We start from the raw sequence: 245858 nt of genomic DNA on the forward strand, positions 1-245858 counted from the left end.
TGATTGTAGCATACATACACGCAGTGCCTGATTATCATTGGCCCTATTGGAGCTGGCTGGCCGCCTGCCCATTCCTGTGTCCCCTGCTGGATCCTTGAGCCTTAGAAAAAGCTTGTTCCCTATGTCCTGTGCGTTTATATTGATTTCCCGTTGTGACCTCGATTCCGGTCCTGACTTTGCTCCTGTGCTGCCTGTTCTGACCTTTTTCTACGTCCCTGACTCTGATCCCAAGGTGCCTGTCCTGACCTCCTGCCTGTCCCCGACTCTGTCTCTGCCTCATGATTCTGGACCTCACCTTGGCCACCACCGCAGACAGAGTCCTGCCTGTGGAGCGACCGGGTGGTACCACAGCAAGTCCAACCCGATTTGCGGCAGGCTCTGATGAAAACCGAGTAACACCTAGACTCCGCTCCCGGGTGTCGGCTCACCTCATCGTACGCTGCCTGCACTGCCATAGACAGAACATACACAGCCATGTGACCACCCAAATCGCCCACACTTGATGGGGGCCCCTTTAAGTGAAAAGTGGGGGAGGGCTCTGGGGTAGGCACCCGGGAACCCACCCCATACTCCCGCCCTGGGTAACTCTATCAGGTACAGGAAGCTTCTCCTGGTCATGACTTCATGCAAAATTTCAACTTCGACTTCAACTCTTTGCAGCAAATGCCCCAGTCACAGTATCATGTTCCCTGGATAAAAACACAATTTAAATAATATATATGTTCCTCAGTGTACAACTTACCACGCTGTGCCGCTACAAAGAAAATACCTCTCTTTTAAGATATTTCCACAACATGGCCACCACTTTGAAAGCTCCCTTATTGGATGAAGGGAAGGTTTGTACAGTAGGAAGGTGGCCATGTAGCATATCAAAGAAGATCACAATTGCCTCATAAATTGATTGTTGCAATGAAATTTGCAATATCAGAAGTTAGAAAATACGAAAAAATTGCAACAACAACCAGGTATGTTCCCTGTGATGCCCAGCTATTTGGCGTGTCTGATGTGTTGTCCATGGTACTGAACGCAGATCTGCAGGGATGAATCCAGTTGTCATCAACCCAGCTTAGAATTACCCCCCCGCCCCGGTTAATTTATGAACAGGTCCTCCATACATAGCACACACTAATTTATTTGCAGCCACCCAATGTATTTTATTATAAACAGCCCACCATATACAACTCCCCAATTGGTTTATATACAGCTCTGCCTATGTATACTACACTCTCCCCTAATTTAATTGCAGTTAGGCTACATTCACAAGAAGGTGTGCACGCCATACCATAGAACAGCGGGCACTGCTCACCCCTGCCCTCTCCATAGAGAAACACTGCGCCATATTACGGGGAAAGATAGGACATGTGCTATCTTTCCCCCGGGTACGGAACGGTTAGGTGCTGCATGTGTGCTGCACCATCCTGTTCTCTATGGCCCAGTTCGGCCATTGCGGGCCAATGGGGGACGTATAAACGGCGTATATATGTCGGCCGTATATACGTCCCCCAACGGCCATGTGAATGTAGCCTAAATCATATACAACTTACCCTAACTTATTTATTTTAATGCATTACAGCTCCTGCAATACCCTGTCCAATACTAAAATAATAAAAGTTTCTTACCTCCACAGCACTGACTACATCTTCCTTCTGCAAGAGATCAGGGCTTCTCTGAAAGTATGTTGCGGGTATGGTAACGTTATTGTGCCCCCTTGTCATCGAGAGGGTGCAGAGATTTCTCTTTTAAAAATGCATATGAAACTGATTCTTTTTCTAACAGTACAGACCTGCCAAAAGCTTTGGGCTGCTGCCGTCATGGCCCATATTGTAATCTGCCATTGAGTAAACCAAACAATCCAAATACCTTATTTATATAGTTGATTAGAGTATTTAGTTTGAGTATTTAGCTTTAGTATTGAGTTTAAAATAAATCTACCTTTGCTTTGCTTTTATGCATTATGAACCAAATATACCTTGAGAATGCTGTAGCTACACTGACGCAGAAACATATCTTGTTTAATCACTGAACTGAGTGGATTTGCTAAAAAAAAAACAATAATACAATTATGATAATGAGGCTCTGTCACTCCTGTGGCTGCTCTGGCACTTCTCCTCACCTTGCCCTGCATCGCTCCAGCCTTGTCCTGCCCAGCATAAGCTGAGAATACGTCATCACTGTGTTGTCCCTGACAGGCAGAAGTAATCAATCGCTGCACCATGTCATCCAGCTCAGGTTGAGTAGTCCTGTCTGGGCAGTTCAGGAAGCTCCATGTAATGTGTTAGCCGGTATCCACCCAGCTTTTCCATGGTCCTGAATTTTATATTTGTTTTTTTAAACAAAACCGCTTGGACCAGGGATTAAACAAGATATGTTTATGCATCGTGTAGCTACAGCATTCTCAAGGTATGTTTGGTTCACAATGCATGAAAACAAATGGTAGATTTCCTTTAAAGGGGGTTTTCCATTAATATGGGTAAAAAGGAAAGGTTCATACCTCGTTCTGGAAGTTTGAGTGGTCATGGAACTCACTTCATCCAATGACTGGCCCTCTCGGACATGGGATATCACTTCCGTTTCCACAGGACCTGGTCCTAGCAGGCCAATCATGACCCAAGCCCCCACCCCCTGAACTTCCTGTCAGGCACAGGGGTTTGAAACCAGAAGCACTGAAGAAAAATGGAAACAAGGAACCAAAGCAGGATAAGCAGGTGTGATTTTTTTCATAGAAAACTTCTTTAATTCATGTATAAAATTCATTTGGGAAAAAAACCCATTTTTTTATGAATGGTTATATTCTGTCATCACCAGTAACTTCTGTCACCTTCCATCCATGTGTGGAGGGGTGTACAGGTCTATTTATTTGGAGGCTGAGTTTTCATTTTTATTGGTTGTCATGTGGAGAATTTGGGCAGGAAGAAAGTAAGTGCAAAACTTTTCTGCTCCCAGCAAAACGGATGATAAATCTGTGAGGTGAGAATCTTGTCTGTATCAGATGTATGGAGAGAATAGGACCTGTCATACCCCTCATACAGACCTGTCTGTGTGTAGTAGAGGACCCTCCCCACGTCAGGGCTGTGTGTGTGTGACACATGGATGGAGCTAATCCTCTGAGCTGCTGTACAGTCTGTGTATGATGTGAAGCAGAGGCTGCAGCACCCTCCTCCTCCTCCTCCTCCTCACTCTCCCGCCCTCCCTATCCTTGTTCGTCCTCCCCAGGCAGGGTCATTTCAGGACGAGCCCAGCGCCCTGCTGCAGAATCAGCTGTGGAGCTTTCCTGCTGCTGCTGCCTGTGCTGCCGCTCGTCCAGTGCATCTGACTGTCAGGTGAGAGCTTTCCCCTCTAATACAGGACACCATTTCTCCTCCTCGTCCCCTGCTCCGAGGCTGGGACAGGCGGGCTGTGCAATGCTCCCTCTGGATGTGCTTGTCATAGTTTCATTATGTCTGGGCTGCTCCGGTTGATTGTTAATATATGCATAGAAATAATTAATAGGTCGTGCATGTCAGTCAAGTGGTGAAGGGGACAGGAGAAGCTGCTGACAGCTGACGTGGGCTGCTGAGACTTGTAGTGCACTTCTCCGTGGACTCCTGTGGGGTACTGAATACCGGGTGACTTATGTAAGGGAGGTTCACATATTTATGAACTTTGCCCCACATTACAGTTTTGGGGTGCAATGCTTATTACTACTGCTTGTAGGCCTGTTCTGTGCTTATTCATTTACATTATATTTACATCGGTGAATATACACTAATCTCTCCTTTTCAAAAGTCACAATTTGAGCTTCTTATTATAAAGGTCTTGTTTTTTATTTTTTTGGGGAAAATTAAGCATCATTTGGGGACATGTATATCTGTGTACAGTGCTGTGGTATATGTAGTTGCTATACAGGCCTATAAATATACAACCCAGCTCCTTCTACTCTATAAAGTCAGCATTGGCCTATTTTGTATATTCTTGTATCAGTTGACATGGATATTGTATGCCTTTATCCCAATGGTCATACATTGTTGCAGGCCACTATGAGTGATGTGCCGCCTATGGTGACAGGTCTGACGTCTCGCTACTAATGTCATAAAATAGAGATTATCCGCTTGAGGTGATCTCAGCAGACATAGATGGGGCCAGTCATAAGGTCAGTGGTAAATAAGAAACAGTCAGCATGCTGTAGAGTGGGTCAGGTATTGCTTTCTAGGCACCCCGTGTAGGTTCCCCTGCTGGTCCTGATGGGGTGAACAGTTCAGTGATGCCAGAAAGGATTATGTTCGGATTATCTGAAAGAGAGAGTTGTTATGTGGTTTTTTTTTCTGTTTTTTTATTATTATTATTCGCCTGAAGAATACAGCGTGTTCTCTCAGCTGAAGAGATTCCTGCATTCTTGATGAAAACATTGGAGGAAGACAGGTCAGATGGAAGAGTGTGCCAGGCAGTCTTTTATTGCAGACATTTTCGTGTAAACTAACCCAGTTCTTCCCGTGTCCACCCTCCCGCTCCCTCCCTTCATGGGCATTTACAGACACTTGGGCGTTTGCCAACTGTGAAGTTCACAGACTGCGAGTGCTGCTACCTTGTCCTTGTTTGAAATGTCAGGCCTGCACGCTCTTAGATTATGCTCCCTGTTTGATTTACACTTAGCTGCTTACACGTCATTCGTGTTGCTATGATAATTCGCTAGTTTTTTTTAACTCCCTGTTCTCTCACAACATTAGTCAGACAAAAGCTCTGCCTTTTTTATAGCAGGCTTTTCAGGTCATCAATCTCATTAGGATTATCCAGTACTGTCGCTATGTTCCTGAACAGCAGGGCTGGAGAATTTCCCCACTCATGTGATCACTTGTGTTGCTCATTTCATTGCTGTTTAATTGCTGGCAAATGAATAGTAAGTTATTTTTAACAGCAACGCAGAGTCTGGCTCCTAGTTTTATTGTGGCAGAAAAAAAACTAAAAAAATTTGGCAATGTGAAAAAAAATGATTACACTTATGGCCTTATGGAGCTATTTTATATGTACCATTGCATTAGCAACCATTGCATAACATCTTCATAACCAAATCCAAATCTGGGCCAGAAAGTACAGGAAAGCCGCCTCTGGAAATGTAAATTGCCTGTGGTGCCTTAAGATCCTGCCAGCTGGATATAGGGTGCCTTTTACGACATAGTATTTTATGATGGTCTCCAGACTACGACTCACTTGCAGACTACAGTCTGTGGCCTGTTGACAAGCTGTCAGAGAAGCCGGCTGTCCTGACATATCAGAAGCAATCCCACAAGCGCATATGTCTGTATGTATGTATGTATATGTGTGTGTGTATATATATATATATATATATATATATCTCACAGATTTATCATGAGCGGAATTTGGAATTTCTGTTTTACTAGTTTCTGTGATTTGGAGAAAATCTTTCAGATGGGTCTGATGTTTAATATATAAGTTTGGGATTAGAAATGATTGATTCATCCATTCGGTTTGCAACCAGATGTTACTCTATCTTTCAAGAAAACTTCTTGTCAATTTTTACAATTTTGTTTTTCATGTTTTGTCAGTCCATCCTCAAAGTACAACTGTAAAATATAAAAGCTTTTTGTCTAACTCCGCACTAAGCAAAAATAAGCAATTCTGTAATTTACTCTAATAAGCTACCTTCAGGTGTTTAACAGCTAACAGAGGTTTTACCTTGCCTGCAAGGCTAATCTCCATTTGCCATGCTGTCTGTTAAGCATGGGAAACTGTATATAACAACTAGAGCTGACGGGAGGCTTGTTAGGAGGGGCTGTAGGACCTTTAGTGATGTCACAAGCATGTCATCACATGCATCAGGTCGTCCAATCACAAACATGCTGTCCTGTTTTGGCTTTGGTGTCCTGAGCTGATATCATTATAAATTCATGCATATTACTTGTAGATCTTACTATTTTTGAATATTGTTATATGCATTGAGTGATTTCCTGGCCCATACATCAAACATGAACCAAAGATATTATAGTAAAAGTGGCAGTCCTTGTAAAGTAGGTACCTTTTAGCATACTGTAGATAAAACATACAAATACACCCCTTTACCCGTTAGAGGACAAGTGTGTCCACTCCTCTTTTTACAGTCCTGTGTGTGGCTGTAAGATAACTGGCTGCAGAAGGGCACAAAAAAGATCCATCCTTACCTCTTATGAGATGTTTGTGTCCATTTCTTAACCCAACATGGTCTGCATAATATATTTGCTTTTACTGCTTATTTTATAGTAATGGTCTTCTGGAGACTAGAAGAAGCCTAAAAAAGTTTAGTTAATGTGCACTAAAATGTAGATAATGTGGTTTGTAGCTGCTTTGGTATACACTAGACCTCCGACTGCCTTACTGAACTGTTCTGAAGCCATTTCCCCCTCTAATGTTCCACAAATTGACATAATACTTTGGCAGCATGATGAAACACGGACATTCATAGTGCCCACAACAAAGGCATAAACAAATTTATTTAACAATATAACTGGTAACAATAAAAAGTAGAAGTAACCCTGTAAAGATAAGCCTTCTTAGGGCAACTGTGCATAACTTACAGTTACGGCAATGGGATTTACTCCTGCTGTAAAACCCGGTCATACCTCAAGTAACACTTAATGGACCTTCTCAGTGTAGAGTTATAAGGGAAAAATAATAGCTTGTATGTTTTGTGTGAAAATATGTAATCGTATGTACTTGAGTATAAGCTTATACTCGAGTCAATAAAAAAATTAACACTGTGCTCACTTTTCTGACATCCCACATAGGTCCTTCTCTGCGTCCAATGCTCCAGTGATGCCTCGGTTCCTTCGGATCCTCTTCGTGTTCTTCCGATCCTCTTCAGCTCTGCTTTGGGAAGTTCCACTCCTCTACGGGTACCCCCGCGATGCCGACGGCTCACAAACACTGACGTCAATAAGCAGCTGACATCATTTTGTGTGCCGGCCGAGCGCGAAGACATGAAGAGGAGCTGAACGTCCCAAAGAGGATCGGAAGAACCCAAAGATGATTGAAGGCCCCGAGGTGGAATCGAAAGCAGAAGAGGACCTATGGGGGATGTCCGAAAGGTGAGTACAGTGTTCAATTTTTATTTTATTACCATTGGGGCTGGCAGGCTATATACTACAGGGGGCTGGCAGGCTATATACTACAGGGGTCTGGTAGGCTATATACTACAGGGGGCTGGTAGGCTATATACTACAGGGGGCTGGCAGGCTATATACTACAGGGGGCTGGCAGGCTATATACTACAGGGGCTTGCAGGCTATATACTACAGGGGGCTGACTATATACTACAGGGGCATGGCAGGCTATATACTACACGGGCTGGCAGGCTATATACTACAGGGGCTGACAGGCTATATACTACAGGGGGATGACTGTATGCTACAGGGTCTGGCAGGCTATATACTACAGGGGGCTGGCAGGCTATATACTACAGGGGGCTGGCTGGCTATATACTGGGAGGCTGTGACCAATGCTTTTACCACCCTCGGCTTATACTCGAGTCAATAGGTTTCCCTAGTTTTTTGTGTTAAAATGGATACCTTGGCTTATACTCGTGTCGGCTTGTTCTCGAGTATATATACTTTTCCCCACTTTTGCAGAGATTTATCATGAGGGGAATGTTTACAGTCAGCCTGCTAGAATTCTTGAATCTGGGCCAATACTACACTTCTGGCTCTCCATTTATTATGCCTTCCCCCTACTGGAAAATACTGTAGGGATAAAGAGGAAGAGACGCCCATGGCGCCAATAGTGTAACACAGTTTAATATGTATAAATGGGTGACGTGCTGGTGCCGCTCACCTTCATGAGTTGTGCAGATCGTCACAAGTTGATTTTTTTGCTTAATAGGATCCACTTTGCTGCTGCGCCTCTGCAAGATCATTTCCAAAGATCTCGTCCGGAACTTCAAAAATTGGTATTTTGTTTGGCTGTAAGTAGGTGCTATGGTGGTATTTAAAAAAAGAATTTTTTTTAATTTACACAATTTAAAAATGAAAAGGAAACATAAAATAAAGCTATAAAAAAGGAAGAACCCCACATGGGCTTGAAACGCATTTTTCATAGCTTTATTTTATGTGTCCTTTCATTTTGCAAGTGCAGGGCTCTTACTCAGTGACTTAGCTTTTAAAAGCTAAGTCACTAAGGAAGAGCCCCGCACGGGCTTGAAACACATTTTTATAGCTTTATTTTATGTCTCCTTTTAATTTTTAAGTGTGTAAATAAAAAACTATTTTTTAAATACCACCAATTGTCCACCATGGATCCTTATGCAGCGCGCATTCCCCCTATTGGAATGAGATTGTGACACTTGTTCACAAATTGCATTTCTTGACAATGGCATATTTCCATATGATAGGCTTACCCTGCCCATATTTCCTCTTACAAAAGTGGAGCAAGTGGAATAAGAATGTCTATGTAAATAAGTCGTAAAAGTCATAACACCCGATTATGTAACATTTTGATGGCAGATTTCTGGCCGTGAAATAACAAAAAATTTGGACTGTTTTCTAGACCAATTTTTGCACTGGTTGTGTGCAAAAGAGGAGATACTGCAGCTTGTAACGTGGTTGGCTCATCACACCAGGAATACTAGAAGGAGCAGAGGGAAAGAGGCAAGGCTGACCATGTGTCACCACCTGGCCCACGTCTATGCCTGCACATAATATTTCTGGTCTTCTGTGTATTTTTCATAACTTCCGTGCCTCATTGGCCTCCTATCTCTTCATTTTGCTACCCTGCAGCAAATTGTTTTACTGACGTTCAGACTACATACCAGCCAATGTAATTCCACTTATTAAGGATTTCCTCTTCTTAAACTGGCTTTTGAACTTTTCACAAGTGAACAATGAGGGAGGTCTGTTGCAGGAAGACTCATGAATATGTAGATATAAACAAAGGATGATATTGGAAACAGTATGGCTTTCTTCTATAAACTAGACAAAATAAAGGAGTACATCAACTCCTACAGCAAGGACAGCTGGTTTATACAAGATATTTGTTTCTCCATTGCAGCTGATGGGGATGAATGATTTTACTTGCGTTATTAACATGAAACATATGATTTTTTTAGTGTTTGATTAATAACAGCCTGGTAATTATAACATAAACAAAAGAACAGCCGTCTGTGAAGGGATAGTGTAGTGAGTAGTTGATAGTAATACAGTTCATTCTTCTAAGAATGTCAAAACCGTGTTGTTTAATGTACTATAGCATTTGAAATAAAATTAACATACTTTATAAATAGTCCTTATTTAACCCTCAGCTGAACCACAACTTAAAGGAAACCTACCATCAGATGTCTACCTATTAATGTAGATCTAATGGTAAGTAGGTAGTAACTTGCTAAACCGTAATCTATCTTTACCTAATCCTAAAATACTTTCCAAACTAAAGTACACTTTATCTTTCTAGTTAATTACCCTAAAACTTCTACAGCAGGCTGGCTGCTCCAGAGCTCTGCATGTGCGCAGAAGCTCCAGCTTCAGAGCTGATGGGAGCACCATTACGCTGGTAGTGGTCCGGCTCTGCTATAGAGGTGTGAGGTGTATAGATGGGATTCCAGAGGCTACTGGGGCATGGAGTAGCCTTTGTTCCTGCTACCCTGAGAGGCTTGTCCATGCCCCAGTAGCTTCTGTCGATAATTAGAATGTTAGCTGGTAGTATTAAGTAAAAACAGATTAGGGCTTAGCATGTTACTTCCAACCTACTATGAGATCTACCTTAATAAGAAGATTTTTTATGGTTTCATTTAATCTTAGGTCATAGTGGCCAGTATATTACCCCATTATGACAAACAGTTACAGTGTAGTGCTTGCACTGGCTCAGGAACTAGCCTATGGGATCAGAGCAGGAGCCTGGCGCATTCTGATTGCCTTTTCGCTACAACACCTTTATGCTCCTATGGGTCATAAATTCACAACAAAAACAGCACCTCAGAGCAAAAGCCAAACTCTGGAGAAGAAACAAAAGTAGAGTTGTAGAATCCACTGGTTCTGATAAACATGAGCTGCTCACCACAATGCTGAGTGTGTTCTACAAACACAGGTTCCTCTGGAAAGATGATTCCTTCTACAGGAGTGCCTCCATCTCTGGCGCCCCACTCAGTCCTGCTCCTAACTCAGGAAAAGAAAGGAACCAAGACTAGTGCAATACTGATTGCTATAAAATGTCCCATCCATGTATACACACAAGCAATGTGGCTAATAGTCCTCAAGCCCTTGAGGGTAATAATAAAATGCCTTTCTTTTCCTGAGTATGGAGCAGGACTGAATAGGTCGCCAGAGACAAAGGAACTTCGGGAGAAGGCATCACATTTCCCGGGGGACCCATGTATGGAGAACACACTCAGAATTGCGTTGTGTAAGCTATTAGGTGATCGGAAACCAGTGGATTCCACAACTCTCCGCGCTCACCCCTCCTCCTCTCCAGCGCTCTTTGGACTTTTGGGCACAATTTTCCTGTTATGGCGTTCACCGCAGACAATAATAGTTTTTATATTTTGATCTGACATTTTGGGACACAGGGATACCATGATAACATGTTTATGATTTTGCTTCTTTGTTTTCATATGTGTTCCATGTAATGTGGGTGATTTAAATATTAATATTTTTAATTTTTTTCTTTATATTTTTCAAAACTGTTTTTGGATTTATTTTTCTACTATTATTTTAGCACTCCTAGGGCAATTTAACCATAGGGGGTCTGATCACAACTCACAACTGTATTGCAGTATATTGTAGATATACTGCTTTTATATCCCCTTTCTTTGTGCCACCAAGGGCTTTACCAGATTAGTGATTTAGAAGACCTACCCAGAGGACATGAAATCAATACAGATTGGAAAGGTCTAACACTCAAGACTTCCAATGATCAATTGATTTGCTCTTTTAAGGCAAAGTCAAGACATTTTAGTGAAATCCCAACAGTAAAGTAACATTTATATAGGACAGCTGTGTGATAACAGCAAATATATATGACATTAATTGATCACAACGGCACAAATGACCATTAAAAATCACAAGGTTGTTTAGAATAGCACCCATCAGACCTTCTGCAAATGTCACATATGTCATCTGTTACATTCAGCCACAAAATATACAGCTGGTTCCAGGTGTTGGCTCAAAGGCAACATAATAATAGCAGTTCCCTGTATATCCCAGCCTAAGCTTCATAAGCATTGAGCATGTTCATCCAGATCTCTATGGAATCCCAAGACCAGTAGATGCGGGCATGAGTCCAAACTTGCCCTGTGTCAGTGAGTGGCTTAACCCCATTTCACAACTGCTATTGAAAACTTTAAATACATAATTTAATGACACATGTTTATTATTGGTAAATTGTAAATGTGTGCATGATCCACACAACTGAATAAAAACTTTGAGTGATATTATTGAAAATTTGAAAAGCTTATGTACCACAGCAACACAGTAGCATCCGATTTACAGAAAGGGGTCATAAAGTGCTCAAACAACAGCGAATTAAAGTCACCAGCGTTCTTATGCCTCAATAACTACAGATCCAAGGCTTCATCAGCACAAGACTGTTTTCCAGGAGATTCATGGACTGGCTGGGTGGATGCATCCAAGACTTGTATCACTAAACCAGGGCAAAGAGGTGAATGGAGTGATGCAAGCACAATACCAGCTCTGGACTCTGGATTATATCAGCTGTAGGGTTTGCTTAGCCCTGTTGTTTCCAGTGAAGGGAAATATTAATGCTTTAGAATTGGAAAACATTTTGGACAATTGTATGCATCAAAGTTTGGTTTGGAACTAGACTGGTACACACAGAGCTCTAATCTCAACTCATCTAAGACATTTAGGATAATGCTGCAATAGAGATTGTGAGCATTTCACCCAACATCATCATCATACAAATGCCTCCAAATTCCACACAAAATCTCTTAGAAAGCCAGGGATGGGTTCGCTATTTTTAATGTCTATGGATATAGAATAGTATTTCATATAGGTTCCAGTAGGTTTGTGATTGTCCCAGTACTTTTGATGAACTATTGTAAAATGCAACATTTTTCTTACCAAATTAAAAGCTAGACTCATTTAAACACAGACAGTAAATACAATTTACTGATTCTGATGTCAGTGGAAAGGGTTATGCAGGGCCACCGGGTCTAACGCTATATGTTTATCAGATATGGTAGCTTTTAAAACTCTCTTATCATTTCACAGCACGCACACATTCATCACTAGTCACTGCATTTCATCAGAAAACAATACACTCCCTATGTATAAAGGCTTACAGAAAAGTAACTTTACAGTTTTCTTGTCTGTTGCTCTCGGTACAATCCAGGAAATAGTCACTTTAAAATAATAAAACACCTATTGGCAACAAAGAAAGGTGTAGAGAGTCATCTGAGGGCAGAATGTGATATACATTATATTCTGTCATTTTTTAACTCCATTTATATGATAAGGAAAGCTGTAGCTCTGTTCATATACCACCAATACGTAGCTATAGATGTAAAGTGATTACGAAATTCACCAACCTTTGCCCAAGAGCCATAAAGGTCACAGCCATATAAGTTTGGTAGTTTTATCATGTGTACATACAGTATAGGTCATTCACACAGGCATTTCAAGATAGATGGTCTCCAACAGAATATTACAGGTGGGAGATATGCATTATTAGTAAGCAAATTATTAATAATTTATACTAATCTATAGTTAAGTAATGTTAAAAGATTATTTTTCTAAATTTATTCTGTAGCACTTTTCCTATAAATGTTTGTGAGGAAAAAGGGAACCTGTCAACAGATTTTACCCCTTTCTCCAGGCCCTTAATCTCCAGGCCCTTTTTCGTTTTTGTGTTTCCATTTTTCACTCCCAATCTTCAAAAATCTATAACTTTTTTATTTTTTCATGTAAAGAGCTGCGGGTTGTCTTGTTTTCTGCGTAAATGTACTTTTTAGTGATGGTATTTAACATTTTATGCTGTGTATTGGAAAGTGGGGAAAAATTTCATATGCAGTGACATTGGGGAGAATAATGGGCCATTTTCTTATGGGCTTAGTTTTTACAGCTTTTACTGTGTGCCCCACATGAACAATCTCCTTTAATCTTTAGGTCAGTGGGATTACGGGGATACTACATTTATATAGGTTGTATTGTGTTTTAATACATTTAAAAAAAAAAATTAAAACCTTCTATACAAAAAAGTCTTTGGGGCTTATTTACTAAGGGTCCACGGACCGAACTTTCGTTTGATATTCTGATGTTTTCGGGTTTCACACGGCTGGGACAGGTATTTAAGAGGGGATTGTGTTTCACACGATCTGATTTTGGTGTCGGCTTTCATGCGTCAGAAATCGGGGGACAGGCCGTCGGACTATCAGACAGATTCGGACTGAGCGCAGGATTTAACTTCAAAATTGTGTCGCAAGACATGCACTCACATACACCGGGAAGAAGAAGGTGAACTCCGGCACCCTGATCGGGGAAACAACGCATGCAGGATATCGGTTGCACGATCTTAGTGAATCGTGCCAGAGTTCATCATCGTCGAACATTGCGAATCGGGGATCGCCCCAGGGACAGTTAAGTAAATGTGCCCCTTTGTTTCAAATCTTCTGCCGCTAATAACTTTTTCATACTTGAGCTTTACAGAGCTGTGTGAGGTGTAATTTTTATTTTTTGCGTCATGAGCTGATGTTTTCTTTGCTACCATTTTAGAGACTGTATGACCTTTTTATCACTTTTTATAAAAGATTTTATGTGTTGCAAAATGGCAAAAAGTGGCATTTTGGACATTTGGGCACTATTTTCTGGGTTCAACGCCGAGAATAACTCTTATTATATTTTTATAGATGTGACATTTTAGGATGCAATACCTTACATGTTTTAGAATTTTACTGTCCATTTTTATATCAGTTCTGGGGAAAGGAGGGTGATTTGAATTTTATTTTTTTCTTAAAAATTGTCATTTTTTAAAAATTCTTTTTTCAGACCTCCTACGTTGTCTGATCCTAACAAATACTGCCATACTGCCTTTCATGGAGGGTATGAAATGTCCTTTCTAGAATTCATACTATTATGTGAATTCTCTCTGGTTTACAATAAAAAAAATGCTTCTTAAGTCACATTTTCTTGAGATCAGTCACTTTTAGGGTCTAAAGTGGGGACATAACTTCAGATGCTGCTATTTTCAGGTCTATAGTAGTTTGAATCAATTTGGTGCCATATTAAAGATAAAAATCTCATAATCTATAGCTCAAAGAACTATAATCCTGATGCCATTTGAACGATGAGATTCTTGTCAGTAATCAGATACCAACTTTTAAAAGCAGGAGATGGTATAGAACCAACGGTTTGGCATCTCCCTTCAGCTTTTAATAGTAAGTTCTAATAGTGACATCTTATTATTATAATCCTGATGCCATTTGAAAGATGAGATTCTCATCCGTAATCATATACCACCTCTTATCAGCAAGAGGGGGTATAGAACCAACGGTTGGACCTTCAGTTTCTAAATATTCTAATAGTGACATCTTATTATTTTTATGTATATAAATAAGATTTTTCATAAAAGAGGGAATTCTAGATAGGAATTTTTATACATTACCTGAGTGTTCCAGTAGTTAAATGAGCTAAAATCTGGTGATAGAAAGTCAGGACTTATTGAACAGGTCTCAAATGCCGTTTTTTGAAGATGATAATTTTGCATTTCTTAAAAGAGAGAGACAGTAAATGGCAGTATTGGTGTACAGAAGAAGTTTTTGAGATGAAAACGGGAAGTTATATAGAGAAACATGATGGGTATTTGCTGCACTACAAACGCATTTAGGTTAGTAGTCAAAAATAAGAGACTTTGAGGTGTAGAGTTGTATAATTTTTTTCAGGTTATTAACAGAGCATACACATTAGTAGAAATAAGTGTACACCTCATCAGACGTAACAGAGGATTGTTAATAAGTTACAATAGGCAAATACAACAAAATGATTGGGACCGGGATATGTTTTTTTATATTGTAAGGTGGGGATATATTCTGTTGGTGAACTGAAAGTAAGAAATGAATGATAAATCAGTATCCGTCTAAACCTTAAAAAAAGCATAACTGAGGCTTATGAAAGAGAGACATCTGGTAAAACGAAGATCAGTTTTAGATGAACTGACAAACAACGTTTTGGAGAGTAGTGAAGTCCATAAGTTTGAGGTCATCAGTATGTCTATGAATGTCTGATAAGAAGTAGGTCTAGCATTGAAATGTCTGGTGATGGCCCAATAAAAATAAAAATGCTCTTCCCTACTCATTCACTCCTAGTGTTCTGCACTACTGTCTCTGTGCCATGCCCCTGTTGAGCTGAGTTTCTGTGCACCTGTAAACAGACGGACACGCCAACCTGTCCCCGGTCCCACTGCTGTATCTGGTGCTGGGATCTGGTGACAGGAGGGCGAGCCTGGCCAGCCGGAAGCTGTCTCTTTACAGGAGCACGGAAGCTCCTCTTAGACAGCTTCCGGCTGGCCGGGCACGCCCACTGGGACAGGTGATGGTTGGGGGTGCCCGTCCGGAAGCTGTTTACAGGTGCACAGTAAAAGTAAAGGAAGTAGAAAGAAACCTTGTACAGTGTGTATATGAGTAATAGAAGGATGTTAAAGGTAGAGAAGTAAAAATTTCTTTGCATTTCTTTGAGTTAGATTGTAAGGTAAATTACATGCATTAAGTAAAATCAATGCGTAGTACTTTTGCTGATATTCTGCTGACTAAGGACATTTTTTGTAAATAACATATTTGCTAATGATGGTACCGGCACCATTTAGAACCAGATGCTACTGTGACCTTGGAAATTTTTAAAATATTTGCTCATAGAGTTTTGTGCTTAAACAAGGGTAAGCATGTAAGTGCAATGTAATTCGAATGTGCAGGTTTTATAGTGGTAGCATAAAGATTCATATAATGTAGCGCTTAAGTTCGTGTGCAAACAAAAAGAAGGTTGATAAGTTCTTGGAGCATGAAAGGCTGAATTGTTGGAGCCCATCTACTGCAACAGACTATTTTACCACAAGCCTTACTTTTCTCTTTTGGGTCCAGACCTACAAAGTTACCTCCGAATTTTATTCTATATTCATTAACTAGTCTTGAAGATTTGGGTCTTTAACATAAATAGAAAAGTTTACAAAATCATAACTGGTGCAAATTCTAGTTTATGTAAGATAAATTCTCTATTGATGTAATCTCTCGACATAGGAGCATAAGAAATTATACTTCTTATGATTATAGTTTGCCACAAGAAATCACTAGAATGTGCAGATACGTTTTCCACCAAAGAAAGAGGATACGGGAACTTAGATGCTAATTTAATTTGTGTCAATTTACCCGCCTAGTGTCCATATTGGTACATTTCAGAATGTTAAAAAGATTAAAACTCAGTATTTATGTTCCAAATAAAGACTTATGCTCCCATACTGTACCTAGTTTTATTGTTATGTCTAATGGAAAAAATTCTTTATACATTCAGTTAGGTTGCATATTTTATGTAGGCGTTTACCCCTCCCAGTTGGCAGAGATTCAGACATATGATTTATGTCTAGGCAATGTTGTTTCAAAGTATCTGACAAAAATATTTATGTCAGTATTTTTCCAGTTCAAGGATTTATGGCGCTCTATAATATTCTGTGTTTAATGTCATTCACATAGGAAGAAGAGCTGGGAACTCTAAGCCTTGTATTTCCATATTCAGTTAACACATTGTGTGTGTTTGGTAACAAATATGTTTTAGGAGAACACTCAGCAGTGATTGATCTAATCACTTATTATGGTTTCACAAACTGTGAAGGTGTCAGTACTATAATGTATACTTATGGGAGAGCTGTGTAATTTTTATTTTTTTTTTTGCTTCTTGTGTTTCTACATTAATTCTGGCCCAAAAATGAAAAATTCACAACAGATTAAATGACAAAAAGCTCCACAAAGTTTGATACCCAATTCCTACTGAGTATTTCAATACTCCATATGTGTTGGTAAACTGCTGTAAGGGCACACAGATGGGCATAGAATGAAGGAGAGCCATTAAGAGCAGAGTTGCATTGTCACATTTTACAGTCTATAAAAAATGTTTTTTTGTTTTTTTTTTAACATGGACATATGGAAGCTTATTTTTTCCAGTATGAGAGATACCTTTTCAGGTACATCATTTAGAGGGGTTCAGAAGCTAATTGCTGAGATTTTATTAACTCTTTCTTGGAGAGGATAAGAATATCATTAATTCTGGCTTAGGTGTTTAAGTTTTTTCTTTGTAGGCAGTTCACTGAATTTGTTTACGACTCGTTTTATGCAGAACAAACTGTACTCTTTATTGATATCATGTCGGGGTAAATGGTGCTTTTTTATAACTTTTTTATACCTTTTTTAATAGTTTTTTAAAAAACTGTTTTTGTTACGCCCTTTACTGAGTATCACAATCCCAACTGTTACTGCAGGAGCCCAGCTTTCACATACAGCTGACCACCCACAGCCATCACACTGATTCTGCTACTGAGCCCGGGAATCACAGAGACGTACATGTATGTCAGGATGCGACAGCAGATCACGTTTTCTGACGTACATGTACGTCCCAATCCGCCAAGAGGTTAAAGAATCCTTTAAGGTCATAGAGTGCTTCACTGAAAATAAAAAGTATGCTTTTTTAAATGTTGTAATAATCACAACATTTACAGTGAAAGTAATGATTCCTATATAATATTTACAAAATTTAAAAAAATGTTTTTTGTTTGTTATTTAGTTTTTTTTCCCATTACCTTTTTTTTCTAGTAAGTAGTACGGTTTTATAAACCCTTACCAAAATAAGAATATTTACCGTGTCAATCCATCACCTTTTCCAGGAACAGAGGCAGAGGGTGCTTGTACTTTTGCAAAGTGTCCTGTGCATGTAATTTTGCAAAGAGTCTTCATATACGCACACTGCTGTATGGAGGATACGGCCGATATATGTCCTCCATAGACGGCAATGGGCGCACGTCACCCTACGGGAGCGGTACGGTGCAGCACACGTGAGGCCCCGTACCGCTCCGTACCCGGGAAAAAGATAGGACCTGTCCTATCTTTCCCCGTAATACGGCGCCGTGCGCAATGTATCTCTATGGAGAGGGGCGGGGTGAGCTGCTCCTCTTCCTCTCCCCGTGCACTGCTGTTGCCCGCTACGGTACGGTACGGGCGGGCGACGGCAGTGTGAATGTAGCCTAAGAGTTCTCCTCTTCTCTGCTGGTGTATGGATAATGCTGCAAAAATCTTCATGTCGTAGGTTGCTGAATATATTAATAATAGAGTTTGTCATTTGTTGTGAGATCTGTTCTACAGTGTATACATTTTATATTTCTTTTTGCCCAAAATAACTATATTTTATCACTTTATTTTGGTAAAATCAAAGCCCTGGGGGTAGCTATTAAGAAGCTCTAATACAGAAATACAGTTATTTTTGCAATCTCTGACAGTGTTACTTAATTTTCTCAACACTGCTGTTTCTAAGCAAGCATAACAAGTTAACATGCATATCAAATGTACCAGGGCTCCATAGCATGCAAAGGCTGATGCGTGTCTGTGCATTTATTAGTGCTGGCAATGGCTGGATAGAAATTCTAGACGTATCGGCACATATATCATAATTAACACCTTTACAGCTTCTGTCTACAAGAAATGTCATGGATTCAACAGGAGTAAATTAGTTTACATGTTCCCAAGGAGAAAGGCAGAACACAAGCTTCTGTTGTGTAGGTCAAATGCTACGTTTGCTGTATCTGTAGACTTCCTGGCATGTATTTATTTCTAATGTTAATAAGCAGAAAGTGTGGAAATAAAAACAGATTGTTATCCATAAATGACATATTAGTAAAAAAATGAGCACATAGAGTGATAAATGATTTGATATGGTGAGCAGTACAAATAAGATGCCATTTTAGTCTAAGTAACTAATCAGTAATTGTAAATAAATATTATATTTGGCAGCAGTGAATCTAATGTGCAGTTAAAACATGAAATCTGGAAGTGGGTGCCAAGGTTCTTGAAGATGGCCATAAGCTATTTAATGAGCTCTCTAGTTTATAGTATAGTGCAGTGGTGGCTAACCTATGGCACGGGTGCCAGAGGTGGCACTCGGAGCCCTTTCTGTGGGCACCCAAGCCTTAACCCCAACATAGAGTTTGCCAGACAGGACTCAGGGCTTCCTCCTGCGGTCCAATACAGCCCAGGACGTGCCATGCTCAGCGCCATTTTAAAACAACATCCTAGGCTGCCAGAGCTACAAGAGGAACAAGAAAGGGTGGACAGACAGTATTGTTGGAGCGCTTGCTATGGGAACCCTGATTGTTCCTCTTCAGGGGACCCTGAATCCAAGTTGTATTCAAATCTGTTGTATTGGTGAACTCAGGACACCAATCTGATGTTAATATTGTCATGCTGGCACTTTGCAAAATATAAGTGGCTTTTGGTTGTACTTTGGGCACCTTATCTCCAAAAGGTTCGCCATCACTGGTATAGTGTGTTTGTGTCAGATGTCATATTAAAATGTTTACTATACATATAATATAATATTTACAATATGCATAGTCTGCCACAGTTGGCACCTGCATCTGTCCAGAAGTGCCGTTGGGTCAGGAAAAAAAATTCAGCCCATCTATGACCTCAATGGACCACAGCATATCACTTGTGACACTGAAGGAAGTGATTTCTTGTGATCTAGGGAGGTCTCAGATTGGCAAAAGTGGGTGCCATGACCCCAGGCTGACGGGATAGCATACGTACAAACTAATTTCTTATAGGTGCTTTGCACTGACCTGTGTGTAAGCCAACTACTCAAGCCACAAACTCGCAGCAGGTCCTATTCCTGCCTAAGTTTACTATTCAGGCAGTCTTCCTTGTGGTTATCAACATGCAGGGTACATACAACAGGCCATGGATACTTTCTTTGCAGCCTGTGAAATGCACACAATTGAGATGGGCCAAGTCACTTTCTGAAAAAAATTTTTTTTTTCTTCCCGGGTAGAGTGGAATCTTACAACAAATGTGCAGGCATTAGTTTGTTAAAAGTATCTGTAGACTTATGATGATTATTATACTAGTGTGAGATAGCCAAAACAAGCAGTGCTGACTTACACAACTGGTGAGCTATCAAATGAATTCGCGGCAATAAAATGTAAGAGACAATAGGCTCATAAAATCCCTTTTTATGGATCAAAGATTAAATAAAGTAAAATCAGTACACAAACTCCACAGCTATCCTTTATATGTGATACTAGCAACTTCTATTGAACAGTATTCATTTGCCTAATGGACTGTAAACTAATACAAGGTTTTCTGTTCACACATTGGAATAGCTCCTCGTCTTATGGTTTGTACATCACATAGGGAGATGAGCTTTCTGCTTTCAAATGAAGTGAAAATAGTTTTTGAGTCTTTGCATAATTGGAAATGTAAATGTGTTGTCAGGCATATGCCGGCAACTGTGCTGTGTGATGTATCTGTTGTCAGAGTTAATATGCAATTAATAGCTTTCTATTCTATTGTCTTGTGTAGGAACATGAGCATATAAAACACAAGAAAAACTACCATACATACTAGAGTAAAAGCCGAGTTTTTATATTGGGGGCAGGGGCTGGCAGGCTTTCTACTAGAGGGGGCTGGTAGGCTATATACTAGAGGGGGCTGGTAGGCTATATACTAGAGGGGGCTGGTAGGCTATATACTAAAGGGGGCTGGCAGGCTATATGCAAGAGGGAGCTGGCTGGCTATGTACTAGAGGGGCTGGCAGGCTATATACTTCAGGGGGTTGGCAGTCTATATACTACAGGGATGGCAGACAATATACTACGAGGAGGCTGGCTGGCTATATCCTACAGGGGGCTGGCTATATACTACAGGGCCGGCTAGCTACATACTGCAAGGGGCTAGCTGGCTATATACTACAGCGGCTGGCAGGCTATGTAATGGGGGGGCTGTGACCAATGCATTTCCCACCCTCAGCTTATACTCGAGTGAATAGGTTTTTCCAGATTTTTGTGTTAAAATTAGGGTTATACTCGGGTCGGCTTATACTGGAGTACATTGTTGGAATGCTAGAAACGTATAGCTTTATATTATGACTATATTAACTTATAGTCATGTTCACTGAAATGTGTTATAAAAGCTTAAAGGCAATGCAAGTAAGTCTCAGTTCATCTCTCTTTCACGATGAGTTTTTATTAGAGATTAGTGAATCTGTTTGGTAATTTGTAGATTTGGTATGAATCTGGAAAATATTTGTGAAAATGATTTACTTTTGGATTCTGTGAACCGCACAATCCTCAGGTTAATGAGTAGAGTCACAATTTTTAACATTGTTACAATGTCTCTGTATCTAGAGGCATAAGGGGCATAACTTCGAGAGTCTGAGCCTCATAGCAAACCTCTAAATGGGGACCCTTTTGTAAAAAAAAAAAATATATATATATACATATTTTTACACACACAAGTTTATACAATGACACACATTTATACACTCCTATATACACACATTTATATAATTAATGCCTACACATAAAGTACTACACTCACATGTGTAATACACGCACATTTATACACTTTTCACACACATAGATACATATATACACTCTGACACACGCATTTGCTGTATCTACATACAGTATATATCAAGCTGCCTAAGGGTAAGAATGTTCTTAGTTGGCCATGGTAACCAATTACAGCTCAGTTTTCATTTTACCACTGCTCATGAATATTTTAAAGCGTGTGTGTGTATGTATGTATGTATGTATGTATGTATATATATAATATGTATGTGTATATATTTATACATACATTTATAGAATCATACATACAGCATATACACATAATGTAGACACTCATGCAGTATATACACATCATACACAGTTACACAGTATATGCACACCAAATATACACACATATATACTATACAAGCGGTCCCCTACTTAAGAACACCCGGGTTACAGACGACCCCTACTTACAAACGGACCTCTGGATGTTGGTAATTTACTGTACTTTAGCCTTAGGCTACAATAAGCAGCTGTAACAGTTATAAATGATGTCTGCAATGAAGCTTTATTGTTGATCCTGGTTCTTATGACAACCCAACATTTTTAAAATACAATTGTGACAGAGACCCAAAAAATGTTGGCTGGGTATACAATTATAAAGTATACAGTTCCAACTTACATACAAATTCAACTTAAGAACAAACCTACAGACCCTATCTTGTATGTAACCCGGGGACTGCCTGTATATAAATATTATATAAACACAATGCGGCTCATTTACTAAGGGTCCAAACGCTACACTTTTGTCGGGTTTCCCGAATATTTCCATTTTCCGGCGTATTTCCCCAGGATTTTGGCGCACGTGATAAGATATTGGCGCATTGGCGCCGGCCTGGGGGGCATGGCCGTCGGACAACCCGACAAAAACCGCGGAATTTAAAAACTAAATTGTGTTGCAAGATCAGCACTCACATGCACCAGGAAGAAGCAGGTGAGCTCTGGCGGACCTCGGCGCATCAGCGACACATGCAGGAACCGAATCCTCATCGGACAACGCACCGCAGGATCGTGTCGGGGTAAGTAAAACTGCCCCATTATCTATTGGTCAGGAATGGCTTAAGACATGGAATGCAACACTTGTAGCCCATGTCCTGGATACGTCTGTGTGTGTGGTGACTCTTGAAGCACTGACTTCAGCAGCAGTTAACTCCTTTTGAATCTCCTCCAAATTTTTTAAAGGATTGTTAAAAAAAGACCAATCAAGGCTTCAGTTATCCCAGATGCTTGTGCACCTTTTTCTACCACATTTTTCTATTTCCCTCAATATTCTATTAAAATGCTTTGATACAGCACTGTGAACAGACAGCTTCTTTAGCAATGACCTTTTGTGGCTTACCTTCCTTTTAGAGTGTGTCAAAGACTGCCTTCAGGTCATCTGTCAAATCAGCGGTCTTACCCATGATTGAATCGCCTTTTACACCAGAGTGAGGGTATATACTATACTCACTGTCAGGCAATCTTTTTATCCAAGGGATTTGTCAAAGGCCACAGTAGCTGCTGACTACATCAGGGAAGTAGAATGCTGGAAGTGGGGCTACCTAGTCCTGCCATTCTACTGTCCCCTCCCCTATCATTTCTTATTTGACCTGCTCACTCAGCTATGTACTGTGGAAGAGCTGCACTGTTAGTATATACATATTATGTTGGGCCCGTAGAAGCTTCTATGCTGCAACCCCTATTGGTACGCCCCAGAATGTCTTATCTGACTTTTGAACAATCATTTTCAAAATAAATTCCTTGCATCATAGGATGGCATATTCCATCCACAGAGGATTTAAAAGTCAGCTGATAAAATATAAGAAGTCTTTTATTCACCAATATTTTATATTCTGCATAATAGCCAGAAGCTCAATTTAACAGTGTATTAGGATAGTATTGTATTATTATTGATTAGTGATCTGTGTCCATCTCTTGGTCTGCTTAAAGATGTAAAGATTTGCTGAGTGATAATCCTAGTTGTGTGTACACATCAATGGCTTTTGGGAGATAATTTAATCTATTTAAAGTGCAGCTAAATATCTGTAAAACTTTTCCAAATTTTGAACATAATAATTGGAAACGTAATATATTTTATTAAAGACATATGTTCCGGTGTCTGCCTTTTCTTCCTTATTTAAGAAGTTTATTTAAATTACCTCCCTTTTTTGTACACCACTGAAAGCTGAAAAGGTTTCTAATGACTTAACTTTTTACAGTCCCTGGATAATCACCAAAGAGGGCTGAATCATCAAGGGAAATATGGTGTAGGCAGAATTAATCATTAGCCTTCTTATCTGTCTAAAGTGGACAGACCTTTGAAGGCTTTCAGATAAACTGCTCACTGTAGGAGAAAGGGCAGAAACAAGCCACAAAGAAGCTGCTTTACTTATTGAAGTTTATTACAAAGTTTACAATTACCATCTGCTCTAAAATTTGCTTCATATGTTGATGTAAATGTTAGACTTTCCAGGGATAGTTTTCCTTAGTGAGACATAGTGGATAACACTCCATATGGCTTTGGAAATAAGGGAAACACTTTTGGAACAGGCATTATTACTTCTTAATGCAAAATAATCACAATTTCAGGAAACAGCCTTTTCCATCCTTTTTAATGTTTATTAGTAAAGCATTCATAAATGGCTTCTGAATATTATAATGTACCCTAGATATCAAACTTGGAGAACAACACATAATGTGTTAATTTGGCACCTGGTGCTAATTTCTTTAAATAGCTGATAAAACCTATGTAACTTGCAGCCTAACTTTTCAGTTTTCACAGAATCTGCAAAAATGGTGTGTCATTCCAAAGTGAGTGAAGGCTAAAAAAGTGACCCTATGAGCAATAGCAAGAGAAGTTAGTTGTTCCAAGTATGTGATGTATAGAAAATTGAATCTTTACAATATCACAAACTCAGTCAATTCCCCAAACAAAGCTGGTTGCCCAGAGATGACAAATGCAAGAGAGGACAGGATAATGTAAATTGTGCATTATTCTATAATTTTGATCTCCAGTGTAGTAGTCGATATTGGAGAAAAGGAGTGTAGACAGACACAAAGAAATAATCCTATCATTTGACCTATGTATGACCGGCCAAAGACTAACACAAAGGAAAGTTGTAAATGTGTGCTAAAACAACCTAGAGCAAACTTATTAAGTTTAAAGCTGTCATGTATTTATTTGTGCAATGTAGAATATTCAGGCAGTGTTCTTTTGTGACTTGGACTGCCATTGTTTAGGCCTGCTATTAATCATATAGGCATTTACAACAAAGCACTTGTTGCAGTCATCTTGGTTCCCATAGGCAGTATACCTGATGCAATAGAATTTTAATAACCCTATACTGTGAAGCACTATTGGCAGCCACATCTTTTATGATTTAATAAGATGACTGTAAACTTAAACAAATTAGTTAACATTGTTTGAAATTCGAGTGTTCTCTAATCACGTTTTAAAATTGATGAGAAAAGTCAGATTAGCTTATTGTTGATCTTGAAAAATTTGACTTGATCAAAAAAAATGTTGAGGGTCTGGGTATGAATAGGTGTTCCTCGGGCAGGGCTTGAATTTCCTTATTTCTACCAAACAAAAAATAATTTTTAAAAACTCAGGTGACTTAGGCTGCCTGCACATGAACGAGTGCATCTATGGTCTACAGACAACAGACCCGTGGTCTGCAGTTTGTGCCCTTGTGTCATCAGCATGTGAGGTTTGCTCACGCGCGGCTGACAGAAGAAGGGGGAATAGGAACTGCTCCAAAATTTGTGTTTGCATGGCCAATAAGGAATATATATTATGCTATTTTAACTGCATTGAAATAGTTTGAAAGAAGACTTTAAACTGTTTGTACCAAGTATTATTGTTATCTTCGATCCACAGGATACAGTGAATGGTAGGGATTCGACTACTGGGAACCCAACAGATCCCAAGAGCGGACCCCATTCATTCATGAGAAGGGGTGCCCTATCTCGCTTATTGAATGAAGCAGCAGTTCAAACATTAGTCCTCCCGCTCCATTCAATACAATGAAAGTGTTAAAATTGCCAAGCACAGCTTTTGGCCCCCTGATTTGCCTGGAATGTTGCAGGACATCATTGAGAGTCCAGAAAGCAACTGCTGGTGGGTCACATGAACCACATATATCACAACAGCCTGCATGGAAAGGAGTAGAAGATCATGTAAGCTGCTGTGATATTTTTATGCAATCAGACATGTGCATGGTTTGCTAATGTTAAGACGCTAAAGGACCTGTCACCCTGGTCACATGACATTAGGCCGCGACCCTCAACTCACTTTAAAGATGCATAGATACCAGACACATGTATAACTCTGATTTTGTGGGGATCTGAGGGAAACAATTTTTAGCCAAAAGAAGGTTGTCAGTTAGTTACTAGGGCTCTATAAGAACCTGCCACTAGCTGTATTTGTGAAAAATGTGGTGTCAGGTTCACTTTAAAAGTCATCAAGGCTGGAAGGGAAATCACTTACCAGGTATCAAGCTATGTGGATAGTGAAAGGGTACATGCTGTGTGGTATGCAGTATAGGGGCATCATTATTTGCTGGCTCAATAAACATATGTTGTGGGGGAGGACTTAGTTGGCATCATTTTTTGTGTGAACACTGTTACATTCGGCATTTTAACTGGTTTTATTGCTGAATTTGGTCTGCATTTAGGACGTGAAAAGGCACGTGTCGAGAAAGGTCACATTCTGATAAATTTAACGGATGTGATGTCTCATAAGATACTCAAGCATGTTTTATATTAATGAAGCAAAATTCATTTTCCAAATTCAGTTGCTCCATTTATTAAAAATAAATTGTATAAACTTGTATTTTATACGTCAGTGTATGAAAAAGATTATCAAAGTGAATTGCATGAAATTTAATACAAACTTGCTTGCCACTTAATACATTTCAGACTGTCCTAAAGTCAGAAAATGTACAATTCTAGAGATTTTTCTTCCTCATTTTCAGTTTTAGGCCATGCTATTTTAATATCAACTGAGATGAGCCTTTCACAGAAAACCTCTCAAATCAGAGTTTAAGAATTTAGAGTCAAAATTTACATTTTACAAAAGATGAGAGCTAAAAGGTGAAATTGGTTTAAGGTGGTCTTAACATGCCTAATGCCCTTTTTTCTTTTCTTTTTTTTTAACGCCCTAAGAGGCAAAGGCCTGCTAAATAAAGAACATTTCTCCTCTGGATGTGGCCAGGTTAAAATTATGGTAACAAAACAAGTCATTTTGCTAACATAATCACACTATTTTATGAACATTCTCTATTAATAAATGAGATATTTATTTTTGGACCATACACTGTTAAGGTATTTTGACTTAAAAATAACTTGGCAGAGTTTTCTCCTTGCCAGGGATGTTATTCTTCTGGTGGATGTTCTACTTCTCTTCATATCACAGTTTATGGTTTGGCATCAATTTGCTTAGTGAGTGGTTCTTCAAACAGTTTTGCTTATTCCTAACACAATGAAATTATTACAATATGACAAGCAAAGCAAGCTCTCAATTTTAACATTTTTAGACAACTAATTTTACTGCTTTAGTATTGCAGTAGAGTATTGGTGCATTGTTGTTACAGGACACCATAAGATCATTTCCTAAGCATTATGCTGTATCTACATGGGATTTCAATGGGTGAAAACTAGACCTACAGGAGTTTTATATGTCAGTGTTGTGTAATGCCAAAACAATTTCCGAATCAAAGCATTCATAGACATCTGGCAAAATCTCCATATCACTGTTAATGTGAGGAACGCATGTGTGTAAACTGGAGGGATGAATTAATTTTGGGAGCCATAAATACACAACTGGTTCTCACAAGTTATTCTTTGTGACATGTGCTGAAATGGAACAAATGTAATTTTGAAAGCCAATTAAAAGAGGTTTCTGTAATATTCAATAGCAACAGGGTGAGCTACTGAGCTTAATTTAGATAAGCCTCGAGCTGAAGGATATAAAGCACATGAAATTATCCCGCTGTGAGATGAACCGGCTGCTATAGAGATCAGAGGAGAACAAATTTTGCCACTAGAATTACAAAGATGAATGACTCTGCCTGCTGCACAATGATATGTATGAAGAAACTGTAGATGTAACAATATGGGTATTGTGTATAGTGTAAACTATAAGGTTTTTTAATGAACCATGCATAAGTATTACTTGTACAAAGCTGCACTGTAAAATAAGGGAGTTTTCTCATTATTGCTAAATTTGTGTGAAAATTCTCAAATGTTTTAATGTTTGATGAACTTGATGCATTTTAAAGTTGTTACAGATTTTACTCAAGTTTTTAAGCTGTTATCCTACTAGGGTGAAACACTGGTAATTTTTGTAAAACAAAAGTCACCTTTGATAAATCTGATGTATGTACTTTGATTTGGTTAAAAACAACCATCCACTTTTTAGAAATTTTATCAGCTGTCTGCAAATGTCAAATTTTGCAACATTTTTTGCACAAAATTAGCAGACAGACATTCGAATTCTAGTGTAGTGATGCAAGTAAAATAATAACAGAGATAACTAATCTTGTGGGGGTATGAAGGTTGTGTTCAGTAAGAAATCCAGTTATTTTAGCATCCCATAATATTAGTTTTTGGAATCAATGTGCAGAATATTGATACATTGAATGAAAGGGAATGTTTAAAGGGAACCCGTCATCGGAAATTGGCCTAATAAACCACTACCATTATGTTATCAAGCAGCTGCGCAGCTTATAGATGATGTTTCTTTCTCATTTGAAGCAATATAAGAGAGTTAATTGGTTGTATAAAGTAAGGGAGGCAGGTAGTTTGAGCGTGACACTGAAGTCACGCTCTCCCTGCCTCTGAACACCTCCTCCCTTGTGATTGAGATCATGCGCCATACTTCAGGAGATGTGGTCAATGAAGTCCCAGGACACAGGACCATAATTACAGTGAAGGGGGCATTCTAGGGCAGGGAAAGCTTGACTACAGTGTTAAACTCTTCATCTCTTCATAAAACCAATTTACACCTCACTTCAAAGTCGATTTTCTGGATGCCACACAAGGTAATAAAAGAAAGATCATCTAGAAGCTGCTCAGCTGCTTGACAACATACTGCTAGTGGTTTTTAAGGCTAATTTCTGATGACAGGTTCCCTTTAATAATTTTTTCCCTTTCCATGGATTAAATGTTTTTTTTTCTTGGTAATTAGCGATGATGAGTACATTGATAACTGATACAAAGGAACTCTTGTTATGACTTACTAAACATAAAAAAAATGCAAAATAGATTTTTTTTGTACAATCTTATATTACAGTATGTAATGCAACTTGTTATATATGGCCACACTTTTTCAATTCCCCTGCAGTGCCTAAGAGAGATAGTTAGGGCTTACACAAGTCTCATTCCAAATCATTGAAATGTTTATAATGGGTAAGGATGTCTATATCCTCCATATTTGTAGGTAATCTGTGCTGTGTATGATAGATTAAGGTCCACTAACTTAAAGTCACTTTTCAGTGCAACTGGAAAACCCCTGGTTGACAGGAAAAGTGATATCTAGTGATACTTTGGGGTTTTTATCTACCAAAAATGTATCTTTGATATTGTAGTACGCCTTTTGATGACCTGGAGTTTCCTAAATCAGGCTAGAGTTAATTCAGACTTTACAATACAGAACACGGTTGGATCAACTAAAAAGGTCCCTAAACTACATGGGAATACATATTCTTTTCTACATTATGTGGACCTGGCATTTTAACATAAAAATAACAATACAAAAATACAAAAAACAGAAGAACCAATTTCTCAAACTTTTCCCTTTTATAGTTTTCTGCCAAATTAAAACTTGAAAATTCAAAAAGATGAGGCAGCGCTACCACTTGTCTTCCAAATTTCAAAGCCCAAACAGTATACCACAGCAATGACACATTATTTTATTGTATGGAAAAATTGTTTATCCCCAATACTAAGACAAAACTTTCCACAGCACACTCGATTATCTGGTGTAATAAGTGGTGCGCAATCCCTTTAAATAGATCCAAGTGAATCAAATATGGTTCAAGAGTAATGGGTGGCACTCACAAAAGAGTCCTCTTACATCCAGCCTCTGCAAAGCAAACAAAAGTATCGCTAGATAAGCACGAAACATCCGTCGCCTACTTGTCCTCCCTCGGCGCTTTGTATTTTTTCTCCTATTTTGCAAGAAAATAACATACGAAGACTAATTTGAAGACTGGTGAGTGCCATCCATTTCTCTTTTTTTGATGAAATGTGTTTGTAAGAATCAAAATGCTACTTGTCAGTCTGCAGCTGAAATATTTCCTCTAATAACCTAATGTACCGTATTTTTCGGCCTATAAGGCGCACCGGACTATAAGGCGCACCTCTAATAAATGCCTGTTAAGACATCTAGGTACATATATAAGGCGCACTGGAGTATAAGGCGCAGGATCAAATGCAGTACCTAAAAATGACCAGCAGGTGGCAGACCTGTGCACAGTTCAAGCCAGCTACACTTCCCAGGAAACTTGTCTTCAGCGTGTCAGAGAGCTCCGATCTCAGAGGTATGGGCTGCTGGGGGTTAATGCAGGGTGATGCAGCAGGGGTTAAGCGGTCTCCCTCTGCCCCTTCTCCTTCCCTCCTCAGCCAGGGTGTTATTCCTGTGGGGTTCCCTGTGGCTCCTTCTCTTTACAGGGCTGTCAGGTATGGGGGATTGTATGGGGGAACTGATGATGATGATTGCCTCGTGGTCGGCACTATGGCAGCTCTGGTCTCTCTGTGCTAGGGGAGGGCAGGATGGGCACAATGTTAGTTGTGGTGCCAGGGCACTTCAGGAGTCAGGGACCCTGTATACTGTGTGGGAAGGTGCAGGAAATTTCTGGGGATGGAGCTATTAAACACTGGTAAATGTACAGTACATCTTGTCTGTAGTACATTTCTGTATAAGTTCATATATAAGGCGCACTGGCCTATAAGGCGCACCTTTGATTTCTGAGAAAATTAAAGGATTTTTGGTGCGCCTTATAGGCCGAAAAATACGGTAACTGCATTTACAGCTGAGGATGACTCTTGCTTTAATCAGTAACATTTGTTGTGGGGAGATATAAAAAAAACTCCTGCATTGGTCAGCAAATTATCCTTGCCCACACTGGAGGTAAGGAGGTTAATTTGCCTTGTTTGATATTTCACAATCTGTAAAAATCTGACTTGGCGATAGAATCAATCCATAGCTATGTGTCCTTGTACATTTTGGAAAGATTTACATTAACATTTCAATTATAAACAATTTCAATGAGATCTGCCCACACAGGCAGCACTAGATCCATGATACATGCCGCTCTCCAGTAATTGACCACTACCCGCTGGGCAGCCAAATGTACAGGAAAACAATGTCTAATGAATTTATTGTGAGCGGTATTCCATCACTTTTTTATTTATCTGGTGATGTAGGGAGTTACCTACATTAAATCATTGAGCCATACTTAAACTACAACTGTAGAGTATAAAAACTTTTGCTTACCTGCACTAAGCAAAAATAAGAAATTCTATAATTTACCCTAATTGGCTATCTGCAGTTGTTTAGCAGCTAGCAGATGTTTTACCATGTCCCCCAAGGCTACTTTCCATTTGCCATGCTTTATGGTAACCGCGGTAAAACCCTACAGGATGGCTGGAGAAAACGGTAGGCTTTTTGGGAGGGGCAGTAGTAGAGGAGTTCAAGAAAATAAGATCTGGAGTGAGTGCTCTGGCCTCACTGCCCTTAGCTGATGTCACAACCAGGAAGTGCCACCCACTTAAAGAATAGCTGAATATGAGGCTTTATCTCAGGATAGGAAGAAGCATGATATAGGTATCTTTTGAATTGTTATCAAAGCCTTGTCTCTCTCTAGCTGTGCTAAAATTTTACAGTTACACTTTAATTTTACATTTCTTAACAATTCATCCTAAATCTAATTGCAAAACAAGGGAGAAGGCAAGTATAAGGGCCTGTGGGGGGTTTAGTGTCCCATATCACTCTGACAGATTCCCTTTAAATACCACTTAAAGGAAATTTACCACCAGGATTATAAACCAAAAACACGTACATGCCGGTGTGTACCCCCTCTGTCAGGATCTGCTCTTTTTTTTAGCTTCTTAAGCCCTTGTTTCTTTAAAAAAAGGTTAAAAAAATTATGCAAATGAGCCTGAGGGGCTTAAGGCTCATTAGATAGATTGTCAATGGAACCTGCATCATCTTAAGCTCATTTGCAGAATATTTTAAACCATTTTTTATAAAAGAAGCAAAAAGAAGAGCAGATCCAGAGGGGGCACTTTATAGGGTTATTTTCCTGGCAAATTTTCCTCACAAGATGCTTAGTGCTCTTACTTTGGGCAGTCATTTTGTTTTTTAGTAGCTGACCATTGCAGTTGATCATTTGATTACACACTTTAATATTATTATTATTTTAGCTCTTAACCTTCAATTTGGGATTTTCTTTTTTTTTAAGAAAATCTGCCCTCTGCCTTTTTCTATAGCTAAACAAAACACCTTTGGCTTGAAATTCCGAGGATAGTAACAACCATATGTTGCAGATTTATATGGGTCTTTTTATTATCTGAGAGCCATAGCGTGCACAGGATTTAACCTTGTCCTCAGCATAGTCAGTGAATCAGCACGGTATTCAGAGAGATCAAAACAACTGTCTGTAATGATGTTTGCTGGCTTTGCACTATGCACATAGACTGGGCTCTGAAGCCTGTGCTTCCCATGATTTAGCCAGCTGTAACATCCAGTAGATAAATCAAAACTTATTATCTTCATTAATACTCAATTATTGTGGAGTCCTGTAATTGTTAGAGAAAATAACTGGGAAATTCTTTCTAGAGTCAGTTCAAGGGACTTTAATTAGATTGTGTGCTGAAGAGGGGTTTGATTTAAAAAAGCGAACTATCATACAGTTTTTCACCGTTTAGGCAGTATTTATCAACTCCCTAGAACGAATGGGGATAAATGCACCATCAATTTTGCACCCATAATCATCATGACAACTGGGGTCCCACAGCATTACTGCCACGACAGCTACTTCGATCTGACTAACAGAGATGCTGACAAAGGTGCCTTATACAGCATTGTGTTCAGCGCACTATAGTAAATGGGATGCTGGGAATCCATATCAAACTCCAATGCTATTCAAATGAGGTACCCCTCTTCTCATGATCACAATGGTCAGATCCCGTGGATAGAAAATATGGATGTTGATGAAAACACTTAGAGAATTTAGGTGGACACACACAAGAAAAAAGGTTGAAGGTGGAAATACACTTTAAGAAACAATTTCTCTCTAATATGAGGTGACCAACATAATTGCATACAATAGACGTAGAATAAGATTGCATTAGGTTATCAGAATACATACTGTATGGGACAAATGAAGACCATATGTAATGCAGATGAAACAAAACACAATCAGTAAAAAAAGTAAATACAAGTATAGTTTGCCAAATTATAATGGGCAAATGTGGAAAGAGTTTCCAGATCTATTACATTGAACTTAGAATAAATGAGGACCATTTATATAAATGAGAGTCACGTAATTGTGGTTAATGTCTCATTTATCAGATATGCACATTAAGTCTTGGAATAAAACCTTCTCCTTGTATGTTAATCTATTGCTTTTTTTCTGTTTTGAGAATGAAATATGTGGCTTCGTACCAATAACAAAACCATGTTAGGGACACTGAACTGCATGTGATAAGTGCAACCTGTAAATTTGTAATAGCCTGAGACATCAGTCTGTATCTATATCTTAAAGTCCAGCTGCTAGGAATCGAGATCTATCAGCTGTGTCTCACTGCTCCTTCTGCACAGGGCTGGATTTGCCATAAGGAACTTGAGGGCTATGCCTAGGATGTCCAGTTAAAGGGGGACATATTCAGGAGAAGGAGTGTGTCATAAAGTAAGGGTGGGCTCAGAGTGTAGGTGTTGCGTCATAGTTTTGGCACACAAATGGCAAGTTTATTGATGCAGGGATGTAGTAGATATGCTAGTAAATGTCTACAGGAGCAGAGGCTACATGTAGTGGTCTATAGGAGTCTTGTGGCATATAAAAGGGCTTCAAATGGGGGTTTGTTCTGGCTTGTGCCTAGGGGAGCGTGAACTGTAAATAACCCCCTGCTTCTGCAATGACTTTCTACCTATTCTGACATCAAAATTCAGTAAAAAATTGAGATGAACAATCATTTTGAGGAGCATGAGAACTAAGCCCCATATCACATATTCATCCAGGGTTCAGTTAGGCTCTTCCCTTATATAAATGTAATACGGAAGACAAACAGAAGGTCTTCCATGGACAGTAGAATATCTTCTATCTATAACTCAAAGACTACACAGGCTGCTTGAGATATTTTTTATCTCTATAAATAACGGAATGACATGACCGAGCTTGCAAAGGCAGATGTGAACTCATCTTAATTGGAAAAAGAAGCATTTTTGCTCTTGCAAGATATATTACAAAGTTTCTTGTGTTCACTTGTACCTTTTTGATTTGTGCAACATTTGTTTAAAATTTGAAATGACAAGAGCCATAGACATTAGTAACACACTATTCTCAAAAGTAACACCTGTGCTCGACCTACTTAGTTTTTTATTCTTGATTATTTTATATAAAAGTTGTGTTTAATGTTTATGCACATTGAATGGTTTATACCATATTATCGGGAAAACAAATGTAATCAAATGTAAACAAATCCATTTTTATTAAAGGAAATCTAGCATCAATATCAAGCTATAAATGGCCTCTTTTCTTCTAAAATCAGTGTGCCAGAAGGACTCTGGGGGCATTACCATAGCCCCTCCATGTAATAGCAGGAGCACCCCCCAAACTTCCTACAGTGTATTTAACCTCCTCTGCTGCCATGTGATTACAGCGGGCAGATGAAGGGCCGAGGGGGCAGATGAGAGGGTAAGCCGGAGGGACTATGGTAACTGCCCTGGAGCCCATCTGGATCATTAACATAGTTTTAAAAGTTGATCTTAGAAGGAAGAAGGCGATATATAACAAATATAAGACAATTATCACAGTGCCTGGATTTATGAGTAAGTATGGTTCATTGTGCTTGATTTTGTTAGTAAGTTTCCTTTAAAGAGATAAGAGACAGACACATTTTTTGAAAAAAACTTGTGTCTAAAAACCATTGAATTGAAATGGTAAAAATGATGAGCTATAACCAGTCATTGGATTTTAGATATGTTTTTAATGTGTCAGTATCCTTTGGCTTTAACGAAGATAGATTCAATTATATTTTATTTGTGTGCATTACATTTTTTCCCCCTCTTAGTTTGTTTTTCGTGTATGTATTATTATAGAAAGCGGTTGTTCTCTCATTGTGTGCCCACTTTGTTTGTCATATAATTTACAGGCGGTCCCCTACTTAAGAACACCCGACTTACAGATGACACCTAGTTACAAATGGACCTCTGGTAATTGGTAATTTACTGTAGTTTAGCCCTAGGCTACAATAAACAGCTGTAACAGTTATCACAGGTGCCTGTAATTTAGCTTTATTGTTAATCCCGGTTCTTATGACAACCCAACATTTTTAAAATCCAATAGTCATAGAGAGCCAAAAAATTTTGCCTGGAGTTACAATTATAAAGTATACAGTTCTGACTTACATACAAATTCGACTTAAGAACAAACCTGCAGAACCTATTTTGTATGTAACCCTGGGACCTCCTGTACTATATTAAGGATCATTAGTCACCAACTTGTGGCTCTCCTGTTGATGTAAAGCTAAAACTTCCTGGTGCCAAGAATTATTGCAGCTCATTGGTCTGGGCAGTGCCCTGTGTTGCCAATAGTCGCAGATTGAAAGATGCTTTTCATATATTAGAAAACCTTGTATGCACAAAAGGGGAGGGGGTTCTGATCCACTCAAAGAACTTTGGCTGCAGCGCCGCTGGCTTGAAAAGTTACAAAATTTCCCTTTGCAAATATCCAGTTTGGTCCCTAAAGTGTTTCATTATATAGTTTTAAGTGGAAGCTAAATTTGTAACAGAACAACAACTTATGATCTATGCATTTTCTATGCTTCAGTGAATCCGCTCATGGGAAATTTGCTTATCTCTACTTCGTGATGATGTACAGTAGTTTGGCGAGAGGGAAACTGAGGAGAAAGCATTAATATGAAATGTGTTTTTTTTTTTTTTATATGTTGTCATAGGAACAGACGGCAAGTACACATGAAGAGTTTAGAGGACTGAAGGCACATCCATTTCTGCTTTATATAATGTTTAGAGAATAATTAGCTCCACAAATGTGCTGCATTGTAAAAGGTCATTAGTCATATGTCCTAACGTGAACCTCTTTACAAAGATATCTTGTGTGACAGATCCATACCTCACTCAGGACAGCACTTGTCTGTTTCCATCTCAGCGCTCTATGCATTTATGTCAGTCTAGACAGTATATTTCTTAGCTGTCTATAACATTTCTTGTTTGTGGGATGTATAGCACATGACAATAAAAACAATGGAAGGAATTGTTGGAATGGTCTTTCTGGACTTGACGTAAGCAGTGAGACCATCTTTGTCTTTCTGCAGGCACAGCAGTGATGATTTTATTATCTGTTTGCATCAAGCCTTGATTTGATTGCACTGATTAGATCAGGGTTTAGATGGAGACTTTTTTCCATGTACATTACATCTAAGTGCAATATAAAAGGACACAAAAAAAAATAGCTGTGACCTAAGAACCCGATACACATTCACGTCAGCTTTGCCAAGCGGTAAACGTATACTTGTGAGAGATAATAAAGCCACTGCCAACCACATCTGGCGCAGCTTGTCTGGAGTCCTCCATACAAGTTCTCCATACTAATGATGTTTGGATGAATCTTTTTCAGGCTTTGCTGATTCTTCTCTGACACTTGGAAGTGGCTGTCTTTATGCCACAGACATGGCCTCTGACCTTAATAGATCTAATGATCATCTGACTGTATTCATTGGCTAGATATTTGGCATTGGCAAGATATGGCCTCTGACCTTAATAGATCTAATGATCATCTGACTGTATTCATTGGCTAGATATTTGGCATTGGCAAGATGTGGCCTCTGACCTTAATAGATCTAATGATCATCTGACTGTATTCATTGGCTAGATATTTGGCATTGGCAAGATGTGGCCTCTGACCTTAATAGATCTAATGATCATCTGACTGTATTCATTGGCTAGATATTTGGCATTGGCAAGATATTCTTGCCTTTGAAGACATCAGGTGCCAAATAAAAAAAGAAAAATTGCAACATGGACATACACATGGCTCAACACCTCATTTTATGTCGCCATCCCAGATCCACGCCCACCTCCCCCCTCCCCTGAAAACAATAACAGGTTCTATAAAGCACTACCCCACTTCGTTGCAAAAGGCATGTTACAAGCTCAGTTGGTAATGGTTAAACCAGCTTAGCACAATGTGGATATTAAAGCATGTGAATAGCACAAATGTTAAAATGCTAAAAATTGATTCCATTAATGGAATATGCATCACATACATCTGTATTAAAATTTTAGACATGGATCCACTCCTCAACAGCCTGCTTTACTGTCAAAGAATAGATACATTTAGAAGCAGTCTCTGACTTAAGGACACCAGACTTTCAGACAACACCCTAGTTAAAAATGGACAGCTTTGTGACCTCTTGTGAATTTCTATGGATGCTGGGAAATTTAGGCTGCAATGATAAACATAAAAGTTATTACTGGCATCTTCATTGAAGCTTTATTGTCAATCCTTGTTCCCTCAACAGACCAAAATTCTGAAAATCCTATTGTAATAGGGGGGAAAAAAATAGTTTGTCTGGAGTAACATTTACAAAATATTCACGTTTCGACTAACATCCAAATTCAACTTAAGAACAAACCTGCAGAACTGATCTTGTACGTAACCTGGGGACCATCTGTGTGATGTATGTATGTACGCATGTGTATACAAATTCTTAAAGAAAATCAACCATTTTGAAAAACAAAAATCCATCTAATGATACTCTCCCCTTCATTCCTATCCTGGCGCTATTCTCTGCTAACCTTGTAACACCAAGATCACCTAAAAAAGAAATTATAAAAAGCAGAATGGAGCAAAAATACAGGACTTACATGCTATAACCATACATTGGTACATAGAGCCTTTTCGAAAACATGAAGTTCCAGTACATGTTGAAAATACACTTCAAAATGGGATACGAGGCACATAATACTATGGAAGAGTGGGGACAGTATGTGAAGAAATACTTTCCACAATCTTACTGTATGTCAAGGTGTGTAATTTAACATAACTTGTAGTTTGGTCTTATAGTGGTTTCTCAGACTGCAGGACTGTGCAGGTAACTGACAGCAGTAAAAATGATGTGAGAACCCCTTAGATGTCATAGCCAGTAGTGAATGTGGCACATAAGGGATTCCTACCAATGAAACTCCCTACATTGACCCAAGGAGGTGATGCAAACATTTATACTAAACTATAGACAGCCCAACAGAACACTCCCAAAAATTATCTAGATGATCACTGGTTCTCTGTTCCTGTAGCTGGTCTGTGTGCATTGAAGCATAACAGCATTTTATTCAATATACATTGTTTTCTGTTGTTTTCCAGCTGTTTTTGTTCAACATGCGTTAGCATTACATTATCTCTTTAATTGCTATCTGGAAATGGCTAGTTTGCTAGATACAGGATGACAAAGTTGCTACAGTAATAAAGGGCTTTGCATTTTCTGATGTGCTGACCTGTATCTGGGGACATATTTTGAAACTAGGTTTCTTGGCAGTAAAGATCTGCAATTCTTGCCAATGATGTAATGTCTGTTGTTAAGGAATTGTATTTTCATAGTGATGTTGTCATTGAGATAACTGGTATTGTGTTATTGCTGAAATGAATTGGAATCACAGAAAAATTCTATGAAAATTTAAATATTTCATGTCTCTGGAACTTGTTTACTGTATATACAGTGCTGTTTCCTCAGTAGACAGTATGCCTTGTTGAAAACCCTTAAGCCCTTACCATATCATACAATTTAGCAATAAAAATACATTGAATCTTCATGAAAGCTTATACACATTGTATGATCCACCTCTTACAAGAACCACAGCTCTGTTTGTAAGTTACAGAACTGTCTGGCTTTACTGTACTTGTGAAGCTACAATAGTTATGAATTGGCAGCACCATGAGGAAGCAATGCAGGGAAACGCTTGGTGGGCTGATTATTTTATATATTTACTACACATGATCGGTACAAAACTGGGCTATTACTATTGTGGATGTCATCTGTAACCTATGGTTTAGTGGTAGACTTTCTATAGCTGTGTGTACAAGTTATTCTGCCAGCTAATATAATCATACTTTCAGAATAGATGTTGCATGGATACGGAAGTATAAAGCAGTTATTCCTGCCTAGAGGAAACACACCTGGCTAAAGGTATTTTGCCTTACTGGAATCTTTGTATATTATTTTTAAATGTAATAAGGAATAGGAATGTAATTAAAGTGATATATGATGATATTTTAAGCCTTAATGGAAATCAACCACTATAAAAAAAAAACTATACCAAACACGGTATTGTCCACAGGGGTTTGCGTATTACCCAGACCTCTGGTTCAAGGATAAAAAAAACCATCACTTACTGCAAAGTGGAAGAAAGAAGCAACGACAAGGTATCTCCATTTTTTGAACAATCTACTGGATGAGGAGAAAATAAATTTAGAAAGATTGGATAGCAAATTACAAGAACAAATTGAAATAGTACGCATATTTGAGTCAGAGTCAGAATTTGGGAATAAAGAGGCACAATTGAAAATCATAGTTGAAAAATTTCAATTCCATCTAAAAGAGCAGAAACACCGCCACATACCGAATTTGTTCTTTTATCTCCTCAGATTTTCCCTGACCAGTAATTATTTTCTATTTTTCTCATATGCCAACTTGCTTCTGGGCTGATGGGAGGCAGTCCATGTTTTTCAGTGAAGAGCAGTCCATATCCACAGCACAGATAGAACCGTTCTTCAGACACATTGATAATAATAATAATTCTTTATTTATACAGCACCCACAGATTACGCAGCGCTGCACAAAGCATGTCAAATTGTTCCCTGTCCCCATGGGGCTCACAATCTATACAACAGTATGTTTTGGAGTGTGGGAGGAAACCGGAGGACCCGGAGGAAACCCACGCAAACACAAAGAGAACATACCAACTCTTTTGCAGATGTTGACCTGGGTGGAATTCGAACCCAGGACCCAAACACTGCAAGGCAGAAGTGCTACCCACTCAGCCGATGTGTTCATGCTGTGGTGTGGTGCCAGGATGAATTTGGTACATTTGTGGATCAACTTCATGTGAACCCAATCGGACTACGCTTCACTTATGACATTCAAAAGTATTCCCCCTTCTTGGATGTATTGAAAACCAAGAAACTGGATGGTTCCCTGGGAACCTCTATATACTGCAAACCTACAGCAACAAATTCTCTTCTCTAGTGGGAGAGTCACCACCCATTCCCACTCCGTCCAGGGATACGAAAGATGCATTACCTCCGGGCTAGAAGATATTGTAGCACAGATGCAGAGTTCCTGGCACAAGCTGATGATCTGAGGATCCGGTTTCAGGAGAGAGGTTATCCCGATCACGTTCTTAGGAAGGCATTCCAAGATGTGATCTTCTTGAGGATAAAACCAATCCACAATCCTCTGAGCAAAGTTGGGCCAGAATCGTGATAACCTTTGATAATGGCACAAGTGAAGCCAGAAAGATCATAGAGAATTATTGGTCCATATTACAACTGGCTGATGATCTGAAAGAGAGAGTGGGATCAAAGCCCCTAATTTCCTTCAGGTGTTCTCTAAAAGATAGAATTGAAAGCCACTTTCAGGCCCCTTGCTCCCCTGGCTCTTGGTTGTCGCGAAAAACAACAGGGAGAGTAATGTCATGGGAAAAACATATAAGATAAAGCTTTTCATAAATTGTAAGAGCATAGGAGTGATATACAAGGTCACATGTGGTATGGAATATGTTGGCAAAACCATCAGGGAACTCAGGAGAAGAATTGGAGAACATGTGGGGGATACAAACCTTTGGCCAAACATGTAGAAATCCATAATAATGGAGATCCGAAACTCCTCAAATATATGGGAATCAATATGATTCCGTATCCGGAGCGAGGAGGTTATTGGGATAGGAGTATTCTATGTGTTGAACACACAAGCCCCTAAAGGCCTGAATGAACAAGTAAGGTCTCATTGAATTATCACAGTTGCTAGAGAGAAGTAAGACTGTAAGGTCTCATCTAGTTGTGGTAAATGATGCCTTTTACCTTGGAGATAGATTTATTTACCTAACCTAATAAAGTAAGGAGCTTTGCCTTTAAGAAAACGTGCCCCTTTTAAAATGGCTAACTACATATGTGAATCTAAGATGTTGTGTTCCCTTTTGAAGACATAATTCATGAGAGACACTTTGCCGGTTTGATAGAGGGACATTATGAGACATCACAAGACTTGAACTCTTTATATTCAAAATACTCCCATAAACGCACTTAGATGTGCCACATCTGTATTCTGACTTATCTATCTTCCTGTTCTATGTTTCAGCTTTAATGTAAGAGCCAGGTTGTCACTGTGGAGTAAGGGTTAATTTGTGACCTGAATGAGCTCTAGATATAGAGGCAATTTCGGGACGCAAATTATTTGCTACTGTGTCCGCTGTGGCTAGTATGCCCGATTTGCTAGGATTCCGTAATTAGAAATATGGTACAGCGCGGTAAGACGTTAATCTAGCCCAGTGGTGGCGAACCTATGGCACTGGTGCCAGAGGCGACACTCAGAGCCCTCTCTGTGGGCACCCGGGCCATCGCCCCAGCATGAAGTTCACCAGACAGGACTCTAAGAATCTTCCTATAGAATCTTCCTACAATGATAGGCAAATTTGCCCCACTCCTTTCAACTGGGTTGGTGTCCTTGGGAGGCGGAACGATTGAAAGCTGTCAAAGAACAAGGAGAAATAAATTACTGCTTAAATTGCTGTGCTGGCACTTTGCTATAAATAAGTGGCTTTTGGTTGAAGTTTGGGCACTCAGGCTCTAAAAGGTTCACCATCACTGGTCTAGCCGTTTCATAGGAGATGCGATCATGTCCTCGCCCCAGATGGATCTGCGCAGCCGCTAGCAGTCCTCTATGTCTGGATCAGTACAAGACAGTGTTTGAAGAGACAGGACTGACGCAACTAAACAGGAGGCTCCCCATGATGGAGTATGGAGGCTCCCCATGATGGAGTAGGGAGGCGTGACCAAAGGACAGCAGTTATACCTGGAAATGCAGCAGAGCCGGAAGCGCAACAGAGCATCCAGGCTCGGCTTTCCACATCAGACACATGGTCACCACTGTGAGTGCGTCCCCAGAGACCTGCTTCATTAAGGCTAACCCTTCAAAGAGGTAGGCTTCGTTTTTGAATGAACGTCTACTGTATGAGACTAATGTCCAGTAAATATGTTACTCATTGTGTACCTTCATGTTCCATCTGCTTTATTTAGTGTTGCTACTTAATTATATCCCTCCGAGGAGTCTATGTATAGACAAAATGCGTAAGGAAAGTATTGATGGGCACCTTGTCTTAAAGGGACATTTTGGTAATGCCCTTGTAATGGAAGGAGCTGTGGTGCAAAATTAGGGGTAGTTTAGAGATATACCCCATACTTTTTGAGTACATCCTACCGCTCTCTTCAGGCCCAGAGCCTTGAACCTGTAGTATCGGGTAAGCTTACAACTCACTAACTATATACTCGCTGTTGTGACCTTAAAACAGTATTTACTCAATATAAGTGAATAAGGGGAGTGCTAGAGTACTCGGACACCTGGGTTCTTCTTATGGTGCACATAGGGTGGAGTATCCTATATTTTAAGAGCTGTATCTATTAAAGAATTATAATTTTATATGTACCACTTAACTTCTTGCTGAAGTTCATGTGTACATTTAAATGAAGTATTCTAAGTATACGTTTGTTGTTTTTTATATATACTATCACTAAAAAAAAAAAATACAAATGGCGCTGTCCGCCGCTAGTTTTGAAACACCGGGATCACCTAGAAAAAAGTTATAATTAGCAGCACAGAACTTGGAGACAAGATATCCGGCGCTAATTATGCACAACACCTCACCTCCCTTTTCCATGGTAAGCGGGAGAAAAATCCAAATGCGGTTAAAGTGTACTCCAAATGGCAACTCCACTTTATTCTTTGGGTTGGTATGATCACTTAGATACTAAATTTATATTTGGTAAAATGTTCTTTGTTTTGCCATATTCTGCCGTTAATAACTTTTTTTGTACTTTGGTGTATGGAGCTGTATAAGATGTAATTTTTTTGGGGAAAGGTGGACCCCTCGTCGCTCCATGAGAGTAATGGAGCAGACGTCCGTGCATGACTGTTCTGCTCCATTCATCTCAATGGAGCCGACAGAAATTGTCGAGCGCCGCACATGCCATTCTCTGTCAGTCCCATAGATATGAATGTATCAGAATGCTCGGCCATCTGCTCCATTACTCTCATGGAGTGGCAAGGGGATAGACTGAGATACCTAGGACCCCATCGGATCCCTCGTTTTAGTGATCTGTGGGGGTCTCATGACTGAGATCCCACTTATCAACAAGTAAGACCCTATCCTGTGGATAGGGCCTAACTTGTATACGTTGGAAAACCCATTTAAGGAACAGGAGAGATCTTGCAGTCCTATTGTGTATTTAGCAGATTGTAGCGTATTATGTGCTTTTACACTAATATCCAACTTATATCATATTAGCCACGATTGTATACTTGTCATTCATATATGTTAGCCTCCTAGAATTCCACTATTGTGTTTTTATGTTATATTCGTTTGCACTTCCATTATTGGGAATACTAATAACTTTTTAGTGGCAGTTTTTTAAATTTGGTTAGTTTGTATAGTGCTTTACATTAAAGGCTACAATTTTCTATGAAAAATCAAAGCAGAACAGAAGGTTTTACAATTACTTTAACCATAGGGCTGCACGAAACCCAGCATCTTAATATTGTTATAGTGTCATTTGGAATCTAATGGAAATTCTCACAGGGCATTTAAGCTAATTGCTGATATGATATTTATGAAATTAATGAATGTCTAGACCGTGTTTTTTAGTGTTCTCCATTACATCCCAGGAAAATTGCAGGAAATCACAGCTTTATAACGACTAATGAAATATAGCAGCAGTATGAAAAAATTACAGATTTATATATATTATGTAAAGCAATTTAGAAGTAGACGTACTTTTCGGGTCTGTGTATTTAATTATTTTTTTTTCAAGCACAAAATTAGATCTACCTGAAAAAGCGATTCCATGAGGCATTTAGCCAAGGTTTGCAAATATTGGATTATTGAGAAAATTGCTTTTTCCATGTAATTAGCAGTCCATTTATAGAAGACCATGAATTAAAGATCAGTTCTTCACTTTCTATGTCATGGTATGCTGTCGCCCATGTATCCCATCAGTATAAAAGAAGTTGCAATAAATAACAGATCAGGCATACAATAGCATAGTTGTCATCTCTTGCATTCTTCTGCATTACCTGTCATGCATATTACCTGTGGATTTGTGGCATGGAACCTTTTTGTGGTAAATATAGAAGAAATGTAGTGTATGGGTGTATGGGTTTTTTACAGTTTTTATGAAAATTTCATACAAACATTGTAAAAATTATCTGCAACTGAAGCGCTTTCTACGGCCATTAAATGTCATGCATGATCACTGTGCAGAAATCAACCTTTGCAATGCACCTCCATACCACAGCGAATAATCCCTGGACTGTGACATCATTCTGCTTATTATCCTGTGCTGTGACATCACTTTGTTTTCTCTATGGTGAAATCATTTAATTGATTATGTCATCATCAGCACAAGGATTATCTTTGTTTTGTGACAACACTGTGTGCATTATCTAAGCCTTTAGAAATGTGCTGCTGAAAGTGTTATGTTGAAGTATGAGCCCCATTCCAAATTTTGCAATAGGCCACCATGGTTATTAGAAAAGGCCACTGACTCTAAAGTCATTGTTCACATGAAGCTTTGTAATGCGGTATCTGTTTGGTTACATGATCCTCAAAAAATAGCCTCTACCCAGGGCTAGATTAAAGGTCCCATTAGAATAGAGCACCTATTGTAGGGTGGGGCCTACGCCCCACCTGACTTTGTTCAGCAGCCAATGCAGGGCCATCTCCCACAACAATAAATCTAAAAGCTATAATTTACTTAAATGTTACCAAATAAAACTAGACCAGTATTTACCACCATATAGACGGACCACCTTACAATGACTTGAAGTTGACGTCACTGACGTTTATTCCCTTTGGTCTGATCTTCCAGGCGACTTCTTTCAGCCACAACTAATCTCTGCAGATTTGTAAAACAGAAATATATTTTCCTCACAACTGAATCCCAAATATATCATATATACCAAGAACACCACAACCAAGCAGATTGCACTGGTGCTCCAAAAACGCCAATAATGATCTGGCCCTGCCTCTACTCATTCTCTCAATTTTCCATTTTTTGGATGAGCAACTTTTAAATCTCACACCTGTAACTGTGTGAGAGGTCTCAGAAAGGGTTATAGTGAAGCACCATTTAACACCATAAATGCAGAAATTGTAGTTTGTGTTATATAAAGCAATTACTTCTTCCATATCCTTTTTAATACTCCAAGTCCATGCACACCATTGTAGAGCTACTCATATCCTATGAGAAAGAAACGTTTCAGAACAATGGTGCACCAATGACATCATACTCTTACCTATAATATTGCACAAAAGTTGGGATCAATTGTCATCTTTTCACTCGCTTCCATATGTAAAAGAGAAAATAACTATACAAAAAGCGCATCAGAAACCATCTGATATCAGAATTACCGCAGGATGAATTTGATTTATCTTCCCTAGTTCAGTTACGCCTTTAGATTTACAGTCTATGTATAAATAGACTAAAAATATAAAGAAATTGCACCATCTATAAATTATATGCTCTTAAAAAGTAGGCGACATTCCCTCTAAGAATAAAACTACCTTTGTGCAGTAAGTAGAAGGATGCATTCCTTATACATTATTTCATAGCTCTGCCACTCCCTGCTTCTCAGTCAAAGTATTAGTGACAGCGAAAGGTGATAGTCATTCTTTCCTGTGTGTTTTTGCAGACACATACCATATATATTGCCACATACTGTAACTTGAACTTTTTCTCAGGACACATTTTGTACACTTTTTTTTACAGTATCAACAGGTTTATTAGCATTCCTTATCATGCGCTTTTTAAATACATCTGTTTTTCACATCTGGCGTATAGATAAAACTGTCAGGTCACAACTTGCACAATCCTCATCCGACACAAACACTGATATAAAATCTACATGGTAAACATGTACCTTTCCCTGTACTCTATATGCGGCTAATATTGTGCGGAAGCCACACCAAAGTCATAGTGTGACTAAATAACAAAACCTGCGCCTTTTAATAAGACACTTGAGGTTACTTGTTAAAATACCTTCAATTCCCTCCAGTTTCAGCATTGCTATTCATGGAAAATGCAGCATGCTGTAACTCAATGGAAACTTTTCTGTGGCCTAATTTGATAGGTCCCTGTATTCCGAATCAGACCTTTTCCAGGGTGGAAGATAATTGGCTTTTTTAAAGAATACTTTAGCTAGAAATATTTTTTTCTTATTAATTAAATGGACATAGGTACAGTGAATAAAATAATAAAAATAATACCTAAGCAGCAGTGACCTCCATACTGGGAGGCTATAGTTCCCCTATTTAGAATATTGGAGGGTTGCAGCACACATATTGTCCACAATATGGCTAACCATATACAGCCAAACCTATCCATTCACAGCAGCCACTGGCCTCGTGATGTAAATAATAATAATTTTGTCTAGCCCATGTGTTTGTTACCATTATTTACAATGGATTTAGCCAGTTACCACACACTTTGTGTGAGATTACCCTCATGAAGCCTTTGGAGCCAAAACAATGTGTAAATCATGAAATTAGAGAATGTAAAGAGTTCAGGCATTGCACATCCTATTGTTTTCTCCTCTCCATTCCTGGGTTTGGATTTAAAAACTGAGTTTAAAGCTTGAAAGTGTAAAGATTAGATCTTGTTCCAGTGAATATTATAAATGGATGGTTATGTTCCGATGCAGCATTATCAGTGAATTAATTTGGTGAGGGCCAGTATTCAGAGGTCATAAAGTGAATGTGTAAAATAAACTGGAACAGTCGAGAAACCTGAAAAACCCATGGGGTGAGATTTAGCATTGAGTTTCCAGGATTCATTTGTCTTCAAAAACTCGCAAAATAGTTGCATCACGACCCTTTCCACTAAAAGTCACAAGGAGCATTTAATGGCAATCAAACATAAGAACACTAAGCAACAAACGTATCATTCTGTCAACTAGTGCAAGGCCAGAATTTTTAATTGTAACTTTTTAAAACGTCTTATATGTTCCCAAGCCACTCCAATTCCCCCACTGGCTCATGTGGATTTGATGTGACTTTTTTTTTTAAGTTGCAAACACATTGCATTGAAGAAGAACACTGCCAGATTAATTAAAGGGAACCTGCCATCAGAAATTGGCCCAATAAACCACTAGCCGTATGTGGTCAAGCAGCTCAGCAGCTTCTAGATGATGTTTCTTTCATGGTCCAGTGTGGTGGCATCTTCCAGAAAATCAACTTTGAAGTCAGATGTAAATAGGTTTTATGAAGTCAAGGAAGAGGATAGTTTAACACTGAAGTAAAGCTTTCCCGCTCACTTCACAGTAATTGATGGTCCTGTGGCCAGGGTCATCATTGACCTGATCTTCTGAAGTATGGTACATGTGGAGATGTTCAGAGCCAGGGAGACCTTGACTTCAGTGTTAAAGGAAACCTACCATTTCAAATGGTAGGTTTAAGCTGTAAACACCGAGCACCAGCTCAGGGTGAGCTGGTGCCGGTGCTTAGTTTCGTTAGTGTTAAAACCGCGGTACAGGCGGCCCCCCACTTAAGGACACCCAACTTACAGACAACCCATAGTTACAGACAGACCCCTCTGACCTCTGGTGAAGCTCTCTGGATGCTTTACTATGGTCCCAGACTGCAATGATCAGCTGTAAGGTGTCTGTAATGAAGCTCTATTGATAATCCTTGGTCCCATTACAGCAAAAAATGTTTAAACTCCAATTGTCACTGGGGCCAAAAATTTTTTTGTCTGGATCTACAATTATAAAATATACAGTTTCGACTTGCATACAAATTCAACTTAAGAACAAACCTCCGGACCCTATCTTGTACGTAACCCGGGGACTGCCTGTATTGCGGTTTTAACACTTTTTAAACTTTATAGCATAAACTGCTTCGGCGCTGCGTGCGCACGATCGTGCGCGCGCCTACATAGGAAATGCCGCAGCGCCGAAGCGGCTTCTGCTATAAAGTTTAAAAAGTGTTAAAACCGCGATACCGCGGTTTTAACACTAACGAAACTAAGCACCGGCACCAGCTCACCCTGAGCTGGTGCTCGGTGTTTACAGCTTAAACCTACCATTTGAAATGGTAGGTTTCCTTTAAACTCTCTGCCTCCCTGACTTTATACATCTAACTTAGACCTCAGTTCAAAGTTGATTTTCTGGTTGATGCCACCACATAAAGGCATGAGAGAAACATAATCTAGAAGGTGTTCGACTTCTTGACAATAAACTGGTAGTGGTTTATTAGGCCAATTTCTGATGACAGAAAGTGACTAAGCCACAATGATGAATCTGACGGTCAGTGGAGCAACAGAGACAAACTTAAAATAGTTCCAATGTACATATGTTTATATTTATATCAAATACTACTATGTTTATCACATTTATGTCTTCAAACGTGTATCTAAAAGGTTTTGTCCTGCTCTTCAGTTTTAGAACCCAAGAGATTACTTCAGCAACACAAGGCGGAATACGATTTTGATGGTCACATCGTAGAAGTTTGTCCATGAGGATTTTGTCATGAATGCCTAGTAAGTTTCCTTCATGAAATTTGCATGAATAAAGTTAATATGTAAATTAGAATAATAAGGTAGTAATTAAGTCATATGGAAGATTTTATAGATAAGTCCTAAGGAATCCCCAAAATATTTAAGTTTTCAGGATATACCTGGTATTGCACATATGATGTAAGTACTGTAAGCATACAAGGAGTAGTAGTTAGTAGTTTCCCGTCATGGGATATTCTCAGAACATGACCTCATTGGTGTCCTATGGTTCATACGTACTTCGGTTAACTGGTCCCTCAAACTTACAGTGCATTTTGGGGGGAATCCCAAAATTTTACTACATAATTAAATAAAAATTGGCAATTTTTATTAGTTATTATTCCATTAGTTCCACATGGTAGTCTTTATAATGTCTGTAGTGCATAAAGTATAAGTCCTTAGCAAGCTAAATTATAATATTAGCTGGCATTACAATAGCTGGCATTCACATTGTGCAGGAACATTGTGGTATCCTATTAATACTAATGGAATTTGCTTTTATATTTTACTTGGTAATTTTACTATAGAAATTTTACTGAAGTGGTATACAATTTACTAAATTTATAGCAAATAATTAGCTTTTAGCTGAGTGATTGATTTACATAATATGTATAACTGTTGTGCTTAGTCCTTTTTGAGGTTTGTCTCAGTATTTTTAATGCTAACATTAAGCTGACAAAGTTAAGCATGAAAAGCTGCTTTCAGTTATTGTCATTAAAATTGGAACCTGCTTATTTATTAAACTTTGACCTTTTTCTTATCAGTTTTATCTTTTTGATTTCACTAACTAGCTATTACTTAGCTTAAGGCCTCCACTCACTAGTTACCACTTACCAGTGGAAATGATCTTGAAATATGTTGGATATGCATATCACTATAGGCTGATTTCTTATGCTAACCTGTGGAACCTTCATTGCTATATGTTGCATTTTTTTGTAAGCAATGTGCGCTTCATTTATAGCTAAGAACCATTCCCCATAAACTATAATAAATTTGCTATTTTTTTGTGTGATTTTTTTCAATTAACAAAAACTATAGAAAACACCCTCTATGATAAATCAAACAAAAGAAGAAGTTCTACATTTACACACTAAATATAAATAACCTGCACTGACTCTAAGGAAAAAAAAAAGACAGATTTGGTTCACAACAGGTTTTGTAATCTATACTGTAAGTTATGCAGCTCAGTGTTTCAATGAGACCAGTCAGTTTTTTGTTCTTCCAAACTGACAAATGGTGGCCAAATGAAGGCTAAATGATGCTTCATACGTAGATCGCTTAGCATATACACCACTAGTGCATTAATGTTGGTCCTCTGAAAATCATATGGAATCACATTGTTACAAAGAATTTACTGTATATACTCGAGTATAAGCCAACCCAAGTATAAGCCGAGGCCCCTAATTTACCACAAAAACCTGGGGAAACCTATTGACTCGAGTATAAGCCTAGGGTGGGAAATGCATTGGTCACAGCCTCCCCAGTATATAGCCTGCCGGACCCTGCCCCATAGTATATAGCCAGCACCTGCCCCCCAGTATATAGCCTGCCAGCACCTGCCCCCCAGTATATAGCCTGCAAGCCCCCTGCCCCAGTATATAGCCAGCAGCGTGGGAAGGTGAGTTTTGATATATATTTTTTTACTCGAGTATAAGCCGAGTTTGGGTTTTCAGCACTTTTTTTTGTGCTGAAAAACTAGGCTTATACTTGAGTATATATGGTATTCAATTACAATATTTTTTAAAAAGTATTCCACAGTGAAGCAACCTAACTGGAAAAACTTTGTCAGATTTTTCATGATATGACCACCAATAAAATTAGAATAAAGAATTTTCACAAGGTCGTACATTTAACAAAATCATATCAATGAAAGCATCAACTAATTCTGAGAAAAAATGTCCCATTAAACAGATCTGTATACCGAAATCCAAAGAGGTAATAGGTAACTTAATATAGGGATACAAAATCATTTTTTCCCCAAAGTGTTTTAACACAGAACATCTCTAACTATTAGATTTCTAATAAAGCATTGACCCAAAGAAAGGGGGGGGGGTCATTTGGACCACACAGAGAAAATTATTTTTTAAAACCCTTAAGTAGATACCAATTTTTTTTTTGTCAAAAGGGTTTTGTCCTTGATGGGTTAAAACTTTTTTTAGTTTCACATAGCACAGCTAATATTAAATGTACATTTCCTTACAATGTAATAGTATAAAAATAGAACTTCCATGTTCATTACTGTGATCCATACTGATACTCAGTATGTAATGTAATGGTTCATGCCAATACAACTTTGTAAAACACTATTAGCATACATGAATATGATAGCCATGTATGAACCATTACATTACATACTGAGCATCAAATAGTAAATAACCTCGAAAACAAATCTTTCTAGCTGATCTACGTTAGAATTAGAGATGAGCGAGCACTAAAATGCTCGGGTGCTCGTTATTCGAGACAAACTTTTCCAGATGCTCGAGTGCTCGTCTCGAATAACGAGCCCCATTGAAGTCAATGGGAGACCCAAGCATTTTTTTAATAAAACTGAACAGTAAAAGAACAGTGCAAAAAAAAAAATCCAGATGTTTGCAGATGTTTTACTTGTAAGAACACATTGAAATAACACTATTCTTCACTTTGTAGGTGTTCGCGCGTGTCTCCCGCTAAGTTAGGAGATGTGCACGAACATCTGGAATGTGAAGAATAGTGTTCTTTCAATGTGTTCTGCACTTAAATGCTCCTGTGTTCACTGTTTTTAATGTTTTAATTCTATTCTTCACATTGCAGGTGTGCACGCGTGTCTCCCGATAGGTTCGGAGATACGCGCGCACAGCTGCGAAGTGAAGAATAGAATTAAAACATTAAAAACAGTGAATACAGGACCATTTAAGTGCAGAACACATTGAAAGAACACTATTCTTCACATTCCAGATGTTCCGAACATCTCCGAACCTAGCGGGAGCCACGCGCGAACACCTGGAAAGTGAAGAATAGTGTTATTTCAATGTGTTCTTACAAGTAAAACATCTGCAAACATGTGTAATATTTTTTTTTACAATAAAAATACCTTTATTCAATTTATTTTATTAATTTACTGCTCGATCTCGAGCCGGCGAGATACTCGTCCGAGTAACGAGCCGGTCCGAGTATGCTAATACTTGACCGAGCAGTATACTCGGACGAGTATACTCGCTCATCTCTAGTTAGAATATAAATTTATTTAATGTTTGCATAGATAAATAAAAGGAGGATGCATAAGAATGATATCCCCCATAATTCATTGCATTCCCACTTATTCTTTTGTCATTTGGCCTTGTGTCAACAGCGGCAGAATTGTTGTTCCAACTATAGTGCATACAGAGAGCAACAGTAACAATGAGTGATACACAGAAACTGCGGTGAAAAAAACTTTGGCCCAATCAGTTAGGTGCAGTATGTTATCCAGTTAATATTTTTCTTTTGTCCTGAATATTAGGTCGTAGTTTTTTAAAGAACAGAAATCCCCTTTAAGCTTGGATGATAATTTAGATTCTTTTTAAAAGAAGTATTTACTTTTAGAATAATCCCACTTTGCTAAAATTCAGTGATTTTCAAGCAAGCTATTATTTTTTTTCATTTTTACCTCTGCAAAAATGTTGCTTTTAGTGCTTAGTCAAAATCTGTCATTAAGTTTTGCAAACTTCTTAGGTAAGGTAATAACTTTGAACTTTTAGAGCCTAATTTCCTTAAAACATGTAAACATCAAAATGTATTCAGCATGCTAAAATACATAGTTTTACCAAAATTTGTGTCAGACCTCTGAATTTATATTCCCAAACTAAAGATATTGGGTATACTTTTAACTAGAGGAACTGACCTAGAAGCCAGACATGCCGTACTGGACTATATTGAATGGTTCGAGGACTGCAGTAAAATGTCAGTTTGTTGTATTATCTACACTGCTTAAGGGAAAATTTAAACAACACAATATAACTCCAAGTAAATCAAACTTCTGTGAAATCAAACTATCAAACAATCAATTTCAGAGGCATGTTGCACCACAGACTGTCCAGAAATTGGTGGATGCTTTCGTCCAGGTCTGGGAGGAGATCCCTCAGGAGATCATACAGTCACGTGAAGGCCACCCACAATACTGAGGCTCATTTTGTCTTGTTTTATGGAAATTGCATCAAAGTTGGATCAGCCTGTAGTGTGTTTCTCCACTTTAATTTTGTGGGGGATGCCAAATCCAGGCCTCTATTGGTTCATAAATTTGATTTTGGTAATGATTTTTTTTTGTGATTTTGTTGGCAGCACATTCAACTTTTTACTAAACAAAGTATTCAATGTGCATATTTAATTCATTCAGATCTAGGATGTGTTAATTTTGTGTTCCTTTTATTTTTTTGAGCAGTGTATTTTATCCTACATGATATAATTGGCAATCCTTAGGAAATTCTTAGGAATTATAACATGCAAGGATAGGACAAGGAAAACCATTCATCTTTTGCTACCTTGAAAGGCATCCCCCTTACCATCAAGCATGACTTTCAGGAAGCCTAATGACATGATGTGGGATTAAACCCAAAATCCAAACCAGTATATCTTCCCAACACAGCAAAGACAGACAGTTTTGACTTGGTTGTGTCTCTTAAGTACAATGTAGTTAAATGGTCAGGAGTCAGGAAGTAAGAGTTCACCTGAAGAGACCTTTTCCTTGTTCCAACTTATTTGCATATTTCCCACAATCCCCTAAGGGAGCATCAATGGCTAGAAGTCTCCATACCCCTGAAAGGTGTCCTTACCCCCTGACCATAGGATTTAAAACTTATTGTATGAATTTAAAAATGCATACAATACGCGTTTAGTGCACTGACCTAAGCCCTACATCACTTGTTGTGCATGTAGCTATCCTGCACTTGAGGCACTAGGTTGAATTTTTAGTCTTGTTAAGGTTGCTCTGGTGTTTGTTAAAGCTGTTTATTATAAATATATTGAACATGCAGTTCATCAGTTCTTTGGTTTTAAACCACCCCTACAATATTAGTTCACCAATAATTTTTTTGGGGAAAATCTCAATGGTTTCAATGGCAAGAAGTCTCCACAAAAAGCTTCTTGACAAAAATGTAGGGCACACTGTAAAGTTTATGGTTATAAAAGTAGTCTCCATAGACCTTAAAATCCACTGGTCTAGAGGAGCCGTGTACTACAAAGGGGTCTAGAGTAGAATACATTGATGGGACCACGTCCACCTTGAATTCTTTGCAGTGAATTTCTCTTTGATCTGGATTGTTTACTTAACATCAGTTCCCCAACTATTGTAGAGTCTTTTCTGAGGCTTTTTATGTTTTTGTAAAGCGTTAAGGAAAAAATATATATTGTTATTCAGTAGGTGTATTGCACTTATCAGTGGGTGCATTACAAATACATATAAACCTTTGAGTAGCCAAATATAGGAGTTGTATCTCTACTCCTAGTGGCAACTGCTTATGAACCCATAAAGTTCTTATTGGCTTCTATAGTTATTCATTGATGTGAAGATTTGTGTAAAACTGTAAGCCTAGGGATCCCTGATGTTGTGAGCCGCTTGCATCTATAGCTGCAGCATCTTAAGCAGACAGAAATAATGCAATTACACTACAACTCGCCAAACCAGAAATTCCTTGCATACCAAAAGAAGACAGGATAGTGATATAATCATCAGGTGGCAGTATTCTTATATTAGTTCCAGAATATAATCATCAATCCCAATGGGAAGCACTCAGACCTTGACTTCAGGTTTCATTATAACAATGGATATAAACACAGGTGTGAGTCTATTATAAAAAGATTGACTAAGCTTTATACAAATTTAATATTAACATTTTTAGATAATTTTCTATTTTACTTCATAGAAGAAAACGTTATTGTACAATTAAAATTGTTTTACAACAAAAACATCCATTATCCATAAGTATCCAGTGGACCAGTGCTCCATTTGCTTCATTGGGATTGTGGGATTGGGATTGTGCTGTATTAATGGAGGGCTGTTAGAGCATGTGCAACAAAGCTCCATTCATATGGTTGACTAGGAGTCCTAGAAGTCAAATTGATAAGTTATTCGGCACCAAAACTCTTTACATTTTGCTATTTTAGCCTACCTTTAAATAAACATGTGCTTTCTTGAGCCACAAACAAGGGATCTGTGGTCGGTTTGTGGCTTATGTCATTGGCTTGTGAAGTAGTTTACTCAATAGTAAATTACAGTATAAATATCTGTTGTGCCAAAAACATCATGAAACCACAGCTGTGTGCCTGAGCCATTTTAAAGGGAACCTGTCACCAGAAATGTAATTTTTAGCTGGTGACAGGGTCCAATTGCCTATTCTATTCTAATGTTGGCCTTTGTCAGCATTCTGAATCATTTCAGTAGTTTATAATAGTTTATTTTACATTATCTGGCTACCTGCTAGCAGCGTTTGGAAAGTCCCTTAGGGCAGGAAGAAGCAGCTGCAGCTTGTGTGTGCCTGTGTCAGTGTTCTTTCCTCCACCCACTTCCTGTCATGTGCATTGAGCAGGCAGGGGAGAGAGGGGGATGGTGTTGAGTAGAGGAAGAAAGCATGAGGAACAAAGAGCACATGGACAAATATCACCTTTCTGTGCGGGGAGCATCATTTAGCTATATTGGGTATGCTAGCTATAAATATGTAGCTCTCTAGACCACCATCAACATTAAAGCCATGAAACCCTAAATCTCAACAACTACAAAGTCAGTCTGTAAGATGAATGAAAGTGGGAGGATGAATTCAGCCAGATCATTGAATTATAACAGACTGTGGATTAATACCTTTTAATTTTCAGAATCTCTGAAGGGACTGTCTGAATTACTATATAACAGGCGGTCCCCTACTTAAGAACACTCGACTTACATACGACCCCTAGTTACAAACGGACCTCTGTATATTGGTAATTTACTGTACTTTAGTCCTAGGCTACACTAATCAGCTATAACAGTTATCACAGGTGTCTGCAATGAAGCTTTATTGTTAATCCTGGTTATTGTTAATCCTGGACAACCCAACATTTTTAAAATCCAATTGTCACAGAGACCAAAAAAGTTCTGGCTGGGATTACAATGATAAAATATACAGTTCCGACTTACATACAAATTCAACTTAAGAACAAACCTACAGACCCTATCTTGTATGTAACCCGGGGACTGCCTGTATTCCGTGTTTCCACCCTAACATTACAGAGGAGATGACAAAAAAATTTTGTAAAAAAAAGGGTGAAACAACTGAAAATATGTCTTATATTCTCGGTTCTGCAAAGTAGCTACCTTTTGCTTTGATTACTGCTTTGCACACTCTTGACATTCTCTTCATGAGCTTAAAGAGGTAGTCACTTGAAATGGTCTTCCAACAGTCTTGAAGGAGTTCACAAAGATGCATAGCACTTTTGGCCCTTTTGCCTTCACTCTGTGGTACAGCTCACCCCAAAAAATCTCGATTGGGTTCAGGTCTAGTGATTGTGGAGGCCAGGTCATCTGACGTAGCACCTCATCACTCTCCTTCTTGGTCAAATAGCCCTTACACAGTCTGGAGGTGTGTTTGGGTTCATTGTCCTGTTGAAAAATAAATCATGGTCCAACTAAACACAAACCATATGGAATAGCATGCTGCTGCCAGATGCTGTGGTAACCATGCTGTTTCAGTATACCTTAAATTTTTTTAATAAAACCCCAACAGTATACACCGGGGACATATAAGTTCAGATAAAATTTTACCCATACCCGGCCTCTGCTGTCCATACATTCTGGTGTTAAACAATGGGGCACATTTACTTACCCTGTCCTGTCGCAATCCCCTATCCGGACTGTCCAATGAGGATGAAGTCTGGTGCAATGAGGTCCGCCGGAGTTCACCTTCTTCTTTCCGGTGTATTTGAGTGCATGTCTTGCGACACAATCTGACATGTTAAATCCTGCGCGTTGTCCGAATCCGTCGGATTGTCCGTTGTTCCGTCTCCCCAAAATCCGTTCACGTGTGACACAATCGCTCCCCGAAATGCGGAAAACCCCATGGAAATGCGGCCGCGGGACCTTATTAAACAAGCCCCACTATGCTTAACAAAAATAAACCATTTCAGTTTTTGTTTTTCCCTTTTATCACTTAATTTCCGAAATATTGTTTAAGTGTTTACTAGAGATGAGCGAACATGCTCGTCCGAGCTTGATGCTCGGTCGAGCATTAGGGTACTCGAAACTGCTCGTTACTCGGACGAATACTTCGCCCGCTCGAGAAAATGGCAGCTCCCGCCGTTTTGCTTTTTGGCGGCCAGAAACAGAGCCAATCACAAGCCAGGAGACTCTGCACTCCACCCAGCATGACGTGGTACCCTTACACGTCGATAGCAGTGGTTGGCTGGCCAGATCAGGTGACCCTGGGATAGACTAGCCGCTGGCCGCGCTGCTCGGATCATTCTGTCTCTGGATGCCGCTAGGGAGAGAGCTGCTGCTGGTCAGGGAAAGCGTTAGGGTGTTCTATTAGCTTACTGTTAGGCAGGAGTGATTCTCAAAGAACCCAACAGCCCTTCTTAGGGCTACAATAACGTTCTACTTTTTTTATTTTAATTTGCATCTTTTACCATTTTGTGAGGAATTAGCAGGGGGACTTGCTACCGTTGTGTTTAGCTCTTAGTGGCACACATATCCATAGCAAAGACCGAAGTGGGAAAATTCAGTAGGGGTTGGATTTCTATTAGGCAATAACTCAGTGTCATCTCATCTGGCATAGTAGTGTGCTTCCTTTGATACTTGGCTAGAAAATAGCCATAGGAGAATACAAACAGCTTCTTGAAGCCTACAGTAGCGTTCTATATATTTGATTTCTGGTTGATCTGCTGGTGGCTGTAGTTTCTGCAGTGCATGTACTTGCCAATTCTGAGCAATTTGTAGTGAGACTTGCGACCGCTGTGTTCTGCGCTTAGTGGCGCACATATCCATAGCAAAGGCCGAAGTGGCAAAATTCAGTAGGGGTTGGATTTCTATTAGGCAATAACTCAGTGTCATCTCATCTGGCATAGTAGTGTGCTTCCTTTGATACTTGGCTAGAAAATAGCCATAGGAGAATACAAACAGCTTCTTGAAGCCTACAGTAGCGTTCTATATATTTGATTTCTGGTTGATCTGCTGGTGGCTGTAGTTTCTGCAGTGCATGTACTTGCCAATTCTGAGCAATTTGTAGTGAGACTTGCGACCGCTGTGTTCTGCGCTTAGTGGCGCACATATCCATAGCAAAGGCCGAAGTGGCAAAATTCAGTAGGGGTTGGATTTCTATTAGGCAATAACTCAGTGTCATCTCATCTGGCATAGTAGTGTGCTTCCTTTGATACTTGGCTAGAAAATAGCCATAGGAGAATACAAACAGCTTCTTGAAGCCTACAGTAGCGTTCTATATATTTGATTTCTGGTTGATCTGCTGGTGGCTGTAGTTTCTGCAGTGCATGTACTTGCCAATTCTGAGCAATTTGTAGTGAGACTTGCGACCGCTGTGTTCTGCGCTTAGTGGCGCACATATCCATAGCAAAGGCCGAAGTGGCAAAATTCAGTAGGGGTTGGATTTCTATTAGGCAATAACTCAGTGTCATCTCATCTGGCATAGTAGTGTGCTTCCTTTGATACTTGGCTAGAAAATAGCCATAGGAGAATACAAACAGCTTCTTGAAGCCTACAGTAGCGTTCTATATATTTGATTTCTGGTTGATCTGCTGGTGGCTGTAGTTTCTGCAGTGCATGTACTTGCCAATTCTGAGCAATTTGTAGTGAGACTTGCGACCGCTGTGTTCTGCGCTTAGTGGCGCACATATCCATAGCAAAGGCCGAAGTGGCAAAATTCAGTAGGGGTTGGATTTCTATTAGGCAATAACTCAGTGTCATCTCATCTGGCATAGTAGTGTGCTTCCTTTGATACTTGGCTAGAAAATAGCCATAGCAATAGGATAGGATTGTTTGGTTTTAAAAACTCAAAAAAAAACAAAAAACACAAAAAAAAAACCACAAAAAAACACAAAAAAAAACAAAAAGAAGTAAAAAAAAAAAAAAAGTTATAACTCTCATTTTAAAAATGTTTAACCCGAGGGCTAGGGGTAGAGGACGAGGGCGGGGACGTGGGCGTCCAACTACTGCAGGGGTCAGAGGCCGTGGTCCTGGGCGGGGTGAGACACCACCTGCTGATGAGGGAGCAGGGGAACGCCGCAGAGCTACACTCCCTAGGTTCATGTCTGAAGTTACTGGGACTCGTGGTAGAGCACTGTTGAGGCCAGAACAGTGCGAACAGGTGATGTCGTGGATTGCTGACAATGCTTCGAGCAATTTGTCCACCACCAGTCAGTCTTCCACGCAGTCCACCCATGTCACCGAAATCCCCACTCCTCCAGCTCCTGCACCTCAGCCTCCTCCCCCCCAGTCTGCCCCCTCCCAGGAAAATTTGGCATTTGAACCGGCATACTCTGAGGAACTGTTTTCTGGACCCTTCCCACAGTCACAAACCACTTGTCCGGTTGCTGCTGAGCAATTTTCCGATGCCCAGGTTTTCCACCAGTCACAGTCTGTGGGTGATGATGACCTTCTTGACGTAGTGGAAGTGTGTAAAGAGGTGTCCGACGATGAGGAGACACGGTTGTCAGACAGTGGGGAAGTTGTTGTCAGGGCAGGAAGTCCGAGGGGGGAGCAGACTGAGGGATCGGAGGATGATGAGGTGACAGACCCAAGCTGGGTTGAGAGGCCGGGTGAACACAGTGCTTCTGAGACGGAGGAGAGTCCTCGACCTGAACAGGTTGGAAGAGGCAGTGGTGGGGCCAGACGGAGAGGCAGGGCCAGAGCTGGTGCATCAGCGCCACTGTCAACTAGTGAAGCTCCCGTGGTGAGGGCTCTTGCGGCGAGGGCTAGATCTTCAGAAGTGTGGAGGTTCTTTAAGGAAACACCGGATGACCGACGGACTGTGGTGTGCAACATTTGCCAAACCAGGCTCAGCAGGGGTTCCACCACTACTAGCTTAACTACCACCAGTATGCGCAGGCATATGAATGCTAAGCACCCCACTCAGTGGCAACAAGCCCGTTCACCTCCGGCCGTGCACACCACTGCTCCTTCCCCTGTGTCAGCTGCTAGTCAGCCCCCTGCCCAGGACCCTGGCACAAAAACCCCATCGTCGCCTCCACGATCCTCCACAGCATCCACCAGCGTTCAGCTCTCCATACCCCAGACGCTGGAGCGGAAACGCAAATATAGTGCAACCCACCCGCACGCCCAAGCCCTTAATGTGCACATCTCCAGATTGCTTAGCCTGGAGATGCTGCCCTATAGGCTAGTAGAGACCGAGGCCTTTCGCAACCTCATGGCGGCGGCCGCCCCTCGGTATTCGGTCCCCAGCCGCCACTACTTTTCCCGATGTGCCGTCCCAGCCCTGCACCAGCACGTGTCAGACAACATCATCCGTGCCCTGACCAACGCCGTTTCTGACAAGGTCCACCTGACCACGGACACGTGGACGAGTGCTGCCGGGCAGGGCCACTATATATCGCTGACGGCACATTGGGTTAACTTGGTGGAGGCTGGGACCGAGTCTGACCCTGGGGCTGCTCATATACTGCCGACGCCGAGGATTGCGGGGCCTACCTCGGTCCAGGTGTTTCAGGCCTACTATGCCTCCTCCTCCTCCCACCCCTCCTCCACCTCCTCCTCCGAACTACCATCCGTGGGCACGGCGCCATCAGTCGGTAGCTCTAGGCACAGCAGCAGTGCCGTCGCTAAGCGACAGCAGGCGGTGCTCAAACTGCTGAGCCTAGGCGACAAAAGGCACACCGCCCAAGAGCTATTACAGGGCATCACGGCGCAGACTGATCTGTGGCTGGCACCGCTGAACCTCAAGCCGGGAATGGTTGTGTGTGACAACGGCCGTAACCTGGTGGCGGCTCTGCAACTCGGCAGACTGACACATGTGCCATGCCTGGCCCATGTGTTAAATCTGATAGTGCAGCGTTTCCTCAAGACATACCCCAATCTGTCTGATTTGCTCACGAAGGTGCGCCGCATCTGTGCGCATTTCAGGAAGTCCAGCCCAGATGCTGCCACTCTCAGGGCAGCGCAGCGCCGCCTCCAACTGCCCGCTCACCGACTGTTGTGCGACGTGCCCACGAGGTGGAATTCAACACTGACCATGTTATCCAGAGTTTACCAGCAGCGCAGAGCGATTGTAGACTGCCAGATGTCAACTTCCACCAGAACTGGTAGTCAGGTCAGTCAGCTTCCTCAAGTCTACAATGAGGAGTGGACGTGGATGTCTGATATCTGTCAGGTGCTGAGTAACTTTGAGGAGTCAACACAGATGGTCAGTGGCGATGCCGCCATCATCAGCCTCACCATCCCGCTGCTTGGCCTGTTGAAAAACTCTCTGGTCAGCATGAAGTCGGAAGCTTTGCGCTCGTCACAAGAGACGGGGGAAGAATATTCCCTTGTTGATAGCCAAAGCACCCTGAGGTCTGTTTCTCAGCGCATATCGGAGGAGGTGGAGGTGGAGGAGGATGAGGAGGAAGAGGAGGAGAATGTTGGCGAGACACAAGAGGGGACCATTGTTGAGTCCTTCACTGTTCAGCGTGTATGGGCAGAAGAAGAGGAGTTGGAGGAGTTGGAGGAGGAGGAAATGGACAGTCAGGCCAGTGAGGGGAGTGAATTCTTACGCGTTGGTACTCTGGCGCATATGGCAGATTTCATGCTAGGCTGCCTATCCCGTGACCCTCGCGTTCAAAGAATTTATTCCAGCACCGATTACTGGGTGTTCACTCTCCTGGACCCACGGTACAAGCAAAATCTTCCCACTCTCATCCCTGGAGAGGAAAGGAGTGTGAGAATGCATGAATACCAGCAGGCCCTGGTGCACAAGCTGAAACAGTATTTCCCTTCTGACAGCGCTAGCGGCAGAGTGCGTAGTTCTGCGGGACAAGTAGCGAGGGAGAGTAGGCGAGCAGGCAGCTTGTCCAGCACTGGCAAGGGTACGCTTTACAAGGCTTTTGCCAGCTTTATGTCACCCCAGCAAGACACTGTCACCTGTCCCCAGTCTCGGCAGAGTAGGGCTGATCTTTACAGAAAGATGGTGAGGGAGTACGTAGCTGACCATACCATCGTCCTAAATGATCACACAGCTCCCTACAACTACTGGGTTTCAAAGCTGGACATGTGGCACGAACTGGCGCTGTACGCCTTGGAGGTTCTTGCCTGCCCTGCCGCTAGCGTCTTGTCCGAGCGGGTTTTCAGTGCAGCTGGTGGCATCATCACCGATAAGCGTACACGCCTGTCGACTGACAGCGCTGACAGGCTGACGCTTATTAAAATGAATAAAGGCTGGATTTCTCAGAATTTCCAATCTCCACCAGGTGAAGGAAGCTCAACCTGAATAATTGATCCACTCCTCCTCCTCCTCCTCCTCATTTTCCTCCTTCTCCTCCTCTTTGTACAGTAAAGCAGAGGAAAATGGCTATTTTTTGACAGGGCCCACTGGCTCTTGCTATAGTACTTCATGCATTTAATTTTTCTGGAGGGCCACCTACCCGGTCCTCTGTTTGAAACAATTTTTGTGAGTGCCACATACAGGCACTAAATCTATTCCATTTTTCTGGAGGGCCACCTACCCGGTCCTCTGTTTTAAAAAATTTTTGGGACTGCCACATACAGGCACTCAATCTATTCCATTTTACTGCAGGGCCACCTACCTGCTCCTCTGGTTTGAACAATTTTTGGGACTGCCACATACAGGCACTCAATCTATTCCATTTTACTGGAGGGCCACCTACCTGCTCCTCTGGTTTGAACAATTTTTGGGACTGCCACATACAGGCACTCAATCTATTCCATTTTACTGCAGGGCCACCTACCTGCTCCTCTGGTTTGAACAATTTTTGGGACTGCCACATACAGGCACTCAATCTATTCCATTTTACTGGAGGGCCACCTACCTGCTCCTCTGGTTTGAAGAATTTTTGGGACTGCCACATACAGGCACTCAATCTATTCCATTTTACTGGAGGGCCACCTACCTGCTCCTCTGGTTTGAAACATTTTTGGGACTGCCACATACAGGCACTCAATCTATCCCATTTTACTGGAGGGCCACCTACCTGCTCCTCTGGTTTGAAAAATGTTTGGGACTGCCACATACAGGCACTATCCAAATTAAATTGTCTCCATAGCAGCCTCCACACGTTGTCTCCATTGCTACCTCCAAAAGTCGTCCATATAGCTGCCTCCATACATCGTCCCTTTATCAAACGAGGTGTGTCAGGCAGAAATTTGGGTTGTTTTCATGGATTCCACATCAAAGTTGTTAACTTTGTCGCCACCCTGCTGTGTTATCCACAAAATATACTGGCAAACTTTTACCATTTAGGGATATTATTTCAGCGCTTCTTGCGCATCTGTTTACATTCCCCTCACCCGGCATATCCTAAACTTATAAGAACGCTACTACACTTGATCTTATACAAAAGGTTCTTAGAAGTGCTGTTTGGGGAGTAGCCTAGAGACAGGGGCTTGGATTGGCGAAAGCTCGCCTGGCAGCGGAACGCCAGCTCCATGCGCATCATGCGCTTCTTGCGCATCTGTTTACATTCCCCTCACCCGCCATATCCCAAACTTATAAGAACGCTACTACACTTAACTTGGTGCAGGCTGGGACCGAGTCTGACCCTGGGGCTGGTCATATACTGCCGACGCAGAGAATTGCGGGGCCTACCTCGGTCCAGGTCTCAAAGGCCTACTATACCTCCTCCCACCCCTCCTCCACCTCCTCCTCCTCCGAATTACCATCCGTGGGCATGGCGCCATCAGTCGGTAGCTCTAGGCACAGCAGCAGTGCCGTCGCTAAGCGACAGCAGGCGGTGCTGAAACTGCTGAGCCTAGGCGATAAAAGGCACACCGCCCAAGAGCTATTACAGGGCATTCCACATCAAAGTTGTTAACTTTGTCGCCACCCTGCTGTGTAATCCACAAAATATACTTGCAAACTTTTACCATTTAGGGATATTATTTCAGCGCTTCTTGCGCATCTGTTTACATTCCCCTCACCCGCCATATCCTAAACTTATAAGAACGCTACTACACTTGATCTTATACAAAAGGTTCTTAGAAGTGCTGTTTGGGGAGTAGCCTATAGACAGGGGCTTGGATTGGCGAAAGCTCGCCTGGCAGCGGAGCGCCAGCTCCATGCCAAGATCCAACTAACATAGTTTTAACTGCAGCACCTTTAATCTACTACTAGTTCACTGCCTCCATACATGGTCCCCTTATCAAACGAGCTGTGTCAGGCAGAATTTTGGGTTGTTTTCATGGCTTCCATGTTAACTTTGTCGCCACCCTGCTGTGTAATCCACAAAATATACTGGCAAACTTTTATCATGTACCGATATTATTTGAGCGCTTCTTGCTCACCTCCTTTGGTTCCTCTCTGCCACCCATTGGTTTGAAGCCTGAGTCCATTTAGGGTATGTCGCCATGACACTCTCTAGCCTGCTGCCGCTGCCTCTGCATGCCGTCCCCTATAGTGTCAGGGTCAATTATTGGATGTTTTAGATGCTATCTAGCTTCATTCTGTCACTCTGTCATGGCCATGCTGTTGCCCATAATTTTGGCATAATGGTGCGATTAGGCAGCCTCAGAGGCATCCATGCATGCTGCCCCTGCTGTTTCCTGTCCATTTCCGTGGTGTTTCCATCCTTTTCTGAGGTTCCCAGGTGTTTGGCCAAGCTTCCCTGTGCAGAGCCTTGGTCCCCTTGAAAAATGCTCGAGTCTCCCATTGACTTCAATGGGGTTCGTTATTCGAGACGAGCACTCGAGCATCGGGAAAAGTTCGTCTCGAATAACGAGTACCCGAGCATTTTAGTGTTCGCTCATCTCTAGTGTTTACACATTATTCCGCCTCTTCATTTTATGTTATGGTATTTCTAAGGAGGTAGCTAAATCCTTTTAAAGCACTATGTTAAATGTTGCAATGGCAGATTTGTATTAAAGCTGAAACGGCAAATAAGTGAATAGGAATGCAACCAGAACCACATAGTCTGGTACATCTCAGAATGCTTGCCATAGGAAATAGAGAGTTTTAAATATTCACTGTGTAGACATCTGTAAATGTTGCAATTCTTAAGTAACTATTTTGGCATGCCATTCAATGTAAAAGTGCCAACTTTTACTTCCGTTACTATCACTAATTAAAACCAGTTAAATGAAAATTACAGATTCATTTTAGCCTTTTAAAGGAAAATCTACCATCAAAATAAATCATGATAAAACAGGGGCCCTTGATCCATGTGGTGCCTGCGGTAATCTTCTTATATTTTATATGGCCTCCTTCCTTCTAAAATCAACTTTTTACATTATGTTAATGAGTCGGAGAGCCTACCCTAGTCCTTTTCTGATCTAGCAATACAACAGGTTGTTAGACTGTCTCACCCTCCCCATTTTTCCTTCAGGACTTGTGCATTGAGCAGACATCCATGGATAGCAAATATAAAATAGTTACAGTGCCTGGATATATGAGTAAGTGCCCCTGGTTTATCATGTTTTATACAATGTTAGAGTTTTTCTAATGCAATATTCTAATATACTTTTTGCATCCCCTTCTCATGTTTCCTTAAAATTTCTGCTCGCTGTTATTTTAGTATGATCCCTTAGGCTTGGTATGATGTGGCTTTGTGACCTGAGGAGATGTGAAGATCTGCTAAATTTTCAAATACATCCACCTTAATGATAAGTATTCAAAAAACTGCTTTTCAAATTGATCTTGAAAATATGCAAGTATCAAGATCACTGGGCGGGACAAGGTTTCTTCTGGTTGCACCTCTAATACCTCGTAAAAACCTGGCCTTATTATTTACTTTCAAGGATGAAAATATAAGGTTATCTTACAAATGATTGACTCATTGGTATTGCCGTTTCTTGTCATGCATCTGTGTATTAACCCCTTGCCGCAAATGGACATACAGTTATGTCCAGGCACAAACGGGCATACAGTTGTGTCCAGCTTCTGGCACCAGTTCACAAGTGAAGACAGTGCCAGAAACAGGTTTACCAGTGGGATCCTCTTCATGACAGCTCCGGTGTCTGATGAAACCTACAGTCAGTTCCTTTACAGGTCTGACCGTAAACCTGTGTGAGGATGCGATGCATGCTTAGACTGTTTACATTGCACAGCAACATTAATATTGCAGTGCACTGACTTGGTCGGAGAGTATATAAAGTTAAAAAAGTTTAAAGCATTTTTAAAATAAATAAAAAATAAAGTAATAAAATAGGAGTCCCTTTAAAAGCACATTCCAATAGAAACACCTAATAAAGTATAAAAACCACATATTTTGTAATGACATGTCCACAACAACCTGTTCATTAAAACAGACTTTTCATTGGACCTGCAATGCCGTTAAAAAAAAAAACCCTGAAAAAATATAACTTTTCATCAATGCCCTTGATAAAAAGAGCTCTAAACAGTGGTCAAAAAATAATACTTGGCCTGAAATACACTCATCGGCCACTTTACTAGGTACACCATGCTAGTAACAGGTTGGACCCCCTTTTGCCTTCAGAACTGCCTCAATTCTTCGTGGCATAGATTCAACAAGGTGCTGGAAGCATTCCTCAGAGATTTTGGTCCTTATTGACATGATGGCATCACACAGTTGCCGCAGATTTGTCGGCTGCACATCCATGATGCAAATCTCCCGTTCCACCACATCCCAAAGATGCTCTTTTGGATTGAGATCTGGTGACTCAGGTTGGACCCCCTTTTGCCTTCAGAACTGCCTCAATTCTTCGTGGCATAGATTCAACAAGGTGCTGGAAGCATTCCTCAGAGATTTTGGTCCTTATTGACATGATGGCATCACACAGTTGCCGCAGATTTGTCGGCTGCACATCCATGATGCAAATCTCCCGTTCCACCACATCCCAAAGATGCTCTTTTGGATTGAGATCTGGTGAGGCCATTTGAGTACAGTGAACTCATTGTCATGTTCAAGAAACCAGTCTGAGATGATTCCAGCTTTATGACATGGTGCATTATCCTGCTGAAAGTAGCCATCAGATGTTGGGTACATTGTGGTCATAAAGGGATGGACATGGTCAGGTAGGCTGTGGCATTGCAACAATGCTCAATTGGTACCAAGGGGCCCAAAGAGTGCCAAGAAAATATTCCCCACACCATGACACCACCACCACCAGCCTGAACCGTTGATACAAGGCAGGATGGATCCATGCTTTCATGTTGTTGATGCCAAATTCTGACCCTACCATCCGAATGTCGCAGCAGAAATCGAGACTCATCAGACCAGGCAACATTTTTCCAATCTTCTACTGTCCAATTTCGATGAGCTTGTTCAAATTGTAGCCTCAGTTTCCTGTTCTTAGCTGAAAGGAGTGGCACCCGGTGTGGTCTTCTGCTGCTGTAGCCCATCTGCCTCAAAGTTCGACGTACTGTGCGTTCAGAGATGCTCTTCTGCCTACCTTGGTTGTAACGGGTGGCGATTTGAGTCACTGTTGCCTTTCTATCAGCTCGAACCAGTCTGCCCATTCTCCTCTGACCTCTGGCATCAACAAGGCATTTCCACCCACAGAACTGCCGCTCACTGGATGTTTTTTCTTTTTTGGACCATTTTCTGTAAACCCTAGAGATGCTTGTGCGTGAAAATCCCAGTAGATCAGCAGTTTCTGAAATACTCAGACCAGCCCTTGTGGCACCAACAACCATGCCACGTTCAAAGGCACTCAAATCACCTTTCTTCCCCATACTGATGCTCGGTTTGAACTGCAGGAGATTGTCTTGACCATGTCTACATGCCTAAATGCACTGAGTTGCCGCCATGTGATTGGCTGATTAGAAATTAAGTGTTAACGAGCAGTTGGACAGGTCTACCTAATAAAGTGGCCGGTGAGTGTAAGACAGCTGCAAATAACTAAATTTGCAAAAAATAAGCCCTTAACCATCTTTGTTAACAGAAAAATAAAAAAGTTATGCCTAAATATTCACCAACTTCATTTTTATTTAGTAAAATTGGGCAAAAATAAAGCTATATAAATTAGGTTTCACCATAATAGTAGTGGCCCATAAATTACAAATAACTAACAATTTGCAAGTAACCCTTTTTCCAAACCATTTCGCTCCTCTATTAAACCTTCAGAGTTCATCAGACACATTAAAAAGGTGGGACACAAAGTATAACTACCTGAGTAGATAGGTGAATCATCAAACCCCCTATGCCAACTATGTATAAATTGTATGGAATTTGTATTGAATTCAGTATATTTCGTTGAATTAATTAAAATATGGTAAATGTGTTGCATCCTGGATGTTTATAATACTTGGATATTTATCCTGAGAGATTCTCCTTTCTATTTTGTATGTGTGACTCTATAGTGGGTAACTGGTAAGTGGACACTGATGAACATGGATAGTTTAATAGTAAACGGTAATACATTGAAAAGAGAAATGGGGATTACAAGCTAAACCAAGTGGTGGAATAGTTTGCTACATAGAAGGGCACTAACAGTCACATGATACATCAGATTTGACCACTGTTTGTCATTGGTTTGATCCTTGTTGAATAATTTTAAGATTGGTTAAATTAAAATAATAAAAGTTGTGTTTTAATGTAGATACCAGAATAATCTTTTTTGCAGAAATCATTTAAACGTACAAACTTGCGGTTCCTGTGTTTCTACAACAGTAAGATGAAGCTGAGTTTACATGTTTCTTTTATTGCTTTTTGTTTCTGAGCAGTATGTCCACAAAGGAAGTCCACGTACCATGCATATCTCATCCATTATTGAGGACCTTAAAACAAAAAAAGACGTCTGCTTAATGATGTCCACAGCTTGTCCCACCCTACCTCATGGAGTGTTACAGGATTGTGTTACCTTGCAGCTGAGCCACAAATACAAATGGCACATGGATGACACCTGTGTAACATCTGTATTTTTCCCATTCTAATAGACTTCTATGATAGCGCAGGGCCACAAAAACATGGCCAGTAATAGGACCTGCTCTGCGGTTTTTCTACTGGGCACTAGGCTCATACACAGGGCTGTGAATACAATGGCTAGCTAGCTGTAAAGCAATTGGTAGCAAACAAGATGTTCTTGCATCTCCGTGTTCCCACAATGGCTCTGGTGGCCGATTATTGGCGCTGGCTGCATGCCAATTTCTGATAAATTCGCAGCCCCTTCCTGTCTTCTCTGCTGGATCTTTGGGCCTTGTTGCTTTTTCCTATATCCTCTGCAGTTATAGTGATTTCCCATTGTGACCTTGATTCTGTTCATGACTACACTCCTTTGCTGCCTGTCCTGACCTTCTGCTACGTCCCTGACTCAGATTCCGTCTGATTCCGCCTGTCTCAACCTCCTACCTGACCACGAATTGGCTTCCGCAGACAAAGTCGGGTACCACTTAGACTCTGGTCCCAGGTGTCGGCTTGCGTCATTGTCCTCTGTGGTCCAGAGGATCCACTACCACTGATCCTGACATTCCTATATATATTGCATCTATAACGATAACTTGCACCTTAACAGAGGACCCAACTAATCCCATTATAGTCAATTAGGGTTTTTGGGCACCAGTGGTGTCCATTATTGCCCCTTGCAGGAGGTTACAATTTCTAAAACGTTCTGCTCCTACAACATAAGTCCCACAACTATTGTGTACACAGCCCAATAGAATCCTTCAGTCGTGTGCCCTTTCTCCTGTCCCACTACTTCTTTCTACTGTGATATTCTAGGTTGCACTTTAATGTGCAGTCTGTTTTTAAAGGAAATGCAAACATCCTTGAGTGAAAATAATTGAAATAATTAAAGTTTCTCTTGTTTTAAAAAAAGAAAAAAGGTTCAGAAACATGTATTGTATTACCCCCCTTCATTTACATATAGACACTATTTTCCTTAATGTAATCTGGACTGTAGTAACAGATAAAACATGTAATGAATACTATAAAATAGTAGGAGTACTCCTGTGCATAATGTTAGGCAAAATAGAATGTGTGCACTTCTAATATGGAAATTGACTTGGAATAGAACATTGAAATAAACTCATATATACATATATTATGGTTGGATGTTGTATTTCATAGGGGACGTCAATTAGGAAGATGTACTAGAATATTGAATACGTTTGGCTGGACTGTAATGTAAAGACACTTAGTTAAAGTGACAGGTATGAGTTGGTTTGATAAGTAGGAAGGTAAGGTAGATATAGTGGAAACATTCTATTGACAGATAAATGGGAAGTTTCCTCAAGGAAGTGATCAAAGGAATTAGATAGAACTTGATTTAGTGCTAGCTTGGAATGGAATTGGTAGAGGTTATAATAAAAATTAAAATGAAGATGAAAAACACTCTTTAATTAATAGCATATGTGCTTTTGGAAAGATGTTGTCAGCGCATGGACACTATTGTGTAAATCTAAAAATATCCGCGGGTTACACAGTCCTGTAGCTTTTTAGTAGAAGGGTTGTAGGATTCTATTCTTTGTCTGAAAGGTGCTGGGTTAAAACAAGGTTTTGTTAGTTGGAAACATTGGGGGAGATTTATTAGTTCGTTTATGCCAGTTTTCTTCACTCCTCCAAGCCACGTGGGTGTGGAGGGGAGCGGCATGCCCCCTATGACATGGCCTCCAGCAGAGAGGGCAGGTACAGAACAGGAACACCCCATATTTTCTAGAAATCTGCGAACATTCGTTCACCTTTTTTTTTTTTGCAAAAATGCTATAGCTTTGCCCGGGGGCATGGCCACGCGCAAAAGGCGCCTTGATGTATCTGCTGAGATGGGGGCGTGGCCTATATCATATGTCTGCACACGATAAATTCCCTTCATTATCTTCTGTTCATTGAAGAGAACACAGAAATGTAAGAATTTACCTTGGCTAATTACAATTATTGAAGACTTTTTAGTTGCAGAAATCTGTCCTACTGTTGAAGTCCAAATACTGCACTTGCTGTGATGTTTATGTGTGAGGGGTGGTTTATTGAGAAAGTAAACAAAAATATTTACAAATCCTCAATAGAGTACCGGTAATCATAGCTCAGCATCCACAGAAAGGCATTCTATTGCCTCCAGTTTTCAGTATCAGGTCTACAATAACACCACTGTGAGAGAATAGCTTTGGAAGCTTCTAGTTGGCAGTCCAATGAAGGTCAGAGACAGCTGGAACAGTGTCATGTGTAATTGGTTACATAAAGTCTGTGCATACAGTTATTGTGAAGCGTCATGCTTCCGGAGTTGTGGTTGTGTTCACCAGCACTACCACATCAAGGCCAGCATCAAACAGCTGCGGCTCTGAATTTACTGTCTGTGATTTTCCTTAGATGTAACATTACTATTTGGAATAAAAGTTTATTTTTTTACATTTCTAGATCTAATATTGATTTAGTCATTCGCTATCTGTTTTGAAAAGGAAATGTAAGATGTGCATAAATGTGCATTAAAATAACTTGTAGACTAGCACCTAGTTATTGTGTCTGGAGGAGCGTCCCTGAACTGATGTCCTTGATTTTCTTTAATTATCATAACACACAAGATACCCTGCACTGTCTCTCTAACAAGAAATTTTACTGAAAGGGATATAAGAAGCGAAAGACCAGAGTGAGAGAAGAAAGAAATGATGACATTCGAAAATGCTGGTCGATCGGCAGCAATTAATCAGTGTTTAGCCTCTAACAATCACAGCCATGCCCACTATAGACGGACATATATACCTGCTGTACATTGACAGCAGCTGCTTTGTTTTTTGTTTTTTTTACTGAAATGTTCCTTTATTACATCTATCAAACTGTACAAAGACTCCCTTCACTTTCTTAAAAGCATTTTGACAGAATAAACATACCCTTCCTCTCAATGCCTTAAAAAACCTAATGGGCAAAACCAGACACTTCCACTCACTTCCCTAAAAGACACAATGGGAAAAACCAGGTCTTTCCTCCCACTGCCCTAAAAGATTCAATGGGAAAATTCCTTCCTCCCACTGCCGTAGACGCATTTTGGGTCCTCTCAATGCTAAACAGGCAATTGCCCTGCAAAAATGGGTTAGGTAAATTAATTAAAATAACATATAAAAAATTAAGAAAAAAAACGTAAGCAAATAAAATAGTAACCTTAATACACGTATCAGAGGTCCAGGGGAGGAAGAGGTGGATGTGCCGGTATAATTGGACGGATTTACTAGGGTGGTTAAAGTCCCATTGGATTACGTTGGCTGTGAACACATGCCCTGATAGGACACTTGCCACAGGGCAGGCCAGATACTCCATGGCATAAAGGACAAGCTCTGGCCATGTTTACCTACCCAGAAATTCAACAGGGAGCACCTACATGTATTGTTCATTACCATGTTGACAGATGTCTCCTGGTACTGTCTCCTTCACATCTTCCCCAGCTCTAATCCAGTAACGGCTGTGGGCTGTGCTGGGTACCACCATCCCTCCTCTCTGATGTGACATTAATAGCATTTTATTTGTTTTTAAATTTAATGATTTTTTAAAAATTTCTTTCTTAATTTTATTTGTATTATTTACCTATTTACCTTACCGGCTATGTGTGATTTGAGAGGGCTCACTGGCTGAGCCCTCTCCATTGCCAGTAAATGTATGCTCCATATTGCAGCAAACACTTACTGGTAACACTCACATTCGGTCCTAGCATGGGGCGTGGGCACTGCCATCTTGGCTTGACTGTAGTATGGCAGTATATGGTAGGATCAATCAGACAACCTACAGTTAAAGTACCGTAGGGGGTCTGAAAAATAATAAAAAAAAAATATTTTTAACAAGTGATTAAAAGGCCATACAGACCTAAAAATGGAAACATTGAAATTGTCATCAAAAGTCACAAAAAATCTCACCATCCACAGCTCCGTACATTGAAGTATGAAAAAGTTATTAGCGCCAGAAGATGGCAAAATTAAAAAAAAATTTTTACAGGAGGTTTTAATTTTTATAAATGTATGAAAACATTATATAACCTATTCAAATATTGTATCCCCGTAATTGTACTGAATAAATAATAGAGTAATCATGTCGTTTTGGGCACTCAGTGAAAACCGTAAAACCACGTCAACAAAAAAATGTTGCAAATGCATTTTTTCACAAATTTCTATACATTTGGAATTTTTTTCCCGATTCCCAGTACACGGCATGGACTATTAAATACCGTCTCTATGAGGTGTAATTTGTAACACAGTAAACAAGCCCTTATACAGTTATGGATTTTTGGTATGGAGTGAAAAATGGAAATGCAAAAACAAAATAGGACCTGGTCGTTAAGGGGTTAAATTGATTTCAATGAGGTTTGGGGTCATGTTCAGGTACACAAACTAAACTTTCTCCTAAACTTCAGTAGATGTTTTTTTGAGCTATTGGTGCTGATGGTGCAAGTTGGTGCACTTGTACGAAAACAAGTAGATCATTACAAAGGATTTAAAGAATGTTTAAGATTTTTCTTTGGTTACTTTACTAAATTAAGCAGTCTGAAAAACAGTCTGAAGGAAGTGAATAGTTACTTCAGGGGTTGCACATTAGAAAACTATAAAGTTGTTGTTTGAGTTCCTTGGATTAGAACACAATATTAAAGTATGTTGGGTGATAAATATAGTGTATCTATCCAATGGTAGTTTTGCAGCCATTCCACAAGTACCAGAAATTGTAATCTGCATGTAATGTGAGTGGAAACAGAATTAATGGGTATTTGCACATAATACATTTCTAATCGAATGTGTAAGAAGATCTCACTGAAAAGGTTATAAAAATAATATTGTAAGGTAGGACTGTAGTTGGAAGCCAAGAAAATCTGAAGAAGGTTTTCAGAAGTAGACCAAACCGTTGAGTTGTGTCTGATTTTATTTATTTTTTTCGTGTTGCTAGTCAACACATTTTCAGAGGCTCTTCCAGTTTATAATGGCAGTGCCTATCACTGTATTATTGTTGCATGTATATATTCATCATTTTCATGTACAATATTGCAGTAAATATGGTCAACCTACAGTAACTAACATAACTGCATAACATATTAACAACTGAATGCTCATTGAATATGAGTCCTCACAAAGTGGATGAGATACTCACAGTTTTGCCTATAGTGTGGGATTATGTTATTGTAGTGGCCCTAGACCAAAAGGAATGTTGGAAAGGCTTCTTGCCAAAGGAATTATATTTCTGACTATGTCTGGATTGAGGTAAGGAAAAGAAATTAAGTATTTGAATGGAGAAAGTATATACATGCCATTTTCAATGTATATATAAATGTAGCGGAGCATTTACACTCTTACTTGCTATAAATGAATCACAATCAATGTTTTATTGACACTGTTTTAATCTTGGACAGTTATAGTTAATGTTATAGTGTTAATTATTTGGTTCAAGGAAGCTCATAAGACATTAAAGTTATGCAACTGGAGGCATACATAAAGAATACATTTCTAGGGTCTTGGTAACAAATTGCAAACAATCCCCTGCACCAATTTCTTCCATTAGGGTTAAGTTTCCCACACAGGGAAAATCCTTTTTTTATTTTTCCATTACATGTTTTGTAATGTTTGACCCAATTTGGCTTGGCCTTACTTGTAAACAATTAAGTTTTTCTGTTGCTTGTCAGTACCTGATAGTCAAGTTGATAGGGCCTACCAGAATTAGATCCCTTCTCTCTAATAGTGGTTTGCATGTGCAGTATGGTCAGCCATGAACACACCATTATACTGTACAAATAACTGGGCCATAAAGATGTCAGGTTATTCTTACATTTTCTAATATTTACATTTTATTGACTATCCAATGACTGATATAATTAAAATAATCATTCAGAATTCGATGGTAATCTTATAATGCCTACATTGAGTCTATATACTGGAAAAATCTGCTATGTTATATGTCTCAAATGTATCAATAGAACTCCATTTGAAAGTATAATTTTAGCTTCTTGTGGGCAAGTTGGTTAACCCCCAAAATATTTAAAAATATTTCATTCTGTATATATCTTTATTACCGGTATTTGAAGGGAACCTTTTATTAATGTGTTTCAGTACATTTCAGTACAGAATGTGCCTATACAATGGCATAGATATGCAAATATAGTTTGAGAGAGTCTCCCAATATGTAACAGATCGGAAAATATGAGCATTACGCTTTATTTATTTTTTTTAATTTATTTATAGAAAAAGCTATATGGAATAATTTCCCCATTAGAAATTTAAGAAGTAATTAGAAAAGTGTTTTTTTAACTTGACAATAACCACTAAGACATTACACTTTTCAGGGAATCCTTTTTTCCAATCTCGATTAAGAAGTTTATGAAAGCAGAGAGTAATGTATAATTTTGTGACATTATTTCTGTGGTTTCTCCAGTGAGGCTTTAGGTCCAGATTTCCAGTCACCTAACACATCTTAAATTTTTCAAGATGGAGGATTGGGTGTTATACAGCTTGATGTTTTTGGCCATTCCTGTTTCAACTTCTATCCTTATATCGCATTTACATTTAATGAATGTGCCGGGGATTTCAATCCAGACATTATGAGGTCTGTGTGGCAAAAAAGACATAACGTTGTTCATAGGAAAATTAGATGCATATCTACAAGGACTTCATTCACTCAACTAACGTCGCAGTAAAAAAATACTTTCCACTTTTTTCCATATAGATTATTTGATCAGTAAATGTGGGTTTAGCAATCAAATTGTTACATGGGAATGAATCTGTATTTATTACAAGGCATGTTAATTTACTACTACTCTAAATCAGAAACATACCGGACATAAACACTGGAGAATGTCTGAAGCAGAGGTTCTGCTATGATTTCAGCAGTGGCAAAAACTAATTAAAATCAGCTTTTAGCCACCATTAACCCATGGTAGGGGCAGAGTTCAAACTTTCCATTGGGAAGGTTAAAGAAGACCTGTCACCAGAATTTTACCCCTCACACGAGTAATGTATGCTGGTAAAGGGTTAAAAGTCCTCTCCATATCACCTAAAAATATTAGCCATTGAGACTTTGTACCTTAATTAAAGATGTTTTTCTGATATTCAAATGAGCAGAAAGAGTCACATTCTGAAGACAAGAGTAATCGTTTTTCCAGGCTGCCAGTGAACCATAACTCCTTCTTTTGATTGACAGCTCTGTGTCTCTTCATATCTCAGCTTGAGCAGACAGGAAGTCTGTCCATTTCCTGTCCTTACCCGAATGCTGTCCCTCTTGCAGAGTGCACTGTGTAGGAAACTGCAGATCTTGTTGCCATTTCACCCACCCCACAATGGGCAGAGACAAACGGCAATGGACGGAGCCAACAAAGACAAAGGCAGAAAAAGTGAATAATTTTACTGGTTGGAGTAAAATCTCCTTTTCAACAAAGGCACAGTAGGGATGAGTAGGGTTTATGCTGCCTGTTCTTGATGGTCCACTGCAATTATCAAAATGCAGATTCATAACCTGCATATAGTTAATTTAACTCTTCAAAGTTTTTTTTTGGAACATAACATCTCTTTCCTCATGAATGAAAAAGCCAAACATTAGTAGTAATGAGGCATCTTTATTTTATATTTCTAATCATCAATGGTGTTTATGGGATACCCCCAACCAAAACTAGTTGGACCATAAAGGGGTTTTATTAAAGACATACACTGCTATCAATTGGATAGGTAATACATTTTGGATCTCTGTTGTTCTGATTGCTCAGAACCCCGGTGGTCATGTAACAGAGGACTGCACTGACCTACCCTAGCATGGATAGGACAACCAGGATAATCTATCCTTTAACCCCTTAACGATCGGCGCCATTGCACTACGGCTCAGAGGTACAGGGCATGTATGAAGAGGGCTCACGGGCTGAGTCCTCTTCATACAAGGGTGGGGGTTGTTGCATATTGCAGCAAACCCCCACCGCTAATAACCATGGTCGGTGCTTGCACTGATCACAGCTATTAACCCTTTCATTGCCGCTATTAACCTTTTCATTCCGATCGCCGCACCCCCGAACGTCATCGGGGGCGGCGATCGGTTGCCATGGTAGCCTCGGGTCTTCGTTTGACCCGAGGCTATCTAGCTTCTGCAGATTCGTTACAATGAGCCAGTGGCTCATTGTAATGAATGAGCTGCAAAAATGCCATATATTGCAATACAGAAGTATTGCAGTATATGGTAGGAACAATCTGACCATCTAGGATTAATGTACCCTAGATGGTCTAAGAATTAGTGAAAAAAAAAAGAAAAAAAAAGTGAAAAAAATTTAAAAAATTAATAAAATATAAAAAATTCAGATCACCCCCCTTTCGCTAGAACTGATATAAAACATAATAAACAGTAAAAATCACAGACACATTAGGTATCGCCGCGTCCCAAAATGTCCGATCTATCAAAATATAAAAACGGTTACGGCCGGCGGTGACCTCCGAGACGGGAAATGGCGTTCAAATGTCCGAAATGCGACTTTTACACCTTCTTACATCACATAAAAAATGGAATAAAAAATGATCAAAATGTCGCACAGACCTCAAAATGGTAGCAATGCAAACGTCGGCTCATAAAACCTGTATAAATTTGGTATCACCGCGATCACACCAAACCAAAGAATAAAGCTGAGGTGTTATTTTGAGTGCACAGTCAAAGTCGTAAAAACTGAGCCCACAAGAATTTTTTCAATTTTTCCACATTTGGAATTTTTTTTCAGCTTCGCAGTACACAGCATGTTAAAATAAATAACATTACGGGAAAGAAAAATTTGTTACGCACAAAATAAGCCCTCACACAGGTCTGTACACGTAAAAATGAAAAAGTTATGGATTTTTGAAGGTGGAGAGCGAGAAATGAGTGAAAAAAAAACTGCGTCCTTAAGGGGTTAAACTGTGTTGAAAGTGTCATAGTAATAACAGGGGGCAGGATGATGTTCTATTCACTATAGAAAATGTCAGGAGAACTTGCAGTCTCTAATTCTGCTGATCCCCAAGGATAGAGAATAAGGGGGAGATTTATCACTGCTTCTACACAATTGTGCAGTGCCCATGTGGGCTCGGAGGTGGCATAGCGGGGCGCGGCGGCCAGTGGAGGGGGCAAGCATGGGGTGTTTCAGACCTGGAGTAGTTTTGCTTACCAGACGCGCTGCCCACAGATACATCAAGAGGCTTTATCGCTTTAGGCTTTAGAGCGTCTTGATGTATCTGGCTCGACGAAGGTGTGCGTGGCGCAGGAGCAAGGGTGTATAGTAAATCTCCCCCTAAATGTATATATTGTTACATAACCTGACATTCAAGGGAAATTAGACTTTAAACACCTTGAATTTTCATATACATAATCTGCACTGTATATTTTGCCTTTATAACTTCTTTAATACATAAGGCAAACATAATGTTATATCATCTTATTATAAGAAACCAATTGAAATGAGTGATCTGGACCGGTGGTGTTCTTGATTTACATAACCCACCTGGTATTTACATAATGGAAATGGTGGCGCCTGTCACTTCTGCAGTATGGGTGCTGAAATAACTGCAGTATTTTCATACTGTACTCTCTGATTACATATTGTATACAGTACTATACCTTGTCCTAGGTTGGATTGAGTTTAGGTTTTTTTAATGATTGAAGCATGCCAGGTTACTATTACATGCCTGTGTTTGAAGACATTGCAGATTTTGTTTTCTGAAGCAAGTCCACATATTCATCATTCTTTTACCTTCATTTCTTGGACATGTAGGCCTGCAGCTCTGACAGCAAACCACAAGCTGACCACAATACTGGAGAACTCCTGTATATTCATTCAGTACTTTGCGGTAATGGTGTTGCTTTTCATTTTATGGAAACTTAAACACACTACTTTTATAAATAGATAGAGTATCACTGGAATCAAAGGCTGACTAACCAAGCTCCATGCCACAAAATCAACATGTAGAAGCTGCCATGCTAATAACCTATGCACATAGAAAACACATAAGCCAAATGAAATATTGGGTCTAGTCTGTATGTGTTTAACATAACACGCAACTGTTTTCTCCGGGTATGCTGCAGGAAATCCTATCATTATGGGACTTCAAACCAAAGTTATGATAAATAAGCTGCAAAAGGGTTAAACTTGTGTCTATATATGCATACTGTAAAAACTGTACCAGGGGTGTAACTACAGGAGTAGCAGCCATACCAGCTACTATGGGGCCCACAGTGTCACTAGGCTCCTGGGGTATTGGGTATGTGTTGTATGTGTGGTTTGTATATACTGCATATGTGTATATTCTTTATGTCTGTATATGGTGATGTATATATGCTCCATATGTGTGTGAATATGTGATTTGAATATGGTGTATAAGGTATAATTTTTTTAATGATATGTGAACATCATGGAACATGTAAAGAAAAAAAAACTGTGTAATTTGGGACAGATATGGCAAAACCATGAAAAATTTGGGATTGTTTATGAGGGTGCTGCACTGTCGATTATAAAACACATGAACTTTATAGCAAGATGTTTTCTTGCTAAAAATTGCATCGTATAGTTTGACAAATTTGGTATATATTTCCTTGTGCACAACCTCTCTTTTCAAGATTATACAGCTGCTTGAATTAAAATATATCATAAGAATATGATCATTAGATAATAGTAGGATCAAGCAGAATATCCGATGAACAGCCTATGTTCAACTGACCTAATCTAAGCAACTTAGGTAATTTAATTTTCGTCGTTAAAAAAATTATATCGCCTTTCACTAAATTGTCTTTATAATTTGCATAGGTAAGTTGTACCTATTGCACCATTGTAAATGGGCCAAAGATGCAGAGCCTGATCCCCACAATGTCTCAGAGAGTCATGATTTTTCCTTAGCTGCTGAGATCTTCCCATGTGACTGTTTGGTATGGAAGGTTTTCAAGGAAATCTACCATTAGTTTAATTTTTTTAAAAAGTAGATTTTATAAGAAGACAAATAAGAAGATTAGCACAGTCACAGTGCCAGAGTCTATGAGTAAGTGTCCCTGGTTTATCATGCTTGACATTAGTATCAGTCATAAAATCAGGCTTCACAGTTGTCTAGTTTACTTTGTGTTTGTCTGCTGCTACCTTCAAGCTATTCAGAGCAATATCTAACAGTGTGTGACATGACACTAATGAAAATACTGCTGTATTACTTTACACCTGTCATTCTCTATTTGTGGTACAGAGTATAACACAAGCAAATATATGAGAACGTTTTATGTGTAGCTATGTTATTTTTCCCTTTAGCTATACATTAGTGTGGTATCTCTCACTGTGTTTTTTAAGATAGCGTCTCTATGCTGAAATCCTACATTGTTACTGTAATATCTGTAAGCAGAAAGGTAGCATAATATAAAACCATAACACAGTATCTTATGCATGATTTTGCTTTACTTGTTTTAATTGAAGGGGAGCATTCTGAACTTCAGTGTGGAAACTATGTCATATTTACTTTGTGTTAAGTATACAGTATAGACTGTTGTATTGTGCAAGTCCTAGAAACGGCTTAGAACTATGAAGCTTCAGCTGTCCTGATACTGTAAGCGCCAGCATTCTCAGCCAGACCAAAGGCTTGTTGTGACTTTACAATATTTCACATAATATTTTCATAGGAAAAATTAAATATTTGGTAGTGCAGGAATTCATAATAAAATGTAATTTGATTCCACCACTGTCATGTTTTTTGCTGCTACGTTACTTGCTATAGTAGAGCATCACAAGGATCACAAATAATGCAACCATATCACTGCCCCCATAACAGCCATCTGAATGCGCCCTTAGACTGTTTTCTGGCACATTACTTACCTCCCATCTCCATTATGTACATTACTTACCTGTCATCCCTATTATGTACCTTACTTACCTCCTATCTCCATTATGTGCATTACTTACATGTCATCTCCATTTTTTACATTACTTATCTGCCATCTCCATTATGTCCCTTACTTGGCTGCCATCTCCATTATGTATATTACTTACCTGCCATCTCCGTTATGTACATAACTTACCTGCCATCTGCATTATGTACATTACTTACCTGCCAGCCTGTTATGTATCTTATTTGCCTGACATCTCCTTTATAAACTTGCCTGCCATCCTCATTATGCACATTACTTACCTGCCATCTCCATTATGTACCTTACTTGCCTGACATCTCTATTATGTACATTACTTACCTGCTATCCCCTTCATATACATTACTTACCTGCCATCTCCATTATGTACATTACTTACTTGCCATCTCCATTATGTACATTACTTACCTGCCATCCTTTTTATGTACCTTACTTACCTGCCATCTCCATTATGCACCTTACTTACCATCCATTCCTCTCTTATTTACTACATTTTTTATTTAGATAACAACATTGTGCTAAACCATGTAGTCTGAAAATGAAAATTGCAAGGAATAATGATCCTGTATAAAGTTAATTTAGTTGTGTTTGCTTTTCATTTGATTCTCCTAAATGTACAGTAGCCTTCGGCATGACTTTATGAACACAGTAACTTTTCATACATAAATATGTACATGATTTTGATTTCCTAGTTGCCAACTTGGTCAGTTCTGTAAGACTTCTGCCAATGAACTTCTTGATTAAACACTGCATCCTCAGATTTATGAAAATCCCTCCGGCTGTACTTTTTTTGGAAATGGAAGTTTGCCACCGCCAATTTAAACTCTGAGAATCCAAAGGATTTTTGGAAGAGAGATGCGGCTTTAAAAGTGAAGGTCACATACAGTATTTCAAAATGCAAATCAAACAACATAATTATAACAGTACCTACTACAGTAATAAGATGTGCATACTAATAATACTAATACGTCATGATTCATGATATGCTGATCTCCGAATTATCAACTGATATATTGTATATGGGACCAGCTTTGATAACCCCCATTGATCATCTGTTATCACTGTGGGAAACTCAGCATAACTATTCTTCTCCCTTCTCTTTTGTTTTTAATGCTTTTAGACACCAAAATATTGGTCCAAAATAAAGCAACCAGGGGTGGCATGAGAAACATTAAAATTTGTCTAACAAGGGCTACCAAACCACATGACACAAGCCACTATGGTAAATTGTATGTCTCTTTTGCTTGCTTAGTAATATATCTCCATCAGTGTATGTCAAAGAACTTTTCACTAGATAATAAAGCGGTTATTAAATAAAGTTTGCATTGGAATGGCAGTATCAGTATTTTGGACACTCACAGGCAGCCTTTCTCCAGAAGGTTATTGAAGGTTTTGACCATAGAGTTAGATAGCAGACATGAAGATCTGTGTATTCATACCTTTGTGTTGTAAGTAGCAGTAAATTTATTTTCCAGTAGTTTAGCTGGAATTTGAGCACTTATAAGTCTCCCTACACTGGTGTTTTTTAATCTCTGCATTCAAACTACTCTACAGCCCTCCCTTTGCTTTAATATCTCACCAGAAGTCTGCTACTGCAGTGATTAGAGGGGAAGTGCTGTGCTTTGTTCAAAGAAGCATTCCCAAATGTATGCACCTCAGTCTGCTGAATCCAGCTGCAATCCTGGAATATAAATGTTTTTTTTGCCCCAGTCCACTTAAATTTGTTTTACTCAGACAAATTGTGTAAGTGGGGTTTTACAAAACCCATTTCTCCAGTCTCCATATACTTTATGGTTAAAGGGGAAAAATGTGTATGGATATCTGTGGCTACTTAAAGGGATGGCCACCTTACCGCATGCTTTCTTTAATGTGTGTGTAAGTGTGGGAGCAGGATATTAGGTCATTTACCACTTTATTGTTATGTAAAGTGAAGCCTCCTGTCTTTTTCCTCATCATCCAGACATTCCGGTCCACAGATGGAGGGTCATGTGATCTCTATCTGTCCATGAGCAATCTCCAGTTCGAGATCACATGACCCTCCATCTGTGGACAGGAATGTCTGAATGATGAGGAAAAAGACAGGAGGCTTCACTTTACATAACAATAAAGTGGTAAGTGACCTAATATCCTGCTCCCACACTTACACAAAAAACATGAGGTAAAGTAGACAACCCCTTTAACATGCTTCAAATTATCAATTCACCTAGATAGTCGCACCAAAACAAATATATGCTAGCACGGGATGTATTATATCACTTTTTGGCAGAGGAGGACAGATTTATATTTTATTGTTATTCTTATTGCCTTGTTATCTTAGTTTTACACTTTTAGTTTGTTTAGAGAAATGTCTTACTATTAAAGGTTGCCAAGTTTTCTTATCACTTTAGCTTTACAAAAGCATATTTATGGCATTGTTAGATACAAGTATAAAAAAAAAACGAATAAAGAATTCTCACATATGAAGAATTTGAGATCATATTCTTTTTGTAGTAGAGTTGATTACAAATTTCTATATATACGGTTGTATCTAGTGTGACATGATTGGTACAGAAAATATATTGTAGATTTCTTTAACTTTTCATTATGGCATAAGCAATCCTTAAAGAGGACCTATACAAACCCTGCTAACTCTTTACATCATATAATCAACTACCGCTCAAAGGTTTGGGGTCACCCAGACAATTTTGTGTTTTCCATGAAAAGTCATACTTCTATTTTTCAAATGAATAGAAAATATAGTCCAGACATTGACAAGGTTTGAAATATTTTTTTTGGTTTGAAATAATTATTTTTTCCTTCAAACTATGCTTTCAGCAAAGAATGTTCCCTTTGCTGCAATTAAATCATTGCAGGCCTTTGGTGTTTTAGCTGATAATTTTCTGAGGTAATCTGGAAAAACGTCACCCCATGATTCCAGGAGCCTCTTCCACAAGTTGGATTGACTTGACGGGCACTTTTTGTGTACCATACGGTCAAGCTGCTCCCACAACAGCTCTATGGGGTTGAGATCTAGTGACCGGGCGGCCACTCCATTACAGATAGAATACCAGCTGCCTGCTTCTTCCAGCGCCGAAACGTCCCCGATCTCATTTATTGGGTGCCTCCATTGTATCTCTGCAACCCCGTTGACTGGTACGGGACCTGCTTACCTCAGGGGACCTCTGGCTGACGATACTTTCATCATTCTATCTTGCATGCGCATATACTCACGATATAAGGTGAGCAGTATACCTGCTTTATATGTTTTTATATTACACTACTAAGATTTACTTCACGAGGTCAGCGCACCTGTCCCTCTCGTTTGCCTCCTCTACATATCCCTCTGTTGGAAACGTTTCTGACCATCTCATAAAGCAGCATCTTCTCAGACCCCTACTTCTTCCATAAACAGTTCAGGCATAATTTGGAGGTGCTTTGGGTCATTGCCCTGTTGTAGGATGAAATTGGCTCCAGTCAAGCGCTGGCCACAAGGTATGGCATGGCAAAATGGACTGTTAGCCTTTCTTATTCAAAATCCCTTTTACCTTGTACAAATCTTCCACTTTACCAGCACCAAAGCAACCCCAGACCATCACATTACCTCCACAGATGGTGTCAGGCATCTTCCAGCATCTTTTTAGTTGTTCTGCGTGTCACAAATGTTTTTCTGTGTGATCCAAACACCTCAAACTTAGATTTGTCTGTCCATAACACTTTTCTCGAATCTTCCTCCATCCAATGTCTGTGTTCTTTTGCCCATAGTAATCTTTTACTTTAATTAGCCAGTCTCAGATATGGCTTTTGCTTTGCCATTCTGCCATGAAGGCCAGCATCCTGGAGTCACCTTTTCACTATAGAGATTGACACTAGTGTTTGGTAGGGACTTTTTAATGAAGGTGCCAGTTAAGGACTTGTGAGGCGTCAGTTTCTCAAACAAGAGACTCTAATTTACTGGTCTTGTTGCTTAGTTGTGCAGCAGGGCTTCCCACTTCACTTTCTACTCTGGTTAGAGCCTGTTTGTGCTATCCTCTGAAGGGAGTAGTAGACACCATTGTAGGAAATCTTCAGTTTCTTGTCAATTTGCTTATACTCACCCAGATAAACAAGTATGGTAATATTATTTGCAAACACTGTAAAAATACAGATCATCAGGCATTACTTGACCTTCTGCTCAGGTTCTCATTATCTTTCACTGCCTTATGTATGGCAGTACATGGAGGGCTTAATAAACCAAATTATAGACCCTTTGTCACATCCTATGATTTCTGCTTGAGGCACCATATTCGCCAACAATAGATTATGTAAAACTATTGGTTTGAATCCACATCCATTTCTCCTTGGATAAAGTTCAGTTAACCCTGCATATTTATTTGTGTCTACTAAACAGTTTCCAGAACATGCAGTTTGGGATTTTAAGGCAGTATTTTGTTTGGAACACGTTTGGAAATTATTATTAAAGTAACTGCCTAGAGAGTTTCCAGTTACCAAGTTGCTTTCAATTTGCTATTGACCAGGTGGCTGTACACCTCTTCCTTTTGATGAAGTAGCAGTTTCTGCCATTTTGTATTTGGCAGAAGGAAGCATCATGTGAAGAAACTGTCCCAGCAATAAGTAATGTAAGTATAATTTAATAGTCCAGAAGCTCCTCTGATATACTTGTAGTTTAATTCACTGGTGAAACTGGATGATTTTGATTAATGACAAAGTTGTTATGCATTTTAGGATGTGGCTATATACTACATGACTCTTTCCAAGAATATTCTGGCTTGCAGTCTGCGGAGAAAATTTACATGCAGTAGTTTGTTATTGAGACATCAGCTGACCTTATACAATGATTCTGCAGTTTATTTTTTATGGATGTCAATGGGTAAACTTGTATTTTCTTTGTGTTCCCCATGCTGTCTACCTGGAGTTTGCCCCTTCGCCTCTGTACAAACAGCAAGTTACGAGAGTTAAAAAGCTCCACTTCTGCAATCCTGCTGTCCCTACAAGTTACAGGGTTGTGAGTGGTCTTCCCTGAGATACAGGTTTTACTTTGGGTATATGTAGTCTGCACTAGTTTTTCCCCTTTCTAAATTTCTCTTATGTGAAGACTGGGGATCTCCAACTTTTGACTGTTGCATCTGGCATATTTTAGTGCCCTCCCGCTATATAGCACCTCTTCATCCCTGCAGTAGCTCAGGAGATCTGGTGTCTTCTGACAACTTCCAGTCACCCAAGTGACAAGTTGGGGTAGTCCTCATAGGTGATGCTGATCTGTAATCTCTACATGGAATATGGTGTGCTCTGAGCATCCTAGTGTTGGTACTGTAATAATTTTCTGTTATGGCAGAAATGACTAATTTACCTCTGATGGTCTCTGATCACTATAGTCCCTGTTTTTTCAGGAGAAAAATATCATATGTGTAATGTAAAGCTGCCTAAAAAATACACTATAGTAAAAATCAAGGAGGAAAAATTCTTTATTTTTTTGAAGGATATGTAATCTCTGCTTAAAGGTGAGTTCCAGTCTTCCAACTCGGCTCCTATGAACCTCCATGCATAAAAATAAATATATGTAAATATGTTTTCTAAGATTAAATATGTAAATGGTCCGAGTTCCATTATCAGAACGGGGAACAGGCCTCTTTTCCTCTTCATACTAAAAATACCCTTCAGAACTAACTGATTAATTATTAACCTGAATAAATAGATGACCGAAAATTTTAAATGTAATTGGTTAAGACAGTAACTTATCTTATTCATTTATAAGCCTAAATGTTTCCAATAGACTTAAAGTATGCCTTTTATCATGTACCCATAAATCCATCCTCTCAGAAGCTCCTAAGATTTTCAGTATAAGTATTTCAGGTTCAAATAGTTTTCCATTTCCAATTGAAGGATATAACATTTGGAATTTCATCAGTACCAAGGCCTTTAGTATAAACCATGGTGGAGGCAATGGTTGCAATAAAAAAAAAAAAAAAGGTTTCTTGATCTTACTGACGACAGATTAAGAACAAAATTAGCCACCCACAAATTATACTCTATAATAAGGCTCCAGGCTCTGGGTCTTATTATAAAACTGCAAAAATACGATCTCAAGTCTGGTTCCAGAAAGACGTTCCACTGGACAATGCACATAATGGGGCAGATTTATCAAGCAGTCTGAAAGTCAGAATATTTCCAGTTGCCCATGGCAACCAATGACAGCTCAGCTTTCATTTCACCAGTGCTCATGAATATTTTAAAGGGGAGCTGTGATTGGTTGCCATGGGCAATTGGAAATATTCTGACTTTCAGACTGCTTGATAAATCTGCCCCAATGTATTCTGTGTGTAGCTTGGTGCTAGAACAACTCAAGACCACTATATGCCCATGGCCATGCATGGGCCATTGTAGTGGGACAGTCTTATTACAAGACACCTACTTTAAAAGGCACCCACAATAAAACATGTTGTATTGAAAATGTGCTTACTTGCTCTATAATATCACCATATACCAGTGTAAATCTGCAAGTCCCATTTCAGATTATTTGGGTAATTTAAAAACCTGGCTTATATTTTTTTTTAGCATTTTGGAGGTCAGATCACATACACAGTAACACTCACTATTCCATGTGTTTCCAGAGGCTACGATTAAAATGAGAGTGTTGTACCACTAATACATTCCAGTTACACGCCTACATTCAGTATTCATCCACATTCATCTGTTTGCTTTTGGCCTGTAGTTGGCACAGACACTCGGCTGCAAACACATTGCTTCATTATGCGTTTAATCAACAATCTAAACAAGAAATACATGCCAAAAAGTATGTTTATACAGTCCCAGCAGCATACAAATATGTAGCAGAACAAATGGTTAAAGTTCTTTTGTTATGATAATTCCATCTACTGTAAATGTATTTAGATATACCGTAAATATGCTGTCTGGTACCTTGAGTATTTATACTAGTCATTCAGTATAAAGTATGCTTTTCTTTGCCTGTTTGTTGCAGAGTGACTTAAAAAGTTTGCTTAAATGTTTTGGAAGACTTGCATTCATTCCAAGAGGGTACAGCTGGCACCCCTATGAATCATTGGAGCTTCTCTGGTGTGAATCCCAAGGTTAGCTGGCTCAGCTATAAATTAAGAAACCTCCTTCCTTACTGTCTGACTCTAAATTACTAAGTGGGAAAGATGGAATGGAATGCAGTGCCAGGTGAAAGCAAAAGCAGAAGATAACCTCACTTGAAGCCGAGCAAATGCCCATAGGGCTATTTCCTAATATTTGAGCTGACCTTCATAATTATGTTTACAGTGTATTCTAGGATGGCATACTGCCATCACCATATTTGTCTGCTTATGTACTCTATGTTGATAGATGATGAAACCTTAGAATAATTTTCTTTCATGAGTCCAAGGAACCTCAGACTGACACATGATCAGATATAAAGGGTTTATCCACCTCTTTATATATAAATATTTTTGCTGCCAATGGGAAATAGTTCACTCCACTTTAAGCAGGGGGCGCTCATTCTCTTTTGTTTACAGGTCACCATCTGAGGTCAGTAGTGATGACCCATTCCTGCCGGATGAGTGCTGCAGCCAATCACAGGCCATAGTGTTAACCTGCACAAACCGCAAGTGACTGATAATGGCTGAAGCGATCACCTGCCATGAATGGGACATTACTACGGATTTCAGCTGGTGCCCTGTAATACAGAACAAGTATGGGAAATGGAGAAGGTGACTGAAAAAAAAAAATTTTAATAAAATTTGAATATGAGATGAACCATCTCTTTTATTACATACAGTACATACCATATAGTTGGAGTAATATCTGGTGTGCTGTAATGTAAAGTCTGATTCATTTAATTATACATTGTACAGGGCCTAAAGGGAGGAGCATGACTCTAGGTTCTAACAAGATTTTAGGAATACAATGAAAATGAGTCATGATCCGCCCTTCTGGCCCTGCACCGTACATTTTTTAATGAATGAGCTTTCACTGGAGTGGTCCTTTAACTCTTTGATCATAATGTAAAAAATTCTATTCATGGCCCATTTTGGTGACTTATCTACATGTTCTCCCAAAAATATATTTTTCATTCTGCCGCTGTAGATATTGTATCCAACCACTTTCTCATAATTTATTACTGTCTTCTTAATCTTGTGTAGGAGAAGCCAGTGTAAAATCTAAACATCCTAAATCTTGGATTTGAATAGCCAAGGAAATAGTAATGGTCTAGGAAAGTCATTTCTAATGAAAGGAAACCAGATAACCTTGATATCACTTGATAACAAGTGTCTATTAAGTGATTCGGTAAAAAGTAGCAAAGCAGACACATAACCAAGATGTCATTTGCAGTCTGAGGAGCTATTGCGCTTCTTACGTCCTTATTTTGTGTGTTACTAGTGGCAGTATCCTGTGAGTCAGGTAGTACAGCTCGAAATATTAAAGGAAACCTACAATTTAATTTAATGCATTATGAAGCAAACATGCCTTGAGAATGCTGTAGCTACTCTGATGCAGGATCATATCTTGGTTAATCCCTGAGCTGAGTGGTTTTGCTGAAAGAACAATTATAACACTCAGGACCTTGGGAAAGCCGGGTCAGACTGGCTAATATAAACACATTACAGACGGGAGCTTGGAATTACAAATGGAGGTTTGTCAGGACATGACTAATCAACCTGAGCTGGATCACTCATACAGAGCAGCTGGGGGATGGTGCAGCAATTGATTATTCTGTCTGGCAGGGAGAACAGTGATTACATCATGATCTCCTGCAGAGAAAAACTCACGTGCTAGGACAAGCGCTAAAAGAGCCATAGAAGCGACAAAGCTTCATGATCATAATGTTATATCTGTTTTATCAGCAAAACCACTCAGCAAAGGGATTAACCAAGATATGATCCATCCACATGCACCTGACCTAGTGGCTCTGTCCTTACATTATTAAAGAAGTATGTCCCGAATTGTTGCTTTGTATATATCCATGAGCTTCTTCTCTGACTTAATCTCTCAGTATTCATATACATTTTTGGAATAGCTTAATTACACCCAATGCATTCTTCTATGATTTAGTTAAAATTTGGCAAGATAATAGAATATATTCCATGACGTCCATGATTACCCCTTGACCTCTGCAGGGAGGAAGAAGAGAGGTTAAATGTCTCTCCCCCTGCATCCCTCTCCAGTGTTCTTCCTGTCCCTACACAGGTCAGGAGGAAGAGAGAGTCTCTCTCCCTCTCATCGCCTCCAGGGGTGGAGGGGGGGGCATGCAGGTGCAGTACCTGGTGCTAAGTCCTCCCATCTACTGGCCTCGATCGGTTCCCCTTCCTGGCTGTGATATGGAGAGGATGTGGTGTTAATCCTGCGATTCCTCTGTGATTTACGGCGGCACCATGTGTTCTAACTCCCAATGGTGGAACGCATTGTGCGTTCCACAGACCGCGATGAAGACTTCTGGTTTGGCGCGTCGCACTGGAACTGACATTACCACTCATCCATTTGGCGTTCGGGAGTCAGGAACGAGGAGCGGTAACCATCACCAGTCTGAAATTCTTGGGCATTCTTCTGGACTCCGTATGTCAGTGTTCCCTACTTCCTGAGGAGAAAACTCTCAATCTTATGACCCATATAAAGACCTTTCAAAGCAAACAATCCTGCAAGAGAAGCAATGAAGCTTCTGGGTCTTCTCACAGCATCTATAGCTTGTGTCCCTTGGTCCCAAAACCACACAAGGGACTTACAGAATTGGATACTCAGAACCTGGAACATGGATTTGAAACAGTTGGAGAAGAAAGTAAAAATTCCTTCCTTTGTGAAAGTTTCTCTGGACTGGTGCACTACAAAAGAGAACCTAGTCAAGGGCTTAAAGTGGAACAACTGGCCGATTAACTACTATCTTGACGGACGTGAGCAAGACAGGTTGGGGTGAAAAGTTGCCAGGGAAATTGGTCCAAGGTCTATGGTCCCAATCAGATAAAGACGACTCCTCGAATTGCAAGGAGTTAAAGCCTGTCTGGGAAACCTTAAAGGACACCTGTCATCAAGTCTCTGTCACTATTCCTGTCACCTCTACCTGTTGGAGCAGCTCACAAGTATTCCATCCCAGCCTTTATCTAGTCAATTCATACATTAATCATTGTAAAATCTTCTTTTCTTTATTATGTAAATGAGGCTGGTCACATGGTCAGAGGCAGTGATGTCACCGCTTTGACCCCTCCCCTCTCCTCCCCCTGCTCATGTCTGTGTGTAATGTATAGTAAAGCATTGCTAGTCTGTGTGCTGCATCTGCTGACATGTTCTGCTCTCCTATACAGATGTGTGAGACACAAACCTCAGCTACAAAAATACATGACATGTTCTGCTATAACATGGCTGCCTGGAGCTGTTGTATCTATCCTATACACACACAGGCTGCAGGGGGCGTGGCCACCAGCAAGCACATGGAGCAGCCATTACACCATTATACAGGCTGTCAGTCAAACACTGGAGGGGTGGCTGTGCCTCCCACTCATGAATAAGCTGGACAGCTTGAATATGCTAATGACTCATTGGACATTTCACAGGTCATTTGCATACAGCTTTAGGAGCTCATTGCTTAGGTTTACAGGAATGTTGAGGGACAATGAAGAGATAGAAGTAATGCTTTCTAATGGCAGTTTATGAAAATATATTTAGTTTATTGGGTTATTTTGCCTGACGGGTTCTCTTTAAAGATGTGTTCAAACCAACTCCAAGGGGAAAACCTCAAGATACTATTAGACAACACAACTATGGTGGCTTACCTCAGACATCAAGGAGGTAAACGCTCTCCCATCCTGCTCAATCTATCAAAGAAGATCTTCCTACGGGCAGAAGAAAATGTGTTGTCTTTGACTGCAATTCATCTAAAGGGGTCAGAAAACGGAGAAGCAGACTTCTTAAGCAGACACACATTGCTGTGGTACCTAAACCAAGAGGTGTTTCTCTCAACTAACACAGAAATGGGGGACCCCCTAAAAGACTTCTTTGCCACCAGGGAAAACAAGAAAGTGGACCATTATTTCTCTCTACAGAAGAACAGTCCAGACCACCTTCTGGATTCCTTCAGCCACAGTTGGGAGGTAAAAGTAGCTTATGCCTTTTTCCCCATTTCCTTTAATTCCAAGAGCAGTTCAGAAGATCAGACAGGAAAACCTCATGATCATTCTAATTGTGCCCCTCTGGCCCAGGAAGGTTTCCAGCACTAAAAAACATGCCTCTGGACAATCCAATTCTTCTACCTCAAAGAAAGGATCTCCTGTACCAAGGGGCAGGGAGAGGGATGCAGCTGGAGGGACATTTAATCTCTCTTCTTCCTGTCCCTGCAGAGGTTGAGGGGTAATCCTCCAGGTGGGCCGTCATGGTGGACTAAATGGAATACGAATTACCAGAGAGTCTAATTCTCACAATTTATGAGCATAGGAATACCATATCAAAACTATGAGTTTCAGCATCATTTTATTCAGATGATCTTGCCTTACCCTATTATACCCAGGGTGAGTTTCAGAGCAACATTACCTCATTACTTGACAACTCTCAATATTGCACTATAATTCATCCTATTGACAGGTGATGCCCTTCTACTTTTGTTTGGCAGTCCCCAGGTTACGTATAAGATTTTTAGGTTTGTACTTAAAGGACGTCTGCCATCAGTTTCAAGGAGTGTTAACCAAGAACACTTACATACTAGTTTGTGCCACCTCTGGTATGATCTATTTTTTTTACCTTCTTATGCCCTGTTTTTTTTTTCTAACAAAAAAAATGCTTTTGAAATTATGCAAATGAGCCATCAGGGTTAATGGGGCCTAGATCCCCTTAGGCTCTTTTGCATAATTTTAATCCCTTATTCTTAAAGAGGCAAAAGGGGCACACCTCAGCATTTAAGTGTGCTTGGTTTACAAATGCTTTATCCTGGTGGGAGATGTCCTTTAAGTTGAATTTGGATGCAAGTCAAAACAGGTATATTTTATAATTGTAGCTATATTTTTTGGTCCCTGTGACAATTTAATTTTTTGCTGTCATGGGAACAAGGATTATCCATAAAACTTCATTACAAACACCTTACAGCTGATCATTACAGTCTGGGACTAAAGTAAGGCATCCAGAGAGCTTCACAAGGGGTCACAGTGGGCAGAGAGGTCCCTATGTAATTACGGGTTGTCTATGAAATAAAAAGAGCCTTGTTAAGGTGTGGAAAACGAATTTTGTTAACATAAAGGGATAGGTATAGGTCAGTATCAGCATACAGTGAGGTATAAAAAGAAGCATGTATTGTGTCATAGTGTGGTTGTGTGGTAACATATTAAGGCATAAAAGAAGGTGAATCATGTCTCGATTAATGAATCATTTGTAACATATACTCATTATTAAATCAAAGGCTTAGAACATAATGTTCTATATTAGATTTTAATTATGTTTTAGTAGTATTTAATCCCTTGTGTATTAGGAACTATTTTTCTTAATAGTTTTACCTTGCATCATTTATGAGTTTTCTTAAGTTTTTGTAAGTTTTTAGTAAGTTAAAAGGGAAGCTGTTTTAAAATACTTTTTATGGCACAAATAGAAGTGAATTGTAATATGTACATGGGCATCAGTTCCTTCATTTTGTTTTAGGCCTCTTGTGCATTCATGGGCTACAAACAAGGGGCCCAGGGTCCATGTGTCATTGGAGTGTGAGGTCCATTCACGTGCCGATGACTGGAGAAGAGACTGTCTAAACCACAAACTCCAGCAGGAAAAAATTTGAGTTTGCATAACAGGCCAGAGCTTTGCATCACAGGCAGTTGGCTCATACACAGATAGTGAAGATCACTTGGAAAGCTTGATGTGATCTGAAAGATGAGATTCTTATCCTTGATATGATATAAAAATCTTCTTTCTAGGCACTATAGAATCAAAGATATTGGTTTGTGAAATAAGACTAAACTTTACTCATCTCATGTGAAAATTGGATGATTAGAGTCATATTTGCCTGACTTTCTGTCTTACCGCACTGTAAATGAGCCACACCGTGGCAGGTCCTAAATTGTGCAGTTTTTACAGCACAGCAGCACGCCTTTCAATAGAGAGAGTGATAGAGGTGAATAGCTCTTGCCACTCTGCTCTCCTGCTCACTGCTGTATGCTTGTGTGCATGGGACCTAAGCTTATTTCATCTATTTGCATTACATATTCTTGATGCTGTATTTTGAGAAAGGTGACAGTACTTGTAGGACATGTTCAGACACTGCCATATTTTTTTTTATTCTGACTATTTATTCATGTAAATATAGCTTTTTATCTGCAAACTGAAAAGAATTCAGTCTTCCAGATATTAACGTTTCATAGACCTCCTCTACTGGAGAAACTTAAGCTGCACAGGGAGACTATTTAAGCCCAAGCCTGATGGAGTCCGGCATTTTGCTTATGTTTGGCATAGCTTTCCAAAATCTTGGGAAGATTCTTTAGAAATAGAGTATTAAACCACACCCTGATCTCGTCTCCCAGACAAAAACAATCTCTGCAGAGAGTTTAATACAAGTCAGTGTAAGAACACTTTGACAGAAGAGTGGTATTACAGCTCACACTGGTGGTACCCTCTAAGCAGATCTGGTAGCCGTGCTGTGAAAATTCTAGATTTCATCTTTCAAGTCTTTAAAAAAAATAGGGACAAGCATGCATCCACTTTTTTTTCCAGTAGATTGGCACATGCCCTTTTAAAGAGTTAGCCAAGGTCTCTATAAAATAGTTTTGTTCGCCTAAAAGATGGCATCGTTGAAAAAAAAACAGGTGAGCCCAAAACCGGAACCGAACAGTTATCAAACTGTTTCATGCTCAGTGCAGATCTTCTCCTAGAGCTTTAAGCCATATTACCCTGGTCCTTACTTCACTACAGCACATTACCCCTGATCAATGCTCTATTCGATTGGTATACCGAAGTCCTTACTAATGACATTAGTCATTATTCAAAGTGGCTTCACTTTTGAGCCTTTGTATGCAAACAGAAACTGGCAGAAAGTGGGAGGTAAGATGCTGGGCCACAGTGCCAGAGAGAGGTGAGTATAGATTGTTTAATATTTTTACATCCCCTGAAGCCTATAGCAAAAAAGGCTGATCTTGAAAAAATCCTTTGAGGCCAAAATTATGACTGTTACAAAGGGTTTCAAATTATTCTTGTAGGAGTAAAGAAACTTTTATCACAGAAGTTATGACTGATGTACAAGACCTGAATGACATAATTGTCGGTGAGGCACACATTACTTATGGAAACACAACAGAAAAACTCCTATAATGTGACCCTTTTTGTTGATCAATTTGTCATTTTAGGGAGGTGGTTTTTACATTTGATGCACTGTCAGCAAGTGAGGAAACAATGTCATGAAATTGAGTGAGAGAACTTCATGTTACAGTTTTTTTTTTCATGTATGAAGCAGAAAAGTGCAGCAGCCTCATTTATTTTTGCTCTTCTTACTCTTATTCTTATGTACATATTGCTGTATGTGGCCTATATGTTTAAGATATGGTGATACTAAAAATCTGTCACAGGAAATCTCTGGGTCAGGGGGTGTTTTTTGGAGAGTTTTTACTGTGTTTAGCTCCAACCTGTGAGTGACCCTTTCTCCGTGGCAGGTTATTTATTACTGTGTGACTGTCTGCTTTGTCTAGACAGTGGTCAATTTCATTAAGTAACTTCCAAGACAGATACTGTATCCTCTCTTAAAATACTAAATGTGCAGATTTGTGACAACTTATTAATTGTGTCTATTTTTTTTTTAATTCTAAAGAATGTGGTAAAATAATAAACTAAAGTATAATCAAATGCCTCAATGAAGCTCTGGACAATGTGAACATGTTATTGTCTTGCTGATATTGTACAGCTATGGATTCTGTCCAGATTCTATATTCTATACTATGCTGATATTACATTTATATCTGTTTTAAATCTATGCCTTTATACCTGGTGGATTACATTTTTTAGAACACATTTTACATTGTGGTGGAATGTAACTATTGATCAATGTCAAAATGGTGGACCTTAAGATGGTATTCATTAATATAAGATTAAGGTTCTGGCAGGGCGATTGTTTGTGAATAGATAGAGATAACATGACCATCTGCAGCCATTTTATGGACAATAATGTCTCGCTGATAAGGGAAAAGATAGGCTTCACTTAACATATCAAAAAAGCTGAGCAGAACTTTAAAAATATGTATTTTGGTAAATTACACAATATCCCCACAATTACATACACATTACAAAAAACATGAGATAACGTACCAACCCCTTTAAGACATTCTCATCATGACAATATGTGCCTTTCCACCCCATAATGTGAATGCCCATATTATATTACAATACATTACAACTTTATTAGTCTCTTTGGAAATAGTTTTCTACACTTGCATGATATGTCATTGGTTTATCATGCTTGATTTTGATGGTAGATTTCCTTTAACTAGTCGTTATATCTCTTTGCACGATTTGCAGCAAACTTATTTTCGCTGGATATCACTCATAAATACACAGTACATGATTTATATATTGCTAACTGGCCATTTTGCCTTTTTTTGCTGCTGTGGAGTCACCTGTTCTCCTTCAGTGATTTAGAAATGCTGAAAGGATGATGTAATTTCATTGAGTTGGTGAATTTTCTCCAAGGAAATTCTAACATTTCTGTCTTATGATCAATTTCAGATTTGTGGATTTTGAGTAAATTATTTTAGACACAATGCCATTTCTAAAGGTACTTTCATTCCCCCCCCCCCTCAATCCCAACTGTTACCATGTGTTACAGTAGTATTTTTGTCAGTATTTGGCACCAACATTTGGAAGCAAAAATCAAAAATAAATCCTAAACTAAGAAGATGTACAGATCTTCCCATTATATGTTTCCTCAGTATTATCAACTCAGTTTACAAATTCTGATGCAAAATACTGGCAGACTTATGCCAAATTTATTAGCATCAAATGCTGTTTTTGTTTTCTATTACCAAAACATAGTTAAAATATTTAATGTGCCCTACTTTAAACTAGCTCCCATATGGCTAAGTTGATGAGCAAAACTAAATGTATGGCTCTTGGAAGGTAGAAATGATGAGACAAAGAGAAATCGTCGCATCATAAATCATTGCATCATAAAATTCAAAAAAAGCCTTTAATCAGGCCCGGCGCCAGCACCCGGCTACCTGGGCAAGTGCCGGGGCCCCGGGGTACTGGAGTGTCGGTTGTCTCTCATAGCGATCTGTGTCTTCCGGACACAGATTGCGGTGAGAACATTTGCAGTCACTCACTCGAGCTGCTGCATCGGAGGCTGAAGGACCTGCGATGACGTCATGGTCACATGACCTGCCGGGGAAAGCAGTGACCACACAGAGAGAGCTGCATCAGTGAGGTGAGGAGGAGATATGACAGGGGCCAGGGAAGGGGGAGAACATGGAGGTCTGTGTGTATACAGGAGGAGGGGGGGCAGTGTGTATACAGGAGGGGGGGCAGTGTGTATACAAGGGGAGGGGGGGCAGTGTGTATGCAGGGGGAGGGGGGCAGTGTGTATACAGGAGGAGGAGGGCAGTGTGTATACAGGAGGAGGAGGGGGGCAGTGTGTATACAGGAGGAGGAGGGGGGCAGTGTGTATACAGGAGGAGGAGGGGGCAGTGTGTATACAGTAGGAGGAGAGCAGTGTGTATACAGGAGGAGGAGGGCAGTGTGTATACAGGAGGAGGAGGGGGGGCAGTGTGTATACAGGAGGAGGAGGGGGGGCAGTGTGTATACAGGAGGAGGAGGGCAGTGTGTATACAGGAGGAGGAGTGGGGTCAGTGTGTATACAGGAGGCGGAGGGGGGACAGTGTGTATACAGGGTGAGGGGGGGCAGTTTGTATACAGGGTGAGGGTGGGCAGTGTGTATACAGGGGGAGGGGGTGCAGAGTGTATACAGGAGGAGGGATGTGTCCACGCGGGGTGGGGGGGCAGTGTGACTACTGAAGAGGGGGCCCATAAAGGGGCCCACTAGGGCTTTGTCGCCCAGGGCCCCACTAATACCTGGAGCCGACCTTGCCTTTAATGGTAACTAAACTTTAAAATGGTACAAGTAGTAAAAGCATAAATAGCAAAAAAGCAAAAGTTTGTTGAAAGGTTATAAACGCTTTAGGGAGTTAACCCTTTTATCTGCTTTTAGCACCAAAGATAATTCATCTGGGATTGGAAGTGCTCCATGAAGTCAAGTAAAAAACATCCTTAAGGGTTGAATGGATTATTACTTTAAGGCATGTGAAAATAGCATAACATTCACCATAAATTGTATCTGGTGTTGATTATGGAAATGATTGGATTCTTTATATAAATCTAAAATTACTGTAAAGAATGTATAAGTTATCAAAAGCAGGCTCATATAAACTGCCAAAATGCTAAACAGGATTCTATCAACCGCATCTTCTTGCCCCCTTAAGGTTTCTCACGGTGTTGAATCTTTTGATTTGTCGCTTTGATCAGCTGTATTGCCTAGTATCACTATAACTCCATTCTCTGGAACTGTTTTATTTCTCGTGCTGAGCGTTGCATACATCCCTCATTACATTACATTACTTCACACGCTGTTTAGTTGGTGAGACAATACTGCCTTTGTCTTCTAGTTCAGCTGCATTTTGATGGTATCGATTAAACATCAGCGACTTGGCGAAGGAAATTGTTTAAACCAGAACTCAACTCCTTGGCTTCTCTCATTGTTAGATCCCCTGTTGGGTAAATAAATTAGGCTTATTCTTAGGAACTTCTTATATTCACTAACTAAAAACATAAAATGCCACTATTTCAAAGTAAAGATACTAGAAACCTAATAAACCCAAATTATCATACCAGAATTTTCACATACAGGAGCTTCACAAATGATGTCATCAGAAGCTGCTTATACAACCCATGTATATATCCAGCACATACTCCCCCTTATCTGTCCCTCTTATTATGGGCCCCCTCATATTGTGGCTTCCCACATTCATGTTTTGGCCACTTCTAATCTACCTCTCATTTTTGGCTCCCTTCATCTGACCCTCATTTGTGGCCCCTTCTCTTCTACTCCCTCTCATTTTGGCCCCCTCTTCTATTTGAAGTGTTATTAAAAAATAATAAACACAAGATACTAACCCCTCCATATTCCCCAGCAGCTCTTCTCTCCTCTTCTTTCTCTGCTGCTGTGTTCTAGAGGCTGGCAGGTGATGACAAAATCATATTGCACCTGGCAGCAGAGAGGCTGAGGCGGTGTGTGTGTGTGTGTGTGTATATATATATATATATTTTTTTTTTTTGCCTTTTGTTGTTTATTTTTACTGTAAAAGCTAGAAAAACTTTTGTTACACGTTATAAGTGAACCCCTAGGCAACTAGAATCCAAAACAGCAATGTTTTGTTGCACATTTGGGAATATTCTTTAGAGTTTCAATATTTCTAACTGCACAGAAAAGTGCAATAGACTGTCCACTAAAAACTATAGTATTTGGTATTTTTATCTTTTTTTTTCTATAGGAATTCCTATGGGAGACAGATGTTGCTATTTTGCAATTACATAACAAAGGAATAAAGCTTTTCCATGTTTCAATGAAAAACAGACTATTTATTACTACAGTCCATTTTAACAACACATTATATTATTTTAAAAACTACAAAGGAAGGATGGTTCCATCCAGGTCATCAAAATTGCCTTTGCCATAGATAATGCATCTACAACTCATATTGTAAATTTATGTATCGGGAACTGCCATGAGGTGAACTGATACCCTTGACTCAGCATTAATGTCTCTTCACACATGTTGTCAACAAGGACAGCCCGCTTAAAAAAACAACTGTAGTATCCAATAAGGAACCTGCTAAACATGTCACTGGTTAAGAGGAGGATTTGTGGAGCAGTTCAGTGCACACAGATGAAAGAACATACAGCTCTCCCAAATAAAGCACCTAAACAGTGGAATGCTTGGCCTAAGTATTAGAGTATGAGAGTTACAAATTGGCTTATAAATGTGCCAGAAGAGGCCTTGTTTGTTTTTCCGAAATTTAAGTAAGTGTTATTAACATTAGAACAGGAGCCGAAAACCATAAGGAAGACAATGGAAACATTTATCAAAGAACACGCAGTTCTAAACATGCTTACATTATATTGTTTGCATCATTTTAATGTTTTGTCTATGTGTCAAATACATTTCCTCCAGATTTGCAGGAGTTTGCAGAGTAAAATGGGAAATTATTGGCATACATCCCATATGTACTTTGGCAGTGTGTTAATATGAAATGTAAGTTGGTGGCTATATATTATTTTATTATACAATTACTGTACATATTGTTTCCGGGAATTGTATGTACATGCTTTTCCAGTGTGTTGTATTATTAGTCCATAAATTTACTTGTAGGATGCAGTTCAATATATTTTAAACACAGATTAAAAAAAAAAAAAGCTTCCGTACATCCTGGTTATAAATATAAGTAGCACATATTTAAAGTGTGAATATAGGCCAAATATTTTTTTAAAAAGTGTACAGTAGAGGTGAAAATTATTTATACATTATGTATTATTTATAAAATGCTTCTGAATTTGAATGAGGCAGGCTTTATGACTAGTTTTAATTTTGTACTTGCTCAAAGACTAGAAATATTTATGCATGGAAATTTACGTAAGTACTGCTCCTGCACACTTGTAACCCGAGTGACTTGTACTAACCCCATATATAAATGGAAATGTCCATTAACATCAATTCAAACCTGTACAGCAAGCGTAGAACGTTTTGGCCACCATCACATTGTCCTACAATTTTGAGTTGATTGGCATACTTCTTTGACTTTTTTTTCTTAACATATTTTGTGATTATGCTATGTTAACTTACCCCATGACCCATTCATAGGGTTGTAGTTGCTGCATAAGTCTGCTTTTACAGGAACAAGGGTTTCGGCAGACTTTGAATGTTCATTACTGTAATGGCATGAAAAATTTAAAAAAATCCCACCATTTAAGAGATGCTCCAGCTTTTTTTTAATCATATATCCTGAGAATAGTCCGTTAGTGGCAGTTTGGGAGATGTCTCATACCTGGCACCCTGTTGAGCCCTGTGCTTCCAGTGCTCTACCAATGTACCAATCTATTTATTTGGTATTGGAAAATAAGGCTGAACTAAAAACAGGTCTTCTGACCAATGGACACTTCACAGTGCACAGTGTGCTTCTATGAGGGAAAGTAGTCTCTCATGCTAAAGCAGTCTCCAATTTCTGTAGTGAACTGATCCACATCGACACTCTTAGTCAGCCCCAAAAAATGACAGCGATGTACTGTAGCTGTAAATTCAGTTACAGTTTATGAACAGTTTTTATCAATCATTAGCCATTTACAAAAAATTCTTAAGAACTGACATGCGAAATATTATTGAGACTGCACACTACCGATGACATATTAGATGCTTTAGGGAAACAAAAATTGGAGAATATTCATAAAATTTTCATTAAAGTTAGACTTTGCACCTCCTATTTAATGGCTTTGTTGATTGAGATTTCAATGCATTTTTGAGGAAACTTAGCCCATGGCCCCATTCTGCAACATCACACCCTTTTTTATCATACTGAAATGTTTGAAAGCTGTTAAAAAAATTGGTGCAAGACATATTAAATTAGGCGAAAAATAATGTATGACTGCTCTGTTCTTGTAAAGTGTATCTATAGTCCAACTGGCCATCTTTGGCCAGATATAAAAAAGTACATTCAAGAATTGGTGTCCAGGTCTTCATAAGTGCCATGGATGGTTTGCGAAGTATGTTTCTTCCACTATGTCATGAGTGATGTTCAAACACTGCTAAAGCCAAGGAAGAAGCAAGTCCAATGACCCCCAACACTTCTGACCAGGCTGGAGGTGGCAAAGCCACCATGACACTAGAACTGGGAGCTGGAGCAGGTATAAAGAAAAGAACTTTCTTTTCATACTCAGGAGTCCAGCGAAAAGCTCTTTTAAGTAAAAGGAAATATTTTAATTTATATGAATATTGGGTTATGTTATTGTTGAAGCTCATATTATGTCTGTTTTCATGCTGCCATCAAAAGATGTTTAATCTTGAAGATTTTGTTTTTATTTTGACCTTGTAAGTACCGTAATAAACAAATGATTAGAGAAGAGTCGTTGGATGCATTACAAAGTTTTGCATGTGTACTGTTGATTGTATAAATATTATTTCAGACTAGTTTATACTACCTAAGAAAATTGGAACAGGTTTTACTCACCGATACATGTCCACAGCCTTAAAATAAAATTCTGGTTTAGATGCATATTTTTGAAGTCTTCAGTCGTGTAGTCTTTCAATCTTTACTGAAGCTGGCCATACAGAGAAAATTCAACCAAAAGCTATTTTTTACAGCTTTACATGCATCCACCAGAAATAAAGTGTGTTCTGTAGTCCCTATTTATATAGATTTTTATTCCTAAAAGAAAGTTTGATACATATGACACAGTGATCTATGATAGAAAGTCCTCTGATTGCTACACTACAGGCTACATCCATACAGCTCTGTTTGGATCTTTTTAGTAGAATAGGTCCTCACAGATTGACTGGTCCCAGCATCTGACAAACCGAAAATGCATTATTAAGCAAATAGCTCCATTGCTTGTGTAGCAGTCAGACCAGGTAACTATGGACCAATTCCTATTCATATGAAGAACACCGAGAAAGAAGCTATCTTTTTTCCATTTTATTTTCTGTTTATAAACTTCTAAGAATTTCTGAACTGTGAAGGTGCTGGGTGTTGGACTGCCACCAATTTGATACTATGGACTTATCTTTAGCGTGGGGCATCAATATTTTAACTTCGAAAACCCCTTTCAGAATCCTGAGAATCAGCTGTTACTATGTCAATGTTATTGGTTTATGCTCTTCCTCTTTTTAACAGTATTTCCTGGTAATGTTGGGGAACTACAAAGCTTGAGTTCTCAGAGATGGCATGTTTAAAATGCAGTCCAAATTGTAGCCTGATACATTATAAAACAATTTTATATTTCATCTTGTGAGAAAAGATTTTGGTCCAAGTAGTACTCCATGTATGAGACTGAATACAGAGATCACCTTCATTTACTCAGTAAGACCCTAGAATAAGTATGAGAAATTATAGGGATAAAAGACAAGGGCACAAATGTTTGACACGCTTGACACCAAGAGAAAACGGATGAGTAGTGGTGAAGGGACAAACTGGTTTTTTTATGTGGTAATTAAGCAACGTGTTTCATTGCCGGATCGGCGTGTTCGTCAGACTTGCAATAAATCCGCACACACCGACCCTCTTCCCAACCATATTTCATTATCACCGAATGCATTTTCTACTAGGTTCCGTACCACTCCAGTACCACCCGGTCAGAAGCCGCCTTGAGTAACCCATCTCTGCCATCATTTATCACTAAACACTGACCCATTCACCTATTCACCTACACAAAATCTGCATATTTTAGTCCAATAGAATTAATCTATTTTACAAATTAACACACGTATGTGTGTGTATATGTGTATATATATGTGTGTGTGTATATATGTATACATGTCTATATGTATATGTGTTTATATGTGTACATGTGTTTACCATCGTTTGCATTCTATTTCATCTTATGTATTTTGTGCTATGTCCTATGTATCATACTACATACTATGTATTTATCATTATTATATTTTTTACTTCTTTATTTAAATAATAGTACATACATATCACTCTTTTTAGAGTTATAATAATTTTTTACATAGCTACATTAACTTACCTCATATTGACTCCATTTTACCTGTATGATTTGTTGTATGCCTGACGAAGATGCCAATCCGGCGTTCAAATGCGTTGCTTAATAACCAAATAAAAAACCCTGTTTATCCCCCACCATCACTTATCTGTTTTCTCTTGGTGTCGAGAGCGCCAAACTCCTCTTCTTTTATCCCTATCATTTCTAAGCACTCACTGGGATCCTTCCCAGCTGTAGGGCCAGACGCAGCACCCCACCCCATTCCTTGCCTGTCAGGTAGTCGGCTCCTCTGGTTTGACACACGCTTTAAGACACCTTTCTCAGATCTCCACATTTTTTAATTTTCCCGCATCCCCAGAATAAGTATAGGACGGAAAGAGGAAAATCTATTGGATTGTTTGTCAAGAACCTACAGAAGTGATCAACAATCCTGCTCTATAAAACACTGCTTACAGTTCAAACTGCTTTCAACTTGATGGGCTATTTTTTACTACCAATTTATCAAAAGTTGTTCCATTTGGTACATGTTATTTTCTGGTAGGTGTGTGCTACTGATACAATCCATATTGATCCAGCATATTAATCCTCAATATTTGTACTTTGTTGGTATTTAGTCTAATGTAATAAAGCACAGCAAAAACTGGATTTCTATAGAGGGATGAGAGGTCACGTTGCACCTAGGTCTTAATGCTTGGGGAATATCTAATGACTCCTCTGCCAAATAAGACTTTTGTTTCATATTTGTCACATAAATGGTGGAAGGTCCTATTAGAGATATTGCCTTGGCACTCTAGAGCTTCAGATTGGCAGTCATCTTAACATTTAATCTGCTTTTATTTTTACACATAAACTAATCTTTGCATGTAACATTAAGATCATACATGATGATCATAAATGATTGTGGGTATGTGCGTTACCTAAATGTGGGTCTTGGTTCTCATAATTATGAACCTAAACTCATCCCTTTAACAGATGTAAGCATTGTAAGCAGTGCAGTAATTTAGCTGGAAGTCCATATATCCAGCTTTTGTTTTTAACATGACAATTCTGGATTTGTTAATAGTGTCATATTTCCATTGAAATTCTTGGACGTGGCTCTCATGGTGGCATTTTTCCAAGCATGTGCAAAGTTCACATGCAAACTGAGAGATGACTACAATGTATCAGACTTGTAATAAACAGTCTTCTGTGCATAGCTGCATCAAAATACTGTACAAGTACAAGCAAGTACAAAGAAAATCAGTCAACGGAGTATCTAACTTTAACTCATTTTAGGATAAAAATGAGAACTACAGTATTTATGCAGTGTTAAATGGTATTTGAACACTGTTTTGTGCCCTGTTGTCTCAAAAAGTTATGGGTGGCACGGTGGCTGAGTGGGTAGCACTTCTGCCTTGAAGTGATGGGGTCCTAGGTTTGAATCCCACCCAGGTCAACATCTGCAAAAGAGTTTGTATGTTCTCTGTTGTATGTCTTTGCATGGGTTTCCTCCGGGTCCTCCGGTTTCCTCCCACACTCCAAAACATACTAGTATATTGTTTAAATTGTGAGCCCCATGGGGATAGGGACCAATTTGACATGCTTTGTGCAGCGCTACGTAATCTGTGTGCGCTATATAAATAAAGAATTATTATTATTAAAAGTTTAAGCTAATTTTGTTAATAGTTTCCATGAAATGATTATTACATTGTGACACCATAATGACCTTTTTTGTATGATATAAGTTATTATTTTATTTAATAGCCAAATCAATTATTATATAATTATTATTAATAGCCAAACCAGTGGCCCAAGGTGAGACTTTGCACTGTGAGGTTTGATAGGCCTCTTCTTTTGAAGGATTGCAACCACCAAGCATGAAGTTAGGCTCAGTTCACACCTGGGTTGGGGGTTTCCATTACCCTCTCTGTTTTAAGGGATTGTTATGACAACTAAAAAAAAAAGGCAGTACAAATGTGTTCTGTTCACCTTCAGTTCCTCATTAGCCTCAAAAGCTATTTTTTCCGCTATTTGATAAAGGAAGGGGGGACTGAGCCTACCAAAAGCAGGTCTGAAATTGGTGTAAGCTGTACCATAAACTGTTTTATTAACTTCCTCTCCTGTGACTCTTTATTTTACTATCACCATAAGGTCTCAGGAAGACCATACAATGCCCCCTGATCACAGCACCTCTATGTTAGCCTGTGGTCGAAACCCATAACCCATGAGTTAATTGCAAGTAACCAGCACAAGCTTGACACAGTCTGCCCTCTATCATTCACAGAATGTAGCAAGTGCAGAGCATTTAGACCAAAATAATTCTGTGGACTCTTAGAATGCTGGGTATAATATTCCCATGTGATATTGAAATTTACACCATTTCACTTCACAGTTTTATGTTTATAACTGTGTTTGTTGAAATAATTTGCAAGTCTTTCATTACTATATCAAAAAGTATTTCTCATCCACTTCTAAAGTAATAAAACACTTGAATTAACAACGCTTTGAAGCCGGTAAGCTGTTGAGATTACCCTAACACAGTGATGGCGAACCTTTGAGAGACTGAGTGCCCAAACTGCAAACCAAAGCCAACGTTTCTATCGTGAGGTGCCAACACAGAAATTTAGCCCAATAGTGCCACAATACTAACACACAATAAGACAAATATTACTGCCATATCATGATGCCACCATTATAACAACATAAATAGCATCATTCTGGTAATAAAGACTATAGAAAGGCCAATGTTACCAATAATATTGCTATACTATGCTATACAAATATAGCGATGAATGCCATATTACTGCCATTCAGTGAGGAATATTACCGCCATATACTTATTAACATTACCCCCATACAGTGACAGCAGTCCTGAGTAGTATATTGCCATCTATACCCACTTTTTGCTTTTGCGTTTCCATTTTTTACTCCCAATCGTCAAAGAGCTCTGTGATGGCTTGTTTTCTGCGTAACAAATTGCACTTCATAGTAATGGTATTTAATATCCAATGTCCTGTACTGGGAAGTGGTAAAAAATTCCAAATACAGTAAAATTGGTGAAAAAATGCCTTTGTGACATTTTCTTGTAGACTTGGTTTTTACAGCTTCCACTGTGAACCCCAAACGACATGTCTACTTTATTCTGTGGAAGTATGATCACAGGGATAATATATATAGGTTTAATAATATTTGTATACAAATACAAAAATTAAAACCTCCTGTACAATAAAAAAAATCATTTTGCCATCTTCTGGTGCTAATTTTTTTGGTGCTAACTTTTTCATACTGTGCCCTCTCTGGCCTGCGTGCCATAGGTTCGCCACCACTACCCTAACAGTTTATTCAAGTAATATAATGGTGGTCAAAATGGGTGAAGAATACTCTTCCTGAGATACACTAAAACTATCCCGTCTTGGGCTCAGTTCACAACTGGCATCTGGCCGCCTAAGGAGAGAGTAATGGAAGCTACAAACAGAAGGTCTTCCATTTATCTTCCATTTCCCATAGACTTTCATGGACCTTCCATTAGGTACTCATTATTTATAATAGATTGACAAAATTTTTACAGAAATTTAAAATGATCCCAAGAAAAGGTGGAGCCGGGCGAGGGGCGGACGGCAGCCATAGCAGCAAGGTAACAACCAGTCTAATACTGACTATAGAAAGAAATCATTTGGATTAATGAATAGAGATGTTGATATGAGTCCTGGCATATAAGGATATTAGCAACAGGTAATACTGGTCTGCTACAACTGGGTTTCCCGGCTCCATCTTTTCTTGGGATCATTTTAAATTTCTGTAAAAACTTTGTCAATGTATGTTCTTTGTTTTAATATTAATGCAATAAAAAGTAATCCTTTTAATATATGATTTATGAGTTCCACTTTTTGTAGGGTGTTTGATTTAAGTTAGGGGGAAGTCATCCTAACTCTGGTTAAGGACGTATTTTGGGTTATATTTATAATAGATGTTTACCAGAAGGTCCATTATAGTCTATGGGGAAAGGAAGGTGAATGGAAGTCCTATTTATCTTCCCTTTTAGTTTCTGTGATGCTCTTTTTAAACAGATAGTGTAAGGGAAAGCCCAAATCCAGTGTGAACTAGGCTTAAAGGGGGGGGGGTCTCATTTCGGCAAATTACTGTTAATTTTTGCACGATAAAAATATATCCAGTTTTCTAATTTCTGTATCAATTCCTCATGGTTTTCTAGATCTCTGCTTGCTGTCATTCCATAGGAAGCTTCATTATTTACTTCTAGTGGACAGAAATCTGACCATGGTCACATAGGTGCACGGCTCATTAGTATGATAGAGAGTAATCAGAGCTGTGTGACGTAATGAGCCGCCCACCTGTGTGACCATGGTCAGATTTCTGTCCATTAGAAGTAAATAATGAAGCTTTCTATCGAATGACAGCAAGCAGAGATCTAGAAAACCGTGAGCAATTGATAATGAAAGTATATTGGAAAATGGTACAACTTTTCATTATACAAACCATATTATTTATTTGCTGAAATGAGAATACCCCTTTAATACTGCTCTAGGTATGTTACAGTCACTAATACTAAAGATAAATCAGTCACCCTTGGACCATCAAATGTGGAATCTCCTATTAGTTGGCTTAGTTTATGTCTGTAATTGCGTTCTAAATTCGGCACACAGCCTCAAAGCTAAGGCCATGCCCATTTTATCCTAAGTCACACTCCCTTTTCTATACAAATTGTAAAAATATATCTAAAAATTGTTTAATATAACTTAAATGAGTGGTTCAAAACATGATTGACAGTTTTGGGGGGCAAATTAGGCTTCAATTCTGCCACTTTTTGCTTTGCATTTCCCCTACTGTCTGGTAGGATCAGAACAAAGGTTTTACTTTTAATGAAGTGCTAAAGAGACAGTGTTTTGTTGCCAATATAAACAGACTGCAGTCATTTATGTAGTCCAAAACTCTTCATTGTTTGGCTTACTTAAAGTGAATGTCACCTTTAAAATACCAACACGTTAGAAGAAAAGAGCTAGAAAGAACTTTGTGTTCTGTTACTATCTGCTATAAGTGGCCCAAAGCGACCTGATGAAGTTCTTCTAGCTCGCCTTATGAGCTTTTATTAAGCATTCGCTTGCAGGTAATGATAATAATTCTTTATTTATATAGCACACATAGATTACGCAGTGCTGCACAAAGCTTGCCAAATTGGTCCAAAATAATCCGAGTGTCTTGTAAATTTACCAGGGATTCGGTGCAGATACTATTCTTCTTTATTTTTCTTCATTTCCGACTCCATTTGTAAATGAAATAGGTTTCTAATTTTGTGCTGATTCTCTTCTTAAAAAATCACTATAGGGGTCAAAACAACACCACCCCCAAAGTCTAAAACACAACAGTCTGGTTACCTGCTTTCACTACTATGGTGAGTTTAAGATCTTACTACATGTTGCTAAACTTATACACACTAAACAGTGATCATCAAAGGATATTAAAAAAACCTCTAAAACAACAGATTGATAAAAACAGGGACATCTTATTTACAACAGGATGGCAATAAAAACATTAAAAACCTATGAGGCGAGACACATGAGCCCTGGCTCTTATCTGCTTGTGGCCTCCAGGTCAGAGGTAGGAGGTCATGAAGCTGGCATGAATGTTAAGACCACTTTGCAAGGTGTTGAATCTCCTCATTAATTTATACTCCCATTCTTTCCTTTCCCTCTGTGTCTTAAAATGTCCCATTAAAACAGTAATCTGCAAATCTTCCATAGTGTGGTCCTCTCTGGAGAAATGTGCAGCCACTGGCAGATCTTTCCTTTCATTTTTAATATCAGCTCTGTGTGAGTTCATACGTTGATGGAGTCTCGGACCTGTTTCCCCAACATAAAGGCCTGTGGTTGGACACTGCTGACACATAATGAGGTAGACCACATTAGGGAATCTGCAGGAAAAGGTCTCCTTGATCTGATGTACCTGCTGTGATTGAGGTACAGGTACCTGGTCACCTGTGTGAATGTTCTGGCATGTTTTACACCTGCTTTGCAGGCAGGGTGAGGTACCATTTTCTGATGGGGGTCTCAGGGCACTCCGGACAACCAGTTGTTTCAGGTTTGGTGGTTGCCGGAAGGACAGGAGAGGAGGGACTGGAAATATTTCCTTTAATCTTGTGTCTTTATGTAGAATCGGTTGGAGTTCCTTGGCAATGTGACGTAGGATCTTCAATTGTGGGCTGTAAGTAACTACTAGGGGCACTCTGGCCTCCTGTTGGGTCTCCTTATATTTGAGTAAATCCTCTCTGTTGATGGCTGCTGCTTTACCTATTTGGTTATCAGTCACTTTTGGTCTGTAGCCCAACTGGAGAAATTCAGACCTGAGCTCCAGGAGGTGTTTTTCCAGATCTTTCTTGTCTGAACATATACGGTTGTAGCGTATGGCCTGGCTGTATATGGATTGTCTGGTATGTTTGGGGTGGAAGCTGTTATTCCTCAGGTAGGCCGTTCTGTCTGTAGGTTTATGGAATATTGTTGTGGTTAAGTGGCTGTCTTTAATCTGTATGGTGGTATCCAGAAAGTGTATCTCCTTGTCTGAATAGCTTAGCTCCTATCTCTCCCTCGGGTGCTCAGTGCAAAATCCCAGGGTGTGGGCGGGGACTCTCTAAGCAGAACATTATGATCCATCTAGTTCTGTGGGGTGACAATGTGGTTAGATTATCAGGGTACAGGTCTAAATACACTTTCATCTGGCTTCTGACATTGTACTAACACACTGACACATAGAAAGAGAGATGAGACAGATCAGAGATGCATGATATTACACAGAGACTGACAGACTTTTATACTGCTACATCTCACAGATATGTGCCTCCCCTTCCCCCGGATCACTTGCCTTGTAGCTTGTAGTTTGCACCCTCTCTCTCTGCTCATGAAGTTACAGGGTCGTATCTAGGGGCAACTTAAATTGTGTACAGCAGGACTGATAGAGACACGTTGGGATTATATCTGTGAAATGCTGTATTTTTGTTAATAACATTGAATTAGAGAATGTGTTATTTTGTTATCCTGAGTACATATAAGAAAGCACAGAAACACAGTTGTTCGTGGTGCACAGTTTGCCCCTTAAGGAGCTACTCGCGTAATAAGTCCACACAGTCTTTGAAAAAGTCCACAGAAATAGAGAAAATAATTTCACTATGACCGGAGCTCCAAATATTCTTCTTTTCCCTCGTTATTCCATCTTAAAACATAGGGCGGATAGGAAAGCTAGCGTCCCGTTATGTGAATTTGTGATATGCGCATTTCTAATGGACTCTTGTGAGTATGATGAACTGAAATAAATGTTAACTTTATTGGAACATACCACACCATCTCCCTGCATATTTTCTTCCAGCTACAAATATAATTAAAGGAGGAGAATGAGAGTGCGATGGTGTTAGTCTGAATGGTGACATACTTTCAGCAGGAGAAACTGAGGATTGGTGCTGTTCATCGGTGGTTTAAGATGGAATAACGAGGGAAAAGAAGAATATTTGGAGCTCCGGTCATAGTGAAATTATTTTCTCTATTTCTGTGTACATATAAGAAACTTGTCTTTGTGGGAATACCCCTTTAAGAGCTGTATTATGGCCCTTTTTCAGCTATCTAATGCAGCTATGATTCTGCACAATCATATCTGTAGAATTACCTTTTGGTGAGGTTGTTCTATAAGCAAATCACAGCATTCTGTTTATTATATATAAGTAGTGTCGAGTGTTTTCATTAGTTTAGAAAATTCCAAATCGGATTATTATTTACTTTCACAGAAGTGATCAACTGATTATCACAAATCTAATCTGCTACTGCAGTAAATTCTAACAATGAGCTATTAACTTCTGTCAGGAAATGTTTCGATTTCAATCTATTGTGCAGCTGTAAAAATACAATAAAATCCCACAATTTTTGCATATTCTTTTAACAACTTCATTATATGTAGTATGGTTTGTGTAATTCGACATTGAATGTTCTAACTATTGTGATCAGGCTTTCACATGAAACATTAACAGAGCAATATCCCCAGGAGGGCGCTGTGTGATTTTAATGTTCCAGTCTTAGTACCCTTGAAGCTCGGCGGTAGTAGGGTCTGCTTGTAGCATTAACCAGAAGGCACGAGAAATTGTAAAACAACTACAACCTAGTACTCATTAACATGCGTGATGTTGTACTAAATGATAAATAACGTACCAATTTCTGTTTTACTATCAGATGCTTGTAGGTAAGCAAGACAGAGAAGATCCACAGTGTGGCGCAACTTCACTTTGGTAAGAATCTTTATTGCAAATGAACTACGCGTTTCGGCGCTTAGACCAGCGCCTTCGTCAGGTTCGGCAAACAAGATAAAAGGTAACATACATGGCTATATTTTATACATAGAGGCTGGGAGCCTCATTCTCAAAAAGGGGAGGTACATTATAGGTAAGATGGTGGGATAGGAAGATGCTGCTGTCCATCAGTGGCAGCCCCGTGTTTTTTACAGGTTAAAACAATAAATATTTGGATAATAACACAATGACACAATAATAACACAATAACACAATAATAACACAGTAATAATCCCGCATACTTCATATAGATACAGATAGGTTGGTTAAAATAACGGGTTAAAAATAGCATGTTAATAAAGAAGAAAAAAAAAAAAAAAATTTGAAAAAGAATAATAAGGGGTTTACCCTGGATCCAGTGGGAAGGTAACCCCTTATTATTCTTTTTCAAATTTTTTTTTTTTTTTTTCTTCTTTATTAACATGCTATTTTTAACCCGTTATTTTAACCAACCTATCTGTATCTATATGAAGTATGCGGGATTATTACTGTGTTATTATTGTGTTATTGTGTTATTATTGTGTCATTGTGTTATTATCCAAATATTTATTGTTTTAACCTGTAAAAAACACGGGGCTGCCGCTGATGGACAGCAGCATCTTCCTATCCCACCATCTTACCTATAATGTACCTCCCCTTTTTGAGAATGAGGCTCCCAGCCTCTATGTATAAAATATAGCCATGTATGTTACCTTTTATCTTGTTTGCCGAACCTGACGAAGGCGCTGGTCCAAGCGCCGAAACGCGTAGTTCATTTGCAATAAAGATTCTTACCAAAGTGAAGTTGCGCCACACTGTGGATCTTCTCTGTCTTGCTTACCTACAAGCATCTCCACACCGCGGGATTCTACCTCTGGACGTTCAATCCTCGTGGCTCCACCGGCAGCACTCCACATACTTGACTACATGCTAGGCTAAAAGATAGCCGCAAGGTGAGCAGCTTTTAATAGCATTTTTTAAATACCTTTTTTTAATCAAACCTACACCTGAGTCGATGCGCCCTGGTCTTTTCCCTTCTACTCCTGATTCATAGAATCGGTCCAGACCCTCTTCTGTTTTACTATCAGCAATTTACTAACTAATGACTGTTTCAGTCACAGGAAATGCTATGAAACCACATTGACTACAATATACAATTATGAGATGAATTTATGTGGTATCCACTTGAATGGAACCTTTGAAGTTGTATCACAACAGATTAATTTATTATTTCATGGAAAATGCATGACTGTGCCACATGCATGGGAAAGCTAAATCGAACTATGTTTATGATTTGTTACGTTAACCTTGTTGTTCTACATAAGGAAACCCGCTTACCATGTTTTTCTTTTTAATGAAGCCTACCATATTCCCCTACCATATATATATTAAATCATAGTTTAGATTATGGACCTTGTTTCACTATTGAAATCTGCATAGCACTTTAAGTTACTATCCATGTCTCTCCCTTCTCTTTGCTCACTGTCCTCATCCGCCTTCTAATTATATTTCTATACTCCCATCTTACCATATTGCTTCATGACTCTTCATGACATTTTGCCCCCTCTTATCTTTCAATGCCTACTATAAAATGACAGAAGGTAGAATTATTGGGAAGTAAGAGATTGGTAAGACCATTGGTATTCTCCCCCTGGGGTGAGAGTAACTTTGAATTTTTTTACGATTCTGAGAAAACTCATAAATGTTCTTAACTCAAGCTTCCATTTTCCTTCTTCTGGCTCATCATGTTGATTATACAAAATGTTTAGAATTAGAGGTAATGCATAAATAATTAAAACATTAAATGGGCAACGATTATCATAATTTGGTTGGCTTTTGGGTTTGGGATTAAGGATCACCATCCTCAAAGGGATAACCTTAGGATAGGGAACCTTAGGAGTCATAAATATCTGCTTAGTAAAAATCCAACACTGATGCTTTATAGGGCCTCAATATAGAGAACACTCTGGCACTTTCATTGTAGATCTACATACTGTTTTATTAGATTTTTTAGAACTTTGACAAGAAATAAGTCCTTTAAAGTGACCTCAGTTATGCTATATTTTCTTCATTGTTGTATTCTATAAATAGTCATCTATTCTTCTATTTCTGATGCATGTGGCATATGGATACTGTTTATAATAGCAATAATATATATGCAAGCTAAATAATAGCCTAAAAATTTATAAATTACCACCATTGGAAAAAAGTGAAATCATTTGGAGAAAAGTGTGACCTTACATCTTGATGGTGTTCTGTAATATTGGTCACATTGTTATTTGGTTTGTTGTCTTAATGTTACAGGTGAAGTTCTCTGTAGATATGAAATGCAAGATATTATGAATTATAACAGATTTTTCATGGTCTATTTGCAGATTTCACACACCATCCACCCACATAGAAGTCTACTGCATCTTTCAAATGAGGTACTGATTTTCTTCAATTATGTAAAAATCTGTAATTATAATGTAAAACAATGCACAGAGATTTAATCTGTTTTATTCCATACTATAAACGTGAGCTGGTATTATTTGTCCTCTTCTGCCTTCATATACTATGGTGCTTTATAGCGATGCATGCATGTTATATTGATGTTCAAGGTTTGAATAACCCATTGGAATTACCCAGTTTCTCTGAAAACGAAATAATCCCTGTGATGGACCTTCCACTCTATTGTTACATCATGGGAGAGAGAGCCTCACATTTGGCACATAAAGACTGCCCGCCTAAGAGATATGCGCCTTATACGCTAAATGCTACACCCGTAACACCCAGCCTCTGATTCTGTCAGGCAAACCAAAACATCAGACTCCTTGACCCTACACAACACGCGCACGGACCAGGGGGTGCACAACCACACTATGTACTCCATACAAAGTACATAACATCCCCACTATGGAATACTACTGCACAGAGTCAGCTACACTGCTCCCTGATATAGTTAGACGCTTATTCTATACATGTATAACAGCTGCCACCCCTCATAACTATAGCTTATGAGATGCCTACACCAGGACTGGACACATACACCCAGATACACACTCTTCCAGGTGCCATACAGTTCACCTGGACACAAAATGCGAAGTGTTAACACACAGAGAGTCACAGCGTAATGCGGCTTAGAGGTAATTCACCTCTACATAGGTATGGGAATGTATATCGCAACCAGGAGTAAACTTATTAAAGGACAATTTAATATGAAAAAGGCACAATGCCTGAAGGTTACAAAAATTATGAAATAGGCATACATAAAAGCAAAACAGTAAAATAAAGGGATAAAATAAAGAAAAACAGACCTCTTACTAAGTAGATTGGCCAAAAAATTGGCATGCTCTTTTTGAATAACCACATAATCTGCCTCGTTTGTCATGTGAGGGTGATGGGGCTATACCTGGATCAAGGTGGAAAGTGGTGGACATATTTCCTAAATAAATATAAATCTTCTTCCAGGTTTCTTGTAAGGAGAAGATAATAATAATACATTTCCCAGCATAAATTTACAAATCTACTAATACCAATTGCCTAATATCTATATTGTTAGCTTCCTGAGTTCGAAATCCATGGAGCTTGACACCCCAGGAATATTAGAGGATCACCAATTCATTGACAAGAAATTAAAATATATGAATTATGATCAGACTGCCTTTAAAGCATGGTTATGACATACCTCTAAGCTGCCATGTTATAGACATCAGTTACATGCATAGTATTGGGTGATGGAAAGTCAGTATCAAATAACATTTGCTATTCATAGGACAGAGGAAACCATTGGCCTATGGATTAGGTTCTAATCATGTTATTTTGTGGCCAAGGTGATTTGAGCTTGGGGGGAGGGTGCATCATACCCCACAAATTATCACAATCCCTATAAGGGATTTTCTCTATCACTTATTTCTGATGGCATGAGGCTCTCAGTAAAATTAGTCAAATTAGGTTTCCTGCTGCAGCTTTTCCATGTTATAGCTATGGTTTGAGAAAACAAGACCCACTTTTCCTATAGGAAAAAGCAGATTATGAACCTACTATGCCAAATGTTTTGGATTTGGGCTAATCCAAAGGGCATTTTCTAAATGCCAGTTTAGATGACCTTTCAGGTCACAGTATGCCATTGCAAAGGTATCAGGCCGGAAATAGTCCTAGTTTGTGGCAAGAGGCAGTCAAAGAACACAGGAAATACAAGCCATAGAGACAAAGAACGGAGCCAGGCCAAACAAAGGAATCTTGATATAGTAGTGCTAGACATTTTTGTTAGTACATTAAGAACATTAACACTCAGACACCTCCTATTAGGCCAAGATGCCTTTTATTACTAATGGTGCGGGATGATACATGTTTGGTGTGGGGGCACACTGGCTTTTTAAATCTTAGGAGTGAAAGCTCTAATAGAGCAGCTGACACCATGGCGTATACATTTTTCTTTTAATGTTTTGATGACCAAGTCCTATATATGAGTAGTGCATTGTTTTGTGAGTTTAATCCCATGTCATGATGCATGAAAATTATGGATTACAGTTCCTATAATCAAACAGGGTCAAGTTGATTCATGGAGAAAGATAGACGTGGCTGCTGTCATCTGTTTCAATAATCACTGTTTAATGATACCACTGCCTCTATATAACCGAGAGATTGTGATCACTGGATGCCCCCCTTATAGTGTTCATGGCATATCAACAATCAACTCAACCAGGACCCTGTTTGTTCTGTATAGTATACTCTGCTAAATACTGTTGGTGATAATAAAGTAAAAAAGTTTTGTTTAATGACAACCCAATTGCTGGGAGATACCTAAAGTATAGATATATCCATAACATCTAGGTTTACTTGGTACAGGTCAGGAAACCCGAGCAAATGCTGTTCATAAATCTTCCATTTAGTGTAATGGAGAGTGTCCCTACTGTGTTTTATAGAAATGGGTGGTACAATATATATTTTTTTTAATATTTGTTTTTTGGAAAGCCACCAAATTTATATAAAACGAAGTGTCAAGTCTATTAGTTACTCTCTGTAAGCTTTATTCACTAGCAAGGAAACATTCTGCTGTGGAAAATGAAAGTAGTCTTCAGTACACTTCAGTGTCACATCTCTGTAGCCATGAGTATGTCCAAGAAGCAATTAAACATGTCACTTTTAATGTTGCTATTACATGAATTGCTATGGACATAATATGGCAAATTGTTATTTTTTCTCCAATTAACTCATCATTTTCATATTAATTTTGCCCGTTTTGGAAGTTTGACCTGGAAGATGTGCCAAACAAGTATGGGCTTACCGAACCATATTTTGATATATCTAGTGATGAGATGTTCTTTTTCACTGAGTGTAATATGAGAATCTTCTAATGGGAGTACCCTAATTAGGGATACATTATTACAGAGCTTTAATGACATGTCTATCCAAGGTTTCCTATGTCACACAAATTTTGTGCTTTGGAACAACATAGCCAAGAGGTGAAGTTGAAAAGTATCACAATCGGCTCTATTCATATTCGATATAACAGGTTTTTCTGTTTAGTGACGTGGCAGAATGGGTTAACCGCTGCCACTCTAACTCTGAGTTCTACTGTTCTCTTCTCCCTAGTCTCCTTTTTACTGTAAGGAAATTATATAGGAAATGCCCACTCAGCCAGTATCTGGAGGCAGATCATACCTGATCTTACTTCTGTAATGGCCAAAAATTATTTTTTCTTTTAGTTAGCATAGTTCCTGGCATGGAGCACTGTGTTAGGTTACATTCACATTGACGTACGTTAGCGCTTCTCACCCCCGCCCCTCTCCATAGAGAAACATTGTCCTATCTTTTCACGGGGTATGGAACAGTACAGTGCCACACTTGTGCTGCACAATACCTCTCTCCGCAGAGCGCCATGCGCCCATTGCCGTCTATGGGGGACGTATATCCGACATATATACCTCGGCCATATATACATCCCCCATACGGCTGTGTGAATACACAGGTAGTTTTGTTGACAGAGATTGACTTTGACAGGTGGGTTAACCCGACACCGTGTCACCCTCACAGTTCATTCTGCTTATAATATTGTGGATGCCTGTACAAATCCAAGCTTGATGGTGCATCATTCCTCTTCAAAACAGTTTCTTCAAAACAGTTATCAAAGTACCAAGAGATCCACCACTATGAAATATTGGTGTAAATGTGAAGAGTTGTACATGATATTCAAATTATACATTTATAGTATCCTTGGATTGATCTCATCCAGAAAATTAATCCATTGATTCAGCCAGATTGAATCAAATGTCCTCACTTCTTATCCTCAGGTGCCACAAGCCAGTGGGGCCAGGCGACAGGAGGAAACCAAAAGGAATAAATAGTAGTGCAACTTTTTTACCAACAGGGATGTATTAAAAGGTCCTATTGTGCCAGGCAGTTTGGTTATATACAGCTCATCAACCTCACTTACAGCCAGCGAGACAGGCAGCTCAGCAACACCCTTTCCCATCTCACAGCAGACTCCTCAGTGCAATACAGCTCAATCCCTCTCACACCACATCTCACAGCAGATAGTTCAGTCTAATACAGATTAATACTAAGAATACCACCGCAACACCCCTGTCCATGTGTAACACTTACTCACTATCTAGTGTTTCCTTTTCCAAATCTGTCAGAGGCAGTAGAGAAAGAGATTAATGTAATAAATCTCTTTGTGTCTTTGTACTGTATATGAGTATAACACAAGACTGAGGGAAACATATACTGGCATTCTCTATTGATATCATAGCTATGCTGTGTGAATGAAGACATGCGGGGGAGCAGAGTAGGCTTGCACATGACTCATGATTCAATGTGACCATTGCGAAGGGATAAACCACAGCCAAGCTGTCATTTAGAAATGATGACTTATCTTCAAGAAAGTTCAATACAGAAACAGCTAATTGTATCCTATTTTACTGAAGGAACCATCACCAAATGTATTTACCATAATCTGCTTATTGATTTTCTTCACAAAGTTGTCCATAACTTTTAAAGGGGTTCTACAGTTTTTTGATTACCTATCCTTCGTATAGCTCACTAATATCAGTTCAGTAGAGGTTAGATACCCGACACCCCCCCCCCCCACCCCCATTATCAGATTTAAATGGTATATTCACTGCAGATAGAGTATCTTATATTGGTTGGTATTTTTAGCTGGAACTACATTATCAGAAAGCCGCCTCAGCAAATATGGCATTGTAAGCAATAGAACATGCTGATAGGATAGCAATTTGTCATCCATTCCTGAGAAGTGTAAGCGTTTGTTGTCACTTAGGGTTTGTCCCTCTGCTTTGTCATGTCTACAGTGCATACTATGTGTAGCCATACCAGTTCAACAAAATGTCAGCTCTTCCTTTGTTTCTTAAAGAGTTATGTGTTTTATCATTATGGAAAAAAGTTACTTGGGCATTTTATTGGCCCAGCTTTTTACAATAACATTTATGTGATGCTTACATTGCATAGGAATTTGCATAGAGCGGGCCAAACGTTGATTGAGAATGACCTTGAATATCTCTTAAAAATATTACCATTTCAAACAGTATTTGCAAAGTAAACAGAATGTAAATGTTCAACATATGATCTGTAGGCAGATTGTCATATCATTTCAAGTGAAATGCTCATGGCCAGCTACCAGGAGGTTTTAGGTTGTCACAGTAAACCTCAGGCAAAACTTGATGGAACTGCAATGTGGAGGCTTTTTATGCAACCTATATAACATCTTATACATGTTATTGGGCATTTGGGTGTCACTAGATGAAATCTATTTTACATGTCCTACAAGTACAATACATCTTGATGCTTTAAAGAATTCTTGCATTGAATAACATACAAATATGTTTTCTTCTTTTCACAAACAATGCATTTCTACCGTCCACTATTGAAACGTATCTTAACATTAGGCCTTTTATACTGATCCTGGGAAAGCTAATGTAACACAAAATATTGGATAATGTGACATTATTACAATCATCTTATAGAAAAACTGGCCCAACTATCTATCTATATGATTCTGTAATACAGTACCGCTACAGTTTACTTCCCTCATTGTCTTTAATATTTTTATTATTATGATTAATATTGTTTTCATACTACAGTGAGATTCATTGGTCTGATATTTTTCTGTGGTCTATTATGTATTTTTCATATTTTTATATATGTTTTATATAAAGAATTTATGCTTTCATAGTTCCCTTTTTTCTGCACTGTGTAGTGATGTTAGTCCCAGCCCCCACTGAGCTCACTATTAATTTTAACCCCTTAACGTTCCTCGCCGTAGCTCTACGGCGCAGAGGTATAGGGAATGTATGAAGAGGCCTCACGGAGTCCTCTTCATACAAAGGTGGGGGTTGTTGCATATTGCAGCAAACCCCCACCGCTAATAACCGCGGTCGGTGCTTGCACCGATCGCAGCTATTAACCTTTCCGTTGCCACCCGCAAATTCGCCGGCGGCATTTAAAAGGCGGCGGCGCGTGGGCGCCGCCATCTTTATTAAGTTCGCCGCGCCCCCGAACGTCATCAGGGGGTGGCGATCGGTTGCCATGGTAGCTTCGGGTCTTCTTTGACCCGAGGCTATCTGACATCTGCAGATTCGTTACAATAAGCCAGTGGCTCATTGTAATGAATGAGCTGCAAAAATGCCATATATTGCAATACAGTAGTATTGCAGTATTTGGTAGGAGCGATCTGACCATCTAGGGTTAATGTACCCTAGATGGTCTTAGAAATAGTGGAAAAAAAAAGAAAAAAAAAAGTTTAAAAATAAAAAAATATTAAAAATAATATATATATATATATTATATTATATATATAATAATATATAATAAAAATAATTACTAAAATATTAAAAATTCAATTCACCCCCTTTCCCTAGAACTGATATAAAACATAATATACAGTAAAAAATCACAGACACATTAGGTATCGCCGCGTCCCAAAATGCCCGATCTATCAAAATATAAAACCGGTTATGGCCGGCGGTGATCTCCGAGGCGGGAAATGGCGCCCAAATGTCCGAAATGCGACTTTTACACCTTTTTACATCACATAAAAAATGGAATAAAAAATGATCAAAATGTCGCACAGACCTCAAAATAGTAGCAATGAAAACGTCGGCTCATTTCGCAAAATATGACACCTCGCGCATCTCCGTGCGCCAAAGTATGAAAAAGTTAGAAGATGGCAAAAAATGTTTTTTTCTTTTTTGTACACATTCGTTTAATTTTTGAAAATGTATTAAAACACAATAAAACCTATATAAATTTGGTATCACCGCGATCGCACCGAACCAAAGAATAAAGCTGAGGTGTTATTTTGAGTGCACAGTCAAATTCGAAAAAACTGAGCCCACAATTTTTCCACATTTGGAATTTTTTTTCAGCTTCGCAGTACACGGCATGTTAAAATAAATAACATTACGGGAAAGTAAAATTTGTTACACACAAAATAAGCCCTCACACAGGTCTGTACACGTAAAAATGAAAAAGTTATGGATTTTTGAAGGTGGAGAGCGAGAAATGAGCGGAAAAACCCTGCGTCCTTAAGGGGTTAATATGGAAAGAAACTTTTTTCCCCCCAAAATTGAAAAAGATATGCATGTGGGCATGGAGATGGACGCAAAGCAACCTACGTGATTCAGCCAAGAATCCTTAAAGGGGTTTTCTGGAGGTTGTAAAACATGGCTGCTTTCTTCCTAAAACAGCGCCACAGCTGACCACTGTCTGCGCTGGTATTGCAGCTCAGGTGTATAGAGATGAATGGAGTTTAGTTGCAATATCACACACTATCAATGGTCAGGGGTCAAGCGGTTTTTGGAGAAAGCAGACATATTTTTTACTGCCGGACAGCGCCTTTAATAATCATGTATATATGTTTTTACTTTGTGGAATAAAATTTATATATTTTCTCATACCCTTATGGATTCTGGATTTTGAACTACAAATCTGGTTTACTATTAATTTTTAGTTTGTTTGAGGGTTGTAGGAGAAAGTGGAGACACCTCCACACACACAAATAGAGTAAACCTAAAAATGTTATGCATATGTTGCCCTTATCAATTTTAAGCTGATAACCCCTTTGTTGTAAGGTAACAAACTGTACAATTACACTATAACTTAATCATGGTGGGAAAATTCGACTCACTGCCACACGGTGCAGGCAGTGAACTAGCAACATGCAGTTTGTGCAGTTGCTGGTTCACATTCAAATAAGTTGTATCACTCTATACAAGTTTATATTCTTATATTTATATTTAGAGATCTGATCATCTTTTAGCTACCTATAGTTCAGGGTTTGTACAGATATAGGGTACAGATAACAGATATAGGATTAGGAAAGTAGTCTAATTCTTTTAGCAGAAGCTCTGACTTTTGTTAGAGGAATATCTCATACTTGATATTTTGCCAGGGTCAACTGTGCATCTCCCTCGATTTATTTATTGCCTTTCAATAACGTTTGGACATATTTATGGTTTGCTAAATCACGATTGTTATTTTTATATTAGGCAACTTAACAGAAATCACATATGTGCAGCACACTCGTGTTTATTTTATAGGCCTTAAAAGATAGACATTCCACACTTTATATTCATTTGGGGGTTTTTGTTTTGTTGAATTTATACACAAGATATAACTGAGGCTTTTTCTAAAAATGTTATCCATATGTTACTATTATGTGTTTGTGGGGGAGTTACTGCACACTTGAAATGCAATGAAGAATCAGCTTTTGTGGCTAGCCCCGTATTTAACATTGATGCCTCCCTAGGTATTGGGAATGAATCCACTCTAGTTATATTGGAGTAATTGAAGGCAGTTTCTTCTTCATATGCTGCAGGGAAAAGATTGCAAAATCTGGAATGCAATAAAGGATTTACTTGGATTTTGATGGCTTTTGGAAAGGAAGATGAACTTTATATTTTAGACTAAAAAAGATGGGCAGTATAAAAACTTACCTCTATCAACCTTTGGTCACATGAGTTTAAAGAGAACCTCCCATTTAAATTAACCCACCCAATGTAAATAATTCATGAAAACTATGATTAAAAAGCATTGCCCTAATCCCTGAATTAGTTATGGTGAACCTTTTAGAGACAGAGTGCCCAAACTACAACCAAAACCCACTTATTTATTGCAAAGTGCCAACATGGCAATTTAAGCATTAATGTATTGCTCCATTCTCTGTCAGAGCTTTCATTCGTGTCCATGTCGCAAGGACACCAATACAGTAAAAAGAATGCAAAGAAATTTGGATTATCATTTTATCTTCTGCTCCAGGATCTCCTGAACAGGAAGAATTGCATGGCCCAGAGTAGGAGATCTAAGTATAAACTTGGTCTGTCCTTCTGTCCTCACTCAGGATGGGTTTGTGGCATGACCTTTGTTACCTGGGACTGCAAGAGGAGGGTTTGAGTCCTGTCTAGCAAACTCTGGAGTGATGGCCTGGGTGCCCAGAGAGATGGCCGCAAGTGCCACCTCTGGCACCTGTGCCATAGGTTAGCCACCACTGCCCTAAATGGTTCCTTTCTGTGGCAAAATTCAACTAAATGAATACAGCTCTGTTTATATATTATTAGAGGTCAAAATAGCTGTGTCAGGTGTTTTACATATTGTCTTGCTGAAACTCTGAGATAGAGAGATCTGTTACGGCATTGAGCACTTCATGTCATGCGACCAGGGTGTTCTACAGTCCATTAACCAGTAACATTTGCTTTACCCATTACCATTAACATCTGCTTCATGTATCTATCTGATCACATGAAATCACAGCACGCCTCCATGGACTTCTACTTCTCCCCTTGCCTTTATGAAGGCATTCTGTGATTTCATGTGATCAGATAGATACATGAGGGAGATGTTAATGTTACTGGATAAAGGACTTTAGATCACATCACCCTGGTCACATGACATGAAAAGTGAGGAGGAAAAGACATGGGGAGGAGTAAATAGAAGGGGCCAGGTGAGCAGGATACAACTCCTCTGATACCAGGTAGGATAACATAAAGTATATTTTATGGGATGTAATGGAAACAATTTTTAGCTAAAAGAAGGGTGGCATTTAGTCAATGGGGCTCTATGGGAACCTGTCGCTAACTGCATTTGTGAAAAATGCGGTAACATGTTCAATTTAAGGGGTTGTGTGTGAATAAAAAAAAATATTTATGGCTGAAGGGACTGTAAAAACAGTCAACCTTCCATACTTGCCTCTCTCCCCACTCCTGTTCTCCTATACCGCAATACCTTTAAAATTCCCTTCCTCTCATAATTCCCCCTGTATGTAATGTGGTTATGTTAATCATATTGTGCTGCAATTTCCTGTAACCATGTTTGTATGTAACTAAGAAACTAGCAACTAAAGGACTAGCAACTTGTAAGAATGTGCCTCTCATAGTGTATGTATGTAACTGTCATGTTAAGCCTGTCTCTAACTGTGTATATCAATTGCCAGGGCACTATGTACATAATAATTTCCTCCCAGGGAATAAATAAAGTACTATCGTATAGTTTTATGGCATTTGTCAAAAATATATAATGTTTGTAATTCTAATTAACCTAAAAAGAAGAAATGTTTATTCTGATTAAATGTCAAAAAGTGAGCAAAACATGCATATGTGTCTTTTTATATAATGTATGTAAACTTATGGTTTCAACTGTACATGAAAACAAAACCTCTTAGTTATGTGGATGTGACATGAAATGTTTAATTACAGTGGACAGACGGTTGGGTCTTAAAATAGCTGGCCATGACTGCATACCAGCAAAAGTGCCAACCCCATCTGATTCTCAGTTCTAATTAACTGTGCTTTGATTTATGGAGACCATGTTGTTTTATGGAACAGTTGGAAATTAACTCACAACTTGCTAAATATTTTTCTATGTCTCTGTGATTCATGATTAAGCCCCCAGAATATTCAGTTTATGATGAAACTTTACAAGGCGTTTTATGCCAGTTGCCCAGTGGGTAACTTTGGAAAATGATGACAAATTAATGTAGAATGCTGTCTTTGTCTGAACTTGGGCAGATGTGTAATTGCATAATAAAATCACTTGGAAACTATCATTTTCCATAAACACTGAATTTTATTTTATTTTAATCAGGAGGAGAAACCCTTTAAACATGAGGAAAAGTTAATTTTGCAGAGATTACTCCTATAAGAAATGTTTGACCCCTTTACACCAGCAAATCAACTTTCATTCATCATTGGTTATATTCAGATCTGGATCTCAAATTTTCCTATTATGAAGTTGTGTGTACTGTATATTTGCCAAACCTTTTTGGGTATCAGCCTAGTTTATCATAATAAGAGTGCATTGTGATTACCAATCCTGCTGTAACACCAGAGATCAGTCCAATCTGTAATATTGATGATACCATATACACTGGGAGAACCAAGTGTGGGTGCTCCATATACATTCATCACATCTACCTTCTAGTATAAAGGGCAATAAGATTGTCTTTATATTGTTGGTTGTTAGTAACCTTTTAGTTTCCCACGACAGCTGCCTGTGTATTGTGCTACAAATAAAGTAAGTATATTACAATGCACAAAGGAGAACCAATACAGATTTTTTTTCTCTAACTTAGGCTACATTCAGACTGTTGTTGCCTGCCAGAAGGAGGGGAGACCGTCCAGCCCCTCTCCATAGGAATATATGGCACACGGAACCGTATTCGCGGAGAAAGATAGGACATGTCCTATCTTTCTACGGGGTACGGATCGGTACAGTGCCGCACATGTGCTGCACCGTACCGCTCCCGTTGGGCGCGTGCGCCCATTGCCGTCTATGGGGACTTATATCGGCCATATATATGTCGGCCATATATACGTCCCCATACGGCAGTGTGAATGTAGCCTTACAATGAATACTTTTCTTAATAAAATTTGAAATTTTTTTCATAAGACGTTTGTCAAGCACTCCTTACTTTGACTATTGTTGTTGTCTACACAGCCTGGTCCCTAGCCACTCTGCTCATATTTCATTGTACTGTGCAAGAGGAAGAGTCCTGTCAAATTATTACTTTGTAATGTTTATTACTTTGTAATGTATATTGTAAAAATAAAAAAAAAATTTAAAAATATGTATATATATATTGGACATGCATGGTAAAGGCAGGCCAAAAAGAAGAAATTATGCACAATGGTACAGAGTCGTGATAAAAAGTGTTTCCGAATATTGAAATGCTTTAACAATATTGAGTCAGTAAACTTCATAAAGAGTGTGGGGCATATTTATCAAGCTAAGAAAGTTCTTAGTTGCCCATGACAACCAATTACAATTCAGCTTTTATTTTACCAGTGCTCATGAATATTTTAAAGCTGAGCTGTAATTGGTTACCATGGGCAACTAAGAACATTTTTTAGAAAGTGACAGTCGAGTGGGACAGAGCACGGGGCGAGTGGGACAGAGCACGGGGCGAGTGGGACAGAGCACGTCTCGAGTAGGACAGAACACATGTCAAAAAGTAGTAAAAGAAACTAGGCAAAGTGGGGATTGAGGATGATAAACTGCCATAAGGAATTGTTTTCCTGATGATGCTGCACACTAGATGTCCTCATTATCCCTACATTGTAAAATGCATTTGTACTATAGTAGATGATGTTCTTTTATTCTTGGAAACAAAATGATAGGAGAGCTGCTATTTACAGCTAAAAATACCACCAAATAGCTAAGGGATTGTTCACAGTAAATAGACATATTTTAAAGTCAGATGCCTTCCTGAGGACAGTACTGCACTTTTTATCATATAAGCTATGTCCATTCTATTAATGGAAACCTGTTTTAGAAAAATCATTTATTAATAAAGAAGGAAGTATTTTGCGTCTGTTTATGAAAAAGATATCCCAATACCCCATGATACCAGAAACAAATGTCACCTGCGTTATACATTACATGTACTGGATTAACTGTAGTAGAATATACAATTTTTCATTTCAGTTTTTCTGTTTTTATCATATGATGAAGTTGATTATGCTGTAAAATGAGAGAGAGGAGTAACAGATACACAGAATCCTCTAGTGGATTGCTATTTGGGCAGCTGTAAATTTGACAGCCTACATTTCCGCTTTGGAAAGTATAATTTAAAGGATACATGTGGAGGTTCTATTTAATAGACCATGTATCTTTGTATCTCTTCCAAAATATATGAGAAAATTGGCCCACAGGAAAGGCAGTAATATATTTCTGTTTTCACTGTTTATAAAAAAAAAAGTTATACTCCTGTATTTTTTGTAGGATATAAAACTTACTAAGGCTACATTCACACTGCCGTTGCCCGCCCGTACCGTACCGGGCAACGGCAGTGCACGGGGAGAGGAGGAGGAGGTGAGCGCAGCTCACCCCCGCCCCTCTCCATAGAGATACATGGCGCACGTGTGCTGCACCGTACCGCTCCCGTATATACGTCGCCCGTATTTACGTCCTCCATACGGTAGTGTGAATGTAGCCTAACTACAATACTGAACTGCTTGTTTTTATATATACCGTATATACTTGTGTATAAGCCGAGTTTTTCAGCACAAAAAATGTGCTGAAAAACCTCACTTCGACTTATACACGAGTCAAGAAAAAAATAAAAACCGTAATACTCACCCTCCGGTGTCCCGATCTTCAGCGCGGGTCCAGATCTTCAGCGCGAGGCTCCCGATCCTCGGCGCGGTACCAGGCGGCGGCTCCTCTTCTCTCTTCTGTAGCAGGCAGATCGCGTCCATGCGATCTCCCGCCGGGCGCGCACTATGATACCGCGGTGTCGCGGTATCATAGTGCGTGCCCACCGGCAGATCGCATGGACGCGATCTGCCGGCTACAGAAGAGAGAAGAGGAGCCGCCGCCACCGCCTAGTACCGCGCCGAGGATTGGGAGCCTCGCGCTGAAGATCGGGACACCGGAGGGTGAGTATTAAGTTTTTTTTATTTTTTTATTCACTTGGCAGGAGGCAGGCTGTATACTTTATAGGGGCAGGCTGTATACCTTATGGGGGCAGGCTGTATACCTTATGCGGGCAGGCTGTATACCTTATGGTGGCAGGCTGTATACCTCTTGGTGGCTGGCTGTATACAACATGGGGGCTGGCTGTATACAACATGGGGGCTGGCTGTATACAACATGGGGACTGGCTGTATACTACATGGGGACTGGCTGTATACTACACGGGGACTGGCTGTATACTACACCCTCGGCTTATACTCGAGTCAATAGGTTTTCCCAGTTTTTGGTGGTAAAATGAGGGGTTTCGGCTTATACTCGGTCGGCTTATACTCGAGTATATACGGTAATACATGTATGGGTTCTTGGTTATCCTTATGGGTTTTATACCTGCTACCAACATAACTTATTACAGTCCCTATTATTGAAGGTGTGCCAATGAAATACAATAAAGATGACTATACAGGCAAACATAGCAATGGTATTTATAGAGGTCCCACCTACCCTGTCTAATTTAGTAAATACCTGTTAGTAATTGTTCTTAAGCATCTTTTCTTTAAACTCTGTTTCATACCATTTCTTTGTTCTTGATTATGAAAAGTATGAATGAATGTATTGCTTTCTGTTACTTGGATGCCTGTCTGGAGAGCCATTATATCACATTGTATGGGAATAAAACTCTTAGTAGTTTCTGTTGATCCAGGGGGTTATTTAGACCTCCATATGAATAATCGGGAAGGAACTTTTCTCTGCTTTGGGAAAGTTGGCATCAGCCTTTTAGGGTTTTTGCCTTGTGGTATAATTTAATAAGTTGGACTTGATGGACTGATTATTAACTATGATACCCTGACTTAGTTCTTAGACCAAGTTGTCATTTTATGGAGGAGGTAGACCATTTTATAATAGTGTATAAATTCTTACATTATTGCTCTGTATGGATATGTACGCTGGTCACACCACTGAGTGCTTATCACGGGGGTCATGGGTCATCCCGCGACCCATGTTGCAGTTTGCGGGCTCACCCATGCCCCTCTGTGTTTGCAAGCGCGGTGCCGCTCCTGATTACCGTCTGTGGTCCGTGTGCGTGTCCTTGTCTCCTAGGGCAGGCTCATGACGGCTTCAGGGCCAGTGTGCCATAAATTGGCGCTGGCCATTTCCCAGAAGGCTATTTAAATCTGCCTTTCCCCTAACACCCTGCCGGATCTTTGAGCCTTTGCCACTGAGGAAGATCCCCTGCAATATCCTTGAGTATTCCTGCATTCCTGGTTGTTCCCGTTCCTGTGTTCCTGTGTGTTTCTGCGTTCCTGTGTTCCTGTTTCTGTGTTCCTGTTTCCGTGCTCCTGTGTGTACCTGTTCCCGTTCTCCTGCATTCCAGTTCCTGTTCCTGTGCTCCTGCGTTCCAGTTCCTGTGTTCCTGTTCCCATGCTCCTGTGTGTTCCTGCCTCCCTGCTCCGATGTGTTCCAGTCCGTTCCTGTGTTCCTGTTTCCCTTCCGCCTGGACTTCGGGTTGCTGACCCCGGATTGGACTTGACCTTGCATCTCTGCCTCCTGCCCTGACCCTGAGCCTGAACTAGACCATGAGACTGTCTCCTGCAAAGGTAACTCGACCTTTGATGCCGCCGCGGGCTGCCACCACGCACCTGTGGAACGACCTGGTTGTAACCTGGCTTTGGTGAAGACCAGGTGCGACTTAGATTCCGGTCCCAGGTGTCGGCTAGTACCACCTCCCGCGGTGGTCCAGACAGTTCTGACTACATATTACTTGCAGCACTAACCCATCATGGATATAGTGGCTTATATACCGCTTTATAGTCACAACATGACTGTGGCTTACATATTCAGACCAGGGGTGTGGAGTGGGTTAGCCAAATTTGTTTTCCTGGTCACTCTAGCAGTTCTAAGATGAGTGCCTGCATGGGGTCCAGTGCCTTTTTCCTGTGATATGTAGCAAAGGCACTTTACTACTGAGTATGTACATAAAGTACAGCCATTTTCGTCTCCTTTAAAAGCCTAGATCAGGGGTGCATAACCCAAGCCAGATTTGTGATGGAGGAGAGAAGAAGCTGCATTTGCTGTTGGAGCATCCAATGCAAATTTCGAACACCTCATCTCAGGAAATCACAGAAATGAGGTTTCAGTGACCTGAGGGATCATCTTCAGCACAGCCACAGAATATGACATTAATTTTCTAAATTTCTTTAACACCCATTGAGTGACCACTAGTTTGAGCAGCAATATGACATTTATTAATTAGTTGAAGTTAATTTCCAAAATTTCTATAGTAATTTAATGCAAATTTCTTTGGTACAATGTAATAGAGGCCATGAAGCTGCATAGCCTCAGAATATATAAAGGCTATAGGCATTCATGGCTACAGATTGTCACTCCCTGATGACGTCACGGGAAACAACGATCTCAGCCAAGATGGTGGAGTGGACACAACCACCTTAGCCAAAATGGTGGTGTCCACATGACGCTGGCAGTGATCAGTGGGTTAACCAGGGGTTGGTTGCTGTGATATACAGCAAACACCCACCTTGTATGGAGAGGAATTAGCCCATGAGACTTCATCCACAACGGCGTGCGGATACATCACACATCAGTAAGTGGTTATAGGAAATCTACCATCAAAATCGAGCAAGATAAACCAGGTCCACTAACTTATAGATTCAGCCACTGTGACTGTGGTAATGTCCTTAAATTTGTTATTTACGGCCTCCTTCCTTCTAAACTTTAAAATTATGCTAATGAATCTGAAAGCCTATTGGGGCGTTCCCAGAACCCTCCACACTGCAGATTACACTGTCTCAGCCTTCCCCGTGCTCCTGTTCAGCACTTCCCCATCCCTTTGCCTTATGTAAACTTGGCACACAGTGCAATGTGTGGCTTTAGTTTATTTCATATTTTAATAGATGTCTACTTCAACGTGTTTCTAAACTAATTGTTATTTTTACAAGGCTGCCTTAACAACCTTTCACATGTTAATTTGTGCTGCAGGACTGGAACCATGGCAAGGGCTTTAAAAGTTCTAGCTGATCTGTGTCAGTTGTATAATGCAGACATAACCTGGTTGTTAGTGGGTTAATATGTGTGTGTAGATGTATAGTTTAATGGGTTACAAAATTTGTTCAGGTCCCTTCATTGCCGAATCATTAATGTTTTTCAGAATGTTATTCATAAAACTGTCCTGTCTTCATATTAATAGTGTGACATTGTCTCCGCTCATAGGATTATTTACCATGGAGGGATTTCTCAGAATCATTGTTATTAGCAATTACATAGGTTTGTTTGTTTTTTGCTGTTTCTATTGTATCACAAAAGGCATATTCTGTGGATCAATGTATAATAATCACCCTGTAGACTACAATATAAAACCCACTGCTGTCCGCTCACTTGACAGTTCTGTTCTGTCGCTTGGCAATGGCAGTGTTTTCCTTCTCTGAACAATGGTCAGCATTGTCTTGCAGTCATTACATCTGTACTTTTCTGCCAGTGTTGGAATTAAGCCTTTGAGGTTTTTTTATATTGCCCTTTGTTTACCACAGTTTTAGGCTAGACAGAGTGTTAGACATACAAACTTTTCTCTATGCCATGCCAGTCTATTTTAGTAAATCTTAAAGTTGTTTACCTAACTTTTCATCTTCTCCAACAAACATTTAAGGCAAAAACCTAAGAGCTCGTAAAGACTACAAAATCATGGATCTATAGTTTGATAATAAAGTTTTGGTGGCAACAGCCACCTGGTCTACAGATAAATTGCTGCCTATAATGTTGACAGAAGTTGATTATCTTCGTCAGAGCCATAGAGCTGCTCTGTTCATATGAAGGAAACAATGGTCCCCCCCCCTGGACCTCCCAGAGATCAGCAAACTTAATGTGGCTTGAAAACCCAGCCAATAGTGTGTTCATACATGGGAATACTGCAGCTTTTTCTATGTGGAGTTGCTGACTTACGCAGGGATTTTCTAAGCATATTTCAATCTTCAATCTCCAACATTTTCTTAATTCACAAAAGCATGCCATTAAGTAGGCACAGATGCATATTTACAGCCTGTGTAGCTACAACAGGGAGAGGTTATGGTACACCTTCCTGCTCCTTACCATAATTTTAATAGTTTTTTTTAGAAGGGAGTAGATCATGGGTAACACATATGAGAATATAACAACAGTCACGGTGTCTGGATCTATTAGCTTCTGGTTTATCATGCTTGATTTTTATGGTAGATTTTCTTTCAACCTACCATCTGGAATCAACTTTTCTTAGTAGCTACAGTGGAAGAGCCTGACCTTCTGCACATCCAACCGCTTGTGAAAGTGGTGGCATGGCCCAGCAGCAGAACTGGCTCTTAGTGCATTTCTGGCTAGAGGGGAGACCTGAGCATGCACAGGAGCTCCTGGTGCTCTGACGGTTTCCGTGAGCTGGGACAAAAGAGGCATGGCCATGCAAGGAGGCGGATTGGCCCTAGCCCGGGAGCTTAAAGAGGCTACTACATGTCCAGAGTTGACTCTGCAGGTAATTACCATATACACTATATAAAGTATACAAACTTTTAAGAAGCATTCCAGTGCCGCATTGTTAGTGGTTCAATGGTGGTGTATCATTCACACCCGGGGAGGACCCACCACATCTACAAATCATTGAGTACACAAAAGGAGTTCCAAGGTTCCCATACCTTCTGGTAGGCGTCAACTGTATTATTGAGGGAGGCCGTTTTTCTAGGGAGCACATCTCTTTCAACCGAGCAAATAGTTCTGATTCTGCCGTTGGCGCACTCTGCTTCCATGCCCTTGCTATCAAGCATTTGGATGCTGTGCAAAGACTTAAAAATAAACTAGAAAGATGTTTTCTCAAATTGCGTGGGGGGACATTGAGGAGATATTGCATGGGGTCTAACGGGATGACACTACCAAACAACTCCCCAGTGAGAGCTTCTATTCGTTGCCAAAATGGGGTTATAAGTGAGCATGTCCAGAAGATATGGAACAATGTGCCTATCTCAGTATGACACCTCCAACAGGCATCTGGAACCATTGGATTCAGCCTGTGTAGCAGTGCTGGAGTATGATACCAGTGCATTAGCACCTTGTATTGGGATTCTTTATAAGCGGTACAAATGGACGACTTGGCTGTTCTGCTCCATATAATTTGCCACGTCTCTGTCAAGATTTTTTTGTTGAGGTACCCCTCCCATTTTGAATAGAAATGGTTTTTAAAATTCTTTTTTTTTCTGAGGACAAAAATTGATATTGATAAGCTTTTGCTAGACTTGTATTATTCGTCCATAAAAAGATCATGGGGATCAGTGATCATCATGTCACAAAACATCATGTAGATGGCAGTACATTTTTATAAAATGCAACTAAAGCAAGACTGCTTCTGAGGTCACAACTGACATAACTCATCATGACATTGGTCCAAATACTTGTAAGAAGCAGGAAAACTGACTTCATCATCTTTGCAATCAGGTTGTAAGATGGCCGGGTCTGCTCTTTTTATTTGGAATGTTTTCTTGGATGTAGAACAGACAGAATCTGGATTGCAGCATCATCTCATGAGCTCTACAGTTTACTCCGAGCCGGGCACAAGGCAGTCTCTGATTAACATTGATTACTGTTGTTTTTACTTTTTATGAAGGAATTAAATATGAAAACTTGTTTTTCTTAATTGTTAGTCTACAAAGATAGACAGACATTATGGGGATTAATGGCTGATTACTCTAGAAGACAAGTCATATTTCATCTGCAAGTTCTTTCGCAGCTATTAAAGAATTTGTGAATTTGACTGGTTGCCAAATGCTCATTTCACTATACGAGAAGTGCCCACAAGTTGTCTTACTATGATGCTCTGTGGGAACAGAACCAGCCAAACCAGTTATCGCATATATGTTTTTTTTCTCTCTCTATTAAACTATCCCCTGTCATGCAAGGATTTGGCAAATTCACACACAACTCTAAGAATCGAATATGGTAAAAGCTTTCATTGCAATGTGATAGTTTATAAGTGAGTAGCAAGGCTTCAAGAAGCTGTACTCATCCTGCACCCATGGCTGTTACGAGGTAGGTCTTTTATTCACTCACTTAAAAGTTAGGAAGTCAGAATGGGAAGAGTGTGTGCTTTGGATTGCGAAGTGTTTGGATTTCTGTTCAGCTTTTACTGCAGGAACATACAGTGAAGAACATAGTGACACTGCATTGTTATATTGTGTGCTCATGTAGGCGGGGAAGAGAGTTTGCTATGTTTGCTCTTATTGTAGAAAACGATTGCAGGACTATAACATTTTACTGTCTTTCCCATAAAATACTTAAAACCACGAGAGAGAAGATCTTTAAGTGAAATATATGTCATATAATGTGCAGGAGGCAGCTTTTCATAATCTTAACTTGTGTTTTTGAGATTTTGTTTAAACCTCCTGTAGTAACCTAACATTCTCCATGTTCCATTGAAAGGCTCCTCACTTTATGGTATTTGAATGTGTTTGTCGTAAAGAGGATTCTTACTGACTGGGGAAGGTAGGCAGCAGGATGATTCTTTATTCTGAAATGTGTTGTAGCTTAAAAAGTGTTCTAAAATATACTGGTTTTATTGCATTATAGTAGCAGATCATATGTGTTATAGCTAACAGATTTTTCTGTGAAAAGATATTCTGTTTTATATTTTTGGGGAATTGATCTTTATTGATTGACTTTAAATTAATGAAATACTACATAAAACCTTTATTATAAGCCATCCAAGCATCTTTTCTGGAATTCTATCTCCTTCCCCTGAGATTCATTATTCAATGCAAATTTTGGTTAATATATATATATATATATATATATATATATATATAAAACATATATACCGGTATTTGATTTCTTAAGTTTTCCCACTGACAAAGACATGGACATTCTATCATTTTAAAGATAGGTTAATTTTAACATTGAGAGATTACCAGTATTTTGTCAATTAGCTGAACACCTTCTAGATGATGTTTCTTTCATGGCCCAGCTTGGAGGCATCATCAAGAAAATCAACTTTGAAGTCAGGTGTTAACTGGTTGATAAAGTCAGGGAGGTGGAGAGTTTAACACTGAAGTCAAGCTCTCCCTACTTCCAAGTGCCTCCTCCCCTGTGATTTACATCATGCGTCAGACTTCAGAAGATCAGGTCAATGATGTCCTTGGATGCAGGATCATTCATTACAGTGAAGGGGGAATACTGAGACAGGTAAAGCTTGACTTGAGTGTAAACTCTCCGCCTCCTTGACTTCATAAAAGCAATTTACACCTCACTTCAAAGTTGATTTTCTTGATGATGCTACCTCACTAAGCTATGAGAGAAACATGATCGTGAAGCTGCTCAGCTGCTTGATGATATGCTGGTAGTGGTTAATTTCGCCAGATTCTGATGATGCTTTAAGATTTTGAGGCTGTCGCTTGGGAATTCAGAGCTTCAGTTCAGTCCATAAGTTTTCTATGGAATTAAGTTTAGGCAATGTCACTCCATGACCAGAGTGTGGTTCTTTCAGCCACTCCTTTGTTGCTTTTGATGTATGTTTTGGGTCATTGTCTTGCTGGAAGACCCAGACATGACCCATTTTTAATGTCCTGGCGGAGAATAGGAGGTTGTCGCTCAGGATTTTACAGTACATGGCTCCATCCATTCTTCCATTGATGCTGTGAAGTAGTCCTGCACCCTTAGCAGAGAAACACCTCTAAGGCAGCATTTCTCCTCTTCCAAACACCGTGAGTTGAGTTAATGCCAACGGGCTCAATTTTTCTCATCTGAATACAGCATCTTCTCCCAATGACTCACATTATCATCCAGGTGTTATTGGCAAACTTCAGATGGGCCTGCACATCTTGAGCACTGCAGGATTTAAAACCAAGGGGTGAGATCTTGCATGGTTCCTCAGATAGAAGTTGATTGACATATTGTTCCAATAGTTGTCTCCTTCTCACTCTCTCATGGTTTTGTAATATATGTGACATTAAGGGTTGAATTGGGCAGAAGTTGGCCCATTTAAGTTGTTTATAGTACATTGGGTCCTGACTTTTACATATTGCACCTACATTAACCTTGTAAAGATCAAACATACCTGATCAATGTATCAATGTTTTCATTGTCATGGCTTTCAGCAGTATGTGCTTTCGGAAATAATCCTCAATTGCCAATCTGATCAATAATCCGCAAAACAATTCTTCTCAATAAAATCCTCCTTGCTCTTAGTGGCATATTAACCTGGAACATAACTGCATGGCCTCCCCGAGCTATCTGAACTTCGCACTTCCGTACATGTAGCTATACTACAGTTTCAATGTACCCCCTTAGTTTTTACTATCTGTCTGGTCTTTTCCTAGGTTTTGTATTATTGTGGATAGATTTTCTAGCCTTTCTTTTTAGTTTTAGTTGTCTAGCCTTTCTTTTTAGTTTTAGTTTTCTACAGTGGGTTCTGTTTCCATGGATGTGCTTTTTGGATAATGTTCCAAAGCCTCTAGTTACATTATGTGAGGATCTTGGAGAGACATGTATTGTCATGTTAGTAAGCTATACATTATGGGATGTATTGTGAACTAAATACCTTATCCAGCATATTGTCTGGTGCATAATGTGTATCTATTGTGTTTTAGGGAAAACCCCTAATTAAAGTTTACAGTTTGAAAAATAATAAAAGCCCCATCTCCCAACTTAAAGGATCTCTTATTAATATCATAGTGCCCGATAACACAGGATGGCTACAGAGGTCTTGTAAATTCCATACTATGTTTAGTGGAACAAAGTTGGACTTAAACAATATTAGGCAAGTGGTTTTAATGATTGATATATGTGCTGTATACATAACCCTTTGGCAATCTGTAAAGTGCCAAACTCTCGGGATGGAAAAATGTATAAAATGCTTCTATGTAAAGGACTACAACTCCCAACACTACTGCAAGCAGTGGGTCTGCTTTACAGTATTTTGATGTACACATCTGTTTACAATTCTCATTATTTGGATGCAGTCCCAGACATACTTGATGGAGACAGGAAGATATAGACCACTAAGCATGGTCATAACAAGCATTGCCATCCATCCAGTAAAACTCAGATATGTCCTATCTTTAAGGCATAAATCCAGGATTAAGGCAGATTTCCATATGGGTCTGCCTATTTCAATTAACCTTACCATATGTATCAAATAACAGTCTCTAAAAATGGATAGTAGACAACACCTCAGCCTGATGCTAAACTCTATTTCTTAAGTTGCAAATTATGAGTCATATGCAGTGTTAGAAAATTTAAATGTTGAAACATCTCATTCACTGAGAAGAAGAGAATGCGTGAATATAGGGTATATGCATGCTGGAATATCCCAAGGCAGATGGAGGGATTATGAGCTGAGGGATATGTAGGTTTATACTGCGGGAGCAATGTTTCTGAGTAAAATAAGCCTATGTACTATATGGCGAATCTGAAAGCTGCTGTAATAAAAAACCTGGCTAAGTAGGCAAACTCCCAATTTGTAGTGGTAAAGGACAAAGTGCAAAATACAATGAAAGGACAAGACAATACAGCAGAGCTGGTTCAGAAAAAAAAGAGGACAAAGACAGTACTAAATCACAAGAGCAGAGAAAAGTCAAAACACAAGCAAAAAGTCGGGATACCAGGAGATCAGAATCACAAGAAAAGTCTGGAGCCTAGAAAGAAAGATCAATAACAGAAAGCCTAACATGAGTGTGGAAATCTCTTATGTGATATCAGAGTCCTGCCCTTAACAGTGATTGGGTCAAAACTCTGAGATAAGGACAAAACAGAGTAGCAAGGGACTAATGTGAGTAGAGAGAAAGCCTGTCAATATCAGTGAGTTAACTATCAATGAACCTTAGATAAGCTTCAGGCGAGTAGTGGATGTGGTTCTAATCAATCCAAACAGCCAGCCAGCCTAAATCCATGTTCAAACTGACCGTGTTCAAGGGAGACACAATCTGCGCCTCCTCATTTGCACTCCACCGACAGAGGAAGACACTGACATGTTGGAAACCTCTGATAACGTTAACTAACACTGCTGCGCTCTACACTACAAACCTATTTTATGAGGGGGAGGTCCGAGGTGCTGCCTCTTCCCCTTTAGTAAGCAGCTCCTAGTGCCGTTTTTGAGGGTGACAGGTCCTCTTTAAGCATCATGAAAAGTCAATACAGGCAGTCCCCGGGTTACGTACAAGATAGGGTCTGGAGGTTTGTTCTTAAGTTGAATTTGTATGTAAGTCGAAACTGTATATTTTATAATTGTAGTTCCAGACAAATTTTTTTCTTGCCCCAGTGACAATTGGAGTTTCAAAATTTTTTGCTATAATTGGACCAAGGATTATCAATAAAGCTTCATTACAGACACCTTACAGTTGATTATTGCAGTCTGGGACTGTAATAAAGCATCCAGAGAGCTTCACCAGAGGTCACAGTGGGCAGAGGGGTCCGTCTGTAACTATGGGTCGTCTGTAAGTCGGGTGTCCTTAAGTAGGGGACCGCCTGTAGATGTAAAAATTGTATAATAAAGTATTCAGAGAGCTTTGCCACAAGTCGCAGTGGGCAGAGGTCCGTCTTTAACTATGAGTCGTCTGTTAGTCAGGTGTCCTTAAGTAAGGGACTGCCTGTACAAATAATAATAATGTACACTAGTATCCCACCACTTAGTGTTATAGAATGCAACCTAACTAGGGAAGGAAATATGCAGTTTAATATACCATTAAAGGGAAAAGGGACCCAATTACCTGAAATACTTGAGTTGGAGACAGTAGTGGATTATAATATAGGAGGTTTAGTTGGTAGCCCAGGGCCCAATCCTTTTAAGGGGCCCATGACAACCCAAACTACCTACCAAATTTTAGAAAGACCTTCACCCATGAAATTCTTATACAGCTGTTCCTGCTCTGAATACACATGTACACAAGAGCCATTTCAGAACCTTTTAAGGACCTATAAAGGTTCTGAAACTGCAGATTGAAAGCAGAAGGGATGCATCCTCCATTCCCCCCAAGAATTGATTCTAGTAACAGATGTAGGATAGTGAATTCCAGATGCGAGCGGGCTATAATATTCATACAACCTGGGGCCCATGGAAGTTTTAATCTGCCCCTGGTTGGGGAAGCTAATGGCCCACTGGATCCCTGGGGCAAGAATTCCAGCATTTAAGTTAGTAATGGACCAACTCCAGGACATTATTACATACTCTTGCACTGACGTGTGTGACTATAAAGGAGTATGATCCTCTGATGTACTAGTCATCAAGATGACTAGCTCAATGTGTTGGTTTATGTTGGTTTATGTGCGGTCCGAGGCAACAGTGCTGATACCAGGTAAGGCCGCGGACAGAATTAGATTCCCTTTTTGCAGAGAAGGGAACAAAGATTTTCACTTGCACTTCATCTGGTTGTCATGGTAAAATGTTTAATAAATAATAAGGAAGGAAATCTTTAAAATGCAAAAATCCGCTGTAACTATATTATTTGGATGGGTTTTAGATAACTAAAAAAGGGTATCGCACAGGGCACAATGACATACATTTACCTTTTACCTTTTAGCCATTCAGGGGAAACACAAAATCCTTAATTCAGATTTTACAGTTTGTGAGGTTGTTGAGGATTCAGTATTCATGTATGCGAATTGGTTGAAGATAGTTTTTTGTTTATTTTATTTTTTTATTATTGCAGAGCACAGCTAGGGGAAACCTATTTAGGAAGTCAGTGGTGGATTAAGTGTCCCATGGGTCATGAGCTGTTCACATGACTAGCCCCCCCCCCCCCAGCATACAAACTAACATGTGCCTGGATTTTTAGACTTACTTACTACTCTATATACTCTATATCCTTAATAGTGTTCTGTTTATAAAAATAATTTAATTATGAACTTCAAATATGCTTTTATAACCCAGCTATTTAGGAAGACCAATCACATTCCCTAACTGTATAAAAACCCTCTACCCCGACTACTGTCCAGACCAGTGTAGGAGATGTGGATGCTGCCCCTGCCTGGCCCGGTCTCTTTGTGCTCTGCAGCTGAACTACCCCTCATACTGTAATTACTCCTATATAAGCTGAGGCACCTAATTTTACCACAAAAAAGGGAAAAGCTATTGACTTGAGTATAAGCCCTAGGGGAGCGGGAATGTAGCCACTACTCTAATAAAGTGTATTGAAGCAGTTGCACATCATTGATGAAATGTCCACAGCAGAGCCCCCCATTAAATTCCAGCACAGCAGAATCCCCTTTTAATGGAATGTCCACAGCAGAGTCCCCCTTAATGAAATGTCCACAGCAGAGTCCCCCTTAATGAAATGTCCACAGCAGAGCACCCTTTTAATGAAAAGTCTACTTCAGATGCCCCCCTTAACTGAATGGGGGCACTATGCTGGACATTACATTAATGGGGGCACTCTGCTTGCTGTTTTATTAATGGGGCAGTCTGCTGGACATGTGCTACAGAAAAATAAAGGTGATCTGATGCGGACTTTGAGTTTTTCAGCACATTTTTCGAGCTGAAAAACTCGACTTATACTCTAGTATATACGGTAATTATATATTCACTCTATATATGGATACCTTCTGGGTATGCAGGGCCGGTGCTATGGGTAGGAAAAGTGGACCTTGAACGAAATGAATCTTGAACTTTGTTTCTAGGTGCCATGGATCCAAAGATATTCACTTTTAAAGTGAGAATATCAGGTGCCATTTTTATATATAAAAATCACTCCCGATGGCAGTTTAACAGTTAATATCTCAATTTTCCTGACACTTAGAAACACAAATTTAGATTCATATAAAAGAGGAGACTCTCTTCTTTCTTAGGAAAAAAACTGAGGTTCTATATGTCACAGATCCAGAGATACAGTCCCCTGAAGTGTGACCTCCCTCCAGATTCTTAGCCATCAGACTGCGAAAATTTTTTTGCGAAAATTGACTGATATGATGAACATTCGATCCTCTTCGCCTAATGTGGCAACATATTAACGCCGCGACCCAGAACATGTCCATAAAGTTCTATGTAAAACCAAAAACACAGACATGTTCTGGAATAAAGTTTTTATTTCACACCATCCTCCATTACTTACACCTGTGTTATGACATTCTCACTCAAATTCTTATGAAGCGCGGAGGGTTCTGTTATTGTGCTGCTAATACATTGGCGCACATCTAAAAGTGACTTATATTATCTCATTAGCTTGGTTTATGGATTTATAGTTATCTATTTGGGTTACCATTGTGTAAGGAGCATACAATGATAGATCTTTGTGAAGCTCAATGCAATTTTCTCCTTAAATTGTTTGGTTTTCCCTGTGGATTTAACATTCCCTTTGGTGCATATTTTGGTGAATATACACATGTGGGGTCTGTATGATATCCTCACATCTTACTGTTTTAGGAAAGTATATTTTCTTTATTTAAGTATTCTGGATTTGTACATATTTCAGAGGAATTTTGAATATTAATTGCCAAATGCATCGCCTGGTTGTCTGCTTTCAAAATTATATAGGTTTTATTTAGGCGCCTTTACTTTTTATTCTGTTTTATTGCTATATTTTTTATTTTTAAACGTCAAAATTGTCAAAATTGCTCTGCCCGATAACGAAACGAAATATCCAGAAATCCCGGGGTTAATACCCCTTGGTTGAATTCCCGGTTGAAGATGCTTATCATCTATCTGTCTAGTTATCTATCTCCTATAATCTGACCATTTATATATCTCGCTTTTTCTCTATTTATTAATCTTCTGTTTCTCTTCTACTTTATTTATCTTTCATATCTATCTACAGCATATATCATCTACTTTATATTCTGCATCTAGAAATCTCTATCATCTTTCATATTTATCTTCTATCATAATCATTATAATTAATAATTCTTTATTAATGTAGCGCACACAGATTACGCAGTGCTGCACTGTGCTTGCCAGATCAGTCCCTGTCCCCATGGGGCTCACAATCTATTCAACCTACCAGTAATTTTTTGGAGTGTGGGAGGAAACTGGAGGACCCGGAGGAAACCCACACAAACACAGAGAGAACATACAAACTCTTTGCAGATGTTGACCAGTGCTGCAAGACTGTAGTGCTAACCACTGAGCCACCATGCTGCCCATCAATTTCCCTATCATCTATCTATCTCCTATAAAATTCTCCCATATTACAGTTTGTTTTACCATACTAAAGGGAGCCTTTGCTGACTGTGACTGGTCATAAAATAGTTTAATTTTGGGGCCCCACTTTTAGTTTTGCCCAGGGCCCCACTTTGTCTAGAACTGGCCCTCTGGGTATGTTGCATGCAAGTTTGCATTGTTGTTATTCTCATGTGGGTATTTACTGCAGATGCAGCCCATAAACGTGCCATGAATAGAGCCTTATGCTTAGGTGAGCTTTATTTTATTTTCTCTTCTTCATAGTGACCCCTCCAGCAATGGTTGAATGAAATAACTTTGTAATTTTCTGTGGACATCCTTATGCAGAATGATCAGAGTCAGAATCTAAATTATTACCAGTCTTTGTGTCCTTGTTTACATTATGTGCGCAACCTAAATGAGTACATTCTGTACCGCAAGGAGATGAAGAATAAATGTGCATTTATTTATTTATTTTAAAATGCTAGGAATGTTTTTCTTACCCACTTCATTTCCTCAGCTGTGTCCTTACAGAACAGTATAATAAAAGGGAAAAAAATTAGACATCTATTTTTGTAAATTAGCTGAATGATATGGCATGATGGATTACAATGACCTTCCTTAATGAGTGCCAAGTTTAATGAATCATTAATAAACTCATGAATGAAACAATACAAAAATATTTTTCATTAGTTGTCAGCATGATAAATATGGGTGTGATATGGGGTAAAAAATTGGTCTCGGGCCCCTACTGAGGCACAGGGGGCCCTAACATTAAGATGCATTCCTGGGATTTCCACAGTTTTACTAAAACTTGTAGCTATTGTGGAGTCATTGCCTAAAGCTTTAATGTGGTTGCATTATCAGAGTTTATCCCTTTTATAGGGAGTCTACCATTTCTCTATTCACCCTTAAAGTGGTTGCTCAGATATGTAAAAAGATTTAAAATTAATGACCAGCATATACTTTCCTTTCTCCCCGCTGGCACTCAGTGGCAGTGCAGGCCGTCACTGCCGGGTCTGTTTTTACGGAGGCTGGCAGTGCCGTCTTGACCACAGTGACGTGACTACTACAGCATTCGTTTCAGGCAGTAGCAGGCGTGCAGCTGGGGTTGGAATGGTAAACAAACAGAGACCCGGCAGTGACTGCAAGTATATAATAATAATAATAAATAATAATTCCTTTATTTATATAGTGCACACAGATTATGCAGCACTGCACGGAGCTTGCCAAATCGTTCACTGTCCCCAAGGGGCCTCACAAGCTAATCAACTTACCAGTATGTTTTGGAGTGTGGGAGAAAACTGGAGGACCTGGAGGAAACCCACGTAGAGAACATACAAACTTTTTGTAGATGTTGACCCTGGGACTAGAACCCAGGTCCTGCTAAACACTAAGCCCCCTTGCTGCCCATTTATGCTTTTTTATTAATTTTAAAGCTCTCCCATATAAACCACCATATATAAAACTTTATACCTGGACAACCTCTTTAAGTAAATATGGCATTGTGTAGTGCACTTTAAAATATTTCAATGCATACTTTTTCTGTTTCCCAATAATCTATCATTCAGGCCTGTTAATCCGACAGATGCACACAGAATAAACAGAGTCACAAAACCAGACTTTGTTGCTAGTGTGAAAATTTTACAGTCATTCACACGACCGTATGATTTCTCCAGTCCTGTATTTACGGGCCGTATGAGCCCGTATATACGTGACGTTTTTCATCAGTATGCAGCACGTATTTAACCCGTATTTTATACATGCCCATAGACTTTAAGGGCATACATAACTGAAATACGGGAGGAAATAGGACATGCTCTATATTTTTATACGGCCAGTATACGGTACGTACACTCCAGTGTCAAAAACGGCAATATAAATGGTTGAACGTATTGTCCATTGAAATGAATGTGGCCGTATGTAACCCGTAAAAAAACGGTACGTATACGGCCGTTTTTATACGTCCGTGTGAATGTAGCCTTTATTTTTCTGTGTCACTATACAGTATTTTAGCTATGTTACAAGTAGTTGTGAATTGTATTAGAATCTATTGGGTAAAGACTGCAGGATCCATAGTTGAAAGTAATACTGAAATATTAGACCTAACACAATAGTTGAAACCAAAAGATTGGTACTAATGAGATAGTGAGGCCTATATATTACAGACCACATGCTGCTAGAGCTGAATCTCAAAGCAAATGGGGACATTGGAGTTGATAACTATACGCTGCGTTATTCGTAAAAGTCAGCATTACTTCATATATTATCGCTTCAGGGTAAAGAACTTTTATGTTTTATTCCGTGTATTCAAAGACCAGCTTAGGTCAAGTCTCCAGTGCAGACAATCATGTACATCATCTTGTCTTCAAAGTGGCCCATGTTAACCTCGTAGATGTCACACATGTATAGAAACACTATGCTTGTGTATTAATGGGTTGGACATTCATTGAAATCAGTAGCTTTTCACTAATTAGTTGAATGTCTTTCCACTGCCTCCGGGGAGCAATGTTAATATCTCGTCAGTAGAGGTTTTTTAATGTCACAGATTATTTTACCCTTTAATGATTTTGGTTGAAGTACGCTTGTGTAGCATGCAATGAAAACATAGATTTGGAGATTTAGTGGTTTGGAGAGCTATAGAACTGCAGTCTATTCCTAATTCTGTTATACATTTTTCATTTACTTGTCACCAACCAGACATCTTACTAGAGAGGAGCAGACTCCATTACATTATGTACAATAATTAAATTTTGTGAGCATTTCCATTTCCCCCGTGTCCATTTTTTTTCTGTGACTTACAGGGACTTTGCATTCACGTGTAATAGGCTATAGGGTTAGGTTCCTCCATATTTTCTTTTTGTTGTCTCAATTTTGGTTTATCCATTACATTCCCATCTAATAATCTTTGACATAAAAAGAAAGATAACCAGGCAAAAAGGTTTGTTATAAACCCAGAAAGGGAAGACCAAATAGATGGCTTCTCCTGGATTCATTCTGTGTAGCAGCACTACAAGATGAAATTCTTATCTGAAGTGACGATTCCCCTGCAGCCTGAAGCTTGACTCATCTCTGGGAAATATGAGACTTTTAAAGATTTCTTTTGGGTAAACAAGTGAAATTTAACACAAAAGAGGGAATTCTACATTTCATACCCTACCTGAGTGGTTAGTAGTTTAATGGGGTAAAACCTGGGGAATATAAACTGATTACACTATATTTTTCTGAAATATAAAGCCCTTATCTAGGTGTAGGGTTGGAGGTTTGATATCTCCAGTTCAGATAAACGTTAATACATTTTTTATGTGGCTTGTGTGTTCTCCTCTTGCCAAATGTGAGGTTTCTTTTGTAAATATCTTTTTTTATTCTGGTTGTTTACTAAAGTAAATACCTCATTGTCCCAGTGCCTATTTTTTGGCACAACCTACAAAAACCTCTCTCCTTTCCGCCTCCTTTTTTGGCACTGTTCTAGCATAAAATGAACTCTGATTTTTCTGCAAACTTGTCCAGTGTCTTATACAATAGTTTGATTTATTATATCTTACTAAATTGTTTACTTTCGTTTCAACCCCTTCCCTCACCTGGACATTATAGTACGTTCTGGTGAGCTCTGCTTTAAAGCATCAGACGTACGAGGAGATCGCATGGGCACAGGAGAGCCTGTGCTATCACAGCAGGAGCTCGGCATATAGTGACAGCTGGGTTCCTGCCGGTCAGTGTACTCACCGATCCCGGACATTCAATACTCTGACAACTCTCCCTCCTGCATTGGCACCTCCTGCACCATTGATCGCCTTTCATAGTTAACCCTGTATTAGGTACAGCTGTATGCTGACGGCCAGTACACACTGCAGTACTATGGTACTGTCATGTATAAAAGCTGCCATCAGGATATTCACCTTCTATTCCCCACATGGGAAAAAGTAAAAATATTCACCCTTTATTCCATGAACTTCATTTTATCATAATAAAAAATAAAACAATTACTAAAATCTCTTGCCATATGGTATCGCTGCTTTCGGACTGCCCTCTATAAATATAATCTATTATTTAACCCATTTAGTGAGTGCATGAAAAAGTATCTCCACATGCCACATGGCTTAAACAAAGTGATTAAAAAGTCACACAAACCCGGAATAGTACCAAAGAAAATTGCAGCTCATGATGCAAGAAAATAGCCCTCATCTAGCTCTAAACTGCCAATAATAATAGATGTGATTAGAAAACCAATATGTTATATTTTATGTCCAGGGACAGTATATCAGGAGCAGGTAACTACATTTTTCTACTTAGTGTGACAAGGGTTAGGGATTGTTTATGGCCTGGTGAATATCTGTATCTATGACCACAAGTAAAGATAAGTTTATTTGTCAATTTATAGATTTTGAACAAATCTGACAAATTTCAGACTCTAAATCGATTTCTTTCTGATTCAATTTGAAAAAGTCTTGTATATACGGTACGATAATAACTGAAGCCTAATGTATACTTTAAAATGTCCATTAATTTCAATAGACTTCTATAGTTTCCTTAATTGTCTGTTAGGCCTCTGTTACTATCCCTTTTAATGAAAACTGAAAATGTGTTAATAACATTAACAAAATGAGATAGGAAATGTGTTTTAAAGGATTAGGGGGGGGTTGTATATTAATTTCCAGGACAATCAAGGTTGGTACTGAAAGATTTGGATCCGAATTGCAAAGATTTCTACAGAATCAACTCTTGAATGATTTGCTCATCTCTAATCAAAAGCAACCAGGAGTTGTGACATGTACAGCAAACTCATATTTGTTGCGCTGAATACTTATCCTAGTCATGGGTGCTCAGTAGGTAAACCAATGATTACCAGACTGGTCCAGGTATTTCCTATGTACAAATTGTGTACATGTGTATGTTGGGGGAAGACTGTTCAGACTATATATAGGCACTATGAAATAGCGAACATTTGTACACCCCAAAGATTATAGAAATAAACTCTTTAGATAATCAAGAATTGAGTTATAACCCTTTATAAAATTTACTAGTTCCCCCCTTTTGCTTCGTTACCCCAGTATCCGCGTTTCAGCAGCTGTTTTATAATAGTGAAATAACATTCTGGGGTCATGTTCCTGCGAATTCAGTGTTTGTCCTCTGAGCAGCACTCTCTGGAGATGACGGACTGTAATGTTAGCCGCTATATGCACCTAGCTAATCTGTCATTGTGAGGGCAGGTGGTTCCCTGTTCACACCGGTCATTGTTTATCTGCTTCTGCTATGTACATCCTAATACAAATTGTATGCAAGTTAGAAATTATTCATTGCCAGGGTAGTACAAGTTACTATGATAGTCTGGGTCATAAGACAAAATAACAAAGACTGAGACACTGTAAGGTTAAAGTCAGGTTACGTGGGCTGGCTTGTACAGCTGTGTCACTTTACTTTCTCATCTGCATCCCTGCAAGTTACTACGTGCACTTATACTTTTCTCACAGTTTTCTCTTTTAAGTATTTCCTATTTACATCTGCCATATACAGTATACATAATCAAGCCTCTTTGCGCTATCTTTAAGACATCTTGCAAATATCTTGGGAATATCAAGACAAATGGCTTGTGCTGTTGTCCTTAGCAACTTGGCTAAATGGGCAGCAGCAGGTTTCTATCAATTGTACATCAGCAGTTTACTCAGAACAATCTCAATTGTTTCTCATTACAATTCTATTTAATTTCTAAATGGAGATATTAAAGAGCTGTTTTCTTTCTGTTAAGAAAACGATATGAAGCCTGTTTCCCTCTGTAGCTAAGACAAGAGCCAGTAACACACTGCTCATTTCCCTACTGAATGCCAAAACAAACGGAAAACAAAGTATATTGAAACTCTGACAACATTACAGTATCACAATGGTATCTGAAGGCCGGTCCAGAACGATAAATCCACGCCAATGATCTTTGTTATGAGGTAGAATTGCTCTCACATGTGGCCCTTCTATTAGAGATCTATCTGAATATTCAGTATTGTCAGGTTAAGGGCGCAGCTTTAGTTTTCCATGTTAGATCTTGACTAAATAAACATGTGCCTATTTTTAGTTTTGTAACTTGACCATACCCAGAACAATCTTGTTTTCTGCAGGATATGGCTTTTTCCTAGATGCAAAAGTGTCTTAAAGTGAACATTCACCTTTTCCCCACTTTTAAACTCCTTACAGACTCATTTCTAGGTGAAACACCTACATAAAACAGGAGAGCAAATTATAATAGACAGCAGTAGTATTTATACCAAACATGACATTAATCTATATTTAAAGCTCATACAACATTAGACAAACACTTAAAAACACAATTAAAAGTCATATGACATGAAATGGAATATGACCAGAGATCACCCACTATATGTTCAACAAATGATGCATTACATAAGGGCAAATAATACAATCAAATTCATGTAATCAACAGCACATAAACAGGACTGCATGAAATCAATATGCCAAAGAAATGACAAATAATAATTGGTTGCCCAGCACCCCATTGTGGGATGACCTCATAAATCTCCCTATTAGCTGTCTGGCTTTCTAAGGGGTCCTGCCGAAATTGGTTTTTGGATATTTTATGGAATGTATACAATGTAGGAGACTACATCAGGGTAAACTACAGGTTTTACACTTTATCAGGAAAAAGGCCTTCAACGTAATGCTCATGTCTGAGGCCCCGATGACACAGGATAAATGATGGAGCATGGAGCAGATGGTTCCTGGCTTCATTATTGTGATCAAATTATCTCTTTTCTCAGGTAGAGGTAAATTATCTACATGTGGACTATTGGAGAAATATGGATCCAGGCTTATATTGAATGTAAATATGTCAAAATGCTGTAATGGATGCAATACTCTGTTTACATCGGCATCAGGATTTCTATTCTTTAAAATTCTGGCTCCTTCATTTGATGGTGATGAACAGATCCTGAGACTATATAGAATACAGTAGGGTCTGACAAGTTGTTCGGTAATGAACAGTATTGTTAAAATGCTCCTAGTCATGAAGTGACACTATAACAAGCTATACTTGTATAAATGTAACATTTGAAGACAACAAACTGCTTACTCAAATGTTTGTTGTAGTTTCTAACCTGTTTACTTACATATCACTTGCAGTATTTAGGATTTGGGTGTGATGGCACATCCTGCTTCTGAGAGCACAACCCTGATGATCAGAGGAGGCTTGTTATTTAGCACTTGATCAACTCCCAAAAAATTAATTAACTGAGCAAAGTATTTTTAACATGATTCAGTGTTGGCTTTACCAGAAGTAGCTAAGAACAAGCTCTTATTAGTTTCTAATTGGCTCAACCTCTTTTTCAATCAGATCTTTTTTGTTATTCAACTGCAACAGCATTTTCATTAAAATAAATATACATAAACAAAGAAACACTCTCTGTACAAACAAAAATTAAAAGAACAATACAATATTAAATCATCTAAACCCTGAAATCAGGGGTGAACCTAAACTCTCTACTGCCTGAGGCGATCTCTATAATGGTGCCCCACTCTACCCCATGCAGTAGAAATGTATCGTTTAGTAGATGGGTACTCAATGTGGTGGCTGCACCCTTCATGCTGCCCCCTTCTTTGCTTAAAGTGGGGCTGCCTGAAGCGAGAGACTCTACTCACCTCATGGCTGTTGCACTCCTGCCTGAAACATGCAACCCCGAACCCGGGTTATGATAGGCAGTGCCGCATGGATATAGTCATAATCTGGACAGGACAGCTCTTCCTTAGCACAGCAGGTATATAAATAGGTTAGTTAGGCAGGTAAAGAACACAATAGCACTTGTGAAAGATGTACATCCCTAGGCACAAAGTATCATAATAGAGATCAAAGATTCCATTTCAGTTACAAAGCAAGTTTCCAGTTTCCTGGGCTGATAAAAAAAAAAGCTAAACAATAGTTATAGAGAGGGATCCTGCATCAGTGTTATCTCCCTCAAACATTGGGGAGATACCACAATCTTATCAATTCTAAAACTATATTGTAGTATGGGCCATATGTAAACATTCCAAGAACACATCCATCATATTAGCATTTGCAGAACTGCATTTAGATCCCGGGTCACAATTCTGTGAAGAACAACAGGACCCACAATAAAACAAAATAACTCAGAGAATTTCTGGGTCTCTTAGAGGGACAACTTCAGAGTCATTTTTAAAATATCCACCCGTTGCTGTTCTGTATTTGGCCCATTGGCCCCCTCTCATTTCCCCTTATCTGAAGAAAATACTTTTGTATTTCAGTAACAAGTTTTGATATAAGATGGAGATCAAACCTCTTATACTACCTGATTGAGTGGGAACCCCGATAATGAGGTGTTGCTCTAATATACCCCATCTACTTGGTTTTGAACAGTCTGTGCATGTTGTGGTTGTAGAAAGTGGTAAAACAAATGCAAAGAGATAAAAGAAACCCAAGGAGAGCTTGACTTACCTATTTCACCCCCAGGCACTTTTAGCCCTGCAGCTACATGTCCAGTAAAGTTTTTTAGTTTTTTTAGCTTGTTCTTTTTATTTGGCCAAATATTTTCATTACTTGAACTTCCCTATTAAGGTTTCACAGACAACGTATGGCTGGTTTCTTAATGCTGAAGTCTTTGCTTCTAGAGGAGAGTATACCCGTACATGTGGGAGCTAATGCAGTCTGAGTCATTCCCCTCTATATTGCAGAGATGAAGCCCTCTAGCGTGCATACTCCTGGTACATAAATAGCGCTAGTATTTTAATGGTTAGTGCATTTTCCATACAGCTCTGAAGTTTTTAGACTAAGCAGCTTGTTCTGCCTGTATTTGTATGGGTTCACTCAAGGTTCACCCATTTTTTCTGTTCTCCATAGAATTCTTCCATTTGTCTTCCAAAAAATTGATCTGTTTTTATATCTGATTGAAAATAATTTGTGGGCTGCAGAATATGATGGGACTAAATAGGCAAAATAGAATAAAGTATTTATGAGGCAAAGAAGGTATCAGCTGAAGTCCTAAATATGATTTTTATATAAATTATATTGTATTATATTTTTCAGTCTTTATGTAGAGCAGCTATTCAGAAATAGTATTTCAGTTTTCTAATGTTGAAAAGTTGTACATTTTTTATTCATTATTTATGCCAACATTGTTACTGTTTTATGCAGTTTTAAAAATAAAAGTGGGTGTTGTATAGTAGGGTGTTGAGGGTACATTTCAGCTTTAAATATTTTCTATAATTTTGTCGAAGTTGGCACAGGGACACGCAGAATCAGGGGCGCATCTGCCATGAGTCCAGATGAAAATCTCGCCGCAGGTGGCAGAATGCGGGCCCTTTAAAGAGCGGCAAAATTTGCTGTTCTAATGTGGACGATTCGCCCACCAGCTAAATAAATCATGCCTGTCTCTTTAAGACACAGATGCAATTTATATGCGGAACGACACAGCACCTTTCCGGCTGCTGGCGTCGCTCCGTTCTATGCAGTGACACAGGCGGCAGCTGATGACCTCAAGCGGGAGCCACGGCTCACAGAAGAGCAGAGCCACCTTATTATTTTTCATGTACGCTTATTAATTAAATGTGGCTAATAAGGGGCGAATACTAATGTAAGGGGTAGGGGTGGGGATGCTCCTTTATATATATATATATATACTTTTTATATATGGCCAGAATTGTTTTATACTGTGTGTGGGGGGGGGGGGGTTGTTGTGCTGTGTATTTTATAAGGGGCCAGAATTGTTTTATACTGTGTGGGGGAGAGGTGCTATGTATATTATAAGGGGCCAGAATCGTTTTATACTGTGTGGGGGGCGGTGTATTTTATATGGTGCCAGATTCGTTTCAAACTGTTGGGGGGGGGGGGGGTGCTGTGTATTTTATATGGGATGGGGCCAGAATCGTTTTTATACTGTGGGATGGGGGTGGGGTGTGCTATGTATATAGCTATATACAGCTATGGCTGTATATATTTATATGGGGCCAGATTTCAGCTGGGGGGTATACAGTATATTACTAAGCTGGGGGGGGCTGTACATGGGATACAGTATATTACTAAGCTGGGGGGGCAGTATATGGGATACAGTATATTACTAAGCTGGGAGGGTGCTGTATATGTGGAGCCAGATTTTATTTAAGCTGTATATGGGAGCTGTATATTATTAAATTGGAGTAGAATATTTATATACAATGAAGGAATGTTTTATATGTGTGGGAGAGTGAGGTCAATTATGGTGTGAAGGGTATATATTATTTAGGAGCACAGTGTTGTTATCCAGGATACTTTATAATGTAAGTGACTGTGGTATTTTTAGGGATGTAAGGTGGAGATATCTGGCTGTGAATTCAGCCATGATACATCAGAGAACCTGGACTAAAGTCCTCCTGCTGGAAGAGATTGTCATCTATAAGGTACTAAATGTCACTAATGACTCCCAGAACCTGTAGTCAGTCGCACAGTGTCAGTTAGACTGTCTGGGGGGATGTTTATTGTTAGTAAAGTTTTCAGCATTTACTAAACAAGGAGCAGGTAATGGAACAGGTGTAGGGGGGGCAGTATTTTAATATTCTCCTCAGGCAGCAAATATGCTAGAATCGGCCCTGCACAGACTGATGCACAAAATGTAGTAAGATGGCTGCCTGTAGGTGATTCTTATGTTTATTAAACTGATATAGAAGATTCCAGTTTTAAAGGTAACCTGTCAATACAAATTGACCAAATAAACCTCCTCTGAAGAAGATCAACACCTTCCGGATAAGCATGGTGGCTTAATACAGAAAATCAGCTTTGAGAGAAGATGTAAATGTTTTCATCTTTAGTTTTTTTTGGTGGTGGGGGGGGCGACTTGACAACACTTTTTGGTGGAATTAGTATATATATTTTTTCAGACTCAAAGGAGTCTGGCGTATTCATGAGGGGGCGGGATTGGGGGCGCGATTAGGGGCGGTGACTGAAGCATGACGCAGTGATGTTAACATTATAGGAGGTTTCCGATAATGCTATCATTGTAACACTGCTGTGTTTGTTTTGGCACTAGTGCCGTTTTTCAGGGTGAGAGGTCCTCTTTAAAATTGACTCAAAATGACCATTATAAATGAATTCTTTAGAGTGTGACTGTCGTTTTGATATATGTATAGTTTGGGGCAAGCGAGGCAACTATGGCACTGGTACCAGAGGTGGCACTCAGAGCCCTTTTTGAGGGCACTTGGGCCATCATCCCAGGACAGAGTTCAACAAACAGGACCAAATCTATAAAATCTTCCTGCAGTCCTAGGCAACTTATGACTATTTTACAGCAACACTTCATTGACTGTTTGGAACTACAGGAAAAGTGAGAAGGTGTTGAAAGAAGTGCAATATCTTTGTAGGTCTTCCTGCTGGACTCACCATTCTTCCTAAAAACAGAGAGACCCTGTAGAGAAACTCCAATGATGGCTGAATTTGTCTTCCTTCTTTCAACTGTATTGGTAGCCTCAGGGGGCCGATACAATTAAAGAAGCGGAAGAACAGGTAGCAATAAGTTACTGATTAAAATGGCACATCAGGGTAAATAAGTGGGACCTGGTTGTAGTTTGGGCACTCGGTCTCTAAAAGGTTCGCCATCACTGACTTTGGGTCTCCGATTGCCTCTGACAGCCAGAGACCTGGTCCTGCTCCTGTGATTAGCGCAGGACCAGAAGAAATCTGCAGCAACATCTAAAGACTTCTTTTTTCTGTGGGCGCTCTAGGAGGAGTTAAAAGGTAAATTCTCATGTTAATTGTGACAGTCCCCGTCCAGTCTGTCAGCTGAAGGCAGAATGTAGAAGAAGCTGCAGGAAATAATTAGTTTACAGTGTGCAGAATTGCAGAAGCTGCATCTGTAGCTGAACTTAGGGAAAGGGTGATAGAATGATGCTGTATTTATAACATAATTTAGTAAAAGTTTATTCAATTTTGCTACTTCCGCCTACTTTTGTCGGAAAAATGACAAAATAACGTATTTCTTAACATTTTGTAGTAATTTATCGGCTAATTTATAAAGAAAATATGTAATTAATAAAACTATCCTATCACATTAAAGTCTCACATGTCATGAAAAAATGATTTGTGAAACATTTCCAAAGAAGCACACAACAGAACTGCAAACATTGACTTGGACATTCAGCCATCAGCCATTCTGGATATTTAAAGTAAAAAAAGAAATTTTATATAGCTTAAAGTGATGGAAAAATAGTCTCTTCTCTACACATACTGTGTATTCATATATGTTTTCAGGTTGAACCGTCATTTTGTTGATTTTTTTTTTTTTTGTACTTTTAGAGAATTGATGGAGACATGCTTTCCATATCCACTAGGTGGTGCTATTACTTTATTTCTTGTCTGCTCCCATGCTACATATGAATGACTCAATAGATCTTGCTTCATGTGAATAGAAGGGTTCTATATGGTGTTGCAGACAAGATTTCTAGCCAGTAGTATTGTTTTTAGAATAATATATATATATATATATATATATATATATATATATATATATATATATATATATACACTCACCGGCCACTTTATTAGGTACACCATGCTAGTAACGAGTTCGACCCCCTTTTGCCTTCAGAACTGCCTCAATTCTTCGTGGCATAGATTCAACAAGGTGCTGGAAGCATTCCTCAGAGATTTTGGTCCATATTGACATGATGGCATCACACAGTTGCCGCAGATTTGTCGGCTGCATATCCATGATGCAAATCTCCCGTTCCACCACATCCCAAAGATGCTCTATTGGATTGAGATCTGGTGACTGTGGAGGCCATTTGAGTACAGTGAACTCATTGTCATGTTCAAGAAACCAGTCTGAGATGATTCCAGCTTTATGACATGGCGCATTATCCTGCTGAAAGTAGCCATCAGTTGTTGGGTACATTGTGATCATAAAGGGATGGACATGGTCAGCAACAATACTCAGGTAGGCTGTGGCGTTGCAACGATGCTCAATTGGTACCAAGGGGCCCAAAGAGTGCCAAGAAAATATTCCCCACACCATGACACCACCACCACCAGCCTGAACCGTTGATACAAGGCAGGATGGATCCGTACTTTCATGTTGTTGACGCCAAATTCTGACCCTACCATCCAAATGTCGCAGCAGAAATCGAGACTCATCAGACCAGGCAACGTTTTTCCAATCTTCTACTGTCCAATTTCGATGAGCTTGTGCAAATTGTAGCCTCAGTTTCCTGTTCTTAGCTGAAAGGAGTGGCACCCGGTGTGGTCTTCTGCTGCTGTAGCCCATCTGCCTCAAAGTTCGACGTACTGTGCGTTCAGAGATGCTCTTCTGCCTACCTTGGTTGTAACGGGTGGCGATTTGAGTCACTGTTGCCTTTCTATCAGCTCGAACCAGTCTGCCCATTCTCCTCTGACCTCTGGCATCAACAAGGCATTTCCGCCCACAGAACTGCCGCTCACTGGATGTTTTTTCTTTTTCGGACCATTCTCTGTAAACCCTAGAGATGGTTGTGTGTGAAAATCCCAGTAGATCAGCAGTTTCTGAAATACTCAGACCAGCCCTTCTGGCACCAACAACCATGCCACGTTCAAAGGCACTCAAATCACCTTTCTTCCCCATACTGATGCTCGGTTTGAACTGCAGGAGATTGTCTTGACCATGTCTACATGCCTAAATGCACTGAGTTGCCGCCATGTGATTGGCTGATTAGAAATTAAATATCAAAAAATACAAATTGGTACTATGCTCACAAACAATTGTAAATATTAAATAAATTTTATTAGTTATGCAAAAAATTATTAATAACAGCAAATTTACATAGCATGGTAGTTATACAATGGGAATACATGATTAAAAACAGTGCATAGCCACATATAGAACAAGCAAAGTGCCATAGGGAATAAAATGAATCCGTATGGAGTAGGAGACCTAGTAACTAGAGGTAGAAAACAGCTATATACAAGCCTTAGCTTGCTAACATGAACGGCTCTAAAACAATACTAGAAAGTCATTACCATACCAGGATACCGGGTGTGCACTGTGTAGCCCCAACACGTGTTTCGCCCACTGGCTTTCTCAAGGGAGAAAGCAGCACAGTCACTTAGAAAAGATTGATCTATGGGTGCTATCCTGCACTCTCACCATGCAGAGTCCATGAAGTATAAAAAATGAAAAACGGCAGCACTCCATATAGTGAAAACAAACGTGGTTTTTATTCCACCTCGTGCGACGTTTCGGCTGTTTCCCAGCCTTTGTCAAGCCAATTGTGTCATGATTTACAGAGATATATATAGTCACATAGTGATGACATCATTGTATTAGTAAACAAACATAAGTGATCAGCATATACATATAATACAGTGCATATTCTGTTGTGATCCAGTGTATAAGTCAGACATATAAATTCACCTTAGTGCAGCGGTCTTTTTCATAACCGATCGTATAATTATTACAAATAAATTACATATAGTATAAAGAAAGTGCTCTAATGGTTCACCTGTGTAGGTACCTCCTCCTGGTATAGTCAAACACATGGACGCCGTTCGCGTCTTCAGAGCGCTACTGCGCATGTCTGTGAGAAGTCAAGGAGAGCAGATGCTGTAATGCGCATGTCGCGCATGCGCACAAGCATAGCGGCGTTGGAAGACGCCATCTTGGAAGAGGGTATGTGCCAGCACAGCCAATAGTTCTCATGGAACATAGAAAAAGCTTAACTAACATAGAATAATCTGATCACTACTTGTTCTCCTAGCAGCTATCATTGTGGCAGACTGTAAAAGAGTGTGATAATAACATTATGTCGCAGTATATCAAATCATAGATCACAGCTAAATATGTTCAATGTGAGAACGGTACCGTATTCCTAGTACCAGGCTAATAACTTGCTAACCACAAAATGTGGGCTACCTAGATACGTCAGAAAGACTATAGAGAGTACCACTTTGGCGATAATTTCCCTACAAAAAACGAAGATATGGTACAAAAGCGCTGGCCGTGTACATTGTACAGATTATGCTGTACAACTCTTACGAGCTGTTCCAATGTGCAGGTCCTGCCGTATCATTTCTCAGTTTTCAAGAGGAAGATATTAGGAAACTAATATTGGGACAAGAAGGACGGGGCCCCAGTACCTCTGGATTAGATGTTCCTGTGTTTTGCCAGGACAGCATTTTCCCGGTGAATTCTGCTGCTTCTAATGGTAGGACTCAATAAAGAGTCTGTTCCAAAAGAGGAGTTAGGATGGACACTATATACTACTAAGAGACCTGCGACAACTCCAGAGTGACAAAAGTTTAGTTGGTCCCCTGGTATATTCCACCTCCTTATACGCAACACATTCACAATTCATGCCCAACCTGTTGTGAATTCATTTCGGTAAAATGAATAATTGTAACAACTGTTAGGTCACATTGCTCCCTATACCCCTCCATTATTTCATTGGGGGATGTAGTTTGCAGGTTTTTTATTTAGGTTTTCTATTTCCCCTCTAAGTCTCTAGATTTGTTAGCTCATCCTTTATATATCTCCAAGTTCTTTATTTATTCATTTATTTATTATTATTATTATTTATTTATATTCCAAGTGCTTTATCATTCCGGAGCCCTGCTGGACTTTCTGGCTAGAGTTTAGGATCACATGTTGGGCCTTTCTCTCATAAGGAAATATGGCGTCCTAATCAGAAAGCTGACATTTTACAGTGGCACAAACTGTGCATCACATAATGGGCACCCCATAACGGGCGCCCTGTAACGGGCACCCCATAATGGGCACTGAACTTTCCAGAAATAATTGCAATTTCCATCTTGGACTCCATTGTACATCATATTTGGAAACCACCTATATGTTCAAAATGCTCATTACACCTTGCTAAATTCCCCAAGGTGTGTACATTCAACAATTAGGGTCACTTTTCGGATTTTCCTCTGTTTTGGTACCACTACGGCTCTCCAAATGTATCCTGACACATGTGAAGAATTTCTGTCAAATTTGGCATTCTAAAAGACAAACATCCCTCTTTTCCTCTACTGTGCGCCCATAAAGCATTTTATATGCACATGTGGGGTACTTCTACGTGAGAAATAGTTTTACACCTCTTTCGGGGTTATTTCATATATTATCCCTTGTGGCTTACATAAATTAGGGGTAAAACTGACATGTATAGGAAAATGTTCACCTTTTTAATTTTTAGGGCCAATTAGATCATTCACCTGTAGGGGCAAATACATATATTACACATTGCGAAATTCTCTAAGGGGTGTGCGTTCAAAAATTAGGGTCACTTTTCGAATTCTTATCTGTTTCATACCACTAGGGTTCTTCAAATGCATGTAAAACATTTCTTTCAAATTTGGCTTCTAAAAGGCAAACATCCCCCTTTCCTTTTACTGTGCGCCCATACAACATTTTATATACACATGTGAGGTACTTCTACACTCGAGAGAAATAGGTTTACACATTTTAGGGGGTTATTACATTTTTTATCCCTTGTCGCTATAAAAATTAGGAGTAAAATGACCATTATAGGAATATTTACACCTTTTTCCTTTTTAAGTCCTAATTAAATCCAACACCTTTATGGACAAATACACGTATTACACCTTGCTAAATTCTCAAAGGGGTGTGCTTTCCAAAATGGTGAGACTTGTTGGGGTTCCCCTCTGTTTTGGTACCACTATGGCACTCTAAATGCATCCTGACACATGTAAAGGATGTCTGTTTATTTGCATGTGTGGGGCAATTTTATACTCGGGAGAAATGCTAGTACACATTTTTTGGGGTTGTTTCATCTTTAATGCCTTATGGGATTCAAAAATTAGCCATAAAAGTGACTTTTTTGGGAAAATTTTCATCTTTTTCCATTTAGGGACTTAATTGAAGCAAACACCTGTAGGGGCAAATACACATATTACACCTTGCTAAATTCTCCAAAGGGTGGACTTTTCAAAATGGTGACACTTGTTGGGGTTCCCCTCTGTTTTGGTACCACTAGGGCTCTCCAAATGCATCCTGACACATGTAAAGGATGTCTGTCAAATCTGGCTTCTAGAAGGCCAAAGCCCCTTTTTCCCTTCTGAGCCCTACTGTGTACCCATATAACACTTTATATGCAAAAGTGGTGCAGTTCTGTGCTTAGGATAAATAGTTTTACACATTTATGGGGGTTGATTCATCTTTTATCCCTTGTGGCTTACAAAAATTTGGGGTAAAAGTGACTTTTTTGAGAAAATTTTCACCTTTTTCCTTTTTGGGGCCTAATTGAATCAAACACCTGTTAGGGCAAATACACAAATTACACCTTGTTAAACTCTCCAAGGGGTGTACTTTCCAAAATGGTGTCTCTTGTTGGGGCTTTCCTCTGTTTTGGTACCATTAGGGCTCTCCAAATGCATCCTGACACATGAAAACTTTTTCAGCTATATTTGCCCTCCAAAAAACGAAACAACACACTTCCAAGTGCCCCCCTGTGCCCGTACAACAGGGTACAGTGACAAAATGGGTGTTGGCAATGTCTGACTTCAGCAGAGGGCACTGCATTGCGGCTACTCCACGCCCCAGTAGCCTCTTTGCTCCTCCTACCCTGAGATCTTCGGTGTGAAGCTTCTCATCCGAGAAGCTGGTGTTCTGTGCACGCTACGAGGAGCTGCGCAGCAAAGATCTCAGGGTAGGAGGAGCAAAGAGGCTACTGGGGGGTGGAGTAGTCTCATATACAGCTACTCCACGCCCACAGTAGCCGCTTTACAAAATAAACATATTAGGGCAATAAAGATTTCAAAAAGACAGCCAGGACGTGAGTATTATCTCGAAAAAGGGCAATTCTCAAGTCCCATACATGCACCTACCACCCGATCTACCTTTATAGGTAGAATCGTGGTGGTAGGTTCTCTTTAAATATACCTGTAATATTTCAGGCTATGAAGATGCAGCATGAAACAAGTATCGTTGGAATTGTTATCAAAGGTTCTCTCCAGTTGTGCCAAGACTATTTTTGTCAGTAACTTTACAGGTACGCTTTAAATACAACTTTTGGATAAGAGTGCTTTTTAACTTTTGTGAATATTTTTATTGGGCAAAGTGTCATAATAATGCATATTTCAGACACATAAAAGCATAATGATGTATGTGTGCCCTTCTATATAACCTATACTGTTTATGCACTCAATCTACATTGTCAGGCAGTCAGGGGTTGTTTAAGTTTTGTATGTTTTTGTATGTAATTTTGTATGTTTTTTGACTTACAAAAATGTGAGTTTTTGAAAAACTTTGAAGTTTTCCTTTTTCTCACTAAATACAAGATGTCATTTCTTAGGTGAAATGTTGACAGCAGTGGTTGAATCATTCAGAAACACTCTACAAAAAACAGAATACAAATCAGACATTGTTAGTAGTAGCTGCTTAAATACATACAAATCTACTGCAACTGAAATAGCAACAATCAAAAAGTATTCAGATTCAAGGGCAGTTTTAAAATATTCCTCTTAAAGATACAACATGTTCTTTTGTATTTAGTCAATTATGGGCATCCTGCCACTATGTTTTAAATGGCTCCTCTAAAATGAACTCCATCTGTCCCCTATGTCCAATGCCTAATTAAATGTTTGTAAATCCTTTTTTTTAATAAGAGCTGATGGTAAATGGATGGACTTTGCTTTACAGTCACTCATTGCCTAACATATCCTAAGATGTTTGTAAGGACAATTCTGTGACTATAAAATGAATCCGAACAAGACTTCTACTCATAGGCTATCTATATGAAATGTAATCTGATCTCATAGTTTATTATACGTGGATTTGCTTCACAGTATAAAGTCCAGCTACCCGGTCTTCTAACTGCCACTGCTAACCCGCCCCCCTTCAGGAATGGGGAATAATGGACTTGAGAGAGACTCTGGCAGTGAGTGACTCATTGAAGAGAATTCCTGAGGTAGGAATGAATGAACTAAAGGAGTTGTGGGCAGTGTGTGACTCACTGAATAGTATTCCTGAAGGATCGGTGGAATGAGGGACTTGATTTCTCTTCAGCAAGTAGCACACAGCTAATGTCTCTTTCAACTCCCTTAATCACCCCTTCCTCAGGAACTTTCTTCAGCAAGTCACATACAGCATGCCTCTCTCAACTTTCGAATTCCTGATTAGCAGTGTCAGCAGTAGTTGGGCGGGGGGTCGCATGACTCTATTCTGGAGCTCCCCTCCTCTATGACTGAATCTTTACTAACAGAGGACATAAATAAAACTGTATTTTAGAGTAATTGTTACTGTGTGTGTTTCTTTTGGGGGGAAGGGGAGTTGCTGGTGACAGGCTCCCTATAACTGTTACAGTTCTGGAATTGTAGTCCGGCCAGCAGATGGGAAGTCCTTGCATCATATTTTTGAAAATATTGAAAAATGTACAAAGTGTGCAGTCTATGGGATGAGGCCAATTTCCATGGGCTGTATGTGATTCTTAAAAACTCCATTGTTTTTTTGCTGAGAGTTCTTTTGGATTGTAGACTTTGAAAGCATTCAAAAAGTATTGGTATTAAAAAAGGATGTGCAGCCCGGGAGAGAAGCCAGATAGAAGCTTCTATTAATAAGTTATCCAATGATTTTCCATTTCGGGTAAAAGTTTCAAGGTCTTTAGAGCGCCGATTCTCCATTCGTTCCCACAGTCTCACTCACCTTGGTATCCAAAAACATACCTTCATCATTTGCTACTCCTTGCTGTAAAAAAGTAAGATGTTAGACTGCTCGTCACTTGGCATGGATGTACTGATGTGTATAGTGCTGTCATACTGATCCGTATAGTGCTGTCATACTGATGTGTATAGTGCTGTCCTACTGATCACAGTGCTGTGCGCTGTCATACTGATCTGTATAGTGCTGTCATACTGTTCTGTATAATGCTGTCATACTGCTTTGTATAGTGCTGTCATACTGATCCGTATAGTGCTGTCATACTGATCACAGTGTTGTCATACTGATCTGTATAGTGCTGTCATACTGTTCTGTATAATGCTGTCATACTGCTTTGTATAGTGCTGTCATACTGATCCGTATAGTGCTGTCATACTGATCTGTATAGTGCTGTCATACTGATCACAGTGCTGTGTGCTGTTATACTGATCTGTATAGTGCTGTCATACTGATCACAGTGCTGTGTGCTGTTATACTGATCTGTATAGTGCTGTCATACTGATCTGTATAGTGCTGTCATACTGCTCTGTATAGTGCTGTCATACTGATCCGTATAGTGCTGTCATACTGATCCGTATAGTGATGTCATACTGATCTGTATAGTGCTGTCATACTGCTCTGTATAGTGCTGTCATACTGATCACAGTGTTGTCATACTGATCTGTATAGTGCTGTCATACTGATCTGTATAGTGCTGTCATACTGCTCTGAATAGGGCTGTCATACTGCTCTGTATAGTGCTGTCATACTGATCACAGTGTTGTCATACTGATCTGTATAGTGTTATCATACTGATCTGTATAGTGCTGTCATACTGATCTGTATAGTGCTGTCATACTGATCACAGTGTTGTCATACTGATCTGTATAGTGCTGTCATACTGATCTGTTTAGTGCTGTCATACTGATCTGTATAGTGCTTTCATACTGATCTGTATCGTGCTGTCATACTGATCTGTATAGTGCTGTCATACTGATCTGTATAGTGCTTTCATACTGATCTGTATCGTGCTGTCATACTGATCTGTATAGTGCTTTCATACTGATCTGTATAGTGCTGTCATACTGAGCTGTATAGTGCTGTCATACTGATCTGTATAGTGCTGTCATACTGATCACAGTGCTGTGTGCTGTTATACTAATCTGTATAGTGTTATCATACTGTTCTGTATAGTGCTGTTATACTGTTCTGTATAGTGCTGTCATACTGATCTGTATAGTGCTGTCATACTGTTCTGTATAGTGCTGTCATACTGTTCTGTATAGTGCTGTCATACTGATCTGTATAGTGCTGTCATACTGATCTGTATAGTGCTGTCATACTGTTCTGTATAGTGCTGTCATACTGATCTGTATAGTGCTGTCATACTGATCTGTATAGTGCTGTCATACTGTTCTGTATAGTGCTGTCATACTGATCTGTATAGTGCTGTTATACTAATCTGTATAGTGTTATCATACTGATCTGTATAGTGCTCTCATACTGATCTGTATAGTGCTGTCATACTGATCTGTATAGTGCTGTCATACTGTTCTGTATAGTGCTGTCATACTGATCTGTATAGTGATGTCATACTGTTCTGTATAGTGCTGTCATACTGATCACAGTGCTGTCATACTGATCTGTATAGTGCTGTCATACTGATCTGTATAGTGCTGTCATACTGATCTGTATAGTGCTGTCATACTGTTCTGTATAGTGCTGTCATACTGTTCTGTATAGTGCTGTCATACTGATCTGTATAGTGATGTCATACTGTTCTGTATAGTGCTGTCATACTGATCACAGTGCTGTCATACTGATCTGTATAGTGCTGTCATACTGATCTGTATAGTGCTGTCATACTGTTCTGTATAGTGCTGTCATACTGTTCTGTATAGTGCTGTCATACTGTTCTGTATAGTGCTGTCATACTGATCCGTATAGTGATGTCATACTGATCTGTATAGTGCTGTCATACTGCTCTGTATAGTGCTGTCATACTGATCACAGTGTTGTCATACTGATCTGTATAGTGCTGTCATACTGCTCTGAATAGGGCTGTCATACTGCTCTGTATAGTGCTGTCATACTGATCACAGTGTTGTCATACTGATCTGTATAGTGTTATCATACTGATCTGTATAGTGCGGTCATACTGATCTGTATAGTGCTGTCATACTGATCTGTATAGTGCTGTCATACTGATCACAGTGTTGTCATACTGATCTGTATAGTGCTGTCATACTGATCTGTATAGTGCTTTCATACTGATCTGTATCGTGCTGTCATACTGATCTGTATAGTGTTTTCATACTGATCTGTATAGTGCTGTCATACTAAGCTGTATAGAGTTGTCATACTGATCACAGTGCTGTCATACTAATCTGTATAGTGTTATCATACTGATCTGTATAGTGCTGTCATACTGATCTGTATAGTGCTGTCATACTGTTCTGTATAGTGCTGTCATACTGATCTGTATAGTGCTGTCATACTGTTCTGTATAGTGCTGTCATACTGATCTGTATAGTGCTATTATACTAATCTGTATAGTGTTATCATACTGATCTGTATAGTGCTGTCATACTGATCTGTATAGTGCTGTCATACTGTTCTGTATAGTGCTGTCATACTGTTCTGTATAGTGCTGTCATACTGATCTGTATAGTGATGTCATACTGTTCTGTATAGTGCTGTCATACTGATCACAGTGCTGTCATACTGATCTGTATAGTGCTGTCATACTGATCTGTATAGTGCTGTCATACTGATCTGTATAGTGCTGTCATACTGATCTGTATAGTGCTGTCATACTGATCTGTATAGTGCTGTCATACTGTTCTGTATAGTGCTGTCATACTGTTCTGTATAGTGCTGTCATACTGATCTGTATAGGGATGTCATACTGTTCTGTATAGTGCTGTCATACTGATCACAGTGCTGTCATACTGATCTGTATAGTGCTGTCATACTGATCTGTATAGTGCTGTCATACTGATCTGTATAGTGCTGTCATACTGTTCTGTATAGTGCTGTCATACTGTTCTGTATAGTGCTGTCATACTGTTGAATAAATTGTTAAATAACAGTTGTTGCATAACTAGCACTTTTATTACACATTTCAAACATTTCATCAACTCTTTACACCTAAGATTTTATTACAGTCAGTCCCCGGGTTACATACAAGCTAGGTTCTGTAGGTTGGTTCTTAAGTTGAATTTGTATGTAAGTCAGAACTGTATATCTTATAATTGCACCTCCACGCAATTTTTTTTGGTCTCTGTGACATTTGGATTTTACAAATGTTGGATTGTCATAAGAACCAGGATTAACAATTAATCTTCATTGCAGACAGCTTTGGTAAGTGTTATCGCTGTTTATTGTGGCCATAGGCAAAAGTACAGTAAAGGACAGTAGGCCACTGTCTGTATTATGATATAGACAGATGTATAAACATATTTTTAACCCTTTTCTCAGTATTATTTACCAGCAATGCTATCAAACTAAACGAACAATACCTAACCATCTATATTTCATAATCATACTTGGAAATTATTAAAAATGTCTTCTTTCCTTCCTTAGGTTACTTGTGATGCTTAGAAGAATGCACGGATCCACCTATCCATAATGCCTAGCAGCATGTCAGGTATACGCTCATAGCTTTTACCATAGCTACATAACTCCTTATTACCGTACTTACTGTAAGAATCAGTCTGTAAAACAGAAACTATTGAATATAACAATAATGGATTTTATGTTGTAAGCATGGAGGGGGTTTTACGAAATATTTATTTAAAAGAAGATTAGATATTTTATGAATCCGAGTTTTAGCAAATTTATCTATACAAGCAGTCCCCGGGTTACAAACAAGATAGGTTCTGTAGGTTTGTTCTTAAGTTGAGTTTGTATGTAAGTCAGAACCGTATACTTTATTATTGTAACCCCATTAAAAATGTGTTTGCTCTCTGTGACAATTGGATTTTAAAAATGTTGGATTGTCATAAGAACCGGGATAATCAATAACTCTTAATTACTGGCACCATTGATAACTGTTAAAGCTTTTTATTGTAGCCTAGGACTAAAGTACAGTAAATTACCAAAATCCAGAGTTCCGTTTGTAACTAAGGGTCGTATGTAAGTCAGGTGTTCTTAAGTAGGGGACCGCCTGTATACCTTTAACTGTGAATTATGGATATATGCATTCAACATTCCATTTAAAGAGGAAAATCATTTGGCTAAAAATGTAAAAAAAATTTTTATAATTGTTAAAGGAAATCTACCAAAATCATTATAAACCTGAAGCACTGTGACTGTTAATATTCTTATATCAGTTTATTCATGGCTTTCTTTCTTCTAAAATCAACTTTTAAAATTATGCCAATGATCCATAAGGGCACTGGGGGGCATGCTCTGGTTTCACATTTTATTTCACCTCCTCTCTGCTCCCTCCCCACTGATATATCTGCTGTAATCTCATGGCAGCAAATGAAGTTTCAGTACATGAGGGCGGGGTGCTCATGCACAGTGGAAATGCCTGTGAAGCTGCAGCACAGCAGACCTGTGGCAACGCCCCCCAAAGCCCCTCTGGCTCATTTGCATAATTTTAATAGTTGATTTTAGACAGAAGAGGCCATTAATAGCACATAAAAGAAGACTACCACAGTGTAAGTGCTTGGAGTAAGTCTTTCTGGATTATCATGATGGATTTTACTGGTAGACATCCTTTACAATAACTGTTGTCTTGAAGGCTATTTTGAGCTAATATTGACTAATATGAACAATAAAAATAAAATGATATATATAAAGCCAAATCAAAGACAGATTGCAATTCAATCAGAAATCTGTGATGACAAAATGACATAGATGTGAAAAACTCGCCACAAAAAATCCTTAGTTCTTGCTAATTTTGATGCTGCCATATTGCGGGTTTGTTTGGTCATGCTATGTGTCCGGCCATAACAGGCACAACCCCTTAATTATTAGATCCATTTGTGACATAGTATTTTTATGCTTATATACACAGATGTGAATTTTGCTCCATGGTAATGTGTTTTTTAAAAAGCCACAACCCCTGGTTAGGTTATATCAGCATGGCACACTATCTGCCCTAAACTTATCAATAGCCGAAGATTTACAGACCAGTGGCTGTCCCCTTACTGCAATAAAATACAATGTGGAATAATATATGCAACTCACCTCTATTGATCATACTGTGTATGGTGTTATACACTTCAGGGTATGGGACATCAGATTATTTTACAGAATCTAGGATAATAAGACTAAGAAGGCCAGAGGCTAATATATCATCAATTTTTATTCAATTTGCATGTTTCTAATCACTGTGGGCTATCTGACAGCAGTGATCTAAGATTTAGATTTTTTTTTAATTCCTCCTATGTGTTCCATGGGTGCTAAAGAGTTTATCCATACCGCTAGGCATTAGATGTCATATCTGTTTAGGTTTTTCTCATGCTACTCATTCGAACTTAATTTTACTGTATATGGAAAATTTGACATTTTGAAATAAATATTGTTTAACTTTTTTCATTAAACATTGTTTATGACATGAACTGTACTGCTCTGTGTAGTGACTGAGCAGTGTTACTAAAGTACCGCTCCTTTGAATTGGAGCTGAGCTGCTTTACAACAATTTTTGTTGGTTTGTTCAGGAAATAATATAATAAGAAGAAGAATCTTTATTTATATAACAACATCATATTCCGTAGCGCTTTACAAATCATAGTTAAAAATCATAGTTAAAAAACATGCACGTGGCCGTATATGGGGGCCATGAGCTAGCAGCCATTTGTGCATTTGCCCATTGACTCCTATTAAACATGGTCGCGATGCAGTGAGGCTGCCATGTCTTACCACAGCATGAACGTGCCATGTGGCCGGGATGCGCAATATAGAGCTATTTTGCCAATCAAAGACTTGTCAAGAAGAACACATTACTGATTGGGCAGTGATCCAAGTTTGGAGCCCTAGTTCAGATTCCCGCCCAAAATTGGTTGTAATAAATCAAATTTATTAACACTATCAAATGAGACTTTTATACCCAGCAAAGTAATAAAACAATGATAGTAAGACAATATTAGGATTTATTAGTGTATCACCTTAGACACTCTGCCACAATGGTTGCCCCACCCAACAGTTGGCTAGACTCTAAGATATGATCAGCAAGGAACATGCGTCATAAGCTGCGTGTTTTTAGCCAAATGTACTAAGACCGCTTGCACAAGTTTCTCTCTTTTACTTAGCAAGGAACAGACATCATAATTTCCTGCTCAAAACATCATAATTCTGTCACACCCTCCTTAATCATTATCACCCCTACTTATGTGCAGTTGTGATGTTTTTAGATTATTTTGCTGTATGGGCAAATATAGGGATTTGAATGGATGACTGCATTTGAACATTACTATTGTATGTCCTCTACAGATCCACAGCAGCCTTTCTACAAAAAAATCTACAGCACAAAAATTATTCACCAATGTTTTTTTCTGTGTCTTTTTTCCCTACAGTCTGTGGATGATATTTTTTTTAAAGAGAAGAGTACGTTTTTTATTAAAATAAAAAATATTCACTTTTCCCGAAGATCCCCAGTTGCAGCAATGCTTTCCAATCTCATGGGCTTCCGGGCCTTAATGACCAAAAGTGATTGTGTCAAGTACATCGTACACTGGAGGGCTGAGCCAGTCTCTTTAAAAGGAAACCTACCACCTCGGATCTACCAGTAGATATGGTGGCAGGTTCCTCTAATCTGTAGCAGGAAAGCACTTTTGATGGCTAATCCTTTAGTGCCCCAAATCTTTTAGAATTTTAATGGCCATTATATGCACATTTACTAAAGAGGTTGCTGACGCGTGGAGTAGCCGGAGCTGAGGCTACATGGCGCTGACCAATACGGAAACCTCTTGCGATATGCTGACCAATACATCTTCAGCATGCAGCTACAAGGAGCAGTGCGTGCTTATCCACGTTCCCGGGGTTTTGCACATGCGCAGTAGCTCCGGTTTCTGAGCTGGGATCGCGTAGCCGCCAGCCTGTGCTCTGCACATGCTCAGAACCCGGATTTGCGGTCAAGTTCGCACAGCTGCTCGTAGCTACCCACTGAAGATGTATTGTAATAGGTAGATCCTTGGTGGTAGGTTTCCATTAAGGCCCTAATGAATAATGTCCATGAGGCCAGGGATTGTCTCAGTTTTCACGTGGTTTTTATTTTCAGTAAAACCCTCTAAAAGTTTTGTAGCCAACCATGGCTGTTATCAGCAGATGTCTTCTGTGTAATACAAGTGTTCTTAAGGGGTTAAACTTACAGTGATTACTTTGAGAGACACAGAGAACCATAGATTAGATTAGATTCACAACTCCAGTATACAGGCAGTATTGTTCTTAAGTTGAATTTGTATGTAATTTGGAATAGGTATATTCTTTAAGTGTAACTCCAGACAAATTACTTTTCGGTCCCTGTCAGGGACTTGGGTTACAGAAGGGAAACTAGGAAACTATTGGGTCATGCTGGCTTCCCTGTGAGAGCTCTCCGCCTTCCAGAACCTAAATGAATTTAGATGCCACCACTCATGATATATAAGACTGGTGACCCCTTGCAGAGACTGCCAATTAAGGTCCCTGTGTAGGCGTGTAGAATCTTATAGCCATTGATGCTCCACTAGGGGGATTCTAGGAAAATCCATAATTGGCAGTTTCCGGAAGGAGAACTCTTACTTCCCGACACTATTCACAAGGCTCTCACTCAATGTTGTATTCAGGAGACCCAATCAGGTCAAAATAGTGCTGTCTACAGTTGGGAGTCTTCCTTCTTTAATAGATATACTGGTTTGAATATTACATTATGTAATAAGGCCTCTTGTAGGTCATGCTTGATGTCATATATGCTGCCTTACAAGGTAGCTAAAAGATGCATGGTTTTCCTTATTCCATTCTGGAAAACTTTGCATATTTTCCCAGAGACACCTTGCATAAGTTATGCCCAATTACAATATAACACTCACTAATTAAATCAATCACTTCAGGTAACATCTTTTCTAAGTTATAGTATCGATAGAACACAAGAAGTCTCTTATTAAGTTAACGTTTTAATATAAAAAAACAGTGCATATATACAAAAGGGGTTATGATACAAAAATGGTAAAAATTAAACACACAAATACAATGCTAAAATAAAAGTTTGATAAAATAAAAGGGATAAAACAGAACTTAATATATTACATGATGTTGTAAGTCTGGTGCCTGGGGAAGCAGAAATACACAATCCATCTATCCGCTAGGAATCCCCAAAAGAATGACCATTTTCTATCTCCAAATTTCTACCTAAATATGATCACATCCCCCCAACCCTCCTACCTGTGATTATACAAAAGAGGCTTAGAACCTGGTTATTGCTTTTTTTAATTAGGGTTTATGACCACTTGTATGGCTCAGAAGCTTTATATACTGATATCTTGCTATGTTAGCACCCTACAGCCTTGGTCTTGATTCCATCGTTTCTCTCTTGATGTCCCGCACGAATACATAGTAATCATGAGTATTAATATTTTGGGAGTTATTTAATTGATCTTTGTTACTGTGAAGCTATCCCTTGGCCTTCAACACATTAACAGTAGAGAGGTGAATGCAATTATTATAAGAAGGAATGTGGCCAAAATATGAATTATGCCACATATTCCTTTGATTTGTATAGCAAGAGGGGTCTTTCTATCTGTGACCTTAGAGCCCGAGGCCATTACCTCTTACTGACCTTGTTAATGGATGTAGATAGAATCTTATCGACAGACCATTAATTTTTATGATAGGATCTCTGGTTTTGGGAAAGATTGGTTTTATTGCTTGTCCTGCTCTGGATTGGATGAATGTCAGAGGGGAGGATCGCCTGTGACTATTGGATTTTGAGAATTTGGGGTTGACAAGGGATCAAAGATTTACAATAAAGCTTCTTTGCAGACACCTAACCAATGATCATCGGAGCCTGGGACTAAAGTTCAGTAAATTAGCAGCATCCAGAGAGCTTCATTTGAGCTTTAGTGGGCACAGAGGTTTGTTTGTATCTAGGGGTCGTCATGTAAATCGGGAAATGCCGGTATTGATGTTGGGAATATATTTTGCCATCCTATTTCTTTAAAGGTCAGGAGGACTGGAATGGAAACACGAAGCACAATGTTTCTGATCTCCAAACATTTTTATGTTGTTTTGGAAACTTCTGACCTCAGTTCAAGTTTAATAAGGGCAAAGCAGCACATTATGTGCAGAACTCTTTGCCAATTAAAAATTAGATGTTTCCATTATCTTTTTCTGCTGAGGCTCAATAATATGCAAATTATTTACGCCATCTGGATGTTTATGATAGCATACTATTAAGTCTAGGTCCTTTTTCATGTCACTACGTTTGCACCTAATCCAGAAAGATTTAGGTCATACAAGGTGAGATCTGAGTGTTAAAACACCAGGAGAATACTGCACATAAGATTAATTTAAGTAACACTTCCCGGTAATGTGTTATTATCTGCTACACATTGCTAATGTGTCTTCTGTTTATGAAAGAATTAACTGTACTGTTTGCAGTTATATGATGAAGGTGGACAGATTCACATTTACTTTATTCAATAGAGTTTAGAGAATACAAAATACAGTCATGTATAAACTTAAGGTTAAAAAGAGATCAGCCTTCCATTCAGTAAGTCCTACTCCTCCCCGTAATTTGTAAAGTTTTTTAAATGGAACAATTCTACCTATCCAAACTCATGCAGCAGATTACTTGTCTGGGAGCTAACTAATTTATACTAAATTCCCACAGAGATAACCTTAATTTACCATCAGATTCTTAAAGGAAATCAGAATTCTATTTTATACTTTAAATAAATATATAACTTCTAAAAGGCTGTCTCTTTTTTTTCTTTATTTATCATTTCAAGATACATATATATCCAGAAGAAAAGACAAAACACAGCAAAACGTTAGTCTCTTTTTACACTATGCATTATAATTAGAGATGAGCGAGCACTAAAATGCTCGAGTGCTCGTTATTCGAGACGAACTTTTCCAGATGCTCGAGTGCTCGTCTCGAATAACGAGCCCCATTGAAGTCAATGGGAGACTCGAGCATTTTTCAAAGGGACCATGGTTCGGGAATAAAATGTGTTAATTAATTGAAAAAGAATGTCTTCTGATAAGTTAGCAGATGTATGCAAACATCTGCAATCTATTCTTCACTGTTCCGCGCGTATATTATCTCCCGACAAGTTATCAGATGTGAAGAACAGTGAAGAATAGAATAAAAACAGTGAACATAGGATGATTTAAGTGAAAAACACAGTGAAGAATAGATTGCAGATGTTCGGCACATCTGCTTACTTGTCGGGAGATACGCTGTCTCCGTGCCCCGCTGTCTCCGTGCCCCGCTGTCTCCGTGCCCCGCTGTCTCCGTGCCCCGCTGTCTCCGTGCCCCGCTGTCTCCGTGCCCTGCTGTCTCCGTGCCCCGCTGTCTCCGTGCCCCGATGTCTCCGTGCCCCGATGTCTCCGTGCCCCGCTGTCTCCGTGCCCCGCTGTCTCCGTGCCCCGCTGTCTCCGTGCCCCGCTGTCTCCGTGCCCCGCTGTCTCCGTGCCCCGCTGTCTCCGTGCCCCGATGTCTCCGTGCCCCGCTGTCTCCGTGCCCCGCTGTCTCCGTGCCCCGATGTCTCCGTGCCCCGCTGTCTCCGTGCCCCGCTGTCTCCGTGCCCCGCTGTCTCCGTGCCCCGATGTCTCCGTGCCCTGATGTCTCCGTGCCCCGATGTCTCCGTGCCCCGATGTCTCCGTGCCGCTCCCCGATGTCTCCGTGCCGCTCCCCGATGTCTCCGTGCCGCTCCCCGATGTCTCCGTGCAACGATGTCTCCGTGCGACTCCCCGCCGCTCCCCGATGTCTCCGTGCCCCGATGTCTCCGTGCCCCGATGTCTCCGTGCCGCTCCGTGCCGCTGCCTGATGTCTCCATGCTGCCGCTGCCCCATGTCTTCGTGCTGCCGCTGCACCATGTCTCCGTGCTGCTCCCCGGTGTCTCTGTGCTGCTCCTCGTTGTCTCTGTCCTGCTCACCGTGTTCTGCAATGTGTTCTTCACACATATATATTGTTCTTCACATACTATTTTGTTCGCACCGTTCCGCGCGTATCTCCCGACAAGTAAGCAGATGTGCCGAACATCTGTAATCTATTCTTCACTGTGTTTTTCACTGTGTTTTTCACTTAAATGATCCTGTGTTCACTGTTTTTATTCTATTCTTCATTGTTCTTCACTGTGTTTTTTTAATTAAATGCTCGATCTCGAGCAGGGGAAATACTCGTCCGAGCAACGAGCCGTTTCGAGTACCTTAATACTCGAACGAGCATCAAGCTCGGACGAGTATACTCGCTCAACTCTAATTATAATGTGTTATTTGCACGTTGTAATACATAATGGGGCACATTTACTTACCCGGCCGACAGAGTACCAGAAATACGGAGTGCCGACGATTATGGCACGATTCACAGTAGATTATGGCACGGATCTACCAGTAGATATGGTGGCAGGTTCCTCTAATCTGTAGCAGGAAAGCACTTTTGATGGCTAATCCTTTAGTGCCCCAAATCTTTTAGAATTTTAATGGCCATTATATGCACATTTACTAAAGAGGTTGCTGACGCGTGGAGTAGCCGGAGCTGAGGCTACATGGCGCTGACCAATACGGAAACCTCTTGCGATATGCTGACCAATACATCTTCAGAATGCAGCTACAAGGAGCAGTGCGTGCTTATCCACGTTCCCGGGGTTTTGCACATGCGCAGTAGCTCCGGTTTCTGAGCTGGGATCGCGTAGCCGCCAGCCTGTGCTCTGCACATGCTCAGAACCCGGATTTGCGGTCAAGTTCGCACAGCTTGTAATAGGTAGATCCTTGGTGGTAGGTTTCCATTAAGGCCCTAATGAATAATGTCCATGAGGCCAGGGATTGTCTCAGTTTTCACGTGGTTTTTATTTTCAGTAAAACCCTCTAAAAGTTTTGTAGCCAATCATGGCTGTTATCAGCAGATGTCTTCTGTGTAATACAAGTGTTCTTAAGGGGTTAAACTTACAGTGATTACTTTGAGAGACACAGAGAACCATAGATTAGATTAGAATGTGAAATACGGAGTGCCGACGATTATGGCACGATTCACAAATTGTGCGCCCAATTTTCGATTTCCTTTCTGTTGCTTCCCTGATCAGGTCCGCCGGAGTTCACCTTCTTCTTCCCGGTGTATGTAAGTGCATTGTCTTGCTACACAATTTTTAAGTTAAATCCTGCGCTTAGTTCGAATCCGTTAGATTGTCCGACAGCCCACTCCCTGATTTCTGTTGCATGAAAGTCAGCGTGATTGCATCAGAATCCTATTGCGTGCGACACAATCCCCTTCTAAATACCTGTCCCAGCAGTGCAATGCTGAAAATTTCTAAAAGCCGACGAAAATGCGACCCGCGGGCCCCAATGTGTTAAATCCCCATATAGTAGTATGGCAGTATATGGTAGGATCAATCAGACAACCTAGGGTTAAAGTAGCCTTGGGGGGTCTGAAAAATAGTAGGAAAAAAAAGTAAAAAATTTTATTAAAAAATGAATAAAATTTAAATCACCCCTCTTTCCCTAGAATGATATAAATAAACAGTAAACATGTAAGATAGGGCTGCATCCCAAAATGTCTGATCTATTAAAATATAATAACGGTTATTTCTGGAGTTTAACCCCGTAATGGAAAATAGCGCCCAAAATTGAAAATGCCATTTTACAAAATATGCAAAATTCAATAAAAAAGTGATCAAAATACCATAAATGATAGCATTAAAATTTTCATCAAAAGTCGCAAAAAATTACATCACACCACAGTATAAAAAAGTTATTACCACCAGAACATGGAAAAAAGAATTTTTTTTTGTACAGGAGGTTTTAATTTTTGTAAATGTATGAAAACCATATAAAACCTACGGTATATAAATTTGGTATCCACCTTATTATACTGGCCCAAAGAACAAAGAAGATATGTCATTTTGGACGCTCAGTGAAAGCCGTAAAATTTGTTACGCAGAAAAGCATACATACAGCTCCTTACATGGAAAAATAAAAAAAAGTTATGGATTTTTGATGGTGGGGAGTGAAAAATGCAAAAACCAAAAAGGGCCTGGTTGTTAAGGGGTTAAGCATGCCCTGAGGAGCATATTAAGAGGCATGTGCAGAGGGTAATAAGAGTCATAATGAAGCCCAGTTTATAATTTCGTTGGAGGTTTCCAGTACAATGTTTTGTTTTTCTTTTGTGTTCCACGGGGTAGCTACTGTTATGGCAGGGGTAAATACTTGTGCACAACCTACACTTAAAAGATGTCAGTATATACAAGGGATACCTTAAACATACATGACGGAGTTAGCCCTGTAAACACACTCCCTGATGGTGATGAATGAAGTCACTATCATAAAGCAAATAGAAGTTGTCAGCAGTAGTGCTCTTACTTGATGAAGGATGTTGCTGGTAATATCACATCCGGATTCCTTCTGAAGCCCAGAGCAGTACTAAGATTGGAGAGTGGAGGAGCCCTGGCCGGCAGCTGTACTCTACATATCCCAAAAGAAGAAATGCCTAGCACCATGACACAATGGCTACAGGGCAAAATAAAGGATACTATACTATACTCCTACGCGTTGCATTAGTATAAATTTGCTATCTCTCTGATCAGACTTACCCAAAGAATTTAGAGGATATGTCATTTGGATCACAGAGTGAACGTGTGCAAAAAAATGGCACAACTGCTTTTTATGGTACTTACTCTACATATGAATTTTACAGCTTACCAGTGCATTGCATGCAATATCAAATGGTGCCACTAGGAATTTCAAATTGGCCCATAGTTAACAAAACCTAAATGTCTCTTTAAATAGAAAATTTAAAAATATATGGATTTTGTAATAGAGGAAATAGAAAACTAAAAAGGGATTGGTCCTTTATGGGTTAATAATATGTTAATATCATGTTTGGATCATTTATAAATTACTTGCACAATGCTTTTTTATATACATTCGGAGTGATTTGGGATCTAGTAGACTCATTAAACTCTTGATAAAGATTATAAATAATTTTTACCTAGTTAGGTCAACATTGTCGTTTTGTAGTGTAATGAAGCATCTCATGATACTTCAACGGAGAAAATAGAATATTCTTATTTCACATATGTCAGTTATAGCATTTTAAGAAATAGTATATGAACCCTTACTGACAACACAAAAGAAGTCATTTTTACTGAGCACATAAAGCACTGTTAGTGTATTATTAGTTAAGTTACATGGTGCTAATTACAATTAATATTATTAGTTATATATCATTAATATTTATTTCTAGAATTGTATATAAAAATGTACCGTAACTGAAAATAATCTTGCCATGTTTATTTAGCATTCAGTTCACAAATCCAGTTAAGTTCCAAGTTTTCATTTACCCCCTCACATAGTTATGTTTTATTAATACATTTGATAAGTATTTTATAAGTGTACACACACTTTTGTGAACATAACCTTATGCCTAAGTGCAGAATTAGTAGGGTTAAGAAAATCAATACAATCAATACAGTCAGATTATTTAATGTTAAGCAGCCAATTCTATTTCCTTTTAGGCATTGTTAATTGCTATTAATTGAATTTAAATTTTCAATATTCTGGCTTTAGATTGTGTATTATACGGTCTCTTTTGCAGGACTTTGTAGTCCCATAACTGTGTCAACATAATGTCACCATTAAAAAACTGTCTATTTTAAAGTAATTCTGTACAAATTAGAAAGAGATGACAACTCGCTGCTACCAAGAATGTCACAGTTAGGTGAAGGAGGTGTGAGCCAGGTCACTATGTGGTAAGAACAGTCACACCAGGCTGAATCCTCAATGTTTTAAGTTGTCAAAGCCTAAATATTATTCCCGACCAGACCCGACCTGTGAGACCTTAAATGATCATAGTGAAAAAGCTCATATATTGCTGAAGGATCCCTCTTAAGACAGATTTCTCTGAAATCGCTCTGTATTCAGAAGGCACCTCTAATGAGGTGTAGTGGACAAACAGAACATGTGGTACCATGATGGTTGGGCTCAACAAGTGATAATTCAAGCAAATTTCAGACTTTTCAAGGCAGCAAATAAGCTTTTTGTAAAAATGATAACATTATGCCCAAACAGATCCCTTGATGCAACTCTTGAAGAATTGAGAAAATGGAACATGAAGTTTAGGTTTTATTCAAAAAACTCAATTGATAGATTTATTGAAGACAATACATGCCGCTGGAAGCACTTGCAACCAAAGAGACCATACAATACAATGTACCGGGATCAGACATTAATGGATCAAGATTTCAAGTAAGGCAGATTGGAATAAATAGACTGAGTGACATGCGTGGCACAGGTTACAAAGTGGAAGACACAAAAGGTATTTTGAGTCGTATTGTTGTTTTTAGAGCCACTCTCTGTAATGGATTTCCGAAAATCTGACATCTCTATGAATTGTTTGATATTTTAGACTTCTAGTGAAAAGCTTCAATTTGAACTATTTGACTATATACAAACAAAACTAAGAAAATGCTCATTTGAGAAAATTTATTAATATGTGTAGCAATAAAAAGCAGGATGATGGAAATGACAATCTTTGAACAATATCCGTGCTTTATGGTTTGTGTTGCAATATTGTACATCTGTTTCACAAACCTAAACTTAAGAATTGGATTAAATATATATATATATATATATATATATATATATATATATATATATATATATATATATATATATATATATTCAAGTAAAATTCCTTTTGCAACCTATCTAGTAAATTAAAACTTGATAGTTCAGAAAATAAACAATAAATTAGGCTGTCTCCACTTTCAGGTTTTTGCATACAGTTTTTGAATGCAAAATCAGATGTGGATAATAAATGGAATGAAAGAATAAAGCACAGGTGATTCCTACATTGAATTTAGAATCTACTCTTGGTTTCTGCTTCAAAAACTTTGTATTAAAACCTAAAAATGGAACCCACCCAAATTAAAGACATAATATTTAGACAATGTATAAAATGCCATCACCCAGAGATTTTAAAACTGCAAATGTTATAGTATAATAAAAATGTAACCTCCTTATGAAATGTTTATTGAAAACCAATATGGAGGTCAGTATTCCTAATGTCCACTTGGATTGTAGTTTTCTAGCATTTTATGTGCCTTAAATGTGTACATGTGGATATGTATGCTCTGGCACATTGTGTACTATATTGCATAACTCTATAGTTCTTTACTTAGTCAGGAAAAGGTAATAGTGTAACGTTGATGCCATTGAAAGATGTTTAGACTATGAAGGGATTATTTCCATAAATGGCTGATTTGTAAATGTGTAACAAATATTGAATTTGCCACACAAATCAGTAACACTATGTGATCACCGCTTAAGATTTCCTTACTCCCATGTTGGATATATCATACTGGATTGACTGTAGTCAATCCAGTATCCATGGATTGGATTCTTCAATCCATTCTTCCATAATCGTAGTATAGTCTACAGTCTGGGCCACCAGGTTCTGGAGTGAAGATGTTTTCCATATACGTATACTGTATATATGTGTACTGAATAATACTTAGTCTATATTGTTTGGGTTTTCACTGTCATGTTTCTCGTAAAAATGACACATGTCCTTTCAAAGCATAAAAAATTTGCTAAAGGATGTGGAGCCACAGAAGGAGGTGGTGACAGACTTAGTTAAGTTGCCTCTGAGGTCACTCAAGGAGGGATTAAGTATTTTGGATCTCAGTCACCTCATAAAAAAGTTAAACTGGTTTTAAGCACTGTGCTTCTCTAGAATAAGCTGTTATTTACCTCAGAATGCCTTCTACTGACAGATGCTCCATGATTACAGCTTTAACCTCTAACTCAGCCTCAACCAACAAATCTTTTTTTATATATATGTATATTACTTTATCTCACATTCTGGTATATAACATGAATTATAAGTGTTATGAAAATCAGGATTAACTCTTCATGTTATGACATCTAAAATAATAATCCTCCATGCTCTCTGGGTTAACCGATTTGGTCTTGATTGAATGCATTATCATCTGCACCATAGACTAGTGTTTGCAGTAACACTTGGTTGCTTAGCATTCTGATCAGGAGTTGACCAGAATAAAACAACACATAGACCTGCCCATTATATCATAAAAGAGTTGTGAATTTATTTCAGAAGTTCCATCATATTTGACAAGAAATGTTGCATGCACTTCCTGCTAGATTGACAGACACCGGGACTGAAGCCTGACAGACCTTTCAATTTAGTTTGTCAGGTGCCTCTTGCTTACTTCAGTAGAAAGGTTCAGAACTTCAATTTCTACCTTTCTTTTGGGTCTTTTTACAGAAATGTGAAAATTAGTAAGAATGACATAGTCACTATAAATTATGGTTATGTGCTGGAATACAATTTTTTTTTCGAAACCATTGATGACCAACCTTTTGAGCTCGGCGTGTGTCACTTCTAGAAAAATCCATAATTTCGTGTTATTCGAAGCTCTAATTAAAAAAAAAATTCTCTTCCCTCAGTGTTGCTGAGCGGTAACTGGTGGCTACATTGGAAGCAGGGTGAGATTTTGGTAGTTGTCATAAGATATTGGCCAGGGCGTGAGGAGCACACACGCCTGAGATAACTATCCTGTTGCTCCTGTATTAACTGAAATTGGATCTTGGTCCAGCCGTCTGCTGCTGACAGTGTAACTGTGGGACACAGATCTAGTGTTGTCAAATAGTGAAGCCGAAGCAGCAAACAGACAGTGTCAGCTTCTGTAGGTGGGGCAACTCTGCTGCTGAGAGTGCATCACAAGCGGTAGCTTTATTAGTGAAGGGCACTGCACCGAGCTTCCTGTGTGTCATTTCTGACACTTGTGTCATTGGTCAGCCATCACTACTCTTAACCCTGCTTCTGTGCAGAGAAAATTGAAGTTGAGTTTTTTGGAAGTGGAAACAGTTTTCAGGGGCCCTTCCACAGTTATACATTTGAGAAATAGGTAGAGCAGGGTAGGTACTTGTCACAAATCGGTGCACATGGATTGGACACATACACAGGAAAATCGATAAAAGGGTATTTTTATTCGGTATCTCTGGAACACAACGCGTTTCGGAGTCTAGTATGACTCCTTTATCAAGTGAGTAGATACTGCAGCGCGGGTGACAGGCCAATTCCCCGGACTTTACTACTCTATGAGCGCTTTTTGGTCTTTCCTTGTCCGCCTTTCTATATCACATTTGTGAAATAGCCAGAGTAGAAGAGTTTGTTCTCTAGAAACATCCTTTATAAACTTACACATATGGATAATAAATCATGTATACCAGAATGGCTAGATTTTTGTAGGATTCACTTAAAGGTTCCACTGCAGCTCACCCTCCGACATTCTTTCTTTAATCCAAATCTCTGTTGAGACTAAATGCACTCCAATGCTAGTAGCTGCATAATGCAGTTATATGAGCAACTGGATCCTGGCACCAGATTAAAAGCAATAAACTTTGTTTTCATTCTTTAAAACCTCATAACACGGCAGGGCAAAAAGTGTCATGACATTGAAAAGAGCGGGTAAACGCTTAAAAGTGGTAGACTGTGTGTGGGTTAGTTATCATAAGGCAAGCTCCTTGCACCTCTGCCCTTTAGATTTATTAAAGCGGCATTAATCCTTTAATACATCTGTTAGCAGTGTATGAGATAGTCACAAATACAATAGTCACAAAATAATTGCAAGAGGAGTAAAATAATCACAGCAGCACATACACCAGGAAGGGAGTGGAGTGCAATTTTTTTGCAATCATTTATGTCATAAATCTGTACACGGGTTAACACTAGCAGTGGTTTTATGCCACTATAAAATTTTAAATAACCCCAATGCGATTTTTTTTCTGCTCCTTTACACCAAAATGTCAAGAAAAATCTGTGATAATTGTCCACCTGTATGTCTATCTTATTGGAAATGAACTTAATAAAGCAAACAATTTTTTTTCTCCCTCCAAGCACTCTCCATGGCAAGTGGTTGTAAAGGGCTGTGAAGGAGGTGCAGCCGTTAGGGGGTTTTTGGCTAGTGTGGGGCACACCTGCCCAACATCTGTGCACTCACTACAGCCTGCATGAATGAAAGTTTACAGGCTGCGATGTAATTTTACGCAAGGCAGGACCAGGTAGGACCATAGAATTGTATGCAGGCAATAGCCATCCTGCCAAATATATCAGGAGGCTGGAACCTCAGCATGTTTATAGCAGCGCTGGAGTGGTGGAGACTTTATCCTACAATGGCACACGAGTGCCAGCACGTGATAAATGCCCCCCATTATTTCTGACACAAACCGCAAACATCCCATGATAGAAGTGTAACTTTATTTATTGTTATTTATTTATGATTGAATTTATCTTATTTATTTATCTTATGAATTTAGCTTCTACTAGTGCATTGTGGGAAAGGGAGGTTCAACCACTTGTACTCTTAGATTTCTGTATTAAAATTCTCCAGTCCGTAATGAAATGAGATATGTTGTTTTAATGGAAACAGAAGCATCAGGATTGTGTTTAAGGGAACCCGCCACCTCCTTTAAGCCCCTAAACCACAAAAAGTACCTCATAAATCGCATAATTAATGTGTTCTTCTGGTGTCTTTATAACTAGCCAACGCTGCAACATGCCTAAATAAAGAACTTATATTCCATGTCTGGGAGCTGGCCGAGCAGTCAATCTGGTTCACCTGCTATGGCTGTTTGGACATTGTACCCCGCCTACTTCCATCCCATCTGCCGCCCATGCCCTGCTTCCTTCATTTCCCACTTCACCACCAGCCTGCAGAGGTAGTTGTGCAAGTTCTCGCACATCAGTGGTGTGCTTGTGCTCTTTTCTTCCAGAGAAGAGTGGACAAGAGCGATTTGATGTCCAAATGGCCATCCGGAGGAGAGCTTGGTTGACTGCTCATCCATCTCCCTACCTTCCTGACTGGAGGAAATATATGAAATATACCGTGAGTGCAGTAATCAGGCATACTGCAGCATTTGCTAGTTATAAAGACACCTCCAGAATGCATAAATCATGCTATATACGGTACTCTTTGTAGTTTAGGGCGCTAAGGAGAGTGACAGGTTCCCTTTTAGTTTGTTGCAATGCCTCAAGTTAAATACTACAACAGAAGCTTGGAGCAAGAGGTAATGGCTGTAGAGATGTCGAATACAGAGAATACAGAGAACAAAGAGCACTGTAGTAGGAGGACAAACTCTTAGCAGCAAAATCCTATAATATACTGTATATACTCGAGGATAAGTCGACCAGAGTATAAGCCAAGGCCCCTAATTTTACCACAAATAACTGTGAAAAAGTATTGACTTGAGTATAAGCCTATGATGGGAAATGCAATGGTCACAGCCTCCCTGAGTAGTATAATGCCCAGCAGCCTCCCACAATATTTCCCAGCACCCTCACCCCATGCAGCAGCCTACCCCAGTAATGCCCCATGGAGCAGCCTCTCCCAGTAATGCCCCATGTAGCAGCCTCTCCTCATAATGCCACATGCTGCAGCCTCCCCCAGTAATAACCCATGCTGCAGCCCCTTCTGTAATGCAACCTCTTATTGTATAGAAAAATAAACGTACATACTCATCTTCCAATGCTCCTCGCGGCTCCTCTTCCTTCTCCTCTACATGTATAACAGATCGGGCAGGGATGCGTTCATGCGGTCTGCCTGACGGTTTACCTGTGTGCCTCAGGTTAGAGCGTATGGACGCGTCTCTGCCCGCTCTGTTACACGTGAAGTGAAGAAGGAAGAGGAGCCGTGCGGAGCATCAGAAGATGTGTATGTAAGTTTATTTTTTTATACACTTGTCTATAAGCCGAGTTGGGGTTTTTCAACACATTTTTTGTGCTGTAAAAACTTGGCTTGTACACGAGTATATACAGTAAATCCTTTTTTACTGTCCTGTAGATACTCACAACATACACAAAGATACATAGATCTCCAGGGCTGCTACCTAACCCAGCCTGTGGTTTTTCATGGGCAAAATTGCTGACAGTTTATTTTTAAGTGCAGTTATGTTTATTTAGGACCTGCTCACAATGCATTTCCCTACTATATTATTTAACATGTCAAAAATTCAATAATGAAAAACTAGGTTATTGTGTGTACAAATCAGCAATTAGACAGTAACTGACTGACCCACTGCCCCCTGCTGTGTCCTTAAGCAGATGCAAAATCTGAAGCATACAAATATGTCAACTTTTGTGCAGTATCTCTGAGAAAATGTTTGAGATGTTACAAACCTGCTCATTTAGAAAATTTCTATCTAAAATGTTTGCTCCTCTTATAGTACAACAATCATAGTTTTATATTTTGCACAAGGTCTCATTTGTTTCCAAGGCAACAAGTGTTCCAGAACGTTGTAGTAAAATATAATTCTTACACTTCAAAACCATACTGCATATAAAGAGCAGGGCAGTTATGACTTTTTATATCGCTTGTTGATTTAATGCACAGGTCACTATTGCAGCCATATTGTTTGTTTTTCCAGCTGCACAAATAAGGATGCATTCACATGCAGTGTGATGGGGAGGAGGTGGCCCCTGCTCCCTCCATAGGAAACAGCGGCGCACGGCTGCACACCAGGGAAAAGATAGAGCATGTTCTATATTTTCCTGTTGTGCAGCGCGGAATGGTGCCACACACGTCGTGCCGCCATCGCTGTCTATGGAGAAGTATATGCGGCCACAGATTTGCGGCCGCATGTACTTCCCCGAAGACGGCCGTGTGAATGAACCCTAAGCCTTATCATGTACACAGTTACTATGCAGTCTGGGGATCTGGGCTTCACTGTAGCAAGGTCACCCAATCTGAGTAGTTCCATAGTAGACAGCAGCTTGCCTCAGCAGGACAAGAGAGACATATGAAAAAAGAGACACATATGCAAAGCACCGGGAGTAATGCAAAGAAATGTCAGATACTAGCCAAGGTCAGGGATAGTGATGAAGAGGCAGGGTTGAGGCCATAGGTCAGTCCAGGCAACTACAATCTGGATAACAGAAGATCAGGAACAAGTCCAAATCCATAAACTAGCAGAACATCAACAACTGGAACGATCTACCTACAGACCGTAGTGTTCAGAGACCCTCCCGTAGGTGAATGTGCCTTAGATAACCAGTGATATACTGGGTTTGATTGTGGGCATATTCCAGAGGGTCCATTGGATTTAAAAAGCCAATGGACCCTCTGGAATATGCCCAAAATCAAACCCAGCATATCACTGGTCACTTGATATTGCTGCACGACTGAAAAGAGTCTGATAGACCAAATAAGTCAATTGGCAACCATGGTTGCTGCAGAGAGCATGATAGTGGGCCTCATAGACTGTCTATATTATAAATATGATAATTCATTATAGAGCAACAAACATGTAAAACAGACCTCTATATGTTCTATACCAAAGAAAATTAAAGAAAACCTATTCTTAACTAAGGTTACTTTGTAGCCAGAAATTATAAAATGTTTGAACTTTTACTTTCAGGCTCCATATCTTACCATCTGCTTTAACTTTGACTGTGAGACTATGTAACTTTATAGACAATCATTTGACTATTAACAAACTATTTAGCAAATTCTTAGTGATGCAGATTCTTGTCAGATGACTCCAGTGTTACCATTTTGCTCCTAAAGATCTATTTGTTATATCTTGGTAGTATCTTGTAACTTCTTCCCCATTGTTTTTTATTATGGCCTGAATGAGTCTTGGCATACTCTCAATCAGATTCAGGCATTTCTGATTCCAGGTCTCTGGTCTGGTCATACTGCAAGGCTCACTTGGGTATGAATGCAGTTTCTTCTTCAACCATACCAAAAAGGGTTGGGTAGGGGTCTGGGAACTTTTCAATCCAGCAATCTCAACACATGCTTCGGGTCATTTTCCCCTTGAAACTCAATGTTGTCCTTTTCTTACCTATAGAACATGTGTGTAATAGTGTGTAAAGAAACTCATTTTGTAGAATACTCACACACAGCATTGAAACTATCATTGATCCTGGTCAAGTACGCAAACCAATATCATCAGGCTTCCTCCACCAAACTTGAAAGTTTGCTCAATTCCTTGATCTGTTGGCCACCTTTCCCCCTGTTTTTCCCCCATTTGCATCCATCCGTACACGGTCTATTGTCTTAAAGGGGTATTCCTATCTGAGCATTAACATTTAATTTAACTCATTTGCCATACGTAAAAATTTCTTTAATTGGATGTTATTAAAAAAAATGTTCCTGTGTGAAGATAATTTCTCATAAATGTAGCCTTAGAAATGAGATCCCAAACATGCGCTATTAATTCTTCCACGACTGCTCGGCTTCAGTGTTCATTACCACAGGATGGCTGTGGGACATGCATTAATCCCAGACATCTCGTATACAAAAAAACTTTTGTTTATTTGATCAATCACCCCAGGAGAGGTGGCCGTATCCAAGGATACAGTCTTGTTTCTAAGGGACCTTACGACTACATTTATGAGAAATTATCTTCACACAGGTAAAAAAAATTTTAATAACATTTGAAGAAATGTATGTATATGGCAGATTAATAAAACTGAATGTGAATACCCCTTTAAGTCTCATTGCTGTAAATTAGTCATTTCAAGTCATAATTTCATATAATTTCAACTGTTATGGCACTCACATGATGCGGAGAGATGACCATCAGTAAGTTGGATGATGTTCCTTCTCGTTTCCTTGGAAATCTTCTTCATAGCTCCTCCTTTATTTGAACCATTGACCATATGAGCATTAAAGTAAATCTTTTAAACTTTGCTGCCCATTTGCTCATTATTGTTTATATTTTCCATTATTATTCCTTTTGTATTTTTTTGGGTGAGAGCATTGGCTGACTACATTGTTTATTTTATTGTTTTATTAAAAAAATACATCATATGACCAAAGGTCAAATTTTTGTACTGACTGCATTGTGACCAGCGGATGTTGTCACATTGTAACCTTATATAAGTGTTCATGAAATGTTTATGAAATTAAAATTACCAGAAATTCAGCAGGGTTGAATTCCCGGAATGGATGTGCCAATTTGCTCTATGAAGCACATAGGCGAAATTATCATGTAATTTTATGTAATCTCGGACTAAACTTGAGCATACTCAGGTTATAATAGCTAAATATTTGTTTGGAAAATTATTGCTTCTTCAGCAAGCAAGTGAATTGTCAAGCAAATGTTTTAAATGGCTAGGTATGTTAAATTCTAACATGTTTAAACCTTTTCCTTAGACTCATCATTTGGTTCACATGAATTTCTGCTATAGATAATAATAAATCTTTATTTCTATAGAACTCTCATATTCCACAGCACTTTATAGATCACGTGGGACATATACACATAAAATGAGGCATTGCAGAGAAATAACATGGTCAGATGAAGCAATAGGAATGAGAGCACTGCGCTCAAGAGCTTACAATCAATGAATGTGTTTGTATATCTTTTGTCATTTATGAAGGGATTTTCCAGCTAGCCAGAATACTATGTATAGAAAGGATAGCAAAGAGCATCAGCTTTAGCAATACTCAAGGATCAGTCCCCTCAGGCATGGTACGATACATACTTTCTAGCATTAGTTAAAACTCCTTCCCCTACAAAAAAAGGTCAATTGCAAATTAACTGAGAATAGGCACTTTTAGAAGATGGAGGTTGACATCATCTTGGGCTTCACAGCAGATAGAATTGCCTGTATTACCAGGTCTAGCAGACAAACCCTGATGCAATTTGACAGATTAGATTCAGATTTTTACAATGATTTCCGGATCATGGTACTATCGGCCAGATGTGATTGGGGCATCTGAAGTGACGCTATTCCGACAGCCTCTAAAAACGATTCTTTTCAGTTCATTTGCAGATGATTTAGGCTGATTGTACATAAGTGAGTTTGGTCTGATAAGTGAGGTTACTCTATGTTTCTGTGTGATACCACTCTACCAACATTAGGAGGGAAAGATCTAGACCACACATATATAAAAAAGGTTTTTAGTTACATGTTGATTAAATTGCATAACCCCACTAACCACTGCATGGTGATTATATTCTAGTAGCTTCCTACACCACTGATGGCGAACCTTTTAGAGACAGGTTGCCCAAACTATAACCAAAATCTACCGTGAAGTGCCAACATTGCATTTTAAGCAGTAACTTATTGCTACCTCTTCTTCAACATCTTTCAATCGTATCACCCCCCTTGAGGCCACCAATACAGTTGAAAGAAGGAGGGCACGTTTAGACTATTATTGTAGCTTCTCTAAAGGGTATCTCTGTGCAATAAGGTTGGGTAGGATAACCTAGAAAGATAATGCAGTTCTAAACAGCCAATGAAGTGTCACTTTAAAATAGAAGCATCTCTTAAGTTTCCTGGGACTGTAGGAAAATTTGGTGAATTTGGTCCTGTTTGGTGAACTCTGTGCTGGGGTCAATGGCCTGAGTGCCCACAGAAAGGGTTCTGAGTGCCACCTCTGGCACCCGTGCCATAGGTTCGCCACCAGTGTCCTACACTATTGGGTGCAGCACCACATAGGGGCTCATTAACTTAGGGTCGCGCTGCTCACTTTTGTCTGACGGCACGGCTTGGAAAGGTATTTAACAGGTGTCTGCGATGGGATTTTGGCACACGCAATAGATTTTTGGCACAGTTGCTCTGGCATCCATGCAACACAAATTAGGGGGAGTGCGGTCTGACGATCTGACTTATTTGGACTGAGCGCGGGATTTAACTTTCAAATTGTGACACAATACAATGCACTTACATGCAGCACTTAATAGATGGTCAGTCCTGAGCCGGGAAGCGACACATGCAGGATATAAGCCGCGCGATCTTAGTGAATCGTAGAACAGTGCATTATCGTCGGACAATTACTCCAGCAGATGGGTTAGTAAATGTGCTCCATAGTGTCACCCGCCACTGCAAAACAGCACTAGCGGGATCCAGAACCCAAGAAAAACTGCATTACAGTATATTGTTTGAGTGATCAGACCCTCTAATGTGTTTCTAGAAAACACTTATAAATTCACAAACAAGAAATGGATAGGCACATTTGGTTTACCATGTCTTAAAATGTAAAATCAAAATATAGAAATAAGCATCCTATACAGGGAAAGCTGTAATGGAAATAACATCCAAATGTTCAAATCACCAATTTTTTACCACAAAGTGAAAGCCATTTTCCCAGCTTCCCATTACATTGCATAGAATATGAAATGGTGCTGCTAAGAGAATTATTATTTGACAGCAGTTAATAAGCCCTAATATGGCTTTATGAGTGTGAAAAGTAAAAAAGACCAGGAATGCAAAAATGGAAAAGGACTGAAGGAGGTGAAATACCATATTGTAGCTATTTAGAAAGGCATAAGCAATTATAGTTCCTATCAAATGCTTACAAAAATCTATTATGGCACATGACATTTGAAAGGAACCAATCAGAGCTGCTTCAGAAACCAATACAGACACAGTTCCTTATGGAACCTTGTGGCTTTTTGGTCCATTATGAAGAAAAAAAAAAATACTTCCCTGAGTACATCTGCACTGACCACAGGGAACCCCTGAAAATGTGCCAGGAGAGGAGTACAGCTCCTTAGGCTCATCTCACGTAAGTCTAAAGGTTTGTTTAGTAACTCCATCAAAGTTCATGTAAGGAACCTTGCTGCTCGCTGATCTGACATGGGTTCAGGAAGGGAGCCTGCCGTGTATCACTGGACCTTGCTCTGACAGCTTTCCGCCCTCCAAGAGCCTGTGTGATTTAGCTGCCACCACTTGTCATATAGAAGCTGACGAGACAACTAGGATATATTACGCACCAATATGATATTACAGTCACAAATTAAGCAATCAATATAGGTAATAGGTATAGTTATGGGATCATTAGAACACAAGAAGGCTCTTATTAAATGGAAGTTAAATATCATTAGGACAGTGAGCACAAATAATAATAATGTGATGTTACAATTCTGTCCCCTGGGGAAGCAGAAATGCCTGATCAAACTGTCTACAAGGAACCCACAAAGAATGAAAATTTTTAGATGGAGACTTTCATCTAAATAGATTCTAACATTCAGTGAGCAGCCCCCCTACTTGTGATGACACCAGGAGGCCTGGCATATGATAATTTCCTTTTATTACTAGTAGGTGGAAGCATACCTGGTATGCCTTTAGAATATTTCTTTGCTGATATTTTGCCCTGGGGGCATCATATAAACTTGGTTTTAATCCCATCTTCTCCCTCATAATGCCCTACACACATACTATGCATGATGATTTCTGTAATAATTACAGTTATGGAATTGCTTCCTGTTGTAGTGAAGTCACCTCTCACCCATTACCACTGCAGAAGCCTACCTGTAATTATTAGGGACATTAGTGGAGCTTAAATATGAACCATGCCACATTTTTCTTTGATCTATAAATAAAGATGGAGTAGACCATAACCTATAGTTAAACTGGTGAAAGGACGTAGAGAGGCTCTCCTCCCCACTCCATTCATTTTATGAGGGGTTCTGGGTGAGCACTGATGGGGTGTTGATCGTGCTTTATTCCGGGCCTGTGTTTAGAATAGCAGAAGAATTTTTAGAGTCTCTCATAATTTTGATCTTATCACCACAGTTCATATAGGGCCATTTGGGACACCAAGCCACCTGACAGGCTTTTTAAGGGTCTTCAGCTCACTGTTATTTGCAGAATGGCTGTAAAATATTTTCATGTTAAAGTTTAAATTTTTCAAGTTTGTTTATAATCTACCTGCTTTTGATTTCCTTACATCATGTCTATCGGGCTGTAGTTAGGATTAGACTAGTCTTAAACTATAATTAGTTTTTCCTTTCTGCCTTTCCGTCATGTCTTTGTATTTAGCAGCATTATGCTTTACATCTCCTTTAAAGAGGTTATCCCATTGTAAACATTTACCTAAGGAATCAAAATTAGAGAACACTCAATTTACTAAATGTCAATGTCATTGTCTAGTCCTATCTGAGTATATGTTCACATGAGTAAAATAGCTTTTTTTAAAAAATCTTATTTAATGATTTGTATATGTTGTAAAGCACAGAAAAATGAAAATGAGATCATTGTAAAACAATGCTGATCAAAATTAGAAAACACTTTCAGGTAACTGCAAGATTTCGGTGTTAACCTGGCAACTCGTGTTGGTTTCCTTAATGATCTGACAAACCCTATTTAACTGGCATCCAAACTTTCCAGTTTTTACTTACTTTGCAAAATGGTGTGTTGTTCGAGGCTCCGGTAGCAGGTTGCCAAGATGAAGGCCAAAGGGGTGACCCTATCAGTCATACCAAGAGAAGTTGCTCATTACAAGTCTGTGATTTCTAGAATATTGTATCTTTACAACAATACAAACTGAGTCGGGTGCCCCAAGAAGGCGGGTCACCCTCGAAAGACAAATGCAAGAGAAATAAATTGGAGAATCTCCATGGATAATTGTTTCAACACTGCAGCTGGAATTGCTTTCCGGGTCAGCACTGAACAGGGTAAGGATATGTCTCTTCATACAGCGTCTCGATATTTAAGAGTATTTGAACTGAAAGCCCACTCTACAGTGACAAAACCTCTTATTAGCAGCAAGAATATAAAGGCTTGAGGAGCATGTTGTGAAGACAAAGGAGAAGTGATCACATTTTAGTGATGAAAGCAAGTTTAATTACTTTGAATCTGACACACTGGGGAAAGACTGAACCCAAAGTGTATAAAGAAATCAGTCAAAGGTGTTCGAGGAAGTGTTATGGTTTAGGGAAAGTTTTCTGCTGCAGGAGCCCTCATACAGCTGCATGGAAGAGTGAATGGAAATTTGTATTCGAGCCTTCACTCATTAGCCAACAATTTTCATGCAGGACTATGCGCCATCACACAGTAAAGCGGGTAAAGCAGTTCCTTGAAACAGAAAACAGAACCATAAAATAGCCAGCACAGTCTTGATCTAAACCCAATAGAAAACCTCTAGAAAATCCTTGGTGACACAGTTATGGCCAAGAAACCCACAACTGTCACTGAAGTGTGGAAGAGACTCACACCAGACCAGTGTGAGAGACTAGTGATGTCCTGTGGCCACAGACGTGCTAAAGTCATTCAAATCAAAAGCCTGGAAACAAGTTTTAAGTATATAGATGGATAAAAAATGAATAAGAGCCTTATTTACAATATTTTTTCAGGTACTACAATAAAAAAAACACTAAATTCAATTAAATAACTTCAATGGTGGGAGTCATTTATCTTAGTTTTTTTCTTTTTTCCTGTTATACTTTTTTGGGTGTATTGGTAGATTTGTGCAAAAATGTATGACTTTTTTACCGGACCAGAAAAGTATGCCGTGATCAAGATTTCCAGTGTTGCATCTTATTTATCCTTGTAATCCAGATGTTGACATTTAAAAAAAATCTCACATTTTTGTGCAACAGTTGAACTTTACTCCCCTGCTGTCATAGAAAAAAATATTAGATAGGTCATATTTCTAGACGGATATATGACCCTCAGGGAGTAGCATAATTTGGTGGGAGTCCACAATTACAATTGTAGCCATCACATTTCAGATAACTTTAGCCTCAATTACCTCTAAAAGATTGGAGGTTGGAATAAAAGATTTGGTTATGCAGACATGTTTATTACATACATGCAGTATGTCTGTATAAGTGCCATGCCACAGATGTGTTGCTGGGACTATGTGACTCCATGATAACAAATAGTTACTTGCATTGCTGCTAGTTTTATGGAAGTTTCATTGTATGTTAAAGTCATTAACTGCTTATGTAGTCATTGACAATATATGATAATAATTTTCCTTGTACAACCTGTGATTTTGTATGCTTTATGTGAAATACATGTGCTTGATGGGTTTATCAAGAACTAAGAAGGTCTATGAATGGCAATCAATACCTGCCACCCTGCAGAAGGTTGCTCTCCACAACTCTGTTAATGCTGTAACACCAAATCAATAGAACTGATTGTGGATTATGTTGTTACAATGTTTACCTTTTAGGTTCTGGTATGGGTCATCTAGGTTTTTCCTACTGAGTTTCTTAAAGGATAGAGTTAAAAACTTCAGCCTATTGATTTTAGGATTTTACACAGCCCTCTGACTCACTTAGGCTTTGCTTTTTAACTTGTCAAGTGCATGTCACACTGACAGGTCTTGAATATGAAAGCTTGAAGTTATTGCCCAAACTTAAATAAAGTCAGGATTGTAGCCTGCCGCCTTGTGTTGTGTCTGTAATACCTTCTGCTACCTGTCTGTGAAGCCATCTCTGTAGGATTTAGCCGTGGCTCATAGATTAGGACCTTAAACTGTCATAAATCTCTTTTCCAACATGTTTGGCTTCTCGGTTGTATCCTAGATATAAATAGGATCTTAGGACACAAGGTGCTGCTCCAAACAGGGTGCTTAGCTTTGAGGCAGACTTCAGTCACTCGTGTATATTCATTATTTTCTCCCCTCATTTCATGTGTATGCATGTTTATGTGTGTGTGGTGCATACGTAAAGTAGGAGCTCACCCCGGATATCAAAATGAACTACTGCATTCAGGAAATGTACGAAATGCCCCAGTGTGCTTCTAACACCTTCTGTATGCAGCCCTCCGAATACTGCACTTATTTAGAGGATAGCGAGAACTACAGTTCTTGTGAGGCTTATGTCCTACACAATAATAATATATATATGGATCAGGCCTGGGCGGTGAATCAGGCTTATACCTCTAGTTACCCTGGAAACATGTTTAAAAGCGAGTACTCAGAAATGGACATGGCCCTGAATTCATACAACCAACCTGAGTATTTCTCTGAGGAAAAAGCAACTTTTTCACAGGGGCAGTCTCCGATGTTCTCACAGAAAAAAGGTAGGGAAGCTTTTGTCTTTCCGTGTTTCTGGTAAGTGTTTTTGCATGTCTGCTTACCTGTGTGCTCGCAACTGGGTTTCATTTTAAAGTTGTGGATGTTTTTTAACACATCGCCCTTCCGTCTGTGATCAGCCGTATCGCTAGGTTGCTAGGAGATTAAAATGTTTTTATTTCTCTGCTTCACAGAATTTCTTTTATGCCGTTTTTAGATTTATGCCATTATGTAGGTGACCTTATTGAACACGCAGTTAAAAATCGGGGTGTTTTAATGGGGTGCCTGATGACTGATGTGTGTGGCGTGTATGCTCACCCATGTAGGAGAGGAATTCATTTTTGTGTAATTAACCCCTACATTTCAGTTATCTTTCTATCTATCTATCTATCTATCTATCTATCTATCTATCTATCTATCTAGATATTTGAGACCTTATACAATAACAATGTAAAATACAATATATGGATAGTACACATAGGCTGAATTTCGGAAGTTGCTAGTCTTTCCCTGTAATTACTAGTGCCCATGTACATGGTACATTTTACATTCTTTGTATTTAATAAAATCATTTCTATATCTTAATAAAACTATGAAATGTACAGATGTTGAATGACTTTGCAATGTAATCTAATATAATCAGACATAGTTGTACATCCAGGTGTAACTAGAAGGAACAATGCTAGTGATTTTATAATGCAAGAATTTTTTACATACCATATGTTCTATAATTTTTCTGTGAATTTTAAACAGAAATAGACCCTTGTTTCCAGCATTTATCCTTATGAAATGTCTCTTCAATTCCTTTCCGTGCGTTACCTAGTGACTCATAGATTTAACTAGTGATGCAGCATAGTACCCGGAGGGGGTCTCTACATTGTTCCCATGTACAGGATAGTTATTTATGAAGGATTTTGCATACCTGTAATGAATCTACATATCCTCTAAGGTCTGTTGTTTAAGCCACTGGGTTACATGCAAAAATGCCATATTTTTCACCTCTTTCCTTCTTACCAGTCATGAAACATAATAATACCCCCCAGGGGAATGAGATCATTCTAGTTCACCAAACTTAGATAATACAGGGATAGTTGATCAGAGTGAACTTTACCTGTGTAATACAACATATGAATGCATGCTGCTCTCATAGTGCGACCTGCAGATAATTTTCTAAGCTTCAAACCTCCCAGGTTTAAAACTTTATTCAAATTCCATCTTTTTCTGATGATTTGTGAAAAGTTGCATGTATATGTATTGTCCTGTTATTATGCCTTGAGTTTAGTTCAGTGAATGCTTCCTTCACTTGACAGTAAATGTACATATTGATAGTCTTTATGTAGCCCACTACAGTATTGAGCCTGTCATGTCATCTTAGTCTAAATATATATTTAGTGTTAAATCAACATTATTGAATTTCCTACAAGAGGCAATTAATCCAGCGGTGAGGACAGAAGGTGGCTGAAAGGACTTGCTTGTCCTTATTGATCAGCATTGATTTAGATTTAATGAAGACTCTATAGCAACTCATTAAAACACAAGAGAACAGGTGTCCCCTTTCAACCTTCCCAATGTCTTTGTGGTATATCAGAGCTATGGTAATGGAATAACTCTTTAATTGCGGGTACATTGCTTGGGGCAGAAGAACAGTTAAAATGACATTTTTAAAAAAATTATAATAATATCCATATAGAAAAAAATATAATATCTAATAATGTATATTATAATTATATTTGTGATCAGATATTTCTGTCTTTTAATACAAATATGTAAAGGATAAACTCTACCATTTGTATATGTATAAGTATATGTTTATCATATAAATATGTAGTACGTATTCACATTTTCTGAAGTGCATTTTTTAAAAACAAAATTTATAATATATACTTTAGCCGTAACCTCTCTAAGCTTGTGTTTCTTTGGTTCTTTGGTTCAAAACAAATATATTCCTGTGTTTCTACACCTTACAGAGTAAAATAGTTGTTTCAGCTAACAAATGGACAATAAAAGCTAATGTGCTTGGACAAGTTATAATTTATTTATTTTATTTATTTAATAATAATAATAATTCCTTTATGTACACAGCGCACACAGATTACACAGCGCTGCACAGAGCTTGCCAAATCAGTCCCTGTCCCCAATGGGGCTCACAATCTAATCAACCTACCAGAATGTTTTGGAGTTTATTTAAGTATTACTTCACATAATATTATGGAACAATGCAGTGGTAATTGGGGTTATTTTTAAAATATTTTTATCTATTTTTTTAAGTTATCAAAACAAACTTAAACAATGAATGCTGATATTTTTGTAAACCTGTTAAATTCTATTTTAAAATACTTTTAAGGTTGTTGTTTATAGTGAATGAATAATACAGCAACTGTACAGATAATAAAACTCAACAAAGATTAAACCTAGTTATCTTCTCTTGTTTGAGTAAATATTTTTGGCCTAAGCACCAATGGTGACATGCACTGAAGGATGCTAATACCTAATACATCTCCACAGAGAGGTGCAAGGATGTGTCCCTGCTGTCACCAGTTCCTGAGGCAGGCTATTCCATTGGTAGATATTATTACCTGATATAGTAATGCAAACCTATTTCTTTTCTTCTAGGGTACATACCCAGCTATTTGGATAAAGATGAACTGTGTGTGGTGTGTGGAGACAAGGCTACGGGGTATCATTATAGATGCATTACTTGTGAAGGCTGCAAGGTATGTAAATTAATATATATCCACACAGTTTTTAAATTAATACTCCTTTGAGCAAACCACCCAGTTTGTACACAAAAGAAGTCTCGTTTATTGGCGGTCTACACTCCCAAAAGGGAAAAGTAGATTGAATGCAAGATAAAGTGTTTGCCATCATCTACAACTCAAAAGACAGATAATTTTGTTATCACATCAGTGGTCCCCTATCTGTTTTCACAATCAAAGTCACCAGTCCATTTCCTAGTTCTGGATTGCCCATTGGACGTGGCTGCAGAAGAGGCTGCTCTCACATTTTAGTCCTCAGCACTGTTCTCCCATCATTACTATCATTTCTACAGAAACCTTCTCTTATTCCAGGTCCCTAGTATGGTATCCCTCTAAATGTTGGTACTGAGCATGGTCTTTCTATTCAGGTGTATTCATGTGCACAGGTGCACAGTGCCCCATTATTCTTCTAAAGAATTATGAATCATTTTCTCATTTTTCCCATTTACTGACATCTAATTGGGCAAAATGAGAAGTGTCCCAATAAACAATGTGCCATATTCATGGAAGTTTACATAATCCTATCTGGATATCCAGTTCCTGGGAATGTTCTTGCAGAACCGGGAAAATTGATTTGTTTGCTTAGTACATCTCCTCTGATGTCACTTGAAGGTCTCCACAACTCAAGCACAGTGAGGAGTAGTTTATCCTGATTGCATCCACATTTAAACTGAAATGGTTGCGATCAGAAACTAGCACCACATGTTTGTTGTTTAGAGGCAAAAGATGTGGTCCTTGTTCCCAATCACATACGTTTCAGTGTAAATGAAGGTGCGATTGGGGGAACCTCCTCTCGACAGTGCTTCCTAAATTCAATTCAAACCCAGTGTGAACCCACAGAGAACCTAAATGTGCCCACTAACACTAGCCTACTGACTCACTAACCTATATTGAGGGGTTGTCCAGGCTTGCAAAATCGTATATCCATTTACGCCTTAACGCTTACATTCGGCAACGAGCACCTGTGGTATTCCTGATCACATGAATTTAAGCATAAAAGCATAAACAGTCAAAAGTAACTCCTGAGCTGATGGCAATTCATTGTTGTGGACTTTGTGGGTCTACTAGGAGGCCAGAGCTTCTTAATAGATCTGGACCGCAAAGCACCGGCTTGAGGGAATATTAAGAAATTAATATAGTCCCCCTATTTCTATTGAAAGGAGGGATCTGTAAAGCACATAAACACTGTGTGCTAGTCACATTTCACAGAACACTATGCTGGAGTCAGGAGTCTGAGCATCCTAGATCTACATGAAGCAGGGTGTATTTGCATCATATAAAAACTATGTGTGGGAAAAGCAAGAAGAGGGGTCTTTGGAGAGAGAGTAATGTACAAGCGAGCGACTTACTCAAATCTTATAGGAAATTCTGTCCAAACAAAAGAAAATAATCCACCTTTTCAAAAGGCAGCCACTACGTAGATGCAAGACACGGAAGGGTTAAGGCTGTGACAGTAGTACCAGACTATGGTGGGGGGTCTGATGGAACTTGAGTACAGTATTTTTCAGACTATAAAGCGCACCAGAGTATAAGGCGCACCATAAATAAATGCCTGCTAAAATGTCTTAAGTTCATATATAAGGCGCACCGGATTATAAGGCGCACCTGATTATAAGGATGAATGACCAGCAGGAGGCAGACCTGTGCACAGTTCAAGGCAGCTGTTGTCTGTAAGCACAGTTCATACATAAGGCGCACTGGACTAAAAGGCGCACCTGATTATAAGGATGAATGACCAGCAGGTGGCAGGCCTGTGCACAGTTCAAGACAGCTGTTGTCTGTAAGAACTGTTCATATATAAGGTGCAATGGATATAAGGCGCCTTATAGTCCAAAAAATACGGTACATTTCACTTATCTCTAATCTTCTGTCTATGGTTGAGGGCCCAATAGCTGCTCTTGGCCGAAAATTATGTGCTGCTGTGTATACAGGCTCCTCTTAATACTCAGCCTGGCATCATCTTCTTCCTGCACTCTTGTTCCTACTAACAAGCAGAGCGGGGATTGTCTAGAGTCTCTTTCTCTCTTATGTTTCTCCTCCCCCTCTATATCCTCGTCTCAATCTGATATTGTAAATCTATGCTTAGGATGAAACACCTTCAATATCTTATGTATTCAGGGCCGATTCTAGCATATTTGCTGCCTGAGGCGAATATTAAAATGCTGCCCCCCCCCCGCTCCCTGTTAAGTAAATGCTGAAAACTTTACTTAACAATTAACAACCCTACAGACAGCTCCCTGACACTGTGTGACTGACTACACGTTCTGAGAGGCATTAGTGACATCTAGTACCTTATAGATGACAAGCTCTTCCATCAGGGGGACTTTATTCCGGGTTCTCCAATCCATGACGTATCACTGATGAGTTCATGGCCAGATATCTTCAGCTCCGTGCAGCATCTCCACCCGGCGTCCCTAAAAATACCACAGTCACCTACAGTATAAAGTCTCCTGGATAACAACACTGTGCTCCTGAATAATATATACTCCTCACAACACAACTGACCGCACTCTCCACACATATAAAACATCCCGTCATTATATATATATATTCTACTGGAATTATAGCATGCACAGCAGCAATCAATATACAACACCCCCAATTTATTAATACAGACCCCCCCCCTAACATTTAGTTTAAATTATGCAAAGTAATCTACTGTATCCTATAACTAATATATCCCACCCTGTTATTATGTTACATGTGATTTTATATTCAGTGCTACCCTGATTAATGTAAATATATAGCACCCCCTAATATACATCCCCCCAGCTTAGTAATATACAGTATCGCATATACAGTTCCCCCGCTCAGTAATATACTGTATCCCATATACAGCCCCCCCCCCCCCCAGCTTAGTAATATACTGTTTACCCCCCAGCTGAAATCTGGCCCCATATAAATAAATATATCAAACCCCCCCGACAGTATAAAACAGTTATGACCCCATATAATATATCAAACCCCCCCCCCCCCACAATATAAAACAATTATGGCCCCATATAATATATTAACCCCCCCATAATATATCAACCCCCCCCCCCCAGTATAAAACAATTATGGCCACATATAATGTAAACAGCACCCCCCCCCCCAGTATATGACAATTATGGCCCCATATAATATATACCCCCCCCCACACAGTATAAAACAATTATGGCCACATATAATGTAAACAGCACCCCCCCAGTATATGACAATTATGGCCCCATATAATATATACCCCCCCACACAGTATAAAACAAATATGGCCACATATAATGCATACAGCACCCCCTAGTATATGACAATTATGGCCCCATATAATGTATACAGCCCCCCCCCCCCCACACAGTATAAAACAAGTATGGCCACGTATGCCCCCACACACACACACACAGCATATGACAATTTTGGCCCCCATTCCCCCTTATCAGCCAGATTAGAATTAATGAAAGTGCATGAAAAATAATAAAATCCTACTCACCTGCAGGCAGCTGCTCCCTCGGCGCGCGGCTCCGGTCTTCATGCGGCTCTCCTGTGAGCTGCGGCTCCGCGCAGTGACACAGGCGTCGTGACGTCATGACGCCTGTGTCACTGATTAGAACGGAGCGACGCAGCAGCCGGAAAGGCGCTGCGTCGCTCCGCATATAAATCGCGCCTGTGTCTTAAAGAGACAGGCGCGATTTATTTAGCTGGTGGACGATTCGGGCGTTAATGGACGCCCGAATCGCCCACTTTAGAGCGGCGAATTTCGCCGCCCTGTACAGGGACCCGCAATCTGCCGCCTGAGGCGAGATTTTCATCTCGCCTCATGGCAGATGCGGCCCTGTATGTATTATAATGCTAGAGATCTAGCTGCTTCCAAGCAAATTGTGCAACAAAACTCTATAGTGCAGTCCTGTTCTTGCCATCAGATCCATTGAAACTTGAGTGGGGCCATTATAGGTCAGTAGGGTTCATCAGACGCTGTTTAGATAACTATCAATGCCAGTATGAACTTTGTTTAAGGTATTGTCTGCAGTTTTAGAAAGTTAAGAAAATATCTACACGTTCAATTGTAAAATTCATGCTTGATACATTTTTTTATACTCTATTCACATTTCTGTTAAGAAACTTATGAAAGTTTCTAATGCATCAAAGTAGATCCCTTCTGTGTGTCCCATGTACAAGGGCATTATAACAATGACGTGAACATAAACTCTTTGATGGTTATGTATACTTTATGTATTGTAATGGGGGCATTTACAATCCGCAGGGCTTTTTTAGAAGAACTATTCAGAAGAACCTTCACCCCAGCTATTCATGTAAATATGAAGGAAAATGTGTGATAGACAAAGTAACAAGAAATCAGTGCCAAGAATGTCGGTTCAAAAAGTGTATCGCTGTTGGCATGGCAACAGATTGTAAGTAGTTTATAAGAGATATTTGTGGCTTACTTTCCCAAATGCCATCCAATAAATTCTCTCAAATAACAACTTGAAATATGTCATCCAAAAGGATCACATGCAATATGTTTTGGGCCTGACATCAGTTCATCTGTCAATACTGCTTTTGTGTTAACTATAATGTTGTATGGCATAGCAAATGAGACAATTGCTGTACTGTGCGGAGAAACATAAAAAAAAACATTAGCTGCATTTTATCTGAAGTAAAAATGGATTTATAAATGGGTCTATTTTCCAAACTAAAAATGAGGAATTCACACAGTGTTGGTGAGATGCTACTTACATAATTGTTGAAGAACTGAAGAATAAATGCAGCACATGGACCATTTCTTAATTAAGTAAATCCTGAATTTGAATTAATAAAATTATGCATATGTGCATAAATTAACTAGTTTCTCAAATTGAGAAAATTTTTTCTACTTCTAGAATATGTTCTGCTTTAGGATTGATAATATTACTAGAATCTATCTAGATACGTGCACAATAGGCAGAGTCTAAATGAAGAATAAGTCACTGGTAGTCGATTTTTCCCGTAAATCTCGTGTCGGGGTAAAGTAAGAAGATCCTCATGCACTTAAGGTGTTTGGTTGGCTTTGGTTATATTGATGATTGACCTGACATCAGTCTAATGGAATGATCACCTTAACCCCTTCCTGTCATTTTCAGTACCACTGTTTTTGTGACTTTGGGATATAACTTTTTGATAAATGTATGCCTTTTTTGGTTCAAAGGATCAACAAAAATAGCAGTTTTAGCTTTTTTGTTAGGGTAGATTAGCACTAGGGGCTTCATAGTCAGCATAATAAACCGTACGGGTGTGATGTGTATTATACCTATAGCTCTCAAAACATAGAAACACAACTGTGTCAGCTGTATGTAAGCCTCAATGTAGGCGGCCAAAACATCAGCAAATACAATGTAGATCAAAGAGCAGTGAAAAAGATCTGATGTTATAAAGCATACAGAGTAAACAGAGTAAAAAACACTATATATAAAAGTTAATCCATTTATTGGTATGCTTTAAAAACATTTTTAAAAAAACACCATATAGTGATGTGTTTGTACAGCCAGGCACCTTAAATACCTGGTGACTGGTACCTATAGCTTGGCTAGGACAGGGATTCTATTAGGACCTCGGCTCATGTTACTCATTTAACAACTATGCTAAAAAATCAGGATTGATTGGTATCATTTCTGTTCTTGTTTTGCATCAGTCTCCCGTGATAATCACTTTCACTTATGAGTATATATAAGTTCATTCCCTTGTGTAGATTTGTGTTCATTTCCCCTCATCTGATGCTGGTGGTTGCAGAAGGAACAGTAGCGTAATGCCAGTCTCCAGATTTTGCTGTACTAGAGCTACTGCATAGCTCTGCTAATACAGATTTGTGCAACTGAATGAACCAACTGAAATGTTTTTAGATGATCTAACAATTCTAAATGATGGGAGAAAATTTTCAGTATCTCCTTCCAAAAGCAACATAATCAGGTGATATGAGGGAAAACTACGTTAGCAGGGAATTAAAAAAAAAACATAATCTTCCAAATCCTGCATTTATACAAGGAAACAGATTATATCATGTATAAATGGATAGTACAAGGTCATTGTAATAGATTAATAGTTACCAATGAATTATGTCCAAATTCATTTAGTGTGATATGGCATTTTACGTCACCCATGTTGCCAGCTTCAACTAAGGCTTCTAGTTACTAAACATTTGTGTTTAATTTCATAGCTCTGCCAGTCATCTTTTAGCCAGAGGATTCTTATAGCGTCAAACTGAGAAAAAAATATATTCAGAATACTTATTGATATGCATGTTCACTCTTTTTAAGTGGTTTTGGATGACAGCAAGCGTTTGGCAAAAAGGAAGCTGATAGAAGAAAACCGAGAAAAGAGGCGTAAGGATGAACTGCAAAAGTCAGTGGTACAGAAGCCTGAACCAACATCGGAGGAGTGGGAGCTCATTCAGGTGGTCACTGAAGCTCATGTGGCAACCAATGCACAGGGAAGTCACTGGAAACAGAAAAGAAAATTTCTGGTGAGTATAAGGTCCTAGTGGCAAGTACATGTGGTTTAACGCACAGTCTTGATGTGATATGAAACTTTAGGGGACTGTGTTACTGAGCTGAAGAAACTAAACATATTTATCATTCTTGCATTCAGAGTTGACTTATCTTCATTATTTTATGTTATATGACTCCTTTTTTATTTTCTGTTTAACACCAGCCAGAAGATATTGGACAGGCTCCTATAGTTAATGCTCCAGAGGGTGGAAAAGTGGACTTAGAAGCCTTCAGTCAGTTTACAAAAATAATCACCCCAGCAATTACAAGAGTGGTGGATTTTGCCAAAAAATTACCTATGTTTTGTGAGGTAAGTACTTTTACGTGAATGGATAAAGACAGGAGTTGACTTTTTGGTAGGAGAGTAAAGACATAAAATTAGTAGACCAACTGGTAACATAAATAACACTTTAAAATATAAATATACAACACTAACACTAAATGTTATGATATCATCAATCGATTGAAATAGAAGCAATCTATTAATATAGTTACATGAACAATATTTTCTCATTCCCAGCTGCCATGCGAAGACCAGATCATCCTCCTCAAGGGTTGCTGCATGGAGATCATGTCACTCCGAGCTGCAGTGAGATATGACCCAGAAAGTGAGACATTAACACTGAATGGGGAGATGGCAGTCACAAGAGGACAACTGAAAAATGGTGGACTTGGGGTAGTATCTGATGCCATCTTTGATCTAGGCGTATCGTTGTCCTCATTTAATCTTGATGATACCGAAGTCGCCTTGTTGCAGGCTGTGCTGCTTATGTCATCAGGTGGGAGCTAGTACATTTTCCATTATAGTCATTGTTTGACCTTATTGTATGTTAAAGAGAAAAAAATTCAAAACATTCTTTTAACTTTCTGTTCTATGTCTAAAGACAAATGTTTGATTTGTGGTATAGAATTGGTTATTGAGCATCTTAAGGCTTTCATTGGAGACCAAAAATACGATAATGAAATGTTTTGTTCTTGAGTTTTTGTTACTTCTTCAGCTACGATTAAAAATGTTTAGCATGAGACAGTGGAGAAGTGAAGGATTACTTGATTTAGTTAATGTAAACATATATACATTATAAGAAAACAAAGAACTCTTCATTTAGTGCTGGATTTACCATTTAGTTAAAATATGAACCTATTAGAGAACAAGTTTAAGTGACATAAAAGTCAAAATAAAGAATTGATTTAAACATTCTGGAATCTTTTTAGGATAATTTAAAAGCTCATAAATATCAAGCCCCCACATGATGTTTCTGAGTTAAAGTGGGTAGCGGATTCTGTTTTTTCAATATACAATAAGGCTCCATGTACCAGCACTGGTGCAACTGCAAATAGATAAAGTCTGTAGATGGAAAAACAGAAGCTTACAAGTTATATAGTGGCCAGAAGTAGTGCTTCTCCTTGTGTACAAATAATACTTTGGGGGTCATTTACTATTGGGTTTCTGCCCTTTTTTTGTGACATTCCCATCGCTTTTTCTCCTTTGCGACCCATTTATTAGTGGTTGGTGACAGAAATTATGTGATTTTCCGGATCCTCCGACTCATGGGGTGGAATCTCCAACAAAAAAATAGCTGTCCTTTCCATTTTTTGGCCACTGAAAAGCAGCGTAGAGTAGACCAAAAGAAAAAGGGTCAAGCAGAATAGAAAATGGTGCTTGGAACAGTAAATTGTTCCAGGGACAAAAATATTAAATATGTACCTGATTACTGACAGCTAGTCGGAAATGAAGCCAACGGAAGTAAGAATACTTTATGTAAAAATATGGCAACCTTGGTCTTCCTCATCTATGGCTGTCAATTAGACATAACCCATATCCTTAAAAAAATCCTTATAAATTTTAGGCTAACTTCTTTTTCAGCTTTACTCAAGATATTTGACCTCAAATACAACAGGTCTTACTCTCCTGCTAAGTTATTAGTTTTAGTTTGTATTTGTTTAGTTATGTTGGTTAGAATAAGCTCAGGATGTTTTGAAAATTAGTGTTTTACACATGCCTCCTCGACTACAGTTGGGACATGACCATATGGTCTTTACTGTTCTGTATATATGGGACCTATTGCAACAGTATGGCACTGTGTTGCACTTTATCTGTACCGTATCCATATAAAATATGGTGGGCTGGCACATTATGGATGGCTGACCATTGGCTGGCTGACACAAAGCACCTCCCACTGGTTGTGGATACTGCACGTGTATACGGCACGTATTTAGCTCCTATTTCATACGTTCCCATTGAATTCTATGGGCGTACGGAACGGAAATACAGTGGCAAATAGGACATGCTCTATATTTTTATATGGCTCGCTTACATCACGGTACAGTGGACAATACGGCCATGTACATGGATGGCCGTATTGCTCATTGGAAAGCATGGGGCTATATTCCGTCCGTATATACGGCCGTTTTTTATATGTTCATGTGCATGGGGCCTTGCTCTGAGCAATATAAATAAATGATCATAATAAACTCCTGTACTTTGACGTGTAGTCATAATACTGGTTGTCTTATTAAAATAAGTTGGGAAACGCCAATAAAAACTAGTGAAACTGAAAAGTCATGTACTTATGTATAAAATGTTCATAAATTAAAAAATTATATATATTTTTTTTTTGGCAGATCGCCCTGGTCTCTCCAGTGTGGAAAGAATAGAAAAGTGCCAGGAAGGTTTCCTCTTGGCATTTGAACACTACATTAATTACAGGAAACACAATGTTGCACATTTTTGGCCAAAACTGCTGATGAAAGTCACCGACCTCCGCATGATTGGAGCCTGCCATGCCAGCCGGTTCCTGCACATGAAAGTGGAGTGCCCCACTGAACTGTTTCCCCCACTGTTCTTGGAAGTGTTTGAGGATTAGAAGAGACTGTGCTTCTGGCTTCTCAGCACTACTGGGGTCTCCCCTTCCATTCCATTGCCTCCGTCACTTTTTTTTTGTTCTTGTCCGTTCTGAATAGACATGGATGAAAATGTTCCTCTAATGCGGGTACTCGTGACTATCGTGTTTTTGTTATTCTGTCCTTTTGATGTGAAGTTTATCCGTGGAAGTTTAACCTCTTTTGTGCTGAAGCGGCTGTCATGACATTACTCAACAGAGCGTTTGACGGTCTTTCCAGTTCTTAAGTGGTTATTGGAAAAAGAAAATGTACAAAAAAAGAAAGAAAAATTTATATTAACTTGCATTCACCAGCACTACGGATCCTACACAGAAAAGGTATTCTCAGATGTTGTGCCTGCGGCTAAAACCCCTACTGACCATCTCCCATGGTGATCACCTACTCGTGCAATGTGGGGCAGTTCTAATTATTCACGGCTGCATACACACAATTTCCTCCCAGAACAAGGCAGATATTTGCTTTTATCATAAGATGATAATATTTTTTTAATTTATTTTTTTAAAGCAAATGATTACACCCCTTATTTGGCACACACTGCCCATGGTTGGGCATAAACTGGTAGCATGTTTTAAAATGGTTTGTCAAAAGAGAATTTAGCCTGGTAAACCCCTATATAGTTATACCTTTATACTTAAGAAAATGAGAATCCTGAAAGAATGTATTTTTTTACTCTAACTCCCATTTTCCAAAATCCAGATTTTTTTTTTCTTGTAATGAAAAGAAACAAGCTAAGATGACTTGGATGTTATAGAATGACATCCCAGTTCTCACTCTTATGTGATATAGTTGGTGTTGATAGGATGACTGTACAGAACTCGTTCCTTGATTCTGCACATTCCCTTCTCAGGTATTTTAAAGTAAACCTCCAGAAATTCCATTAATGTCTCACCGTTTTCTGATCCCCCTACTCTTGCATGTTAATAAAAAAAATGGAATAGGTCTTGTGCTACAAGTCACATGATGATAACTTTGGCACATTGGGAAATGCAAACCTCACGCTGTCATAATACTAGGCCATATAAGGATGACATTTGAACTCCTGAACTGTGATATATTCATATACTCTTCTGTACTACCTCCTTCATTACCCACATTCTAACAGTGCCTAGCGGAGAAGCAGTTACTTAGGGCATGTTCAGATCTGCTTCAGTGCCACATATCTCTATAATCTAACTGTGTATTCTGTAGAAAGCAAGACTGTCCACTTTACACATTCAGGGCTCTAGTTCATGCCAGATTATATATTTTACCAGACCTATTTTTCTATTAAAAAAATAACATTTAAATAACACAGCAAAACCAAAATCAATAATACAGTAATCTGCATAGTATTCAATATTGCAGATTTTGCATGATAATCTAGTGTTTTCAGGGAAGATACTTTAAAATGGATTGTGTGTGTGTATGTGTTTAAAATTCTATTTTATATTAACCTAAAACCCCCAAGTCTGGTCATTGAAGGCCAGAGACAGAAGCCATGTGCCTTTAAACATAACTTGTTTATCCCAAACGACAAGCAAGGAAACCTCCATCAATTTTCTGTATTTTCTGTTTTGTAGATGGGTTGTAGTGTTACGATACAGATATATTGAAACCGAGAAGGACACCTATAACATATCATCTTACCAGATATAGAGACTCATTTAGAAGATACAGTATATCTTACATCTGTGCTTGAGTTTAATTGCAATTTGCTGTAGAACATACACAATGGTTTAGTTACTGTTGGCATGAAGGTTGCGATGCAGATTAAGTATTTAGCCATAAAGCAATGGCTTGGGTATACATTGAGCAGATATTCTGGTTTATGGTTTTTTGGCAATCAATATGTTTAGTGACCTTCTATGTAGTACTCAAATATAGTTAAATTAACTAGATAACTTGCATCTAACCTCTTGCCTTTCAAAACATTTCAGGTCGTGGTAGGGTTTGGTCATACAAAGAAAATCTCCAGGTAGTGTAATTAGAACTATACATTTTTATTAGGAGATTTGCTCCTGGACTTAACATAAAAATAAAGTTAAGTAAATTAAGCAAAGTGCTTTGGGGGTGTCACCGGAGCCTCTTCAAGCTCTAGGGTCTTTGGCTATTACAGGCCTCCTGAAACACTTGTGACTTGGCCTCCCAGATGCCCTCTCCCCCAATATCTGCCAGAAATATTGCGGCAGCAGTAAGATAATACTCTGTGCTGCCACTGATTTGTAGGGAAGTGGTTCCAAGTACTTTGAGGTGGCCAGAGCCTGTGGAGCCCCACTGTGCTTCATTAAAGGGGTTGTCCACTTTTAGCAAAAATTTTATATTGTTTAAGGAAAGTTATCCAATTTTCCAATATACTTTCTGTATCAATTCCTCACGGTTTTCTAGATCTCTGCTTGCTGTCCTGCTATAAAAGTTTCTATTTTTACTTCTAGTGGATAGAGATCTGTCCATTTGATGTGATGTGATGGACATGCAGGTGCACGAGCCGTTATTATCACACATCTCCTATTACTCTTTGATTATAACGCCTCATGCACCTGCCTGACCATCACATCACATGGACAGATTTCTATTCACTGGAAGTATAAAGAGAAGCTTTTAATAACAGGACAGCAAGCAGAGATCTAGAAATCCGTGAGGAATTGATACCGAAAGTATATTGGAAAATTGTATAACTTTTCCTTACACAAACCATAATAAATATTTGCTGAAAATGGACAAAACCTTTAAAATAAAGTTAATTTTACAAGTAAAGTACAGGAGCAGAGCTCCTAATAAACATAATTCCAATCACAATGCTGGGAGATGATAAAGAAATCTTATTGTAGATTCCCTTTAAGTAGTTGTCCAGCTGCCCCCTTGCCACTTTGGATTCTTCTTGGCCCCTGCAATTCTAGACTACCTACTGCAACAAATGGACATGTGACTGCTGCAGCCAATCACTGGCTTTGGTGTATGGGAACAGATGCAATCAATGTTGCAGGGAGATGTGGGGCTCAAAGTAGTTATTGCTCTTACTCTACTTTCTCTGCTCTATATCAGGAACAGAATTAACTGTATAAAGCTTTCCCAACCACTTTTCAATGAAGTATATGGAAGATCATATAAAGTACAGTGAATAGGCATGTATATTACTTATAAATAGTTTAATACAAAGCTTTATCTACTTTACCAAGAAATGTCAGAAAGCTAACACAACCTGCAGGTGTAACACGAGAAATTACACAAGGATTATGGACGCATTCGGGATCCTGCTCCGTCTTGTGATGAATTATATATTTTTTCAAAGGATTTTTTAAAAAAAAATGCTTGTACCTCTCATCATGTCTGAATAAGGGATTGTTATTGGAAACTAAATGTGATATATAAATTAGAATTTATGCTCACTATAAAAATCAAGAGTTTTATTGTCCCCCATGCCCAGTTACAACAAAAGAAAACTTTTACACCTAGCTGATCTACTATACATTTAGGGTGACAGCAAAGCATTATACCTGCACCGAGGCTGCGGGTTCTCTATGAGGTGCGTTCATCAGGTCCTCTGCTCCTCCCTTCAGCGAGAGTAGACATACCATAGCGGTAACCTGCATAGGGGCCCACTATGTAAGTGAACCTTATGTCAATTTAAAAGTAGGGATTAAGATTATGAGAGAGAATTAGATGTTACTCTATGATGAACTATTCAAGAATAAGACGCCCTCTGGTGTCTGTATGCAACCCTTAGCAATGCTATTTCTATGGGATACTACTTTCATACAGTACATGTGTACAGACAGGCTATTGTTTTGGATCCACAGTAGGTCCATAATTCAGATCTATAGGGCGTGCATTGGAATACAGGAGGTCCCCTACTTAAGGACACCTGACTTACAGATGACCCCTAGTTAAAGACGGACCCCTCTGCCCACTGTGACCTTTGGTGAAGCTCTCTGGATGCTTTACTATAGTCCCAGACTGCAATGATCAGCTGTAAGGTGTTTGTAATGAAGCTCTAGTGATAATCCTTGGTCCCATTACAGCAAAGAGTTTTGAAACTCCAATTATCACTGGGGCAAAAAAATTTTTTGTCTGGATCTACATTTATAAAATATACAATTTCAACTTACCATATATACTCGAGTATAAGCCTAGTTTTTCAGCATAAAAAATTTGCTGAAAACCCAAACTCAAGTAAAAAAAAAATGTATCAAAACTCACCTTTCTGGCTTCCCCCGCTGCTGGCTATATACTGGGGCAGGGGGCTGGCTATATACTGGGGGATATGGGCTGGCAGGCTATATGCTGGGGGGGGCAGGTGCTGGCTATATATTATGGGGCAGGGTCTGACAGGCTATATAATGGGGAGGCTGTTACCAATGCATTTCCCACCCTCGGCTGATACTTGAGTCAATAGGCTTTCCCAGGTTTTTGTGGTAAAATTAGGGGCCTCGGCTTATACTTGGGTCGGCTTATACTCGAGTATATACGATATATACAAATTCAACATAAGAATAAATCTATGGAACCTATGTTGTACGTAACTGGGAACTGCCTGTATGGCCTTTATGCATGAGCAGTGGCTAGCTAGTATGTTGATGGCAAAAGAGCTACTTGTAACATAGATCGCATTTATGTTACATGTAAAAACAAAGCATAATTATTTTTGAAGGCTACACAGCCTGAAAGTTGCCCAGGGATGGGCTGAAGCAGGAGAAAAATTTATACAACATACCTGCTATGCAGTCTTGGCAAAATGTATGTGAACTTTTTTTATTGTGCTGTAAAAGAACATATATCCGTTGTCACTATAGAGTATATATGGCAGTCATTGCATGCTCTTCATTTAAAGCAGGCCACACATACGTAATACATATATGATCACACTGATTTCAGAGGGCCTTTTCACCATATAATGTGTATGGTGCTCTAACTTGTTCCCAACAGCAGATTTTGTGTAGGTAATGATGGGTCACTGGGATTTCAGTTGCCCCATCCTCTTGTAATTGGGTAGATAAGCCCCTTGCAGATGTTTCACCATGGACAACACTTGGTACATTCTGCCTTCATAGCGGGCACATGTATTGAGAGCCTTATGTTTAAGTTCCAACTTTAGAGAATGTATTTGTGGACATAGACAGCAATAAATTACTTCATTATCCCTAATACAAGTAATGCTGTAGCTGGTATTACAGCAAAGCGGAAGTCTCTTAAATGGGCCTTATCTGCTGTATTAGACACAACCCAATGCCATTGTGGCTCTATATCTGGATAACATTACCAGTAGTTTCACACAGCTCATTTAATGGAAAAGGCTGCATTTATTAATACAGCGAATCCAATTCTGTGGCCTTGAGCAGTTCGCTTTATACATTGCAAAGCAGCACAATGCCACAATGTATGCCCTCTAACACCATCACTACACAATGAATCCGAAAACAACACTTGCACTCACAGTCCAAACTAGATGGCACTTACCTTGTAAACTAGCACTTATAAAAGTTATGTTGCACAGAATGTCATGAATGACAAGAGGATTGGTACAGGGTTATATAGATTATTTTTTGAAGAAGGTTATGTTTTCTTATGGATTATGTCCTAGAGGACTTTTTATAATTTAAGTGATCCCACAAAGATGTTTTATAGTAAACGTGCCGTAAGGTCCAGTTTATTCACTTTTATTTTGTTTTGTCATTTCATGGTTTAAAGAGGACTTTCTACCATGGTAATAATTGGTTACAGCATGTAAAGTATAGACTCCTTCTGACTAACCTTCTACTCTTATGTTTTGAGTGGGACAGTCTAAAAATGTGAGTTAAGATTGTGACTTAGACTGGCTGATAAATTTGATGAAATTTATAAAATTTTTGTCTTACTTTACACCATGCTAAAAATTTGGCACACATTAGTACTTCTTAAGTCTCATTCACTTATTGGATGAAGGTGTTGTGTAAAGCATGAGAGACATTATTGTTGTAAATTAGGTGACAGTTCTGGCATAATTTAGAAAGTCTCTTCCACTGTATACATAGGAGGGAGTCTATCAAGTATGGGTGAACTATGCTTCGGTCTCAATATACCCCCTCCTCAGGCGCATGGTGCACCAGATATACCAAGTGGCTCCTGTCTAGCATATAATTCTTCTGTATATGGTATCCCCACTCGGTCAGCCAAGAAAACGGCGTACAATGCAAGATAAATGCCTCCCATAGACGTCCATGTGGGAAACAACCACATGTAGTAATTATGGGGCATTTATCATGCCTTGTACGCCACTTCTCTGACTCGGGCTCCTGGCATAGGTTATACCAGAACAAGGTGTAGATCCGGGTGCACAATCATGCACCCGATATACTAAGAGACCACTGCGCCTACAGAGGGATATTGAGACTGGTACACAATGCACCCAGTCTTAATAAATTCCCCCCATTATATGGGCATGATGTTGTCCTTACAGCTTGGAGTGAGCGGAAACAAGATAAATAGGAAACTTTAACCACTTTTTGTACTGCAACAAATGGCTAAAATACATAACCCCTTTTACTGCCAGCACACACTGATTTTTTTTTGTATGTTTTTGGGCACGATGGGTCTGTGCCAAGAGAGGGTTTTAAGGGCAGCTTGTATGTCTTTAGTTGGCTAGCAAAATTGAATTCAAGCTATAGATATGGTGAGATGTAATGTGTCGAGTGGTTAACTGATAAAGCTACAAATATTCTGTGAAAATCAAGCAGCTACATTATGGTGTGCGTCATAGGGCACCAAAGGCTGTGTACCTCAAAACTTCATGGCATAAATCCCAGCCATGGCTTATATATCCTAGTAAGCAGCAGTCATTACTTTTTTAGTTGGTGCCACCCAACGAACTTAATATATTGGTTGTTCTACAGCATGGCACCAGTGGAAAGAATTGTGTAACGTTTCTTATACTCAGTTTTTAATAACGGATTACCTGATTTTGTTAAACGAATTTACTAGTCATTACTTGTGAATGCCATTTATGTAAATGATTTGTATTGCAAACTGAAAATAAAGCAATTCTTCATTATAAGCAACTGTGTCCACAATGAGAAAAAAAATCATACTTCTGCAATAGCCAATGTAACATGGAGGGCTCTGTTCTGGTAACACTGTAAGGCATATTCAAATAATGTGACTGGGCCTTTGTAGGTGGGAAATAGGCAAATAAGGTGACTTTTAAGTCAAAGAAAATAATGAAATTAGTTCTGGTTTCTATTTGTTATATTTTTTCACCATTTTCTACAGAGATCACAAAAAAAAAATTTCCAGAAAAAATCATAGTCAAAAGAACCCATTAACTGAATAGAGAAATATTTGGATCTCAATTTATTTGTAATTTATGGTAACAAGAGGCTTAGATAACGAAAAACTATTTGGAACACATTTTTCTACTTATTCAAAATTGCACCTAATTCTATAAAATATTGTATTGTAAAGATGAACGTATCTATTCAATGATTCATAGATTCCATGTGAATCTGTCCAGCAATGAATAGAATCCAATTGGATGAGCCAATGTTGCTCCAGTTTTCCTGGAAATTCTCTTGTTCAGTCCACTAAAACACATTCAGAACAAAATTTAAATTAAAACATCATCATTTGGTTAATTTTGTACAATACTTTTCATTGGAGTTAGGGTTAGAGTTCTCCCTATCCCTAATTCTAAGGGCAGTTTCATGTTTTGGTTGTCAGTCCTTGAAGCACGGAACGTTTCGAGTTTTGTGTTCCGGAATGACAACACTGCTGGAGGCCAGACTCCTAATATCATAGCGATCTATGGTGTAATGAATTCCTGCTTCTTCACTTACCAGCAGCGCTGATACTGTAAACATGATTACAGTATTGGGAGGAACTCGTAACATCATAGATCGCTATAATATTAGGAGTCCCGCCCCCAGAGGTGTTGTCAGTCTGGAACACAGGACTGCTACTGGTAAGTGAAGACCTAGGAACCTCTTACATTATAGATCACTATGCTGCTAAGAGACCTGTCCGCAGCAGTGTTCACAGAAGGACAACAGCAGTGTGAGACTGCCCTTACGCCTAATGCTAACCTTAACCCTAATTTAAACATTTGTACAAAATGAACAAACCTTTTTTTTTTTTAAAGGGATTAGAGGGGGTTATATACCAATTTCAGGAACACTGAACCTTTTGAAAAATTCAGCAAAGTTTCACCCGGTCAAATCTTGAATGGTTTGCTCATCACTTATCATTATAACTAAAATTTATGACCAAATTTAAGCTTCTTCAGATTAGCCATAAGGACAATGTTTGATTGTTGTCTGTGGCATTGATGGTGACAACTGATCCTGACAGTGACAATACCACATTGAACTCGTCTTACTTACTCATACCAATTAAAAGAACCACTTGGGAAAAAAAGGAAACTAGAATTGCATTGGTTTTCAATTCACTCTCCTGAATTATTAGAGCACATTTCTCATTCACATCTACATATGATGGCTCTTATCTATATGCATGTGGATTGTGTTACAAATATGGAACTTAGATCCAACAATAAAATTTAGAACAATTTTAGTTGTGATACAGTTTACATACAGTTCATCCTGCATGGCCATATTTACACATGCAAATGTGAATGACATCCAATAAAATCTTCACTTGTATTTGTATTAGGATTTCTTTATAGACCAAGACTGTGAGTTGGTTTCACCAGCCGATACCTGACAAGTCAGGCTAAGCTAACGGGGTGATTGGTTGTTTACATGTTTCGGTAAGCACTTTGTACTTATACTCATCGGAGTAGACATAATATATGTTTCATCATTCTTTTCTAATGCCTTTATAGTATTCACTTGCCTTAATAAACCAAATAAAATCTATACAAATGTCAAAAAATTCAGGTACAGGTAATAAATGAGTAAATATTCACTACTTTCTGTATATGTAAGCCATTATTTCATTCTGTATAAAGATCAGCATCTTTTCCATACGTGAATATGTTTAGATGACTGTAACTTTAATTGTTTAATTCAAACCAGTGCAGGTTATAAGCTTAAAAAACTTTACTAGTATAGCATTTATATAAAACATGCAGGGCTGGCATGACATATGCTGTGATATACATATGGTTTCTTCAGGCGTGTATCCACATGAAAACCACAGTTCGTATAGACTGAATTCACAATAAATTACAGGACAGTTCAGACATGCTCAGGAGTTCAAATGACAGCCTTAAGACCAATAAAGGCATGCTTCACCCTCTGAGGACTTTAGTGATTGGCAAAAGCGCTTTAAGAACCTCTACAAAAGACCCGATCTAGCCCTTATAGTTGTAAGTGGGCATCTTCTTTTTGAAGACCACCTTCGAGAATATACAATGTTCTATGAAATCGATGACTGATTATTTCAATGACATTGCACAGTTTTCTCTGATTCTACATATTTTTGGACAATGTCTGTACACTTTATCTTCTGTTCTTAACTCAAGCTTAAGGTTGACCTCCACAAAATACTATTAGATGTAAAGTACAGGCAAAGTACAGAAGTGCATTGCTGCTCACTGAATCGACATTCTTGTGACATATGATGTGAAGACATGGCCAAAAAAGACAACCGTAAAGTGGTTGTATTAGAACAACTGTGCTGTTTTCTTCCCGATACCGTATCACTCTTACCCATGGATTGTTTTGGGTAGTAAGTCAAATAGATGAGCAGCTTTTTCTCGGGGGAATAATCTTCCCAATTTTACCGCTATCATACAACTATTTAAGGTGTGCGGGGGTGTAAAAGCTAATCCAGTAATGTCAGTAGAAGGTGAGCTGACCTTATGGACTTGTACAGTATAATGTTAACAATGTAATTTCTGTAAAGTACCACATGCAACAAGATCAATGTATCTTCAAATATGCACAAGTATGACTGAGAGATGAGCGGTGCTTCATGACCCTCTTGTGAAATGAAACTTTTGTATTGTTTATTGCTATGCTGTAGTATGTACATGTATTACTGACCTCTACCTGCATGTTTTACCGTTTTGAATGGGATGTAATGTGTTTAAGACTAAACTTTATGTAATATACAGATCACATTTTACAAGGAGTGTAGTAAGTCTAGGTAAATGTAAGAATGGATAACTAAAGCGCGCACTTCTGTATACTTAATGTTCACTACAGTAACTATGCAGTCACCATCCTTTTTTAGGATTGCCAAAAGGAAAATAGCTTAGGAATTTCGCTTTTCAGTGTAATACGTTATTGTTTCCTATTTTTTTTTAGACATTGCTGTGTCTTTATTTTAATGTGGAGAGAGAAACTATAACTACTAACAAGAAAAAGGGTATCTAGATTGATATCTACTTTCACATCATATTAAATGACATGAGGAGAAAGTTGAATTCGGAAACATCAGTGCTAAATTGCTTGATCTACACTATAAAAGGGCTTGTGCAATAGGACATAATTATAACTTAGGCTCAGTTCACACCTGCGTTCCACAGGTTCTGTTATGGAATAATGGAAAAAATAGGGCAGCAGCTACATTCTTCTTTTCCGCTATTTTAATGGAAATGTAACAGAAGATAACCTTCCTACATGGAAGTCAATGGGAAACCGAAGGTGTTCACCTTCAGTTCTTGGCTTCCGTTACCCACTCCTGAAATGGAGACCCTAGACACAAGTGTGAACTGAGTTTAAGGCCACTTTTACACGGATGTCGTGGGAACGTATATCTGATATACGACCCCATAGACGCCTAAGGAACCTGGTCGCGGTATGGTCACCCAAGACGTGTCACCGTACATTCCCCGGGGAAAAAGATAGAGCATGCTCTATCATTCCCCGTACGTACGGTCAGGCACCATGTCTCGCTATGGAGAGGTTAGATGCCCTCTCCAGTGAGCGCCTACATACTCGCCCGGGTGAGCATACATCAGTGTAAAAGTAGCCTAAGTTATATTGAGATGGTACTTTGAAGTAATGCTGTCCATCGGAGACTCATGGTTCAAAGTCTTCTTTTGCTGGGGCCTCACCCGTCTACTTGCTCACCATTTACCTGAAAACTCTTATTTGACCTAATGGTTCATAAGGAACTCAATATAATTAACGGTTTGGAGTGTATAGCACTTTATTGTCTAGTTAGGTAACAGATTAATAAAGGGTATGTGTACTTCTTCAGCCATTATGTTACTGCTCCAGTATATTCCACGTATAAAAGAAAGCAACTTTCTTTTGAAAGGCTACCATTACATTTATACACTTCCTTTTCAGTTCTCTGTGTCTCCATGAAGAATCTGGGTTTGTTTGTAGTCAGTTTCCTTGGAGATATAACAAAGATGTGAAGCCGCTTACATCTGTGGCTGTAGATTATTTGGGTACAAAAGTCACAAAAGTATCCATACCCTCAAATTTATCAGTTTAATTTCACATTTCATTCCCTTGATGAACCTGTTTATTTCTAACCTGTAGAAAAAATAGAGACATTTCCTTCTCTTTGACCTTAAAGAATGGGGGTAGCAACAAATATATTTAGCTGTACTTCTAATAACTGATTAAAAAATCCCGATATATTACCTAGTTTAAAGAAAGTTTTATTATATTTTAAAAAACAATATTTATATTCAGCAGCATCCAAAATAGAAATCATTTTATAATAGAGATCTATAACTGCAGGAAAACTAAGAAAAGATTGGTCTCCACCAAATTTCTTTAAATTTTTTTAAAAGTGTGAAAATCAGTGTGTGTCCAGGCTGTGTAACATGGCCTGCATCAGTGATGGACAAGCTCAGGTTGCATAGTGGACCTCATCATATTGTGGCCTCATGTACATGAACATTGTGTTGGGATGTGTGCAAGCTATTGTTTCAACAGTTAGCACATGTCCCCATGTATTTCTATGGGCTTATACACACAGGCATGGTTTCCACAGCCTCGAGTATGAGCTTCATAACTGTGCCAGTCCTTTTCTTGTCAGTTTTTGGGGCTCAGGTACTCTCATAGAAGCCTATTTTAACACGAGAAATACATGAGGGTGTCATGTGTGTGCCGCCTGAATTTATAGATCAGTTGCTAAGTAACACAATTGTGTAAACCTTCAAGGGTTTGGGTCAAGCTATTGACATCATTTGCCAGCCAAATGACCACAAAAACAGGCGACATACAGATGACACGAGTACATGTGGAATACGTTAAAATACACTGAAGACACACGGACCACAAATGTTTGTGTAGCAGTAGCCTTAAACAAACAGACCCAAGTTAGGAGAGACTAAGGGATGACATCAGATTTTAATGGACTTAGATTGCTACTACAGACTTCTTACTTCATTCACACATTTATGTATGAGAATCATGGACTTATTAATATCACAGTGGATATATCCCCTTGAGTTATATATCTGTCTACGCCAGAAAACTGGAGTAATTTGCACCAAATTTACGGAAGATTTTAGACCATTTTTAGGTTGTTTTCAGACTCTTCCGAAATACGTATGTGTCTTTGGCATCTAGTCAAGTAAAAGAACACGTCTTTTCGCACTTTTAATAAGAATTGAACTTTATATTTAGCCCTAACTATTGAATTATTCTCAGGAGCACTTGTGCATGTCTGGCATGACTCAACAACGTCACAGTATTCCCGCCTTCCATATTACAAATAGTCTTAAATGTTTGAAAAATACTTTCTTTTTTTGTTTTAATTCAGTCATTTCAAGTTTCAATGTGTTTCAAGATCTTATTGTTTTTTTCAAATGTACATAATGTAGCTCCAGAATCTACCAGCAACTCAAACTCCTCCATCAGTTGTGAGCAAACATCTGTGTGGGTTTTATATTGCACAACGGATCTGCCTGGAAGCAGATTTTACAGCCTATTTTCTGCACAAGACAATCACATATTCACAGTTTTTAGGTGCAGTTTCAATGGAAAGGATAAAAATTTGTCATGTTGATGCTGATGGTACTGCTCATAGCTGCCATGTTGTATGGTTACAGATCCCACACAATTTGGTGGTTAACCAAGCCATGTTACAGGACATACAATATGCAAGCGGGTAACTAGTCCCAACTTCTAGATCCGGAACATATTACAGAATTGTTTTGAATTGCCTCTTCTTGAGGTAGGTTCTTTTTCCTGCAAGTAAGAGAAATACAACTGTATGTGAGCTAAAAAAAGGACAAGAGCCATTGGTTGAAGGTTGTTAGTTCATAACACAAAATATTTTAAGAGGTGTTAACTGTAAATATATCACAAATTCTACATTTTTGAGGGTGCTAAAAAACTAAGCAAATAAAAGCCGTTTACACTGCTATTAAGGTGCGCCGAGGAAGCCATCTTTGTAGAAGATTGGAGGATACCGAAAATATCCAATTTGCCATATGTTAGTAAATTCAAATTTATAGTAGTAAAGTTTTTTACTACCAGATATATTTGCATTTTCCTATCCTTGTTGTGAAGGGAATTTATTTGCAATGTGACAATAGAAAATGCGGCCATTTTGTTTGTAATCTCATACAGGGGTCGTAAGAATTTTTCAGATTTTGAATATATTTGGCTGCCACAATAAAACAATAGCAAACTAATATATCTGTAAGTAAAAGAAATTTTGTTCTAACATCTGGTTTACTAATATATGACAAATCTTAAGTGGTGGGTGAAAAATGAAAGATATGTTGGTGGGGCTATGGTGGCATTTCTATCATGTAGACCGACATATGCCACCATTTTGAAGTTCACTATATCCATTAGCCAGAAGTTTTAAGCTAGTTAATGACCATGTAGGTGTTGTCAGCCAGGCAGTGATAAGGAAAGGTCAATGCAATACCTTTGTATGATGGATGACTCTCTCAGATTCTATTAGGCTTACAGCGGGGTGTCAATATCTGTCCCTTTTAGGTGCATCTGATGGGACTTCTAATACATGTTTTACAACCGCTTTATGCTATTATACCTAGAAAGCGATAGATTGTGACAGTCTCTGATACTATGCGGCTACCTCCCAACCTCTAGCACTTAAAGTGGATTGATTCTACCTAGGCAGAAGAATTTGACTAGGAATTATTATGGTTTAGTGTTGACTTATTTAGTTGTGAATACACAGACCTGACAACACTTTTGCTGTACTATATATCTGCATTTTTGTTTGAAACCATGTATATTGGTAACATACAAATCTTGATGGTAATTTGTTGCTCTTGAAATAAAGAAAAAAGAGAAATGAAATATGTTTAATTTTCTTGTCCAGCAGGTATAGATCACATGCAAATGCATAGGTGGGCTTTACTTTGAAAACAGTGTTAAGTTATACTGCTAAGATTGTCATTTTTGTAGCATAACAAATAAATATGAATAATAACAAGCTATGTCTTCCATGTCCAAATATATTTGTGTATTGTACTCTACTTAATTGCATTTAAAGGACATCTACCACCAGGATGAAGGGTTGTAAACCAAGCACACTGACATACTGGTGTGTGCCCCCATTGGCAAGATCTGCTCTTCTTTTAGCTGTTTATGCCATGGCTTTTGCAAAATAAGGTTGTTAAATTATGCAAATGAGCCAGATTGTGGACAACAGACTTTAGATCCATCTATACACCAATACACATCGCTATAAGGTTAGCTCACAAAATGGGCTTTCTACTTGTGTATAAAACAATTAATACCATAAAGTTTGTTTCACCTTGGCAACCATTGGTTCCAAAATCATTTATGTAAGAAAAATAGTAGCATCCAATAGTTTTTGATATTGACACTGCATGTCCACTCTATAAAGTTGCTCGTTCTAACTGGGGACTAACAGTTAGGCTACGTTCAGACGATGTATGCCCGCCATACAGCGGGCATACATCGGTGCTGCGGAGAGGAGCAGGGGATGAGCGCAGCTCACCCCCGCTCCTATCCATAGGAATATACGGCGCCGTATCTACGGCCTACGGAGCAGTACGGTCCCGTGAGCCCATAGAAGTGAATGGGGGACGTATATCGGCCGTATATATGTCCCCCATACATGTGTGTGAATGTAGCCTTAGGCTGCATTCACACAAACTTAAAAATGGCCATATATACATATAGGATACCAGTGGGAGGGGATTTGTGTCGGCCAGCCATCATTTGACAGCCCACTGTATTTTATATGCATACGATATGGGTACAGTGACATACGGATTCATACAGCACAGAAATACAAGCCCCCCAGTCTTCACCAGAGCCTGCCACAAAGCGGGATGGATATTGCTGCTAAGGGCTTGCAGGACACTTATAGCCTGTAGGGAAGTGACAGGTGGTAAAAGCTCGAGAGATAGTGACTGGTACGAGGCCGGGGTCAAGGACAGGCAGATGGTGGAGCAAAGTCGAAGGCAGGAACAGGTTGCAGGGTAGTGGCCACAAACACTAGGTCTGGGAGTCACTGTAGCACAGAGTGGACAGAGGAAAGAGGCCTAATACTCCGGCAAAAGCTAATGATTCAGGAAGCTGATTTATAGTTCTTCCCACAGAGCAGATCACGTGGTCACAGGAAGAAGTTTCAAGAATTGCTGCAATGCCAAGCACTAGCCAACAGAGGGAGTTCAGCAAACAATCCACATATTCGCCACCAGAGGGAGTCAGGATGCAGAATCATGACAGCAATCTGCATACTTACCACTAGAGGGAGATAGAATGCAAAATCAGTGCAGAATCGTGACAGCAAGCAATCTGCATACTTACCACTAGAGGGAGATAGAATGCAGAATCCGTGCAGAATCTGGACAACATGACTGGAGATATCACATGTTTGTGTGAACGCAGCCTAACAACCAGGGCCGCATCTGCCATGAGGCGAGATGAAAATCTCGCCTCAGGCGGCAGATTGCGGGTCCCTGTACAGGGCGGCGAAATTCGCCGCTCTAAAGTGGGCGATTCGGGCGTCCATTAACGCCCGAATCGTCCACCAGCTAAATAAATCGCGCCTGTCTCTTTAAGACACAGGCGCGATTTATATGCGGAGCGACGCAGCGCCTTTCCGGCTGCTGCGTCGCTCCGTTCTAATCAGTGACACAGGCGTCATGACGTCACGACGCCTGTGTCACTGCGCGGAGCCGCAGCTCACAGGAGAGCCGCGTGAAGACCGGAGCCGCGCGCCGAGGGAGCAGCTGCCTGCAGGTGAGTAGGATTTTATTATTTTTCATGCACTTTCATTAATTCTAATCTGGCTGATAAGGGGGAATGGGGGCCAAAATTGTCATATGCTGTGTGTGTGTGTGTGTGTGTGTGTGTGTGGGGGCATACGTGGCCATACTTGTTTTATACTGTGTGGGGGGGGGGCTGTATACATTATATGGGGCCATAATTGTCATATACTAGGGGGTGCTGTATGCATTATATGTGGCCATATTTGTTTTATACTGTGTGGGGGGGTATATATTATATGGGGCCATAATTGTCATATACTGGGGGGGGTGCTGTTTACATTATATGTGGCCATAATTGTTTTATACTGTGTGGGGGGGTATATATTATATGGGGCCATAATTGTCATATACTGGGGGGGGGGTGCTGTTTACATTATATGTGGCCATAATTGTTTTATACTGGGGGGGGGTTGATATATTATGGGGGGGTTAATATATTATATGGGGCCATAATTGTTTTATATTGTGGGGGGGGGGGCCAGATTTCAGCTGGGGGGTAAACAGTATATTACTAAGCTGGGGGGGGGGGGGCTGTATATGGGATACAGTATATTACTGAGCGGGGGAACTGTATATGCGATACTGTATATTACTAAGCTGGGGGGATGTATATTAGGGGGTGCTATATATTTACATTAATCAGGGTAGCACTGAATATAAAATCACATGTAACATAATAACAGGGTGGGATATATTAGTTATAGGATACAGTAGATTACTTTGCATAATTTAAACTAAATGTTAAGGGGGGGTCTGTATTAATAAATTGGGGGTGTTGTATATTGATTGCTGCTGTGCATGCTATAATTCCAGTAGAATATATATATATATAATGACGGGATGTTTTATATGTGTGGAGAGTGCGGTCAGTTGTGTTGTGAGGAGTATATATTATTCAGGAGCACAGTGTTGTTATCCAGGAGACTTTATACTGTAGGTGACTGTGGTATTTTTAGGGACGCCGGGTGGAGATGCTGCACGGAGCTGAAGATATCTGGCCATGAACTCAGCAGTGATACGTCATGGATTGGAGAACCCGGAATAAAGTCCCCCTGATGGAAGAGCTTGTCATCTATAAGGTACTAGATGTCACTAATGCCTCTCAGAACCTGTAGTCAGTCACACAGTGTCAGGGAGCTGTCTGTAGGGTTGTTAATTGTTAGTAAAGTTTTCAGCATTTACTTAACAGGGAGCGGGGGGGGGGCAGCATTTTAATATTCGCCTCAGGCAGCAAATATGCTAGAATCGGCCCTGCTAACAACCATAGTTATTCTTCAAAATATTTCAGTGAACCCTAGGGGAAGGCATCACAGTATACTATACTGCCATTCCATATGTTATTACGTTGCGATCTAATTAATTTTTTTAAATCAGAAACTTTTATTGCTTTCCCTTATAGCATGAATATGCACAATACAAAATTGTCAGTAGTCAATGTGCAATAATACAAATATACATTCAGTATAAACAAATATAACAATCCCCATACCCCCCCTCCCCCCCCCCAACAGCTCCCTGGTCTGCCCCCTTTCCTTGATCCATACAGTCATCACGCAACCATTGTAGCCCTCAATAGATTTAGATAACTCTTACTGCCCCAGTATACTCCCCAAATTTAACCTGGACCAACCTCTCCGTAATTCCTCAGTTGCTAATCCTGGAAACTCCACCCTGTCAAGCCACTGTTTCTCAAATTTTTTAAGGTTACCTCTTTTCTGGTACACCTTCATTTCCATCCACACAGTTTTGTTTGTCATAGCTATCACCTCTCCCAACCCTGGAGGATCCGCATCTAACCAGTGCCTCGCAATGCTTTTCCTAACTTGGTATAGAAACTTTGCCACAGCCAAGCGTTCATTCTGAGTCCCCTGTTGTCCATCCATACAACTCAGTAGACCAACCTTAGGATCATGAGGAAGCCTTATGTTATATATCCGATCCATCAAGTCCTCTGCCTCCTTCCACAAGCTCTCTAATGCTGCACACGACCAAAACATATGCCATCCATCTGCCCTCTCTTCTTGACACCTGGGACACCGTGCATTCTCCCTCAGCCCCATTTTCCATAGGACATAAGGCGTCCTATATACTCTGTGCAGTAAAAACAGCTGAGACCTCCTTTGTGCGACATTCATAGATAAGACACTAGGAGAACCCGTCGCCTCCGCCCACTCTTCCTCCGACACCCCCGCAGCACTTTATCGTTTCAACTAGCCTTTTCCTTCAGGTAAGACCGCTACCTTCCTGGGTCATTATATAGACTCTCTGGTCCTCCTGTTGGATACTTTGATTGCATTTTTACCAACCAATCTGTTTCCTCACTAGGGAAATCACCACTATTCCTACACACTATTACTATAGTGCAAGGGAGAGTTTTTCTACCCCAGCACCATCTACCAGTATAGTGTAAGGTAAGAAGATACTTTCCATACTATATGATATCACTTTTATTGTTTGAGGGTTACAGACACCTGAACATATACCAGTCACAATGTTTGTCATATTTTTCCCATTAGGGTGCTCCCAATGCGGACCTCATTATCCCCTGATGAGCCCAAAAGGGTGAAACAGGCCCTGTCGGGATTTGGTTGCGCAATTGCCCTTTGGACATACCTTTTGCTATAAGGATCATATAATATACCTCTTGTACATACGGACCATCTAATATACCTCTTGTACATACAGACAACTGACTGGGACGATACCTCTAGACTAGGTCCAATAACAGGGCTAGGTATCTAGGGTAAGGTTCCGGTCAGGGTTCGTGGTCAATTAGGGTCACAACCCCGAGGTTAGGCTAACAGGGTGTTTTAGAAATTTAACCTAGGGCATTAACAGGGAGAGTGATAGTCATGCTGGACCCTTGCCTCCCATGCCTCTAGTTACAACACCTTGTTTCCTCCTCTTTCCATTTTCTTTTCTACATTCTATATGGACATAGGGTGCCCTTAATCACCTCATTCATCCACCGAGGAACACCCGGAAACTTGAGTGTAGATACTTACCTGTTACATATCAAGATGTGCAGCCCACAGAGGTGAGCCTTCCTTTTCACTAAAAACTGTATCAATATTCTTGAACTGTATGAAGGAAGCCACCCGGCTCACACTTGCTTTGTCTCTTCCTATCTTTTGCAGATGGGCAACCGTGCGTTCACACAATTTCTTTGAAGCCAGATTACTGTTTGTTCACTTTTAAACGAATTCAGTAAAAGCTAAGTTTTAAACCACGATTTGTATTTTTTTGCATAATTCATAGTGGGCCTAACTGTTTCTACCGAGCATTTTGTGTTGAAACATTTTTGGATATTTGATCCATACAACTCAGTAGACCAACCTTAGGATCATGAGGAAGCCTTATGTTATATATCCGATCCATCAAGTCCTCTGCCTCCTTCCACAAGCTCTCTAATGCTGCACACGACCAAAACATATGCCATCCATCTGCCCTCTCTTCTTGACACCTGGGACACCGTGCATTCTCCCTCAGCCCCATTTTCCATAGGACAGTGATGGCTAACCTATGGCACTGGTGCCAGAGGTGGCACTCAGAGCCCTTTCTGTGGGCACTCAGACCATCACCAGAGATGACTCCAGGTATCTTCCTGCAGTCCCAGACAGCCCAGGACTTGCTGTGTACAGAGGTATTTTAAAGTGACAGCTCTACCTGGGACTATTTTCTGCTTTATTGGTGTCCGCAGGAGCTGGTATCAATGAAAGCTGTGACAGAGAAAGCTGTGACAGAGAAGCTGTGACAAATTTCTGTGCTGGCACTTTACGATAAATAAGCGGGTCTTTGTTGTAGTTTGGGCACTCGGCCTCTAAAAGGTTTGCCATCACTGCCATAGGACATAAGGCGTCCTATATACTCTGTGCAGTAAAAACAGCTGAGACCTCCTTTGTGCGACATTCATAGATAAGACACTAGGAGAACCCGTCGCCTCCGCCCACTCTTCCTCCGACAGTTCCCAAACTTCCTCCTCCCACCTCCTTTTGGTCTCAGCCATAGGATCTCCTAATACTTTGGAGAGAAGGAAACCATACATCAAGGAAATCACCCCTCTAGTCCCTTGGGTTTTGACTATGCTCTCCAACACTCCCATAGAGCTAATTTCTAATTAACCGGACCGGGCTTGTGTCTGTAAAGCATGTCTCAACCTCAAGTACTGAAAAAACCAAGACTGCGGCAATCCAAACTCATCAGAGTACAGCTGATATAGATAACACACCCCTTTACTACCCCACCTTTGCATATCCTCCAGCATAAACACTTCCCCTAGGACGGGGTTGTCCCATAGAGGCGTGTATTTAGTGTAAGTCTTTATATACTTTCCACACCTTCTGCAGCAACCCCAACATTGGTCTAGCCCTAGCCATCCCCTGAAACCTCCTTGCTTCCAGAGCGGCTAACGGGCCCATGTCGCCTCCCAAGTGTAGCAGTGTTTTCGGGCAGTCAGTCACCCTTTCCTCTCTGGCCCAACCACTCATATGCTGGCACTGGGCCGCTAAATAATACACCCACGTGTTCGGCAATGCCAGACCGCCCTGGTGTTTGGGGAGCTGCAGTTTTTCTAGTCTGATGCGTGGAACCCCCTTCTTCCACACCAAGTCCCGAAACAAATTGTGAAATCGGCGGAACCAGTATTTGGGAATCCACACCGGGGCATTGTGCAGAATATAAAGCAACTGTGGCATTAGAATCATTTTAATTAGGTTAGTTCTCCCAAGGGCTGATAAGGGTAACCTATTCCAGACTAATATCTTATTTTTAAAAATCCCCAGTAACGGTTGCAAATTTAATTCGGTATATTCCTCTACCCTCCCGGTAATCCGGATACCTAAATACCTAAATTCCGTTACTATAGGAATATGCAACATCCCCCACCGGAGCCTAGCCTTTTCTTGGGGCCTGGAGTCCGCCGGGGCCCGCAGTACCTGAGTGGCTGGCGGTTGCGGCCTAAGCACGCTTGTGTCACGGTGCTTGGTATGGGGAACCGGAGGGCTGTTCTACAGCCTGGCAGGTCTCCAGCAGGGTGGTGTAGGCAAGAAATGATGAGGGAGAGACTGCTGTAGCGGATCTCCCTGGGGCAACCCTTTGGTGTCTAGAGTATTAGTCTCTGTGTGGTGGACAGGGTGCCCGTGATGGTGACAGCCGGAGTAGCAGGGACCAGACGGAGGCAGAGGTTGAACAGAAACACTTACAGTTCTTTATTGGAACCAACAGGAACATCAGCAACGTGCCTTTAACAAGATGGTGGAGTACTGGAGAGGTATTTGGAGGGAGCCACAGGAGGTAGATCGCCAGCCTGGATGCAAGGGCAGGCTGGGAGGCAGCTGTGTCCTAATAGGAAGCTTCAGCTTGTCCTGGAGTGCTTCAGGTATCACCCTTGAAGGTAGGATGATACCCCTTTCCTCTCTCTCTCTGTCTAACTTGTTCAGACTCTCTGGTCTGTCTGAAACTCCTCTAAGAGTCTTCTCTAGAACATTCCTGGCCAGGGGTTTTATTACTCCCACTGGTCAGGTGGTGGCTACTCCTCCAATTACCTCTCAGCTCACAGAGACAGGATGCAATACATGTGATTGGCTGACACATATGACATCACATAAAACAATTAACTCCTGCCTTACCAGGCAGGATCTCCCACTGCAATGTTCCCCTGTGTCCTATAAGGACTATGTAGTGTGATGTAGTTACATGCTGTGGGGCTGACTAGACCCTACACAGGCTGCAAGCTACATGGTGGGACGTATTCGCAAACATAGCTTTGCCTTGCATCGGCGAGGGTGTTGCAAATATCTCCCACAAGAAGGGCCGGCAAAGTCACCTGATCAATCTTCATAAGAGCGGACTTAGTCCAGTTGATCATCATTCCAGAATATCTCCCAAACCGTACAATCAAATCCAGCACCACTGGCAAGGTACAGTCCGTTTCCGTCAGGAACAGTAATATGTCATCCGCATACAACGCTATGCGGTCTTCCTTTGCCTTTCATACTGAAATCCCGACAACTCCTCACTTTGACGGACCATACAGGCTAGGGGCTCAATCGCCAGTGCAAACAAGAGTGGTGACAACGGACACCCCTGTCTAGTTCCTCTCTCGAGATAAAAGTTGTCTGAAATTACTCCATTGACCCTAATACATGCCACCGGCACCAAGTACAGTAACCGTACCCATCTAATAAATACCGGACCGAACCCCATTCTTCTTAAGACCGCCCAAAGGTATTCCCATTCAACACTGTCAAATGCTTTGGCAGCATCTAATGACAGTATAGCTCTTCCCACAGCATTATCAGGGTCTATCTGTAGATTCAGCATAAGACGCCTCAAATTCTGGGCTGTCGATTTAGATGGCATAAAGCCTGATTGGTCGGCATGTACTATTACTTTAGACACCCTATTAGACAGCACTTTAGCTAGAACTTTCACATCTGACGTTAACAAGGAGATTGGTCTATACGAATCCACAAGTTGAGGGTCCTTACCATCTTTAATCAGTGCAACTATTAAAGCCTCATAACAGGAGGTTGGCAGTCTCTTTCGTTCATAACTATTCTGCAACATCTCATGTAACTGTGGTAATAATATGTCCGCATACTCCTTGTATACTTCTATAGGGAGTCCATCCATACCGGGCGCTTTGTCATTAGCCATACCCACCACTGCCTGCTCTAACTCCACCATTGTTATGGGTGCCTCCAACGTCCCCTTCTCATCCACCGTTAACCGTGGGATTGCAATATTCCCCAAAAACTCTGCTAATTGTGTTTGGGTATAAGTTGTTATAGAGGAGTACAATCTCTTATAGAAATCTAAAAACTGTTGCACCACTCCCATTGTGTCTGTTATCAAGTGACCCTGTGAATCTCTAATAGCATGCACAAAATTGCTATCAGCTCTAGCCCGCGCCATTCTGGCCAATAGTCGCCCTGTCTGTTCCCCTTCCGCATAAAATTGTTGCTTCAGGAACATGCGTTTATTATCCACCTGTTCTATGTAGTGTTTAGACAATTGCTCTTGCGCCTCCCTCCATTCGGCCGCAGCCTCCTCTGTACCCAACAAGATATATTGTTCTTCTTTATCCACCACCATGGATCTTAAGGACACTCCCACCTGGTGCGACCTATTCTTCACCCAAGCAATCTCCCCTCTAAACACACCCCGCAGGAACGCCTTCATGCCATCCCACAACACATCTCTGGGGACCTCATCCTTATTAATCTCTATATACTCCCGCAATTGGGCCGCAACCTTTCCCTTGTCCACTAATTTAAGCCAGAACGCATTCATTCTCCACGGCATCCTTCTCTCGTCCCTAGACACCACCCTACCTTCAATATGGAAAAGAATCGGAGAATGATCAGACAACATCCTAGGTAAATAGGTCACTCCCTTCAACATTGGCAAAACCCCACTAGTGCCCAGCACCATGTCTATTCTAGAAAGCGTGCCATGAGTTTGAGAGGCACAGGAATATTGTCTCACTCCAGGATTCCTATTTCTCCACATATCGTGAAAACCTACCTCCTCACACCAGCGGGCTAAAGGCGATAGTCCTCTTCCTACAGCCCCTCCTTCCCCTCTGCTGGAGAACCTATCCGTATCCCTATCCCACACCATATTAAAATCTCCCATCAATATTATAGGCACCTCTGGCAGTAGAGCCAAATTCTCCAGTATCTTGCAAAGCACCACATTCGAAAATGGAGGAGGTATGTACACTACCACCAAAATACAAACCCAATGAAATATTCTGCAATGTACTCCTACAAACCTTCCCTCCGCATCGGTAAAGGAGCTAAAGCATTGAAATGGAAGTGACTTATGTATAAGGAGACTAACCCCCTTAGAATATGAAGTATGAAAGGAGTGTACCCCATAACCCACCCATGAACCTTGTAATAGATGTACTGTATCCCTTGTCAGATGTGTTTCCTGTAATCCCATCACCAGTGCTGTCTGCTCTTTCATGTACGCAAATATTGCTCTACGTTTCCTTGCCTCCGCTAGCCCCCTGACATTCCAAGTCATGCATTTAAAACTCTCACCCATTGGTATCCTTAATGCTCACCACACCCCCTCCCTTCTTTAATGTACATACAATTCCCAAAGCGTGACTAGGCCGGAATAAATCATTCACACCTCCTATCAGGCAGACCAAGGAGATCCCTATCCCACCCCCACCCCCCCAACCAGAAACAGAACAAATGTTAACCTCCTCTGTAACCAGAGTCGGGGCTACTACCTCTCGTCCGAGCCCCCAAATAATAGGGAACACACGATCAACGCGCATCCTATCTCACACTTAGTAAAAACACTGGGTATCATGTAAGGAGCTCTGGCGCCACAGTATATAATAATGGTCGGAGGTATCATGAAACATATAAGCATATAGCAATATACATTATATATATATACATGTATACACATATACACCTCTATATACACACATAACACAGGAGCATAACCTAGAAAACACCCCCAACTATAACCTTAAAACGGCATTCAGCATAGGCCCATCACAGCAGAATCATACAACCTCCCGGGCCGGCAGTCCTAGAAAGGAATCACTCCGCTCCTCCGTCTTCGGCTGGTCTACGCAGTCTCTGCTCGTTAGTGTCCAGCCAATGTAGCGCTGATTGGAGGTCATCAAAGAAATGGGTACTCCCAAACGCCACCACTCTTAATTTTGCCGGATACATCATAGAATACTGTACAGCAACATCCCTCAGGCGTCGTTTGATATCTATAAAGCGCATCCTTTTCCTCTGAACTTCGGCCGAAAAGTCTTGGAAGAAGGCAATCCGTGCCCCGTTGATGGTTATATCCTGCCGCTCCCTTGCTAGCCGCAATATTCGATCTCTATCTTTATAATGCAGCAATTTGATCAAGACAGGACGTGGCGGGCGACCCGGTGGTCCCGGCCGGGTTGGTACTCTGTTTGCTCTTTCCACAGCAAATAGCGGCGTTAAATTATCACTGCCAAACACATCCTTCAGCCAATTTTCAAAGTATTCATCCGGTCGTGCGCCTTCAATTCTCTCTGGCACCCCTACCAAGCGGACATTATTTCTGCGCAACCTGTTTTCCAGGTCGTCTGCCTTAGCTTATAGGGCAGCTATTGCACGTGTATGCTCTCGGACATCCTGCCGCATAGGAGGGATAACCTCTTCCACCTCATGTACACGTCCTTCAATGGCAGTCGCCCTTTCTGACATTCTTTGCAGCAGAATATCCTCCTTTAAGCCACCTACTTGACCAGCCAGCTTGCGTAATACAGAAGAGTTTCCCTGCACAGCTCTCAGCACTTCAGCCAGAGTTGGTTCATGTTCAGGGTCTTGAGGGCCCCTGTCAGGGCTGCTGCCAGGATCCATGTCCTCCCCCACATCCTCCCCAGCTGCTACAGGCTCTGGCTGGGAGTTCTCCACATCTTCCTCCCCACTGCTCTCCTCCCCCAGCACAGCATACCTGGAGCCCGTGGGGTGCTGTTCCTGCCTTGCAGCGCTCGGGGAAGGAGGCTGCCGCGGTGCTGCAGCACCCTGCTGGCTTCTAGCGAAGCTTCCCAGCCTTGCCGCCGTCTCCACTCTCAGGCCTGCAGCAGGACGCGCGCCGCCTCCGCTCCGGGCGCCATCTTGGCCGGACCGCTCAGCCGTCTTACCGGCAACACTCTGCCGCCTGGGGCCCATACCGTAGCCGAATTCAAATACCAGCGCCCTCCGACACTCCTAGGCCTCCGGATCAGGTATTTTTTGGGGGTCACAGCGCACCTCCACACTGTATAATCAGGATGCTGGGCCAGAGCTCTCTCCCCACACGTGCGGTCACATAGGCAGCTAGGACACGCCCCCCCTGCGATCTAATTTATTACCCTCAAAATCAAGCACAAACCATCAGAGATGTTCAGTTCTGCTTACAGAATGTTAGGATGTTACAGATGCTGGTCTACAACAAAAAAGTAAGTGTACAATGCTCCAGGGAACTTACATACCCGTGAATCTGATCTGGGCATTCCATTATAGTTGATATTTTTTATATTTCTATGAAACATGGAACAATATGCAGATATTCTTAGTTTAGAAGAGAGTATTTGTTCATGATTGTTTTACATTTAGGCAAGGAAGTTGTGCTCTGAGTCCTGTGTGATGATGCATTTGGCCACTCATGCAGCATATGTGTCACAGAATTTTAATGGATTCTTCATTACAAATTCTTGACAAAAGTTAAACACAAGGTGGAAAATGCCAGTGAGGATTTTATAATCTATAGCTTTACATTGCATTCGAATAGATAAGGACACTGACCATGGGTCTATTATGTGTGCAACGGCACATATGCACTCAAGATAGACCACAATTTTGAGCACACAATTTTTCCCCTAGGTGGAAAATTTAGCAAGAGTTTAGAATATCTCTGATTAGGGCACTATGATTGGATAATGCTGGTTAAGAGGATAAAACCTGCGGCTTATGTATAGGAATATTCAATAAGGTAGTTCTGTAAAGCTAACAGTAAATTTAAAATGTATATATATGTATACTGGCTTGTGTGGCTTTTATGTGAGCTGCTTTTTTATACACTTAATTTGTTAGTATAATAAATCTTTTAAAATTATACTGATTACTACTGTATTGCACTATTGGGATCTCGTATTGGCAAGTCGCAGTAATCCATATCACTAGCACATCTTCCTATTAAACATGTCTTTTTATTATTGCAAGTAAAATATAGAATCAACTATGCGTTTCGGCGCTGAACTAGCGCCTTCGTCAGGTACAGATTAATAATAAAAGAATAATAATAAAAGCAGAGTCAATACATTGCTTTTATTATTAATCTCTACCTGATGAAGGCACTAGTTCAGCGCCGAAACGCGTAGTTGATTCTATATTTTACTTGCAATACTAAAAAGACGTTTAATATGAAGGAATTATTATTATCATTATTATTATGCTGTCTGTGTAAGAAGGAGAGAACATGGATGTTCAGATGATGTGAGAAGAAAGGGGACATGGAGGTACAGGCTTTGGCAGGATCCTTACCCTTTGACCCCTGCCATCCATAGAGGTCCTCCTCCCCAGGGCCGATTCTAGCCTTTTTGCTGCCTGAGGCGAAAATTGAAAATGCTGCCCCCCGACCCCCATTTTAAAAATGTTGGGTTGTCATAAGAACCAGGAGTAACAATAAAGATTAGGTACAGACACCTGTAATAACTGTTTTAGCTGATTATTGTAGTCTAAGGCTAAAGTCCAGTAAATTACCAACATCCAGAGGTCCGTTTGTAACTAGGGGTCGTCTGTAAGTCGGGTGTTAAGTAGGGGACCGCCTGTAGTAGATAAAAAGATCTTATGCAGATGAAGCATACTGCTATACTGATAGAATATACAGTAGACACCAGATTAGTTCAGTCGCTACAAATGGAAAATACTATTCTTAGCTGATAAAGGCTTAGTTTAGTCTATGCAGGTGGAAAATACAGTATTTGGCTGCATTCACACACATGTATGGGGGACGTATGTACGGACGATATACGTCCCCTATACACTTCTATGGGCTCACGGCCCTGTATGGGAGCGGTATGATGCAGCACACTTGCGGACATGTCCTATCTTTTCCCGTGATACGGCGCCGAGCGCTGTATCTTCCTATGGAGAGGGGCAGGGGTGAGCAGCGCTCATCCCCTGCTCCTTTCCGCAGCGCCGATGTATGCCCGCCGTACTACTGTACGGCGGGCATACATCGTGTGAATGTAGCCTTTGGTAGAGAATTTGTTCACTTTATGCACATGGGGCTACATAGTTGCTATACAGCTGGAATATACAATAGCGGATACCAGATTAGTTCAGTCTATGAAGAATACCATTTGTAGCTGAATTAGTTCAGTCTGTGCAGGTGAAATAAGCAGTAGCTGAAGTATTTGTAATTACTAGTATCCTCAGTCTATCTATACAAGCAGAACAAAAATCAATAGGTAAGCAAAGAGTTGAAGTAAAGAGTTTATAAAATCTTTGGGGAAGTTTTGCTTCCATGCACACATTAAAGGAAACCTACCATTTAGAATGATCGGTGTAAGCTGTAAGTACCGGGCACCAGCTCAGGGTGAGCTGGTGCCGGTACTTACTTTCGTTAGTGTTATAAACCGCGGTATCGCGGTTTTAACACTTTTTAAACTTTAGAGCAGAGGAGGCTTTTGCGCCGTGCGTGCGCCTACATAGGAAATAGCGGAGATGTTGCGTGCGCACAGTCGTGCGCAGCGACGAAGCCCCTTCTGCTCTAAAGTTTAAAAAGTGTTAAAACCGCGATACCCTAACACTAACGAAAGTAAGTACCGGCACCAGCTCACCCTGAGCTGGTGCTCGGTACTTACAGCTTACCCCTGCCATTCTAAGTGGTAGGTTTCCTTTAAGGGGTTAACAACCTGATATTGGAGCACATACAGTTCCAGCCCCTCAGTACCTGAGCTCTGTTCTTTACTGCTCTCTGGCACAGCAGGGGTTACAGCCTGCATTTCAGAGACTCCCCCCTCACTCAGCGGCTCCTCACGGAAAACCTGTGACACCCCACACCCGGCTTGCACGTGTGTAGCTGGATCCAGTGACTCTTCAGGTCCTGAGGCTCGGCAGACTCCTGGGCTCCTCCACCTGCAGTCTCCTTCTGCTCCTCCTGTCCTCCGGTCTCAATGCACAAGGTCCAGAGAGCGGGAGCTTCAATCATGGCTCCTCATTGCTGTGAGCTGCACATGGAGGCCGGTAGGACAGGAGAACCTGTCAGGAAGTGGGAGATACTTGCAGTGCACGCTGTCAGGTCACAGCCTGCATACCCACCACGCCATCCCATCTCCGCTCTGTATATTAATCGTGTCTGTGTTCTTAAAGAAACAGACACGATTAATTTCATGGTGGGTGATCTGGGCGATAATGGGCGCCTGAATCACCCACATTACAGAAGCCCAGGGTGCTGCTCTCATCAGGGCTCGGGAATCTGCCGCCTGAAGCGAGATTTTCATCTCGCCTCATGGCAGATGCGGCCCTGCTCCTCCCCATCAAGACCTGCAGGATACTTGTGAACCTATGGCTCGAGCATAAACAGCCCGGTCAGAGGATGTGAGTAACCAGCAAACATCACACTCCTTCAAGTGCCCACAGGAATTTTTTGAGACTGGCCAGGTCTAACCTCTTGGAGATTTCAGCTATAATCTACTCTGGTTTCATGCCCCCTGTCCGCCCGAAGTGGCATGAAGAGCAGAAAAGCCAACCCTTCTCTGCCAGAAAACGTTTGGAGACAGCATTGTAAATCACCCCCCAATGTGTTCTGTGAAACATTGCAATATTTCTGTGTTGCATGTAGTTATAGTAAAGGTCTGATCCGTAATTTATTCTGACTTTGTTTAGGTTGGTATGAATCTACTTTCTTTAAAGAGCGCACACATCTGTCAAGGGCCCAATACAAAGATCAATGTCACGGCCGCACCTTCAATCCTCAGTACGGATTGTGGGCACACCAGTGCCCTTCTATGTGGCATGACACCCCCGGCCCGGACTTACCTCTCCAGCGCTCCTGCTTTCCAACTAGGCCGCTACCTCGCTCCAGGCGGTGCGCGTCCCTGCTCTCTAGGGCGCGCGTGCACCGGCTCTCCTAGCCTTAAAGGGCCAGCGTCCTCCTGATTGGAGCTCGTTAATCCGGCCTCACCCTTACAATCCGGGCTCTGGCGAAGACCAGGTGCCACTTAGACTCCGGACCCGGCTTTCTGCTAGTACTCTCTCCACCTCCCGTGGTGGTCCACAGACTCCTCCCTCCGGACTCTTCCTATAGAGACATTTAGTTCTGTAGTCTGTGGACCGTTACAATCAACATTATTAAAGCTTTAATTTTAATGGTAGAAATTTTACAAGAAAAAGACTAAAAAGTAATAACACAACGCACACAAACCTTTTATTGAATAAATCATAGTAAATACAGTAGTGAATAAAACATACACTTACCTTAGAATGCCATTTTATTGCTGGGGACTGCCATATCTCTTCATTGCATATTATACACAAGCCTGAGGTGGGTACCACTTCTTTCCCTACACAGGACTGTGGCACCCCTTATACATGTAAGGAATTCAGTGTAGCAGTAGGTCTGTCAAAAACAACTATAACAGCCCTCAGTGAAGCTAAACATGCTCACACCTAAACAAATTGAACCTGTACATTTTACTGTATTGCTGCTTGACGCTCTCTTATAGCGACATCTTGTGGCCAAACGCTGAATATCTGAACTAAAATGATTAAGAAAGACTCAAAAACTTTTAGGCATAAAATATTACGTTATGGACTTTAGTTGTGCACATCTCTGTTAGGATTGTTGTGTTCAGAGACAATTGTCAGTTAATTCTACAATTCACACAATGGACAGACAAGAGACAAGGCAATATCTTCTGAAGAGGGACAATAGACTGGGGTGTCATTTTACTTTTGTTTCAGGGTTATCTCATGTCTCTACATCTGTATGTCCAGGATGGGACAAGGAAACAATGCCTCTTTTTGCTATCTTGTAAGGCAGCCCCTTGACATCAAGCATGACTTTCAAGAAGCCTAATGACATAATGTGAAATTAAACCAAACCAGTAGATCTATTCCAGAAGGAAGAGATTCCCAACTGAGATGCAAACACATCGAAACAGTGCTGCCTGCAGTTGGGAACCTGTTCCTTCTGGAATAGATATACTGATTTGGCTTTAATCCCACATAATGTTATTAGGCTTCTTGTAAGTCATGCTACGTGTTAACCCCTTAATGACCGCCCTATTGGGATTCTAGGGCGGTCATTAAGGGTACTTCTACTGAATGACACCTTTCTACGGCGGTGCGTCAAAAGAAGATTTCGGGACATCGGGTCTCGCTGGTGCCGGTGTTGGGCTGTGAAATCACAGTCCAGACCCGGCACTAACACCCGGGATCAGAAAAACTCACATCCCAGGTGTTTAGCCCCTTACATGCTGCGGTCAAGCATGACCGCGGAGTGTAAGTGTCCCCACCGTGGATCGGACCCCCCTTCCCCCGGTGTGCTTACCGGGGGATCCAATCCCTCCTGTCGCTGCCCCGAGGTCCGGAAAGTGCCCTGAGGCAATGGGCTTCTCTCCCTGCCAGGTTCCGCCTCCTGACAGGACCCAGCTGTATGTAACTGAGCATGCTTACACTATACACTATACATTACTTACACTATACACTGCAATACAAGTGTATTGCAGTGTAAAGGCTTGAACAAGCGATAAGATGAACGCTTGTTCAAGCCAAGAAGTTGAAAATGCAAAAAAAATAAACATCCGTATTAATCTGAACAACAAATTTAAATCAATATTGAACCCGCTCGGTGAACGACGTTAAAAAAAAAAGCACGAAAAACTTCCCGTAATATACAGTTTTTCATCAATCACCATCACAAAAATTTTTCTAAAAAGTGACCAACAAAAAGTTACGTTCCCTTATATGATTCAACTGAAAAGAACAACTATATCAACCAGATCTGACAACATAAAAATACAGAAGTTATGGCCCTGAAAATTTGTCGATAGTAAAAAAAAAAAAGTGATTTCCTCCAATATTGGTTTTGCTCAGAAAAATTGAGCAAAGATAAGAAAACCTATATAAATGAGGTATTACCACAATTGTAGAGAACCAGAGAATAAAGATAAGCAATTATTTTTACGTTGCGGGGGGGGGGGGGTTGGTTGGTAGGGTGAGTGGTAAAAATCCAAAATTAAAATTGTTGATTTTGTTTGTGTCCCCCTTGAAATAGTTAATAAAATTTCATGAATAAGCTATAGACCCCCAAAATAATTATCTATACATTGTATCTCATCCCGCAAATAATAAGCCCTCATATGTCCACATTACCAAAAAAATGTAAATTTATAGATTCTACAATGTGACAATAGAAATCTGCTGTGAATAGCGCAGCTCGCATCCTATGCCCGGCCGTGCGCCCATACAGCAGTTTACCAACACATCGGTACACTCGGGAGATATTGGGCATCAAACGTTGCAGTGCGTTTCATCATTTAATTATTATGAAACGGTCAGTTTTGGCCTAAATAAATGTATTTTCCCCAAAAAAAATTTAAATCGCAGGTCCATATTGTTTTAACCCATGTGAAACACTTAATAGAAGTTGTTTTACATACGTTGAGGGGTGAAGTTTCTATAGTGGGGTAATCTATGGGGTATTACTATTATTTAGGCCTTTCAAAGTTACTTGGAAGCTGAGTTGTCCTTCAAAATGTGAGTTTTGGGGATTTTCATGAAAATTAGAAAAATCGCACCTAAAGTTGTACGCCTCATAACATCTGAGAAAAATGAGAGGACACCTAAAATATCATCTCAACATAAAGCAGACATTCTGTAAATGCTAATTATCAAGCTTTTTGGGTAGTTTTACTTCCTGTCTAGAAAGTAGAAAATTATAAACTTGGAAAATTTGAATTTTTATGAAGTTTTGTAAATTTTTACAAAAATTGAACAAATTTTCACTTTTTTTCAGACTGAAACGCAAAACTTATCACTTATATTTTACAACTAACATGAAGTACAATGTGTCACGAGAAAACATTCTCAAAATCACCTGGATATGTTAAAGTGATCCGAAGTTATAACCAATTATCGTGACATAGGGCAGATTTGAAAAGTCGAATCTGGTCATTAAGCTGAAAACTAGTGTCAATGACAAGGGGTTAAGAGGTTGCCTTTCAAGGTAGCAAAAAGAGGCATTGTTTTCCCTGTCCAATCCTGGAAAACATATTTGCATATTTCCCAGAATCCCCTTGTGGAGCATCAATGGCTATAAGTCTCTGTAAAAAGATTTCCTACTTCCTGACCAGAGGCCATGCCCCCTTTTCAGAGTAAAATGTCTGATACTAGAATTTAAGGACTCAACGCTTGCTGTAACCAGTAGCATATCTGGCTCTATTGAAATCCTGTTGACCCTGCTTAGGACGTCCATATTGTCCCTCACATAGGAGGGCAGCACTCATTCAACAATTTAAGGTAAAAATCTATGAATTTACAGTTGGATCACTTAGTCCACCAATTGCTTGGACAATAAGACATTCCAGGAGGTCAACAGGATTTTATGAATATTTGGGAGAAACTACAGGATCTGGACCTTGTGTTAAAGAACCTAAAACCCTTCAAATCTTTTTTAGGAATAATTTCCTTCTCCAGGGCAACATGGACACTAGCTGTTGGGTAAAGCATTGCATAATAGTTTTGCATATGTATTCTGGTCCCTAAGTTGTCTATATGCTTCCTTCTTGTATTTGTCCTTGGGCACAACCACCAGACCTGTGTAATTCCAAAAAACCCATAAAGGTTCCCTTTAAAGTGTTAGCAAATTTACAACCATACCAGATAAAATTTAGGTCACGAACCAGAATAATTTGAGGGTTTTTTTCCCCCCAAAAAATTAGCTTTTGCTTCCCATAACTAACACCCCCGCTCCCTTCCTCCCCCCAAAGAACATAAACGGTATAATGTGTTACACAAAAAGAACACAGTTATGTAGTTCAATGCAAGCAGAGATGCGTCCCCCATATACCTTACCTAACCCTCCATGTCATTTAGTCCTGTAAGGGTCAAGGATGAATGGCCTCCTCTTGCCTAAGTTTAAGGAAAGCCCAAATGATCTTGGCTTCCACCTGCGTGTAGGTACAAATGTTCACCAAGGCCCCATCAAGATATACCCTCCTCCGAACAGGAGTGTGAGGAACATGATGACCACACACACACATTCCCCCTTTACATTTTAAATGGTCTACTCTTTAATCTGTCATAATTTGCCCCAAAAAACTGTATAAGGGGAACATTTATCTTTATTCAGGAGCACTGCGCCAGTTGTTTTTTTTACATTTTCTGTTCCATTGTTTTATTATGTTGTTTTTCATTTAGATAATTCTGCTTGTTATATTTGCGACTTTTCTTAGTTCCCAGTAATACCTATTGGCGCATTGAGACAATAGGTGTCTCAAGATATATTTCCCTGCCTAGAAATTGTATTTCAATATAGAAACTTTCCACAACGTCTGATTCCTTATTTTTGATGAAAACAAACGATCTATGTTAATTTATGTTTTTCATGCACTATGCTACTAGAGATGAGCGAGCACTAAAATGCTCGGGTACTCGTTATTCGAGACGAACTTTTCCCAATGCTCGAGTGCTCGTCTCGAATAACGGGCCCCATTGAAGTCAATGGGAGACTCGAGCATTTTTCAAGGGGACCAAGGCTCTGCACAGGGAAGCTTGGCCAAACATCTGGGAACCTCAGAAAAGGATGGAAACACCACGGAAATGGACAGGAAACAGCAGGGGCAGCATGCATGGATGCCTCTGAGGCTGCTTAATCGCACCATTATGCCAAAATTATGGGCAACAGCATGGCCATGACAGAGTGACAGAATGAAGCTAGATAGCATCTAAAACATGCAATAATTGACCCTGACACTATAGGGGACGGCATGCAGAGGCAGCGGCAGCAGCGGCAGACTAGAGAGTCTCATGGCGACATACCCTAAATGGACTCAGGTTTCACCAAAGGAGGTGAAATGATTTCCTATGTGAACAAAAGGTGGACGGTATATTTAGTCGATAACACAGCATGGTGGCGACATAGTGACCAAGTTCCATAACATATCTGGTGAAACACCCGAAAAATGAGCCTGACACAGCTCTTTTGATAAGGGGACGACATGTGGAGGCAGCCATGGAGACGACTTCCATGATTAAGAGCGACAGTATGGGGCATTCATATTGCGCTGCTATGATTGCAACTTCAGGTCTCCAGCATGGCGGCGACAGATGGGCCGAGTTCCACTATGTATCTGGTGAAACACCTGAAAATTCTGCCTGACACAGCTCGTTTGATAAGGGGATGATGTGCTGCATATCCTCTCGTGCTCCAGCGTCTGGGGTATAGAGAGTTGAAATGAGACATTGGTGGACGCTGTGGAGGATCGTGGAGGCAAAATGGACAGGAAACAGCAGGGGCAGCATGCATGGATGCCTCTGAGGCTGCCTAATCTTGGGATGGAGCTGGCGGTCCACTGCCAGGCGAGCTTTCGCCTGTCCAAGCCCCTGTCTCTCGGCTCCTCCCCACCCAAAATGGGCCTGGGGGCCAGAAGCGTTTACTTTGAAAAAATTATAATTTTCAAATCAGGCCGGGTCGTTTGAATATTTCACCTAGGAATAATGGAATAGCATAGTGGTTCTATTTTTAATTGTTTTTACGGAAATGGTTCCATGATTAAGAGCGACAGTATGGGGCATCCATATTGCGCTGCTATGATTGCAACTTCAGGTCTCCAGCATGGCGGCGACAGATGGGCCGAGTTACACTATGTATCTGGTGAAACACCTGAAAATTCTGCCTGACACAGCTCGTTTGATAAGGGGACGATGTATGGAGGCAGTGAACTAGTAGTAGATTAAAGGTGCTGCAGTTAAAACTATGTTAGTTGGATCTTGAGATGGAGCTGGCGCTCCGCTGCCAGGCAAGCTTTCGCCAATCCAAGCCCCTGTCTCTAGGCTACTCCCCAAACAGCACTTCTAAGAACCTTTTGTATAAGATCAAGTGTAGTAGCGTTCTTATAAGTTTAGGATATGGCGGGTGAGGGGAATGTAAACAGATGCGCAAGAAGCGCTGAAATAATATTGGTAAATGATAAACGTTTGCCAGTATATTTTGTGGATTACACAGCAGGGTGGTGACAAAGTTAACAAGTTTGATGTGGAAGCCATGAAAACAACCCAAAATTCTGCCCGACACAGCTCGTTTGATAAGGGGACGATGTATGGAGGCAGTGAACTAGTAGTAGATTAAAGGTGCTGCAGTTAAAACTATGTTAGTTGGATCTTGAGATGGAGCTGGCGCTCCGCTGCCAGGCGAGCTTTCGCCAATCCAAGCCCCTGTCTCTAGGCTACTCCCCAAACAGCACTTCTAAGAACCTTTTGTATAAGATCAAGTGTAGTAGCGTTCTTATAAGTTTGGAATATGGCGGGTGAGCGGAATGTAAACAGATGCGCAAGAAGCGCTGAAATAATATCGGTAAATGATAAAAGTTTGCCAGTATATTTTGTGGATTACACAGCAGGGTGGCGACAAAGTTAACAAGTTTGATGTGGAATCCATGAAAACAACCCAAAATTCTGCCTGACACAGTTCGTTTGATAAGGAGACAATGTATGGAGGCAGCTATATGGACGACTTTTGGAGGCAGCTATGGCGATGACGTGTGGAGGTAGCAATGGAGACAACGTGTGGAGCCAGCTAAAAAGACGACATGTGGAGGCTGCTATGGAGACAATTTAATTTGGATAGTGCCTGTATGTGGCAGTCCAAAAAAGTTTTCAAACCAGAGGAGCAGGTAGGTGGTCCTCCAGAAAAATTAAATAAATTGAGTGCCTGTATGTGGCAGTCCAAAAAAGTTTTCAAACCAGAGGAGCAGGTAGGTGGTCCTCCAGAAAAATTAAATAGATTGAGTGCCTGTATGTGGCACTCCCAAAAATTGCTTAAAACAGAGGACCGGGTAGGTGGCCCTCCAGAAAAATTAAATACATAGAGTACTATAGCTAGAGCCAGTTGGCCCTGGCAAAAAATAGCCAGTTTCCTATGCTTTAGTGTACAAAGAGGAGGAGAAGGAGGACAATGAGGAGGAGGAGTGCATACATTATTCAGGTTGAGCTTCTTTCACCTGGTGGAGAATGAAAATCCGGAGAAATCCAGGCTTTATTCATCTTGATAAGCGTCAGCCTGTCAGCGCTGTCAGTCGACAGGCGTGTACGCTTATCGGTGATGATGCCACCAGCTGCACTGAAAACCCGCTCGGACAACACGCTAGCGGCAGGGCAGGCAAGAACCTCCAAGGCGTACAGTGCCAGTTCGTGCCACATGTCCAGCTTTGAAACCCAGTAGTTGTAGGGAGCTGTGTGATCATTTAGGACGATGGTATGGTCAGCTACGTACTCCCTCACCATCTTTCTGTAAAGATCAGCCCTACTCTGCCGAGACTGGGGACAGGTGACAGTGTCTTGCTGGGGTGACATAAAACTGGCAAAGGCCTTGTAAAGCGTACCCCTGCCAGTGTTGGAAAAGCTGCCTGCTCGCCTACTCTCCCTCGCTACTTGTCCCGCAGAAGTACGCCCTCTGCCGCTAGCGCTGTCAGAAGGGAAATACTGTTTCAGCTTGTGCACCAGGGCCTGCTGGTATTCATGCATTCTCACACTCCTTTCCTCTCCAGGAATGAGAGTGGAAAGATTTTGCTTGTACCGTGGGTCCAGGAGAGTGAATACCCAGTAATCGGTGCTGGAATAAATTCTTTGAACGCGAGGGTCACGGGATAGGCAGCCTAGCATGAAATCTGCCATATGTGCCAGAGTCCCAACGCGCAAGAATTCACTCCCCTCACTGGCCTGACTGCCCATTTCCTCCTCCTCCAACTCCTCTTCTTCTGCCCATACACGCTGAACAGTGAAGGACTGAACAATGGTCCCCTCTTCTGTCTCGCCAACATTCTCCTCCTCTTCCTCCTCATCCTCCTCCACCTCCTCCGATATGCGCTGAGAAACAGACCTAAGGGTGCTTTGGCTATCAACAAGGGAATCTTCTTCCCCCGTCTCTTGTGACGAGCACAAAGCTTCCGACTTCATGCTGACCAGAGAGTTTTTCAACAGGCCAAGCAGCGGGATGGTGAGGCTGATGAGGGCGACATCGCCACTGACCATCTGTGTTGACTCCTCAAAGTTACTCAGCACCTGACAGATATCAGACATCCACGTCCACTCCTCATTGTAGACTTGAGGAAGCTGACTGACCTGACTACCAGTTCTGGTGGAAGTTGACATCTGGCAGTCTACAATCGCTCTGCGCTGCTGGTAAACTCTGGATAACATGGTTAATGTTGAATTCCACCTCGTGGGCACGTCGCACAACAGTCAGTGAGCGGGCAGTTGGAGGCGGCGCTGCGCTGCCCTGAGAGTGGCAGCATCTGTGCTGGACTTCCTGAAATGCGCACAGATGCGGCGCACCTTCGTGAGCAAATCAGACAGATTGGGGTATGTCTTGAGGAAACGCTGAACTATGAGATTTAACACATGGGCCAGGCATGGCACATGTGTCAGTCTGCCGAGTTGCAGAGCCGCCACCAGGTTACGGCCGTTGTCACACACAACCATGCCTGGCTTCAGGTTCAGCGGTGCCAGCCACAGATCAGTCTGCGCCGTGATGCCCTGTAATAGCTCTTGGGCGGTGTGCCTTTTATCGCCTAGGCTCAGCAGTTTGAGCACCGCCTGCTGTCGATTAGCGATGGCACTGCTGCTGTGCCTAGAGCTACCGACTGATGGCGCCATGCCCACGGATGGTAATTCGGAGGAGGAGGAGGTGGAGGAGGGGTGGGAGGAGGAGGAGGCATAGTAGGCCTTTGAGACCTGGTCCTCGGCGTCGGCAGTATATGACCAGCCCCAGGGTCAGACTCGGTCCCAGCCTCCACCAAGTTAACCCAATGTGCCGTCAGCGATATATAGTGGCCCTGCCCGGCAGCACTCGTCCACGTGTCCGTGGTCAGGTGGACCTTGTCAGAAACGGCGTTGGTCAGGGCACGGATGATGTTCTCTGACACGTGCAGGGCTGGGACGGCACATCGGGAAAAGTAGTGGCGGCTGGGGACCGAATACCGAGGGGCGGCCGCAGCCATGAGGTTTCGACAGGCCTCGGTCTCTACCAGCCTATAGGGCAGCATCTCCAGGCTAAGCAACTTGGAGATGTGGACGTTGAGGGCTTGGGCGTGTGGGTGGGTTGCGCTATACTTCCTTTTGCGCTCCAGCGTCTGGGGTATGGAGAGATGAACGCTGGTGGATGCTGTGGAGGATCGTGGAGGCGAAGATGGGGTTTTCGCACGGGAGGTGTTTGGGCCGTGGTCCTGGGCAGGGGGCTGACTAGCAGATGACACAGGGGAAGGAGCAGTGGTGTGCCCGGCCGGAGGTGAACGGGCTTGGTGCCATTGAGTGGGGTGTTTAGCATTCATATGCCTGCGCATACTGGTGGTAGTTAAGCTAGTAGTGGTGGAACCCCTGCTGATCCTGGTTTGGCAAAGGTTGCACACCACAGTCCGTCGGTCATCTGGTGTTTCTTTAAAGAACCTCCAGACTTCTGAAAATCTAGCCCTCGCCACGGGAGCTTGACTACAGCCAACATTTGGCGCTGATGCACCAGCTCTGGCCCTGCCTCTCCGTCTGGCCCCACCACTGCCTCTTCCAACCTGTTCTGCTATAGGACTCGCCTCCGTCTCAGAAGCACTGTGTTCACCCGGCCTATCAACCCAGCTTGGGTCTGTCACCTCACCATCCTCCGATCCCTCAGTCTGCTCCCCCCTCGGACTTCCTGCCCTGACAACAACTTCACCACTGTCTGACAACCGTGTCTCCTCATCGTCAGACACCTCTTTACACACTTCTTCCACTACGTCAAGAAGGTCATCATCACCCACAGACTGCGACTGGTGGAAAACCTGGGCATCGGAAAATTGCTCAGCAGCAACCGGACAAGTGGTTTGTGACTGTGGGAAGGGTCCAGAAAACAGTTCCTCAGAGTATGCCGGTTCAAATGCCAAATTTTGCTGGGAGGGGGCAGACTGGGGGGAAGGAGGCTGAGGTGGAGGAGCTGGAGGAGTGCTGATTTCGGTGACATGGGTGGACTGCGTGGAAGACTGACTGGTGGACAAATGGCTAGAAGCATTGTCCGCAATCCACGACATCACCTCTTCGCACTGTTCTGGCCTCAACAGTGCTCTACCACGAGTCCCAGTAACTTGAGACATGATGAACCTAGGGAGTGTAGCTCTGCGGCATTCCCCTGCTCCCTCATCAGCAGGTGGTGTCTCACCCCGCCCAGGACCACGGCCTCTGACCCCTGCAGTAGTTGGACGCCCACGTCCACGCCCTCGTCCTCTACCCCTAGCCCTCGGGTTAAACATTTTCCAAATTAAAGTGTAAACTTTTAATTTTTTTTTTTTTGTGTTTATTTTTTTTAATTTTTTTATTTTTTTTAACAAAACGATGCTATCCTATTGCTATGGCTAGTTTCTAACCTACACTGACAGCACACAACTGGATTTTGTGCTGTGCCTGATGACTTTGAGCTATAAAATGAAATAAAGGTAAAAAAAAATAAAATCAGCAGACTCTGCCTAATTCTAATCAAACCCCTAATAAATTGTCCCACTTCGGTGTTTGAGGTGGATATGCGTGTCACTAAGAGCTAAACACAACGGTCGCAGGTCTCCCAGCAAATTCCTCACAATATGGTACTAGTTGCACTACTAATGCCAGCAAGCCCAGCCACAAGCAAACAAAAAAAAGGAAAATATAACGCTATTGTAGGCCTAAGTAAGCCGTTGGGGTTCTCCTATGGCTATTTTGTAGCCTACAATGAGAGCACACTGCTTTGCAAGATGAGTTTGAGCTATAAAATGAAATAAAGGTAAAAAAAAAATAAAAAATCAGCAGACTCTGCCTAATTCTAATCAAACCCCTAATAAATTGTCCCACTTCGGTGTTTGAGGTGGATATGTGTGTCACTAAGAGCTAAACACAACGGTAGCAAGTCCCCCTGCAAATTCCTCACAATATGGTACTAGCTGCACTACTAGTGCCAGCAAGCCCAGCCACAAGCAAATAAAAAAAAAAAAAAAGTATAACGTTATTGTAGCCCTAAGAAGGGCTGTTGGGTTCTTGTAGAATCACTCCTGCCTAACACTATTCTAATAGAACAGCCTAACGCTTTCCCTGACCAGCAGCAGCTCTCTCCCTAGCGGCATCCAGACACAGAATGATCCGAGCAGCGCGGGCAGGGGCTAGTCTATTCCAGGGTCACCTGATCTGGCCAGCCAACCACTGCTATCGACGTGTAAGGGTACCACGTCATGCTGGGTGGAGTGCAGAGTCTCCTGGCTTGTGATTGGCTCTGTTTCTGGCCGCCAAAAAGCAAAACGGCGGGAGATGCCATTTTCTCGAGCGGGCGAAGTATTCGTCCGAGCAACGAGCAGTTTCGAGTACGCTAATGCTCAAACGAGCATCAAGCTCGGACGAGTATGTTCGCTCATCTCTATATGCTACCCAACGTGTTATCCAATCTAGTTCCCATTTAGGATTACTAACCAATTCTAATTTTGAAAATACCCAAATACTTTTTATTTCTGGACCTGAAGAAGACATCATTCAAATGTTGAAAGTGTGTGTGTGTGCTGTCACCAGAATTTCACTCTGACTAACATTGCCTTCTGATAAAGGATTACAAATTCTCCCCATGTAACCTAAAAATAGCTGCCAGTGAGGTACTGTACCTTAACTACAGCTGTTTTTCTGATATGCAAATTAGCTATTCTGACCCATGTATTTTGGCTTTGACTTTTCTCCCTTCCGGGGATGCCAGTGAACCACAACCCCTTATTTTGACTGACATATCTGCCTTGTGTTACATTCATGTCATGTGACCAGAGTGACATCATCGCAGGCCCTTTAGCCTCCTAACATTAGCAAATTGTACCCCTAGTGTACTGTATGTATGTGAGCAAGACACGCCCCCTCTGATTCCTGGTAATATAAGAAAAAAATGATTTATGGGGATG

The 245858-nt window shown here is 39.9% G+C and overlaps 1 protein-coding gene across 4 annotated transcripts; it reads left to right on the forward strand.

Annotated features, from left to right (window-relative positions):
- Nucleotides 1–3173: 3173 nt before the first annotated feature.
- On the forward strand, nucleotides 3174–206661 carry THRB (thyroid hormone receptor beta). 4 transcript variants are annotated; one of them, XM_072153623.1, is made up of 10 exons: nucleotides 3174–3320; nucleotides 48469–48569; nucleotides 113775–113825; nucleotides 164605–164668; nucleotides 194559–194659; nucleotides 198939–199086; nucleotides 200965–201170; nucleotides 201359–201505; nucleotides 201716–201974; nucleotides 203818–206661. In XM_072153623.1, the coding sequence occupies exons 4-10, from the start codon at nucleotides 164650–164652 to the stop codon at nucleotides 204057–204059; spliced, it is 1122 nt and encodes a 373-aa protein (XP_072009724.1). In that variant the 5' UTR covers nucleotides 3174–3320; nucleotides 48469–48569; nucleotides 113775–113825; nucleotides 164605–164649; the 3' UTR covers nucleotides 204060–206661. The 4 variants fall into 4 exon arrangements, with proteins under 4 accessions (XP_072009724.1, XP_072009723.1, XP_072009725.1 ...); XM_072153622.1 differs by lacking the exons at nucleotides 3174–3320; nucleotides 48469–48569; nucleotides 113775–113825 and adding exons at nucleotides 133228–133362; nucleotides 176233–176479; XM_072153624.1 differs by lacking the exons at nucleotides 3174–3320; nucleotides 48469–48569; nucleotides 113775–113825 and adding an exon at nucleotides 133230–133362.
- The last annotated feature ends 39197 nt before the right edge of the window (nucleotides 206662–245858 follow it).

This window comes from Engystomops pustulosus, chromosome 5, assembly GCF_040894005.1.
Source record: "Engystomops pustulosus chromosome 5, aEngPut4.maternal, whole genome shotgun sequence".
Taxonomy (NCBI): Eukaryota; Metazoa; Chordata; class Amphibia; order Anura; family Leptodactylidae; genus Engystomops; species Engystomops pustulosus.

Bases quoted from the DNA above. Each gene is read 5' to 3' on its own strand.
- THRB (XM_072153621.1), top strand. From the start codon at position 191,626: ATGAACTACTGCATTCAGGAAATGTACGAAATGCCCCAGTGTGCTTCT. The intron at 201,171-201,358 runs GTGAGTATAAGG...GTTTAACACCAG, and splicing joins AACAGAAAAGAAAATTTCTG to CCAGAAGATATTGGACAGGC. The intron at 201,506-201,715 runs GTAAGTACTTTT...TCTCATTCCCAG, and splicing joins AATTACCTATGTTTTGTGAG to CTGCCATGCGAAGACCAGAT.